At 32.2% G+C, this 288,358-nt stretch overlaps 1 long non-coding RNA gene across 2 annotated transcripts; it reads left to right on the top strand.

Annotated features, from left to right (window-relative positions):
* The first annotated feature begins 110,901 nt into the window (after window positions 1-110,901).
* Window positions 110,902-287,018, top strand: LOC127702648 (uncharacterized). Of its 2 annotated transcripts, none has more exons than XR_007982519.1 (3): window positions 110,902-110,986; window positions 285,735-285,809; window positions 286,549-287,018. It is a non-coding gene; the product is annotated as an uncharacterized LOC127702648 (long non-coding RNA). The 2 variants fall into 2 exon arrangements; XR_007982518.1 differs by lacking the exon at window positions 110,902-110,986 and adding an exon at window positions 285,370-285,454.
* The last annotated feature ends 1,340 nt before the right edge of the window (window positions 287,019-288,358 follow it).

Below are 288,358 nucleotides of genomic sequence, written 5' to 3'. Positions count from 1 at the left end.
ATGTGTACTCCGAATACTGGTTAGGTTGGTAATTCTTTTTTTAAGTTAAAATTTTATATCGTTCTTTAAAATACATGCTGATCCGACGTTGACTGATATCCATCCAGATAGACAGAACCGACCCAACAACTTCATTTGTGTTTGTAGAATGTTTAAAACACTAAATTTTAAATATTTATTCTGTTACCGTTGATTGACAATCGACCTTATGCTGTGACAGCCGTCAAGATCTGAAATCACTTACACGGTACAAATAATCATTATAACATGTTATAAAGTTCAAGACCAAATGTCAAAGTATAATATTATTAAAGAGCCAATTGATATGTTAAAAAAATCACAAGCGCAGTTATACGCATGATAACATTTTTATTTCGATGAAACAGATCGTGACTATATATGTACCTGGAAGATAAAAATTTTTTTTTTTTACAACTCCATAGGCGTCACAGAATAGAATGAATCAACAATTTAACAAAACAAACTTTATTTACAATATCATGTTAACATATAAAAAAATCATTACAGACAGATTTATTCAAAAAGTTCAAAATTGTGTATTGGTTAGTTTACTGATTCCAGACACTTCCATGTGATTATCCATAGTTTATAATCAAAGTGTGCCCAACGAATAATAATTATTCGAAAGTGCAAAATTCGATGTCTTATAAAGTCAATAAACAGGAAGTTGTTTTCTACATTGGCTATAGGTATAGGGGAAGGGTTTAGATCTAACTAAACATGTTTATTCCTGCCGCATTGTTGCGCCTGTCCCAAGCCAGGAGCCTCTGGTCTTTGTTAGTCTTGTTTCGGCTGTTTTCTGCTCTTTGGTCGGGCTGTTGTCTCTTTGACCTATGCCCCATTTCCATTTCCAATTCTAATTCGTAGATAATATTGTCGACGATTGATTACTATATCCCACGTATAAAATTTCCCATTGTTAATAATATTGTTTTAAGATAATCATTCTGCTAATGATCTCTGATGATCTTTTTATTGACTTATTCAAACTTTGTCATTGGAACTGTTCAATATTCTTGTTTAAAAAATGTCATGAAAATTCCAATATAATCTAAGAAAGCTACTTCTAGAAGATTTCGCAGATATTTAATATCGTTCATGGCTTAGAATTGTTAAGAAAATGTTACTTTTGCATGTGCAGAAAATCAGCTAAGCGTGACAAATGAATATTTTATCAAGAATATAGTCAAAATCATGACCATGAAGAAAACAAATACACAAAAATACACATCAGTCCAAAAACCACAACACAGATAACTATTATAGATATAGCTGTTAGAAGTTCAAACCTAACATAAAAACAAAAGTAAAATTAAATACCAATTGTTTCGAGAACAATTGAAAGTATTTCCACATCAATTTTCTAAATAATTAATAAGAAGCTACCTCCTGTTACTCAAAGTTACTATTGGCGTCCAATCATATATTTCTTCATACTGATTCAATAAATATATGGTTTCTTTTTACTTTTGTCTAAAATAAGGGAGATAATTTGCTACATCCTGTTTAGAAAACGTCACTCTGGTCTAATATGATAGTTTCATTCACACCGATTCCAAAAATATATGGTTTCTATATACTTCTGCCTGAAATAAGTGTGATGTTTGCCAACTTCCGGTTTATAAAATGTCACTTCCGGTCTCATATGCAGCTGTTTTTACACTGATTCCAAAAACATATGGTTTCTTTATACTTTTGTCTGTAATTAAGGAGATAACTAGCTACTTCCGGTTTAATGAAGGTCAATGCCGGTCTAAAGTGACAGGTCTATGTATGCCCATTTAAAAAATGTATGATTTCACGGTACTTTTCCATGAAATAAGTGTAAAATGACTACTTTAGGTTTACTCATGGTCACTTCCGGTCGACGTTTTTCAAGGCCATATGTCTTCCAAAATTTTACAAAAAGCCTTATGGCTTTATCATATACCAAGTTGAAGTAATAGTCAATTAACCTTAAATCAAAATATTTCTTGGGCAATAACTCCTATAAGATGTCATTGGATTGTTTCAAACCAAATGTATCATATCTTTGTCTCTTTAAGCAAACATTCTGCACTAGTTCTTTTATATATATATATTTTAATGTGTCGGAGGAGATCGTAAAACAAGGATAGGTCAAAATGGATAAAATGACCTTGACCATGTTGACCTTTGACCTTTAATTCATTTTAGTGAGCCAAGGACCTCAAATCCAAATATCATAGGTCTGTATCAGTTACCATTCATGCAACACATTATCATATCACTTATTTCAAATACAGAAGGGGAAATAACTTTCATATGGAGTCAAAATTGACAAAACATCCAGAGGATGTAACAAGCAATTTGGTAAAATGAATTTATCAATTTCTTTTACGGTTAAGGAAGAGATACAATTACAAAGAAAATAGTGTTGGGGAGACAACTCTTAAAAAGAAAAGTATTCGGTTAAGCACGGCCAGTTTCAAATGCGCATGAACTGTGCAATACCATATACCAACTATCTAAGCGACATCTTGCGAAACAAAAATTACACGTAAGAAATAAAAGTGGCGGAAGAAGAAAAACAAAATAATAATGATCACAGAAAAGTGGAAAGACCTAGTTACACAAAATTACGTATATTTCTTACTGAATAGAATACTGAATATTGAACAAATTAACAAATAACCTACGTTTTTTTTTGTTCAAATCTATTGTTACTACATACATCCATGAAAATTAGGATCAAGCTATGTTGATATCATATTTTGTAATCAACGACTTACACTTCTTCTTAATCTATAATATTTAAGAAAGACAATTATAGCTAATGGATATCTCAAAAACACAACACGTCGAAAGACACTAGCATAAATGACAATTGGTAAGCATTCTATAGATTGTATTTAAAAACACTTTACAGAATATCTTGTTATATAGTTATATCTATATGGTATGTGCATTGGTACAGGTTACCTTCAAACATATTGGTTTTGATCATGTTGATGACGATTATCAATAAAACATGAGAAACTTCTATATGGCTGTTTATGTTTTTAATTCTTATTGTCCCAGTGGCTTTGTCGCATACCTAACCTGCTCATTTTGTGGTCAGACATTTCATTGCAGCATTATAAATCCGTGTAAGATATTAGACTGATTGCTAATTCGTTGAATTATAGAAATTTCAAATAAAAGTCATTCTTGATAAGACAATGTAAGAAAAATTTCAAAACCCATAAAGCTGAATGTACAAAAATGAAAAGACACAATAATTTCTCATTTTTCAGGAAACGATAATTTACATAATATTCTGTCTGCAAGGGACTACACGCTACGAATTGACCTCCAGGATTGGAACGGCGAAACAAGGTACGCTGAATATGACACATTCTTTGTTGGGAACGATGCGAACAAGTATGAACTTACTATTGGCAATTACAGCGGAAGCGTCGGTACGTATTGTTAACTTAATAATAGTAATGATAATTAAATAAATTTTTACGAACACTAAAGAAAAAATAAAAACGTAACTCGTTGCATTCATTTGTCAGGTTCACCTGCATCGTTTGAAAATGATAGAAAAAAACAATCTTTAACTGTGAATAATGTACAACAGAATTTTAACGAACCGATTGCTTTTGAAAAGAGTACGTGACAATTGACGAAAAGGCCACATGGAAAATTGTAATTTACATGCAATAAAAATATAAGCTTCATATGGAGTTAAACGAAATGAGAATCTCAAGAAAGGTAAATAATATGGAGGTCATTCAATATCTATTCAGTCAAACAGTCGTATTGGATCTCGATCATCTGTATTGGCCCTCGCCTACGCCTTCAGCAGTTACAGCTTACCTCAACCCAATCTAACTGCACTTGGACACAATACAGTATTAATATGAAAACACCCATTTGAAAACACTATATAATGTTACTTTTTATCATTTATGTAAAGCTTGTAAATATCTAGTTTTCGTCCTTTTCATGTGTTGCTGATGACGGTACATTATTCTAGCACTGAGGTGACGCCTCTACTTGTGCACTGTGAGTTATCAAGGTTTTTATTAGCGCAATAGTCAGCGATTTGGTACTGACTATTAACATGATTTTTTTTTGGAATCCTCTGTTGATAAATAGGGTACATGTATAAACTGTTCGGAAATACTTGTTGTTTTGATGGACTGCCTATAATGTTATTCTTTTTTTTTTCTTTAGAAGATAGCATAGTTTTTCCCGGCCTAGAAGACTGCAAAATGAATGGAATGGCTTTCTCCACATGGGATGCTGACAATGATAACAGTCAAACTAACTGTGCTGAAAACTCGGAACATGCTGGTTGGTGGTACAATTCGTGTACCAGGGCAAACCTAAACGGGATTTATTACAATGGTGGGGTAATAATGAGGGACGGAATATATTGGAAAAGCTGGTATAGTTCTGATTACTCACTACAAACAATTGCAATGAAGATAAAACCAAAATATCTCAGATGTTCCGAAAGCAACAGATGACAATTTTGAAACTTTAATGAAACGAAATCCAGACATCATTCCCTAATATAACAATTGAATTATCAGCGTATTTTACATTGATATGTTTTTAGATATTGTATTTAGTCTTATCTTATCGCCATTTTAAAATTTCATATAAAAAAATATCAGAATGATATTATTTGGTAGAATTATAATACTTTTTGAACTTCGAAATCTTAGGCCCAATAAAGAAGCCTTATCAAATTTTATCCTTTGTTCTGATATGATTGGTGTTTTAGCGCTGTGATATGTAATTGTGCTATCTGTGTTCTGTAACATACTGAAAAAAACGTTTTTGCACATGATATCGATCAGATATCAAACTGTCGATGCTATTTCGGTGTAAATAAATCGTTATTTTCATCGAATCTGTTTTTGTTTTGATCGACGCTTATGTAAGACCAGATAATATAACGATTTTCCTCGACATTATCCGTTACATCTTAGCAATATTGCAAATCATTTTGAATGAAGCAATCTGAGGCAATCTTTGTAGTTGATTATTATCTGGTAAAACTGATTTTAAGATTTCCTTTGTGGTTTGTTAAACAAAGATTTTCAAATCATTATGATAAGTTCTAGTTTTGAATTTTGTTTTAGAAAAAAAGACAAATTATAAATTATAAAAATCTATACAAATTATGCACTAGATCTATTGACTTTTGCAAAAACAGAGGTTTACTGATAAGAAAGGAACTTAACGTACCGAGGCTAATATTACACGCATCTTTATGACTATTATAGTCGTATGATATATGAATACGCTCTACAATGTTGACACTTGTAGTCGACTTCTAATTTATGGTAACACACAAAGAGTCTGCTAGAAGCAACAATGCTCTTGGACATTATTCCGTATTCATTATTATTGTTTTACTTGTGACCACGTAAAATGTGGCAAAACAATCTTTAAACTCCACGCTTTTGAGACTCTTATCATTGTTCTTCGCGACAATAGAGATATTATTAAAGTCATTCATTACACCAAACTATAAAAGTACGGACTCGTAATATGTTTAATGGTATTGGGTCAGGCAACACAAGAATACAAAATAAAGATAAATGCAGGTTAAACAATGCCGCCTCATATTTCAGAGCAGACAATGATTTTAAAGTAGTTGGGTCGATACGAAATTTCATTGTTTTAGTTTAGTTTATGTTAGAATAATCGAATAATATTCAATACATAATAATTTATCATGTTTATGCTTCTATCATTAACATTAAAATTTGATATCTGTTAAATTTTGTCAAATGTTACAAATGCATAGTACTTTAATAATTGAAAGAGGTTTTGAAGTTTTAATTACATATGTACAATATGACCTTCAAATTATTATTTAAAATATGAAATTAAGTGTTAATACTTCCTAATAGTTATCATTAATACTATAAACTTTAATAAAAAAAGAATAACTTCTAGAATATGGTCCATGTGTGAAAACAAAAATCATGAAAATTGGCCTTTCCACTCTTTGGGCGGTCTAAATTTCTAACTATGAGCACCAAGTTCCAATGTCACCCTAGTATTTTAAAGGTCATCTTGTATCTATGCAAGACATACCATATTTCTAGAACCATTGCATGCAGTTAGAATCAATGACAATTGTATAAGAAAAGTGCTAATATAACCTCAGAACGCTAGCTAGAAAATATCTAGAATTTAAAATTGATGCTATAAGTCGGGAAAGCGTTAGTTAAGGAACAAAATAAGCTAAAAATATTGATAGGTTATGGAGCTCCTTTTCGAAATATTTAAGTTTTTTAAAAATGGCGGGAAAAGGCTGAATTAGATTTTTACCTTATATTTGCATTGGTATTATTTGGGTCTCAAATCGAAAGAAAAGAAATCTAAAATTTGCTTAAAATTTGGTAAACAGGTATAAAAATGATTTTATCTTCATTTTTTTTAACATCCTTAACATGTTTAAGATATTGCAGTATACAATGATTATAGCGGTTTTTTTTTAATTTATCAATTGCAATGTATACACATTTCATAATGTATAAAAAAATACAAATGTCCATGATTTGATTTAGCATTGTCATGATTGTTATTAATTGATTAAAAGGTGCAAACGACTTTCCAAACAGGCTTTATAATATAAACATAAATATTCTTTATAAAGTTAAATGTTAAAATAACTCAAAATGAAAGATAACTCCGTTTTCAATATCATTTAAAGTGCTATGGAATCAGTATTCATTATATATACTATCATTGCACCTTTGTTTACCATGTTGTTTTAAGTAAATATGTTCACACTTTTATTGTTCGTTAAACTGTTGTTCTAACTTACCCCATGTGTAGACTTTATTGAAATAAAATGTCTTATGTCTTATACCTTATGTCTTATAGAAGAGGAAAATTCTGCTGCATGTAATAATAATCATCTCATTTTTAACTTTAGAAAATCATGTAATAGTCTGGGTTTCTTTGCACAAGCTGCAATTTTTTTAATTATATAATAAAACTTCTAAAACAGTGTACTTTCTGTTAGAAATATTTTACATGTTTTATGCCAGGAGAATTATTGATTTGTTACTTGTCACTAACTTTAAATGCGTCTCACGTTTACCTGTTACCATTGAGTTAATATACCTATTTGACATTGTTAACTCTATAGACAATTTGCTGTCTGTAATATATACAATCCACATTGTGCATTACACTGTCTCATTTTGTCGGTTTTGGATAATACCGAAAACATTAATATTTGAATTATAGGTGTTTTTGGTCATTAAGTATGACATGTATGATTTGGTAGTAGACACACATTGCTAAATTTATGTATGAGCACAATACTCTCCGTGAACAATCAACGTACTTTCTTTTTCTTTACGAAGCGACTAACGTGTATTGATTCAATCTATATACGTATAGAAGATACATATTTTAAATGTTGATAGTTTGAGGTTGATATTATTATTGATAATGATTTATATTGCGTACAATATACTTCGGAATGTGTAAAGTTTACATTACATAAACATTTATATAGTATGCACCTTATTTGCATTTTTAAGAATAATTGTTTTTTCCAAGGATAGCACTAGATCCTTATTTACCAAATAATGTTCGAAAGAGAAGAGAGTAACAAGTGGAAATATAACCTGAATGTACAAATAAAACTAGAATGTAAAAATAGATTCAATAACTCGAGATGCTCAATAACTTATTATACTTGTGATACAGCGAAAAAAAGGAATAAGGTATTGCGATATGATTAAAACTTATGCAAATATCCACTATATTGGTAAAGTCATTCTCGTGTAATAGATACAACAATACGACAACATCTGATTTAATACATCCTGAAAAATATTCTGTTTCTCCAATTATTTAAAAAAAATGTCTAAAATTTCTTGAATACACTTATACTTCTGGAAATTGTTTCTTACTGTTTTCTGAAACTGTCAGAACACAGTGTTAAGTCTTTAGTCAAAAGTTGTCTCAAAACATTAACGCTTTTTGCATTTTAATTTTGTTCTCACAAATTCTTTACAATCATAAAACATTTTTTTAAGTCTTAACGATGTCATGACTAGTCTCAAAACATACATTTCAATCTTAACAGTTCCTCAAGGCTTCCTACAAAACTAGCTGGTCTGCTTCATTTATATATCTTTTAATCGATATTGGCACAGAAGAACGTATTTGAACTAGAATCTACATAAAAACTACTTCAACAAAGAACCACCGATATCAATTTGAGAGATGAATGAATATAAGGAACAAATAACCCTATCGACGAACCCAATCTCATTCCTTTTGCAGTTCAAACGATTTTTTGTTTCTTACCTTTATTTGTCTTTTTTATCGACAAAAGACTAACCTACCCACATGAAAGTGCATATTCTATTAAAACTAATACATTCATAAAAAATAATAAGCCAATGCATAACAGTTGACTATTAGTTGTTTGTGAACTTTCGAATTGTGTTGCTATCTAAATTATGTAACGATTTTCTGTTATAATGTTACATTACAGGCTTTTAAGTTTTTCAATGAAATAATACAAAAGCAAAGAGAAAAATATAAAATCAATAAAATCTTACAAACTTTAAGGCAAAACTAAAATGAAACATTACGTATTATGCATAACTTTATTTGGAATATAATCGTATGCGTATTGTTTTATTGAAAGGTTTTCGATTGACGATTTAAAGTCAGTAAAGACAAAATTCAAGATAATCATTTAAATCAAAACTCATCACACATACAAGGCTTATACTTTTTGTACGCCAGACGCGCGTATCGTCCACAAAAGACTCATTAAAGAGTTGAAATGATTGTTGAGTTTTCTGATAATAAAAAAAAAAACAGTATCATCTAGTATTTTTCTTGAACAAATGTCCATTATCTTCTCTCAGTATAATGAAATCATGAAATTCACATTAATAAACATTTAATTTTATTAAAATAAAACACCTTAAATACATGACTTTAATGCATGTTTATATATTTATTTAATTGAATTAATTAATAGTTAGATTTCTTGACGATATTTTTTCTCGTCACTTCGTGACTCTTCTGAGCTTGGAATATCGGTGCCTTTATTTAATCCTGAGTGAAAATGTTTGCAATTGTCATTCATTCATTAATAAATGCTTCTTTAAAAGACACAATTGAAGGACTTATGAGTGTCGAGTTAATGAATGAAGGGGTTTATGATAATACACTCATTCAACATGTTCAAATAGTATTGACATTGAACTCACCGACCTTGAAAGTAGTTACTCAAACAGACACCGGGCAATGTTTGATGCAAATGAATATCTTAAATGTATGTTTAACTGTGACATACATTGAGGCTTAAACAGAATAAACTACGTTAATTAAAGGATTAATTACATGTATGCTTACTCAAAATCCATCAGTGTTTCATCATCGTAGGCACATACATCTAGTTTAGGAAAGAACAAATCATACTTCGTAGAAAACTACTGTGATTCAAACAAAACATTTTCTAAAACTGACACCATCAAGATGCTTGATTTTAAATTATTGGCCGTTTGACCTCTATATATTTGCAGAAAAAAATTCTTAAAAATCCATTTTTTTTTAAATTAATATATTTTTCCTTGATATATGTTAATATATGATATACTAGTATACGAACTCTGACTATTAATTTTATAATTTATGTTCTGTAATTAAAAAAGTTACCCATTAGGTCTCTATGTTAACTTTATTTTATAAGGGGTTGAATACCTGATGGAGTAAGTACAAATAGTATATTTAAAATCACTAAGTTTAAATGTTGAATTTTCTTGACCAATAATTTCCGTAAAATCACCCCATACAAGTTCAATAGGGTTCAAATCACAAATTTGGGGGGGGGGGGGGGGGGGGGAGGTTTGGAGGGGGGGGGGGGGGGGCTCTTAGTACTTCGTATCCTTTCTTTTTGAGGAATTCATCTACCTTATATACAGGGACATTTTTCTTGGATTTAATTATTTGGTATAACTTTGGTTTTGTAATCTTACTGTCATTTCGCCTTAGAAGGATTTGGCTATCATTTTAGGTCATTTTTTTTATTACATAGCTCTTCAAATGTTTCGGTTTTATACATCCTTGGCTTTCAAATATTCGACTTTGAGCGTTCCTGATAAAGGAAAATCCTTTAAATTTATTACGTGTTGAAATAATTTTTTCGACACCATGTTTATATATAAAGACCTTCATGTCATCTTTTCTCGAGTTAGATGTTGGAGGTTTTGTACCCTCAACACGGACACTGCAGTATGATGCATTGTCCATTACTACAATAATTTTTGGAGGCAAAGCGGGAGCTAATTGTTTTCTCAACCCAAATATTTTACCATTTATTTCTGTATGGTAATCTCGTCCATCTGTGCTCATACCCTTTAAAACTAAATCACATCCTTTCAAAAATCCTTTTCACAACCATTATGTAACACAATCTGTCCTTTACCTAGAGAAATTTTTCTATTATGTGACTCATCAGAACTGGTCCATTGATATGATGAAGTATGATTGGTGTCCACCCGTGTCTCATTCAAATAGATAGTTGTGTTCCCTTGTTCACGTTTTTTCTTAATTAATCTTAAAAATTTGATACGTTGATTCTTGATGTCTTTTTCATTCCACAAGACCTTTTCTCTATTTATCAGCTTTTTTATATTTGAATCCTAATCCATGTAAGGTTTTCCATAGCTTGTAATTCGATAAAACAATATCATAGTCTTTCTCCAAAAGAATTTTCATTTTTTTTTAGGTAACACTTTCATTTTTTTGAAATAACTTATTAAAAGTAGTCTTTATCAAATCTTTGTCAAACTGGCCAAGCGTATCCTTTATGCGCGCAATTTTTGAATTTAGATTTTTCTCCCCTGAATTGTTTGCTTCCAAGATGTGTATTTTGCAAATAAATAAATAATAAAATGTATATTAATTGTATTCTGTTTTTAATAAAACTTTTCAGAGCATCTTTGTCTTGTTATGAAACTCACCATGCTAAAAGTATGATAAGCTTGCTTATAGTCCTTTAAACGTTATAAAAACTAGAACACACCCACAAAATCGCGGGCATTTAGAGCGTTGTTGATGGTATGGTAAGCTGTTGTAGGATGAATTTTTGTAAAAGATTTTATGACTGGAGTAATTCAGGAAAGTTATCAAAAGTCAAAGGTACTTGGGGACAGTACAATTTTTTTTAGCCCTCCCCCTTTTTCCAAAGTCCGTTATTTTTTTGTTGTTTTCTGTTAATTTCAATTATATTAGCGTTTTTTTCTGTACACTATGAACATACATAATAACATATACTATATAAATACATTTTATTTGGTATTTATTATCAATTAATGGAATTAAACTTGGAATTGATATCAAATAGCAAATACACTGTATTTATATAGTATACAGAAAAACGCGAAAACAATAATCCTGTCCCCTTGTACCTATGAAAATAATGTGTAAGTTTAAGTCCTAAACGGAAGTCGTATCTATGACTTAAAAGTCAGTCCGAGGAAGGAAACAATATCCGGACGTCTTTATTTTCGTTTTTCTCCCAAAAAACCCCACACGAAATATTTATAAGCGAGGATGACAAATGCGACTATGCATGGAACCTATAGGACATAAAAGCATGATGATTGATTTAATGTGGAATGAAGAGAAACGACACACACAATGAGATCTTCCCATTTAATAGTATAGATATTTAATCAATCGAAGACAAAATTTAAAAAAAGAAAGTTTGTAAGGAATCGAATAAATAAACAAGATATAGTGATAATAACTTTCATTTCCAAAATCATCTATGAATATAAGTAAGTTTACTTATACAATGATATAAAATCAATAATCAGAACTATAAAGTGGTGTCCTTTAATATCTAAATAGGTAAAATCACGTGGTATAAAGAAACAAACATTGAACGCACCTATATGTTTTTTTTTTATTTTGATTGAATGGCTTTTACACTATTCATTGCCACTCCATCAGGTAATCATCACTTATCTATTAAGATAGAGACCTAATGGGTAATTTTTTTAATTATAGACCAAAATTTAAGAATATATATATGTATATATCATATAATAACATACATCATGGAAAAAATAAAAAAATCGATTTTTAAGAATTTTATTCTGCAAATACAAAGGAGTCAAATGGACATTATTGTCAACTTAATTTATTACGTTTGGAGGATCGGCATTCCTATGGTAACTAATAATAGGCATGTGCCTTTTTTCAGGACGACTTGTTCCTTAATGCATAAGAAACAATATACATGCATGCTTCTCAGAAGGAATAAAAAGAAGCTAGCGTTCTCCTTGAAATTCATGTTTCGCTAAATAGATGATGTTCTCTGACTACATAATACAAAATGTGGTGACAATTTTGAACGAATCTAGCCCGTCGATTTGAAATTTGAACTTGGAAATTTGGAAACCACAAATACAATGAAGTATACCTGTTATCTTGACTTACATCTTGAAATTGAAAAACATGTACTGTCTGAAGTGTCATGAAAAATGAGTGAAATACAAAACTTATTGTTTTTAATTTCAGAAAATTTAAGAAATTGCAGGTTATTCTTGAAATATTACCAATCGATGAAGAATTACAGACAATCTCCGGTCAGTATTAAGTGAATTGAACACTCTGCTGGATACCGTCATAGAGGTACTGCGGTCAAGCAATTTTTTGCATTACTGCTAAGTTTGAAGCCAGATAAGTTAAATACTTGTGTAGGCGTGCAATTATTTCAAAATGCATCGTCGATTTTCAATGAGTTGTCGAATGACAGTCCTGTATTTTCAGTTTTTTATTTTGTAATTGTTGCGGGTATGACGTTATTCAACAGACAAACGAATATTCCTAATATAGAAACTGCTCTGAGAGATATGCTGAAAGAGCAAATAGATACCAATATGCCAAACGAATGTGAAGGAATAAAATGTACATTGACAAAATATGCCAAATTAGTATGTGCTATGGGGATAAAAAAAAAATTGAAACCCATGAAATCAGTGCTCTCTCTGCAATGGGTCCCATAGGTGAGGCCTTTGTGGCGATGGAAAACTAGCAAAACGTATAACGGAGATACGAGACGAGGAACACGAAAATTATTGTAACATCGGAATATCAAATTTCGAGAAGATTGTTCGTTATATCCATGTGTACTGTTGTCTTGATGCAATGAAGAGGGGGATATTATGACATATTTAATGCAATATCGAAATTTTCAAATAATTCACCAAACCTTATAAAAGGAGTCTTCGGCTGTAAAAGATACACACTTTACTTTCAAGCGCGCAAATATTGGCGGGAATCATTTTCATATTAATTTCGAGTAGTACAGCACACGAAGATGACAATAAAACTGGAGTCGAAGAAATCGAGAGTTCTTACATAAATCAAACAACAGAAATTGAGCCCGATACTGCTAATCAACAATATGACGATGGTGAAGATTCTACGATGATAAAAACTGTAAATGCAGAAAACGTTGACAGTAAACCAGTTGACGATGGTGAAAAGTGACAATAAACAAGCTGACGACGAAATATAAGGTGTCAATAAACAAGCCTATTATATGGAAAGTTAAATCAATCAACAATGTAGTTCACAATCTTTACTTTACACGAACTAAAGACTCAACAGATGGGGACAAGTTAGCATGACGATTATTCTCTAATAGCATATTAACACTTTTTGTGAAATTCCGAACCTGAAAACAAATGTTGAAGAGCTGCTCATAAAGCTAAAAGATCAACATAAATTAAAAAATTAGCTGTTTTTTTTTCTACTCCAAGAATAGATAAGCTTAGCTGTATTTGGCAAAACCTTTAGGAATTTCGTGTCCTCAATGCTCTTCAACTTCCGTACTTTATTTGCATTAGCATTTAAACTTTTTTTATTCGATCGTCACTTTTTTATTCATGATTGTTATCGGAGAACTTATGGTTGGGCACATGTTAATTTGTGTTTAATGTGTATTTTCTGTGTTGTGTCTGGTAGACTGTTGTTTGTTTTTTCTTCTTTTGTCGTTTTTTTTTTCCATGACGTTGCTAGTTTGTCTTGGACTTATGCGAATGTTCCTATGGTATCTTCCACCTCTCTTATCAAACATAAAAGTGTACATAATTTGCAGAGACGTAATTTTTCCCAAAGACAGGCCAATTAAAACCGCTTTACTAATCGTTGGATCACAGGGATGGGTCTATAACATCTTTAGCAGTTTTCTAGACTGACTTAACATTATAGTCAATGTATATGAAAAGTCCTACGGTTGCCTATAATTACTTACATCCACTTAATTTGAACGTTGTTGATTAGTTGTCTCATTTGGACATCATACCACATATCTTTACTTTTAAATAAATGCAGTTATAGCTTCATTGAACTCGTAGGGCAACTTGTTAAACCTTTAAAATGCTTATAATGTGAAATATGTTCTCATGTTGAATATGCATGACCTATTTGCAACACAATTGTAAAGCATAGAGTAACCAAAACAACCAATATTTTCAACATATCATAACACAGAGTCCTTACTAGTACAGGACAAGGCAACGCTTCTGCCAGGGATACTTTTGTACCAAATAACGCAGATATTCTTAAAATGGGTAGCAATATCATTAAATTTGACGTAGTATCCCGATTTGTCATTTTTCCAGACATAGGAAACTGTTCTTTTATGCTATATCATATTTTCTTAATTAGGATTCTATATAAATTACTCCTTAATTATCAACAAGATTGTGCAGGCTATGAATGGAAGAATGGAATGTTTGCGGTCTTACCGTTTTAGCATACTTGACAATTTGACCTCAAAAGCTATCAAGCTCAATGATCGCATTTGATGGTTGTATGCTGTGAAACGATTTCTTTGTTTGAACAGATCTCACTCGTATAGATTTTATATAGTTTGACTTTTATGCTTATTCCAACCTTTCTCTGACTTTTGTAACTTGTTAACAGAGGATGATCTTCTAAATAAACTCATACATGCTAGCTATAGGATGAATCATAAAATATATGTTATCTCTTGTAATCCGAGAAGAAACTATTTACACTGAGCAGCAGACGATAAAAGCCCAAAGTGGTGATATCTTTAAAGCTCACCTGGTACTGATAACAACAATATTTTACGAAGAGAACAAAATGTAAAACAATTCAAACGAGAAAAATTAACGGCATGATTTTATTATGTACGAAACAACAAACGAAAAAAACAAATATGTTCTTGACATAAAGTCTCTTGTATTGTCATCAAGTTTGACAATAGACCAGTCTTTCTTACCATATAACATAAGAAAGGCCTACTTTGTACTCAAGGCTCAACTTGAAAAGCACGTCAGGGATGCCATAGTGTGCTTTGTTCAACAAGGACACGGTAAGTTGACCATTGTATTTGCAAACGACATTACTATTGGCGACGTCGTTAAGGCTACGAATAACATCAAAACAGAATTAGAAAAGCAGGAAATAAAACCCGACTTGAGTAGCTCCAAATACTCAAAAAACAAACCGATATCCATTACTTTAAACAGCCGCCTCAATATTGCGACATAAAATGCAAAATATTTATATTTCTGCAGATTTTTATCCTGCAAAAAAGGAAATACCGTTGGAAATGTCAGAAGCATCCTGTTTGATACGTTCTATTACTTTGCCTCTTTATAAAATTCTTTTGATACATTGTCGTCATAAGCAATTGATATTTTACAAGACACTAGTGGAAAACGTGTTGCTCTCGCAGATTGCTGGGTGTTAAATTGTTATAGCATAGCTACTCCATTTGGTGTAGATTTTGCAGTACATTTGTAAGTAAAGTTTCGATCAAAACTTTAAGCTTTGATACTGAAACCAAATGCTTTTTTTATGACAAGGAACGGAGGTGTTTGACGAGAGTAGCAAATACTGAAATAACAAAAGTATAAGGTGGTTATTATATATCCCTTTTAGTATATCTAATTGTGGTTCCATGTTCAAAGAAGGGGTTGACAATATTGGCATTAATATCGAAACGATTGACTGTAAAACACATTGCACTCAAAGGCGTATGGTAAATTCCAAAATTCAGTTCTATCTTAAATCTCGGTTTTTGGTATCCAACAAAGGTTGAAACGGAAAAAAGGACGCATCACTGGTATAGGACGGCAATACGTCATCGCTGATGCATGATTACCCTTAACAAAAAAAAAAGCAGGGGCAAACTGTCGCGACGTCAAAATGCTATTAAACTTGAATCACGTGTTCAGATCCGATGTTACTTCTGATATTATGTATTTCGTGGGTACTTATATTGATATGCAGAGAATAATCTGTACCGAACAACTTATTCTATTTTGGTCGGGTTTCCATAGCATATTTAGCAAACTAGTTGACTCTAAAACTAATAGAACAGTTGCTAGTTGGCAGAACCTGGGGACTACGGTTAGTCAAAAGCTTATATTTCAGACAATGAATCAGCAGATATATGCATTCACTCAATAAGTCAAATGGTCCCTCAAAGACAAAGGAGTAGGTTCACGGAGGGTCCATATTGGTCCTGTTCCGTGAAATTGAACTTCAGTAATAGAAATAGAAATGTGATGACAAAATATGTAAAAATATCTGAAAAATACAAATTCAGCAAGCTCAAGTGCATTGAACCAATAATGATGTGGTTATGACGTCATAATTGTGCACCCTTATGGAAACAAATCATGACTTTGACTAATTTCTTTTGCCTAAATTTTAAAAGAGTTTGCTTCATACGACATTGACAACAAACTAGGACAATCTTAGGTTTTTTAAGGATTTGTATCTGATCATGACCCATACACATCTTTTTATAACAAATCTGTTTTGATCAAAAGGTGTGGCCAATGGCTTTTAGAAGAAAATATACCTTACAATTGCATATAAACCGGCAATTTGGTTAACAATTTGTAAAATATCATACTTTGGAAGCTGTCAACTTGTTAGAACGAGCAGCAGACAACAAAAATGTCGAGTTTTTCTAGATTTGCATATTCAAGATCTAGAATTTTACATATGGTATTACAAAGTTTGATATTTTGGGCCAATTTAAGGCCTTCGTGCCAATACTGATCATATACGTAGATTTGTAGGTTTCCATGTACTGTCTTGTTTTATTGCTGCAGTAGGGAAATTATGATCGGAGGCCGGTCTGAAAGACTTGCTTGTTGATTTTGGTGATTATATACAGGAGCAACAGAAGCTTAGAATCGTTTGTGGGTTGACCCTTTTTTATGAAGCATTCATGCATGTTTTGTTGTCCTAGTTTTTCCCAGTGAAGTTTCCAAGATGACTGATATATGGCCTTTTCCCGATTGCAGTAAATCAAGGTAAGCCATTTTTGTTGTTCATTGTACACTTTCCAATAAAGTTTCAATAGGAATTTTTTTTTGGGGGATTGAATTGAAAACAAATTTTACGACAATGAGATGACTCCAGATTCCCAATTGTGAACTTTCAATTTCTTTATAGCAGCATTCAGGTAGCGGCTGCATTTCGAGTATATATTACCAAGTTGATATTATCCTCCAAAGATTACCTTGATAGAGAACCAGTCGAATAATATATGAATAGGGAGGTAGCACAGGTGCAATTCGGAGGTTTAGACTTAAAGTCGTCAGTATTGAGATCCTTCAAAAAGTGTTCCAACTGTCGTAACCGCATTCCCGTTCACTTTTCCTTGAAATTGGCAGCACTGAGTTAGACCTATCACTGAATGTGTGCTTACATGAAAATCCCTATGAATGCCACATGTGGAGCAGGATCTGCTGACTCTTGCCAAGCAGACGAGATCGCCTGGTTTGTTATGGGGTTCGTGTTTCGCAGTCTTTATTTTTCTATATTGAGTTTTATAGACTATCAAAATTGAGAATGGAAATGGGGAATGTGTCAAAGAGACAACAACCCAACCTAGAGCAGACAACAGCCGAAGGCCACCAATGGGTCTTCAATGCAGCGAGAAAATCCCGCACCCGGAGGCGTCCTTCAGCTGGCCCCTAAACAAATATGTATACTAGTTCAGTGATAATGGACGTCATACTAAACTCCAAACTATTGTTTGTCTTTTGGTCGTTGTTTGTTTTTTGCTTCATGTATGAGCTTTATAACCTGCGGAAGGGTGATGTTTTACCGGGCTCTTCAACAGTTGAATTCAAACAAGTTTTTTTTTTTATTTTTCAGGCATTGACCTAATATTGAAGATCAATGATGTTAACCTCGGTACGCATATTAATACAAGATAGCTTGTTCTCCAACCGCAGATGCAGCATGTTCCGGCAACATTTCAATACAAACACACATTTTTAATGTTAAACAAAGGCATTGTTCTATTTAATCTCCTTTTTCGATGAACAGTTTTAGCAAACGGCTCGTAGTTTATTTTCTAGGAAAATAATTTCTAGATGATATTGGCAAGCAGAAAAAGTTCCTACTTCTCGAAAAAAAAAGTCCAGTCAATCGGGCATGTGGTCAGGCGTGAAAACTTAAATATCATTATATGCAGTTCCAAAACAGTATCCTGTCACTACATTAAGCATATCAGCTAATGAAAGGCACTACATGCACTATTGTATTATTTTTTAATAATTTTTAATTACATGCTATTCGTTACAAAATGTATCTATATATCTGAATATCATTTTAGTTGCCTGTTTTTTTTTTTTTATTCTTAACCCCAAACCATAAATTGACACTTAAAAATATTTCAGCTTCATGTGTATGTGTCTGTTTTAATAACATTAACTGATACTGAAAGATCACAAGTATTAAATCTCTTATGAAAGCTTTTGATGGGAGTCGTTGCTCAACTTTGAAATTGATGTGTAGGGATTTTAGGACCATTGGTTGTCTTTTTGTTTCATTTTGGTTTCGTCACAATGTCGTTTCACATTCGTCAATTGTCCCCGTTTAAATTATTGTAATTTATCGCTAATTCAACCTTGATTTATTCTTAAGACTGTCGCACAGATCGGACAAAACTGGAATTGACTAGTGACGCAATATAAGTCCTTGGATCCTGCTTGACATTTTCACACTATTCATTTATGAAATATGCTAACATAATGACATTTAGAACCTACATGATTGTTTTCACAGAGCTAACTCAAACACCTAAAACTTATGATATTTGTTTTAATAAATAAACAGGATTAGAAAAATAAGCACTTATCAGTAAGAAAAGAATCAACTTATACACGACTGAAACGATATTCCATCAACATTTAACGTATGCTACATTGTAGCATGTATGCCAATGAAATTAGTTCCATTGATTCATTGGCACACCAGCAACTCTGCTATAATGAAAAGATGTGTCAGTTTATAGATCGCTTATAATAGAAGAATAGATAAACATTACTGTTGAGGTATTCGCGGAGTTGTTTAATTTTTGTTTTGTTTTTGTTATATTTTAATTTTTTCGGGGTGGGGATTCGTGCGATTCTGAAAAGAATTGATGCTGCCTCTTTGTTACCCACGCGATTACTATCATCATTATCAAAATGTTACACATTAAACGATGAAACCATGTATTTTTGAATTTCAGTGCTGCTATGTCTTTTTCCACCTTACCAATCAAAATGTGATTCCTACACGACATTTCTGTGCTCATATGTCATTTCCGCCACAGAGGAAATTTCGTATGACCTAATTTCGCTCAATTACATGCATAATACACACTTTTTATGTTTGACATCATGTTTCCTATTCACAAGATAATGTTGGATTTCAATAAACAAGAAACAATTCGTAGAGAATATTAAATCATAGAGGACATTGTTTGCAATGAATGCAGTTTAACTGTCTTATCACTGACTTGAGAGACCTTTATTGTTATGATTTTAGTTTTCATTGCGCATAATGCTCTCAAACATGATGAAGGAGTGTTTGCTTTTATTTATATGTTTGTGTATATGAACAAAACAGCTTGAAGTCTGTAACTTATCGTGACTATAGAACACATGCTTGTAGTTAAATAAAAACTTAATTAATCAAATATACACAGGAAAAATAGTTTTTTTTTAATATTCTATCTATTCATTTATTTATGTTAGATTATTTTTTTCCCTAATGTTACAAAACCGGTCATGTTTGTGTTACTTAATATAAGTTTTCTGTATTTTGTTTTTGCAGACTATTTTTTGTCTCTGATGTATTCTTTTGTGACATTTTGTTACACATCCTACACCAACAAACATGACTTGTATAAGCGGTTGATTATGATTCAGTCAATAAAATTATATGACTTGTTTCAATAATATAATTTGAAAAAGTGCTTGTAAAAGACCTTGAATATACATTGAATTTCAACCACATGGCATTATATGGCCCGAATGTTTGTTTATCAACTGGAAGATTACATCGCGTTATATTTTCATTTAATGAATAAGGACGATTGTCATACATGAATAATAATAAGTACAACAACATAATTATACATGTGTACCCGTCGCCAAAAATTAAGCATCAGCTAATTTTGAATCATAATCATTTATAAATGCATTTTATAGAAAAGAAGATAGATTAAACATGTATGTTGCAAGATTTAATAATGATCAGTCTAAACATGTTAGTTCGGGTTATACATTAAAGGCATAACACCTGTTAACACCTTGTTATCGTCTTTAAATAGTACAACATTATGCAATTAATTAATTATGATGTATTTTTTTCTGCTAAGTAAATGGCACGACTTGTATTTTGACCATCAGGATATTTCAACTAAATTTCAAAATAACGAAATGTAAAAAAAAACCAATCAGGAAAAGGATATTATACATATGACATATATATGAAAACATACGTTGAATTCAAAAAAATAAAACATCAAAACTAAGGGAACATCGCAATATAGCTGTTTTTCGCCTCGCACAAGTTTGTTCGAAAATCTTATTTCTATGAAAATATCAATAATTTCAGTTCTCGTCTATTTCAGTACGTGCAATTGTGTTCAGAATTTTGTTTCGGTGGCTAGTCCAATTATATTTCATATTAGTATCTTATATTACTTCTATGTTTAAATGTTTTGAGGTTTGGCTAGCCACAAAACCAGGTTCAACCCACCATTTTTTCTTAAAATGCCCTGTACCAAGTCAGGTATATGGTAGTTGTTTTTTAATAGTTCGTTTCTATGAATGTTGCATTGTTGTTTGTTGTTTGTTCCACTTCTGTATTCTGTTATTTTGTTGTCTTCCTCTTATAGTTGATGTATTTACCTCGGTTTTAGTTTGTAACTCGGATTTGTTTCTCCCAATCGATTTGTGACTTTTGAACAGGGTATATTACTGTTGCCTTTATTTACAATGTTTAAGGTGAGGGTTACACTGTACATTTCCTCTTTGTATGGTAAACTGCTTCCTCCAGAATCTTCTCTCTTGGGTTTTATGATGTTTCTTCAGAATTTTGTTTTGCATTTTTGTGTTTGTATGCCAGTTTGTAAGAGCGTTGTTTTGAGGAAGTAATTAATAATTCCAAAAACACTCTTAATTGCCATTTTCGGTATACAACCATATGGAAAATACGTAGTTTTCAAAATTGTTTCTTGAACGACCAAATCTAAAGAACAACGCGGTAGGTAAATAAAGAACACTTCACGTGCACTTCCTGTAAGACAGGTTGTTAAATAGCTACATTCAGAACAGGGAGTCGTATTTACCTTACAACATTGCAATTACAAGTTATCAATATTTAGCCACACTTTTGAAAAGGATACATTTTTCCTTCATTTATATTTCAACTCAGCACCACAGTTGTAAGGTATATCTTTGCCATGTAATTAAGAAAAAAAATTAGTCAATAGTTATTTAGATGTGAGGGTCATTCAATTAACTGATAAAAGAAACCGTGAAAATAGCATTAGATCTATCATTTATCAGTTGTCCGCAGTATCGTGAATTTATACATGTTATAATGTACATTCCTTCGACTTTTCAATATACATATTTGACAAGCTTGCAAAGTTGACCAACTATTTATTACCATTTATCTTCTTGGTTAAAGAAGAACGCAACTAAATATTTTGAGGAACGTTTAAACAGGTTAAAGATGAAATGCAAACAATATTTATATATTTATTATCAAAATTTGTAATCAACAATAATTTTTTTTTGCGTTTTAATGCTATTCTAGACATGCTTCTAATTGCAGGTGATAGCTGTATTACAATGTAACATACCCAATAAATATAATTGATTTAGTGATTTAACATTTTTGACGTACGATTGTCTCACTTTTACTATCATGGTAAAACATACCAGTCTAGTCCATGACTATTAAACATTTTTACTTGTAATACATCTGTCAAGATTCTACTTTAAATGCCATGAATTGTACATATCTGCTAGATCTGCATACATGTTATTTACAATGTTTTCACAAACACGATGATTTTAGATGTTCATCATAAAGCTGACCAATGTCACCGAAGCCGTTCTCGATAATGTAGTCATGTGCAGTTTTTCCATATATCCCGCATGTGTAAGCTAATTTTCCTCTTCAATAGAAAGTTAATGAATGTTAGTCTTTCCCTCTCATCCGAACAAAGCGTTTCTTGACAAACTGCAGTTAGAGGTGTTGCACCAGATATGTTAATGCAAGTAACAGGCAATGTTTCAGCCGTAATGATAATTTTTGCAAGTTTATAACTGTCCATTTCAATTGCAGTGAATAACATTTCTCGGTCATACATGTATTGCTGTTGCTTGAAACTTTTCTTTGCTTTCAATTTTCCAAAATATTTCACAAGAAATATAAAACACATATTATTGATGTTATAACTGTGAACATCTACCCTGAAATAATGTTTGGGAAATCATATTTATACCTATTTATTGTTTAACCAATGGTTATTCGATAATACTATTTATCAAAAATGAATTTGACATTTAACATCTGCTGTTAAAGGTTAGTTGGAACACCAGGGGTTTGCTTTAGCCTGAAGTTGGAACGGTGCAAATTCATTAAATTAATTTTTTTTTATAAAAACTGACGTATCATAATTTATAGTTTTCCGCTCCACTGACGTATTGTGTATTGTGAACACGGCGGTGTGAGGTAAACAATACTGGTTGATTTTAGTCCAAATCGATTGATAATTTCTTCTCTATGGATAATATCCCTCTTGTTGTTAAAAGTACGAATCGTTAATGAAAGTTGTAGACAGAAGAAAAACATGTCGTATTTATGATAGTTTTCGAAACGAGCCTCTTATTTTAACAAATGACTATTTTTTTACAATTAAGGTTTAACCGAACATCAACTTTGATAAGAAAACAAATTAAATCAAAGAGGAAAATTCATCAATACGACAGCATCAAAAGACACTAACACGTGCAGTATTTACTTTAAGTAGCGTATTACATGACCCTCTTCAATTATTAAAGGCAAACATTGGCGGAATGTTGTTGCAAATATATATTTAGGAGAATGACAAACTAAATGACCGATTACTTATGTATGTTTTACAATGCTGATCTAGGGGTATAAGGTGTTAAATTTCATCTTCCTCTTGGTAAAGATGATATGTTTTAGCAGTGCACGAAATTTGTCTAACAAAAAAAAGCTTGAGTTGCTCTCCCAATCCCAATCGATAAGTGATCCATCTACATTGTACATTTCAAACTCTGGTTATTGTTTTCTTGTATAATGTCCACTGACAGATATTTCATTCATTTTACAGGTAACATGTGTATGAGTTAGTTTTCATTATAATAAAACGGGAGGATTACAATTACTCTAGTGCAGTCGGCTTTTGGTTTTGCTCAATCCTCAAACTTTAGTTTTGTGTGTAGTGTTTTGGGGTTTTGTTTTTTTCATTTTTTTTTATCATGATGTTGTCTCATATTCTTCGACTAATTGCCTGATTTAACCTTTACTTATTCTTATGACTGTTGCACAAGCCAGACACAACAGGGTTTGACAAGAAACGCATAATGACTATTTGTTTGCTATATGACATTTCGAAACTATTTATTTAATAAATGTTAAATGCATGACATTTATAACGTGAATGCTTTGTTTTTCTCGCAGAAAGAACCCTGGCAATTTGATATAGCAGCGTATGGAATATGTAGAATAGATGAAAAATGTATTAAAGGTATTCGCGGAGATGCTGTTTCCCTGTTAACTATGTGGCATATAGAGTGGAAAAAAGTGTCTGCAAAAAGATGACATGTCTTCCCATGGACTGTTATCTTGACATTTAGCAGGTAACAATCCGGTTGAACGTGTCGGTTTATTACAGGCCGGGTTCATGTTCATGTTCATATCACATATAGTGTAGCATACTATAGTCCTTATATGCGTGTTATATGAATCATCATCACATTAAACGATTATAATTCATAACCAAGGTCCATTATACGAACATTCAGGACGATAATGTGTTTTGCTTGATCAATTGATTGAAAAACAAATTTCAGCAATTTCACAATTCAAACCGGGATTAACATTCAATCATTTTGCCATTCGGAGCCTACTCGGTATTAGTTTTGCTTATTTTTGAAAGCTATATGGTGACCTTAACTAGAGCCTGTGTGTGGATGGGGGTTTACGGAATAGGGAATAGTGAACAAAAAATAATAATAATAGAGACAATGGACCAAGAAATAAAAAAAAAAATATAATAATGAGGTGTGAAAATATGAAAATAATAGAATAATTGGCAAAAAGTATAAAGAAATAAACATGATAAAGAATAGAGAAAAATGGCCTGAAACACTGATTAACGAATAGAGAAAAACGGAATAGAATATCAAAGAATACAGAAAAGAAGAAATACGCATCCAGACCATCATACTAGTTGCCTAAACCAACGTTATTTTGTCTCCGGTAGAATGTTATAGGTTTTCATACGTTTTCTTTTTATTTCTATGTCTACCAATTAAGACATAAGCTTTCATAATTTACCAGCTTATTAAATTATAAAAAAGACTAAGCCGAACATCACTCTGAATTTTTTCTCAAGTAGACCCACCCAGCTACCCACCCCACCCTACCACACCATTACCGAAAAGTTAATAAAAACAATCTACGGCAATACTTTTGTGGCACTCATACCACATCTTCTTATATCTATATATGGTCTTTTTAAGTGAATTGGGAGATTGGGATTTCTAGCTTTAATCTCACCCATGTCAGCTTTTTATTTGTATTTACAGAAAAGAGAGCTAGTTTTGTATTCTTTAATATACTGTAACAGTTTAATTTTCCATGAAAAAAGGACAGTTTTTTTCTATGTCCGGTAGCATCGTATCAAATCTGAACATCGGCTGTTGTCTGCTCTTTGGTCGGGTTGTATTCTCATTGATATATTCCCCATTTCCATTGTCAATTTTATTATTGGTAGACATGTAAAATTGCCAAACCATACACGACCATTCATTAGTCATCGTAGATCTATTTCAAGTCTTAATAAGTCTACGCAAAGCAGAAAAGGAACTTTTACAACAAGGAATATTACACAACTGAAGCCATAGTCATAAAGATCGATTGACTGATTGGTGTTCCTTTAACGTCCATAGAACAGAACATAAAATTATTACCTGATCTTCATTCTCAACATCTTCAATCTCTATTGTTCCCAAGGAAGCAACCATTTGATTCTCTGGGGTGGGGCAGGGATTTGTACCCGAAGTCAATATTTTTTTTTAACCCAGACTGAAAACATGCCTTTATCCATGGCAACACACAAACACATTAATATTTTCAAGATTTATTAAAAAAATATTTTTTTTACACTTTTATATTTTTATGTTGTTTTGAAATATTAATTTGACTTGAATTTATATGAATTTACTAAATATACATGTTTATACCAAGCCAAGTCCGTTTATATCTTGTTTCTCGACTTACTTTACAAAAGCCCAGGAGAGCTTTGGCCATCATTTGTCGTCTTTGATAGATATGGTTGACTGATAAGCTGTCTATATAAAGTAATGGGACAATGGCATGAAGACATCACCAAATCACCATATACAATACACAAAAAGACACCTAGAGCTTACCATATGGTCTTCAACTACCCACCAACAGGCAGTAAGCTCTGGTTGGCCTTAAACACAAATCCAAGGGCACAGCAAAATGAGAAAATATCCAATTAAAACTGGGTGACCTGGGAGGAAAACATTGGTACTTTCCTAAGAAATACAAATTTCACCCCCCCCCCCCCCTTCCCCCTCAACATTTTAATAAGGAGATGTGGTATGATTGCCAATGTGACAACTATCCCTAAAGTTCAAATGAAGTGGATGTAAGCAATTATATATAGGTATACGTACCACCTTCAACAATGAGAAAAAACCAGTAGGGTATAGTCGGCTATAAAAGGCTCTGACATGAAAAATAGTAAACAGTTCATTTGAGAAAAAACGGCCTAATTTATAACACAATAAAACGAAAAACAAATATGACAGACATCAACAAACGACAACCATTGAACTACAGGCTCCTAACTTGGGACAGACACATACAGTATGTGGCGGGGTTAAACATGCAAGTGAGCGCTTAACCCTCCCGTTAACCTGGGACGAGTTTTGTTACAGAACAACATAAGAACAAACTATAAAAATCAGTTGAAAAGGGCTTAACATATCAGATCGATACAAAACAGAAAAAAACATCTAACAAAAGCACAGACCGGACGTGGCAGGGTATTTATACATCCTTAACAAACAAAAAAGGACACAAAGTACAGATCTGAGAGTAATCGCAGTACTGACAGCTAGTTTAAAGCCAATAACAACTAATACAAAAATCATGTATCTAAGCTTGATGTGTATAACAATAATATGTAGTATAATTTTAAGTTACTGATAACATAATTAATATTTATACCAATAAAAACAATATTCAAAGATCTATTTACAGTGTTCAATTGGTAACCTTTTAAAATAAGTTTATTTAAATGATTGATAAGTTTACCCTGATCGTTTTTAATTTACATGCATACAATTTCTATTTATATTATTATTGATAAATACAATAGTGCAGAAGTAGTGGAAATAGATCTACAACTGAGGGAAGTTGTTTGTGACTTCAGGGAACTTTATTTGGATATGCCTGTTATGGTCTAATTAAGATTTACAATACCTTCATTCAATTTCAACACATTTTGTGAATATGTGTCCCATTTATAGGCATTATGTTTTTCGGTCTGTGCGTCCGTTTGTTCCGCTTCGGGTTAATGTTTTTGGTCAAAGTAGTTTTTGATGAAGTTGAAGTCCAATCAACTTGAAACTCAGTAACATGTTCCATATGATATGATATGATCTTTCTAATTGTAATGCCAAATTAGAGTTCTGACTGTAACTTACGGTCCACTGGACATAGAAAATGATAGTGCGAGTGGGGCATTCATGTACTATGGACACATTCTTGTTAAAATCCTTTATTAAAGAAGTTAGTAATTTACTTCAGATAAAAATACTAAATTAGACGAACCAATCTAATAAAAAGATATATCTCTGATTTCGTCATACTTATATAACTTTTTTGTATGAATTTTGATGCGATTACTAGACAAACGCGTTCAATCTTCGAACAGTTTAATTCTTAACAATTTTACCGAGCGGAGCGAGGCGAATAAAAATAACGTCTTTCAAGCCAAATTTTATATGTATGCTATACACACAAATTTATTGTTTAAACTTGGTAATCAATTAATCTAAAATACAGTCCTAGATAATCAAATAATCATGAAATATTTGGTCTAGTAATCAAATAATCACTAAAAAAAACCGGCAAAGTAATCACATAATCAAAAAACCCCATAAGGAATCATTAAAGATGACATATGTTTGTATTAATATTGATTAACTTATAAGGTCTTTGCATCGGAAATAAACTAATTAATTCTAAAACCAGTTGTTGGCATAATACGGGTCATTTTATTCACATTGACATAATTTACTACACGTTTATTGAAACCTGTAATGTGAAGACGTGAATGAAAATGCGGAGTTTGTGAGACCAGGTTCAAGCAATCAGCCACTCGCTAGCAGCCACTTCGCTAGCAACCAGTTTTCAGATGTTTATATAAACCCAAATGTTGCATAAGATTCAAACGTACTTCAAATGTTTTTATTGATATATAACCACAACATTTTAATAAGGAGATGTGGTATGATTGCCAATGTGACAACTATCCCTAAAGTTCAAATGAAGTGGATGTAAGCAATTATATATAGGTATACGTACCACCTTCAACAATGAGAAAAAACCAGTAGGGTATAGTCGGCTATAAAAGGCTCTGACATGAAAAATAGTAAACAGTTCATTTGAGAAAAAACGGCCTAATTTATAACACAATAAAACGAAAAACAAATATGACAGACATCAACAAACGACAACCATTGAACTACAGGCTCCTAACTTGGGACAGACACATACAGTATGTGGCGGGGTTAAACATGCAAGTGAGCGCTTAACCCTCCCGTTAACCTGGGACGAGTTTTGTTACAGAACAACATAAGAACAAACTATAAAAATCAGTTGAAAAGGGCTTAACATATCAGATCGATACAAAACAGAAAAAAACATCTAACAAAAGCACAGACCGGACGTGGCAGGGTATTTATACATCCTTAACAAACAAAAAAGGACACAAAGTACAGATCTGAGAGTAATCGCAGTACTGACAGCTAGTTTAAAGCCAATAACAACTAATACAAAAATCATGTATCTAAGCTTGATGTGTATAACAATAATATGTAGTATAATTTTAAGTTACTGATAACATAATTAATATTTATACCAATAAAAACAATATTCAAAGATCTATTTACAGTGTTCAATTGGTAACCTTTTAAAATAAGTTTATTTAAATGATTGATAAGTTTACCCTGATCGTTTTTAATTTACATGCATACAATTTCTATTTATATTATTATTGATAAATACAATAGTGCAGAAGTAGTGGAAATAGATCTACAACTGAGGGAAGTTGTTTGTGACTTCAGGGAACTTTATTTGGATATGCCTGTTATGGTCTAATTAAGATTTACAATACCTTCATTCAATTTCAACACATTTTGTGAATATGTGCCCCATTTATAGGCATTATGTTTTTCGGTCTGTGCGTCCGTTTGTTCCGCTTCGGGTTAATGTTTTTGGTCAAAGTAGTTTTTGATGAAGTTGAAGTCCAATCAACTTGAAACTCAGTAACATGTTCCATATGATATGATATGATCTTTCTAATTGTAATGCCAAATTAGAGTTCTGACTGTAACTTACGGTCCACTGGACATAGAAAATGATAGTGCGAGTGGGGCATTCATGTACTATGGACACATTCTTGTTAAAATCCTTTATTAAAGAAGTTAGTAATTTACTTCAGATAAAAATACTAAATTAGACGAACCAATCTAATAAAAAGATATATCTCTGATTTCGTCATACTTATATAACTTTTTTGTATGAATTTTGATGAGATTACTAGACAAACGCGTTCAATCTTCGGACAGTTTAATTCTTAACAATTTTACCGAGCGGAGCGAGGCGAATAAAAATAACGTCTTTCAAGCCAAATTTTATATGTATGCTATACACACAAATTTATTGTTTAAACTTGGTAATCAATTAATCTAAAATACAGTCCTAGATAATCAAATAATCATGAAATATTTGGTCTAGTAATCAAATAATCACTAAAAAAAACCGGCAAAGTAATCACATAATCAAAAAACCCCATAAGGAATCATTAAAGATGACATATGTTTGTATTAATATTGATTAACTTATAAGGTCTTTGCATCGGAAATAAACTAATTAATTCTAAAACCAGTTGTTGGCATAATACGGGTCATTTTATTCACATTGACATAATTTACTACACGTTTATTGAAACCTGTAATGTGAAGACGTGAATGAAAATGCGGAGTTTGTGAGACCAGGTTCAAGCAATCAGCCACTCGCTAGCAGCCACTTCGCTAGCAACCAGTTTTCAGATGTTTATATAAACCCAAATGTTGCATAAGATTCAAACGTACTTCAAATGTTTTTATTGATATATAACCACTATATTATCAGTTTTTAATATATAATTAAACAGTCAAAGACACTATTCAATGAATTTCAAAATTTCATTTCTTGTTTATTAATTATATAAATACAATAGAAATTGCTTTCAATACATCACACAGCATGCTGCACGCTTTACATTTAAAATAGTCACCACTTTTGAGTGTATATAGAATCGTAAATAATTATGAAATTATTTAAATGTTGGCAAAATTGCACTATTGTGAGAAATAGCTTTCCATATTCTCGGCATTCTGTCAAATAATTCAACTTCCCTTTGTACCTAGTATTGCCGTAGATTTTTTTGTTATTAACTTTTCGGTAATGGTGTGGTTGGGTAGGTAGCTGAGGTCCACTTAAGAAAAAATCCAGAGTGAAGTTCAGGATAATCTTTTTTTATAATGTAATGAGCTGGCAAATTATGAAAGCTCACGTCTTAATTGATAGGCATAGAAATAAAAAGAAAACGTATGATAACCAATAACAATCTTCCGGAGACAAAATAACGTTGGTTTAGGCAACTAGGATGATGGTCTGGATCCGGGTCATTCACTTCTGTATTCTTTGATATTCTTTGCCGATTTTCTCTATTCTTTAATCAGTGTTTCAGGCCATTTTTCTCTATTCTTTATTTCTTTATACTTTTTGCCAATTATTCTGTTCTCTTTATATTTGAACACCTAATTATTCTATTTTTTTTATTTCTTGGTCCATTGTCTCTATTATTCATATTTTTTGCCCACTATTCTCTATTCCGTAAACCCCCATCCACACCCAGGCTCTAGTTAAGGTCACCATATAGCTTTCAAAAATAAGCAAAACTAATACCGAGTAGGCTCCGAATGGCAAAATGATTGAATGCTAATCCCGGTTTGAATTGTGAAATTGCGGAAATTTGTTTTTCAATCAATTGATCAAGCAAAACACATTATCGTCCTGAATAATCGTATAATGGACCTTGGTCATGAATTCTAATCATCTGAGATCAACCTTTCTATATTAAAAAGTAAAGATCACGCACCCTTATTGTTCAGATTGATAAAATCTTTTGCATCCGTCGACATTATCTTCGATTAAAGATCTGATAACCACAGTAACTGTGCATATATACTTTAACGACCGGGGTAGTTTTCTTACAAGTTTTAAAAAGTAGTAACCTCCCTTGTTAATGTGATGTTGTAATCAATCTATTTATTTGTACAATCTTTATATAATATTGTATTGTACAATTTAAATTTATGATTCGTTTAATATTTAAATATAATAAATTTTTTTTTGTAAAGATATAAACAAGGTAATTTGAAACGCTTTGATTCATTTATCACCGTAGTTCAATTCATAAGTCAGGCGGTCTATTTTGTCTACATTATGTTGAAAGAACACCGGGTGTTTACATTGGCATTATTTACTATCAATGACTGTGAAACAAGAAAGGAAAACATTGTACATTATAAAACGAGAAATAATTAAAATCAAAATACAAAATTCTAGTTTAGTGAAATCAAAAACGAAAAACGGAAACACTTTAGATTTTAATTTTGGTTTTAGAGAAATCAAAAACAAAAAATGAAAACATTTTCGTTTTCCGTTTTGGTTTTAGAGAAATCAAAAACAAAAAAAAAAGGAAAACACTTTTGTTTTTCGTTTTGGTTTTTGAGAAATCAAAAACGAAAAATGAAAACACTCTCGTTTTTTGTTTTTCGTTTTTGATATTTCAAAATGAAAAACGAATGGACGCAAATATACACGGACCGTGATCCGTGTAAACTCATCGAACCTTTGAACAAACTTATTAGTAAAAGTTATCTTACCAATGTTGTAATTAGATCTTTGAATACAGTTTACATTGGCACTAATATCGATTTTGTCATCAGCAAATTGAAACATAACTAAATTTGTATTCTTTTCTAACGGTATGTATAAAGAAACACCCATGCACGTTCATTTTGATCTATAAAGAGTTTAACTCCTAACTATCCTACTGCCTGTCGATACATTTAAATTTTTTGGCATTGCACTAGTCATGTCCTCTTTGACTGTCCATGACGTTGAAATACTAAATCCCTGGGACATGTTTGAGTTGATTTTAGTCTCTGATGCATGATGTTTTATTATTAATTGTTTTGGCTTTTAACTAGCTGTTAGTAACTGCGAGTACTCTCAAATCGTACTTTCTTGTTTATTTGACCTGTTGATACTAATTGTAATGTTTTTTTGTAATTTAATGTTTACTTATTCAGGGTTATATCTTCTCTATATACCAGCTTTGAAAAGTGTTTGGTATTACTATGATTTTTCACTTCTTCGTACTATGAACATCAAAATTATTTTGTAAAAATATTTCCTTTCTCCATTTGAACTGTACACGTATACCTAACAACAAAATTATTTTCATTAACCTGTGTTTAAAGTAATTGCAAATGGCTGATATATTTGTTCAAGCATATTGTTTTTCTTAAATTGTTTAACATTGCACAGCGGTATAACATGTTACTTTAATTATTCTACCCTTAGTTTATTTATTTTGTATTTACATTGTATCATAGATCAAATTTATCTGTTCAGTGTATGTTCACTGATGTTAATATGTCTATTGATTGAGTTGAGCCATTTCAATTGATATTTTATAGTGTGTCTTTCCATGTTGTGATGTTACGCTATTGTTACAGATAAGGGTGAAGGTTTGGTACCATTGAAACGTTTAAACCCGCTGCAAATGTTTGCACCTGTCCTAAGTCAGGAATCTGATGTTCAGTAGTTGTCGTTTTGTTGATGTGGTTCATAAGTGTTTCTCGTTTCTCGTTCTTTATATATATTAGCCCGTTGGTTTTCCCGTTTGAATGGTTTTACACTAGTTATGTTTGGGGTCATTTATAGCTTGCTGTTCGGTGTGATCCAAGGCTCCGTGTTGAAGACAGTACTTTGACCTGTATTGGTTTACTTTTATAAATTTTGACTTGGGTTGAGAGTTATCTCATTGGCACTCATGCCACATCTTCTTATAACTATTGGTATAAAAGAACGGAGGAAGAAGAGAAAAGCAGAAAATCGATGAATTAAATTTTCGTAGGATAAAGTTTCTCTCCTTTGTTTCCCCCAATGAAGTTGTTGTATAAAAGAAGACTCATTGTTCGATCGATTATCGATCTAAATAAAAGGAACCTGATAAAACAACAGCAACAAACCCGGTGATATTAAGGAACCTTAAATTAATTTATGTTCAACATAAATAACTGTAATATCTCTTGACCTTGTTCGCTCTAAATAAAAACCCAACACAAAATATATCTCGAAAAATGATTTCAAAAACAAGCCGATGTATTATATATATTGTATATTATCCTCTGATAATAATACAAAAACAATCAATTTTTCCGTCATGCAAAGTCATACTACAATGTACATATAATGATGAACCATAATCTTAAAGGTAGTTGCAACTTCTAACCGTAAAACTAATGGACATATCTTGCCTATATAATACATGCTTGCAGTAAAACAAAACCTATATAATCATGCTAATTGTATTATAACATATCTTTACCAGAGAAGTATTTTCAAAATTATTTATGATTAAATTCTACTCATTCATTAATCCTTTTAGTTTTATTTATGTTTTATTGTTGCAAAACCGTACTTATGTTCGTTTTGCTCAATATCAGTTTTCTATATTTTGGTTTTGCAGACTGTTGTTTGTCTTTTAGGTTATTTTTTTGCTTTTGACATTCTGTTGTACATCAGTCAAATATTTACAAGACTTTTATAAGCGGCTAATAAATACTCAGTTAATAAAGTTATCTGATTTTGTTTTCAAATTAATTAATTTAAAGAAGTGTTTGTAAGGATTAGTTTTAAAGTGCAAATATCATGACAGTATATGACCTTAATGTGTTTTTATCAAAATGAAGATTATATTTAGTTAGATTTTTTTATAATGTATGAAAACGATTACAAATACATGAACAGTGATCAAAAACAAGAATATGTACACGTTGTCAAAACTTAAGTGTTTTCAGGAAAATAAAGATTATGAATAGTCACTCAGTCATAACACATTAGTTCGGGTTATATCTTTTTTGTGAAATGTAACATGGTACAATCTAGTTGTTTTAATACACTTTATTCATCAAAATATAGAGCAACACTTGGATTATGACAGTCAGGATATTTCAAGTGATTACAAAAATAACGAAATGTGGTTAGCCTACGGTTTTAACTGGCGCACAAGTAAAACAAATTCTAAAAATGATATTTTACACATGTTACATATACGTAGACATGTGTTGAATTCAAATATATTAAGTTTTTAGATTGATTATATAAGAAAAAGGAGATATTGTGTATAATCATGCCAAATCACTATGCGTAGTACACGAAAACACAAAAACCATCTGAACATCGCTTTATAGCTGTTTTAAATCGCAAACAAATATAAAATAAGTAGATGTGGTATGATTGCTAATGAGACAAATTTCCACCAGAGACCACATGGTGTAGAATGTAACGATTATAGGTCACCGTACGGCTTATAACAATGAGCAAAATCCCTACCGTATAGTTAGGTGTAATAGGCTCCGAAATAAGAAATGTAAAATTATTCAAACGAGAAAACTAACGGCCTGATTTACGTAAAAAACAATAAACGAAAAACAAATATATTATACATCAACAAGCTACAACCACACGATTACAGGCTTCTGACTTGGGGCAGGCAACTTCAGAATGTGGCGAGATTAAACATGTCTGCTGGCACCAAACACTCCCCTTAACCTGGGACAGTGGTGTAACAGTACGACATAAGGATACACTTTAAACATCAGTTGAAAAGAACTTAACTATTCAAACAGTTTGTTCATCAATAGGAATATTACATTTAGTTTAATATCGTTTTAATGTATGAAGAAGATTACCATATAGAAATAGAACTAAAAACATGAATATATACATGTTGTCAACAATTAAGCAACAGCTGACCCTGCATCAAACCTGTATAATGTATTATGAATGTATTTCAAAGAAGATGAGATATAGATAAACCTGTATCGATAATCAATACTTTTTTTCTTCATGATATAGAGCAACACTTGGATTATGACTATCCGGATTTTTCAATTGATTATGAAAATAACGAAACGTTGTTAGCCTACTAATTTTACTGCCGAACAAGAAAAACAAATCCTGAAAATATTTTACACATGTGTTATCTACGTTGATCGAATTAAAGAAATTAAGTTTTTCAGATAGATGAAATTAAAAAGGTAAGATATATTGTGTATGAATGCATACCAAGTAACTATGCGTAGATAATAAGCTAAAAAAAAAACACCGAAGAAACATCGCGTTAAAGCTGTTTTTCATATTCAACAATTTTGTTCTCATACAGAACATTCCTAGAAAACTTTGTCTTTCGTGATTCAATGTTTGTTAAATTGGTGTATGCTGTAGGGAGGTTATTAATTAATTGTTCAATTCTGATTTGCCTTAGACCGTTACTGTTTCGTTCTGTGGTTCTATTTTGAAGCTTATTGTTACAACTGATAAGTTGTTTCTTTTGTATTTTTAAGTGATCCATCTACATTGTACATTTCAAACCCAGGAATTGTTTTCTTGTTTAATGTCCCCTGACAGATTCTTCATTGATTTTCATAGGTTACATGTGTATGGGTTTGTTGACATTACAATATAACTTGAGGATTACAAATCTAAACTCACAAGTGCAGTCGGTTTTTGATCTGGCTCGATGCTCAAACTTTGTTTTCATTTGTAGTGTTAAGAGAATAATTACTTGTTTCTTTTTTGTCTCATTTTGCTTTTGCCATGACGATGTCTCGTGATTTGCGACTAATTGCTCGATTTAATCTTCATTTTTTCGTAAGACTGTTACACAGACCAGACAAAACTGGTTTTGACGAGTTTTTTAACAGTGTGACATTTTCACACTATTCATTAATTAAGTACTTACTGTTTGACATTTCTATTCATTTATCCAATGTTTTTTACAGAATTCAAACACCTCTTAAATATGACATTTGTTTTAAAAAATAAATATGATGTGCAAAACAAAATCATTCAAACAAGTATCACCTTGTATACGTCATTAGCTAATTACCTTTGACATTCGACTCACCATTCGACTTATGTTAACATGCATGTCAATGACAGTTGGCTTCATTGGTGTTTGGAACACCCGCGACTTTGTTATCGTTATAATATATTATAGTGCAGGAAATGTTGAGATTAGATAAACATTCCTGTTAAGGTTTTCGCGGTGTTGTTTTTTTTCAAATTTATTTTCTAAGAGGATTCGTGAGATTGCATAAAGACTTGAAACAGTGTCGTCAGGTCACAAAAGACGATCTTTCATCGTATTGTAAAAATGGGTGTAAACGGGAAAAATCTGATAAAAAATCTCTTGATTCTCATTTAGATAAATGTATGAATGTTGTGGATATTCGAATATCACATTTTGAAAATAATTCAGAAATATATAAAAGAATACATAATACGCCTATTTCTAGTATAAGAAACAAACTTCAAGTACGTTCTAAGCGGTTTGTGTTTGTAACGGCCGACAAAGCAGCCAACAATGTGGTGGTGGTATGCCGTAAATACTAAACGGACGGTCTTACGAATGAAATTTTAGATTCATTTACATTCAAGTCCGTGCGCTCCAAAGAGAGTCATATAGTAACCAAATATATCATAATTACATCACAGCTAAAGGTCTCTTCTGAACATTTGAAGGTCCCAACTGTTTATTGGTTACCTAAACTAAACAAACAACCAGTAAAACATTGTTTCATCTCGGCCTCTTATTAGTGTCCTACAACTAATCTTTCAGTGCTTTCAACCAATTCCTTAACTGCTATCAAAGAACTTATCATTACTTTTGTAATAAAATATATGAAAATAGTGGAATTAACTATTTTTGAAGTGTAGAAAAATTCTTTGGATGTTTTAGATAAATTACGTGCTTTTGAAGGTCCATTCGATTCTGTTGACAGTTTTGACTTTTCAACTCTTTACACTACACTTCCACACATTCTTATCAAACAAAAGTTTTCCTATTTAATTAGATGGTCGTTTGGTAAATCTGAATACAAATATATTTGCTGCAACTCATTAAAAAATCTTCCTCTCTAATGAGAAAGGTATATATGCTGGATATACTTACTGGAGGTGTGATTAGATGATTGAAGCTGTTAATGTTCTCCTTGATAATATTTATGTAGGTATTGGCAATAAAGTTTATAGACAGGTTGTAGGTATCCCTACGGGCACCAATTGCAACCCTTTAATAGCAGACTTGTTCTTGTACTGTTTTGAATTACAATTTATGACCAAACTCAGTAAAGACCCGTCTAAATTGCATTTAATTGATAAATTCAACAACACTTACCGTTATCTTGATGATATTTTTTTCGTTAAATAATCAAATATTTTCTAAATATACTACCGAAATTTACCCAAAGAACCTTTCTTTAAGTAAAGTAGATATAAACGATAATAACTGTTCTTTCTTAGATTTATTTATTTCAGTTTTAAACGGGAAACTCTACACTACAATTTACGACAAAAAGGACGATTGTTCGTTCCCTATTCATATTGCTTATTTTTCTTTTTTCTATGGGATGTTCCTTTAGCACCATATTACGTTGTTTATATATCACAACTCGTTCGCAATGCCCGTGTCTGTTGTGATTGTTTTTTTTTTTATTTCAATGAACGTAATCTATGTATTACTATCAAATTATTAAGTCAGGGATTTCGTTTCCACAAATTACTTAAAATCTTTACTAAATTTGTCCATAGATATAAAGATTTGGTTTTGAAGTTTGGTTGTATCTGTAGAAAACTTATTTTAAACGGGATCTGTAATTAGATATTTAAGTATTGTTTTATTGGTATTAATATTGATTTTGTTATCAGTAAATTAAAATCAAACTAAAGATATTTTTACTTAGTGTCTTTTTGTTGTTTGATTTACAAGTACCCGTACACGTCCACTCTGTGTTTAGTTAGATGTATTTCTATTTGTATCCATCTGATGAGTTAATCCTTTTTCGACAGATTTTTGTTCTTATGTTGTACCGTAACACCACTGTCCCAGGTTAGGGGGAGGGGTGGCGCCTTCAAACTAGTTTAACTCCGCTACATTCTTTATGTGCCTGTCCTAAGTCAGGAACCTGTAATTCAATGGTTGTCGTTTGTTGCTGTGTTACATATTTGCTTTTCGTTCATTATTTTGTACATAAACATGATAAATTAGGCCGTTAATTTTCTCTTTTGAATTGTTTTACATTTGTCATGTCGGGACCTTTAATAGCTGACTATGCGTTTGGGCTTATCTCATTGTTGAAGGCCGTACGGTGACCTATAGTTGTTAATTTCTGTGTCATTTGGTCTCTGGTGGAGGCTTGTCTCATTGGCAACCATACCACATCTTATTTTTTATATTAGAAATTGACATCTGTTGCTTTTCTATTACCTACCGGGCATTTAGGAATCGGAATATAAACTATTCGGCTCAAAGTAAGATTATTTTTTCCACGTAGGATGACATGTCTTAGGCATTCCATTCCATTTTATAACCACATTCAGATATCTAATTGCACTAACGGTTGTTAACAACGCCGCTTCATGCTACAACAATGAAACTGAGGTTCCTCCTTGTATTATTAATCCTTTTTCCTAAGGCATTCTAATAGAAAAGTGTATTTATCTTTATTATGTGTGCGTTTGTTTGTGGACAATTTTCAAAGTCTTTCATTGCTGTTCGCAAAGAGAAGCACCCTTCGGGATCAATAATGTATCATGTTTTAACAGTCTGATAAGTTTTGTTAAGATGCTGTGAGGAGGATTGAGGCGACAAAAATAAAACAGAAATAGTGTGATTTTCATTTTTCGTCAGTTTTCATTGTTTAAAGTGATATTCGTCGGACAAAGCGGCATAACTCAGATTTATATTTGTAAGCACAATGTGTTTACTACAATCAATGTTATTCTATTTGTTATAGGTACCGAATCGAGAGAAAAGAATGATGCAAGTCGCTAAAAATTAAGAAACAACTAATTTTAAATCATAATCAGTTATGTATGCATTTTACAAAAGAGAATATATATTATACATCATTGTCATTTTGCTTAGTTTCTTTTGTTACCTATTCTGACATCGGACTCAGACTTCTTTTGAACTGAGTTGTACTGTGCGTATTGCTATGTGTTTCTTTATTCTACATTGGCTAGAGGTATAGGGGAGGGGTGAGACCTCACAAAACATGTTTAACCCCGCCGCATTTTTGCGCCTTGTCCAATTCAGGAGCCTCTGGCCTTTTTTAGTCTTGTATGTTTTTTTTAATTTTAGTTCATTTATATGTTTTGGAGTTTAGTGTGACGTCCATTTTCGATGAACTAGTACAAAATTTTATTTAGGGGCCAGCTGAGGACCACCTCCGGGTGCGGGATTTTCTCGCTACGTTGAAGACCCATTGGTGGCCTTCGGCTGTTGTCTGCTCTTTGGTCGGGTTGTTGTCTCTTTGACATATTCCCCATTTCCATTCTCAAATTTATGTTGCAAGATTTATTCATGATCAGTCTAAACACGTTAGTTCGTGGTAAATTCTTTAGGTATAACGGTATTATGACCTAGTCATCTACTTAAAATAGTACAACATGGTACAATTCAGTATTTGTGTTACTGCAAAATAAGTAGCTCGATATTGATTTTGATCATCAGGATATTTCAACTAGATTTCAAAATAACGAAATGTGTTTATCCTAAAGTTTTAACATCCAAACAGGTAAACATACTATTGAAACCATATTTTATATATGTTATATATACGTAGACATACGTTGAATTACAAAAATGAAAATATCAAAACCAAAAGAGACAACGTTTTATACGGTGTTATAGTTATTTTCCCTCTCAAATAAGTGTGTTGTAAAATTTTGTTTCTTTGGGGTTTTGAAAATATTAAACATTTCTGTTTTAGTCTATTTCAGTACAAGCTTTGTTGTGAAGAACATTGTTTCTGTAGATATCCCAATTATATTTCAGTTTGGTATATTACATTACTACTGTGTTTGAATGTTTTAGATAAGTGTTGCAATGTACAGTTCCTTTTCGTATGTTGAACTGCTTCCTTCTTTAACTTTTTGGGTTTTATAAAGTTTTTTTTTCTAATTTTTGCTTTTGCATTTTTGTGTTTATGTGCCAGTTTATGCAGTTCATAAGAGCTTTGTGGTTGGGAGGTGAGTAAAAATTCCAAATACACTCTTAATTGCTACTTGCAGTATGCAACAATATTCATGATATTGGAAATATGTTGTTTTCAAACTTAGTTCTTGAGCGACTAAATCTAAAGAATAACGAGGTAGGCAAATAATGAATACTGCACATGCTTCTTGTTAGGCAGGTGGTTAATCATGTTAAATAGCTACATTCAAAACTGGGAGTCGAATGTGGCTTGCAACATTTAGAAATTAAAACAATTAGTCTCTATTTATCATTTTGGTCATTAAATTTACTGGTAAGAATAAAAATAACAAAAATACAGAACTCCAAGGAAAATTCAAAACAATTATCAAATCATACAAATGGCAAAATCAAAAGCTCTAACACATCAAATTTATGAAAACAACTGTCATATTCCTAAATGAAACTGTGAAAATAGCATTGAATTTATCATTTATAAGAATGTTGAGTTTATAAAGTGCATTCTCTCGTCTTTTCAATTTTCATATTTTCCAGGTTTGTATTAACCTTTCGATATGTGCTTGCAAAGTTGACCAACTGGTTATTACTATTTAGCTTTGAAGATTGGTAAAAGAAGAACGCAACTAAAATTTTTGAAAACTTTTAATGAAAAAATACAAACTACTTTTATATATTTATTATACAAATTTTGAATCAACAATTATTTGTTTGCGTTTTAATGCTTTTTCGTTTTTTACTTGCCTTTAATTTCAGACAACGTGGCATAATAACTGTATTACCATACCTGATAAATATAAAATTGATCGCTGATTTGACAATTTTGACGTACGATTGTCTCGCTTTTATCAGGGCAAAACATTTAGGTCTAGTCCATAAGTACTAAACATTTTTGCTTGTATTGATTGTTTGATTGATTGGTGTTTAACGCCATTTTCAACACTATTGTGTTATTTCGTGGCGGTAAGTTTTTATTGGTGGAGGAAGCCTGAGTGCCCGGAGAGAACCACCGACCTTTGGTAGGAAAACAGACAATCATAGTCAATTAAGATTGGAGTAGAGTGCACCTGCTCCGTGCGTTATTCGAACTCACAACATCAGTAATACTTGTAATACACCTATTAAATGCTTAAATCATGACATTCATACTTTAATGCTTGTTTTTCAGAGAACGAATTCAATCATTCCCAAATATGATATTTGTTTTAATAATAAAAAAAGAAACACGATGTGCAAAACAAAATCACTGAGAAAAGTATCACCTTATATACGTCATTATATAAATAACACATAGCCGAGAGGGTGGTAGAGCAGATAAAACATTGTCAACTGAGGCAAAGACAAGGTTGACAATGTCTTTTCGAGGGGTAACAATCTGCTCTATCACCCTGTTAGCTATGTGTTATTTAATTAATTATACTGAATGTTCTGTTAGTACTGTCTATTAAATTTCAATTTCCAAGTAATAAACTATGACGTCTTATACATAACAATCATCCGTATTTGATAAAGCGCACACTTGATCAAGCGTCTCCATGAAGGATAATAGAGTGTTTGCCATGGGTAGAGTAAATTGTCTCCCTCGTATCAACCAATCAAAATCAGGCATTTTGACATAAAGTATAATAATAACTATTTACCATCGACAATCGACTCACAATTTGACTTATGTTAACATGCACTGACATTTGTCTTCATTGGTGTTTTGAACACCAGCAACTGTGGTTTCGTTAGAAGATAATTAAGTGTATATAATGCTGAGATGAGATGCACACTCCTTTTAATTTATTCGCGGAGTTACTTTATTTTGTTTTGATTTGGGGTGTTATTTATCTATTCTGAAAGGTGGATTCACGAGACTACAAAAAAACTCTAAAAATTGACACATGCTCCTTTTCTGTTACCAACGCGGCTTTTAGGAGTCAGAATACAAAGTAGTCGGCTTATAGTCTGATTATTAACATGTCCGCGTATGGTGACATGTCTTAGGCATTCCCTTTTTTCAACTCAATTCGGATATTTTATTGCACTTTCAGTTTTTAACAATGTCCATTAGTACTACAACACTGACACTGAGGTTCTTCCCGGTATTATTCATCTTTTTTTGTCTAAGGTATTCCAAAAGAAAATTGCATTTATCTTTATTAACAATGTGCGTTGTTTGTGGACAGAGATGCACCCTACGGGATTAATGTTGCATCGTGTTCTAACAATCTTTTGAGTCTTTAAAAGATATTGTGAGGAGGATTGAGGCGACGAGAATAAAAAAAAAACCAAATGTGTGATTTTCAAAAGAAATAAAAGTGTAAACACATAAATTCAAGAAAAACTAACGTATAGTAATTTAATAGTTCTACGTTTCAACATGTTCAACAAGATGTTGTGCATTGTGTACAAGACGGTGAAGGGTGAACAATACTTGTTGATTATACTTCTAATCAAATCGATGTATAATTTCGTATCGGGGGAGGGGTAATATCCCTCCTGTTCCTGAAATTTTAAACCAATAAAGACAGCGGTATACAGAAGAATAAAATTATATTAATGATAATTTTCGATACGAGTCTCTTATTTTACCAAAGGACTCTCTTTTAAATTTAGCATGTTAAGACCTAACATCAATTTTAATATGAATACGAATAGCGTCGATGGGGATAATTCATTAATACAACAGCATTACAAGACTCTGGCACATGCAGTCTGTACTGTGAGTAGCTTATTACATGTCCGTATTCAATTATTGAATGCAAATAATTGGAAAATATGTATTTATGAGGACGACAATCTAAACGGCGAATTATTTAATTGTGTAATGCAATGCTGATCGAGGGATGCAACGTTTCTTCTGGTATTTGATAAAGATTATATGTTTAATTGGTGCAGAAAGTCTTCAAAAATATTGAAAGAGTTGTTATTAATAAATAATATCGTCAAAAATTACTCATTCCATAAGTGATCCATCTACAATGTACATTTCAAATCCTATAAACTGTTTCTTATTCAACGTCCACTGACGAATATTTCACATGTATGTTTTGAAACAGATTTATTGAAATGAACCTGTTTAAGAAAAGAAAAACGATTCTCTTTAAACATAATAAAATGTTTAATCTTTATGATTGACTACCAAATAAGTCAGTGATCATATTTATGATAGCTCACTTCTAAAAACGGCATGTTTTGTAGTAATACGTGCACCTCGAAAACATAACAAATGTTCAATCTCAGAACAATATCAACCGTTTCGTTAGAAATTGGACAGGGTGATGTTTTTCCAGTCCCTTCAAATGTGTCGTGTTGAACGCTTACAATTAATATTTTTTAACAATGACCTAACACTGTTTATCAATGATATCAACCTATTAATACAAAAGTTTTTTTTTCCCAACGCAAGATAAAGCATGTTCCGGCAAAATTACGTTACGAACAAACATTTCTCATGTTACGAAAATGCTTTGTCCATGTTAATTCCTTTTTACGACAAATTGTGTTTAGCATCAAGCACAAATCTTATTCTGGATCTTTGGTTTTTGACTATTTTGACAAGTAGAAGCAACGTTTACAGGTCCGGAAAAAAATTTCAGATCAGGGCTGTTATGCCTGTGACGAAGCGTGAAAACTTAAATATCATTGTATGCAGTTTCCGTCTTTACCTTAAGAAAAAATCAGTGAAAGGTGCATGTTTTATCACAAAAGGTAACACATACATATTCATTTATGATTACTTGTGTGCATTTCACGTTATTTTCAGGTTTTTTCAAGTTTAATTCATGTATCTAAAGAGAATTAAAGTTGCTTGTTTCAAATATTTTTACCCACAAAATTGACACTGAAGAAATTATACAGTTTACTTATGAATGGGTCTGTTATCATCACAATATATATGGATTATATTGGATCAAACACATTTTTTCTAGAGGTTATTTGTGTGTCAACTGATGCAAACATTCGCAATTTTTAATTAATATTTTTTTGTTTATTGACTTCTATTTACCATCAAATGCGACATTTCGTTACTGAGTAGTGAGCCGCCATATTAACTTTCGAAAATCAAAAAATGATCGATTAATGGAATATAATTGAAAATGAAAGAACACCTACATGTACATCAAAAACTTCATTTTAATGAGAAATTATCGAATTTGAAGCGTTCAAGTAACGGAATAGTCTTCAGCTTGAGATTTTCCATCGTATGACGCCACGTTCTGCCATGAAATTATATGATGATATGATGATATTATTACCTTACTCATTGTATGTTAAATTATTATATAATGTTTCCTTCTCTGTATCTGTGTTAATTGGTTTTAGAGAATAAAGTATCTATCTATCTATTTTAACGTGACAAGATCTTTCATGATATTTCGAGGAGTTTTATTTTATTTTAATTCCATACGTTTCCGAACTTTAATGCATTATTTTTATATTGTTTTGCATTAACACGGAAATAACAGTTATATCACTGTTAGCATGATTAGTTTTGCAATCTCAATTTTCTTAGAACCCCTTGATTTAATGTATGTGTGATCATGTGTATCGCGCATGAATAGACCACAGTAAAAGTTATGAAAGTAGTTTCGGCAACATTGTTTATCACAGTATAAACCGAGTGAAAAAAATCTAAAAGACCAATCCGATTCAAGTATGCAAATCATATAAGAATCATCAAGTCTTAAATCACTAGTGCAGCCGGCTTTTGGTGGTTCTCGTTGCCTTAACTTTGGTTTTAAGTGTAGTGTTTTGGGGACTATTGCACAGGACAGACAAAACTGGATTTGATCAGACACGCATAATGAGTAATTGTTAACAGTGTGATATTTCACACTTTTCAATAATCAAATTTTTACTGTTTGACATTTCCACTCTATTCATTTATAAATGCTAAATACATGGCATTTATAACGTGAAGGGTTATTTTTACAGAACGAAACCAAACACCAATAAAATATGGTATCTGTTTTAGAAAATAAACAAAGTTAACAACACACCATTGGTGAAACCAGTATCACCCTATATACCCACGTCTTACACTGTTTACCACTGACATTCTACTCAACATTAGACTTTTGTTAGCATGTAATGAAATTTGGCTGCATAGGTGTATTGAATACCAGCGACTCGTCCCTTGTTATTAGAATGCTACGAATATATGAGATCCTTATAAATATTCGCGTAGTTGTTTTATTTTGTTTTATTTGTTGTTGTTTTAATTGATTTTTTGTTGATGTTGGGGTTGTGTTTTTTTTTTGTTGGTAATGCAATGTTTTTTTTCATTGGTGTGTGTTTGGAAGAAGGGGGAGGGGGGTCATTAATCACTTGTCCAATTCTAATGTGTTTATGAACGATATTTTTTTCGGTGAAGGTGATTGTGATCATTGGTTAGTTGTTTAGGGGATCTGAAAATTTTTAACATTTAAGTCTATTTTAGTACGTGTATTGCTGTTTATAATTTTGTTTCGGTAGCTAAGCAAATTATGTTCGTTTTGGTATAGAATGTTGCTACTAAGTTAATTTTTGTTTATGTTGATAGTTGCATGTGAGTTCCTCTTCATGTTGTATTGCTTAATTTTGAGCCTTTTCTTTAGGATTTTTATCATGTTTCCAGGTAGTGTTTATAGTTTTGTGTTCAAGTGTCATTATGTGTATTTTATCATTTTTTTTTATGTAAGGAGAAGAATTACGATTCCTAATGCACTCTAACGTGTTTGTTTTCAGTGTACAACAATATTATCATCGGTTAGTATCTAGTTTTCGAACTCATTTCCAGAGTAACCAAATCTTTAGAATCACGAAGAAGGTTGATATGTAATACTATACATTCTTCCTTTAAGCTAGGTGGCCTCGGTGGCCGAGTGGTCTAAGTACTTACTACTGTAATCACTAGCCAGTCAACACTGAGGTTGTGAGTTTGAACCCCGCTCGTGCTGCTGTACTCGACTACAATCTTAATTGACTAGGATTGTCAGTTTTCTTATCGAAGGTCGGTGGTTTTCTCCGGGCACTCCGGCTTCCTCCACCAATAAAAACTGGCCGCCACGAAATAGCCCACCAGCGGTGCTTAAAAGTGGCGTTAAAACACCAAAAATTAAAAATCAAATCCTTTAAGCTAGAAGAGAGACGAAAGATACAAAAGGGATAATCACACTCATAAGTAAAAGTATAAAAAAAGCAACATTCAGAACTGGATGACTTGTATAATCAACAATTATAGTACAACAGTTACAAGCGTAAATATAAAAAATAAGAAGATGTGGTATGATTGTCAATGAGACAACTCTCCACCAGAGACCAATTGACATAAAAGTAAACAACTATATGTCACTGTACGGCCTTCAACAATGATCAAAACCCATACCGCAAAGTCAGCTATAAGAGGCCCCAAAATGACAAATGAAAAACAATTCAAACAAGAAAACTAACGGCCAGTTTTATGTACAATACAATGAACGAAAAACAAATAATTGTGAAATACAACCACTGAATTACAGGTTCCTGACTTGTGACAGGTACATACAGAATGTGGCGGGATTTGACTAGTTTGCTTGCGCCAAATCCTCCCCCTTATCTGGGATAGTGGAGTAACAGTACAACATATGAAAAACAAACGATAAAAATCATCGAAAAGGGTTGAACTCTTCAGATGGATACAAAGTAGACGGAAGTTGTAAGGTAAATTTATACACTATCATTCAGATACAATTTTTTCAATATTTATTTTGATAGTCACTTTAATATACTGTTAAAGAAACTGTTAAAACAGCTTTAAATTTATCATTACTAAGTTTTCTTTCAACTATTCAATTTTAATATTTGACAAGTTTACGTTTACCTTTACATATTCACTTGTGATTTTACATTTTTGACGGACGATTGTCTCATTTTCACAGTTGCATAACTTTTAAGTCTAGTCCATACTGAGTTTTAAAGTATTAAACATTTTAACTTATAATACATATGTCAAGATCCTATTTCAAATGCCATGAATTGCACATATCTTCTAATCTGCATACTTTATATTTACAATGTTTTCATGGACATGATGAGATGAGATGTTCATCATAAAGCCGACCAATGTCATCGAAGCCGTTCTCAATAATGTAGTCGTGTGCAGTTTTTCCATATATATCCCGCATGTCCAAAGTAGTTCCTTTCTTCAATAGAAAGTTAATAAATTTTAGTTTTTCTGTCTTATCCGAACACAGTGTTTCTTGACAAACAGCAGTTAGAGGAGTTGCACCAGATATGTTTATGCAAGTAACAGGCATTTGTCCAGCTGAAATGATAATTTTTGCAAGTTTATATTTGTCCATTTCAATTGCAGTGAATAACATTTCTCGGTCATACATATACTGCTGTTCTTTAAAACTTTTCTTTGCTTTCAATTTTCCAAAATATTTCACAAGAAATATAAAACACATATTGTTGATGTTATTACTATGAATAACACTCCTGAAATGATAGTCGGGAAATCATATGTATTCCTTTTATAACCAATGGTTATTCGATTATGATATTTATCAAACATGATTTTTATGTTAATATGACATTTAACATCTGCTGTTAAAGGTTAGTCAGAACACCTTGGATTTGTTATAGCGTGAAGTTAGAACAGTGTAAACTTATCTAAGTACTTGTTTTTTTTCTTCAGAAATTGGCTATATATTTTTGATAAAACAATTTCATTGTATTACTCAAAATGAAACAAAAGGAATAAAAGTATAAAACATATATTCAACAAAAACAAACGTATTTCATGTATTACTTATTGTAGCCTTTACAGTTATCGCTCGGCGGCAAAAGGGGAATAATTATATTTTAAAATATTGTGTTACTAGTGCCGGATCAAATTCGGATTGTCTCGGACATTCAGTTGATAAGGATTATCTATAAAATGGGAACAGTAAAGTTAAAAGTCAATGGAACTGTATTAATAAATATCACTGAGTTCAGCTTTGTCTCTAATATATATAGTTCAAGTCCGTATACACTTTAAGACGAGTGACATTTTTTCAAAAAGAGGCTTAGTTAACGACTTTAATGCACCCACCTAACATACAGCTATAATATATATCATTCGAAAGTTTATTATCTGTACTTTCTGTTTGCCCGGTTGTCAATAATTCGTATGGTACAATGTTTATTTTTTTAAATCAAGGTCAACAGTCAAGAATGAACATTCCTAAATTTCTCAATAGTTAAACGAAATGCCCTTTTCTGGTTCTTGTAGGACACGTTTTTTTCTAAAATATCATATGAACTTTATATAACAGAATACCTTAATTCCAAATCATAAGAAAATTGAAATGTTAATTGTGCAAAGTTAACAGAAAATTGCAATTCTTAAAGAGAATCCTCCAAAAAAGATCAATTGTGCTAAAAGCAAAATACTTCCTGATAAGTCAATATTTATATATAAAATATATTTTAAATTAATTTATCTTTTATAGGTCAAGGGATTTTTTTTTCTACTTTTAAACTGCAATTTTTATAATGTTGGTCAGGAACACTACACGAAATCCTAGATTTGAAGAGGTATGCAAATGTTATGTGAATGTATTCAGAGACCGACATTTACATATATTTACAAACCGCTGCAGTTAGTTTATCTTGTCTTTACATGTAGTAAATATCAGCCTACTAATGAAACTTAACAGTTGCCCTAAATACCACAATCTGCATATACATTTTTGTACTGATCATTTTGTTGTTCTTTGTTTAGATAACACATCTATTGCTGTTAATATCAGAAGACAATGATTTACCATATTTGAAAAACGGATAATACAAGTGTTATTAGAATATACAAGGTATATACAATAAACATATGTTTTTTCGATGTAGAAAGTGAAGACATTTTTATTCTCGTTCAATATTCGAATGAATACTATTTGCACCACGTGCTTTTGAATCACAAATCCGGCTATTTTTTTTTCATGTTAACATATTGTTACATACTATTTTAGTTGTTTTGTCAATATGAACGAACACTGATATTGTGAAAGATTAAATACCCTTCATGAGAAACTGCGATCACCACCGGTTTAAGATAGTGTTCGTACATTTCGGTGTAGTGTTTTGAGGACTGTTGGTTGTCTATTATACTTTTTAGATTTGGCCATGTAGTTATCTGTGTTTTTTCGGCCATGGTTTGAACCTGCCTCTTTGTTTTCTTCTTTTTTCTTTCAACCAAGGAAACAAACCCAGCTTGTTCAAGTTAAGTGAATAATTAAAATCACAGCAGAATGTAAAACTCAGACATCAATTCAAGATAAATATATATATATTAAAAACAGATGACTGTATCTTGCATTAATTTGTAGGATCCTTTACAATAGATATTTCATCTGATCTGTAACAATTCTATCTTCATGCCTTATATATCATGTACTATATTACGACGCTAGATTAAAACTGACGAGGAAAGGTAACACCCGGCCCCCGAAAGCTTTATTTTGAAGCCTAGGTGGTCGTGTGGTCTAGCGCATCGGATACAGTGCAAGCGATTTGGTGTCACGATATCTCAGTAGCATGAGTTCGAATCCCGGCGAGGGAAGAACAAACAATTTAGCAAATTTACAGATCTAACATTGTTGGGCTGATGTTTAGACGAACTGTATATATATAATGTACACAACCATGTATCTTCATCAGTGTTGGTGATCCGATGGATTAATCTGTTGTAGAGTTGTCACTGGTTCAGACGTACTTATCAATAGAATTATTTCTGTGACTGTATCTTGCATTAATTTGTAGGATCCTTTACAATAGATATTTTAAGCTGATCTGTAACAATTCCATCTTCATGCCTTATATATCATGTACTGTATTACGACGCTAGATTAAAACTGACGAAGAAAGGTAACACCCGGCCACCAAAAAGCTTTATTTTGAAGCCTAGGTGGTCGTGTGGTCTATTGCATCGGATACAGTGCAGGCGATTTGATGTCACGATATCTCAGTAGCATGAGTTCGAATACCGGCGAGGGAAGAACAAAACATTTGCGAAAGCTAATTTACAGATCTCACATTGTTGGGCTGATGTTTAGACGAGTTGTATATACAGAATGTACACATTCATGTATCACCATCACTGCTGGTGATCCGATGGATTAATCTGTTGTAGAGATGTCACTGGTTCAGACGTACTTATAAATAGAATTATTTCTGTGACTGTATCTTGCATTATTTTGTAGGATCCTTTACAATAGATATTTCAGCTGATCTGTAACAATTCCATCTTCATGCCTTATATATCATGTACTGTATTACGACGCTAGATTAAAACTGATAAGGAAAGGTAACACCCGGCCACCGAAAGCTTTATTTTGAAGCCTAGGTGGTCGTGTGGTCTAGAGCATCGGATACAGTGCAGGCGATTTGGTGTCACGATATCTCAGTAGCATGAGTTCGAATCCCTGGGAGGGAAGAACAAAAAATTTGCGAAAGCAAAGTGACAGATCTAACATTGTTGGGCTGATGTTGAGACGAGTTGTATATACAGAATGTACACAGCCATGTATCACCATCACTGCTGGTGATCCGATGGATTAATCTGTTGTAGAGTTGTCACTGGTTCAGACGTACTTATAAATATAATTATTTCTGTAATTATCTTGCATTAATTTGTAGTATCCTTTACAATAGATAATTCAGCTGATCTGTAACAATTCCATCTTCATGCCTTATATATCATGTACTGTATTACGACGCTAGATTAAAACTGATAAGGAAAGGTAACACCCGGCCACCGAAAGCTTTATTTTGAAGCGTAGGTGGTCTTGTGGTCTAGAGCATCGGATATAGTGCAGGCGATTTGGTGTCACGATATCTCAGTAGCATGAGTTCGAATCCCGGCGAGGGAAGAACAAAACATTTGCGAAAGCAAATTTACAGATCTAACATTGTTGGGGTGATGTTTAGACGAGTTGTATACACAGAATGTACACAGCCATGTATCACCATCACTGCTGGTGATCCGATGGATACATCTGTTGTAGAGTTGTCACTGGTTCAGACGTACTTATAAATATAATTATTTCTGTGACTGTATCTTGCATTAATTTGTAGGATCCTTTACAATAGATATTACAGCTGATCTGTAATAATTCCATCTTCATGCCTTATATATCATGTACTGTATTACGACGCTAGATTAAAATTGACGAGGAAAGGTAACACCCGGCCACCGAAAGCTTTATTTTGAAGCCTAGGTGGTCGTGTAGTCTAGAGCATCGGATGCAGTGCAGGCGATTTGGTGTCACGATATCTCAGTACCATGAGTTTGAATCCCGGAGAGGGAAGAAAAAAAAATTTGCGAAGGCAAATTTACAGATGTAACAATGTTGGGCTGATGTTTAGACGAGTTGTATATACATAATGTTCACAGCCATGTTTCACCATCAGTGCTGGTGATCCGATTGATTAATCTGTTGTAGAGTTGTCACTGGTTCAGATATACTTATAAATATAATTATTTCTGTGACTGTATCTTGCATTAATTTGTAGGATCCTTTACAATAGATATTTCAGCTGATCTGTAACAATTCCATCTTCATGCCTTATATATCATGTACTGTATTACGACCCTAGATTAAAACTGACGAGGAAAGGTAACACCCGGCCACCAAAAGCTTTATTTTGAAGCCTAGGTGGTCGTGTGGTCTAGTGCGGCGGATACAGTGCAGGCGATTTGGTGTCACGATATCTCAGTAGCATGAGTTCGAATCCCGGCGAGGGAAGAACAAATAATTTGCGAAATCTTATTTACAGATCTAACATTGTTGGGCTGATGTTTAGACGACTTGTATATACAGAATGTACTCTGCCATGTATCACCATCACTGCTGGTGATCCGATGGATAAATCTGTTGTAGAGTTGTCATTGGTTCAGACGTACTTATAAACATAATTATTTCTGTGACTGTATCTTGCATTAATTTGTAGGATCCTTTACAATAGGTATTTCTGCTGATCTGTAACAATTCCATCTTTATGCCTTATATATCATGTACTGTATTACGACGCTAGATTAAAACGGACAAGGAAAGGTAACACCCGGCCATCGAAAGCTTTATTTTGAAGCCTAGGTGGTCGTTTGGTCTAGCGCATCGGATACAGTGCAGGCGATTTGGTGTCACGATATCTCAGTAGCATGAGTTTGAATCCCGGCGAGGGAAGAACAAACAATTTGCGAAAGCAAATTGACAGATCTAACATTGTTGGGCTGATGTTTAGGCGAGTTGTATATACAGAATGTACACAGCCATTTATCACCATCACTGCTGGTAATCCTATGGATACATCTGTTGTAGAGTTGTCACTGGTTCAGACATACTTATAAATATAATTATTTCTGTGACTGTATCTTGCATTAATTTGTAGGATCCTTTACAATAGGTATTTCAGCTGATCTGTAACAATTCCATCTTCATGCCTTATATATCATGTACTGTATTACGACGCTAGATTAAAACTGACAAGGAAAGGTAACACCCGGCCATCGAAAGCTTTATTTTGAAGCCTAGGTGGTCGTGTGGTCTAGCGCATCGGATACAGTGCAGGCGATTTGGTGTCACGATATGTCAGTAGCATGAGTTCGAATCCCGGCGAGGGAAGAACAAAACATTTGCGAAAGCTTATTTACAGATCTAACATTGTTGGGCTGATGTTTAGACGAGTTGTATATACAGAATGTACACAGCCATGTATCACCATCACTGCTGGTGATCCGATGGATAAATCTGTTGTAGAGTTGTCACTGGTTTAGACATACTTATAAACATAATTATTTCTGTGACTGTATCTTGCATTAATTTGTAGGATCCTTTACAATAGGTATTTCAGCTGATCTGTAACAATTCCATCCTTATGCCTTGTATATCATGTACTGTTTTACGACGCTAAATTAAAACTGACAAGGAAAGGTAACACCCGGCCATCGAAAGCTTTATTTTGAAGCCTAGGTGGTCGTGTGGTCTAGAGCATCGGATACAGTGCAGGCGATTTGGTGTCACGATAACTCAGTAGCATGAGTTCGAATCCCGGCGAGGGAAGAACAAAAAATTTGCAAAAGCAAATTTACAGATCTAACATTGTTGGGCTGATGTTAACACGAGTTGTATATACAGAATGTACATACACAGCCATTTATCACTATCACTGCTGGTAATCCGATGGATACATCTGTTGTAGAGTTGTCAGTGGTTCAGACATAATTATAAATATAATTATTTCTGTGACTGTATCTTGTAACAGTTTGTAGGATCATATAATAGATATTTCAGCTGATCTGTAACAATTCCATCTTCATGCCTTATATATCATGTACTTGTACTGTATTACGACGCTAGATTAAAACTGACGAGGAAAGGTAACACCCGGCCACCGAAAGCTTCATTTTGAAGCCTAGGTGGTCGTGTGGTCTAGAACATCGGATACAATGCAGGCGATTTGGTGTCACGATATCTCAGTAGCATGAGTTCGAATCCAGGCGAGGGAAGAACAAAACATTTGCGAAGGCAAATTTACAGATCTAACATTGTTGGGCTGATGTTTAGACGAGTTGTATATACAGAATGTACACAGCCATGTATCACCATAACTGCTGGTGATCTGATGGATTAATCTGTTGTAGAGTTGTCATTGGTTCAGACGTACTTATAAATATGATTATTTCTGTGACTGTATCTTGCATTAATTTGTAAGATCCTTTACAATAGATATTTCAGCTGATCTGTAATAATTCCATCTTCATGCCTTATATATCATGTACTGTATTACGACGCTAGATTAAAACTGACGAGGAAAGGTAACACCCGGCCCCCGAAAGTTTATTTTGAAGCCTAGGTGGTCGTGTGGTCTAGTGCATCGGATACAGTGCAGGCGATTTGGTGTCACGATATCTCAGTAGCATGAGTTTGAATCCCGGCAAGGGAAGAACAAAAAATTTGCGAAAGCAAATTTACAGATCTAACATTGTTGGGCTGATGTTTAGACGAGTTGTATATACAGAATGTACACAGCCATTTATCACCATCACTGCTGGTGATCCGATGGATACATCTGTTGTAGAGTTGCCACTGGTTCAGACATACTTATAAATATAATTATTTCTGTGACTGTATCTTGCAACAGTTTTTAGGATCCTTTACAATAGATATTTCAGCTGATCTGTAACAATTCCATCTTCATGCCTTATATATCATGTACTGTACTACGACGCTAGATTAAAACTGACGAGGAAAGGTAACACCCGGCCACCGAAAGCTTTATTTTGAAGCCTAGGTGGTCCTGTAGTCTAGAGCATCGGATACAGTGCAGGCGATTTGGTGTCACGATATCTCAGTAGCATGAGTTCGAATCCCTGGGAGGGAAGAACAAAACATTTGCGAAAGCAAATTTACAAATCTAACATTGTTGGGCTGATGTTTAGACGAATTGTATATACAGAATGTACACAGCCATGTATCACCATCACTGCTGGTGATCCGATGGATTAATCTGTTGTAGAGTTGTCACTGGTTCAGATGTACTTATAAATATAATTATTTCTGTGACTGTATCTTGCATTAATTTGTAGGATCCTTTACAATAGATATTTCAGCTGAACTGTAACAATTCCATCTTCATGCTTTATATATCATGTACTGTATTACGAAGCAAGATTAAAACTGACGAGGAAAGGTAACAACCGGCAACCAAAATCTTCATTTTGAAGCCTAGGTGGTCGTGTGGTCTAGCGCATCGGATACAGTGCAGGCGATTTGGTGTCACGATATCTCAGTAGCATGAGTTCGATTCCCCGCGAGGGAAGAACAAAAAATTTGCGAAAGCAAATTTACAGATATAACATTGTTAGGGTGGCGTTTAGACGAGTTGTATATACAGAATGTACACAGCCATGTATCACCATCACTGCTGGTGATCCGATGGATTAATCTGTTGTAGAGTTGTCACTGGTTCAGACGTACTTATAAACATAATTATTTCTGTGACTGTATCTTGCATTAATTTGTAGGATCCTTTACAATAGGTATTTCAGCTGATCTGTAACAATTCCATCCTTATGCCTTGTATATCATGTAATGTTTTACGACGCTAAATAAAAACTGACAAGGAATAGAATTATTTATGTGACTGTATCTTGCAACAGTTTGTAGTGTACAATAGATATTTCAGCTGATCTGTAACAATTCCATCTTCATGCCTTATATATCATGTACTTGTACTGTATTACGACGCTAGATTATAACTTACGAGGAAAGGTAACACCCGGCCACCAAAAGCTTTATTTTGAAGCCTAGGTGGTCGTGTGGTCTAGCGCATCGGATACAATGCAGGCGATTTGGTGTCACGATAACTCAGTAGCATGAGTTTGAATCCCGGCGAGGGAAGAACAAAAATTTTGCGAAAGCAAATTTACAGATCTAACATTGTTGGGCTGATGTTTAGACGAGTTGTATATACAGAATGTACACAGCCATGTATCACCATCACTGCTGGTGATCCGATGGATTAATCTGTTGTAGAGTTGTCACCGGTTCAGACGTACTTATAAATATAATTATTTCTGTGACTGTATCTTGCATCAATTTGTAGGAGCCTTTACCATGGATATTTCAGCTGATCTGTAACAATTCCGTTTCATGCTTTATATATCATGTACTGTACTACGAAGCGAGATTAAAACTGACGAGGAAAGGTAACACCCGGCCACCGAAAGCTTTATTTTGAAGCCTAGGTGGTCGTGTGGTCTAGGCGCATCGGATACAGTGCAGGTGATTTGGTGTCACGATATCTCAGTACCATGAGTTCGAATCCAAGCAAGGGAAGAACAAAAAATTTTCGAAAGCAAATTTATAGATCTAACATTGTTGGGCTGATGTTTAGACGAGTTGTATATACATAGAGAGATATATATACATTTATTTTTGTAAACGTGTGATTGTGTCATAGAAAATGAAGAAATCATCTTGTCTCAACGCCTATTTGTATTTGTTCTTTCCATTCATATTCATATCCGTTAGTCGAAAAAAAAACTTTGTAATGAACAATACTTCTCCTACATCGCTTGGTAGATTTTAGTAAAGATCGCAGCTTTAATATGCACACATGGAGCTTGCATATGAAGGAATGCTATTCATGTTAAACAAATTCAAATAAAGTTAAATAGTAAGCGATCTAAATTCACCATTACAAACCTGCTTTTCAGTTATCTTATTTTTAACGCTCCTTTTTTCAACATGTATTCATTCTATATTGTATGTTTTTTTTTTTCATGTCAACTTATATCAGACGCTTACTGCTGTAATGAAATCTTCGCACTATTAGAAACCAAACGAACAAACTATAGCATGCAAAGCATTAAGTGATAAAATCGATTAAAAAATCAAAATTAGAGGCTTAGCGCAATAAAAAAATATTCACGAAAATAAATTGGTTTAGATGACATAGAATCAATTTAAACATGATAAATCAAACCACAATTTTCATTTCTCACAATTGTCTTAATATGTTAGCTTAAGCATAACTTCATTCTAATTGTAAAAGTGATCTTTTGATATGCAAACGTTCAATCAATGCGTGACAGATGATTTACTAAATTAGCACTCTGGTCTTCTGAATGCCTTAAATGAGAATAGTTTGTAGCACATCTACCAGATAATATGAAAATCAAACTAGCCCGCCCCCGATTGCGGGATTTTCTCGCTGAGTTGAAGACCCATTGGTGGCCTTGGGCTCTTTTCTGCTCTTTGGTCGGGTCATTCTCTTTGACACATCCCCTGTTTACATTTTCAATTTTATCATCTTTCAGTTTCATTTATTTAAATTTATTTGTCACATGTAGCTGTGGTAAACAGCAATCTCAAAATTGATAAGTTTTGTCCGACGTTGCCCAACCTTACGAAACGTTCTTGATGCTAATTGGTTGAATGGTTGAGGTGTCATCTACACAGTAATTTCCTTCTTTATACTACTAATATTTCGACTATTTAGGAAGTCTAATTATAACTAGAATTATTGTGAATTGCTAAATTTTTCAAATCAAATTTAAGATATTAATTTTAAGTTAATTTAACGGCAACATGCCATTTTTATTCAAGAAAATTACGTAGTTCGATAGTGTTTCCTACTTCGGACAGGCATAAAAAAACATTTGCAGTGGCTAGTATATGATAGGTTTACTTCCTTCGTCTTTGCAGGATGTAGTTGAAGCAACATAGAAAATAGAAAAACACTTTCTAATCTGAATAAGAGAACAATTTGAAATTGAAGAGTTTTTCTCATGCTAGCAATTTAAAAACATATTGAAATATCAACATTTGGCTTCCCAAAATTCTCACTAAAAGCCAGAATCCCCCATAAATTATTTTTATGTAACACTTTTGCATTTTTAAGGTTTGTGTTTCTGCAGCCTTATGTTGACTACTTACCATTTTGTAACAGTAGAAAAGCTATAATGGCTATCTTTTTACAGATGGTAGTATTTAGGGCAACTGTAAGAGTTGCTATGATTGGCTTTTTAAATAGCAAGAAGAGTGATTGCAGTAATTTGGTAATGTCAAAAACTCTCTTAGCACTAAATAAAAAATGTCATTTGGTTTTATGGTGATTAACAATTGAATCACAGACAAATATTTAGGTTTTCACTCATTTTTATCATGTTTACTGTAATTTCTGAAATAAGGAGCTATTTATTAAAAACGCCATTTATATTTTAAAGTGCGTTCGATAAGTGACTTTTAACCTCTGTTCTAAAAGTTTGTCATATTTCCATTCATAATTTTATTATTCAGAAGACAGAATATGCAAAAATGTTGACATCTTGTAAAATAAGAAATTGGCGAAAATTGCACCATACGAATATTTGAAGACCGGTCAGAAAAGATTGTAGAGGGGATTTGCTTACGAATGACATATGATTTAGCCGTATGTTTGGTGGGTGCATTAAAATGAAATTTTATGGTTAATGTCACTCGCCTATTTCTAGAGAAATTTTTTTAAAAATCTCAATTATTTTACACACACGGTTACTTGCTCAAATCTAGCTTAAATGTTTAAATAAATTTTTTTCAAAACATGGGAATTTTTTTTTTCCCTTTTTCCTGAGGGGGGGGGGGGGGGTATATTTTTGTTATAGCAACAGTTTCGTTTTGAATACAAACAGTTTTTTTTTTCTGACATTGACCTGATATTGTTTGTTTATGATGTCAATCTATTAATGCAATGTATTAAAACGCAAAATGAAGCATGTTTCTGGAAAATTGCATTACCAACAAACCTTTTTAATGTTAAGCAAATGTATTGTCCGTGTCAATCCCTTTTCACGATAAATAGTTGCAGCATCGGGTCGGAAGCCTATGTTTTGAAAAGTATCTTTAGGTTATGTTGGCCAGTAGAAAATAGTCTTTCGCACCCGATAGAAAATTTACAAATTTTGGATGTTGAGCTTGTGATCAGCGTAAAAGCTTAGATATCATCGTATTCAGTTTCTAACATTACATTGAGTAAAAAAATCAATGAGAGGTGCATTTGAGTTTATAAAAGATATTTTGTTTGTAAAATTACATGTTATTTTTAGCAAGTTTAATACATATATCTAAATAAAAATGTAGTTGCCTGTTTCAAATATTTTTACCCTAAAAATTGATATTTTACAGTTTACCTGTGCATGGGTCTGTTATAATCACAATAACTGAAGGATTACAAATTAAAAAAGTTAAATCACTTGTGCAGTCGTCTTTCGGTGGGGCTCGTTTCTCAAATTTTGGTTTTACGTGTAGTGTTTTGAAGGCCATTACTTGTTTGTTTGTTTCACTTTGTTTGTGCCCTGATGTTGTCTCATTATCTTCATCTAATTGCTTGATCTAACATTGACATATTCTTAAGACTGTTGCACAGGCCAGACAACACTGGATTTAACCAGAAATACATAATGAGTATTTGTTTGCTATTTGACATTTCGACACTATTCATTTATTAGATACTAAATGCGTGACATTTATAATGTGAGAGATTGTTTTCACAGAACAAACTCAAACATCTGAAAAGTACAAAAAAGTATAATAGTAGCTGTAATAAATTAACACAATTAACAAAACAAAAATAGTAAGAAAATGTGTGCGTTAACCTTTGATTTAATACAGATGTATGTGTGACTATGGTTATATAAAATTTATATATAATATATAATTTTGAGATTATCTTTATAGTCTACCTTAGGAATATGTAGTCTTATTCTTATTCGGAAATAATAGTCCGACATTTTTTATTAATCTCTACGAGGTTTTGGTTTTTCAAATACTGTTAATAATATACAAGGAGATGAGATGTGATTTTTTAATGAGATAAATTTCCATCAATGTCCAATTAAGGTGGATTGGAACAATTAAAATCTCCGTGCGGCCATCAATATTTTTCTTCGCGTTTCGTCCATTCTAGTCAATTTCGCGGTGATACTTTTGCGATTGTCTAACCTTCAAAGTTTAACATATTTCTTACACCTGATGCAGTATAGTTGATACTGTAAATGATATGAAACCCAAGCAGGTTGGCCTCTCTTGTCAGGTCATTATGTATTACACACCTACCCCCTGAAATACAAATGCTAACCAGTATATATATACGACTGCCTCGTTCGTCTTTATGAAGTGTGCTTTCCGCGAGTGCGGGAGGTCATGTGGCATGCAGGAGTGAGAACAAAGATTGGTCAGCTCGGTTTCAGAAAAATGTGTCTTGATAGAGGGACATGTCTTCACTTGGATAGTTGACTTTTGAAACTACCACGTAAAAAATGAGGGTTAGGGTGCTGGTTCTATACAAAACGAATTTATATATCACATAACCATGTTATCGTCGTGAACATGCCTTTAATTTGTCACTGAACGTAAAGCAGCCATCCATCATGAATATCATTAGTATAAACGAACGGTCCAATGCTTGTCTTGTCCTTTTCATCTATCATGACAGTTGCTGAAAGGTCAGACAATACACTGAAGATAGAGGGTTACTGTTTACAAAGAATCTATAGAATTTAAGTTTCTAGGTAGTAGAGTTAAAGGTGTTCCTACGAAAGTTTTACGGCCGCCATCGTGCGTTTGTTGACTGTTAGGGAATATCAGTATTGCAGATTTCCAGAAATTTGTTCCAATTGTCGTAGCCACTCTCTCGTCTTTTTTTTCTTTTGTTAAATCACTGTAGATGTCTTAAATAAAAAGATAAGTAAAACAGGTGAAGCAGGATCTACTTAACCTTTCAAAGCAACTTATATCTTCCTCGCGTTTTTGGCATTGTTCGTGTTGCTGTTGAGCTTTTATGTAGCGTTTTGTAGACTATGTCTTTTCGTCGTTTTCCATTTTTTGCCATAATTTTGTCGGTTCTCTTCGACGTATGCATATGAATATGATTCTATTTTTGGTATCTTGCGCCACTTTTTATTCGACAAAAGCATGTAAGTTAAGACAAATTTACAGAATGATAGCTTCTGTTCATGTTTATCTATATCCACGCTGGTACATTTTTAAGTGGAATTGTATTTGAATGTAGACCACAAACAATCTTTGGTATTTATGTAATTTTAACTCATTTTCAAGCATCATTCCAGAAACGTTATTCATGTTTTGGCAACTCACCCCATTTTGTCAATATAACATGTATAACGGACCTATAAACAACTGTCATACAAATGGAAGGTTTTTTCTACCAAATTACTCAGTGATCATAATTATGATTGCTTTTTACTACAAACGAAATATTTTGTATTAATACATGCACCAAGGAAAACATTATATACAATGTCAGAAAACTTCAATTTTTTTAATACTTACTAGCCTTATAAACTGGGAAAAGGTTTATCTGTTTTCTGACATTGGCCTTATATTGTATATCTGTGATGTCAACTTTGCTGCGCATATTGATACAAAATATTTCGTTCTCCAACGACATATGAAGCATGCATCAAAATGTCGTGTTTATTGTTATGTATTGTCCGTGTCAATTCTTTTTCACAATAAACTGTCTCATCATCAGGCCCAAAGCTTAATTGATGGACAAAAGCTTTGGCTGTCTGGCCTGTGAAAGCTTACATGCTATCGCATGCAGTTCCTGTCATTAAATAAAAAAAAAAAATACAAAACGAATTCAAGCTAATGAAAATACAAACATACATTTCCATTTACATTTATTAGTTTTTGAGCATTAAATGTTAAAAACCTTTCCAACAACTCTTTGCGGGGTCCATAGTTGGCCTGTTCCAAAGCAAAATTTCTATTCAATAAATCCTAATTTTTTTGTGGTATTCAATATTTCCCAACCGTTATCCCGATCGACCCCTTACTGCAGGACCTACCTTATATATTTATTGTGAGAACTTGTTTTGGTTCTGAACATGTATGACATATTTGCCACTGGACGTGTCTAACGAAGACAAATAAACCAATCGAATAATTGCCTTTGATTTGCCCTTTTTAACTTATGTCATATATTGCTGATTTAAGACGTTTAATACGGTCAATCGCACAAGCCAGACAAAACCGGTTTTAACAAGAGACGTATATTGAGTACTTTGTTATTATTTGACATTTCGAAACTTTTCATATATTAAATATGTGTTAAAAGCTAAAATCATGACATTTATAAATTTAATAATTTTTTTTTGCAGAACCAACTCAAAAAACTCAAATGTATGATATTGGTTTAATAAATAAACACGTTAAACAAAACAAACGGCAGTTAGAGAAGTATAACCTTATACACGTCTTAAATAATACACCACCAACATTCGATTCAACTTTTGACTTATGTTAACATGTGCATGTATGTCAAATTAGCCGTCATTGATGTATTGAAGGACTAGCAACTCTGTTTTGGTAATGAGATATTTCAGTGTATATGATGCTTACCATAGATAAACACTTTTTTTAAGGTTATCACGGAGTTCATGTTTTTGTTTTGTTTTGAGGATCTTTTTATTTATTTTTCATGTTTCTTAAGGGAGGAATTCGTGAGATTGTGAAACTACTTGGAAATTGACACAATGCTGTTTGAATTTTACCCATGCGTCATTTAGGAATGTCTTATGCAATTCAATAGAAATTTGTAATGATATGCGGGTGTTTGTGGACAATTTTGAAAGTCTGCATATGCTGGTCTTAAAGAGAAGCACATTTCGGGATAAATGATATGAGATGTTATAACAGTCGTTTAAGACATCAACTAATTGTACATTTGTAATTTTCATTTTTCCGCTATTTGTAAATTTGTGTATATATTAATCTATGTTTTGTTGTAAGTTATCCTCCTATGACATACTCTTCAATTTGTTAAATGCCGTCACCATATGGTAGAAGTAGAAGGTAGAAGTAGATTTGTTAAGATATCGTGAGGCTACGAAAATCTAAAAATTGCTTGATTTTCAGTTATTAGTTTTAGTTGTCTAAAGTGATATTCGTCAGACAAAGCGGCATAACTCAGATCTGAATTGGTAAGCACTCTCAGTGGTATACTACTATAATTTTTTTTTCTTTTGGTTACAGGTACACAATAAAAAAAAACCAAACGAAACACAAATGAAATTTGAGTGCCCTTATGATATTCAAAACCTGTGTACAGGAACAGAAAGATCAAGTTTGAATAGACATTATGTTTTTTGATGCAGAATGCTATTCATTAATATTAATTTGCTTTCCTTTTTGTACCTTTAATAATTAGACGGAGTGTCTAGTCTTGTCTTGTCGTAAACTGTTACTTTGATTAATAGCAGGTGAAAATTCGGTTCAACATATTGGTCTTTTACAAGTAAGGTTCGTGTTCATATCACAGTAGCATGTTGTAGTCATTATATGCATGCTATAGTCGACACGAGACGTCAAAACCAATTCCTATCATTATTCTAAAAATTTTACGCATTAAAAGAGAGGCGAAAGATACCAAAGGAACATTCGAACGTATAAGTAGAAAACAAACTGACAATCCCTTGACAAAAAAAAACTACAAAAAAACAAACGCAGTACAAAAAACACAACATAGCAATACTGAGTAACACCAACCCATCAAAGACCGGACTGATTTAACGAACGACGAAACCATGTATTTTTGAATTTTAGTGATGATATGTCTTTTTTCCCCTTTTCCTATCAAATATGTTGTCTACCAGATACTCCAGTGCCCATAGGTCATTTCTCATAACCGAATCATTAATTTGCAGTCACAAAGGAAATGTTTACAAGTTTATTCTGAATTTTGTTTGATATTTATTAAAGGATTAAGGACGGTTATCACACATGAGCAGTGATATGAACAAAAACACATTCAGGTCAACAAAAATTCAGCAACAATTTTGAATCGTAACCACTTATGGGTGTATCTAAATAAAGATACGATGTATAGAAAAATGTATGTTGCAAGATTTATTAGCGATCAGTCAGAAACAGGTAAGTTCGTGTTAATTTACTCAAGATATAACGGGTTTATGACCTTGAAAACGTCTTCAATAGTAAAATATGGTCAAATTGTGTAATTGTAATGCATTTTTTCCACAATAAAAATAGCACGACTTAGGATCTGAACATTAGAATGTTTCAATTGAATTTTAAAATACCTAAATGTGGTATGATTGCTGAGGAAACAACTATCTTCCAGAGAACGAATGCATGTATGTTTCTATAGTCGCTATATACTTCCACTTCCACTGATTGTCAAAATGAATACAACAAAAAATATTGTATGTTTCTCAAACTTTGACATTGGTCCTTTACCTTTCATCTTCCGCCCACTAATCTTATCTTTCAATATCAGACAGGAGTATAGAATAGAAAAACTTTAAATATATATCATACCATGTATGTAAACAGTTACAATTTTCATCATAATGTTTGTTCGAGATGGGATACGATATGACTTTCCCTTTTATTACCAAATTTTAGACGTCTTCTAAAATTAATAAGTTTATTTTTTAGTTTTATTGCAATATTTACTGTTATCTATTCTGCAGTTGATGACTAACAATAAATCCAGGTGAGATACACATTATGTTTGACTAAAGGTACTACTACTATTGTATTACGATTTAGAAAAGTCATGCAAAAATAAGTCTAATTAGCTTTCATTCATTAAACGATATTTAGTCAGATCTATGGTATACGGGAGGCAGCTCTTGATTAATATTCATCTCATTATAACCATAGGAAAATATCGGCTTTAACGAATACAACTGTCGCAAGAGAATGTACAAAGTACGTTGGAGGAGGACGTTGCGAGCACTGTTCTTTGAAAAGTAGTATAACGATAAATAAAACGCAATATGCAGACAATGTTTGTTGATGAGAGTGTTTTGATAGGATGTTATACACATACAGAGCAATACCAAAACGAGACTGGTCAAAAGCAATAAAATTGGTACCTCTTAAACAACCTCTTATCTATGTCAAGATGACACATAATAGTAGGATTGGCATAATAAAGCGTTTTTAAAACCATGAATTTCTCCGTGCTCTTTCGAAATACGAGTTTATTGACATTGTTTTGAGTTAGTGAATAGTTTGTTTTTTAACAAATAGCTTTGCTATAAATTAATCGTTAATCTAGTTAAGCCTACCAACATTATTTCCATGTGCAAAATACTTAATTCTGGAATAGCCTTCATCTTGTACTCTCGTAATATAAAACCGGCAAGAAATCTCCAGACGTTAATTCATCATTCAAGGATTTCAAATTTCAACGGTGGACAATTCTAAATCCTCCCTGTAATAAGGGTCGTATGGGTACCTCTGCATACATGTATCTATTTTTGATTTGATTTAGATGTTTTTGTTCGTCGAGATCAAACAAAGCTTTTGATTAATCTTTTTTGTCGACTCTAGACGATTTACAACTGAAATAGTGTATAAACTTATGTCTTTTGTTAAAGACTCTTTGGTGAACTCTTATTATATCATGTTTATTTGTATGGTTGAATAACTGTTTCATCTTATATCTCAATGTGTTCATATTTATTATTTGAGTGGAGTCTCCGACTTTTTTCTTACTTAATTTAATAACAGAGACATTAAATAAAGCTTTGTTAAGTGTGTATACAAACACACTAATACAGGTGTAAATTTCAATACATAATTACGTTGCATTTGTTTGGTGCAACTAATTTAAAACCGTCTTCTGTAATGAAAAGGTAAACCTGCTAGGTACACTTACTGAAACAAGGAGGTGATTTAATTTGTTAAAGAGAGACAAAAGATACCAAAGGGCCATTTAAATTTATAAGTCGAAAATAAACTAACAACGCCATTACTAAAAAAGAAAAAGACCAACAGAAAAACAATAGTACACAAAACACAACATAGAAAACTAAAGACTGAGCAACACGAACCCCACCAAAAACTGTGGGCGATCTCAGGTGCTCCCGAAGGATGGATAGATCCTTCTCCACATGTGGCACCCGTCGTGTTGCTCATGTTAGTACAAACCCGGTAATAAATCTAATTCGGTAGGTCACATTCGGGGAAAAGGGGACGGGTTAACTTTCTCCTTTACAAAATCTACAAAATGAAAATAACACTATATAAATGTCATGCGTCCGAGGCGCTTTTCTGGATTTACCTTCATCAGAAACATTAAAAACCAAATATTTGATAGCGAAGGCCGTATAAGAACTGAAACAGTGGACTATCAGTCCCCGAGGGTATCATCAGCTCAGTAGTCAGTACTTCGGTACTGACATGATTTATAACAAACTTTTCTAAAATTGTCCGTTTATAAATTTTGAAATTATAAAGAAACTAAGGTTTCAACTCCCTCAGGCAAAGTTGACCTTAGATGAATTTGGCTACTTGTTTTAGGTATTTTTGTTATATAGCTCTTCAACTGTTTCGGTACTTATACGTCCTTCGGATTTCAAATGTTTGGCATTGAGCGTTCCTGATGAAGGTAAATCCAGGAAAGCGCTTCGGACGCATGAAATTATTAAACGTGTTGTTTTCAATTTTTTGAATAGTTATATGACCAAAGAAATCATAAACAATAGCCAAATCCATCTAAGGTAAACTTAACCTGAGTTGAGAAACCTTAGTTTCCTTATAAATTATAAATTTATAAACCAACAATTTTAGAAAGATGTTTTATAAATCATGTCATATCCGGAGTACTCACTACTGAGCTTATGACATCCATTATTTACTTTTCGGCTATAATTTTTTTCAACAGCTAGCAGTTATTCGTAAAAGCACCAATATCTCCCCTTTTGTAGCACACTCCCTAAATGAACACCACCAAAAAAATCATTTAGATATAATGACGAGATTACTTGACTAGTATGCATATGAACATAGTGGGGGTTTGAATCATATTTTTTGTAGCTCAACCTTTAACCGTTTTATTATGATCAGTGCGACAAAAAGGTCCATGAAAATAAAAATAAAAATAAAACGAATTACACAAAAAAAACACTTCAATTTGTGGTATTAAAATATACTTTATAAAGTCAATCGGTCCGTGGGGCTTTGATGGATTACCCTTCACCAGAAATGCTCAAATCCAAACATTTGAAAACCAGATATGTATAAGAACATAGAGATCGTTAGGATCAATATGATCAAAGTAAGACGTTTCCTAGAAAGAATAGCCAAAATCATCTAGAAACGGTAAAAAATTAATAAAGCTCAAATTGTCATTAATCAAATACAAATAAGGACAATTACGCGTCAATGCATTATAAGTACGGAAATACAAACGATTACTTGTAAATATATAAATATACCAGGGGTACCGTTGAAAAAACGACAAAACTTGCATATAACACATGTAGAATAGAGTATTTCAGAATAGCTATGATTTTAAGGTATACAAGCACTAATGCATGAACCTATTGCTTTTTATTTTAAATTCTGCAATTGGCAGCAATCATAAGAATTTTATTTTAAGTTTAAAAAGTTTAAGTGGTAATTATTTCATGTTGTCAAAACTCTAATATACATAAGACTGGCCTGTGCTGAAAGTAATTGCATTTAAGTGCACACTGGTTCTCGGAGGATTGGGAATACAAAAGCAGATAATTCCGATCTGAGTAACAGACAATACTTCTTTCCTATTTCAATTTCATACACATATTGTTCGAACTTAACTTTTCAAAAGTGTGCTATAATAGTGATCCAAAATTCTTGAGCTTTTCCTAAACCAAAAATATCAAAATGTTGTACATATTTTAAAAGAACAGCTATGCGTAGGAAATACGTAGGAAATATTTTGTTAGAAATATGTACTAATTACCTAAAATGTTCCAAATTTAAATATCATTACCTTTTAATAAACACAGTTTTCTAAGGGACTGACTAACTGAATTTAACAAAGAAGTCCAATACTCAAGACACATTCATTAATATTTGACCCACCCAAGATAAAAGTCTCAAAAGAAGAGAACTGGTAAAGTGGTATGAGTATACCATTAATATAACCGTATAGAGATTTTACCAGCGATAAAACTTTAGCTGCAATTTCAGTATGTAATAACCACAATAAAAGTTAAACAAAATTAATAGTTGTGTCAAACGCCTTATGTGAAACTACAGAGCAAGCGTACACTTTTACTGACATATTTATCTAAAATAGTTTCATGGTTAAAAGATGGTTTCACTACAAACAATAAACTAGCAGATGTCCAAAACTTGGAAGAAATCTGTTCATCATGTAAAATATCATTATTGAAAAAAATTCAAGTCTGTAGGAGAAAGATCGGACTAAAGTGTTTAATTTGTTGACTAATTGGACATATTGGATCATTTCGTTAGCAATACTGTGTAATTTTGCGGCTTTGCACAGGCTTCTGCTTTTTTTTAATCTAGGTATGGAATATCCAAAATAGTTTTTCCATCAGCAGCAAAAAGTATAAAAAATGTCATGACAAATTGATCTAACATAATTCCTATTGAAACAGAGAATTGGTAAAGCACCGAATTTGCATGAATTTCATCTGAATTAAAATGCCAAATTTGTTAACGTACATAAGTAGATCAATGAATTAAACAAATTTAAGATGCACAAACGTGATCAATTCAAAAGGTGACTTTTTAACATGACTATCAACTCTTTAGTTAAGTGAGGGGTTTAGCTAGCTATAAAACCAGATTTAATTCACCATTTCTACATAAGGAAATGCCTATACCAAGTCAGGAATATGACAGTTGTTTTACATTCGATTGACAAATGTTTGATGTTTTTGAGATTTTGATTTTGCCACTTGATAAGGGACTTTCCGTTTCATAAAGGGCAAAATAAATTATTATGACATGATCCTAATAATGTGATAATTTGTTGGTAAAGATAGTTCATATGATTAAAACAATAAGCCAAACACCTTTGATTAAATGACAAATAGGTCAATAAGAAGAACCATTATCACTTCATGTAATAGTACAAATAAGACATGCACTTACGAACTACCTTCAATCAAATTGTTTTCCTACATATCATATCTATTTTGATGCATTTATGACTTAACTATTAGACCTGAAGAAAAGCATAACTAAGTAATGTTCTGTACTTTAAGAGTAATTAATAATATTAATTGACAAGAGTCAAAGTGTTCAATGCAATACGGAAGTATATAATATCCTGATAGCGTAATCTATGCTGATATTTGTGTTAAAACAGAGGAGGAAGATACCAAAGGGATGTTCAAACTCATAAGTCGAAGACTAACTGACAACGACATGACAAAATAATTTAATTTTGGATGTAACACGTCTTCTGATTGGCTGAAACTGTTTTGTCTATCAGCTCATAGACATAATTTTGTCATGTGACCGTGACGTCACCAACGTTTTTTTTCAAAATTTACTGCTTAAAAATGGAATTTAGAATTAAATTATAAGGACTACGCGGGTTATTTATAAGTGTGCACCACATTTTTTATGTTATTTCGAATAGACAGAAAAAATATTACAGTCATTTCTTAAAATCCAAAATTTATGAAAAGAAAAACAACCGTCTATTAAACACATTATTAGTCGTAAATTCATTGTGAATTGCATTCCCAATGCAAAGGAATAATTATATCATGTTTTAATCAGATATATCAGATTTTTTAAATTTAAAACGCAAATAATATTTTACAGGTTTAATTTAAACAAAATTGCTTATTAGATACCTTATTTTATAAGTTGGAAAGTTTTGGGAAACAGGAAGTGGGAAAAGCCAATTTTCAGTGGTTTAGCGTACGAAGGACAAGATAGATTTCAGAAAAAGTGGATACACTAAATCCATTTCCTGTTTTAAAGGTAGCAAAACGAATAACCGAATAATTTAAATCAAATATTGAACGTAGTTCTTTATGAACCACTAAACACTCTTCAATCTATGGGTAAAAACATGTAAACTTGTAATTTTCAATTGATAAATTGGTTATTTATGCAAGATAAATTTGGTCACGATTCTAATTTGACTCAGGACAGATATGTTATAGGGGAAAATATTTTCATCTTTTATATATGTACATATCGATTTTGCCCACCTTGTTTCATTTTTATTATATTAAAGGAGTTAAAAAAAAATTTAAGGACACTTTAACTACGTTATTTTACTTTTCACTGGTTTTTAAACGAATGCTGATAATTATGTTTTTCATAAAATTTGGTCTTTTCTCCTTTTAGCTAGTTTACATGGTATACAGAATTTCCATTCATTCGCAAAACATGATAATTCAATTTGTAATCCCATTCACTTTGAGGACAAATATAATGATCTCTGTAATAACTAAATAGTTATCACCCGCAAACTTACCAAACTCCAAGGAAAATTCCAACTGGAAAGTCCATTTGCAAATGGCGAAATCAAAAGCTCAAACACATTTGAAATATTTTTTGTATAAACCGTGCATATAATGGTTTACTTTTATAAATTGTAACTTGGATGGAGAGTTGTCTCATTGGCACTCATACCACATCTTCCTATATCTATATAGATTTTATCAAAGTCCGCCAAGGACAATGGTAAAAATCTAGCAATTAATTAATTTTCACCTTATTTATATGTCATGTGTATAACTCTCATACATATATGCGATCAGTTTAGTTTTCGAAATCAGTTGCGATGGGTTTGACACAGACCTCTCATATGAATTGTAATAAATTCTATCATAATAGATAAAGGAATGAACATCAAGAAAAATAAATTAGTTCTTAATATTTACTATAGTATAGTGGAATGATTATAACGATAAATGTGTATTCTCAGAATAGTAACATTAGAAATTTTGACCTAGAATTCTAAAAAGTGACACACGGAATCTAGTTTTTATTAGAAGGGCTATAGTGGTTTGCCAATATTATGCTATAATTTGATGCTCGTTATTCCTAAGTTGTTCTTAATTTGTCTTTACACTAGTAGTTTAGGTATAAAATGGTACTGTGCATTTCTTTTATTTTATGGAGATTTTTTCTTTGTTTTCTTTAACAAGGTTTCAAACAAAAGTTGTGACTGTGTCCTGCATTTGTCCATATTATTGTTTTGTCTCAGGCAAGCTCTTATATAATATGTCAAAAATAAAAAAATAATTCGTGTTTTACTTGCATTTGATTGATTATTCCCGTATATGTACTCTTGAATATAATACATATATAAATCAGCTTTTTCCAAAAGCATTGAATGCTCCATGCATGTCAAAAAACATGCATGAGCAAAGGGAGGAAAAACAATTTCCCATACACTGTACGGGTGTTAAACTTTTCTCGAACAATTGAATTAAATGTATGGATTACTTTTATATTATAAAGTTTAAATAGCGATAAATGTACATCTATCTATCTATCTATTGTTAAGCGATGCATAACAATTCCCTGAAAAAAGTTCTTAAAACAACAATTCAAAAAATATTTTAAACATAAAACTTGATTGTTATTGCTAGGCAAAATCTATTCTTACTTGATTCTACCATACTATCGCAAGAATAATCTTTACAAATTACACTTTGCTGAATTAGTTTTTTATGTTTTGTTTCATAACTATATTTTAACACACTGCTTTTTAGATATTGTGCGCTAACTTTGATGTTTTGTCGGTACCGTCGACCTTTAGAATTTAAAGTATAAAAATATGAACTCTGAGATCAAAGAGAGCAATTGTCTGTACATTAATGTAAACACAGGTTAAAAAAAATGAAAAGTAAGCGAATACCGTACTACTCTTGCATTTGTCCTAAATCTGTATAGTATTTCCTGAGAAATGACACAAAATTCACCGAGATATAGCATTTGAATTATATTGTGTAGTTATATCTACCACTTATACGGTAATAATATTTTTATGTTAATAGAGATAAGATTCCATTAACATGTTCGTCACCAAGCTAAACAATGTCGTAAAGACCATTGTCAATGATATAGTCATACGCAGTTTTGCCATATATATCCTTGATGTACAAGCTAGCTTTTCTCTTCAGTAGAAATTGGATAAAATCATTTTTTTCCAATGTATTCGTACACATGGTTTCTTGACAAACAGCAGAAAGTAGAGTTGCACCTGCAATGTTTTGACAGTCGACAGACATTTTGCCACAAATAAAGATACTTTTTGCAAGTTTAAAATTCTCCGTTTCAATAGCAGTGAATAGTATTTCCTGGTCATCTATATTCAGCTGTTGTTTAAGACTTCTCTTTAATTTCCAATTTCTATAATATGTAACAGCAATCATAAAACACATATTGAAAATGTTAATACTATGAGTATCACTTTTGCATTAACGTTAGGAAAACAACGTTCAATACTGTTATATAGCCAGTATGTTATCTACGTCATATTATTATTAAGCAAATTTCAAATGGATTTAACATTTAAAAAAATGTGAAAACAATGTTATGTTATTTAGGTCATATGGATGCAATTTTGACACTATTAAGTTGTTACCAGTGACATATATCCCCTAATAAGGTCATTTGGACATGGTAACTGATTAAAAAGATATAAGGAAAGGCTTCACTAAAGATAAGGGATACGTTTATATCAACCTTTTGTACCAGACACTCTGAGAGAAACAAGCTTTTGTTATGACTGCTCAACCTGCGAAGAGAGCAATGCTGAAGTATTCGCAAAATATTGCTTGTTTTAACCGAAACGTTAAAATAATGTTACTTACAAACCTGCTCGTGCATTTTTCATTGTTATTCAACGCAAACTAATTATCTTAGATACCTGGGACGATCTCATTTCACAAAGGATTTCTATTGTCTACTTATTGTACCTCGAACTTATTTACCCGGTGTAGGTCTTTAAGTTGAGGTTCAATTTACTAAAAGTTAATCGGGCATGACTAATTAGATACACCCTCTAAAAATCAGGGGGACCGAAATAGGATCGGGAAAATACCCAGCAAAATACCATAATTTACAATTTTTGAATTTTTTGATTCAACGTGCTTTTGGTTGCTTTAATATCTCCAGTCAATAATCAAATGGTATTTTAGTGCTAACCTGTCTCGAACCGAAAAATTTCATATATCTCATTTACTTATGGTGGACGTTATTGATTGTAAATTCATGACGTTTTGTTTTTGACATTCTTCTACCGTGGAAGAAAAAAGGGATGGAGGGTTAATAGCTTAACTTACGTCTTCGATCATGGTTCAACTGTATTCTATTACGGCATACGTTTTACCTCAATCGAACGATCTGCCTTATTGTAAATAGTGCCACTCTGAAATTGTAATTATTTGCTTCCGGTTGATCCACTCGTCGTGAATATGCATGACATATTAATCACTGGACATTAATGGAGCAATTAATTTATCGGCTTCATTTAGTGATGTATAATCATTTGTCTTCAATTGATAATTGTCTCTTACAGTTTTCCTAATTTTATATATTTCAATTTTATTTACATTTGCATTTTTAAGCGTAAATCTTAGCATTTCTTCCATCATTTTTCTCTTTGCATTTAATCTTTTTTTTAACATTAAAAAACGTTGTCGTAGTACACATCAGGGGTTACATTGTATCCTTTCCAGCAAAACTAATAGGAGAGGGGATTAGAACAAAAAAACAATCTTCATTGAGTGGCAATAACTCTTATATTGAAGCGTACAATGACGACTGTCTCGTCTAGGTGACAACATGTGCTGTATAAAGTTTATTTATATCTCAGACTGGTAAAATAGTTGACATAAAAGCAAAAATGGATAAAAAAAAATGTTGACATTAATTTATATAAGGATTCAACTTATTTTGAGCGTTTCATTTATTTTTTTTAAGATATTGTCTTGCTAATCGGTTTTGTTAAAAAAAAATTCATCTACAATTGTCCTGGCAAAAGTGGCAAAAAAATGTGTTAAAATCAGCCATGCGACTTATTTGAAAAGATTTAGCCGATCTTTCTTGTTGTTTACACATTTCAATCATTCAACTTGTGCGTTCATTCAAAGAACGCACCCAAGGCAAGGGTATACTGTGGGACGGGAGAGGTCCAGATATGTCAACATCTCTATACCCAAGTGAATCATTTTGTTTTGAATAAAAGGATATAAAGGTATACATTAATGCGATAGCAACCCAAAGACACAGACAAATCAAAACATTAAGAATCAACATTCAGTTTTTATAGAAAGATGCGTATACAGAACAAAAAGCTCAAAACCGCCTCATGACTAAATAATAGTTATACGGAGTTAATTCAATAATATTTACCGTCAAATTTTATTTATCCCAAAAGGCACATTTGATTTAATATTATTTCCCGTCAAAGGTATCTCAACAATCACAAGAAGTATTTGGTTGAAAAATTTTACCTGCCTAATCTTAATTTTGGTCAGTGACAATTTAAAAAGTTGTATTATAAACCAGTAGAAGAAAAACACTTCACTGTATAATATAACGGTAAATTAATGATGATAATATGACGACCAGCGGGAAATAAAATGAATATTCAGGACGATAACATGTAAATATGATATGAGTATAAACCCCGCTTTTTACTAGACTGACACGCTCAGTCGCTTTTTTTAACGTGTAATTTTACAAGATATTAGTTCGCTGTAAGAAAAGTCACCCGACCGGACACATTTCCGACTCTGAGCCGACCAGTCTGTGCTCTTACTCTATGATGCCAGGTGTTTAGCGTTGAAATAGCAAATACCAATTTTAAGATTGTTTGGCCCGGTCGGGATTCGAACAAACGACCTCCCGCTCTCGTAGCAAACACCCTCACACGAGACCAACCACGAGAGCGGTAGTACAGAATATCATACCCAAAAAAATCAAGTACAATAAACAAAACAGTTTCACAGAATTCTCACAGTTACTAAAGCGAGCTAAAACTATCTAACCTAAATTGGATGCGTGAAATGATATTTCAAACTACACGTAAACATCGATGATCGACTTCAGAGAAGATTTCATGGATCAACGCTCTCGGCAAATTAAAAACTCTTGCATCAATAATTTGAGTGGTCTGAATGTGGCCAGCTGTTGCAAGTCCAAATTTTTGACCTTATTCAATATACCCTCATTTTCTAGTGGCATTTTAAAGTTTCACGTCCAACCTCATTGTTGACCTCCTATTGCACGACCTACCCATTGTATTTAAATCTATTTGTTATAGTGATGAACATGCATGAAATATTTGCCACTGGACGTAAAGCAAACAAAAATCAATCAACTTCATAAATTGTGCTATAATCGACAATTTCCATTTAAATTTTTATGTTTTTTTGGGGGTTTTTTTTCGTCAATTTATTACATTACTGACTTCTTATAAAAAAGTTTTAAATACTTTTTTACTATGTTTCTTATCTAATGTTTTAATACGATTTATAACATATGATTTAGAAATACTGAAACAAGCAGTTTAAAAAGTTAATTGTCGGAGGAATTTACTTACTGTTTTCTAAGATCTGGTCTTTACGAATCTACTTTATGATTACTGACAGATTAAAAACATCAACTATATATAACAAGACGTTGTTGTGCAGAATATTAATTGGTCAGTTATAAATGAGGTCTGTATAGGGTTTTGATTGCCTCATTTATTAAATAAGAAATCGTTATTTCGAAAAGTTGGATTCAAAAATATGAATTAACCCCCTAAGTTTGTAAAACTATCATTTGGTGTTATTTTGATGCTAACAAATTTATAATAAATAAATAATTAAATGATGTACTGCCATTTAATCAGTCCGTTTCCATTGCAATTTTGTAACTGTTAATTGTACATATCAGTCTGAGTACTGTTTAACTATCAATTAAGTTGAACATCTTTAGACTCGTCCAATTCAGGGGAATTAGGTTTCTGCAAGTGCTTTTTGTGTACTTTTCTTATATTTTTGACGGTTTGTAAGTCAGTAAAAGTTCAATGATTAAGTTAATAGCTCGGGCTCGGGGATCTGAACAGCCCTTTTTGTTCGGAGGTCTTTTATTATCAATATTAACTTATCATTGAACTTTTACTTTAACTAATATATTTATTTGAGATGATAATAACGGTCACTGTGTATGCTCAAGAAGTAACATTGAAAATTTAGCAATAGAAAATTTTAACAGTGACACATGAAATCAGGTTCTTTTACTAGGTCCATATAGTACGGTGACAAGTAAGTTTAATTTAAAAATTTAATGGACCGAAATACCTCACGGCTAATTTTGGTCTTATTTTGAAGATAAATATAATACCCTTTGATTAAGACATGTCGTAGAGGTGCCAAAGTGGTGCAGATTTTTGAAAACTGTGGTCAAAGGTCAAAAGGGGGGTAGTCCATCATGATAACTGAGAAAAATTGCTATGGCATCTTGCTCTGGGAATGTTGCACAAATTCAGTTTATCATATTTATGCCAGATTGACAGAGATTAGTGATGTATACCCCCGCACCAAACATGGAAGAAAATGATAAAAATTATCTTAATCTACAGAAATTATCGACAAAAAATATTTATATTTAATATTTAGCTTTGTAATAATATATGACAACATATAAAGATATTTTTGGGAAAGTTTTGTTGACATGCCATAAAGAACAAAGGAGAAATAAGTACTGTATAGTTAACAACCAGTCCATGATTCAATGAAAAAATTATGAAATTCATTATTAATTTTTTAAACCCAAAAGAATGTTGGAACTATAAAAAATAGTCTTGATGCATAAATGTCACCATGAACACGATTGTATAAGCATTTTTTTTTATGTTAATACGTCAATCAGAACGAGAGCAATAGCATATTGAAAATGTGTGTCCCTCTTTTTATAAAACAACACAAACAATGGAATAAAGAGCATATTCTTGACCTTAACTGATTTTAAAGCACGATATTTATCAAACAAACATGATTCACAGAGATTATGATAAAAATGATGATATTTGTGTATATTTCAGTAACACTTGACATCAATATGCATGTCCATTTGAAGTGGTAACGGAAAACTAAAACAAAAATGTATCAATTCGATGGTATGTTATACTTTTTTTAGATATTCAATAAAGTCTCCAGTTAGTTTACAACCCCACCAACCACGTCAAGGTCGGAGACCACTGGCAGGTATTTATTTTAAATTTTTTTCTAAATTTTAAAAATTCATTTTCTAATTTTTAAACTCTTTTGTTAAAAAAGAGAGAAAAGCTCCCATTACACTTCAAGTAAAAAGCCACTAGCATTAAACACATGAAATATTGAGTACTTGTTAGCACTAAAATAACACCAATATTGAGATTAATACTTTAATCATCATCCTCGTCGTTGTAATCTTCTCAAACAGTCTGATGAGTAAGCTAGTTTCTACAATCATCACTGCCCTGACAACCACAAATGCTTGTGCATGAAAAGTTTTGTTCATAGCATACGCACGATTTGCTGCAAATAGTTCTGCCTTTGCATGTGCAAACAAGGTCTGTAAAAAGTCAGAAGACATTGGCCCTTCAAAATATACTGGAACTATGGAGCTATTCCCTATTGTCCATCCATATTCCAGAGGTGATCAGGGTGGTGGTTTGGAGATATGAGCATTGATCCAGACGTACACTTGTAGTGAAACTCTAAAAATGTGTTGTCTGAATGATGCCTCTGAAGGAGGTAGTCTCACTAAGGAAGCATCATTAGATAGCGCTGACTTCACTCTCAGTTTATTAAGATCAGCATGTACTGATTGAGCCTTGTCTTAGGGTCATATAGATCAGCGTTAAATTGTCTTCTCACTGCAATATATGTTTCAATATCAGAACCAGCTAGATTTGGCAAACTTTGATATCTGAATGGGTGTTGTTTCAACGCCTTATATACTATCTTTTTGCCAATTCCGAAGAAAGAAGACGTCGTGTCGCATCCCGTTAGAGCGTGAGCAGCTGGTAGTGTGCTGAACATCACTGGTCCAATAACATTGCATATGTCGTGTACAGGTATTAACCGTCTTGCGTCTTTGGTATAAGAAACGCATCCTGTCTGGAAGTTCCACAATTCATCAATGTTTGTCATTTGTCGAAAATACTTAATACAAAGAAGTAAAACATCAGTGTCTGATGAGTTTATTACAATGCGACCCCTGGAATTACTTTCTACCATCTGTTCATTAGCAAACAGAGACTGTAGAATGATTCTTGTATCTGCCTCTTCCTGTGTACTGAACAACTGAGCACATTCAGTTACAGTTCCGGAACACTATTGTTTCACAGTCTCTTGGTTTTAACGCAAGTTGATTCATAAACGGAATGTTTTGCACTCGCTGTTGAGCATTGGGGTTTCCCTTATTGAAATGTTTCCAATTTTTTTCTACTTGTATAGGCTTTATAACACGACCTATGATACTTTATTTGTTCTAATGGAATCATTTTGGTTGAATCAAATTCATCATAAAGGCGGCGATAAACAGCATCCTGTCTCACATCTATTGCGTCTAAAAGATCCTAAAAGTGTTTTTTTCCCTTTTTCTGTTGCATTCGACAAATTTTCGTCGGCAGAAATTTGGCAAATGACGCATAATTCCCATTTACTCTTGAGTCTACTCATTTTTGGCACTGAGTGAGCAAATTTAACAGGACTCATGTCCATTATTTTCCGGGTTTTTTCGGCGGTGTACCAATGTGAATTAAAATTAGTCCATTCGAAAAACTCAACAAGAAATAAAACACCTCAAAAGTTACTAAAACATAAAATCTGTATTAAGTCAAAAAACTAGACACAAACATTGATATACATCTATATTCTTATAAACGAAAATAAAGAAAATACACAGTTTAATTCTTTGTAAAAACACAGCAAATCACAAGTCAGGGGAAAATAGGAAAAGGGAGCGCAACACGACTTATTGAGATGAAAATTGAATAGTAAAACTGCTATATGATGAGTATTATAAAAAAGCCGTAAAAGTTAATTTGTATGCTCTCTCAAACTTTGATATATTAAAACTTCTTGCATATTGCATGTGTATTGGTTGTTCTATTTTTTGTGAAAATTGACTACTGGTGATATCTATTAGAAATGTAATATACTTTGACAGACGGAAAGATTGAAAAAAATGTTACATACATTTGAAAATCGTCCAATTCACTCAGTTTTTATGTTCATATGATATTAAAGTTTGATGTAAAATAAAAGCTGATACATTACTGTTTCATTTGATAACAACTTTTTGATGATATCTTCATTCGGGAATTTATTATAAGCGTTCCCGTGTGAAAAAGAAAAAAAATCGGAAAGTCACACTTTATCGCGATTTTACAAAAAACTGCACCGTGGGAAAACTCTACGACAGGGCTAAAATGAAAGTATAATGTTTACTCGATCTTCATGTGGATTTTCAGGCGTGAGGTATTTCGGATCATTAAACTCTTTAAATAAGCGACTTTTTCTTAATTTGTCACTCCACCTATAGAGTTTTGTTGTTAATGATATGATTATCGTTATTATATAAACCATTACACTACTGTCTCGAGTTAGGGTGAAGGTTTGACCCTGTTAAAACGTTTAAACCAGCTGTATTTTTATGCACTAGTCCTTAGTCAGGAGCCTGTTGTTCAGTGGTTGTTGTTTGTTGGTGTGGTTCATAAGTGTTTCTTGTTTTCCGTATTTTATATAGATTAGACCGTTGATCTTCCTGTTTGAAGTGTTTTACACTTAGTCTAGTAATATTATGGCCCATTATAGCTTGCTGTTCGGTGTGAGCCAAGACCGTACTTTGACCTATAATTGTTAACTTTTTATACATTGTGACTTGGATGGAGAGTTTACGCATACCACATCTTCTTATTAATACAGAAAAATCACTGAAAAGTTGATTTTAATAAAAGAGGGACGAAAGATATCAGAGGGACAGTCAAACTCACAGATCGAAAAAAAAAACTGACAACGCTATGGCCAAAAATAAAAAGACAAACAGACAAATAATAGTACAGATGCCAAAACATAAAAAAGTAGACTAAGATGTGTTCCGAAGATTAATTACTAAAATGTAAGTTGAATCTGAAAAGATGAATAGACGAAACAAATTATTAAACGTAAGTTGATTGTGATAAAGTGGGGGGATTAATCAATGCTTATATGTAATTTGACTATAATTTAAGATGTGTAGAGTTTACGAAACTAATATGTAAGTTGATCGAAATTATGTTATTGAAGGTTATGTTTTGCAACTGAAATGGTGAAGACAAAGTGCTGACGGAACTCTACGAAAGTTCAATTCAATTGATATGTCTTTGTAAAGGACATATTGCAATTTTATGAAATATTCCTTATTTAAATGTGTTAAGGAGTAGTGTTCATAACATTCCTTGTTGAAACATGTTTTTCAGGAGTTAACAAAGGTGTCAATTTTAGGTGACAGAAACCAATTATTTTACAATAAGTCTTTAGAATTTCATGGATTTATTATTTAATGTTCCTGAAAAATCATTCAAGCTTATTTGCAAATAAAATTTATGGTTTCGAGTAACTAAGATTATGTGAATATAAAGACAACCTGTAAATTTGGGTGTCTGTGCAGCATGGAGATTTTTGTATTTATAAATGCATTGCAAAAAAGGCAACAAATGTGATGCTTTGATACAAAATTTATCTTCACCTTCAGCATTTTCCGAATCCTGCTAATGTCAGACAAAATAATTTAGTCAAATTTCAAGAGATAAATGATATTCAATGAATTAGAGCCTTGTCCGCGCCTATTCTAACAATCAAAATCTCAAGATATTTTTGTTTACATAAAACTGATTTTTTTTCCCCAGAGAGGATACCTCAATTTTGACTTCTGATTGTCCCATATGAGAAGGAAATCCCCAACCTGTGTATGCAACTACTTACTAATGTAGTACAATAGCTTAGAATTTACATTAATTTGTGTTTTTCAGTCCACATGATATAAATATATATTTCATTACTTAACTGTAACAAAATGTTTGCGTGGGACACATGTTCTGGTCCACCAAAACTGGTACCTGCCAACGTATTACATGTAGCCATTATCACTTCATTTGAAAGTGTGAGTCATTTTATATCATATCTAGTAATACCCATTTGGCCATGCAAACAGATACATTTACTCCGAGTTGTATATTTCCGTCAAGAAACAAAACCTTGCTGTACACCAAAAATGCAAAAGTTTTTAGAATTTGAGCCTTTTAATCTGGATTTCCGAGACATTCGAATTTACTGTGGATAGTTTAAAATTGAAATTATATTCTATCCATATCTAATATATTGAGTTTCGAGTAACACGAAGCCTTGAATTTGTCATCCGTTTAACCCCTTAAAGATACAATGTTGTGCATTTTAGCAATACAAAACATGCGCACACATAATGGCAGCAGAACACTTTTTTCATTTCTAACTTTTTTCATAAATTATTAATTATTAGTTTTTAGATGAGAGGTTGTTTACACGAGACAAAGATAAACTGTTATAATTTCAGCTGTGTAGAGTATACAGACTCATACATGTCAAATAAAAGTTGACCGTGATAAGGTTTTTGTGGGCATACAAAGTAAAACATACATACGGAGGTATTTTTTTTCTCGAAAATTTGGCAAAGTACGGGAAGAATTAAAAGAAATTGATCAAATGCATACAATGATTAAAGGAAGTGAATCTGATACTGTATGTTGTTTCAAGCATTTTTACATCATTTATTGTGTTTAAAACGACAAACTTGAAATTCAAAATTGAAACAATATTAAAGAAAATGTATCTAACAAAATCCCAATGGCAACATAACATGCATACTTATTGGTAAAGTATTGGGTTGGCATTTTCTTCAGACTTAACATACCATTTTTGTAATTGAATAACAAGACCAATAAATTAAACATATGTGTCAGAAGCTGCCTAAACGCGTTCAATAAAGAAGTTGACATTTTAACATGTCTATCAACTTTAATGATATAGAGTAATTATGACGGGATTCTTTAAACTTTTACAATTTAGGTTTATTTATCTTAAACACAATGTGCTTTGATAACAACGTGCTTTATAAAGGGCATAATAAATTATTAGGAAATATCACAATAAAGTGACAACTTGCTAATGAAGATAACAGAACATATGATTCTTTAAAGACAAAAAGCCACATACCTTTCTTTAATAGACATGCGTGATTTTATGTAATGGCGGACAAATTTTCATTCAAGTGTAAATACGTCTATTGACAAAGGAGTCATTTTAAGGAATTATTATCACTTCTTTGGAAAGTATAAATTGGAGGCAACAGTAGCTTACAGATTATTAAATCTTATAAAGACACAAATCAATGAAAAAAATGAGGTACTCGCATGAACTCATAAAGTAGCAACACCGGGTTCGTCGACATGTTAAGCGTTCCAAACTAAGTTTGCATCATTTGCAATTCGCATCCACACTCAGTCAAATGTCACAAGCAGATAGGACACAATAGGAAAACATCAGAGGACCATCTAAGTAACATTACTATGTATAAGACATCCCGTTTGACCATGTCATCAGTATAATAACCACAACGATTTATAAATCCTGGAAGTACGAAAATTCACAATACAGTAGAAATTCACAAGGTATGATTATCAAACCACTCTATAGGGTTTTCTGAGAAAATAAAGATTCAACTGATTGACTTTTGATAGTTTATAATTCAAGTTTTATTTTATTCACATCGATTGAATTCATATTCGCATCAGGTTGAGCCTTTGTAATTCATTAAACGCAAGACGATGACAATGGTATATTTAAGCAATACACACATGCACACATGTACGGCAACACACACTTATTTCATTTTCAAAACTATTTCACAGTTTGCTAGAAGCATGCTGGAAAAAAGGTTAAATTATTTTCCTGAATTACATTAAAGAGATCTCAATAGCAATATCCTTATGCCAGTGTACAATTTATGATAAATTGGCAAATACATGAGTTCCATCTATGAAATTTACTATAAGAACAAAATAATATATCAATCTAATGATAAAACATTTCCATACTCAAACCATATCATGAGTGGAAATATAGCTTAAACTCATATATCAAAGGGAATGTTTTTTTTTATATAAACCTTTGAGATTTAATATTCAGATACTTTTCATTGTATCGGGCCACGGTTATGTCTTGGTAGCATGTTCGCCTGAAGTGCAGGAGGTCGTGGGCGAGAACCACAGCTAGGTAAAACCAAAGACTTTAAAATTTGTATTTGCTGCTTCCCTGCTTAGCATTAAAGAGTGAGGTAAGACGAAATACTTGATGGCTTGGAGTCCGAATGATGTTTCCGGATTTGTCTTCCTGTGGACTGTTTCCTTGTGAACTACACGTTAAAATCAGACTCAACGTGTTGCGCTTGTACAAAGCAGAGTTCATATTCATATTTTTATAATATGTTTTTAGCCTGAATATGCATTTAATTTGCCACTGGACGATAAACAACCGTCAATTAATATCATTATCAAACAACTTCCAATATCCATATAAATTTAAGTACATCTTTGTCCTAAGCTTTGACATTACAGATAACTAAAATGTAAGTTGATTTTGAAAAGATCTGGAGACCAAACAAACTACTAAAATGTAATTCATTAGTGATAACCTTTTTAGATAAGACACATTATCAAAATATTAGTTGACAGATGATTACTGTGTAGGACAGACAACTTACTGGAATGATGAATGCTATAATGTGGGTAGTTGAGACAAGGTTGCATGTTAGTTAATTATGATTTCAGCTGTGTACAATTTACAAAACTCAAATGTAAGTTGATCTTGCTTACAAAATTAAAAAAAAAAATACATACAGTGGTATAATTTAAGGGCAGTAAGTTGATCCCGAAAGAATAAACAGATGTTGACCAATTGCATCAACATATGAAAGAAAGTTAATTTGATTGACAGTATGTCGTTACAAACATTTTCCCCCTCATTTCAGGTTTTCGAAAACAAGTACTTCAAATTTAAAAGTATAAAAATTTCAAAATAAATTGATATAACACAATTCCAATGGCAACATAGGGATTTGCAGAGCATTAGATTGGAGTTAATTTAATCCAGCTTCAAAAGAAATTTTTGGTAGAGTACAAATAATGACCAATATCTTAAACATTCACGTCAGAAGCTTCCTACACGCGATAAATACAGTAGTTAACGTTTTAACATGTCTATAAAATTTAATGTTTTAGATACAGTGATGACAAAAGTACAATTTATATTGATTTATCGTTTTACCCACGGTTTATAAAGTCCGTGTTGTAATATTGTAAAAAAATTCTTGAGTGATAATTTGTAAATGAGGACAGTTTATAACAATCCTTTTAAAAGAAAACAAATATACACGACTGTTAAGACAGTTGTTTTCTATTCGTTTGATGTGTTTGAGCTTTTGGTTTTGCCATTTTATGAGAAATTTTCCGTTTTGAATTTTCCTTTGATTTCGGTTTTTAGTTATTTTACTTTTTATGTGTGACAAAGGAGTCAATCTGCAAGCCCACTATCACGTCATTTAACAGTGTTAATCATTCTCATTATAACATAATCAGATAAAAGATTACTTATTTGACCATGCAAGCTGTTGTATTTACGACACGATTTATAAATCCGGCAATGATCACATGAAAACTTGCAGTACTGTATAAATACTACCAGGTATTGCAGCCCCTCAGTCTTGATATCTGAAAATGAATGAATAAATAGATTGACTGTTGATAGTTTATAGTTTTTAATTGATTTTGACAACATACTGTTTGGGTTTCTGCGATTCCACCAGTTTCCATTTGTTAACTTGATTATTCTCTTCCTAATCGATTTACAAGATTTTAACATAGGTAAACTACTATTGCCTTCATATAGTCTTTGGTCTGTCAACCTGTTAACCACACGAAGTTATAATTTGGAGCATTTAAGGTGTAATACCACACACTCATAGTACGTCACATCCAGTTTCATACGAAAAATGGGCCGAAAAAAATATTCCCTAAGATTTGACATCTGTAGGAAGATAATGCACAAAAACAAATTCTGAGTCATAAGCATATGTATTGGGTGTTTCAAAGCACCATTCTTTTTTATTCGGTGTTTCTATAAAATATTTTGGAAACTCGCGGTGACTTGGTTTCCTAAAGCCTTTTAAAAAAGGAAAAAAAAGGGTGAACATTTAATTGGTTTACTTCCGGTGATGGTTATTATCTTATATGCAATGACATGTTATGTGAAATTTTCACAGGAGTACTTGACATGAACATAAACATAAAGCAAATTCAACAAGCTCTGAACGTTCAAAAAGTAAAAAAATAACAAAAATACCGAACTCCAAGGAAAATATTCAAAACGGAAAGTCCCTCAACAAATGGCAAAATCAAAAGCTCAAACACATCAAACGAATGGAAAACAACTGACATATTCCTGACTTGGTACAGACATTTCCTTATGAAGAAAATGGTGGATTAAACCTGGTTTTATAGCTAGCAAAACCTCTCACTTTTATGACAGTTGCATAAAATTCCATTATATTGACAACAATGTTTGAGCAAAACAAACAGACATAAAAGGTAAAAATGTCAAAAATTGTGGTACGGCAATCAACATTGTATTATAATCTTGATCAATATAAAAACAAACGTCAACAAAGAAAAACAAAATGGCATGTAGACACTCTATGAACAAAGCACATCAGCAAATATGAAAGACAAGAAAACAAAAAATGACCATAGCACATTAACAAAATGGCGAAATGTATAAATACCGAGCCACGCCTAAAGGATATTACCAAAAAATTGACTAAACAATAGAGGTTGAAAATATACAAAAACATATAAAAAAACACTATGACACATTATTAAGATGATAAACAAATTCAGTACCTAGAATCTTACTTCAAACAATCAATTATTATTTGTGAAGTCGATACGGAATATATTATAGATACTCCGAGTTGTGTATTCGACAAGAAAAACCTTAAATAATGCATTATCTGACTTAACTACCGTCAAAAATATCATTTCTGCAAATATTTTCAGGACTTGCATCCTATTTTACCAACCACACTAAAGTGGGATATTCTTTTCTGATTCGTTCAGGTTTAATACGCCCTACGACTCATCAGTTATAATGTGAAATAAAACTCACTAATTAATCTAAATATATACCTTTGTTTCATTTTTTAATCAAAGGAGATACATAGTAATTTTAAGGCCCCTTTTGCTGCGCCTTTAGATTATCATGGGGCTAAGAGTTTGTTATTCGTTGTATGTATGTGCATAGAGTTGTTTTGCGGATGAATCTCTCTAATTACTTGAATTATTAGTATTGGTTTTTAAATGAATGAAAATGAAAAAAAATTACTACATTAACCTAAATATAAAACGGACCAAACTTTACATAAAAAAATAATATTTGCTGTAAGATTTCAGTATATAATTAACCACCAACTACAAACATGACATAAAATGTGTCATAATAATAGAGGAGCTATGACATGTATGATAATTTCTTTAATATAACTATGAAATTGCAATAGGTATTTAAATATGGTAACTCTTTAAAAGTATGTTCATTTAAGTGTTGAAGCGTGAAAACAATGTAATGCTATACGAAGCATTCCTGGTATCCTTTTGACACAATAAAGTTGTTATCAGTCACACCATTGACTAAATTAGGTGATGTTCAAATAAATAGATTGATTACAACATCACATTAACAAGGGAGGTTACTATTTTTAAAAACTTATAAGAAAACTACCCCGGTCGTTAAAGTATACATGCACAGTCACTATGGTTATCAGATCTTTAATCGAAGATAATGTCGACGGATGCAAAAGAATTTATCAATCTGAACAATAAGGGTGCGTGTTCTTTACTTTTAAATTTAGAAAGGTTGATCTCAGATGATTAGAATTCATGACCAAGGTCCATTATACGAACATTCAGGACGATAATGTGTTTTGCTTGATCAATTGATTGAAAAACAAATTTCCGCAATTTCACAATTCAAACCGGGATTAGCATTCAATCGCTTTGCCATTCGGAGCCTACTCGGTATTAGTTTTGCTTATTTTTGAAAGCTATATGGTGACCTTAACTAGAGCCTGGGTGTGGATGGGGGTTTACGGAATAGAGAATAGTGGGCAAAAAATATAAATAATAGAGACAATGGACCAAGAAATAAAAAAAAAGAATAATGAGGTGTTAAAATATAAAGAGAACAGAATAATTGGCAAAAAGTATAAAGAAATAAAGAATAGAGAAAAATGGCCTGAAACACTGATTAAAGAATAGAGAAAATCGGCATAGAATATCAAAGAATACAGAAATGAAGAACCCCGTATCCAGACCATCATCCTAGTTGCCTAAATCAACGTTATTTTGTCTCCGGTAGATTGTTATTGGTTATCATACGTTTTCTTTTTATTTCTATGCCTCTCAATTATGACGTGAGCGTTCATAATTTGCCAGCTTATTACATTATAAAAAAAGACTAAGCCGAACATCACTCTGGATTTTTTCTCAAGTGGACCTCAGCTACCTACCCTACCACACCATTACGTAAAAGTTAATAAAAAAATATCTACTGCAATACTAGGTGCAAAGGGAAGTTGGGTAGCTGAGGTCTACTGGAGACAAAAATCCAGGGTGTTATTCGTCTTAATTTTTTTTTAAGTAGGTCCAAAGTTGGGGTCCGCGGACACCCAACCCCACCCTTACCGAAAATTAAATTAAAAAAATTCTAAGGCAATACTTTTGTCCGCACTAAGACAAAGGGAAGCTTAGTAGCGGAGGTCTACAGTAGAAAAAACACAGGGTATTTTTCGGCTTAGTTTTTTTTTCTAAAGTAGGTCCAAAGTTGAGCAGATACCCTACCAACCCTTACCGAAAAGTTAACAAACAAAAATTCTATGGCAATACTTTTTTCCGCACTAGGTGCAAACGTAAGCTACAGACCTAGCGCCTACTTGATCCAAATTCCCAGTTTGGGTATAGCACGGATTATTTTTTAAAGGTAATAAATAATTTCTTTGCCCACCATACTTTGAGTACAAAAAATAAATCTTTCGTCCAATCATAAGTAAGAGGAATCCACTGTTTCAGAAGTAAAATGTTTTGTCAAAACAGTTTTGTGTGGCAAAAAAGAAGTTAAAGCACGAGTGCAACTTTTTTTTACTTCTAATGCAGAACAATTGTTACTTTTCATGAACTATTTGACAGGATGCAGGGAATATGGAAAGCTATTTCACACAATAGTGCAATTTTGCCAACATTTAAATAATTTCATAATTATTTACGATTCTATATACACTCAAAAGTGTTGACTATTTGAAATGTAAAGCGTGCAGCACGCTGTGTGATGTATTGAAAGCGATTTCTATTGTATTTATATAATTAATGAACAAGAAATGAAATTTTGAAATTCATTGAATAGTGTCTTCGACTGCTTAATTCTATATTAAAAACTGATAATATAGTGGTTATATATCAATAAAAACATTTGAAGTTCGTTTGAATTTTATGCGACATTTGGGTTTATATAAACATCTGAAAACTGGCTGCTAGCTTAGTGGCTGCTAGCGAGTGACTGCTTGCTTGAACCTGGTCTCACAAACTCCGCATTTTCATTCACGTCTTCACATTACAGGTTTCAATAAACGTTTAGTAAATTATGTCAATGTGAAGAAAATGACCCGTATTAGGCCAACAACTGGTTTAGAATTAATTAGTTTATTTCCGATGCAAAGACCTTATAAGTGAATCAGTATTAATTCAAAAATATGTCATCTTTATTGATTCCTCATGGGGTTTTTGATTATGTGATTACTTGGCCGTTTTTTAGTGATTATTTGATTACTAGACCAAATATTGCATGATTATTTAATTATCTAGGACTGTATTTTAGATTAATTGATTACCAAGTTTAAACAATAAATTTGTGTGTATAGCATACATATAAAATTTGGCTTGAAAGACGTTATTTTTTGTAAAATTGTTAAGAATTAAGTCCGAAGATTGAACGCGTTTGTCCAGTAATCTTATTAAAGTTCATACAAAAAAGTTATATAAGTATAACGAAATCAGAGATATATCTTTTAATTAGATTGGTTCGTCTAATTTAGTATTTTATCTGAAGTACATTTACTAACTTCTTTAATAAAGGATTTGAACAAGAATGTGTCCATAGTACATGAATGCCCCACTCGCACTATCATTTTCTCTGTCCAGTGGACCGTAAATTACGGTCAGAACTCTAATTTGGCATTAAAATTAGAAAGATCATATCATATTGAACATGTGTACTGAGTTTTAAGTTGATTGGACTTCAACTTCATCAAAAACTACTTTGACCAAAAACATTAACCTGAAGCGGAACAGACGGATGAACGGAAGAACAAACGGACGCACAGACCGAAAAACACAATGCCTATAAATGGGACATACATTCACAAAATGTGCTGAAATTGAATGAAGGTCTTGTAAATCTCAATTAGACCATAGCAGGCATATCCAAATAAAGTTCCCTGAAGTCACAAACAACTTCCCTCACTTGTAGATCTATTTCCACTACTTCTGCAATATTGTATTTATCAAAACGATCAGGGTAAACTTATCAATCCTTTAAATAAACTTGTTTTAAAAGGTTACCAATTGAACACTGTAAATAGATCTTTGAATATTGTTTTTATTGGTATAAATATTAATTTTGTTATCAGTAATTTAAAATTATACGACATATTATTGTTATACACATCAAGGTTCTACAATCTGTTGATACCTATGATTTGGCTTTGCACAAGGTCATGTCTTTCTCTGACTGTTAATGACGTCTTTACACTAAATCCATTGGATGTTGGATGTTTACTGATTGATATCTTAGTCTTAGATACATGATTTTTGTATTAGTTGTTATTGGCTTTAAACTAGCTTTCAGTACTGCGATTACTCTCAGATCTGTACTTTGTGTACTTTTTTGTTTGTTAAGGATGTATAATTACCCTGCCACGTCCGGTCTGTGCTTTTGTTAGATGTTTTTTTCTGTTTTATATCGATCTGATATGTTAAGCCCTTTTCAACTGATTTTTATAATTTGTTCTTATGTTGTTTTGTAACAAAACTCGTCCCAGGTTAACGGGAGGGTTGAGCGCTCACTTGCATGTTTAACCCCGCCACATACTGTATGTGCCTGTCCCAATTTAGGAGCCTGTAGTTCAATGGATGTCGTTTGTTGATGTCTGTCATATTTGTTTTTCGTTTCATTGTGTTATAAATTAGGCCGTTTTTTCTCAACTGAACTGTTTCATATTTTCCATGTCAGTGCCTCTCATAGCCGACTATACCCTACTGGTTTTTTTCTCATTGTTGAAGGTGGTACGGTTGCCTATATATAATTACTAACATCCACTTCATTTGAACTTTGGGGATAGTTGTCACATTGGCAATCATACCACGTCTCCTTATTAAAATGTTGAAGGGGATGGGGGGGGGGGGAGAGTTTTCCTCTCAGGTCACGCAGTTTTAATTGGATATTTTCTCATTTTGCTGTGCCCTTGGATTTGTGTGTAAGGCCAACCAGAGCTTACTGCCTGTTGGTGGGTAGTTGAATACCATATGGTAAGCTCTAGGTGTCTTTTTGTGTATTGTATATGGTGATTTGGTGATGTCTTCATGCCATTGTCCTATTACTTTATATAGACAGCTTATCAGTCAACCATATCTATCAAAGACGACAAATGATGGCCAAAGCTCTCCTGGCCTTTTGTATAGTCAGGCGAGAAACAAGATATAAACGGACTTGGCTTGGTATAAACATGTATATTTAGTAAATTTGTATAAATTCAAGTCAAATTAATATTTCAAAACAATATAAAAATATAAAAGTTTAAAAAAAAATTTTGTTAAATAAATCTTAAAAATATTATTGTGTTTGTGTGTGGCCATGGAACAAGGCTTGTTTTTCAGTCTGGGTTAAAAAAGATTATTGACTTCGGGTACAAATCCCTGCCCCACCCCAGAGAATCAAATGGTTGCTTCCTTGGGAACAATAGAGATTGCAGATGTTGAGAATGAAGATCAGGTAATAATTTTATGTTCTCCGGCGACGATAAAGGAACACCAATCAGTCAATCGATCTTTATGACTATGGCTTCAGTTGTGTAATGTTCCTTGTTGTAAAAGTTCCTTTTCTGCTTTGTGTAGACTTATTAAGACTGGGAATAGATCTACGATGACTAATGGACGGTCGTGTATGGTTTGGCAATTTTACATGCCTACCGATAATAAAATTTACAATGGAAATGGGGAATATGTCAAAGAGACAACAACCCGACCAAAGAGCAGACACCAGCCAATGTCCAGATATGATACGATGCTACTGGACATAGAAAAAACTGTCCTTTTTTCATGGAAAATTAAACTGTTACAGTATATTAAAGAATACAAAACTAGCTCTCTTTTCTGTAAATACAAATAAAAAGCTGAGATGGGTGAGATTAAAGCTTGAAATCCCAATCTCCCAATTCACTTATAAAGACCATATATAGATATAAGAAGATGTGGTATGAGTGCCAATGAGACATTTCTCCATCCAAGTCACAATTTGTAAAAGAAAAACCATTGTTAGTCAAAGTACGATCTTCAACACGGAGCCTTGGCTCACACCGAACAGCAAGCTACAAAGGGCCCCAAAATGACCAGTGCAAAACCATTCAAACGGGAAAACTATGCAACGGTATAATCTATATAATAAACAAGAAACGAGAAACACTTATGAACCACATCAACAAACGACTACTACTGAACACCAGGTTCCTGACTTAGAACTGGTGCAAACAAATGCAGCGGGTTTAAACGTTTTAATAGGTACCAAATTCACTCTTATCCGAAACAATAATGTAACATATGACCTTTAATATTGTAGGGCTAAACTTGCATTGAGCCGTGTTAAGGCCCTAAAATAGAAAATAAAGAGATGTGCATAGGAACAAATCGCACACAATACATAGAAAAAATACAAATTATCAATGAACAGGGCTTTTATTCCTGTTCTTCATCTTGAAAGTAGCTGGAGGGTCTTCAACGAGGAAAAGAACCATGCATACCCTGAAAACAACAGCCATACACTTGGCTATGTGGATTACAATGTTTTGCTTTATCCAACACCCTGGATTTTTTCTCCAGAAGACCTCAGGTACCCAGCTTCCCTTTGCACCTAGTGCGGACAAAAGTATTGCCGTAGATTTTTTTTATTAACTTTTCGGTAATGGTGAAGTAGGGTGGGTAGCTGAGGTCTACTTGAGAAAAAATCCAGAGTGATGTTCGGCTTAGTCTTTTTTATAATGTAATAAGCTGGCAAGTTATGAAAGCTCATGTCTTAATTGATAGGCATAGAAATAAAAAGAAAACGTATGAAAACCAATAACATTCTACCGGAGACAAAACGATGTTGGTTTAGGCAACTAGTATGGTGGTCTGGATGCGTATTTCTTCATTTCTGTATTCTTTGATATTCTATTCCATTTTTCTCTATTCTTTAATCATTGTTTCAGGCCATTTTTCTCTATTCTTTATCATGTTTAATTCTTTATACTTTTTGCCAATTATTCTATTCTTTTTATATTTTAACACCTCATTATTCTATTTTTTTTAATTTCTTGGTCCATTGTCTCTATTATTTATATTTTTTGCCCACTATTCTCTATTCCGTAAACCCCCATCCACACCCAGGCTCTAGTTAAGGTCACCATATAGCTTTCAAAAATAAGCAAAACTAATACCGAGTAGGCTCCGAATGGCAAAATGATTGAATGCTAATCCCGGTTTGAATTGTGAAATTGCGGAAATTTGTTTTTCAATCAACTGATCAAGCAAAACACATAACGTCCTGAATGTTCGTATAATGGACCTTGGTCATGAATTCTAATCATCTGAAATCAACCTTTTTAAATTTAAAGTAAAGAACACGCACCCTTATTGTTCAGATTGATAAAGTCTTTTGCATTCGTCGACATTATCTTCGATTAAAGATCTGATAACCACAGTGACTGTGCAAGTATACTTTAACGACCGGGGTAGTTTTCTTATAAGTTTTTAAAAGTAGTAACCTCCCTTGTTAATGTGATGTTGTAATCAATCTATTTATTTGTACCATCTTTATATAATAGTATATTGTACAATTTAAATTTATGATTCGTTTAATATTTGAATATAATAATTTTTTTTTATTAAAGATATAAACAAGGTAATTTGATAGGCTTTGATTCATTTATCACCGTAGTTCAATTCATAAGTCAGGCGGTCTATTTTGTCTACATTATGTTGAAAGAACACGGGGTGTTTACATTGGCATTATTTACTATCAATGACTGTGAAACAAGAAAGGAAAACATTGTACATTATAAAACGAGAAATAATTAAAATTAAATACAAAATTCATGTTTAGTGAAATCAAAAACGAAAAACGGAAACACTTCCGATTTTCATTTTGGTTTTAGAGAAATCAAAAACAAAAAATGAAAACACTATCGTTTTCCGTTTTGGTTTTAGAGAAATCAAAAACGAAAAATGAAAACACTTTTTGTTTTTGATATTTCAAAATAAAAAACGAACGGACGCAAATATACACGGACCGTCAGATTAAGTTACTTACATAAACGACAATCAAGGTTTCAGAAGAAGGGGATTCACTAAATCCATAACCTGTTAAATTTGAGGTAGCAAGACTAATAAACGAATAAGTTTTAATCAAATATTGAAAATGCTGGGGATTTATTCATTTTCGTAAGTACCAATGTTCGTTGAACAATTGTATTTTCTTGGGTATTGGATGTTCTGGTTTTGTGGAACGCGATAGGAGTAAATGTCATCAAACAAATACACTACCTGACGTTCACACCATGTCTAAAGATTGTTTGGATTCCTCTGTTTATAAACCTTTGGAAATTCACTATGATATAATATTTATAATATTGAACATAAAAATCCGCAAAATATTGCACAATCTGAGCAGTCGAGTTGTTTCTATGTATTAAAGTTTCTGCGAAACCTCCAATAATTGAGTTTTAAATATTTTCAGAATAGAAGCTATATTATCATCATCTTTTCACTGTATGCATGACAACACTTATATTTTTACATTGCATTTCTATACACTATTTTTCTTTACAGGCATTAAACATGTTCAAACTGTTACGAAATCTAATGAATATTCATATTTGAACCCAATAATATAAATCTTTGATATAAAGCTGACATGTCTGTTCAATTAAAATCAACACAAAATTGTTAGAAAGGCAATATTCAAATTTGTCCATGTTTACAACACTAAATATCCCCAACCATGCCATGTAACAAACATCTATGTCGTGAGCTTTGAAATTAAATTTTTCTGACAATTTTTTTTTTTCATCGGCGATATGTATATGCAATAAAATTTTTAATTCGTATTCGGTTTTTTTTTTCAAATCGATGACTACGTATTACTTGTATAACTATTATCTTATGAATAAATGTTATTAAAATCCATTAACAACTGTAAAGTTGCATTTGCTTTCAGGGAAAATTCTCAGACATATAATTTTAAATAATTACATTAAATATTTTGCTTTTGATTTCCTCAACAAACTCTTTGAGATATTGTTAATATGAACCTTGTATGTCTATTTTGTCAAAATCCACCTAAAAGTGATAATTTGAGGAGCGCTTTCAGTGCAATTTGTTGCATTTTTTGCATTTCCATGGACAGTAACTTATTGAATACCACTTTGTAATACTTCATCTTTTTCGTTAGTGGCACTAAAAGCTCTCTTTGAGACAAAAACATGCATGTGTGAAAGGACGAGAAAGAATTTTCAACATAGTCTAAGGGCGTTAACTGCATTTCAAAAACTTTGATACGAAATAGCTCGTATTCTATGAATATTGAATAACGACATATACATATCGGTAAAGAATGCATACACATTCTGTGTTTGTCCAAATGTAATCTATAAAACGGATATTTATTGTAATTTTGCTCTGCACAATACCGTTTTACATAGGTACAACTAAAGTTTTGAATTAGTCAAAAATATATATACAACCAATGAATATATTTCTGATATGCCTGTTTTTTTAACCATGCTAACACAGAACGTCGAAAAAAAAACATTATACTGTTTCGTAGTATAACTGTGTTATTGTTTCAAACTCATACTTGAATAGTATGAACTCAAAGACCATCAAGGGCAAACGTCGAAATGTTAACCGTTTCAAATAAACATAAACACATGCTATTAAAAATATGTTTATTGAAGTTCATTTAGTAAAAAAAGTTATACGTATATTGTACTTTTCTTGTATTTGTCCAAAAATCTGTAAGTTATGTTAGTAGAAAGTATACAAAATTCAAACATCATGTATTCTTACTTACAATAAAGATTTTAAATATATAAATTTAAACACTATGGTTAAGCAGTATCTACCACTTCTACGGTATTTGCATTTCCTATGTCAACAAGGACAAAATTTCATGAACGTGTTCTTCATATAGCTTAGCAATGTCATCACTACCATTGTCAACGATATAGTCATACGCAGTTTTGCCATATATATCCTTTATGTGCAAGCTAGCTTTCCTCTTCAGTAGGATTTTGATAAATCTAAGTTTTTCCAATTTATTTGAACACCGCTTTTTTTGACAAACAGCAGTTAATGGAGTTGCACCTAAAATGTTTTTACAATTGACATGCAGTTTTCCACCAAGTATAATCATTTTTGCAAGTTTAAAATGGTCCATTTCTATGGCAGTGAATAGCATTTTCTTGTCATGTATATTCTGCTGTTGTTTAAGACTTCTCTTTTCTTTCATCTTTCCAAAATATTTAATAGCAATGGTTAACCACATACTGATTATGTCATCACTATGAGTATCACTTTTGCAATATGGTTTGGAAGGCAACGTTCAGTCCTGTTATATAGCCAATAGTTACTCTACGTCATAATAATAATAAAAAAAGAATTTCAGATTGATATACGTCTATATATGTTTAACATTTGCAACAATGAAAGTCTAGACGAAACACCTGCAATGTGTATAGGTGTTTTGTTATTGTTAATTATGTACGATCACATCGATGTAAAAACAAAGTATGCAAAGTATACGTAGGAGAGACGTACATTAATATCAAGCAAATTTATACCAAATAAGGATTTATATATTTGTTTTCTTATGCCACATTTTATAATACGAGTTATTCAAACAGGGATGACCTGTGACATATATAATTTTGTATCTATAATAGTTTCTTTGGACAATCAAACTGTGGCAATTTTGCGATGACTGTATTAGATACAAGAATCAAGGCATGCATTTCAAATACCATATATGACGTCTCAATCGGTTGTGATACTAGTATTTGAAATGTTTAGAAAGTGAAATAGCATGCATAGACAAACATTTTGTTTCTGCTCCAGACATGAATAGAAAAGTAAATAACGACTAAATAAATGCGACATGAATAGAAAAGTAAATAACGACTAAATAAATGGTTTACAAATTAAATTTGAATAAACCAAAAATAAAATATAATATATAAAGATAATTACTGATAATGAAAATTCCTGTTTCTCCTTCACAATGATTCAACAAACAAACAAAAAAACTACTTCATTTAATGAACATATATAATTACAACATATTGATGAGGGAAAAGAATACCTATCCGAGCGGAATTTCAAACTATGCATCATATTTCGTTGTAATGCATTTAAATATAACAAATACATGTACCATTTTAACCTGTTCTAATAGATAAGAAAGCTAAAAGGAATTACCATGAATATTGGGAAGTACAACAGATCACAGCAACCACCAACAGGTAAAGAGGTAATAACAGAGACAAACTACAACGAACAACACTTGTCGCAGATAGCCCATTTTTTACAGACAGACACTGTGTTGAGGTTTAAAAGGTTTACGTGCACACACAACCACCATTTTACCTTTCTATACCACATGTCCTATAAGTAAAATGAACAACAACAAAAAATGCACACCGCAGTTACTGACATGATGACTACTAACTTTAAAACGAAATCACATAAAAGAGAAATCAGAGCCAATTTGTGTTCGCTACAACCGGAAAATAGCTGAGGTAGGCACAGCTGATGATTGAAAACTACCTTTCAAGAAGAAAACTCAGAATCAACAGTCCAAACAGGTGTCATAAAGTCTCATCATAAAATTAAATCAAATCGGCAGTCCTTGCCAAATGTATGTATATGAAATCATCAGGCAATCGAGAGAAAGATTATTTTTTCTGCAACCAATTAAAGAAGTTATAAATAATACCAGTACCAAAGCTCGAAGTACCGACTACTGAGCTGATGATAGCATCGAAGGTATCGACACACGAGTAATCTTGATATTTTACTGACATTCAACGGCCTATGTTGTGATTTAGTCTAATTCATGGGAGTGATAATGCCCCTTCTATCTTGATCATTAAACTAGCGACCCAAACTGTTTATAGACGGAAAACTGTAGTTTGAAAAGAAATACTGGAATTTAAAAAAATAAACCTGGATGAACAATCAATTTTGAATAAAGACAGCAGAAACATGTTTGGTGTTGGTTTTTCATCTCACTGACATTACCATAAATGGTTGGTTATGGGTGTACACCAATTTATTCAGCATATACTTCAAAAGCTTACAAGATCAACATTGAAAGATTAGAGTGACGACGGAGTAAATATATAATGGACTATTGAGAATGTCAAATCGGCTAATTTCAACACTATCAATATACTTAATGAAGTAGTTAATGTTTAAAAAAAATCCTTATAACGTTATAAATTTGTAGCGAAAACAATTTGTAAAATTCTGTTCAATGGAAAAAGACATTAGTGTACAGAGGTTTACAAATACATAACGATGGAATATTAGTGATAAAGACAAAACTTTTTTGATATTTAGTGAAGTGTATTTTGTCGCAAACTGTTCGTGATGTGTTATACTGTTGATTTAATAGCGATGGAAAGGTGTCAGACATATTATAGCAAATATATATTGTTAAAGGTCGTGGCTAAATCTACAGTTAGTTCATTACCCTTTTTACTCACACATTGTCATATGCTAGATTCAAATCGGATATTATTAGTTACACAGTGTGCTAGTGACCTAATACGATGTATACGGGGTCAGTATATTTCATATAGGGCGAGAGCGAACGACGCTAGTGTCACTTACGGAATTTATTGACCCCATATATATCGCATTAGGTCACTAGCACACTGTGTAACTACTTTATCTTACTCACTATCTTGTTATGGAGAATTTAGACGTAGTTGTAAGATAAATATATAGGACTCTAAGGTGCGATGGTACTCTAAAGTGCGATGGTCACGCTAAAGTGCGATGATCTACGCTTAAGTACGATGGTGTCTCACATTAAAGTGCGATGGACCAATAGGGTAAGGTTAGAGGGCTTAAAACGTTAAAGTACATGGATGTTAAAAAAATAGTCTTTTTGCAAAAGCTAGTAGGCTAAGGTATAACATATGAGATAGACGTTATAATTTACCGGTGGGCTTAAGTGGTTGTTTCTAAATCTAGAAGACCGACCACGTAATAATTGCTAAAACGGTAATATAGGTGTCACAAAATACTATATTCCTGTAAATGTAACAATTGGGGTGTATTAAATATTTGGATAATTGGCGTAGCTTGCCGTTCACTCAGTCTATCAATAATGTGAACACCTCCCCTTACAGTCGTCATTGTAAATTACAAATACAAATTTCGTTCACTGTCGGAATAAGTAACATTCATTAGTACAAGCTTTAATATCAATGCGAGAGAAAGGCGATGTTCGCCGAGCTTGTTTCTCCTTTTTCGTAGCGAGTTCAAATACATGTTATATTTTCCTACAATGTACAAACTAATGTTTCAGCCGAAAATTTAAAATTTTCTTTTGAAAACATGTACCTTTATTTTACCGACGTTACTTTTCAATAAAATCGAAAACATCGTAACGGGGACCGCAAAGTAAGCTTCAACGTAAACAATGATTTACATGCATCCGTTTGCCTCCAATGGAAGCAGGATACCCATGCGTATACTATTTTGTATCTATCTAATAAAATGGTTGACTGCAGGAGACAATTCCTTCTTCCAGCACCCGAAAAAAACACATTTGCTTCAGCCGAAAAAACATGTTTTGGTCTGAAATTAAGTCATGGACATTTGGTTCAAAGTTGTTTTAGAATCAAATATTCTTAATCTATCTTCCGGCATGTAAAACATTAGTTTATATAACGTCGGTAAAATAAAGGTACATGTTTTCAGAAGTAAATTATAAATTTTCGGCTAAAACATTAGTTTGTATAAACGACTGTTAATGTCATAATCCAACTACGTTTCTTACGTCTATACTTTCGCGGACCATCGGACTTTAGCGTAAGGAGGCATCGCACTTTAGCGGAGACCATCGGACTTTAGCGTGACCATCGTACTTTAGCGTCCCCATCGCACTTTGGATTCCTACAAATATATTTCTAACTTGCTGTTAAAGTGATCAATTTGAGTCAGCAAACCAATATTTGTTGTCTGGTGGAGTATTACAGTGATCAAGTCACTATTAAGAAACTACTTGTACAAAAACAAATGCCAACAAAAACAATTTTATATCAAAGAACCTTGATATCTCAATTTTAACCAGCATTTAAAAGAACTTTCAATTATTTACAGTGAGTAAGTCAGCGTCTTAAGGTAGTCTAAGACATGGTTTTGTCTAAAAGCTTGAAAAAATACAAGTATGTAGTGTACAATGTACGTTAACACTGTGTTGTTAATTTATATTGAATATACATGATTTCCACGTGTTCGCTTTTACCCAAAAATAATCCTAGGATTTATAGGAGCTAAGATAATATATCTAAATTTATCATATCGGAGTTGTGTCATGTTTGTTTTCACCAGTGGTTTTGTAGTTTGTAATTTTTATTCTAGAATAAATGTGTTTACTAACGAAAGGAATATTCATACATGCAAGTGACTTTCTGGCGCAACAAGACTTAGTAGTCAAAAATAGCATGCGCACTGATATATTCTGTATAAGAAAATGCATTTGCTTTCACACGTATATCAATTCTAGACCCAAATCTGGTGTCAGTTGAAATCGGATCTCAAAGTACGGATCAAGTAAGAGACCTAAATTACTTCCTAATGGTCTGTTGTCTGAGGGAACACGTGCATACTAAATTATCGAAAAATCAACAAACCATATCTAATACTAGACTTGCCTGCCTGCTCAGCGCCAAAAAAAAAACAATTGTTACTTTTTAAAAGACCTTATTTACTATCTTGTGCTCTGTTCTCTTGAGTGATCATGAGCACCTCAAATTATTGAAGATCAAAGAAGCCATATTGCATTTAGACAAGCTAAAATATATTATAACGTTTAAAGGATTCAAATTCCCAACGACCTAATGTAATTATTTCTTTATCGGTATGACCATTCACTGCAAAATGTTTTGCTGCATCTATTCGAGAGGAAGGCGTGTTGTATTCCTTAGGATTACAATCAGGCAATTGCATTGTCAGCACAGAGTACTTTAGAAAACTTGAAAACGTATAACGCCGGTTTTGTTAAAATGACAGAAAAGTGATCCATTTTTCACATGTCTGATTGAAAAAAAAGTTTAATAACAATCTCACTGGGCAAATAACTGCTTGATTAAACTTTTCTATTCTAAATGTTCTGGATACGCTTTTTTTTTCTGCTTTTGAAAAAGGAATTGTGAAGAACATGATATATACAGATTATGATCATTTTTGTGAAAGGCTGTAAATGACACGCTGTGTATTTCTAGTAATTGTCATTACCCGATCCAGATTCTCAAAAACTTATACATGTTTTAACATTAATCTAATAAAATGTTTATTTTACAAGGAAACACAGACTAACTGCAAATAGTTTATGAGTCGTAGTAATAGTTCTATGGGTATAGGTTTGTCAATTCCTTTAGCCAGCTTTTGTATAATAAACGACTAAGTAAAATCTGTATGCTCATTTATTCGTAAAAATAGCCTAAACCTGATAACTATACCTTAACCGTTGTAGGGCATACCCTTAGTTTTATAGATAAGCAAAGGAATGCAATTATCTCATTACGATCATACTGTTTCACCATGTATCTCGTCATCCTTGTGAATCTAATAAAACAAATGAAGTCAATCATTTGTGATTTTTTTTCATGTGTTCCGAGAGTTCGATTCGTCCAATAATTTTGCTACTTCTGTTCTTAAATGGTAACTGGGTGTGCACCTCTTGATAATGCCAAACTTTTTTTACGAGTATAATACAATCTGCAACTTTGCATAACGAGGAATTAACTGAGCTTTTATATATGAAAACTGAAAAGGCTGTGAGTTCGAACCCAGCACGTGGCGATGCGTTCGAGTCCATTGTCAATAGACTATGATTTCCAGTTTTCCTGTCGTTCCGTCGCTGGTTCTCCCAGATTGCCGTTATTAACCTTAATTGCTGAGCGTAATGATAAATCTTCTCAAAAATGACACATGTACCTCTAATTATCGACTATTGAAATATGAGTAATCAATTCAGTAAGTAAGATGAGAAATTGTTGCAAACATATCTTTATACAAATAATAAATGCATCAGTACATGACTCAGTACATGTATTCCGAATTGATATAACTTTGCTGACAAGATGATACATTTTGAAAGTGAACCTGCTGTGTTATCATAACTTATGACATTTTGAGGCCTGTCAATTTGACTGCTAATTTTTTTATATAAAAGTAATGACAAATCAATAAATTCTATATTTAATACTTTTCTTTCAAATTTTGAGATGCGAAAACATCATATTTTGAGATACGTAAACATCAAATTTTGACTGATTAGGTCTTAGCACCGTTTTAATAATGCGTAGGCACAGACACTGGTAGATCTACTTTCGCAAATGAGGTTTGCACTCCATCACTGGTGCTGCAGGCCCTTGTTTATGGTGTTGCCCTTTAAATGGCACTGTGTTAGGACTAAGGCTGCAGCTGTCTCAAACTGTTGGATTCAACAAATTGAACTTTCTGAGCATTTGCAACTGCAAGGCAAACAATATGGAATGGAGGGTGCATAGAACGAGTTTAGAATATGGTGCATGTATAATAGTTTCTACATGATATAATATCTTAAACAGTTTAGTAAATACGTTGAATTGCTATCTGTTTTTGGAAACAAAGGAACAAAATGCCTTAGGAAACATTCAGTGGTTCATTTTTTTTTAGGAAATGACCATTGGATTCCGAGGGCTGTCAAAATTGGTATTGTCAGAATTTTTATTTAGGAATTAAATGCTTTTTTTTGTAATTTTATTTTGATGCTAAAGCGTTAAACCAAGCACATTTTGTAATATTATGTACGTACGGAAGCTGGATGCTTTTACATCCTAGCTTATAAAATTACAAAAAAAGCATACAATTCTTACAATCACATTCTTAGTATTATTACCATAAAATTATTAGTTAATTATGAGTAAATAAAGCTTTTCGTTTGCTTTTCTCTATATTGATGTAACGTTGTCACGGAGAGCACGTGCAATGATTAATGTTACATTTTATAGAGAAATAAAAATAAGTGTGGAACGCTTGCGATTGTTGTCGGTCAATCAAAATAACGGAATCATATGAAAAATTAACATTTGAACGAATATCTATTTTCAATTTTTGCAAATGTCAAACGCTGTTTAACTTTCTATTTTGGATAGAATATTTGCTTTAAAAAAACAAGCAGCCATTCATCACCAACACTCCTTACATAATTCATAAATACATTTTAATGATCAAATACAAATGCAGAAGACTAATGCTAAATATGAATGAATAAAGGAGCTTATTTTTTTGCGTAAATTAGACAACAACCCAACAACACGAAAACAAAAAGACAATAAGAGGTCAATATACGATCGTCAACTTTCCCCAGGTGTCTATACACATGATACAATATGTCAAACTTTGAATCGCTCCTATTTTACCAAATTGTGTGATACATATCAACCGAGACTATCAGAAATCTGCAATCAAAAAAACAACCTAAAAATGACAAAACTACATCAAAATAATACAAAAGATTACCACTGATAATCCTGGCGCTTTACAGAGTCAAATGAACACATGGCGGGGTTAAACTGGAATATTTTAGATAACAAATTTTATATTTCGATCAGTGAACTACTAAAGGTGCATGAGACAACCAATACAAAACAGAAGATTAAAAAGATGGTGTTACACTTTAATAATGATAAAATAGATTTAAAATATCACATATGAACACAAAATAAAGATAATGTATCTGCTAGGAGAACATCATGGTGTTCTTCATTCTTATGTCGGTGGCTGTATTTTGTAGTACAATGTATATTTCATAGTAATTTCAAAAGCAACGTAACTGACAGTACACGAAGACACCGTGCATAAAACGCAAGGCCCGGATCACACCTGTATATAATTTCAGTTCAGAAAAAAAAGGGCTATTTAAGTCTTGCGTGACACTATAGATTTGATGAATAAGGTAATGTGCTCCTAAACAGCAAACGCCCTTTAAAAAAATTCAAAAACAAACGACCGAGGGACATGATTAATTTATTATTAGAGTTAAATATTTAAGGAATGACTGTAATATTTTTTCTGTCTATGAAGAAATAACATCAAAAATATGGTGCACACTGAATAACCCGCGTAGCGGGTTATTTTAAAGTGTGCACCACATTTTTTATGTTATTTCGAATAGACAGAAAAAATATTACAGTCATTTCTTATAATTTAATTCTAAATTCCATTTTAAACCTGAGTAAACCATGAAAAAACGTTGATGACGTCACGGTCACATGACAAAATTATGTCTATGAGCTGATAAACAAAACAACGTCAGCCAATCAGAAGACGCGTTACATCCAAAATTAAATTATTATGGTATAACACGAAAAATATCCCAAGGTAACGTCATATTTTAAAACTTGGTATACAAATGTTAATACAGGACTTCATTTTTTTTCAATAAGCTAGTATATTGAACGCTTGTATAAGAGAGACAGAAGATGCCAAAGTGATATATTGTGACAGATGTTTGACATAAATTTTGGTTATAAAAAGACATATGTTTAACTGAACTTTCGTACCCGTTGTCTTGGAAGATTTTTATACTCTAAGGGGGTCCTAAATAGTTGCTTTTTGATGACCCTACACGGAGTTATAATTTAATTCCTTGCGAACACATTCATAAGGACCAAAAATTCCCATCTGCATCTTTTAAAGATTCCGAATATTGTATAAATTGAATGGGATACCCCATTTCAAACCCAGCGTCTCGGAAAATCTCATCTAAGGACACCAGATAATGATTAAATTTGTAGCTATTAAATAATTATACATGGATTTCTGGCGAAAACATTTATAACGGCCGAATTTAAAGTTTGTCTTGGCTGATAGAAGAAATATCACAATAAAAACTGAAACGCAAAAACGCACAAACACATAAAGATGTTTATTCAGGACAATAACTTATATACAAAAAAACAGCAGAAATATATATGAACTACCACCAATGAAGGTTGTAAAATACTATAGGTGATACTTAATGCTTTACGTAATGTTCTTTTTATCTTTTTTTTTTTTTGTTGTTAAGAGCAAAAATTGCACAAAAATAAAGGAATCATCCTTTAACGAAAACAACTCTTGAAAAGTTATCGGCTATTCGTTGATGGCTAAAGGCTATTTATTTCTGAAATCTAAATTTTGTTTCGCAGGTTCTGAGTGTTCAAGATGTTACATGCAGCTAAAATATTGGTAAAAACAATTGAAAAAATACTGGTCTGTATAAAATGTACACAAAAGTAAACGAATGAAAGCCGCTGGAATGCAGTCCAGGACTCCGATAAGCACATTTAAAAAAAAATAAATGACAGCTTACATGAACTGAGTGCCGATAAAAGTCCAACACTTGCTTTTTCAAAAATAAAATCTATATCCAAAATGATAATCTTTAAAAAAAAAATTTACAATTCAAACAAAAGATCGATATCAAACAAAAATGTTTCATTATCATTTTTCGGCTACAATGGATATATGAAACATCCAATGTCGAATTATCAACATAGAGTTCTAATAAAGAATGTTTCTGTCATGTTGTGCAACGAAATCTCTACAGCACATGGTAGTGACAACACTAAATGTTTAATAGGATCCCGCGAAAAGCCAGACTTTGGTCCACGAAGGTAGCAAATTGTCTGTGTTACCATCGCTGACGGCGTTTGGTACACATAAGATGGTTGTTGGTTAACAGATATTTTTTTACGCCGGACGGCCATTAAAATATCACCAAGGAAAGGTCGCCGTGCTCTTTATTAATTTCCACGCAAACTGATATAGCTCCGAAGGTTTTACCATGAACACCAATGGAAACTCGTGTCAATTAGAAAGCCACGCGGAATCGATATCGGAGATGTTTAAGACAAATGCATCGGTCCTGCTGGGGCGTTTGTTGCTTTATGTCTTCCTGGACATGGCCTATTATTAAAAGATCCCTTTTGCGCAATTCAATTATGTAATTAAAATATACCTTCATGTGCTACTTTAAGAGATAAAAGGGGTCAACATTTCGGTTTTTTCGACATTTCTATCCTTTTGATAGACACACCTAACTTTTTTATTTCAACAAATAAACACAAGCGGATTTTTGTACAAAAATTATGAAAATCTTCTTTACTCATCTCTTAGTATGTTCAACAGTTCTTTGAAAATAGTTAATGTTTAACAAAGTTTCGGAATTTTAGGAAAAACGGTATTTTTGCGGTATATTCATCAAATTAAAAAAAAAAAATCAATGTTGACTTTTTCATTAAAATTGGTACCAATAAACTTCATACGTAATCAAACATAATGCAATTTTAAAAAAGAGGGGTTCATATACTCGTTTTCAAGTTAAATCAGTTTAAATAACAAAAAAAAACCAGTTATTTCCCGATATGTCACAGTTTGACCTCGCGAAATTTACATTTTACTTTAGCAACGCCATTACCTCCCCTGTAATTGTATTGTATGCCCTTAATGACAGAGGGTAGTCGTGAAAGTATGGATTACTTGTACAATTCATTCAAACGATTATAACATTTAAAACAATAAGAGGGATTTGTATGTTTAAGAACTCATATTAATGTCATATAATTTTCACAATTCTTTTCTTACCAATTTGACTATACGTTTTGATTTTGAAGGAAAGATACCTCTGAAAGTGGTACAAAAGACACTTTTCTAAATGTATTTACCGTTTTTTTACACCTCAGGAAGATGTATTTTTCTTTCATTAAAACTTTTTTATCAGAATTTTTTATTGTTTTGTATTTTAATCTATACAGTCATGCAAATACCGTATAGCGGAAAGTTTGACTTCTTATTGACTAAAAAATCAGAAGACATCAGAAATTTCATGCCAATCCAATGGTTTCGTGTAAAACTTGTGTGGTATATTTGTACATTAGATGACTATCCAGTAAAGCCAATAATCAAAAGTGTGATCATTTTAAACCAGTTTTCGCTCGGCTTTTAACGGTGATTAAAGCCCATACCACAGAAAAAAAGCTCGCTTAAGCACTGGAAGGATCGATATTTAACGCTAATGGCATTTTCTGAATTTGCAACCACGAGTTCGTTAGTTTATGCATGCAAATCGTAAAAATACTTGTATCTACATATTTTCAAAGTTTCTTTTTTCAAGGGCCATAACTAAGGCAACACATCACTAGTCTGAAACGAATTCAAAAATAAATTAAACAACTCAAATTAATTAATAATAATTATGCCTCGATACAAAAAAAGATGTAAAATCGACATTTCAAAGCAATTATTCATTTCAAGTCCTTCAACTTTGGCAAAAATTTATTTCTTAATCTGAACGAAATTAAAGGATGCTATGCATTTTCTCAGGATAAAACCATACATAATGTTTCAAGCTTACAGATAGATAAGGAAAATGGAAAATCTAAGGTTTCAAGCAGAAATGTTCCATCTAAAGAGGGAGTCGAAGGATACCAAGGGGGCATTGAAACTCAGAAGTCGAAAATGAACTGACAACGCCATGGCTAAAAAAGAAAAAGACAAACACACAAACAATTAAAGTACAAAAAACATAACATACTCAGCAAAACTGGGGGTGATCTCAGGTGCTCAGGAAGGGTAACATGTATAACCCCGCCACATTCTGTATGTATGTTTTCTGTCCCAAGTCAGGAGCCTGTAATTCAGTGGTTGGTGTTTGTTGCTGTTGTTTTTCGTTAATTTTTTTGTACAATAATGAGGCCGTTAGTTTTTCGTTTGAATTGTTTTACATTTGTGATATCGGGCCTTTTATAGCTGACTATGCGGTATGGGCTTTGTTCATTGTTGAAGACCGTATGGTGACCTATAGCTGTTAATTTCTGTGTCATTTGGTCTCTTGTGGAGAGTTGTCTCATTGGTAATCATACCACATCTTCTTTTTTAAAAGCAGTTCCTGCTACACACGTGGCACTCATCGTGTTGCTCATGCTAGTACAAACCCGGTAACAAGTCTAATTCAGTAGGCCACATTCAGGGAAAAGGGGACGGGATTGTAGTTAAGACATTTGAAACCTATCCTCTATCATCTGTGAAACAGATATTCCATAACGGTCAATCAACTCTTGATGGCGTCCGTAAAACTTACGAGGGGGTGATTTCAACTTCACCACTTGAAACTCTTGGCTTAACAGCTTCTTTGTGAGCAGCAACCCTCTATCAAAGAAATCATGATTCGAAAATTGGTATTATTGTCGGCAAAATAGTCTTGGAGAAAATGGGTCAACAAAATAAGTCAAGTTGACCGATTAGTAAAAGTATCTGAAAAACTTGACTATCACAATATTGAGCAAGGTCAAACAGACGTCTGATGTCCAGTCGTTTGTTTATGTGGTTCATATGTGTTTCTCGTTTCTCGTTTTTTATATAGATTAAACCGTTCGTTTTCCCCTCTGAATGGTTTTACACATGTAATTTTTATGGCCCTTTATAGCTTGCTGTTCGGTGTGAGCCAAGGCTCCGTGTTGAAGACTGTACTTTGACCTATAATGGTTTACTTTTACAAACTGTGACTTGGATGAGAGAGTCGTCTCATTAGCACTCATACCACATCTTCTTGTATCTATTCTAACGCTATCTTTTCGGTTTTTAGGTTTATTCATTACAAATGATGCCGATGATTTTCACGTTTTTGATTGTCTATGAGGTGAAGATTTCTGCTCCGCGTTGAGTGTCGTACGGTGTCATGTAGTCTCTATCATCAAAGACATTTGGTCTCTTGTAGAGAGTTGTTTCATTGGCAATCTTACCATTATTTTAAGTTCCATATTTTTTTTTAATCGACCGTCACTGATGAATCCTTTGTAGGGAAACGCGAGTTTGGAGAATACAGTTATACATCTTTCATGAATGTTTTAATTATTATCCGAGATACAGACCTATAACCACAAATACTTAAAATTGACCAATGAACAATGAAACTGAGGTCAAGGTCAGATTGCCACTTCTTGTCGGATATGTAAATCATACATAAATTAAATCTAGCTTATGTCGAGAACTTATGATTGATCGATGAATGACATAGTAAGGGCAGTGTCAGTTTACATGCAATTAGACATCTATATATTGCAATCATCCAATACAACCAATATTGTCCACCTATTGTATCTAAGATACCACACTCATTAAGACAAACAAATAAACCATAAAAATGTATTAAATTTCAGACATACTATTTGCGAATAGTATGTTCACATTACAATCATTTCAGAAAATATACTTCGTCTACTATGAGATTATAAAAAAAACCCACCAAAATCTCATGAAAAATAAGCATCGACCAATTGCACATGAAAATAAGGTCAATGTTAGATGAACCCCGTTCAATATTCTAGTGAAAATAACAAGTCCTGCATACGCTAATTGTAATTGACCCATTGCTTAAAAATCATCAGAAAAAAAACGAACCATAAAAACAGTACATTGACAAAAAGTTAGTTGAAATCTACCGGTCGGACATGTGCACCCTACAATCAGCCTATACACAAACGAAACAACGAAAATTAAATCAAGGACAATTGAAAATTATGTCATTGAAACATAAAGCTTTAGTATGCAAAATTTGAAGCATTCGGATCTTCTTCACATCTGAAATAAAAGAAATATATACCAAAAGATAATGACGTCGGACATGCATACCTATATTTTGCATTATGTTGCGCTCTTCTCAGGCGAAACTAAATGTATGTCAAAATTATAAATGCTCATAAGAACGATCTTCTAAAACTTTTCCAATGAATCATTTTAAACGTAAGTGAGCGGTAAATTCAGATCATATTGATCATACTAGATGGAGAGTTGTTACATTGGTACTCATACCACATCTTCTTATATCTAGTGAAAGAAACGAATATTTCATGTACAAATCATTTATAAAGTGAGTATGGTCTGTATTTAACTCCAAAAAGGGCATGGTGTTTCGAAGTTCAAAGTGAAACCTGCAAAAATTATACACATTTTTATATCGGACATAAAGCAAAATCAGCGGACAAAAAGCAAAACGGACCAAAAGCAACGGACAAAAAGAAAAAGTGTCGGACAAAAAGCAAAATTATCGGACAACGTATCAACGTGTTTTCTGTATCTTTGAGTACGATTATATCTTCGCTACAATAATGAAATTTTGATATTTCTACAAACATCTTCTCCAATTAATTTACCTTTCTTCAAATTATTCTTATCATCCTACTTATTTGAGGTTTTTATTTGTGGAAACTTTCAATGATATTTGGAAAGGATTCTATAAAATACAGATGTCACATTTACAGGTGTTATACCACCATTGTTTTTCTCCTATTAGTCCTTGTTAAATTTGCACTTTTCAAAACATTGTGCAGAATTTATATTTGTTTCAAATAAAGAAATACTTGGCATGAGTAAAGTTTTATCCTGTCCAGTACTACAGACAAAATTTCACATAACATTTCATTGCATATAAGAAAATAACCATCACTTAAAGTTATCCAATCACATTTTCACCCTTTTTTCCTGTGTACAAGCTTTAGTAACAGTGTGTCCTCAGGTTTCCAAAATATCTATAGAAACACCAATTAGAAAAATTGTGCTTTGAAACACCCAAGATATATGTTGATGAATCAGATATTTTTTACTGCAATGAAATGTAGGATTAATTTCATACAACTGTCAAATTCAAGGGAATATTTTTTTTCGACCCTTTTCCGTATGCAACCGGATGTGACGTACTGTGATTTGGTGGAATTACACCTGCAGCAATGATTTGTTGAGTATATTTACACGTCCCCTCACGAAAAAAATGTTCCCGTGCATTCATTTATCAATTTGATCCCTTCCTTTTATCAAAATATTTGATGAATGCTCATATAATAAAAAACTGCACGATAACAAGTTCGAATTCAAAACTTTAAATCAAAGTAAAACAAAATGCTCTTTGTGACAACAGCATAGTAGGAAAATAAACGACAAAAAAAAAAACAAATAAAAGTCCAGAGAAAAACTAAAGATGTATTACCACAAACCCAACCGAAAACATATATACCGTATAGCTACGTTAAACCAATAAAAATCAAGGATGTCAATAAATGTTATTATCAACGGTCAAAGTGTGAACTTAGTATCACAGTTTTCAATGAAAGTAGTCCCGGTTTGAGTTATCCCTAACCTTAACCCTTAATTATATGTATTAATACGTCTTTGATATTCCGTGCGAATTTTGAATTTATCAACCTACCAAATGGTGAAAAACTGTTATTCCCTTTGAAAGTAGTTTGGTGTATTTGATACGTTGTGGATAGGATAAAACTTGAATACTATCTAGAGCATGCGATGTTGTATCGTAAGATTGGCAACGACGCAGTATGGGGAATTATGATTATTGTGGCTGGAATTTCTAAGAAGCAACACAAAAACAAAATGTCAGTTTTTAACAACCTCTGAATTTTACGTTGCTGATGAACAAGGTCGAGTATAAACAACTAATAGTTGCACTGATTTCCCCGAAAGCTGGTTAAAAGCGACACAAAATGTCACCTTGCCTTTCCACACTAACTGATAATTATATTGAAACATGATATCAAAATGCAGGGAGTGACATGCAATGCATTACTTATATATACGAAGTAAATTTACAACAACAAAGCGCTTACATCTCACCGTTAGAAATGTATTTCGAGGTTATCTTTCTTGTATCACTTGGAAGTATTTATTCAGAGAAGTGTAATAATCCATTGATTATACGTAAGAAACAGCTTACATATTCATTTTTACACTGGTTTATTATTTTAACTGCATACATGTATGTTCTATATATTTTCTGTAATATGCAAAGTAAGATTTTAATTTGATCACTTACCTCTTGTTTTTCCTTTATAGTACTAAGTAATATTTCTTAATTTAGCATGCAAGAAATTCTAACACTTATTCAAAGTACAAACTGAAAATTGTGCAATTTGAGTATATTGTGTTCCTATCATGCGTGTAACAAATCAAATGAACGTTGTTGTGTTGTTCTGTTCTAGAGCAAACAAAAACAGAAGTCGATTTTTTATCGAACAGGCTGACAGCACTTCAAGCAAAACTTTCTTCATGTAAAGGTGAGTATAATTTTAACGTTCAAAAATGGCAGATCTAAACGTATATATTGATATTTAAAAAATGTATTGAATGTAAGCAACTCGTAGAGATATGGCCTTTTTTAAAATTAATCAATCAAACAATCAATCAATCAATCAATCAATACAAGCAAAAAAGTTTAGTACTTATGGACTAGACCTAAATGTTTTGCCCTGATAAAAGCGAGACAATCGTACGTCAAAATTGTCAAATCAGCGAATTTTATATTTATCAGGTATGGTAATACAGTTATTATGCCAAGTTGTCTGAAATTAAAGGCAAGTAAAAAACGAAAAAGCATTAAAACGCAAACAAATAATTGTTGATTCAAAATTTGTATAATAAATATATAAAAGTAGTTTGTATTTTTTCATTAAAAGTTTTCAAAAATTTGAGTTACGTTCTTCTTTTACCAGTCTTCAAAGCTAAATGGTAATAACTTTTCTTCATGTAAAGGTGAGTATAATTTTAACGTTCAAAAATGGCAGATCTAAACGTATATATTGATATTTAAAAAATGTATTGAATGTAAGCAACTCGTAGAGATATGGCCTTTTTTAAAATTAATCAATCAAACAATCAATCAATCAATCAAACAATCAATCAATCAATCAATCAATGTAAACTTGAAAAAAAAGCCTTTGAACATTTAAGATCAACAACTGTATGCTAAAATAACTAACAATATGCATTTTCTAATGTAAAGCAGATATATCGACATGAACGTACACTGTCAAAAAATATAACAAACATTATCATTATTTGATTCAGAAACCGGAGGAAAATCGTATTATTATCATTCCTTATTACACTGGTCACTCTTTGCATAGTTATATCCTGTTGCACTATAACTAGAACAATGCTCGCAGATTTTTTGTTGTTTTTGTTTCGTAATCCCCAACCGTTGTTTTGTTTATCTTAGAAAGAAGTTGAAATTTCTTATAAACACAAAGAAAACCCCAAAATCAATGATGACGTTTAAAGTGATTTCATATTACCTATAAAGGCTTCTGTAAAGAAGCAGGACGGGAGACGATTTATACACGTGTTATTTGTAAAATGTGTGTTTGACTGATTGCTGTGTAAAATTTTTACAGACAGGGACAATTTTATTCTTTACCATTATATGTGTGCATATGCTTTTTAATATGCATATCTGTACACCATGCAATGGATAATCATTTCTATTTTCAGGGGAACCTCCAATTTCTTCATATACTGCCTTTACAGCTACATTATCTACAAATGGTGTAACACTGTCAAAAGGAAAAATTGTCAAATACAGCCGGGTTCTTGCTAACATTGGAAATTGTTACGATTCCGCTACAGGTGTTTTTACTATTAAAACGCCAGGTGTTTACTCTATCTCTGCTTCTATGATGACTCCTCCGAACAAGGGATCTCATCTTTCCTTAATGAAAAATGGACAGATTTTGGTATGGCTATACACAGGAGGTCCATATGACATGGCATCGCAGACAGTAAACGTGGCACTGTCAGGAGGAGATAAGCTTTGGATTCAAATGCAATCCGGGACACGTCTATATGGAAATGAATTTTATAATCTGTTTACTGCAGCTTTGATAAAGCCCGGGAACTTTTGAAAAAAACGGAAGGAGTGACTCAAATATAATTTGATGAATATTAAAGAAATATTAACTATATTTGTTGTGTTGATAACTTCTATGTTAACGATTAAAAACTTAACACACGCATTGATGTGTTGGTTTCGTGCTCTTTGATTGATTGGTTGTTGGTTACATAACGTCCAGTGGTAAATATTTCATGCATGTTCAGGACGATAGTGTTTTATGTACCTTATACTTGAATAATAATTTTTTTTGCTGCGTGTTGGTTTCTACCACACTGCCTATAGGTATAAGGGGAGGGTTGAGACCTCACAATACATGTTTAACCCCGCCGCATTTTTGCGTATGTCGCACGTCGGGAACCTCTGGCCTTTGTTAGTCTTGTATTTCTTTTTTAATTGTGGTTCATTTATATGTTTCGCAGTTTAGTGTGACGTCCATTTTTGCTGAACTAGTTTACATTATTGCTTAGGAGACAGCTGAAGACTGACTCCGGGTGAGGGATTTTCTCGTTGTGTAAAAGACCTATTGCTGGCCCTGAGCTGTTTTCTGCTCTTTGATCGGAATGCTGTCTCTTTCCATTCTCAATTCTATTTATTACTAGATGTTTTGTTTTGATTCATTATAAGACTACATGTTGATCAGCTTAAGTATACATCTTAAATGACGGACATGCGTAAAAAAAACATCAACGAGACAACTAAACAACTAAAATAGAATATGCATTTTGAACATGGTATTTTTCTATTAGTTGATTAGTAATTGGTTATAATCCAGCGGCAACTATTACATGAGTATTAACAACATGATTATTTTGTATGAAAATTCCATGCTAGAACTAAACCATCATGTTGTTTGATTTTAAGACATGTTCACAAGGTAACATTTTGCAGGTAAAGCCAGTCAACTAAACTTTCTATTGACTCCCAAGAACTTGTCGGCAAGGAAAGCAGCGGACGCTTTTCGACGAATGTGGTCTCGCTCCGTTGGAGGTCATGCGATTCCCATGTTTTTCTCTGTAAAATGATACAATTCTTAAGTATAAGGAATACCGGTAGTTTTATGAAAACTTAAACGTATAATCTGAAGTACTATCAGATTTGCACTGCATTGTAAAGATTTTGTTTTGCATTGCTTAACATCAGGAATACCTTGATTTTATGTTGAAGAGAACAAGAAACTTGCAATTACAATAGATTATGTTTCAGGGAAGGGAACAGCGCTGCAAATCTAAAGTTTTGTGTTGCAAAGTTGTGTACAGAAAACTGACATTTGCGTCATTTAGGTTTCAATAGAAATACTTATTTTCTGATTAGCAATATACATATACCTGCAAAACTTTTTATATAAAAATATCACAATTTTTTCTTTTCAAGAGCTTGTGTTTGCTCCTTTTAAAGAAAAATACAGTCACTCACGCATTTACTGTTCAGTCAAAGTTATAACTAATATCATCAACCCCTGGTATTTTCTCTCAAATTTTAAATTAAGATTTCGGTTTCCATTACAAATCATTAGCCGATTGTTATCAAATGAGTATCATATTTTTCAATCCAAGACACAGCATTTAGAAGTAAGAGAAATTGTGTTCGGTTAGGTTGATATGTCGCCATGAGAGCTACCACGTTAAAAATCAATACTTCGATGAGTAAAACGGACTTTAAAGTACCATTGATATTGATATTTTTGTTTACAAAAAGAAAATTTCCTTTTCTGAACAGCACATTTATATCCCATTTATCATTTTTATATTAGTATCTTTTAATAAATTTATAAATATTTTCTATTCGACAATGTGAACACAGAATAAAAAATAGAGTAACTTCCTTGAAATATTCGAATTTGTCTGTTAGAAAATGGACGGACATATTGTGGTTTTATTACTTGCAAAATTCAATATTGTGCATCACGATCAGTAAAGAAAACTGGATATATTGGCCACTGTCCCAGGGATTCTGTAATTTTTGGCCAGTTATCTTTCCAATTGACTCGTTACAAATTGCTAGATAATTAAAGTATATACTAGTAGGTGTTAGACAGGGCATGCTTACGATTTTAGAGCAGCTGATAATATTTCTTCTTTTTATATCCACTTCTTCGCTCAAAGGCAATACATGAACATTGTCGGAAAATAGAGAATTTATTTGTACAAGCTTTAGCAACAAAACGGAAAGTAAGGCTCAACGAGCTTTTATCTTGTTTCGTAGCGAGTATAAATGCATGTAGAAATTGACGCGGTTAAACGCAAACCGCGGAGAGGACCAAAATTGAACTGTTACGTATAAAAGACTTTATTTGTACATGTAAAAATAAAGATAAACAATATTAGTATATCAGTTACGTGAACAATAGTTGCAGGATAGTGTGTTTTATGTTTCAATTCACGTTGAATTATGGTTAAATAAGTGTTGTGTTTGTTTGTAAGAGTCGTCATTCGACACCCCACAGTGTAAATACATGTAATGTAATACGACAAAATTAAAAATAGAATAACATGGTAGAACGAATATTAGTACGGAATAGATTCTGTATTTACGGAATTACACAAATACTCTGCCGAAATTTAATATTCATATTTCGCTAAAAGAGCACACCAGAAAAAACTCACTATGGTATTAAAAATATCATCTTTAATTGAGTATACTTTTCCTTTGGACAAGAAATGAATTTAAAGCTGACAACAATAACAGAATACAATATATGAAAAATTGAGAATCTTATTTCCTGATTCTACTTTTGAACATTTCCCAATCGTGAATTAAAGCACTGGATGATTCAACCCGATTTGTAGAGTATAACAGCCTTATTTTATCTGGTTTGTAGTCTGGTGAGAATCTACCCTCCATCTGTACTTTTACGCCTAAGGTGGCTGCAACTATTCCTATATATACATCGTATATAAATATAGGTTTTATGAATGGGAGTGCTTCTTTCATTTGTGATGCTACATCCATTGAAATCATCATAGAACCGCCGCCTACATATTTAGGACAAAATTTGCATGAATAGTCTTCGTACAGAATATACCATTTTAAAACATTTGATCATTTCGGATATGCCTTTTCCCACATGTATCCTGCATATATGACTAGGCATACCCGTTTACTTATATTCTGGTGTAATTTCATGAAAGTCAAAATTTATGGAATGTTGACTATGTAATCGTCGTCCACAAAAAGTGTATTGAGATACCTTGCAATTTGTCACGGCCCAATTAACATCCATGGTTTTCTTCACGGTATTATGTCTGTAGACGTCGAAAAAATCTTCCTGAATTATATCGTTGTTTCATCTGCTTTCGGTTGCAATGTACTATTTCATGAAATCTAAATATCCTAGAATGAAAACGAGTCTGATAGACGGAGGCTGATCTTTCCCTTTTTGACTGTCATTTTGACCTTGCCAAAAACTTAGATTCTTGAAATAAATCTGAATTTCTTCTTCCGGTGTAAGGATAAGTGTTGTCGAAAATAGCGTAGGATTGTGGTCCTAGGAGTTCAATACAAAAGGTTATCACTATGACTATAACAGACGCGATCAATTTAATTAGCCATGTGCATGTACATACTGTAGAATAATGCATATCAATCTGGACTCTGTTTGGTATTCCTGAAAATATAATAAATACAATAAATCATGTACTGAATAAATTATTTAATGTAGATACATGCTAGTCGATGTGTGTTTGAGAGAAAGAGAACGAATAGGAAGTTAATCGTCTTTTCATGTTATTTTTTTAAAATTTTATTTGATCAATATTGAGCTGAACGTATCGGTCTAGTATGAAAGAAGATTGAGAATGGAAATGGGGAATGTGTCAAAGAGACAACAACCCGACCAATGGACAGAAAACAGCCGAAGGCCATCAATGGGTCTTTAACACAGCGAGAAAATCCCGCATCCGGAGGCGGGCTTCAGCTGGTCCCTAATTAAAATGTGTACTAGTTTATTTCACATTAAAAGGTAACATTTTCCAGTGATTGTTAAAACACCACACCATCAAATCAGCGTTTGAGCGTTTTTGATGAAGGTAAGTTCAGAAATGGGCTTAGCTAAGGACGCACACAATTAAAAAAAGTGTTATTTTTATCATGTAGCTGCACGTCTGAGAACTGAATTGGGAAAAGACATTGTGAAAATTAAAATGTTTAAATTGTATACCGAATGAATATTAAAGTTTAATTGCAATGAATGTGCGTAAAAGTTAAACATTGAAAGATAGAATAAATGTCAGGATGACTTTGAAAATACACATTTTGAACTGCTGAATATTGAAAATGAAATGAATATCAAAATAAGAATCAAACTAAGTCTTAGATAAATGATTTTTATTTATTAGTTGTTATTGGCTTTGAACCATTTGTCTATTACTGCGAGTACTCTCAGATCTGTACTTAGTGTCTTTTTGTCGTGGAATGTATAAGTACCCGTCAACGTCTGTGTTTTTGTTAGATGTATTTCTATTTGTATCCATTTGATGTGTTAAACCATTTTCATTTGTTCTCATGTTGTACTGTTACACCACTGCCCCAGGTTCAGGGAGGGTTGGCGCCTTCAAATGAGTTTAGCCCCGTCACATGTTTTATGTCCCTGTCTCAAGTTAGGAGCCTGTTACTAGGTGGTTGTAGTTTTATGTTGTTTTTCATATTTGTTTGTCGTTTGTTGTATTGAATAGTTTGTCTTGCGTTGTGCTGTTTCACCACTGTCCAAAGTTATGGGCAGGGTTGGCGCCATAAAACAAGTTTAACCCAGCCACATTCTGTATGTGCCTGTCTCAAGTCAGGAGCCTGTAATTCAGTGGTTGTCGTCTGTTGCTGTGTAACATATTTGTTTTTCGTTCATTTTTTTTTGTACATAAATTAGGCCGTTATTTTTCATGGTTGAATTGTTAAAAATATGTCATTTCGGGGCCTGTTTTAGCTGACTATTTGCTCATTGTTGAAGGCCGTACGGTGAACTATAGTTGTTAATTTCTGGCACAGTGTCATTTGGTTTCTTGTGGAGAGTTGGCAATCACACCACATTTTCTTATTTATATAGCCAAGTGGATGCTTAACAGTGTTATATTTTTTATCTTTCACATCGATTATTAAATTAAACATGATTTCATCAAATGAAATGAAATAACAGGACCAATAAATAGAAAGTATAAGTTATGTAAATTAAAAAAAAAAATATAAAGATAATTAAACATATTTAATTGATATAAATTAAATAAATAAAATAAATATAAAAAAAGTTAGTCACAACTCAAATTACTATATCTATGTGTAATTATACATACTGAAGAGCGGAATTTATGAAGTGCAAAAATACCGTATAACACATAGTTATCATAAAAGAAGAATATAGTAAGAATTTCGTTATGTTATTTGTCTGGGTAAAACATAAATTTACATATTGTACGTCTTTTATAATGCCAATAGTTTTGATAGTACAAAACATGTCATTAAAAACTTGAAACTTAGTACACATGTTCCCGATGATATAATCTTACTTATTGTAATGCCAAATCAGAGTTTTGACCCAAATTTCACGGTTCACTGAACATAGAAAATGATAGTACGAGTGGGGCATCCGTGTACTTTGGACACATTCTTGTTTTGTCATTGATGAAAACCCCATATGCTTTGTTTTTCTATAATGTCTTTTTTTTGACAAAATGTACAATGATACAGAGTATTAAGGTTAAATGTATACAGTTGAAAGCAAAATTTGCTCTCAAAGACGTGCTGAAAAAAGGATTCTGCGAAATGACGTTGTAGCAGAGACATATTATAAACATGTCTCTGATTGCAAGAAGCCATCAAGCCAAAAAAAAAAAAAAAAATTACCCTTTCATATCGTAAGAAGGAAACGACCATTTGATTTTCAGGGGGTGATTGATAGGGGCAGGGGGTAGAACGTTATAGGGGGTCTCATACTTTCCTCCCCATGCAGCCATAATTTAGTTTTGTTTGAGAGCAACAAAAACAGGGAGGCAGGAGGATTTGACCAAAAGACAATGGTACAAAATGCCCATCGGTAGGTACAAATTTAAAACAACAATTTGCTCTTGAAGTCCACCCGAATAAAAAAAAATGGTTTCGGCTTTATTACGTTGTAAGAAGGAGTCAAACGACAAAAGAAAAAGTAACCTTTCAAAACGTCAAAAGGGGGTGATCATTTGATTTCCTGGTGGATTTAGAAATGAATATCAAAATAAGCATACGTAGCAACAAATGAAAATGAATTGTCAATTCGCAAAACATTCTAATGGCCTAACGTCACAGTACCCAAATTGCACCTATTTAGCAAAAATAGCAGCGAAAATCTTTTTCTATGGGACTAAACACTTTATGTTTTTTTATCACTTGACATTATGCACGTCTTTCAAATAGGTTAGTGTATTTAAATATTCGCAGAACGTGCACAGTATAAATCAACAGATGAAGTGTTTACTGGAAAAAAGTAAAATCTACGAAAACGTCGCCATAAAAAGTCATCTTTTAAAAATGAGAAATACAATATGTTACAGGCATCCATTTCTTAAAAAAAAAATAGTAAGCATGGACTTTTGTCAAATATTGTTCTAAATTTGAAGAAATAATACAAAACATCAGTTATTAAATTTTTACGGACGTGAATTTAAGCATGGATGCCATTTTGGTTACTCCTCATTACAGAATCATGGGTCGTTAGGAGGTCAGTTTAAACCCATTTTTCTATGATTCAATATGGATCAAAAATCAAATTGGTGGGACTATACATTTGTAGTGAGTAAGGATACATCTAAAAAGTAAAAACAAAATGGAAACTTTTGTCTGGATCATAAAAAAACGTAGGTGAAAAATAACGGCAACAGTAGTATACCACTGTTCGAAATTCATAAAAACTGTCAAAAAAGGTGCAATTTGTGTACCCCCACGTTATACATAAAGAAGCTATAAGAGATGTTACTTTGTTTCTGCTGCATCTTATTTGCATGCATTCATTTCACTTGAAATAAAAGGAACAAATGTACGTACATGTAGGTAGGCATGGATTCTTTTCATTTTCGCTCCTCCTTGAATAAATGGGGAGACCTGCAATTACTTGACAATATGAGTTGATTGCTTCACATATAATTGGTCCGCAGGGGGTGTTGAGGCGGTTGGCCCCACGTAGTGTGTTTAGGGCAGCACCCTGGTAGGATCGGTAAGGCGGGCATGGAGATGCGAAGCCTCTTTGAAACTCTGAGGATTTAGCAATGAAAAAAAGACAACTTTGATATAAACAAAAATATTTTTCTCAACAGTTTTTCTGTTCTGCTTAATTTCTTTAGGATTGTATGTTAATTGATAATAATAGAACAATTATAGCATATGTATGAGAAGTCGTTACGTGGATATGTTGACCTGAAAAAAGTATATGGACTGAGTAGGAAGTCCTAGTCGACACACTTCTTCAAGTTAATATTTAATATTTAGTTCTGATACAAAGGCTACAAAAGATATTTATTAAATGCCTCGTTCACACGTACATTTAATTCGAATTTAATTCGAATCAAATGCGAATCGAATTCGCTAATCGCATTCACACACTCTTTTTTTTTAATTCGAATTGATTCCAATTGGCTAAATCGTATTATCCAATTCGCATTAGAAATGCGTTTTTGTTAATAATTAAAAGTTAACGTCGTTAGGACAGTAAAGCGAATTTTACGCGCATTGCAATTCGAAGTAGAATTTACGTTTGGACGTTAAACGTTTCGAATGCGAAGTAAACTAATTCGAACGAATTAGTTAATGCAAATCGAATTCGAATTACGTGTGAACGCAGCATTAGTACGGTTAATGTGACGTTACACTTTATTGAAGTGTATATAAATTGCGTACTTTATTTACCATGTTTACGCATTTAGCTTTGTTTTGATGGGGTGGTATTACGTACAAGGGGGTCATATACTTGCCTCCCCATGCCGCTAAACCTCACAGCAAAGCAACGTTACGTGTACTTAGTCACATATCTTGAAAAAGGATGAACACGCTAGAACAATGACATTTCTATTTTGTATTTGTTATGAATATACGAATATTTGCACGACTTGAACTTACATTTTATTAGTTTAACTCGCACTCGAAGTTTATCACGAAATGGAAATTGAAAAGAAGGTCGGACATTAACTTGGATTTTGACTCAATTTCTTCTAAGATCCGAAGCTTTCTTCGAAATGTAACTCGAACGTTAACTCTGACTCAATTGTTTAGTTTAATACTAGTACTCTAATTGCAACTCGAACTTTTAATTTGAACTTAAACTCGAACTAAAAGTTACTTCGAACTGTGAAAAAAATAAATAAAATCTGAGAAAAAAAATCGCTCATGTTTTGTTTTAAACTGTAACAGCAAAACATAGACTTTGCATTATCTATACAAATTAATGGGGAGTGATTTTTTACTCACAGTTTTACATTAACAATAAATAATGTCCATGTTCATGATGCATGAAATGGTTTAACGATGTTTTGTTTCAGTGGTGACTTCGTATACTGTCCCTTTACCATAAATTAACTTAATGTCTCTCCTCGGTTGACCAATGCTTGCTTTACAGCAGGTTACAAATTTGAATTGTCCCCCCGAAAAATATCTCTTTTTGACTAAATCACAAAATTATTATCGGAAATAGATAAAACTTTTTGTAAAACAGCTTCAAAAAAGCAATCTTAAATGCTTGTTTTCCCATTATAAGTAAATTAACCTGTACTAATGGCAGATTTCAGCATTTTCTGAAATACGCAAGAGTTAAAAATGTACGATGTTTTATATCAGGACATAAACGTTTATAAAGTTGAATTAAAAGAATCAGTTCTCATCCCATTTATACTATAGTATGGCTTATCTTATACTTGAGGTATATTTTTCATACCTAGTAAAGGTATGGTTGTTGTTTACAGAATGGAGAATAATGGATTAAAAATTAAAGAATGAAGAAAAATGGACAAACAAAAATAAAGAATAGGGAATAATGAAATGTTTAAACATAAAAAGAAGAGAATAATAGGGATAATAAAGTAAAAAGAAAAAAATGTTAACAACTTAAAGAATACAGAACTAAAGACCCATCCAGCCAGACCCTCATGGAATTTAAACTTCTTTGTGCAAACAATATTTAAACATGTCAGTCACCCGTGAATTTTACTAATAATTTGAAACATTACAGTAATGGAGAATCGTTTAGTTGTTTTGCTACTGTCTGTATGTGTCTTGCTTGGTGCATTTTATGTAAATACTGTAGAACAAAGAATAATCCAAATAAAAGACGAGTTACACGGAAATGAAATGAAGAAGGTGAAAGAAGAATTAGAATTGACCAGAAAGGCATTTACAGAAGTGAAAGTAGAATTGAATCGACGAGAAAGGCACTTAAGCAAGCGAAAGTAGAATTCGATTCGACGAGAGAGCAAATTAATATACTTCGTAAAGCAATGATAGAAAAGGACAATGCCCGCAGGGAAGAAATATTTCAAATTAGACCAGGCGTAATTGCGTTACGTGAAGAATTAAATGAGATTAAAAAAGGTGAAAAAAAAATTAAACAGCTATACCATGATACTTAAATATAATTTAAATCATACATTTAAAAATACTTACGGGGCATACTTTTTCACCTCATATGATATCACAATTTGCTATAGTAGAAAGAGGACGATTACCGAAGCAACGATGACGGGAGGGATTGCTCCTTTACGAAGTTATCCATCGTGCATTTATTAAGACTGGCGGGCTAATGACTGGTAGTCCATTGCTCTGTACTGACATGATTTACCCTTCAAGCGTAATGTGTTAATCAATAAACAACATAATTAGTTGTGACCTATTTTGGTTCAAAGTTTTATGTGTCAGGGTGTAATACACCAAGTCATGGTACGTCACATCTGGTTTCATACGAAAAAGGGTAGAAAAAGCATTCTCTTGAATTTGAAAGTTGTAGGAAATATATCTTGGGTGTTTCAAAGCACCATTCCTTTTACATTTGGTGTTTCTATAACATAATTTGTAAACTTAAGGTGACATGGTTACTAAAGCTTGTAAACAGAAAAACAAGGGGTGAAAATTTAATTGGTTTCATTCCGGTAATGGATATTACCTTATATGCAATGAAATGTTATGTGAAATTTTAACTGTAGTACTGGACAGGATATAACTTTACTCATGCCAAGTAAATTTTTATTTGAAACAAAGATAAATTCTGCACTAGTTTTTGGAAAATGCCAATTAAACAAAGACTAATAGAAGAAAAACAATGGTGGTATTACTCTTATTTCGGAAAGCTGCACATTCACCTTTAACCTTGTATATTGCAGCAGATATTTGTTTCCAATACTGAATTTAAAGAGGTTAAGAGCTTTAAGAATTTTTAAACAACAAATAATGTCATTAATTTTGAAAGGAAGATATAATGTTCGTTCAACCTTTTGATTTTATTTTTGATTTTTTTGTGTTTTAACGCCACTTTTAAGCACCGCTTTTGGGCTATTTCGTGGCGGCCAGTTTAAATTGTTGGAGGAAGCCGGAGTGCCCGGAGAAAACCACCGACCTTCGATAGGAAAACTGACAATGCTAGTCAATTAAGATTGGAGTCGAGTGCACCCGCACGAGCGGGGTTCGAACTCACAACCTCAGTGTTGACTGGCTAGTGATTACAGTAGTAACGACTTAGACCACTCGACCGCCCCCGTTCAACCTTTTGATTTATATCCTTGCTTACACTATTACTTTTTTTTAACATAATAACATTGCTTTATTTTCATCAATTGCTTGTTGCATTACCTTCAACAATTGCAAGCTCCTTGTGAAGTTCAAATATGATTTACAATTCTAATGTAATAATTAAATAAAGCATCAATCTAATATTTTTTTTTATTTTTTTTTTTTTTTTATTGACAATAAATTTAACTTCTTCCAATTTTCAACTATCACTGATTATGTTGCATTCTTGTTGTAAATTCACTAATGACTAGACAAACTACATCTAATCTTTTCGTTTTCTGACCAGATCAATAGTACGATCTATAAATTGAATAGCCAATTATAGTTATAAGAAAGTTAAAGCCAAAGTAGTTATTGTCAGGTATTTTTTTTGCCAAAAAAAAAAAACAAGATCTTTTAATGATATAGCTTGTTCTATATTTACCTTTTGCAATAAATGGTGATTTTTATTCAATATTACTTGATAAGATTGAATAAGATTTGAGTTTTTTATGTACATATCCTTATTTAATATATGTCGACCTGACAAATTGATTTACATGCATAAAATATTTGCCAGTGGAAAATAAGCAGAAATCATTAAAATTGCTTAATTGGATTAAAATATCAAGAGAATATAGAATTAAAAGGATCTAAAATCTTAATTAATTGTGATAATTTTGACTGCTATAATAGTACAATAAGGTTTGAGGCTATGAGATACAAACAGTTGTCCTAATATTTCTGTACCTGCAGCCAATGTGTCATTAGGCAGCATTGAAGTGCCGTAAAGGTTATATGTCAACATTAAAGGTAAAACAAGATACCATTTAGAAATCTTTGAAACAACATCTTAATATCCAATGTTTATTCTCTCAGGGATACAATCAATAAATTTATTTCAATTGATCTACAAATTATATAGAATGCATATACAAAATATGCGCATTAGGATGACTATATGTACATGTAGTATTTAGCGAGGCTGGAAGCCAAAATATTTAAAAAAAAACATGTCCAAGAAACCAGTTAAAAATTTTTATTGTTATAAACATTGCAGTTTTTAGGATATCTTTAAAATCAGGTCAAAAGTTTCTTTTTTGCTGTCTACGTAATTTAAGATTGAGTGATACGTTTCGATTGTTTAGTCTTTTTGGGGTTTCACTCTACATATTGAAAATTATGGATTTCCACCGAACAAAAAAATAAAACAGATATAATTCAAAGATTGTTAAACGTTAGTAGTGCAGCTATTCTTAATGCAGTGTAGTGTTAATATTTATCTCACCGTTTTGAGATTACGTAGACATGTGCTATAAAACGCTGTCAAAGACAATTTTGATACATTTTTCCATAAACATTTTGCATCAATTTATACTCAAATAACCGTAATGAATAATATAACATTCATATACTCCACACCACCACATGAGCGTACATTGCGGAAAAATATAACACACATTATCTGTACTTTAGCTTCAGAAACTGAAAGAAAATCAAGGCTCGCAGAGTTTTTGTTCACTTTCGTAATCCCATGCAATCGTTGTTTGGTTTATTTTTGTAAGAAATTTACATTTCTTAACGCAAAGAGAATCCCAAAATGAATGATGACGTTAAAGTAATTTCATATTACCTATTGCTCTTTATAGAAGCAGAATGGGAGACAATTTATACACGTGTTATGGGTCGTTTTCAAAATCCGTCCATATTTGAGATAGAAATTGAGAAAATATTTTTTATCAATTTAATTCAATTTTAATTAATCTAATGAACTCTGAATTATTTATATGAACAAAATCCAAAATATGCAGTCTTAATGAAACTGGAAAGATCATTTTGAAAGCAAAATGAGATTACGGAATTTTTCAACTACAAACCGATAGCAATTAGGTTGATATATTAATGTTTGGTACTAATAAATGATGACCTTTTGCTTAAATATTATAAGATAAATTTACGTTTTTCTAATTACTTCGGTTATTACAGTGTTCAACGACCGATTTTGACTTTTGCTTTTTTTCACCTACATAACGATATTGTCAACTACCCAACAAAAATGTCCACTACATAACAAAATTAGGTCAATTGTTATATAGTTGACCGTTGTATGGTGGACGTATTCACACTTTGGAGCATTTTTTAATACTACTGATACTTCGACATCACATACACTGTGCTTTTTCTATAAAACATAGAAAATTGATTATAATGATATAGATGTGGACGTGATGTTTCACTGTTATCTTGAAAAAAAATCATGTTATCAACTTAAAAAATACGGGGCTACCTCTACCTACTTAAATGCCAATAATTGTTGATACCATTTACAGAGTTATCTTTTTATGCTTCCATTATTATAATGATATGTAGAGTTTGTGCTGAGGCACTTTCTAGTTAAAAAGGGGTGTCAGAAGTTATATTATAGCAAGCAAAAACGTTTTCGTTATGTAGTTGACAAAATATCAAGGACACTATAAAAAATTAAAATAAATCTGAAACCATACCCAGCTACTATTTAAAACCTTTATAATATCATTCTACATTGTATTTTCTATCTTAAAACAGAAAATTGTAAGATTTGTGTAATTATAAAGATGTCTATTTTGATACGATATTAGGTATTTTTGAAGTGGGGACATGTAGTTTGGGGTAATTTTAGAGCTTTGAGAACGATTTCCAAGAAAATCCATGTACCTATTCCTTATTTTCTTCTGCAAGTAGTAGAACTTACGTTGCACTATGCAGGACACCAACATTCAAATAATGATAAAGCCGTATTTTCCTCACAGGTCAGCCGTTCAAGAACATTGACGGATTTTGCTGTGTAAAATTCTTATACACATATTATACACATATATATGGGTATAATATGTGTATAATAATATGTTTTTGACTCACTGATTGCTGTGTAAAATTCTTATAGATAGGGACACATTTTTACTGTATACATACAATTATATGTGTGTGCATGCTTATGCATAGTTGTATATTATACAAAATATTTTTAATTCTATTTTCAGGGGAACGTCCCATTTTTTCATATACTGCCTTTACAGCTACATTATCTACAAATGGTGCAACATTGTCATCCGGTGGAATTGTCAAATACAGCCGAGTTCTTTCTAATATTGGAAATTGTTACGATTCCGCTACGGGTGTTTTTACTGTTAAAACGCCCGGTGTTTACTCTGTGTCTGCTTCTATGATGACCCCCCCCCCCCCCCCCCCCCTGATAAGCCATCTCATCTTACACTAATGAAAAATGGAGAGGATTTGGTATGGCTATATACAGGAGGTCCATATGATATGGCATCTCAGACAGTAAACGTGGCACTGTCAGGAGGAGATAAGCTTTGGATTCAACAGCATTCCGGGTCTCAACTTCATGGAGATCAATTTTATAATCTGTTTACTGCAGCTTTATCACAGAGAACTTTTTAAAACAAATAATGGAGTGACTGATGTTTAATAGATATTAATTGCATATTTCCTAATTTCGTTCTATTGATGATTTCTATTTTAACGATTAAAAACTAAACGCAAGCATTGATGTGTTGGTTTAGTGCTTTTTTGATTGATTGATTATTGGTTGTTTAACGTCAAGTGACAAATATTTCATGCATGTTCAGGACGATAGTATTTTATATACCTCATAATTGATAAAAAAAATCGTTTTCGTAGAACAAATATTAATTACTAGGTTTTTGATTTTGTCATCAGTATTGAAAGCAAACTAAATATTATTGTTATATACATGTGCACTTTCGTGGATCTACAATCTCTCGACTCCTGTATCTTGGCATTGCAAAATTGTTTATGACGTCTTTACACTAGCAAATATAATACACTACAACAATCGACAACCAATGAAATCCAGGCTTATGATTTTGCCACAGCCACACATCCTATACTTGGCGTGATTAATTTAAAAATAAGAAGATGTGGTATGATTGCCAATTGTACAACTCTCCACAAGAGACCAAATGACACAGAAATTAACAACTATAGGTCCATTTGGATGTTGGATGTGTACTGATTGATAATTTAGTCTTGATGCATGGTTTTTTATATTAGTTGTTATTGGCTTTGAACTAGCTGTCAGTAACTGCGAGTACTCTCAGATCTGTACATAGTGTCTTTTTGTTGTTGGGATGTACAATTACCCGGTCACGTCCACGTGTTTCTGTTAAATGTATTTCTATTTGTATCCATCTGATGAGTTAAGCCTTTTTCAATTGATTTTTATAGTTCGTTCTTATGTTGTACTGTTACACCACTGTCCCAGGTTAGGGGAAGGGTTGGGATCCGCTAACATGTTTAACCCCGCCACATTCTGTATGTTTGTGCCTGTCCCAAGTCAGGAGCCTGTAATTCAGTGGTTGTCGTTTGTTGCTATGTTACATATTTGTTTTTCGTTCATTTTTTTGTACATTAATTAGGCCGTTAGTTTTCTCGGCAATCATACCACATCTCCTTTTTTATATTTTGGTCTTAATTCGTTATAGGACTATATGTTGATCAGCTTAAAAATACATCTGAAATGACGGACATGCGTAATGAAATACATCAATGAGACAACCAAAGGACACACATATCATATGAATTTTGAACATTGTATTTTTCTATTAGTTGGTTATTTATTGGTTATAATCCAGCGGTACATATTACATGAATATTCATGATAACATGCTAATGTTATATGAAAATTCCATGCTATATTAATAACTAAAATGCATGTTGTTTGATTTTAAAACATGTTCACAAGGTAACAGTTGGCAGTAAAACTGTCAACTAACGTTTCCTCTGACTCTATAGTGCTTGTCGAGAAAGAAGCAAATACCAAATTTTAGTCTATCATTTGACTTGGCTTTATATCAAACCAACACAATAAGGTTCTCTAAATGAATACGCTACCACAACTATCAAATCGTTTATATGATAGTCTTTCTTGCTTTAAGGGATAGGCTTGTTGCTAACCATTAAAAAGCTCTTCTGAAGTCTAAATATAAAACGCAACACAGCTATTGATGCATGTATATGTCCCTTAATGCGAAGTATACGTAATTGCACGCCTCTAGTGGAATTTGGGGTAAAAACCGTGCGTCGTTAGTTATGCAAGTTATCTCCCATACTCCAAAAAAGGAAAATGGGCACATGAAAGAGAAACAATTTCGTGCGGTCTATCACGTATCCAAACAAGTATTCCTGTGCTATCTCAAAACTTCAAAGATATTATCAGAATGACTCCAATTAGAAATCTGAGTATCCTATTGTGAGTTAGTCTGACTCTATTACCACTGTTTTTGTTTTAGACACGCATGAGCAGGTACACCTTATCGCTATTTATTTAAATTTATCTACAATTACACAACTTTTTCTTCCAGTTGAAGCTATCTGGGGCCCTGTTTAAACAATGTATTACGCATAAAACTTTTCAAAGAGAAATGTTTAAACCATCGTAAAGACTTCCAACAAAGCAATTATATAACTTTAATTTGTGTTATAAAAAATAGGATTATAATCTATCAAAGTTTCAAAATTTTTGCTTTCTAAACTTTTTCATTCCTTAGCTCGTTCCTGATGTCCTTTGTTTTTGCAAGACTTGACCCAAACAGGAAGTTGTACAAGTGACTGGGTTTTTTTCCGGATTGGAATTAATAGCGATAATAAGGTGTTTAACAGAAAACTAAGAACGCCTAACAACAAAACAAGTAATAGCTTTTCTAAAAAGCTTACCATTTTATAGCTTATTATGTTGACAATTGATTTTTTTATTTTTAGTATCATTCATTCAAAATATTACTCTGCATATAAATTGTATTGGGGTAAAAAAAAATTGGAGCATTAGAAAGGCCTATATGGTATTTTAACAGGGTTACTATTTTCTTTTTGTGTGTGTCAATTTTTACCCCTTGAAAGAGCTTAATGTTTAAATCACTTGCGTTTTTGCCTGTACTAATTTCGGTAATTTCTTTTTCAAATAATTTTCAAAAGACTTGTCTTTTATTTACTCTCTGTTTATTTGTTTGTGTTTGAGAAAAAACAAAGTGTGATAAAGTCCCGTGAGATAAGCCAACCAAAAATGTTTGAGAGTCTACTGAATCTTTATTATACCGGAACTAATGTCCATATATCCTACTTGAGCAGGTTCCATTAGTTTGTAAGGGTACAGTAACATAGTTCTTGCGAAAATAGTTTATAGAGTAAATCGGTTTAAAGTCGGTTATAAAGGTCTTCTTGTTAGTTTTTATTTTTTTAGCTTTGTATCAATATAATGAGTCAACCCTTTTTCAAATGGATTTTACAATAAGTTCTTAAAATATGGAAAAGAAAGGATAAGGGGTATCCATTCATGACAAAAAGTCAGTTCATGCACAGCATAACACAAAAAGCAAATGAAAAGCGCTTTTATTAATGTATGTTCCGCTTTTATACCAAAGTCCCAGATTGGGCGACCGCAAACATGGTTATGTATGTGCCTGTCCCAAGTCAGGATCCTGTAATTCAGTGGTTGTCATTTGTTGCTACATAGCATATTTGTTTTTCGTTCATTATTTTGTATATACATTATGCCGTTAGTTTTCTCGTTTGAATTGTTTTACATTTGTCATTTCTTGGCACTTTATAGTTGAATATGCGGTATGGCATTACTCATTGTTGAAGGCCGTAAAGTGACCTATAGTTGTTAATTTCTGTGTCATTTGGTCTCTTGTGGTGAGTTGTACAATTGGCAATCATACCACATCTTCTTATTTTTAAATTAATCACGCCAAGTATAGGATGTGTGGCTGTGGCAAAATCATAAGCCTGGATTTCATTGGTTGTCGATTGTTGTAGTGTATTATATTTGCCATTTGATTGTTTTGTAAATAAATCAATGACATGCCGTTGGCTTTGTTGTTAAATTTTTACATTTCTCATATCGGATCCCTGTATAGGTTGCAATGCAGCATGGGTTTTTCTCATAGTTAAATGCCGTAGTTTGACGTATACGTATAACATCTACGTCATTTTGTCACTAGTGGATATTTATCTCATTGGTAATCAAACCACATCTTATTTTTTTGTTATTAATATATGCATGTCTAATTTTCTGGACCATGGCAAAAATATTTACTAAAACTATGGTTTCGAACATTCGCAAGCACTATTCACATACATCGATAAAAGTTTAACTAATAACATTTTTGTCAGAACATTATAATACAAACATACATGTACATGAAGCTATGATTATTGTTTTCTCAGATGTTAACAAATGGATTTCATTCCTGTTCATTGCCTTAAGGTCTTCTTAATTTGTGTATTGTCATTTTGCTATTTAAGGGATTTTGTGTTGATTGCACATTTTTTGAAGTCTTTGTTAAATTATCTATTTTTTGAAAATTTAGAGCTTGAAATATTGTAAAGACATGTATTTGTCTTGTATATGTTATTATTTTGTACAAGTTATAACTTTACAAAAAGTTTGGACGAGTAATTACTTGTATGATGCCATCATACAAGATTTTACGTGTACAAATATAATTATACACGTAATTACTTGTACAAATTTTGTTGAGAAAAAGATAATAACTTGTACAACTCACTATGTTTGAGTTATAATAATAATATTTGTTTCTTCCTCCTGTTTTTTTTTTAATGTTTTATTAAAAAAATCCTTTCTTTTGGGTTTGTTATTTTGGTTTTGTCATTGATTTTAAAAGAAAAACAAAGGATATGGGGTATCCATCCATTACACAAAATCAGTTCATGCACAGCGAAAAAAAAAACAAACAAAAATCAAAGGAACAGCGCTTTTATTTCTGTTCTTCATCTCAAAGTCACAGTGAGGCCTTCAACACGGAGCAAAACAAACTCTCACCTCACTGCAAGTTAGGTTTGAATTTGAATACTTTGTTGGTTATTTTTTCTTTTACTATTTTTCTTATTTATTTGTTTGTTTATTTTTGCTTAGTAGACATCATTCAGCATATGCATTTTTGAAATTTATATCGTGTTTGTTTTTTTTTCTTTTTTCTGACGCAGTCAGTATAATTTATAAAAGACGCTTCACTATGGTAACGGCATGCATGATGTCACTAATCTTTACTCTGATTGGACGAAATAACGGAATTAAAAAAAATCAAAAAAACAACAAAAAGATTTATGCTACAATAAAAAGAAAACATTACGGACATAAAATCAAACCTAAATTTATTAACCAGATAAATAAAAATAAAGTTCAGGTAAAGAAGGTGTCAATAAGGTGGCACGGTAGTATATTTACATTCCGGATTTTAGGTTGCTCTTTTGTGTGAGTCAATGTATCTGAACAGTGCGATTAGACATAACAGACAGTATCTACTGTACATACTTTCCCAAACTGAGGGATGAATCAGGTGTAGAAAAATATGAAATAATTTTACATACAGGTGAAAATGCATTTTTGAGGATTTTTTTTAATTTTGTATTCACTGCATGATAAAAGACATAAAAACACTAGTGGCCTTAGGTTTGAACCGTTTCTAAAAATTGTATTTGTACAAGTAGATGATCTAATAACTTGTATGATTCAATTACTTGACGTACAAAATGTTTGTACTAGTAATAACGTGTACATTGCGGGATCACCTGATATTTGACCGTGATAAAGTCAGTATCAAAAACAAAAAGTCCTTTATTCTTTTTATCGGTAATTATGAAAAAATGAAAATCACTACTTTAACAATAATCAGTCGGACAACCGGAAGTCCCTTTTAGGGCAAAATGTGATCCGTCTCTAATCAGTGACCTTCCGCCGTTTGAGATCTATTTCGTGCACTTTGTATATAGCCTGGCATCCTGACCCAATCAAGTACTTCGTCGATAGGGCCAGGCGTAATACAATCCACGTGACCAACTATCAGCACTGAACAGGACTGAATTACTGCGCATGTGCGTATTTTATAATCAAGGAATATATATATATCGATCGGATTGTTAATTAACTGTTGATTCACGATGTTAATCAACAACGCTTGGATTATATTTTTGAAAAGGGGAGATATTTTAAAATCCCAAGATAGGAACGACTTTGTCATAAATGTAAAATACTAGAGGATGAGAAACATTTTTTACTTTATTGTGATTATAATAACACACTAAGAAATGCCTTTTTTGAACACATATGTACTGATAATAATAACTTTAATAATTTAAATGAAGAAGGAAAAAATTATTATTTACTAAATCCATCAACACCTTTACAAACAAATAAGTTAGGATCCTTCTTTAAAAGTCATTAGAACTGAGGGCAGGGGACTCTTAACAGCTTGTTTGTTTTTATAAATTTTGATGCTGTTTTTATTGTGTTTGTTTGATATGTATGTATATATGTTTATTGTGTTAATACATGTTGGTCACAAACTGTAAAGTTTATACGACAATAAAATATTTGATTTGATTTGATTTGTTAAAGTTTTCGAAATTTGCATTTCATATGAAAATAAAAATAGTCTTCAATAAATATGTGGCAATATAAATATTTCCCGCCATGTGTCAAGAAATGACGCTATCCCAAGATGCATCATTCTAACATCCAATATTGTCGGAACCATGTTGTTGTATTCCGCCTGGCTCTACTGTCAAGCAGTTGGCTAGGATCCCAGGCTACTTTGTAAAGAAAAGAAGGTAGCCCCGAAAAGTAACCTTTCATCTTTTAGTTACGACTGAAGACTACTCGTGCCGTTATTTGCAGAGAAAATTAAAAGGACGAATATGTATATCCCCAATAATCTCCTCGTTGCACAAAAGCATAAACAAAATAAAATAAAATATTTTCCAGAGCATTTTTTTGCCGAGGACATGAAATGAAAATGTGACAATAGCCAGTTCCATGTTCAATGCACGAAATAGGTACAAAATAATGTTATCTCATGAAACTCAATGACAATACACATAAAAAAAACAACAGAATCTGGGCGATAATTTAAGATATGTTTCCAGAGACATATATGTCTCTGATGTTTCTATGTGTCTCTCGCATGAACAAAAAAGTGTACCTATTTTTTATTGAGGTAAAATATTTGTTGACATTTTACGCAGATCACTCGCATCTTTTCCGATTTTATTTCCTTCGTTATTTCCTTATTTGAAAAATTTTGTTGTGAATTTTTAATGCCTATTAAATCATGATTTACAGATTGGGATTTTATAAAGTTTTATGAAAATATTTAGAAAAAATATAACAAAAAAAAACATATTTTCTGAAGACGATTACCATCAGCCATTGCGTTCTTTTCTTCCGGGGCGGGCTTGGCGTACAGTCGTAAATCCCTTTTCTGCATTGAAATCAAGAAAATTTGCAAAAAATATAAGTTTAAATAGTACAGAATTGTATAAAAATTGAAAAACTTGTCACATTTTCCAATATATTCTCATTTTTAGGGCTATTTTGTTGATTATTTCCCCGGGTATTAAATTTTGATCGAGGAAGATTCCAGAAAAATATAACTGCTTCTTTATAAATCTTTCATAATGTCAGTGTTCAAGTATGAAGAAGAATTTCCACTGCTATCAAGCTCAAGGGGGAACCTTGCAATAAAACAGTTGTTGAGTAGGCCGTTGCTTCAACAACATGTACAAATTTCAGTTTTGAAAAAGCCATCTGACATGTCAGAGCAAGTGAGGAGTAGTGAGGCCTCTCAAGTGTCTGTTCATGGCAGACCCTTGGGTAAAACATACATGGGCAAAATTTATACACACAAAGGGTTCTACACCTCTTACAAGCCCCTTAGTACATAACGGTAGCATCTCCTGCAAGACATCAGTGTATACAGGCAAACAATTCTCAGATAACATCATTACATGGCACACCTCAGTACAAACATGTTTTCAGTATTGGCTAACTTGGACAAAACATCTGGTAGAAAAAAAACACAATAAAAAGCAAGACAAAGCTATGAAATCCAACAAAGGTTTACAAGAAGAATCCATACATAAGTAAACAATGTAAAAATGATGAGATTTTACCACTCCAAAAAGTTCATATTCATGTTTTTGGTAAGTCATTTACTTTTATTTCTAAAAAAATACAGGTTAAAGTAAAAGAACTAAAACAGTTTATTGAAGAGGTTTCAGGCATTAAACATTAAAATATGCAGTATTTACAGACCAGAGCTGGAACATGTTTGTCAACCAATGATATGATAAAATGTACAGATAATGATATCCTGAAATTGTACCAACCAGGCCTAGGAGGTGTAAGAGAAAACCCAGTTCATCCTGGTGATTATTGTGGACCATGTTCTCTCTGCAAAAAGGACAGTAATTATGGTTACTTACATCTAGGTTCTAAATCTTTCTTATCAATTAGATTTTGTTGACTTTGTTAAGTTTGAACACAAAATAAGTGAAAAAGACTGCATATGCAAGTCATGTATGTTGAAACTCAATAGGAATTTTTCACATAAAGCTCTTGCAGAAGAAAGGTTACAGACTGCTAAAAAACCAAGACTGGAATGTGCACTTGCTCTGTGTAACTCCTGTACAAATACATCTGTAACAAGAAATTCACCATTAGATATTGATGAATTAAACACTTGCTTTTCAGTCAGTCTTCAGGAAGCTCAAATTGAATCTATATTTCTTTGTGATGGCCATTACTTAAAAGCATACAATTATTATAAAAGTTGTAAAGCTAAATGTAAAATGTGCAATTTATCATTATTCAAGAAATATTATGCTAATTTTGAACAAATTTATTTGCAGCAATATATGTATGAACAAGGCCCATCTGACAAAATATTGACAACAGGTGATGTAATATGCAAAAAATGCCATTCAGTTCTTTACAGATATACAGGTCAACAGCAACATGATAAAAAGGTAGAATGTGTTAGTCCTAGAGAGTATGTATCATTAATTTTGAAGCAAGCAGTAAGTGGTACTTTAGATATTGATATACCAGATATCAATAAACTTGCTTTAACTGAACTTATCAAATTTGTTTGTACTGAATTAATGCAGAACAAAGCTTTGCTTCTTTCAGAAATTGTATACAAGTTTCAAGAGTTTGGAGGTTGTTTTTCATCAAATCTGAGACAAAACCAGACCAGATTTATACTTGACAAACTACAGTTTATTTTCAGTTCAAACATTGACACAGACAAAATAGATAAAATTGGTACTATGGTGAAACTGCATGGAGTTGAAGACCGCAGATGCTTAGTCTTGGCACTTCAAGGACACCAAAAACAGAAGTTATCTAATACAAAGTCAGAAGTTGTCAGTTGTCAGTCTAAACACGGAAATAATAATACTCTTGAAAAAGCCTGTGTAATTCTTAAACAAATGATTAAAGACTGCATACAAATTTGAATTTTGACTTTAAAACTGTAGATGATGCTTAATTGGTTGACATTGTGAAAAATAGTTGTCCTCCTGATCTTTGGGAATTTATTGCATCTCTAACATCATCTAATAAATTTAAATCTGCTGCAGAAGTAGATAAAACTTTTGAAAATATTGATTTTAAACTAATTAACATATTGTTTTCATTACTGTTCAAGTTTGATGCAAAATGCAATACTTTCCAGTTAATCATTTCAGATATAATTGATAAGTTCACCACATCTTCCGGTGATTGCATTAATATTCTTAACAAATTTGGTAACTGTGTTTCAAAACAAACATTAGAACGCAATCAAACAATGGTAGTTGAAAATAAGGTAAATAAGCCTGTTGACAAAATACCATCAACACTTACAATTGCTTCAATTGATAATGTTAATAAAAGGTCTAGTTATGCTGCAGTAAAGTCTACTGATGTGCACCGTGTATTTAATGGGACATCAGTTTAGCTAGTAGAGCCGAAACCACAACGTATTTCCTTAAATCCAGATGAATGACTTGTTGTCCTACCAGGTGAGACTTTTAATTATGGTAATACTGACTATACATGTATAAACCATAAAACATCACAAAAAGTTACGTCTTTTTTTCAGTCTTTTGTTATTTCTTCTAACTTTAACTTACTAAACGCTCCCAGGGATTCCTCTGGAAAGTGCTGTGATGAGATCAAAGATAGCCTTGAGACTAACTTCACTCAAAATGTAATTCATGAATGTTTTACAGCATGAAGAACATGTTAACCATGAGCTTTATTTATATGATTCAAATCGTGTAGTAAATTACTTAGATATGACTGCTTTGATTTATGTCACTGGAAGTGCAGTAAATATTTTTGAGGAACATGATAACTCTATTAAACCTATTGTACAATTGAGAGCAAATCTCGATAGCAACCATTCGATAAATCTGTTAAATAAAGATGGACTTTACTTTCCTCTTATTTCTCGCCAAGATTATTTTGATGATGTTTTGTTTCAAGAATCAATTAACATAAAGGATACAATTACATTGAGATCTATTAATAATTTCAACCAAAAGCTTTCTAGCATTGTAGATATATACAGCTCATTAAATAGTGGTCAGACATCTGTAAGATACCGTAGAAGGACAACAAAATTGCCACACTATGCTATACACAACAGTAAGATTTGTACAGATTTAGTTGATAAAATGATAAAAGACAGCGCTGCATGTTTGTCAAAGAATGTTGAAAAGGTATCTTTTGATTTGATTGATTTTGAAAGCACAGTGTCAGAAAAAGGGACTGCAGATTTTGTAAGTACAGTATTATTTGAATTCTGTTATAACACATTACTCAGCCTGAATGGTTCAAACAATATAGGCAAGACCAATTTGCAAACATTTATAAGCGAGAAAAATAGTAACATACCAGTAGAAACAGCCAATGTGAAATATCACTCTTTACTTAATGAACAAGCTGACAGTAAAGAAACATTGAAAACTATTTTAGATAAACTACACCATGACTTTAAAATTGGTAGAGAATTAAAGCATTTGGTGGTGGTGGGTGATGGAAAGACTTATGATCTTTTGGTTAAATTGAAGCTTGAGTTGAAGGATGATTTAAGTTGGCTTTTTCCTTTTCCCGGGGATTGGCATATCCTTAAAAATTATCAACGTATGATAATGAAATTATATTTAGATGCAGGACTAAAGGAACTTATTGAACTCTTTCATCATGGTGCAGTTGGTGCTGCTGTGATGCAGGCAACAAACTTTGACAAAACTCATCACTTTTTGATGCAGGTGTGGGAAGCATTTTATTTACAACAAATTAGTGCTATTCTTAAATATGCAGAAGAAAATGACTTAAATGATCAATCAGAAGAAAATTACATAAAAAAGGTTACTTTCATTTTACAAAATCAAGAACTAAGTCATGATGAGAAGATTCAGCAGCATCTTGATTTAATGTCACATTTATCATTGCAGTTTAGAAATTTATGTTGCAGGTTGAGTGAACAGAATGAAAATTGGAAATTTTGGCATGACTTCATTCACTACCACGAACTCATTTATGTCTCTTACTTCTTATCCATTAGAAGTGGTAACTGGCATTTAAGGAACTACTGTTTAAAACATGTTGCAAAAACCGCTCAAATTACAGATTGTAAATTTTATTCAAGACTTCTACCATTTCATATTGCAGATTTAAAATCTTTTCCTAAATCAACAATTGAACATTTTGAGGAAGGTGGATGGGTTGTTAATATTTTGGGAAGAAACATGAATTCTCAGGGCTTAGATGAGGCCCATGAAAGTTGTATTAACAGAGAAGTTAAAAATGCATTGTCTAATTTTTTCACATTATCTGCTTTGACAAAGTTAGTTCATTACATTCCATTTCGAGCAAAAGTTTTGGGTAACATAAAATATCAATTAGAATGTAAGCATAAAGATTTTAATAATTCTGTAAACCGTCCATCTTTTGAAATACAAAATATTACATCATATAGAGAAAACATTGAATCTGGATTATTTTTTAGATATGAAAATGGACAACTGAAACATGCATTCAACAGCAAAGTTGTATTGACAGATATTCAGAGATCAGACTTATTAAATCTGCAGAAAATTGCTCAGGAACATCTAGGAAAATATATCAAGATTTGTCAGTCAGATGGTATTTTTAGATATAGTAAGACCAGAAAAATAGCAACTTTCTCTACAGAGACACAGCATATCAAAAGTAAAAAGAGAACTGAAAGATCAAAGGACTGAGAATTCACTTTTAAGAAAACAAATAGCATGGTCTAAAGAACAAAACACACCAATATCAGATTTGCAACAATTTATTTCATTGCCACGTTACCATATAAAGGTGATAAATCAAATACTTTAGGCATATACCATTCTCGTTACCCAGATGCATTTGAAAACAAACTACATTTTAAACAAGACTGTGTCATCATAGATGGCATGTTTATTCTGAACTCTAAACCCCTAAAATCTTCAAATCGGTAATTTGCTCATTTCTTAGTTTCATTATTCAATCGCTGGATAATTCCTTACATCCAACTCAACACAAAAGAAATACACATTGTATTTGATGATCAATCACCTCAGTTATTTCCGAAAGACAATGAGCGTAAACGAAGAGATGAAAAAGCAGAAACAACAGCTAAAATATTAATTTCAGAGACCACAAAAATACCATCAGATTGGCAAGCATTTTTACATAACAGAAAACAAGACAGTTTGTCCAATTAGTCAGTGAAAATTTTTTGCATTTTGCAAAAATAGCTTTGAAATCTGGCCAGAGCTTTGTAATTGGTGGTGGCTTTGAAAATGCTTCCATAACAAAAGTTTTCGAAGAAAATACTGAAAAGATTGCCACAAACTTGGAGACAAATATTTCTGAAGGTGATAGTCGAGTATGGTTTCATGCTAATAATTCACAATGTAAAAATATTTTAATTTATTCTCTAGATAATGATACATACCACATTGGATTACCCATTATGCAAAAATGCAGTGACAAAAATATAGCAGTTCAGTTGTCTTATAAAAATTACTTAATATTTTTTAGCATGAACAGATTTATAAGGTGCCTTGAATCTGATCCAGATCTTCACAGCATTGAAAAAGATGACCTTCCTCTCATCATACAAAATTTATTTATATTAACTGGTTGCGATTATGTTTCATTTTTCAAAGATCATGGTAAAACATCATGTTTAGCTCACCGGGGCCCGAAGGGCCCCATGTGAGCTTATGCCATCACTTGGCGTCCGTCGTCTGTCGTCGTAAACTATTTCAAAAATCTTCTCCTCTAAAACTACTGGGCCAAATACCTTCAAACTTTAACTAAATGTTCCTTAGGGTATTTAGTTTATAAATTGTAACCGAAATTTTGATCCATCGACAAACATGGCCGCCATGGCTAAAAATAGAACATAGGGGTCAAATGCAGTTTTTGGCTTATATCTCAAAAACTAAATCTTTTAGAGCAAATGTGACATGGGGTAAAATTGTTTAATTGGTCAAGATCTATCGGCCCTGAGATTATCAGACGAATCGAACAACCCATTGTTGGGTTGCTGCCACCAAATTGGTAGTTTTAACAAAATTTTGCGGTTTTTTGTTATTATTTTGAATATTATTATAGATATATATAAACTGTAAGCAGCAATAATGTTCAGCAAAGTAAGATCTACAAACGAGTTAATCTGACCAAAATTGTCAATTGACCTCTTAGGGAGTTATTGCCCTTTAAAGACAATTTTACACAATTTGTTTATCAAGTTTGCTAACATTTAAAAATCTCCTCCTCTGAAATACATGTGAGCGATTCAGGCTCTTGAGAGCCTCTTGTTTAAAACATTCTTCAAATACACAGAATTTATAACAACAATTTCAGTTGAAAATAATGTGATAGGCAAATTATCTCTCACAAACTCTAATGACATTTCTAGTTTTCTATCATTTATTCGTTTAATTGGATGTGAATATTGGAGAAAGTGTTCTTCAGCTTTTCTAAGAGAAAAATTGGAGACCCCAGAGCAGTTATATAGAACAGTTTATAGTTCTAACCTATCACCTAAAGAGAATCATATTGCTTGGATTTCAAAAATAAAAGAGGCCTTTTACAGTAGAGTTCCATCAGAGGAATTTTATTTGCCATCTTTTGATGCATTATTTCTTCATTGGAAAAGATCCTATTGGGTGAGTAGGGTATGGGTCCAAGCATACTGTGAGAATGTTCAGTGTCCATCATTGACAGACTTTGGTTAGAAATTAGAAATTGATGGACAGTTGGAAGTCATTTGGGATTCTCCTGAAATTTGCAAAAAGTAATTAATAATATAAAGCTTTGGACTGCAGGCTGCAACTGTTTAAAATCAGACTGTAATAGCAAAATATGTGGTTGTAAGAAAATTAATATGGCATGTGGTCCTGGTTGTAAGTGTGGTAGTTCCTGTAAAAATAAGAATGTTAATTCACAGGCGTGTAATACAGAGGAAACAGAAGAAAATACTGCAGAGACTGTTGCCTCTACTCAAGTGCTTTATAATTCAGAATCTGATGCAAGTGACTTTGGTGATGATACAATGGATGGTTCTGTTTTCTTTGAGTTGCAAAATGTAGACGATGATGATCTTGAAAATATTATATTTAATGTTCAGTATCAACACTTAGCATAAATATTTATCTGATTCAAAGCAGTAACTTTTTTTTTAGTATTTGTATCAAACATTTTCAATTTTTTTAATTTTTAAGTATTTCAAATAACTAATATTTTATTTGTTTCACAATTTTGTACTTGTGCTGTAATAATGTTGAAAATTGAAATGGCTCATTGTAGAAAGAAATCCTACAAACAATATCATGATAGGTTGTCCATAGGGTTGGTCATGTGATCTACTATGATATTGGTAGTTTATTAATTTATTTCCAAATTCAAAATTCTTTACTATTAATCTGCACACAGTATCCTGATATGTTGTCCATAGGGTTGGACATTTGACTGTTCATGATATCTCTAGCATCATTTAAGCAACAGACAAGTACTTAATTATTTCACACACAAAAATTCAGGTAATTGTTAATAAGAAAGATCAATAAAAATAAAATAGAAAAAGTGCTATTTTTTACAATATTTGATGTCTCGAGAAAGATTAATAATTTTAAAACATAATTTACAAAAATAATCAGTTTTGAAATTTATTTTTTTTCATTTTTGAAAGTAGTTATATGATCTTTCATGAAATTTTGAGTTTTTCCCTAATTCCTTTAATAGTATAAAACACACTTTTGAAAATAATGTTTAAGAACAAGTACATGTCTTCAAAACATTTATTGAATATAAGGTTTACAGCATATATAGATTTGAATATTTTTAATTTGTCAACTTCAGTTTTTTAAGACTTTTTAAAAAAAAAAAAAATTTTGAACTAGTTAAGATTTCAAACAATGTACCTTTTTAAGAGCTAAAATTTCATTTTATATAGGTAATGTGCATGATTTTGTTTCTTAAGTTTAAGTGCTCTTCCTAGTCTGGCTTTTTGGGTAGATTGTACTTTTGAAGTTTGTTTATACTTTTATTTTTAAGCCAGGGGCAAAACTCTGTGAAAGTCCAGTGCACACTTTTAAAATGCTTATACAGTGTATGTATATCTCCATGTACAAACAAATACTAAAATAGCTAAATTACCCCTTAATTCATTTAAAAGGGAAACAAATCAAAATCAGTTCATGGTAATTGGATCTTGTATGCAAAAATTCAAAGGGAACATATATTTGCCAAATCAGGATATTGCATAAGGTTGTTGCATGATTTACTCTAATTTATTAAGTTTTATATATTATGTAAAAACGAAACATTTAAATGTACTGGTTTAATATTATAAGAACCAATTAATAAAAAAACATCCCAATATCCAAGCTAAATTTCTAAAAGAACATCTTTGTGAAAAGAAACTGGTTTTCTTCCTCTTTTATTGGTGGGGGGAGGGGCTTACACTTGGTAACACGAGTTCTGCTCAAGAGTCATTACGAGTATGTTAAATAATTATAACAGAGAACTTTTGATAAATTAAATATATTTGATCATGAAAATTTAAATTATATGCTCGTGGTGGGTCGCTAGGGGGCGCTGTACATGAATGTTCAGTGAATTCACCAATAAAACCGGTGGACATGTTTAATTCAAAATCCCTAAAAGAGGTTTATGGCAGACAAATTAACAATTATAGAAGTTATTCAATTTTAAAACTTAATAGCTTTTTATTCTAACGCATAAGCCACATAATCCATATACTGGTAAAAAATAGCAAAATAAGATCTTAAAAAAATAAGTTTTAGGATTTCAAAATATATAACTGTCATTATTTTATAATTTGCTAAACTTAAGATAGTTTTGCCTATTGATTTGAAACATTTATTTTAATACATAACTCGAAATTTTAATAAAAAAAAATATTAGTGACAGCATCAACAAAAGTTTTACTGAAATGCTAATAAACCCTTTATAGGACTTGTTGCCCTTTAACTAGAATAGTTGCTGTAAAGGAGAGGTAAAAGACTAAAACCATCTAGCCAATAATATGATGCATTAACTATACTTCTTTGACATAAAAATGTGAAAGTGCATGAATCTATTTTACTCCTGTACTGTGAATTTATTTTCCTTTAAATATTTTTTTCTCTCACAAATTTGGGCATTTTTTTAGATTAAAGTATTAAAATTGATTGAAATTTTAAGCAGCAAAAAAAATCACCCGTACAATAGTTGATGTAAAATATTGTAAAATATTATTATTTCCTCTAAATCAAGACAGAAAAACATTTTTCTCCAGATGAGTTTAATATTCAGAATGCTTGTTAGTTCATAAGAAGGTGATAGAATTTATTGTAACTTATCTTTTTGACATTTTTGCAGAACTTTTGGCTTGTACATTTTCAAACAATTTCTACTCAAAGTATAGCTTCTGTTTGGAAGATCACAAACTTTATTTTAAAATCAAATTAAACTATTTAGATTCAGCAAATCAATATAAAATTTAACGGCCTATAAATAAGTTGTTGGTGTATCAGGGTTCGATTCCCTGCCTAGGCTTATAAATTATGTGGCTGGTTGCCAAAGTGGGTAAATTGCCTAGTGGCCCCACACCAACTCTTATTTTTTAAGCTTGCAGAAATTTTTACCATTAATAAAATTTGTGAAAATCTTCCAACGAATAAACTATAAATCAAAATCTCATATTAAAGTAACCTAGAATTAAAGAAAGGAAATGATGCAGCAAACAATCATCATTATAACCATGCATGTTCAGATAAAACTATTTGTTTATGCCCTGCCTACAAGAGTAGAGGGGCAATATGTTTTTCAGTCTGTGTGAAAGTTTGTCCGATCATCCCATTTCAGGTTAAAATTTTGGCAAGGTAGTGCTATAAATTGTTTTGACATGTTTTTTTTCTATGTATTGTGTGTGATTTTGTCCCATGTACATTTACTCCATCTCCTTTTATTTTTTACTAAAACAGGTGATATTCCAGTGTGTTCACTCTTGTAGTAATTAATAATTTGAGATTTCCATACAAAGGAACAGCCCTCTAAAAATTCTCAAATTAAAACTAGTCTGAAGAGAATACGTTTAAAAATTGTATTTAAATATAATATAATTAAGTGGTAAATAAATTTTACATATTTGTTCAACACTTAAGTTATTTTAAACTTTTTTCTGAATTTCAAGTTATAAATGAATTATTGTTTAATACTGGAAATTTATTTTTTTAAATTGACAGATATTGATACAGTTGACAGAATAAAGATTTATTAATTGTACTGAGCTCAGTCTGTTCTCAGTCCTGCATCTTCAGAAATTTGTGAATAAATATACTTGTACATATTTGTGTAGTACTAGTTAGAACCCCCAGTGTCCATAGTGCTTGGAGGGACTGGTTAGAGATCCATATGTTATAAAGCACTGTACAACATCCACCATGCAGTTATGTTATAAACTAACTAGCATACTACAGGGGGTGATTAAGGATCAGAAGGTGCATATACTAAAGAAAAGCAAGCTAATGTGTAAATATCAAAATATATTGCAGATTTAGGAAAGCAAGCTAATGTGTAAATATCAAAATAGAATGCAGAATTAGGAAAGCAAGCTAATGTGTAAATGTCAAAATAGAATGCAGATTTAGGAAAGCAAACTAATATGCAAATATCAAAATAGAATGCAGATTTAGGAAAGCAAGCTAATGTGTAAATATCAAAATAAAATGCAGAACTAGGAAAGCAAGCTAATGTGTAAATGTCAAAATAGAATGCAGATTTAGGAAAACAAGCTATTGTGTATATGTCAAAAATGGAATACAGATTTAGGAAAGCAAGCTATTGTGTATATGTCAAAAATGGAATACAGATTTAGGAAAAGCAAGCTCATTAATTACTGGTGCAAAGAATTAAGTATATTAAATGCATACATGCATGCTGTATCTGATAAATGCATCATTAAAATGTGCTGGTTAATGTATAAATATTTAGCAAAACAAATGAGATAAGTACATAATACAAGCAAAGATTGAAGTTAGGAAATAACAGTCCTGTCAGGATACCCGTTAAATATTTGTTAAAACTTGAAAGTTGGTTTTATACGACCGAAAAAAAATTTTGGGGTCGTATATTGGTATGACGTTGGCGTCGTCGTAGTTGTCGTCCGAAGACACATTGGTTTTTGCACTCTAACTTTAGTTTAAGTGAATGGATCTCTTTGAAATATTACCATAAGGTTCAATACCACAAAAGGAAGGTTGGGATTGATTTTGGGGGTTATGGTACCAACAGTTAAGGAATTCGGGGCCAAAAATAAGCATTTTCTAGTTTCCAGACAATAACTTGTGGAACGGTGTATGGATCTTTCTGAAATTATACCACAAGTTTCCATACCACAAAGGGATGGTTAGGATTTGCTTTGGGGGGTTATGGCTGAAACCGTTTAGGAAAAAAGGGGGAAAAACAAGGTTGTCCTGGTTAATGGACAAATACTTTAAATTTGTACAAAACATAATTTAAAGCAGTGTAAGGGAGATAAATCAAATACAATATTTGAAGTACCTCCCTTACACTGCTTTTAAATTATGTATAAAGTAATGGTTTATAATGAACAATTAAGACAATTTAAAACAGTGTAAGGGAGGTAATCCAAATACAATGGTTTGATTACTTCCCTTACACTGCTTTTAAATTATGTTTAAAGAAATGCATATTTATTAAGGAAGACCAGTAAAAATATCTGCAAATGATGCATCTTTTTTTTTTACAAAAAAATCCATATGAAAGATTTGACACCATATTGTAAATTCTATTATAAAATAGATGAAGTTAGCACTATGGTAAATTTAAATGGGTAATTGGAAATTTGAATTGCGATTATGATCATAACTTGCGGGAAAGAATTGTTTTGGGGAAAAGGGGGGGGGGGATAAAAAGACATTGTGGGGGGTCAATTTTTTCTCATTTCAGATTTCAGAAATTAAAACTAATTATTCCTCAAATATTATTTTTTTTTCATATTTCAAATATTGAAAAATTTCAAGAAGTAATCTTTAAGTGCACAGTATGGCGCATTAAATTTGTAAAATCTATGACCACATTTATTTATTTGTTATGCCGAATCTAACCGTGTGTTTAGATTTTTAATTTTTGGTCCAGTTTTCAAATTGGTCTACATTAAGGTCCAAAGGGTCCAAAATTAAACTTAGTTTGATTTTAACAAAAATTGAATATATGGGGTTCTTTGATATGCTGAATCTAAAATGTATTTAGATTTTTGATTTTGGGCCCAGTTTTCAAGTTGGTCCAAATTGGGGTCCAAAATTAAACTTTGTTTGATTTCAACAAAAATTGAATATATGGGGTTCTTTGATATGCTGAATCTAACCATGTATTAAGATTTTTTATGTGTGGGCCCCGCTATCAAATTGGTTCATATTGAGGTCAAAAGGGTCCAAAGTTAAACTTTGTTTGATTTTATCAAAAATTGAATTCTTGGGGTTCTTTGATATGCCAAATCTAACCGTGTATTTAAATTTTTAATTTTGGGTCCCGTTTTTAAAATTGGTCTACATTAAGGTCCAAAAAAAAAGGGTCCAAAATTAAACTTTGTTTGATTTCAACAAAAAATTGAATATATGGGGTTCTTTGATATGCTGAATCTAACCATGTATTTAGATATTTGATTTTTGGGCCCCGTTATCAATTTTGTCCACATTGAGGTCAAAAGGGTCCAAAATTAAACTTTGTTTGATTTCATCAAAAATTGAATTGTTGGGGTTCTTTGATATGCTGAATCTAACCATGTATTTAGATTTTGGATGTTGGATCATAATAGGTGAATGTCCAATTTAAAATTTTTAAGTTCTAAGACCACATTCATTCTGTGTCAGAAACCCATGCTGTGTCAAATATTTAATCACAATACAAATTCAGAGCTGTATCAAGCTTGAATGTTGTGTCCATACTTGCCCCAACTGTTCAGGGTTCGACCTCTGCGGTCGTTTCAAGCTGCGCCCTGCGGAGCATTTCATTTATACTGGTTTCAGCATTAGTATTTTTCTGTGGTTTTTAACTATTTGGTATTTTGGCTTTCATTATCTAACTTTTGTCTTAAAATCGGTCAGATTTAAGACTTCGACGCGTTTTCAGCTTTTTTCAATTAGTTTGTTGTAGTGTGTCATATTATGTCGTATTGTTACACCACTGTCTCCGGCTAGGGTGAAGGTTGGCGCCAGTTAAAACATTCAAACACACTGCATTTATTATATGCACCTGAGCCTGTTGTTCAGTGGTTGTCATTTGTTGGTATGTTGCATAGATGATTCTTGTTTTGTAAATAGATTAGACCGTTGGTTTTCCTGTTTGAATTGTGTTACACTTGTAATTTTGGGGCCATTTATAGCTTACTTTTCGGTGTGAGCTAATGCTCCGTGTTGAAGGCCGTACTTTGACCTATAATTGTTAACTGTTTATACATTGTGACTTGGATGGAGAGTTTGTCTCATTCTCACTCATACCACATCTTCTTATTTATATGTAGGTGAGTTTCGTTTTGTCAGGAACCCAACTCTTATATGTAAGAAGAAGAAGAAGCATCGAAGAAGAGGTGGCATTTTCTAAAGTTGTTCGTTCTACATGTTCTAATTGTTTTTGGCATCTTACTTACTCATGGGTCATAATTTGTGATGACTTATAAATATCAGTTTATCTTGCAGCTCGTTTCTTTTTGTATAATCTTTTTTTGCATTGAAAACCCAAAGTTTAGCTGCAACCATGCAGGGACCTTACACTAGGTCCCTGCTGTAACACAGTGACAGTGTGTGTTAAGCCAACAATCTGTCAAGTAAGTGCATGTATTTGTTTGACCACAGCCACAGGGCCTGTCAGTGTCAGGGTTTAAGCTTGTAATTATTTGCCTTGAAGTTGTTTACTATCCATATGAAGCCCATAGTAGACTCTAGTTCTCTCTAATCGACTCTGTTCAGTATCACCGACACGTTCAACATTAATATTTCCTAGTTCTGACGAATTTAAGAGTTGAAACCACTTGGTGATACTCAGTAGGACAACCGGAAGCGCCTGAGTATTGATTTCGGTGCTCAGTAATACGGTTCACTAGTCGACGGTGTCAACACGTAATGGCGGCCATTGTTTGACGTTGGATTTGGCATTCCACGCTGTAAAGATGCATTTATGACATTCTTGGATGCTAAAACTTAATGCCACACAACATAAAAGGTAAAGGATTATTTCAGATATACCGAGTTAATTATTTTCAAATAAGTGGGATCCCAAAAAATGATTTAAACGGCAAAAATAAAGTGTAAAATTATATGAAACATGAAAATTGAAATCCCATTATTCATCATTTCCTTTTCATATATTGAATACACTATTTACACCAACCACTGGTGAATTATATTCGGATTTCGGTTTTAGGTATCCGTCCTTGTCTCCGGGAATATTACACCCACACAAGTTGTCAACATCCGTTTTCAAACTGTCCAGAGTGTTCTTCCACAATCTCCCCGGAAAATATTCACGCTATCACTTCGTGCTCAGATAATAGAACATTGTAAACCTCTAACAGCAAATACGGACCAAAATTAATCAAATTTGAAAGCACGGATGATCACGTGTAATGCCGACTGTAAGTTCTCTAAAAAGGGGGATAATTTCTCCCCAAAATACACATGAATTTTGCTGACCGTCTCAAATTCAACTCAAAAGTCCATTATCAAATCAGAGGCGGATTTAGGGGGGGGGGGGGGGGGGCAGGGGGCCCGCCCGCCCCCCCCCCTTTTTTTGAGGGAAAAATTTTGTTGATTATTATATAGGGAATCACTGACGCATGACTGGAGCGGGCCCCCTCTTAGGCAGTTAGTGGGCCCCCTTTTATTAAAATGTCTGGATCCGCCACCACAAATCATTAGAATGTAAGACATATTCACTTCAACTGTTGGCTATTTTATAGCTGGTCTAATATTAATAGATTCGTCCCATTTCATATACACCAAAATTTAATATTTAAAAAAACTTTCATTATTATAATAACATATAATACAAAGGGAAATCAATCACTAGCACTTGTTTCTGTCAATGGGGTTCACTATCAAACTCGTACGAAAATTTTTATTTTTATGTGGGTAGCCTGGGTGAGGGTAGGAAGTATTTAAAGGGCATTATATTCATTTTCTTATTTTACTATTATGGTTTATTATTACTGTGTATATAGATTTTTAATTTTGGGTCCCGTTTTTTAAATTGGTCTACATTAAGGTCCAAAGGGTCCAAAATTAAACTTAGTTTGATTTTTACAAAAATTTAATTCTTGGGGTTCTTTGATATGCTGAATCTAAACATGTGTTTAGATTTTTGATTATGGGCCCAGTTTTCAAGTTGGTCCAAGTTGTGGTCCAAAATTAAACTTTCTTTGATTTCAACAAAAATTGAATATATGGGGTTCTTTGATATGCTGAATCTAACCATGTATTTTGATTTTTGGGCCCCGTTATCAAATTGGTCCACATTGAGGTCAAAAGGGTCCAAAATTAAACTTTGGATTCTTTGATATGCTGAATCTAACCATGTATTTAGATTTTGGATATTGGACCATAATAGGTAAATTAGAAAATTTTAAGTTCTTAGACCACATTCATTCTGTGTCAGAAACCTATGCTGTGTCAAATATTTAATCACAATCCAAATTCAGAGCTGTATCAAGCTTGAATGTTGTGTCCATACGTGCCCCAACTGTTCAGGGTTCGACCTCTGCGGTCGTAATAAGCTGCGCCCAGCGGAGCATTTTATTTCAAATAAGAGAATGACTTAAGCATACTGTATTGGGGTCATAGATGGCCATACCAATGAAATACAATATATTATAATTATCATTCTTCATTACGTTTTGATTGAATTAACAAACTTAATTTAATAACAAAATATTTTCTTTTTTTCAGTACACAACACATCTGTCAGAAGAATAATTTTACTGGAGGATAAATAATTTAATACCTGGAATCAGCAATTTACAAAATGTATATGAAATTTATTAAGAGAGATATATTCATGTTCAGAATGGTAACCCCACCAAATAACCCAGGTGGTTCAAGTGATTATTAGCAGTCATTTTTTGTTGAACTAATGCAGGATTAAATAAATGAAGCTTTAGCAGACTATGGGCTCCAAAGTGTAGTAAAAAGAGGATTTTTAAATATGTGAGACTCATCAACATTAAAATGTGCATAAGTGAAATGTTACAATATTTAGTAAACAATTCAGATTATTGACTCAGTTGTTTTCATGAAATTTCTTATCAAAGCAATATCACTGTTATATAATTAATAAGATTCCATATTTTTTATTTTATACTTTTGACAACCGAATATATCTTCCCTCTGGCCTCAAGTGTTTCCCTTTTATTTTGTATGAGTGTAATTTACAGAAAGCTCACTTTGCTTTTGGCGAATTCAAGTTTTGCCTCTCCAGAATTATTGGACTTTATTCATGGAAAATTAGACATTTACCCATATGTTGTAGAAGAACTCAATTTTGCTTTAATACTTTTTAAAGAAAATGGATCACAAGGCTAGATTTGATCAAATAATCTCACTTTTAAATATTTATCACATATCACATACTTAAATAATCTAGTATGCTTAGATTGATTTCCTTCACTTTTGCCCTGTTGTTGAGATTGAGTGAAATAATTTAATTATTTTATCCCTATCAATTTGGGGTGGGGATCTGTGTCCCATCGGGACCGGCATTCAACACTGCATAACTATATCCTATCACAAGTTATGATACAGCCAAACATATAACATAGTCCCTGCCACTGAAAGGACAAAAGAGGTGCACAACATACAAAAAAATATTTCATATGGCTAGCTTTATTGTATCCTTTGAATATTTCATTGATTTTTGTCAGTAGTTATTTATTAAAGGTACTACAGTTCCCTTTCAGTTTGCCTGCTTAAGACTTGATTACAGTTCCAATATAAAAATAAGAAGTTTGGGTATGATTGCCAATGAGACGACTCTCCACCAGATACCTTATGACGAAAAGGTTAATAAATATTTGTATAGGTCTCTGACGGCCTTCATCAATGAGCAGAACCAATAACGCATAGTAAGCTACATGTATAAAAGGTCCCCAAATAACATGACACAATAGAGGCTGAAAATGAATATTCTGCATCAGTGAGTATGCAAAAGTGAAAATATATTTATAAGAAAAGCATGTGTAGCCATGGATGCAAATAAAAAGTCAATCCAGAAAAAAAATTCTACTACCTCACACATTATGGCTTATGCAGTTTATTCACTAAATTGTCAACAAACTTTTACATACTTCATTCAACTAATTTACATTAAACCTGGGAACAGTATATCTGTCAATATATATATGTTCGTGATTAAACAAGACAAAAAAAAAGAAAAGAACAGGGTGAATTAGTAACAGGGCGAAAGGACCCAGAGCGAACAAGTACTAGTGCGAACAGACCAGGATTACCTTCCCACCACCTACTAGAATAGCAAATGGTCCTCCCCATATGCATAGATATATTAATACTAGTCATTATACATGTTATACCAATGCCCTAAGAAACTGCACATTGAATTTTTAAAAAGTAAAGTCATGAAGAGTTTAAACCAACACTGCAAACCAGAAATTAAGAATCAATAAAATGACACATGCCTTTGACAAAACTACCCCCCTTTTTTTAAAAAAAGAAACAAAACAAAACACATAACGATAACTGTATTAACGAAAGGAAACTTATGAAGAAAAACCGATATCTTTTCTATGGCCTATTCAGATTAGATGTTCATTAAAAACTCATCGGCCGGTAACATACTAACAATATTCACGAAATAAATATGGATCAACGAAGTACGATATCAACTAATCAATCCCATGATGATGTAGGCCTAAAACTGTTAGTTTACCAAGCTCGGCTTGTTTTGGTATAACGTTGATATGAATTCAACATCTTGACTTCCTTGGCATTCAGAGAAACAAAATTGCTACAAAGAAGTAAAGAATCCAACTTTTAATGACTTTACGTTGACATTTTCGGCGCCGGAAATTGACAACGTTGGTCAATATACTGACACAACATCGGTTGAGGTCGATTCCGGCAATTCTGCTCCAAAAAATCTCTAGCAGTTAGAATTTATTGATTTCTTAAAATATATTTGTTATGTTTCAATAAATTTTAGTGGATAATTATTTTTGAGAGAAGAATAGCTATCGTGTACTTCCGAAACAAGGTTTAGGGATCGAGGACCACTCCCCCATTGTGGGAACATACAAAATAAAGATAACCGTTCTCCATTTCTACTCGATAGAAGTGCCTAATTTTTTTATAACATGTACATTATGTACCAAAGATAATTATATGAAAGTATAAAAAAAATCGAGTCGGAGATTTTTTAGAAACAGCTAATAATTATAGCAGACCAATTGACGTAATAGAAAAAAAGACGAAAATGGCGCCTTCTTCAATTTCGAAAAAAATCTATTATTTTACAATTTATTGACACATATTGTTTTTTTTTAAAGGGGGTTAAGATCTATTGAGTCACTTTTCCATGAGAATTGAATGAATATTTACTTTAAAAACAGAAACTCTTCCAATTTCTAAATCTACCGACCATGCAAGGAAAACCCTATAAAAAATTGCGACTCCTACATTAAAATGGGAACAAATTTTTGCCCTGGCTTGAACACTCATGTTCTTTACGAATTTTGATGCCAAAAACTAGCGAGAATATGATGTAGAAATTTTTAGAAAATCGAAGGATAGGTATTTTTTTGTTCCCATTTTTAATATAGCCATTTTATCCTACAGTGCAGAAAATCAATATCCGAAATTCTATGTTCAGATATAGAAAAATGAGATTTCCTTTTATTTTAATGTTCAAAAATGAAAATAATATGTAAATTCATATATTTTTCTCATATAGATTTGCTTACAATCAACAGTATTTAAAGTCGGTACTTTGCCGCAAACGAACGAAAAAAAAAATACAAAAGCGCGCCATTTTTCAGTTGACGTCGGCCGACGCAAAATAGTCCAATTTTCGGCGTAGGACTACTGAGCGCCGCCGAATCACATTTTGGCCAAAAAAGGCACATACGGTTGTCCTACTGACTATGTAAACTTGTCCGGTGAAAAAACAAGGGACATAATAAAGGAAACGATAATGTGTAAGCAAGAAACGCTTTCGGTGCAAAAATCCGGGTTTCCGAGCAAATCTTCAAAATAGGTACAAAAAAAATGTTCATTTACCGATTTTCACAATCGAGGGCACATTTTAAAGCGGAAACACTCAGTTTTTAGAATATAGCAATCTTAAGGTGTCTCTCGAAACTTTCTCGCTTCGATTTTTCACATAAAGGAAAAAATGACAATTTTTTAGCTTGAAAATTTACACTGAAAAACTTGATTATTGTCGTATTATTCAATCGATCTGCCCTTTTTGGTCAAATAAATTAAAGAACAGCAATAACTTGTTTTGAATACCATCTGGAAACTTCGATATTTTGAAAATTATCATTGAAATTTAATGAAAACGGTCTTTCAAAAATGACACCAAAATTGGCCGCCATTGCAACTTGTCTGACAGACACTTAATATGATTAGGATATTCCTACTCAGAGGCTTCCGGTTGTCCGACTGAATAGAGAAAATAACAAACAAACTACTTTATCGCGTCGAATCACACTTGACGTCACAGGCTGCTTTACGTCATTTGAAATTTTGTCACAGTGCAGTAAACATCGCGTTCTCTTGCACAACGTATTCAAAATGAATAGACCACTTTCGAGTTTGTCCGTCACCGGAAAAAACTCGTCAATTATGCGCGCCTTTATGACGTCATTTACCAGATAGAGGGGATCGCCTGTATCCCTGCACTATAAACGTTCATCAAGCGTCTTAGTGATCGTTATTGTGCAGGATAAACTAGAAATAATATTTGTTCTGTAGGTACTTAATCACAATTCCCTAATGACAGCAGTGCTGAAAGACAATTATGAGAATTCAATTTGCCGAATGATTCGTGCCATATAGCTTTATAATTTTCCAACCACTCGCTCAACATTGGAACGGAAGTGACGACGCCCCTAAAAGCACGGATGATGTTCACTAACACCAAAGTTTTTGACGAAAATGCATCGAACTCGAAAGTTGTCTATTATTGCATGCGTTTCATTAGTTCTGCTTTTAACATGACTTAACAATGCCGAATATATTGGAAGCATACCGGTAAGTCAAATTTCTTTATTTTTCACAAAGCATAGAATGATACTATATGAATCAGCAGATTTATCAATGTTTTCGGTCAAGTTAAATCATTTGCTTAAACATTACATTTATCTTGTCATTTGGATGGAGAGTTGTCTCATTGGCACTCATACCACATCTTCCTATATCTATTATACGCTCAGCATTCATCCTGAAAAAATCACATTGATTTCAAATCATTTTAGGAAAGCACTGTGTAAGCAGACATTTATTTACAGGCAGGAGGCAACGAGTCTGTAGGCTGACTGTAAATTATCTGAACAAGCTCATTTCTTTTCGACTTCATAACTATTTCAAACATTTTAATATATGACATGTCACTCAACTTTGGTCTATTTACTTTCGCTTAAAATATTCTTATTTTTTTCAAAGTCATGTCATTTATTTTGGGTCACCCCGTATAAAGGCTACATTTATGGTTAATGCAGACTTTTTACCTTTTCCACACCAACCGTTGTCTAGTTTGGGACCCCCGGGAACCCCTTTTTCCAAAACTTATCCTGGATCCATTTGAATTTGTTCGCTTATTTGTACTTTGGACTATGCATATCTGTCTATATATTGACAATGAAATCACATCTCCTTAATTGTATATGATGGTCCCACAAAAATGTCGAAAATGTGTAGTCACATTTCCTTTTATTTTCTAGCTTCTCTAATGCGGTACCTTTTTGGTCACTATTTATGTGTTGCGTCTAAATATGAATTGTAACACTTTATAGTGACTGAACAGGTTTAACAAATACTTCTCAAGAAACAGAAAAAGAAGACAACTTGGAACAGCACCAGACTATGTATGAATAAAAACTCAGATCGGAATAGCATGCTGCATGGACGATATGTTAGATAACGTCCTTGTGAATAGTAAGCAAAGCTATCAATAATACTGCAGATAACGGAAATTTTTTAAGTTTATCGGGTTTTCGTACATTTTCTGTTCAAATTTTCTCAGAATCGTTAAAAAAAAGGCTAAACTAACTTTACTGAAAGTTTCATACAATGACAAGTGTTTCATTCACCAAAAAAACTCGTGCTTTTCTGCGAAAAAAATCAAGCGCGATTTCATGAATGAAAGGGAAAGTAGATCCTTACGCGATGCACTCCCGCATGTCAATTGCGAACTGTCCCAATAATTTTTTTATCACGACCAGTCCACTGATACTGACATTATCAGCGAGTACACATCAAAGGAAAAATGCACAAATTACCGATAAAAAATAATAACATGCACACCACATATCCATTGAGGAAACCAGAGTGTAAATGTTGACCTAGTTTAGTTTTGGCGTTAATTTGGTTGCCGTCTTATTTATTATACACCTTTTATTTACACAAATAACTCTGGCAACGCTTTATTTATTTATTTTTCTTTTTTTTTGCATGTTTCTATATAAACCTGCTATTAAAACACCTTACGGGACTGAGAAAAACAAGCCACCGGACCTGTACCGACGCATTTGTGTGTAAAATATCACTCCTTCCCAAATTTTTTTTATAATTCTAAGGTCAACTTCCAAAGGGGAAAAAAAGACTTGATACGATTTATACAGGTATTTTTTCGGGTGGGGAGGGTTATTTTATTTATTTGTTTTGTCATCAGAATTTCACTGTACCGTGCTGGACGTTATATATATAGCGTGATAATCAATTCGACGCATGTCTACTTCCATCCACCCCTCTTCTATACTATCCTAGCTATCCGGGATAAAAGAACATAATAATAAATAGAAAATAAGTCATTTGAATAAACCTGTTTTCAGATTTGTTTATGCTTTTAATTTATATCTGTTAATAGGTACATGTACTTATCTCTGGGAACGGTATATCTATTATCCTGTTTATCTTTAATATGTGTTTACTACAGACAGAAGCTTACGCGATCCTTCATATATTTACATGTTTTTATGAACGTAACATTTGTAAATGACCCTGCACAATTACGAAAGCGACTGTGTAGTATACTTGAATGCAAATTCGTGGCGGCTTGAACTATTTGTATGAAGCTTCACATTTCAGAAGTTAGAATACCTGACTGCACCATACCTAGCACGTAGATCTTATGTTACGAAGTTTTTATCTGTCATATTTCCATTGCCCTTGACCTCATTTTCATAGTTTAGGGATTTTCTAACAAAATGAATAGCTGTTTATTTATCAATTGAATTTCACACTGACAATTGTTGATAACTATGATCAAGGTTAACATTTCATGTTAAAGTCCGAAACTTTAATACCATAAGTAATAGGTCAACTATATTTGCTCGTATGGCGCACACATTGCTATTTATGTGACTTTGAACTTATTTTCTTGATTAATTTGTAAGTGTTAAGTTCATGTCCGTCTGGCTGGTTTCATCTGACCTTGACTATGTTATGGTTCTTTGGAAAATGTTAAGTTTATGTGATAATTTTAGTAAAACCCTTATCTTTTATAGACCTTAAAAAAAATCAGTAACGATCGTTCAAACCAGAGGCGGATTTAGGGGGGAAAATTTGGTTGATTATATAGGGAATCACTGAAGCATGACTGGAGCGGGCCCCCTCTTAGGCAGTCAGTGCCCCCCTCAACTTATGAAAATTACTGGATCCGTTCCGCCATTGCAGGTAGTCATTTCAGTGCGGACACTCTTGTATAAATAATATGTAGTATTTATTCATGTTGAAAAACGCAAGTGAAGGGTTTTTTGCAATGTCTAATTACTTTATCCCGTTTGTGTAGGACTTAATTGAATTGTTAGACATTTTTATTTAATTTAAGAACGATGCAATCTTGTTCGAAATTTTTGGTTGGTTTAAGCTCACCTGGCCCCATCGTCGACGGTTAAAAATTTAAAAGGTCTAAAGAGGTTATGTTTTACGTACTGTATTGTATGCTTTTTACAGACTTTTATTACACTTTATTTGATTTGATTTGATTTGATTTGACAATCATCATTTGGGTATCAAGTTTAAATATGTTTTCCATTACCCCGCTTGTCAAGCAAGATGGCCGACATGGATAAAAATAAAACATAGGGGGAAATTGCAAAGTTTGTCTATTATATTGTAACCAAAGCCTAAACTATAGTAAAGCATTCTAGCTTTTCTCTTTAAATAAATTATTAATATGATGACACAATCATACCAGATCTTCTTACTTTTACATCATTACATACTAGTATAGTAAACAAACATACATCATAATGTTATAAAAGAATTCATGTAAGTACATGCTATAAAGTTTGTATGTTCCATTTTATCTTAGTTCGAAGATAAGTGCAATATGTCATACGTTTTGCATTCGAAAAATGTGTACTACCTATTGCGAAAAGTACTCGTTCAAAATACATTTTTACACGAAAGGTTTCAAATTGTTTTACAATAACAAATATATTAAATTTCATTCGATGGACAATATTCAGGTCCGTGTTAACGTTGCTTTTCATAAATTTGTGGTTTCAAAACGGAACAAAACCGGGTCATATACAAAGGCAAAACCGGTTTATCCCAATGTGACGTGCCCCGTATGACTAATTATTAGACCGAGTCTCATGTGACTCGGTAATTTTAACCAAATAAACAAATAAACCAGTGACAATTCTGCTTCTTTTCGTATCAAATTCATTAAAATTAAACCAGAATTGACTTCAAAATATTTTCTGAAAAACCATAGTTTTGAATAAAAATTCACAGTGTAGTGTAAAATTATAGGTAGCGAATAATTATATTGCAGGTGAATTTGTGAGTTGAGCTAGAAAGACGTTAGCATGTCCGTTTTTTATGCAATTGAAAATTTTATGACATGATTTATATTTATGTATGAGGTATAAAAGATACTAAGGGGTAATCTACCACTAGTGCAACATTTATAAGTCGAAGAACACAGCCAACAGCAAATAAATAAAATCAGATTCCGTCCACAAAACATTTCACCGAAATTAAGAATTGAGCACTATAACATTTATCTCAGTAGAAGTAAAATTTATGTCATACAAATATCAGTTTTCAAGCCGCAGAAAATAAACAAGTGTCTTCTATTCCGTCCGCAATTTTTGGGAAACGTAAAATCTAAATGTATAACCATGGTTGAAAATGAAAGTACACGTATGATAAAAATAAAACATGTTATTTTTTTTCTTTATCAAATTCCAATTTGGAAGGGATAGCGAAAGTTGTTTTCTTTTGTTGTGTTTTGTGCCATTTAGAAGTAGTGAATACAATTTTGAAGTAATTTTTTTCTTCTCAAGTCTCAATTGATGATTATGATAGAATAGAGTATAAGGGTATAAGGTAGGGGAGGTAGGGGGAGGGAGTGAAGAAAATAATGTATACATGCAATGTCAGGGCCTTTTATAGCCGATTATACGGTATGGATTTTTCTCATTGTTGAAGGCTGTATGGTTACCTATAATAATTGATTACATCCACTTCATTTAAGGTAGCTGGGGTGTCTAAAGGTTCGACGATTGATTTTTCTTAAACTTCTGTTACAGACTTCTGGGTCAATGTAATTTCAAATTTCAATATAAAACTAGGGATCATGGACCTTGTTTTTTCGTAAAAATGCATCGAAATTAACGTTTGGGTTATTTTATATTGTTTATATAGGGGAAACTTAATTTATTTTTTCCTTATCGAGGAAACATTAAACGATAAAATTGGCTACAATTCGGTGAGAGAATTGCTTTACAATAATACTTCTGAAATATCAAATAAAAATAGGGGGTCACGGGCCTCTTTTTCTTTAAAAAAATCCCTAAAATATCTTAATTTACTTTACGACACTTAATTTTTTGATAGCTCAATCTTTAAATTTCAAGTTTTAGGTATTTTGTTGTATATTGAATGATACTTGTCAAAATATTTTTGCAACATGACCAGAACGGACGCTCAGAAAAAGACACCCGATATACCTTAAACTGTGGCAGATAGTTGTCTCATTTGCAATCAAACCACATCTCCTTATTTTTCTATTATGTAAACAAAAAAAGCAATTCACTTGCATTATATACAGGCTCAAAAAACATGTTTAACCCCGCCGCATTTTTGCGCCTGTCCCAAGTCAGGAGTCTCTGGCCTTTGTTAGTCTTGTATCATTTTTAATTTTAGTTTCCTGTGTATAATTTGGAGTTTAGTATGACGTCCATTATCACTGAACTAGTATACATATTTGTTTAGGGGCCAGCTGAAGGACGCCTTCGGGTGCGGGAGTTTCTCGCTGCATTGAAGACCCATTGGTAGCCTTCGGCTGTTGTCTGCTCTATGGTCGGGTTGTTGTCTCTTTGACACATTCCCCATTTCCATTCTCAATTTAACAATTCGTATGGCAATACACTAGGTAAACTCGTATAGCATTACATCATGACCAGTCTCCTTGCATTACACAAGGTAAATTAATTAAATTACACTAGCTTCATTTTATTTAGCATCATACTGGATGGATACATTCTCATAACATCTCCCTTGGTACATTCTTATAGCATTACATCACTACATTTATAGCATTACACCAGTACATTTATAGCATATCACTATACACAAAGCTTTAGTAGTACACTATACACAATGCTATAGGTTGCACTTCTGTAAATATAGACAATGCAATTTCCCAACTGTGCCACTTTTACTATGAAGTTTCGTAAATAAATATATCCATGAACGGAATGTTTATATCATTACTTTTTTACTCAAAGGTCAAAACATAGGGCTGTGCGGCATATTTTCAACATTTATATGCCCCGAACTTCTAAGAGTTTGAACTTATACTAAAATTCTGTACTACCCCTACCTTCACTGTGGGTCTTCCACAGATTTCAATTTTCCCCGCTATCATGTGCTTTTATACTGGTAACATTCCCAAGTTATGTCTCTATGAGATGAAACATAGAGATCATATATGGGAACCAGTACGTAAACAAAACAAAATATATATGAATATTATATATCTCCCCAAAAGAGGCGTTGCTTGATAAATAGCTGTATTTACAAAGTGCAACCTATACTAACATTTATCTAAATAGAAAACTCTTGAAAAACACTTTTTCCTTCAACAATATTTATTGATCAATATTATAGCCTTAAAGTAATTACTGCATATACTCTAGGTTTGCTTTTACAGTACATTTTATACCCCCACCCCTGTTTCAATTTTTAAAGAATTTGAAAACAAGACTTTAATTATTGTCAGCTTACCCTATGTGCATGTTTTCTGACATGAAAATACTAGAACCTGTTTGAAACTATTCTGATAACAAATTGAGAGCATTTCAAAATACTATGAATGTAAAGTTTAGTAGTTAATCATTCCAACATTCAAGATTATATAAAGTATCCAATCCTGCCTTTGTCTCCAGTCCACATCTTACTGTATGCCTATTTGTCAATAAAGTTCACAATTTCTGCCTCAAATGGTCAGTTTAGAAATCTTGTCACAACAATATCATCTCTATCCATATATCTAACATAATTTAGCTAATATATGAACTAGAAATGTTTAAACAGAGCCAAATTTGCAAACGTTGTATGTATGAAGTTACCAGTCTGATGTATGAATTCACTAAAAGTTTTATAGAACTGACTGCCAATATCTGTTTTTCGCATAACTTCAAAGCGCAGTTATTGTTTTCTATACAAAAGACCTTTAAAATAATAAAATCATAACATTTACAGGTTAAATTATCTGTTTTATGACCAACTGGGTAGGCATTTTTCTCTGTTTCTTTGCCACTGGGGCCTCAAATTTGCTAAATTATTCTGCTGTTCCTGTGAATATGGAATACTTAGTACATATCTAGGAAAGAGTATAGATATAGGAAGATGTGGTATGAGTGCCAATGAGACAACTCTCCATCCAAGTTACAATTTATTAAAGTAAACCATTATAGGTCAAGGTACGGCCTTCAACACGGAGCATTGGCTCACACCGATCAGCAAGCTATAAAGGGCCCTAAAAAATTACTAGTGTAAAACCATTCAAACGGAAAAACCAACGGTCTAATCTATATAAAAACGAGAAACGAGAAACAAGTATGAACTACATAAACAGACGACAACTACTGTAATCAGATTCCTGACTTAGGACAGGTGCAAACATTTGCAGCGGGATTAAACGTTTTAATGGTACCAAACCTTCTCCCTTTTCTGAAACAATAGTATAACATCACAACATAGAAAAACACACTATAAAATATCAATTGGAACACACTATTGTTAGTTTTATTGAGGTATTTTTGTATTTCTAGCTTGTATTTTTTTGCCGCGGTCACAAACAACAAATGCAGCTGTTACGGCTTATTTTTGGGTTATCGACAGGACAAAAACACCCCAACAACAATATTTATCAAGGATCTATGAGTTTCAATGACTGCCAAGAGTAAATATAAGCACTTCTCAATCTTCATAAAATATTTATAAAACTTTATATTTGAGTTAATTACATTAAAATCTCCGAGGTAAACCAGTTTTGGTGAAATTCTATATGTGATAGCATTACGATATACACAATGCTAAGGCATAACACTGGGAATAATCTGTGCTACGGGAAGTTCTACCAAAAACTCCGATCTGTTTTATTTTGCTGAAATTCATATTCGGGTTCTTCTTTTGACCTTATTACAGCCATAAATATTCTCAAAATAATATGCAGATGCAGTTTTCTCATTTTTTGGATGTGGATATTCAACAAATAATGGTACAAAAAAGTATTTCCTTTGTTACTGAAACTCTAGCAAACATTATAATCATGCTTTGTCGTGCAGTTAAAGAAAAGGGAAAGCGATCGAGACAGGAAATTTTGAAAATAAAATTGCAGAGTTGTGTCACGTGTACATGTGTGAACCTGACAAATAGAATGGTTTTTGTGCGCAATACCTCGAATAGCGCCGGAAATGGTGAGGATGAAAAGATGCAGAAAACTATATTTACTTTTTTTTAAATACAAACATGCAGAAATAAGATTTAAAAAAGACGTTTATACGCGATCCCAATATTATAATCGATTATTCTAATAGTATGTATAGAATCATTCTGTCAACGCTGTGTTAACCGGGACAATTTAAAACTCGATATTTGATTCATAAATATTAGAACAATACAAGCATTTCACATGTTTTCAAAAAAGATGTGGAACCCTGTCTAGAAAATGTAGAACAAATGTAGTTAAAGTCTATACAGTACCTTTCTTTCACTTGCAGTTTATGTATTTGCCAATTTACATTTTTCTATGGCAGCAGAATTATCCTTAAAAATTAATCAGTTTATTTCCTTATCAATTAATTACGCTTGAGCACTTGCAATAATTAGGAAAATGGGTTATACACATTCTGTATGTTCCTCTCCCAAGTCAGAAGCCTGTAATTCAGTGGTTGTCGTTTGTTGCTGTGTAACATATTTGTTTTTCGTTCATTATTTTGTACATTAATTAGGCCGTTAGTTTTCTAAATGAATTGTTTTACATTTGTCATTTCGGGCCTTTTAAAGCTGACTATGCGGTATAGGTTTTGCTCATTGTTGAAGATCGTACGGTGACATATAGTTGTTAATTTCTGTGTCATTTGGTCTCTCGTGGAGAGTTGTCTCATTGGCAATCATTCCACATATTCTTTTTATATATACACACTCAACGATTTTGTTACGACACTGTACGGTATAATAGCTTATAAAGTAGAAGTTGTGGTGACGTTACAGTAAAAATCAAACTTCCAAAAGGATAAAGCTTGAAAACTAGCACGGTTGCTAAGGAATTTCTCCGCACCAATGGATTCATCGTTCATTTTTAAATCGTATATCGATTTTTTTTTTATATCTGCCAATTTTTTTTATGATTTTCCCTATATACCTTTGTATTTTTGGCGTATCATGCTGTTAATTTCAACAGCTTGTATCTGAAAAACAAACACGGTTACGCCCTTTTTTATTTTATTTTCTAATGTATTTTTACAAGCAAAATCCATATGTAAAATTTGAAGAAAATTTGTGGAGTAGTTAATTACGTACACTTCGCTTTAAGGCCATCTACTCTTTTTCAAATCAATAATTGGTCAATTGCGTAAAAGAAATCATTCCCTGAAGTGACATTTTTTACGGAGTCTTGATTTGCATGGAATATAATGCATGCAAAGCAGGAGAAGCTTATCGACGAAGGCCGGTCTCGCTTCGTTTGAGGTCATGCGATTCCCTTGTTTTTTTTTTCTATAAACTGAATAGTTGAGTGAAAACTTTGACTTATAATCTGAAGTGCTGTCAGAGTTGCACTGCATTGTAAAAAAATAGTTTTTTATCACTAAAGGAAAACTTGTATATTATGTTGTAAAGAAATAGAAAATTCCAATCACTATAGTTTGTATTTCAGAGAAGGGAACAGAAATGCAAATCTCAAATTCTGTGTTCAAGAGTTGTTTTCACAAAACTGTACGACAAGCGTCATTTAGGTTTCAATAGAAATACTTCTTTTCTGATTAGATATATACATGTACCTGCAACACTTGCGTTTTGTATAAATATATCACAACTAATTAAGTTTTCAAGAGCTTGTGTTTCAAAAAGAAACACAATCATTCACACAGGTACTGTTCAGTCAAGGTTATAACTACACGTAGTACCGTCATCCTCGGATATGTTCTCCCAATTTTTAAATTTACATTTCGGTTTCCATTACAAATTGGCAGATTGTTATCACATGAGTGTCATATTTTTCAATCTAAGACACAGCATTTAGGAGCAAGACAAAGATATGTGACAGGAATAAGTTGATATATACCACGTTAAAATCGATACTTCGTTGAGTACCGTTGAACATGTTTTTTTTTTTATTACAAAAAGAAAGTTTCCTTTTCTGAACAGTAATATACATTTATATCCCGTTAACATTAGTATCATTTAATAAATTAATTTATATTTTTTTTTTGACAATGTGAACACAATATGAAAAATAGAGTAACTTCCTTGAAATACTTAATGTAGTCTGGACGGACATATTGTGGGTTTATTGCTTGTGAAATTTGATGTTGTGTATCACGATCTATGACGAAAACTGGATATTTTAGCCACTGTCCAAGGTATTCAGTGGTTTTTTTTTTTGGTTTTTTTTTGCCAGCTACGTGTATCTTACTAATTAACTCGTTACAAATTACTGGATAAATAAAGTTAATACCGGTAGGTGTTAGACAGTGTACATGGTGTATGCTTACGATTTTAGAGCAGCTGATAAGACATTTGTTCATACTCTTTTTATACACACTTCTTCGCTCATAAGCAAATATGAACATTGTCGGAAGATATATAAAATTTATTTGTAAAAGCTTTAGAAATAGAACGAAAAGCGAGTCTCGCCGAGCTTTTCTCCTGTTAGTGACGTAGCGAAAACAAACTCCTAGAAATGGTTTAATGCGGATCGCTGAAAGTACCCTAAAAAGAACTGTTACGTCAATTGTAATGCTGAAATTACTACTGTTCGCTCAAGTTGTATATAGAAGTAAGATAACGGGATACTCTATTTGTACAGGCACATGTACTAATAATTCAAAAAGTATTTGTATACCTGTTATTTGTAAATATTTGGCTAAAAGCAAGATGTGATGTTTTGTTTTGATGCACGTTTCTTCGTGATTAAAATTGTGTTGGTTTGTAAGAAGTGTTGTTGGACACATCCACAGTACTATATGTGCAAAACAAACTAGTCAAAAAATTATGTCATACGACAAAAATAAAAATAGAATGACATGGTAGAACTTATAAAGATAGGTACTGAATAGATTGTGTACAAGGGGAATAACACAAATTATTTCTCAACATTAACTATCAATAATATTATTTGAGTATTAATTTCCTATTGACAGAATATAAAGCTGACAACAATAACAGAATTCAATATATATATGTTAAATTAAGAAAGTCAATCCATTTAATGATTTTACATTTGACCATTTCCAAATCTTTTAAGCACTGGATGATTCAACACCATGTGCAGACAATAACAACCCTATTTTATTTGGTTTGTAGTCTGGAGAGAATCTACCCTCCATCTGTACTTTTACGCCTAAGATGGCTGCGACTATTTCTATATACTCACCGTCTATAGATATGATTTTATGTCTACAAATGAAAACGAGTCTGACAGACTGAGGCAGATATTTTCCCAACGTTGCATAAATACCTTCACAGTGTCCTAGGATTTTACTACTGTTAAAAGAAATAGATGAGCCCCAACTCCATAAAGTTTACATGTCTTTGTTGCTTTATCGGTAAAATAATTCAAATGACTTTTCAAACAGCCGTTCTCTTGGAAAATTGATTGATCTATTTATGTTTTTCCACCTTTTGTATAAGAAAAGTAATTTATATCATAACGGTGGGTTTCGGAATTTCACGGTTTCCTCGATATAGTCATGGTTTAAGTTTTTCTATGATTAAAATGAACGAGTGATTGCATTGCTGAGACCATAAGTAATTTTTTTATGTATGGAAATGCTTCTTTCATTTGTGATGCTACATCCATTGAAATCATTATAGACACGATGTCACCGCCTACATATTTAGGCCAACATTTGCATTGATAGTCCTTGTACGGAACGTATCATTTTGAAACATTTGATCGTTTTGGATATGCTTTTTTTCCCATATATATCTTGCATAAAGACCTATCCCCTTACATGTACTTCTTTCTGATGTGATTTGATCAGTCTAAAGTTTTGGAATGTTTACTATGTGATTGTCGTCCCCAAAAAATGTATATTGAGATTCCATGCATTTATTCACGGCCCAATTAAAACCCATGATTGTCTTTACGGTATTATCAATCTCCCTTAATTATATATTTATACCGTCTGATTTCGATTGCGTTGTACAATTTCAAAAAATCTAAACATTCTAGACCGAAAACCCTTCGACAGATGGCGGCAGATCTTTTCCCCACGTTGCACGAATACCTTTTACTACTATTAAAAGAAATGGATGAGATGCAACTCCATTAAGTTTACAACTTTTTGTTGCATTATCAATACTATAAATCATATGAATTTTCAAACAGCCGTTCTCTTGGAAAATTTATCCCTGTATTTATGTTTTTCAACCTCTTGTGTAAGAATTATTCATATTATAATGGTGAAATTTCACGGTTTTTCTCGATATAGTCGTGGTTTTAGTTTTTCTAGGATTAAAATTAACAAGTCATTGCATTTCTTAGACCATATTAGATTTGTTTTCTATATCTGCGTTCATTATTTCATCCGCTATATACAATTATAAATCGTCAACTAAAAAATATTATGTGGCACGATATATATCATATAATATCATTTATGAATATTAAGATCATATAATTGAGCACTGGGGGATTTGGTCTATTTTAGGAGGTCCCCTCGGATTCCATATTTTCTCAATTTAATGAAAGAGTTCCTCATGCCAGACACGGACGAACGCTTTGATGATATCCTAAAGCCTTACCCTGATTTCTTTTTCAGAGGCATAAGCTTTAGTAATATCGTAAGTTATATGCCTAAGTTGATTCACAGCACTGTCTCTAGGCGTAAAACCACAGACATGAACCAACGACAATCACTGAATTACATGCTTCTGACTTGGAAATGGCACAGAAAGAATGTGGCAGCGTTAAACATGTTTGTGAGCGCTCAACTCTTCCACTATCCTGGGACAGTGGTGTTATAGCACAACATAAGAACGAACTGTTAAATTCAGTTGCAAAAGGCTCTGTAAATGGGAACGAAGCACACATAAACCAACTAACATAAAATCACTAGACATCAAGCACCGATACAAGAGTACCCGCAGTTACTGAAAGCTAGTTTAAAGCCAATGACAACTTATACATAAATCATATTTGCCCAGATTAAAGTTTCAGTCAATACATATACAACGGATTCAGTGAAAGGAAGTCATCAAAAGTGAGTCAAACTGGCTTACAAAAACAAATATTTCAATAAACTTGCAAACTTGTCTTTAGCCAGGGTGCAACCACCAATTTTGAAAACAGCACGTAAAAAATGGAATAAACTGTGCCTCATATGTTGCATGCTGTTGCGTTATCTTTCGAAAATAATTTCGCTAAAACAACAATAATGCCCTTTCAAATGAACCATTGTCCTCTTGAACATTAAACAGCAGTTACATTTAGAAAAAGTGTCAGCTTTCCACATATTATCATATACAGAATGAGATTAAATCATGCATCTATATACATATAATTTCTCTGATCTTTCAAACTAAACATCCCAAAAGGTTCATCATTGCTTTTCCTTTTTTTTATAAAAAGCAACATGTTTGAACTGTACGAAGAAAAATATGTTCTAAATTTTTTTAGAAATAACATATTTTTTCTTGAGACACTGTCATAAGTTTACTTCTTCACATTCCTATTTCGGGCATATATTTTTATGGAAAGCCTCAGCTGTCATATATTAGAGATTTACAAAACGTTATGCTGAAGCTTAAAATGTAAAGTTAAGAAAGCGTGATGTTGAATCGAGTCATCAAAATGCTAACTCTAAATTACAATATGCTAAGTTGAATCTGCGCAATGTTGACTTGCAATGACAAGTGCTTTAGTCGTGATAGTATAATGATAAGTCACGATGTTGTGATGATATGCCAAACACACGTAACGTTGGGTTTAAAGTACATGATGTGAAGTTGACGTTGCATGATGTTAGCTTGCAGATGGATACTGCTCAGTCATCTACATCGACAGCTATGATAACAAATAAAATGAATAGCTAAAATGTATGGTGCTGACTTGTTATTAATTAATGTTGAGCTGAGATAGTACGATGTTATATCATTGTGATATTACGATTGGTCTATCATGCAATCTGTTGATTTAAAACACCATGATGCACAGTTGAAAGTATATGATGTAGAGTTAAGATAACACGATGCTACACCACTATATTGAAACGAAAGGCTTACCATACAATTTGTTGACTTAAAACAACACGATGCAACGTGTTAAGCTAAGATGCTCACTTGAAACTACAGGACGTACAGTTGAAATTTTGTAATGTTAAGCTACGATAGCACGATGTTATATCATTATAATGTCACAGTAGGCTTATTATACAATTTGCTCGTTTAAAACTACACACCGTACAGTTGAAAATACATGATATTAAGCTAAGATGGCAAGTTGTTATATCATTAGAATGTCACGATAGGCTTACCAAACGATATGCTCGTTTAAAACTACACGACGTACAGTTGAAAGTACGTGATGTTGAGCTATGATAGCAATATCTTATATCATAATAATATCACGATAGGCTTGTCATACAATATGCTCATTTAAAACTACACGACGTACAGTTGAAAGTACGTGTTGTTCAGCTAAGATAGCACGATGTTATATCATTATAATGTCACGATAGGCTTATTACACAATTTTCTCATTTAAAATTACACCACGTACAGCTGAAAGTACGTGATGTTAAGCTAAGATAGCACGTTGTTATATCATTAGAATGTTACGATAGGCTTACCACACGATATGCTCATTTAAAACTACATAATTTTCAGTTGAAACTAGATGATGTTAAGCTAAGATAGCATGTTGTTATATCATTAGAATGTCACGATAGGCTTACCATACAATATGCTCATTTAAAACTACACAACGTACAGTTGAAAGTATGTGATGTTGAGCTATGATAGCACGATGTTATATCATAATAATATCACGATAGGCTTGCCATACAATATGCTCAGTCAAAACTACACAACGTACAGTTGAAAGTACGTGTTGTTGAGCTCAGATAGCACGATGTTATATCACTATGACGTCACGAGAGGCTTATCATACAATGTGTTGACTTGAAACTACACGATGTAAATTTGAAGAAGTTTGGTCTTGACTTGAAACAGTAAAATGTTAAGTTAAAAAAACAGAACGTAAAGTCAAAATAAAACAATGATAGGATGACGTGTACTTGTGCAAAATTGAAGATTTTTGGTGTTGACTTCGAATATAGTACAAATATTAAATCGTTTTATGTTAAATTGAAAGACAATAACGATGCGTAAAACATTACATAATTATGTGAATTGAAACTGCAATTCTATGGAAAAGAATGAGGGACAAATCCCCAGGATTTTTTCTTCTTCATTTGCAAGTTCGGAGGCAAAATGATATACAAAGAAAGTTTTCCATAAATTCATAAAGAAAAAGAATTACCCTTCGCTATATATTTGTACTTTAATACAGATTTGCCTATATTTTACATGTTTTGTTTGGATTTTTTTTTATGATTAAAAACTAGACTTTTTTTTTATGAACAATATTTAAGAAAATATTTATCTATGTTGTGTGTTAATATATACAACATAATATTGCGCTTATAAGACTTCGGTTATGACTGTGAGGGTCAAATTTTACTCATATAAAATCACATCTATGTAAGAGTTAGCGGAGAATTTGTATTTACCACTCCCGTTTTCCACGAAATAAAACATATTAAGCATCTGGAGTCTTAATCTTAAAAAACAAAGATCAACTGATATGACAAATAATACGGTAAAGCGTTGGACTGAGAGGTTCAGAGCTATATGAGAATGTGACCCCCACCCCCGGCCTTGTTAGAGGTATCTGAAAATTTGAATTTTCTTTTCCACGAAATAAAACATAAAGAATTGATAGGTGGAAGAATCCTAATGCTAGGGGGGGGGGGGGGGTGGGTGGGGGGGGGGGGGGGGGTGGGGGCAACCCAAATATAAAGTATGGTAGATTCTGTTGTATACTTTTCGCTTATACATGAAGTCTATATGAAACCTAATGAAATTTGACCTAGAGCCTCCAGTCTAAATCGTCAAATTTCAAAAAAAAGAAATACATCATTTACAGCAGTGCCAACCATTTTTTCCAGCACCAAGTAAGATAGTGCCCAGGTTTATGTATATATCCACTCGGAGAATATTTTATTTTTTAAATTGGTAAAGTCATTGATGGACAATGACCCCTATAACTTATAATAAGAAGCCAATTAATGAATTCCGTCACTTATTTTCTTGTCCATAGTGATTTTCTTGGTTCTTTGCAGATTCTCTCTATTTATATGTGTTTTCAAAGAAAAAGAAAAAAATCAAAAATCTTTAAAAATTGTTAAAGTCCATGAATTATTTTGGTATTGCTTTGATTAATTTGTAGATATGTTTTTTTGATGTCAACAGTTTTTCTTTCTCGCTCTCTCTCTCTCTCTCTCTCTCTCTCTCTCTCTCTCTCTCTCTCTCTCTCTCTCTCTCTCTCTCTCTCATAGTTTTCATGAGTGTGGTCTAAATTAAAATCGATAGATTTTTTTTTTAATTATTTGCAAAACTGTAGTTTATTCTTTTTTGAAAAACATAATAAAAAGTTTGGGCCACAGATCATTTTGCAAGCTACAGGTTATGCAGTATTGTCAGATTTTGTATAAACTATACATGGAAAACTCAATGTTAGAAAATAAAAATAAAAATTGGGATAACGAGACTCGTTTTCTGTCTACAAAACGAAATAGATAAAGTCCCTACACATTCCATCATTAGAGACGAAATATGCCAAAAGGATTTCAAACTCATAAGTCGAAAACAGACTGGGCTAGGACGAAAAATTTTGTCCTGCCTTATTTTTAGTTGTAATCTCTGTCCTGCCTTTTTATTTTTCACTCTATTGGTCCTGCATTTTTTATTTATTAGTTTATTCTGACTTTTTTTTTACATAAATTGTCATCCTGCCTTTTTTTTGCCAAGTTGCTCATCCTGCCTTTTTTTTTTAACTCAAAACTCCTGTCCTGCCTTTTTCTCAAATTCCATTCTAGCCCCCCCCCCCCCCCCCCCCCCCCCCCTCCCCCCCAATAAAAATCAAATGGTAGCTCCCTAAGATGGCGGAAGACACCCGATCTACCCTAAGGACAATATATCTAATGAGGAAGAAAATTATAATTTCGGTCAAGTCGAGTTACTTGTATATCTCCTTTTGTTGAAAATGGTCATTTATCTATCTATTATACTGTTCAGGGGGAGGGGAGAATCGAAAAAAAAATACACAAAAATGGATAAAAGAAGGCGAAAGATACAAAAGGGATAGTAAAAACTTAACCAAACTGACAATGGCATGACAAAAACTCATCAGCCGAAATAAACGAGAGAAAAAAGATCAAAAGCCAAACAAAACTGAGCAGCACGAAACTCTCAAAAAAGGGGTGATCTCAGGTGCTCCAGAAGGGTAAGCAGATCCTGTTTCATATGTGGCACCCGTCACTTGGCGATTTTGCAAATAAAGAAGGAATGTGTTATAATTTTCGAGGAACTCCCCCCCCCCCCCCCCCAAAAAAAAAACATGAACTACAGGGTGTCAAATCGATGAACATGCTTAAAATAGGCTCCTTTTCATAAAAAAGAATTGATGAAAATGTATTTGTATTTAGTGTACAGTGGCAAATATTACATGCATATAAGGACGAGAATATGTAAGTGTGATATGAATATGAATAAATCTTTGCTCTGTACAAGACATATTTTGCTTGCTTAGCCGAATTTCTAACAAACTAGTTGACAAACCGTCTCTGACAATCTATGGAAATCCAAATAGCATCGGTTTTGATTAAGTCCAGATTTTTTGGTTTTATTTCGGGGAAAAGGGGTGCGTTTTACGTACAGTGGCAAATATTACATGCATATCAGGACGAGAACATGTAAGTGTGATATGAATATGAATAAACCCTGCTTTGTTACAAGACATACTTTACTTGCCTAGCCGAATTATCAACGAACCAGTCGACAAACTGTCTCTGACATTCTATGGAAATCGTAATCGCATCGCTTTTGATTAAGTCCAGATTCTTTTGTTTTATTTCGTGGAAAAGAAAATACAAATTTTCAGATACCTCTAACAAAACCGGGGGGAGGGGGTCACATTCTGATATATCTCTCACCATCTCAGTCCAACGCTAATGGTATTATTTGTCATATCAGTTGATCTTTGTTTTTTAAGATTAAGACTCCAGATTCTTATGTTTTATTTCGTGGAAAACGGGAGTGGTAAATACAAATTCTCCGCTAACTCTTACATAGATGTGATTTTATATGAGTAAAATTTGACCCTCACAGTCATAACCGAAGTCTTATAAGCGCAATATTATGTTGTATATATTAAAACACCACATAGATAAATATTTTCTTAAATATTGTTCATAAAAAAAAGTCTGGTTTTTAATCATAAAAAAAAACCCAAACAAAACATGTAAAATATAGGCAAAACTGTATTCAAGTGTAATATATAGCGAAGGGTAATTCTTTTGCTTTATGAATTTATGGAAAACTTTCTTTGTATATCATTTTGACTCCGGAGTTAAATTTCATTAATATTCATCAACTTGCAAATAAAGAGGAAAAAATCCTGGGGATTTGTCCCTCATTCTTTTCCATAGAATTGCAGTACTTCTACGCATCGTTATTGTCTTTCAATTTAACATAAAACGATTTAATATTTGTACTATATTCGAAGTCAACACCAAAAATCTTCAATTCTGCACAAGAACATGTCATCCTATCATTGTTTTATTTTGACTTTACGTTCTGTTTTTTTTAACTTAATATTTTACTGTTTCAACTTCTTCAAATTTACATCGTGTAGTTTCAAGTCAACACATTGTATGATAAGCCTCTCGTGACGTCATAATGATATAACATCGTGCTATCTGAGCTCAACAACACGTACTTTCAACTGTACGTCGTGTAGTTTTGACTAAGCATATTGTATGGCAAGCCTATCGTGACATTCTAATGATATAACAACGTGCTATCTTAGCTTAACATCACGTACTTTCAGCTGTACGTGGTGTAATTTTAAATGAGAAAATTGTGTAATAAGCCTATCGTGACATTATAATGATATAACATCGTGCTGTCTTAGCTGAACAACACGTACTTTCAACTGTACGTCGTATAGTTTTAAATGAGCATATTGTATGGCAAGCCTATCGTGATATCATTATGATATAAGATATTGCTATCATAGCTCAACATCACGTACTTTCAACTGTACGTCGTGTAGTTTTAAACGAGCATATCGTTTGGTAAGCCTATCGTGACATTCTAATGATATAACAACGTGCCATCTTAACTTAACATCACGTACTTTCAACTGTACGTTGTGTAGTTTTAAATGAGCAAATTGTATAATAAGCCTATTGTGACATTATAATGATATAACATCGTGCTATCGTAGCTTAACATTACAAAATTTCAACTGTACGTCCTGTAGTTTCAAGTGAGCATCTTAGCTTAACACGTTGCATCGTGTTGTTTTAAGTCAACAAATTGTATGGTAAGCCTTTCGTTTCAATATAGTGGTGTAGCATCGTGTTATCTTAACTTAACATCATGTACTTTCAACTGTGCATCGTGGTGTTTTAAATCAACAGATTGCATGATAGACCAATCGTAATATCACAATGATATAACATCGTACTATCTCAGCTCAACATTAATTAATATCAAGTCAGCACCATACATTTTAGCTATTCATTTTATTTGTTATCATAGCTGTCGATGTGGATGACTGAGCAGTATCCATCTGCAAGCTAACATCATGCAACGTCAACTTCACATCAAGTACTTTAAACCCAACGTTACGTGTGTTTGGCATATCATCACAACATCGTGACTTATCATTATACTATCACGACTAAAGCACTTGTCATTGCAAGGCAACATTGCGCAGATTCAACTTAGCATATTGTAATTTAGAGTTAGCATTTTGATGACTCAATTCAACATCACGCTGTCTTAACTTTACATTTTAAGCTTCAGCATAACGTTTTGTAAATCTCTAATATATGACAGCTGAGGCTTTCCATATTTTTCAATCATAAAACAATGTAAAAGAAGCGAAATCGACATATTTTGTCTTGGATGCCTGATTTTTTTGTATTAGTTTTTTTTTTTTTTTTGAACTAGCATTCAGTAATTTCGAGTACTAAGTACTCTCAGATCGATTCTCTGTGTCTTTCATGTTTTTGTAAGTTGGTTTTTGTGCTTTGTATCGATCTGATCGATAAGTCAAGCTATTTCATCTGATTTTAATAGTTCGTTCTTATGGTGTGTTGCTACACCACTGTCCCAGGTTAAGGAGAGGGGTGGGCTCCCGCAAACATGTTTAACCCCGCCACATTCTGTAGGTACCTGTCCAAAGTAAGGAACCTGAAATTCAATGCTTGTCGTTTGTTGTTGTATACCATTTCTTTTTTGTTGTTTTGTACATTCATCAGGCAACTGGTTTTCTCGTGTGAATTGTTTTACATTTTGTCATGTCGGGGGCACTGTATAGCTTGCTATGCTGTATGGGTTTTGCTCATTGCTGAAGGCCGTATGGTGACATATAGCTGCTAACCTTTATGCCTTTTGGTCTCTGGATAGTTATTTCATTGGAAACCATACCACATCTCCTTTTATTCATACAGAGCTAAACATTTTTTTGTGAGGTGGGAGGTTTTCCCTCGTTTGATATGGCCTCAATGATACTTTAAGATATGGGAATAGCACTAAAAACGCTGTTTCTTTAATTTGCTTTCGGTTTTAAAGTGCATGTAGTGATTTGGCATGATGATTATATATATCATATTTCTTCTTTTGCTTTATACAACAAGAATATGAATACGGAAAGATGTCTGAATACGGCAACTTCGAAAGGATATTGGTAAATTGTGAGCTTTTTTATATTATTTATAATACGAATGACCTTTTGAAACATAGCGAAATGTCTATTGGAACTATAGATATTTACTGTCTTCGAATATCAGTTATTTATTATTTGGCAAAAAAAGTAGAATTTGCAACATTGTGTAACAATTGTCTTCAACAGCAATGTTTAGCATTTTGTTTTCATTTAATGCATATATCTAAAATTATTGAGGCATCCTAAAATACCCTAAAAATACAGTTAACAAAAGTCAAAAACAATGTGTTCAAATTTAACGTTCTTCTATTTAAAAATATTTTTTTGTAATTACAAAATCATTATGATTTAATCGATTACAAATGAGTGTAAAATGATGATGCACCTCAAGAAACTAAAGAACTACCGTATTTGAAAGAAAATGTCTAACATTTAAATGAAAAAACCTCAAAGCTCAAAAAACCCTACGCCCCAACAAACAGGGTAGGGTTCATACTTATCTGCTGTCATCGTTTTTTGTTTTTAAATTATATATGATTACATCGGGACAACAGGCAATGTATGGTTCATGTGTATGTTTCGGAGTGTCGTGTGGCGTCAAACTAGCTTAACTAGTATACATTATATTTTAGGTTGCGGGATTTTCTCGCTGCATTGAAGTTCCATTGGTAGCCTTGGGCTGGTTTCTGCTCTTTGGTCGGGTTGTTGTCTGTTTGACACATTCCCCGTTTCCATTTTATATTCTAATAAATAAATTGCAACCTGTGTACAAGCCCGCCTCCTTAAAATATGTGTTCCCATTACAGATTTGTTTTTTTATCCAACTCATTTAAGGTTTTAATGAGTGACAATATTCATCCACATTTGAAAAAGATCCTTACAAAAATAAAGGTATTATCAAGTAGACAATAAATAGTTTTGGATATTTATAGACATATAAGTCCCTTCCCGATAAAAATAATCCCATTCCCTTATTAATTCGAGCCCTTCTCATCAAAACCTCGCATAAGTTCTCAACGAACAAAGTTTATGAAAGTAAACCCTGGCTTTAACGCTAACTCTGTTCATAGCCCTTATATGTATTCTTACGTTAAATGATATTCAGCATGGTTGTTCGGTCAGCTTTCCCCTCAAACCCCTATACTTTTTGAATTTATAAATTTTATCAAACGGTGCATAACTGCGATTCCCTTTGAAGATTGTTGGATTTCTTGTGAATTGTATTTGAGACGTGGCAGATTAGAAGAAGCCTGATTACTACCTAGTGCAAGCGACGAATTTCTTGTCCATCTAAAAATATATAATAACAAAACTTTTCTTTTTTTTAACAGTCACTGATATTCACTTTGTTGATGAACAGTACTAATCCAAGTTTAAACACATATTACATGCAGTGATTTTCACGATGGCTATTACAAACGCGACAATTTAGAATGCTAACCTGACCTTTCCACAATAAATAACAATTATATTGAAACAGGATGTCAATATGAAGAGTGACATGCAATCGCTTACGTATATAAGAAACACAGTTTCAACAATATGGCACTCCGATCTCACCGTTAGAAATGTATGTCGAGGTTATCTTTCTTATATAACTTGGAAATATTCATTCAAAGGACTGTGTATTGAGGAATTATCCATCGATTATACGTAAAAAATAACTTACTATTTGTGCTTATACTGGTTTGTTCTATATATGCATATATTTATATTGTATAAATGTAATTTTGGTTCAAATCTCATGTTAAATGCAACAAAAAAAAGTATTTTAGTAACTTACGGGATGACCATTTTATTTTCTTTGGCGGGACAATTTTAGAATGGCCTTTACATAAATGAAAATAAATAAGCTTGCTAAAGATGGGATGAAAACGAATATTCTTCCCAAATGAATGTACGAAATAATTGTATACTAAAATGTTGATATTCACAATAAATAAGCTGGCCTAGCTATTGTTGAAATTATTTACTTTATACTTGTATTGCGAGAAATACTAATGGTTCTTCAAAGTAAAATGACTGAAAATGGTGTAACTCTGATATCGTTTGTTCGATCCTGCATGATACAAATTTAATGGTGTGTTTTGTAGAGCAAACGAAAACGGAGGTCAATTTTTTATCGAAAAGGATGACAGCACTACGAAAAAAACCTTTCTTCAAGTAAAGGTAAGTACAGTATATACATGTCTATCTATCAGTATAAAATTATATTATAATTGTTTAAACTTTCCCTTCCATGTAAACGGACATCTTTAAAATAAAAAAAAATTAAATTTATTAAAACTGCGTTTTATATAAATCACCTTTCACAATATTTCAGGTGCGCTAATACATATATGTATATACATGTACGACTGTAGCTTGTCATGCGACAAACAACTTTTATGTAAAGGTAAGTACAGTATACACATGTCTATCTATCAGTATAAAATTATATTATAATTGTTTAAACTTTCTCTTTCATGTAAAACAGACATCTTTAAAATAAAAAAAATTAAAATTTACTAAAACTGCGTTTTATATAAATCATCCTTTACAATATTTCAGGTGCGCTAATACATATATACATTTACGACTGTAGCTTGTCATGCGACAAACAACATTTATGTAAATCAAATACATATACAAGATACGTACAATGTCGTAAAATGTAGTCTTTACTTTTATGCGCACGAGCTTTAGAATTTTTTTTGAAAGAAAGGATTAGTTTGCACATCGATAAACTTAAAAAGTTTAACCTTTATCTAATTTACTAATAGTTCCAAAGAAGTACACTAAAAATTATGTCGAGATTAAGGAATAAAAGCACTAATGCATTGTCCCATGGCTTTCTATGAGTCAATTCTGCAATTCTGTATGTTCTTTCTGACCGGACCCGAAATTAATGGTTCTATACCTTAAACATTGAATCAACATATTCAGAACTATTCGGTCTTTGTAGAAATTCATACACACAACATCAAGCAACGGATTAATTCGTTTATAAACTTTTTGGTTACCGTCACACTCACCATTTATATAAGACTTCACGTTGTATGCAATATACAACATTCTAATATGACATCCCTATTTCGCTTTTTTTTTAGCTACTTAAATAGAATTGTATTATGTATTGTTATTAAAGTATCATATATTTCACTGCTATTAGTGTTTATACTTTTTACATATGAAAATATAATGTACGTAATTCATGGGCAGGAAATGGGAACAGCCAAATATTCCTAAGGTATTTTCGCTTCGACTTATAAAAATACCATATGTGTCCTATTAGAATCGACATAATATCTTCAGGTCATGCTCTATGCTCATTTTAACATGGGTAGGCATTATACTTGACGATATTTTACACTGAGCGTTAGTGATATATTAACACTGAATCGTTAGTTTTGAAATATCCACCTAATGTTGGGTTTTTGGGGTTTTTTTTTTTGGCTTCAACGTAGAGTTCGAAGAGGTCCTAAGAATTAATTGTGACCTACTCAGTATTTACAATGATATGTGTCACTAAAAATAGAAGCAAGGTACCCGGACACAATACGTGGAAAAGGCAAACAAAATAAAACAAAGAAAGCGGTAATTTTGTTATCTATCTGTAATTCTTTCAATAGTAGCCCGATTGCAGGCTAAAAATTATTTCAGATAGTGATACAATGTTTTACTGGTTTAATAATGTTTCTGTGAAATTATACCTTTATGTGCGTGTATATTTTGTATTATGAAATTTTAAGATTTGTCAAAAAAAAATTTCAGGGGAACCAGTTATTTCTTCATTTTCTGCCTTTACAGCCATATTACCTCCACAAATAATAAAATTCTCGCCAGCTGAAATTTTCAGGAAAAAACAATATTATTCCAAAACTGGATAGATAGCAACATAATATACATAAATGATATCATTGATGAATTTGGAAATATAACAGAAAGATTTATTAGACAAAAGCTTAATAAAAACACAAACTGGATTACTGAATTTTTAAAATTAAAAAAGCTATACCAAAAGAATGGGTTAATATATTAGCTGAAAACTGTTCAAGAACAACTAATGTACTAACAGATAATGTTTTGTATATTTATGACAAAGATAACTTCAAACAAAATATAAATAAATTAGAAACAAGTAACATTTACAATATATTATTAGAACAAGATAAAGAAATACCAATTGACTTTTACAAATGGAAGAGACTACTAAAATTTGAAAACATAGAAAAAAAAACTCAAAATATACTAAAATTTGTTCAGAATTATTTGAAAGAAAATAAATTAAAAATGGTCAGATGGAAACTCTTACATTTTATTCTTACAAACAAAGTTTTATTAAAACAATGGAAAATATGCCCAAACTCAGACTGTAATCACTGTAATATTTCAGAAGATTATGAACACTTTTTTATTACATGCCACTTTCTTGATAAATTTTGGAAAGAAATATTCAATCTGTTAGAAAAAGTTAAACTTGGAAAACACATTTTAACACAAAAAAAATTGATTTTGGGTTACAAAATAAGTGATATAGAATACTATGATATTGATTTTTTTCTTACAGTAATTATGTTTTCAATTCACAAATTACACTATCTGTCAGAGTTTAGAACAAATAATATTAATGTATTTTCTGTTTTTACAATTGAGCTTAGAAATAGGCTCATTCTACAAAACAATTTTTTTAACCATGAAAGAAAAGGTATTTTAGAAAAAAATATTTAGGTGTATTTGAATTGTATGAACTGGTAACATGGTTAGTAATGTTATTTTTGTGTATTAATTAATTTATTATCTAATTTTGTATTGATTTATGATGCATGATGAACATTGCAATATTTATATAATCTGGCACGATGTTTATTACAAAAAAACACAGCACAATTGTTTTTCGATTACCGTATGACTATCAATCTTTCAAATTATAACTGTCTTACCTGAATAATGATGTAGAAAAAGCTAATAATAAATCTATTTCAATATTGATTGAAAATAAACCGTTATCCGGAAACACATGGAAACTGGTAATAGGTTATAAATCATCCCAATCTCGGATGAACTATGAAATTCCGAAAATAACGCCAGATGATATAAATACTTTATTATAATATAATATCATTATTTATCTATTGATGTTATATTAATATTTTGAAAACGACTAACAATATGCAGTTTATCTACCTGAAGAATCCCTGAACTTCTGGTACACATAAAACAGGGACCTTCACTGAGATAGCTGTGTCAGTGGAGTAATTGTTAACAGCGTGTGCAATACTGTTGTTAAATAAAAAAAAATTAAAAAAAAACGAAATAACTGTGTACTCGGACCTAAGAGGCGAAATCAGTATAATATAGAATCTGTACTTTGGCAACTTCCCTGAATGATTTAATGGTGCAAATTTGTCAAATAGCATGAAACTAAAGGATTTAAACTTTTATTTCATAGAAATTCTGCAAAAATGACCCATTTTGTCATTATATGGTCAAAATAAGCATTTCAAAGCTTTTTCAATTTAGATGCATAAGTGGCAATCTGACTTTCTATGTGACAGGTTTTCATGTCTCAATATTTGTGTTTCTATGCTTTAATCCAGTTGTATTACTCATTTGTGAACTCTGGATCTACAGAAAAGAAGATTATCTCAGACAATATGTGCAAAATGTGTTGTATAAATGACCCTCGTCTAACGCCCTGTTTGGATCGAGTTAAATGTGAGGAGCTTGGTACATAAAAGTTGAAGTCCAGAATAAAGACCTCACTAAATTTGTATAAAAAGCACTTTACAATGTCTTTTGTACTTGTTTTATTTCACATAATATCTTTCTGTTCTTCTGTAGGATAGCAAGTGGTTCAAATATAAGCCTGTTGAGACTAAAATTGAATGCACGTTTTTCACTAAAAAGTGAAAAATCTTTGTATCAGACCATACTGTCTGCAAAAAAAGTTGAATGCAAGAGTCTTTTTGTGCTCAGATTTATTGTATCATGTCACCTGAGTGTAGAAATAATAAAAAAAGACACATTTTTTTATTTCCTATAGCTTCAGTATGCATTTTTAAATGTAAATATGTGCTACTGCCTAAATTGACCCTAAATTATTTTCAGTCTTACTTGGCCTAAGACCCTTTTAAACTAATATGATATGGTATTTGTATTTTTTCTTTTCATTTAAAGTACATCAAATACATATGTAAGGATTATTCATAACCAAAAAGCTTCACAAATTTAAAATTGCTGGAAAATATTACATCTTCATGTAAAAACCTCCATTTTTAGGCACAGGCTCATATAAATTTGACTTTTGAATAATTATGCTAAGTCTGATGAATTAAATGAGTACTCTATTACTTTTAATACATGATATATTATATATTATATGTATTAAGGCATTTAAATAGTATTTTTTTGCAATATTCTTTTTTTAAAGCCCCAAATGTTGATAGTTGAAAATTTTCAATTTTAACGTCAAAATTTAACACGCAAAGTTGAATATAGAATTTATCATATTGTCTATAATATATATCCTATTGCCATGAGACTTTGTACGCAGTTTTAGAATCTATTAAGCTTTGGTCATACCAATTTTTATAAAGATTGGTTAACTTTTTCTATCCTATTAGGTCCGAGTACACAGTTATCGTCCTTTGATTTTCGTTGTCCTCGAATATAGTCCCTAGTGTGGACAGTGTGTTACTTGCCAACAATTTTATACCTCTTCCAAATGTATTTCTTCATGTTTTATGCCTCACATAGCAAGCAGGGGGATGAAATAACACTGTAAAAAAAATTGGGTCATGAATTTTAAAGTAAAGTAGTGATTTGGTCCAGCTGAAAAAGGTTAAAAATTAGCACTTCGGAAGCTGTCAAAAGATTACTAGACCCCCTTAACATGAAATTGTCCATATTTTGAGTTAGAGCTGATGAAGTTTTTTTATAATTTTGATTTAATTTGTCCCAAAAGTAGTACAACACACTGTAAAAATATTATTGAGAAAGCGCAGGTGGGATTTTTTTTATTTTCATTTATTGTCTAAAAGAAATGCACTACGAGATAACTGTGTACTCGGACCAGTACGAACACTACCAACCAACTCTTGACGGCGTCGGTGAAATTTACGAAGGTATGATTTCAACTTCACCAATTTGAACACTTGATTTGATAGCTTCCTTGTGAGCAGCAACCCTCTATTAAGGAAATCATGATAGAATATATATATATATATATATATATATATATATATATGCCCACATGATCTCATTGTCAATTCCTCCATAAAACGTTACCAATATCGCAAAATTTCAGTTACACTTTTCAAATTCATTTCTATCCTGCCTGACTTTTTTATTATAGAGGAAACATCTTGTCAGTTTTGTCTCATTTGGAACGAGATTCCAATGTACTATACGAAAGTACTGAGATATATGTAACTAAGAATAGTGTATAATTTAATTGAAGTAAAACGAAATCAACGTTCGTCGTCTGTCATCTTAAAATGCTTGTTTATGCAATAACCCGAATCTATTTTTCCCGTGTGTATTCTTGCAACATGATTGATATGTAATTCATGTTTTCCACTGCACCGGCGGTCCGCTTTCCTCATATTTAGCCGGTTTTTGTTATAATAGTTTTTTTTTTAATAAAGCTGATTAAAAAAAACTTTGCCTTTAAAATTTAAAGTAAAGATAATTATCTCATTCCTTTCTCATGTTCATAAATAAAATAAAAATTACAATTATAATATACTCTCTTCTTTGACCGATTTTGGTCGTCACTTTTATTTCTCTCTCCTTTTTCTTTGTATTTTCTTTAGTCTGCAATCATATTTAGCTATTTACTATAATGCTACTTTTAAAAGGTTTGATCTGATCTCAAGGGAATTTGTTTGCATACTCCATCTTTTGTTCAATGTTGGTTCACTTTGTTGTTATTCTGTAAAACATGCATTTATTCTAATTTAACTTCTTATTAAGTAATACGGATTTGGTTCAAAATATAAAATTAAAGTATTGTCAATTACCGTTAACATATGGTTCCAAGAAAGTCATGGTTTATATCAATAAATTAATTTTTGTAAACCTATACTTATTTTGCTTTATTGATATTTCAGAGATCTTCTTTGGAGTTTTTTTTTTTTTTTTTTTTTGGTGTTCCACAATTTATTTTCTCATTCCGCATGACTAGCTATTAATATTGAACATTGGACTATAAAAGATACAAGTATAAAATCAGATATCGGGGTATTTCCGAAAATTTTTAAATAGTCAAGTCAAATTAAAAGTTAAGTTTGTTCCATGGACTTTGTTTGGAAAGCGTTATATAAATAAAAAAGGATATAAAGTACGGAGGACACATATTGTTCTTAAATACATTTTTGGTTCTGTTTAACATCATGTGTTCAAGTCTTCTATTATACACCTGGACAACTATTACGGTTTGTGCATTTGGGTACAACATGACAATCAAAAATAAAAACTTTGCAGTTGAAGTCAATAAGAAAATGTCATCCAATGAAACAACGATCGAGGAAATGGGAGTTTATTCTGATATAGTCTGTGCAAGTTGGTGTGCTGGTAATCCAATCTGCTGCTCTGCAAGCTATAACAAAGCATCAAAACAGTGTCAGTTATTCTCTTGTTGTGAACCGTTAACAGTTCCATTTCCTAACGGAATTATTTTGCGGGAATTACCAGGTAGATCAACATATTTTATGATCATGTAACATTTATAACCCTGTATTTAACAAACTATTCAAGTGTGCAATAATCAAATGGAACTTTTTAAATCGGTTCTGGGCAAGAAAAAACAAATGTCAAATCCTCATACTTTTTTTCACATTTAATGATTTTTCCTTTTTTACCGTACTTCATGATATGAACCTAAATTCTCTATGATTAGAGTAACACTGGTAGATTTTGACATTATTGCAGAATTAAAGCAATTCAGAATTAAAAAAAAAAAAATTCACGGACACCAAAACCATTGCGAGTAAAAATTTCTTTGACAAATAAATTTATATTGATCAGTAGTTTTCTTCGTCATGTTCGTTGGCAATTCTTAAAACAATAATAATATACTGTATTGCGTTTACATGTTTAACATGGCTTCATCGCTAAATTTCAGTTTGAATTTGTTGATATGCTAACTTGATGTTTTAACATCATTAATTTGTTTCCATTAGTGTAGGATTATTTTCATTTGAGGTTTTAACATACAATTGAAATTAAAACAAAGAAAATTAGCCGTGCGTATTGTAAATTTTCATATTTATTTAATATGGGAAAATAACTAGTCAGCAGAACAGAACTGAAAATGGAGATTCGTACCAAATAAGGCGTACCAAAAAAATTATAATAGCCATAGGTGGTTTGTTAAAAACGCTTAAGGGCAATTTAATACTTATATTCAGATAATAACCGTAGTGCCTTAAATAGCTTGTAATGTTTTGTTTAGAGTCAGATTTAGGTTATTTAAATGCTCGCAAAAGACTTTGTTTCTATTTCCATAAAAAAATCCGAATTATTATCTAACATCATCAGCTCAGTAATGAGTTCTGTAACATCGACTCGGTTTTTTAATAAATATACCTAAATGATTTGTATAAAGATAATTAATTTTGTTTTGTAATAAGGGTTCAATCTTCATCAAGTTGACTCTAGGTTGATTTTGCTATCTAAAGATTTTTTTTTTTTAAGTTGTGTATGTTATGATTTGGTTATTTTGTCTATTTGCTTAAGAGCTACTATACTACGAACAACGCAACTTCCAAATATTGGTTGATATGAACTTATATGGTGACTTGGATTGGTGAGTTGTCTCATTGGCACTCATATGACATCTTCTTATATCTATTTATAACTTTTTATTGAATAGTTATAGATGTTCAATAATGAAACGGGCAAAGGCGCTCAATTCATTGAAATTGTCATATCATTGAAAGCGAAACAATATGCCGTTGCCAATATGTTAAGTTCCTTAACATTTTTAATAGAGCATCTCCTCCAAGAGAAAAGTAAGAATGTGGTATGTTTTTGATAAATCATGCAATCACAAACAATAAAGAAGATTTCATAGATTGATGAATACTACATGTACGAAACAATTTGTTTAACAATGTTGAGGTTATGATTGATGTTATTTAAAGGTGTTGATTTTATACGTTGTAAGTTTTTGTTATTTGAAAATTATATATTCATTAAACTTCTATAAACTTACTATTTTATTTTGCAATGTATTTGAATGGAATGTAACAGAGATTCGTGAGTACCAACTGTGTGTGTTAATCAGGGATTGAATAGAAGAATTTTGATAAATGATCCTTTAAAAATATCGAATATAAAACTTCTTCGTGTCGGTTTCAAGGTTTTAAAAATGTTAATGCACCAATTTCTGGATAAATGTTCTGTGAATATTTGCTGAATAAAACGCCAAAAATGACAGGATGTCCCTTATGATGTACCGGACTTTTTATGCATGTTATATAAATTATAACATGGTGCAATAAAAAAAATCCAGAAAGAAGAAGAGTTTGCTTTTTAAATTGTTTTAAAATAATTCCAAACCATTAGATTTGATTAAAACGTCACAAAAAGCAACGAAATTCAATCGTTTTTTACGGTAATATTTATCTATGCAAAAATATTAGCATATGCATGTATGTCAGTGACTATAGTTGTCTAATACTGTACTTTCAAATTTGAATTAGCTTTTCACTGTAGCACATGCAATTCGATTCTGTACTGAAGTATCATGCCTCCTATACGTCCATGAATATCATTGTTTTAAAACGTACACGTAGAGACCGTGTATATAGAATATTTGGTCAGTGGGCGTATTTTATAGCAATACATGTTTGGAAATGGTGTTACGTCCCTTTATATAAACAAGATACTTTATGTAGTAATGCTTTTATGTACATAAATGGCACAAGTAATTATATAAAAGGCAAAACAATACATATCAAAGCATTATATTATTCAAGTGTCATTGATATGTAGCAAAATTCACATGTGCAGTTGGTATAATCAAATTTCAATTTCGGTTAACCAGAACATGACTATATGTACCTGGAAGATCGGATAACAAAACTAAAAAAATTAGGTGCCAAAGAATAGAGCGAAACCACAATGTAACAGAATATACTTAATGTTCCTTATTATGCTTATATTAATAAAGGTACTGACAGATTTGTCCAAAAAGTTCCGAAATTGGTTAGTTCATCATGTTCAAATAATTCCGCTAATAATCTCTGATGCCTTTTTTGTAACTGATTTATACATATTCAAACAATTCTAGAACTATATTTGTAAATCCAATGCAGGACAAATGATTTGTACCCTCTAGATGTCTTTTTTTGTGTTTTCATATCGTATAGTCCCTATGTCTTTAGAGTAAACAAAATCTGTCAGTTTTTATCAGACATTTTACTGCAGCATTATATAATCCATTTAAGAGCTTGTCTTACAAAAAACCATGCTAAAATGTACGGGAGTGAATTTTGCGGAATCTCTTGAAATTTGGTACACACAAGACTTAGGCCATGCCAATATCACTTGCAAAATTGTTTGCTTATATATTATCGCATAGCCGAGTTTTGCAGCGCCATCTATTTTCACCTTTTTTTACGGGAAAATTGCCGAATTCAAGGTTTTTTTTATGGATTTTAATCCAACAAATAATTAGTTCTAGCCATGATAAATATCTCTTTTGCCTAATGCATGTGATAAAGTATTATTAAGGAAATAAAAATATGTAAGTAATGAATATATGTTTGATTTTTTTTTAGTATGGCTTCTATATTTATTTAATTGGTGTTTGAGGAATTGGCTATTTTACCAAATTAAGGACCTGAAGAAATGCTAAAATATCGAAAAGGTGACGCTGTAATTGAAAGATGAATATATCAAAATAAACTACTTTGATAGCTTAAAAAAATATTAAAAATCCACCCACGGCAAATATTTAGAAATATATTAAGTATATATCACTGTACGGCTATTCTTTACAGTATTTTTATAAAACTTTTCATGTAACAAAATCTTTTTCTTAACACAAAGCCACAATTTAGGGTGCAATTCTTTTCAAAATGAATGATTTTATAATTCAACTGCTGTTTCTTTTTAATTCAAAGCAAAATCATAGTGAACACGATAATCAAAGTACTATAAGCTCTCGTTGAAAGCTCTATTTTACAAATGAAAAAAAGACTGTTTGATTCAAAATCCATATTCTCCAATTTGAAACTACTAATAGCATGTTTTGTCTTTAACCTGTTTCCTTGAGTATATCTGGCACCTGCTTTTATATGACACGTTCTTTAATAATTATAATGAAATATTAGCTTAGAATAATGTGCTGGATCCGCATATTTATGCAAATGTAATGTTGTTGAAATTCTTCCATGCTACTCATGAACATTCATTTGTGTGTAATTATGCCAGTTATTCAGTATTTTGGTCTCATAGTACCTGATATGGAGGCTGTAAAATTAGAAAAACACAAATCCCAACATTAGTCAAAATGAAAAGAGCTTGTTCAGGTCAGGTTTGAAAAGGTGATGACTGAATAATTTTTATAAATTTTAACAAAAAAAAACCCATCGTAAACTTTTTTTTTTCAGTGTAAATTACACAAAATTTTAGTTTTCTTTGTTTGTTTTTAAACAATAAGACACTGAATCATTTACATATCTTTTTAATTGCCCATAATGAAATTCAAATCATTATCATGATTATAGAATTTATAGTTATAAAAATCATTGATACCGGCTGACTTGGCAAAGACTGGTTAACTTTCAGTTTACAGCAAAAGTAGCCATGTCATTGTCGTTTTACTATTCGATGATTTGTCACTTCCATTCTGGCTTATAATTCTCATTGCATATTCACAAAAAACAAGAACACATTAAATGTCTACCATGAATAGCATAATTCTAATTTTGGGTTGGTTCCAACTATCGTCACTACTTCACTTTCATTTTCAGAAATGAACTGTTTGGTGGTTGAGGTTTCTGATTTTTCCTACAGAAAGTATGCATTGATTCTTTTAGTTTGTTAAGTTGTTAATCGGTTTCCTTTTTATCAAAGTATCCAACTCTGACTATTACATACAATATGGAATTTTTCCAGTTCTACACAAGCTTCACAGATACATGTACATGTATAAGTAGTTTTTGACTTGTAGTGTGAATCTTCGTACTTTTCTCTTACTGCGATGTAGACTTTCCAATTCCATTTTCTGAATATCTGCTGACATTTTATTCAGTATCTTATGTAAATGCTAAGTACAATATATCGACCATATCCACACATGAATATTTGCACTTTGAAGCCTTGAAATTTAGTCTTGTCCTATTAAACATGTACTTTCATTTCAACCCATTTGATACATTTTGTACATGTTTTTTCAAGTATAAAATAGTTTCTCCACAACTTCTATTATGATTTATGCAGATCAGGACACGAACAGAAAAAAATTAACATGAGCATCATGTTAAACAGTATGTAGCTTTGACTGCTGTATTATAGGTGGCTTGTTTTCTGATACATTGTACATAAGGGTTATACTGCTTTAGCAATAAATAGCTTCGGAAGTATGTGCTTACTGAACAGCCTGGACGACCTGAAACATGAACAAATTACATAGTTAGATATACAAATATAACTCTTTTGAACAGAAACTAAATTATAACAGAAAGAAACAACATCTTATATAATTAAAAATAATTTTAATACAATCAGCAATAATGTTGTATTTCTGTCCCATTGGCATATAATCCACATCTCCTTTTACTCATGTGCATGAGGTGTGCAAAAACTTGATGTACCTTTACATGTACATGTATGTATTAACTTGAAAACTTAAAATAGATTTCCAAATCATCAATTTAAAATACATATATTCTTTTAAAAGTTTTCCTGAGAACAATTTCAATTTCGCCTGCATGGTTAACTTAGTAATATACACAGAATTGATTAATTTAAATTTAACTTACTATTACACAATCTTTTACTCATTTTTAAAATACTTATATAATGCATTTCAATGATGACAATAATTAAGAGAGTGACAGAGTATAGCATCATGCATGGCAATACATAGTCCCCTACCGGTTAAAATTTCATTATACTGGAACAAAATGCTATACTTAACCTATAACTTGGCTTGGTGTATTGTAGTAAATATCAAGTCAATATCTACAAGCATGATAAAAAAAAAGTGTGGAAACTGATTATTGGAGTGATCATAACACTATATACCAATTATCAAATCAATATCTTCAAGCAAGAATAAAAAATGTGCGGAAACCTGAATATTTGAGTGAATTTATAAGGTCTATGGACCATAACTCTGGACAAAATCATCGGAACAGAACAAAATTTGAACTTGATCTGTACCTTGTCATGATGAAAATATGTACAAAATATCAAATCAAACAAGCACAAAGACAAAAAGTGTGGAAAACTGATTTCCCGAACTGAAGGATGGACAGACAGACAGACGGGAACAATAATCTAATATAACATGATAGAGAGAGTAATTAGTACAAATGTACCAGACATCAAGGTCTCATACCTAAAGTAAATCTCAGTTAAGGAGAAAATTTATTAAGTTTTAAATAATAATGGATAATCTTTTTAAACAACAAGTGTAAATTTTGACAATTGAAAATTAGGGATTATTAGCAGATCTTTATAAAAATAATAAGGAGATGTGGTATGATTGCCATTGAGACAGCTATCCACCAAAGTTCAAATAAAGTGCATGTAAGTAATAATAGGCAACCATTTGGCCTTCAACACTGAGATAAACCCATACTGTCGATACTCATACAGAATAGCTGGTTATAAGTCCTCGACATGAAGAATGTCAATTGAGAAAACTTACAGCATATTTTCATAACAAAACAATTTACAAAAAACCAATATAACCGACAAGAACCAACGACAAACCCTTTGACTATTTCTGTTAAATTTATTCCCAGTTTTCATACGAAATATAGGGTACAATTTAGAGCTTGACATAGATGAACGATGGAACAATCTCCCAGAGGCAATTTGCATGTCACCCTCCCTAGAATCCCTCAAAGTCGGTATCTCCACCTTAACATTTGGAGGATCCTGTCTGGCTAATTAATTATTGTATTTAAGCCGCTGTACATAATGTTAACTAATGTTATTTTAAATTGTAATTGAACTATGGCAAATATTTTATTTTATTTATATCAGATTTTGGACCTCCATTTGCATGTACATAGCTCCACAGTTCCGGGATATACCACCGGCACCGGAGTTTTTCCCGTACTAGGAAGAAGAGGAAGAAAATTACATTCATAACATTAATATTTATGTACATACATGATGGTATATGTATTTGTCACACAAATGTCTAGTGACTGCAGAGACTAACAAATTATAGACTATCCCTGGTGACTGTTTTCCGGGAAATCCGCCCCCCTCCCCCCCCCCCCCCCCCCCCCCCCCCCCTTGGAGTGATTTTCTTAATTGGGCTCCTCAGAGAATCTGGACTTGGAATCCTAAACTGTAAAAGGATTACAGAAAACTATAGATATTGTATTACAGGCCCGCAGCAAGGCATTTCCAGGGGGGGGGGGGGAGGGGGGGGGGGGGGGGGGTTATATGGACTCACGATACAATCATACTCAACTTTAACAGTTAAAATTCAAACAAAATGACCACTTTAACAGTGCTTATTTGTTTTCAGGGGGGGGGGGGGGGGGGGGTTCGTACAAACCCTCCTGGCTACGGGTGTGTATTAGCAGACCCTTCTTAATATTTTATATGCAGACAATGATTCATTTGTTATATTTACCCTATCCAATGACGTGTGAATACCCTGTAGCGGGCTGTAAATGCTGTATCAGTGTATGTGTCTGTTCAGTTTTCTGTACGGAAGTCCAAGACCTCCTTTAAACTTGACGTTCGTTGGGGTCATAATAGCAACAGCAAACTTAATTCCTTCTTCACTTCACCTCAACATAATCTCTCTGTGTGCGCTCTACGTTTCTGTAATATCTGACACTCAGTGACAGAACATTTTCGTGCAGAAGCTCTGAGTCTGAGTCAAAATGGGAGAAAACTTAGAAATTCTCAAGAATTTTCTCTTCATATTCATATTGCAAAATTGACATAAATACAAAGTGTGATGTATCTTTATTCCACTCAAAGAGCTTAGGTAAGGTCCTATTAACAGAAGAAGGCTTATTTGCTAGTGTCAGGTCTGCATCTTAGCAGTTACCTTTTTTACAGTGTTGTGGAGAGCAATTTAAAGGGAGATAATTCTTGATAACAATTTTTTAGTGAAAGTTACAAAAAAATTCTTTTTCATTCAGATGTTATACATTTGCAAAGTATTTTATCTGAATAAAATCTTTGAAATGTTCAAAATTGAACATTTAAAATGATAATAACGTCATATTTTGTTTGATATATACCCAAAATTGGTTTAGTAAAAAATGTGGGAAAAGGCTTGAGGTTGGGTTTTAAAATAAAAAATAAGGCTATTTTTACAAATTTGCCATGGCTGGATTTTTTATATAATTTTTAATTCAATAGAAATGTGTGTAAAGAAATTTATTTCATGTATTTATGTGCTCACCTTTTTGAAAACCAGTGAGTTGAACTTGGCTAGTAAATGACATATACAAAATACGGCTTTTAAGACAGCACCCTTTAAGTGTACGAAAAAAAGAAAATGCTTTATAAATGCATAATTTATGATCTTTTATATATACTTCCCCAATATAAATGGCTAGAAACCCAATAGAACTAATATAGTGACTTTTAAAGTACTTTCAACTTAACATATATTTGAAGGAATTTTTAGCTAATTTTATTCAATTATGCAAATTAGCTTGATACTTAAAATAGACACAATACAGAGAAATCTAAAATATATTTTTCTGGTTTCCATTGAACATAAAATCTTAAAAAACTTCATTTGCTGGAAAAGTTTTAACCACCCTCCTGGACGATTTTTCAAATTTTGCATGGTTTTTTGTGAAAATGTGTGAGACAAGCTCTTGGAATTAACTGGTTGCTTCTTTGTTGAATTTGAAATTTCATATAAAAGCCATTCACTATAAGAAAAATTTCAAAACACATAAAAACAGAATGTACAAGAAATGAAAAGATATATCAATTTCTCATGTTTTAGGAAACGATAATTTACATAACATTCTGTCTGCAAAGGACTACACACTACAAATTGACCTCGAGGATTGGAACAGCGAGACAAGATACACTGAATATGACACATTCTTTGTCGGGAACGAGGCCACAAATTATATACTTACTATTGGCAGTCACAGTGGACACGTTGGTGCGTATTGTTATCTTGATTCAACTTATGATAATAAAAAAATAATCATTGACTTTTGAAAACTACTCAATAAAAGTAAAACTCGTTGTATTTTTTGATAGGGGCACCTTTGAGCCTTTGAAAATGATGAAAATCAAATCAGTCTTTTATTGTGAATAGTGTACCACAGATATTTTACGAACCGATTGGTATGAAATGGATCAAATAGAAGTTGACCAAAAGGCTTTATGTTACTTTTTAAATAAGAATTATAACATTCATATGACACTAAACGAAAAGAGACTCTCAAGAAAAGCAAATGATATAGAGGCCATCAATATATATATATATATACAGTTGTGAAGGTTTATTGTGTATCGACCATCTTAAATTCATAGGCCCTCGAATAAGCTTCGAGCCAATAAAGTTTACCTAGACCCATTGTGACTACACTTGAACAGGCTTCATTATTAATACATGTAATATGAAAACATCAATCCAATAACACTCTAACAGTTCCATATTATCTTTGTGTATTGCTTGTAAATATCCGTTATACTGGTGAAAGTGATTTTTCTGTTACTGGTTCGACACTGCAGCTGATGGACCTTTAGTTCTCGAAGTTATCACTACCTACTTACATTGTATGTGCTTAAAGTTTCGGTACTTGAAAGATTGATAACATGATTTTCTAATACATGTAACACTGAGATTTCAACTCCTATTGAAATATTGACCTTCCACATACTTGCCTTTCTTTATAAAAATAAGGGGATGTAGTATAATTGCCAGCGAGACCAATATCCACTAAAGTGAAAATAGTATGGATGTAAGGAGTTATATGTTACTATTTTGCCTTCTACAATAATAAATACTCATAACGACAATAGCGTTATGAAACAATTAAATTGAGAAAACAAACGGCCTACTTTAAAACAAAACAATTTACGAAAAACATATGACACACATGATCATGAACCATCGAAATTCACTGAACTACAGGCTCCTGACTTTGGAAAGGCATATACAAAATGTGACGGGGTTAACTGTATTTGTAAGCGCTCAATCCCCTGACCTAGAACTGTTGTGTTACTACACAACATAATAACAAAACTATGAATAGCAGTTGAAAAGGCTTAACTTATCAGATCGATAGAAAGCAGAAAACACAAATCAAACAAATATACAGACCGTTCGTTGCAGGGTATTTATCCATCCCTAATCCCTTACAATTACAAAATAACATGAAATACTTATCTGTAGATATCAATGTTTACTCGTGTTTCAATTGTTTTAAAGATATCATATTGATAATATACAAATAATATTCGATTATGATTTTTTGAAGGTCTTAACATCCGACGGGATATCGAATCTTTCAAAATCTGTCCTGTTTGTACATGTACATGATCTGTCTTTCCTCGAATCTCCTTTTGTTTTCATCGATGCTTATGTAAGACCAGAAAATATATCAATTTTGCCGTTATCTTCTAGAGATATTGCAAATCATTTTGAATGATGCGATTTTTAATTGATTATTTCCTGGTAAAACTGATTTTTAGATTCCTTTCGTTTTGATAAACAAAGATATTTCTAATATTCTTCTTTTAATTGATTTCCTATTTTATACTTGTTTCTTTTTCAGCATAGTTCTTCCAGGCCTAGAAGACTGCATAATGTATGGAATGGTTTTTTCCACTTGGGATGCTGACAATGATAACAGTTCAAATAACTGTGCTTTAAACTTTGAACATGGTGGTTGGTGCTACAATTCTTGTACCAGAGCAAATCTTAACGGAATGTATTACAATGGTGGCAAAATAAAGGGTGATGGAATGTATTGGAAGAAATGGTTTAATTCTGATTACTCACGTAAAAAAGTTGCTATAAAGATAAAACCGAAATATCGTAGATGCTCCGAAAGCAACGGATATCAATTCTAAAACTATAATTGAATGAAATCTAGACACCATTCCCTAATTTAACATTTTGATTATCCGCGTATATCACATTGATATGTTTTTTTAGATAGTGTGTTAAGTCTTATTCTACATCCATTTTAAATTTGCATATAAAATCTGAAGGATACTATTTGGTAGAATTATAATTCTTTTTTAACTTCAAAAACTTTGGCCTAATAAAGTAGCCTTAATTATAAATAAAGACAGTAGAAGTATACCGCTGCAATAGTCATAAATCTATTTAACTGAAACAAATCCGGGTCACAAATCAAAACTCAGGGATACACATCAACTATAACAGGGAAAAACAACGATGAAAAAAATATTTTATCCTTTGTTAAGATTATGATGGGGTTTTCTCCTTTGTGATATGTTCTGGTTTTGTTCTGAAACATATTGAAAAGACTTTTTGGCAGATGAAATCGATCAGATATCAAACTGTCGAAATTATTTCTTTGTAGATAAATATTTATTTTTCTTCGAATCTCCTTTTGTTTTGATCGATGCTTATGTAAGTCCAGAAAATATAATGATTTCCTGTTATATCCTAGAGATGTTGCAAATCATTTTGAACGAAGCGATATAAAGCAATCTAATCTTTTTAGTTGATTATTTCCTGGTAAAACTGATTTTTAGATTTCTTTTGTTTTGTTAAACAAACATTTACATACCATTATTATAAATTATAGTTTTAAATAACATCGGATAATAATCTATACAAAAAATGCATAAAATATATTGACTTTTTGCAAAAAACGGAGGTTTAATGGTACATTGTGTAAGAAAGGAATTCTAACGTACCTAGTCAAATGTACACGCATCTGTATGACTAGTATAGTCATGTGATATATGAATACATTCTACATCATGTGCAATGTTGACGCCTTTAGTGGATTTCTAACTTATGGTAACACACAAAGAGTCCTAAAGAAGCAATAATGCTCTTGTACATTATTCCGTATTCATTTTTTTCCATGCAACCACGTAAAATATGGCAAAAACATGTTTAAACTCCACGTACTGGAGTCTCTTTTCGTTGTTCTTCACGACAATATAGATATAATTAAAGTAATTCATTACCACAAACTATACAAGTACTGGCTCTTAATATGTTGAATGGTATTTGGTCAGGCAAAACAAGAATACAAAATCGAGTAACATTAGTTACATAGTGTGCAAGTGTCCTAATATGATATATTAGGGGTCAGTAAAATCCAAATAGGATGAGAGCGAAGCTCGAATCCCCATATGGAATTTACTGACCCCATATATATCGTTTTAGGTCACTAACACACTATGTAACGAATGTATCTTACCAACTATCTTAACATGTGGTATTTACACTAGTGGCATATAAAAGTGATCAAGTCCTCAAACCCGTTAGTATTAGGAACCTACTTCCATTGGTCTATACAAAAATAAATTTCAACAATACCAACTTGTTAGCCTTAAATGTGTTTTATGAATTTATTTTAATCGTTCATTATCAATTTCATCGTCTGTTGAAACCTTTAAGATTTTCCCTCAAATCCGTGTTGTTTGTATACATGGACATTACACCACTACTAACCGTGTATTGAAATAAGCTCCACCTACATACCTAATATGGAACCCTACTTACCTAATATGGAATGCACACGGTTTCCACGCGGTTGCTTGTAACCAATCATATTCCTAGAAATGTTTAGGAGGTAAGATAAGATTAATAATGTAGCATGTTACTATATGTTTCTATCATTAACATTCAAATTTGACATCCCTTAAAATCATGTCAAATGTTTTAATTGCATTGTACAGACAAAGCATTACATTAAGTAAACGTACGTTAACGCCGCGTGCATATATTTCGTTAGTTAACTTCAATTTTTGCGTTTACAATGATTACGTTAACGCGGTAAACATGAAAATGTCTAATGTCCACCCGAGTAAAAGCGCGTTTACTCTGTGTCCGTTTAGTCAGCAGTAAAGGGGCGTTTACTCCAGATTTCACAAGTTTATTTTAACTTGCACTTAAAAGTAAACGGGCGTTTACTACAGATTTCACAAGTTTATTTTTACGTGCACTTGAAAGTAAACGCACGTTTACTTTCGCTTTAACTTATTTTGTAAATTATATAATAAACTTTGTGAGCATTTGTACATTTTGTTTTAATTTGTCAAAACGACTTTTATCTTAATATTTTACGTATATGTGTTCAAAAACAGTAACAGTTTAAAAACACTTTTAATTCGAATTATTAACTTTTATCAATTGCAAAAAAAATCAGATCCAATAACTTTAAATAGCGGATTTTTCTATATTTTCTATCAAAAGCTAGATGCAAAAATATCGACTCACAAAAATATTTCCATTGGCAGAAACGTAGTCGAAAAGCATTTAAACTTTTTCTAGAAACTTGAACAATATCTGATGGTTTCAACTCATCTCTAACTGCAGTAATTTTTTTGCCAGATCTTTTTAAACTTATCCTCTCACGAATGTAAACTGAAAGTCTGATAGGTTTTAAAGTTCCAGGATAAATATCCATTTTGTACTTATATACTATAATTAATTTTCAATTAATTAAAAAGGTGTAACATCATTAACTGTAATCGTCAATTGTCAATCGAAAATAGACAGCAGGTCATTTTGAAGAACCTTTTCATGTGAAATGTTAGGTCATGTTAACGCAGAAGTAAACGCGAAAGTAAACGTCCTTTTACTCTTTACAAAATTAGAAGACGCGCCATTTTCGCGTTAACTTTCGGAGTTATCGCATAGTTAACGCGGCGTTTACATGAAGTGCACGCGATTAAACGCCGAGTTAACTTTTTCCGACCGTCTACATGTAATGCTCTGTCTGCATCCAACTGTACCTTAATACCTGCAAGAGGTTTGAATTAAATATGTATAATATGGCTTTCAAATTATAAGCTAAAATATGAAACTAAATGTTAATACTTCTTACGAGTTATCAATAACATTATAAACCTTAATAAAAAAAAAGAATAACTTCAGGAATAAAGTCTATGAGTGAAAACAAACATCATGACACTTGGACATTCCTCTTTATGAGCGTTTTTTTTTCAACAATGAGGCCAAGTTCTGATATATATCACCTTAGTATTTTAAAGCCATCTTGTATCTATGCAAGACATACCATATTTCAATAACAATCACATACAGTTAGAATAAGTGACAATTGTATCAGACAATGTCTAATTTAACCTCTGAAAGCAAGCAATTTTCTTTCTAAAGGAAGTACTCAGTTGAAATTAAAAAACAAATCAAAATCAAAACTTCGTGTTATAAGTCGGTAGATCATCAGTTAAGGCATAAAATAAGATTAAATATTGATAGGTTATAGAGTTCCTTTTTGTGATATCAAAGTTTTTTAACAATGGAGACAGAAGATGACTCGAACTTTACCTGATATACATGCATGCGTTGGTATTATTTGGGTCTTAAATTTCATATGTTTTGTATGACCGGCCTGAATTTTTGGTTCAATACATTTATATGTTTGTTGGTTAACAATATTATGCTTCATCAAATACACTCAGAAAGAATGTATGTAAGTTTCAAATCAGCGTGCCTCTCTCTCTCTGTTAAGATTTGACGGTCACACATGTCCGTTTTATTGTCGCCATTAAAGCTGCAATTGGGACTGTCAAATAAAAAAATTACGGCGGAAACTCTTCAACTAAAGCACTTACATCATGAAATGACACAAATAGTTCAATTGTTAAATACTAATCAAAAAATGTTACAAGTTTTTGTTGACAATCAAACAAGTTAAACCGTAAAAAGACAATTTGCCACCAAGAAAGCAGTGATACGGTATCATTTTAATAGTGTTGTAATAAGCTATCAAAATTTCATTCCTAGAACTTGATGAACTTTTCACAAAATGGTAATATATATTGCATTAACATAGTATGCACAGTCCATAGTTTAATCCCTGCATTCGTTCCATACACAGTTATAAAAATGATTTTATCTATATTTTTTAGCATATTTACCATGTTTAAGACAATGCTGTATAAATGATGAACAAGTTTTTTATTTATCATTTGTATGATCAGAAATGCAATGCACACACATTTCATTACGTATAAATAGATATAAATGTCAATGATGTTTTAAGGATTGTTTTTTATTGTTTTATATTTGCAGACCAATTACCAAACATGATTTTACAATATAAACATAAGTATTCTCTATACAGTCAAATGTTAAAAATAACTCATCAAAACGCATAATGAAAGATCACTCTATTTTCAATATGATTTAAAATATTATGGAATCAGTATTCATTATATTTACTATTATTGTACCTTTGTTTAATATGTTGTTCTAATGTAAATATGTTCACACTTGTATTGTTCATTAACATGTTTAACCTACATACCTAATGGGTGCGTCAGTGAAATAAAATGTCTTATAACTTATGTAAGATTCTTTGTCTGTCTTTACACAAGATGCACTGTTCATAGTAAGACTTCTAAAAACAACGTACTGTGGATTCATTAGTATTCGTCGGATGCTTATTATCGTGGTTTTCGTGGGTACAGGTAAACCACGAATTGAAATGTTCAACGAATTACACATTTTTATAGGCTGTATTTTCAGAGATTGGCAAAACCACCAAATCAAATACCCACGAAAATGCAAGTTTTTCACTATCCACAACATTGATACCCACGAAAATAAAAATCCACTGTTTAAAATATATATGACATGTTTTGTGCCAGGATGACTATTGTTTATTATTTTTCACTAACCTTAAATGCGTCCCACGTTTACCTGTTACGGTTGAGTTAATTACTAGTAATTCATTGTAAAATAAACAATCCACATTGTTCATAACACTTTTCCATTATATGTCGGTTTTGCATCATTCCGAAACAAATTTTAAATAATAGGTGTTTGTAGTCATTAGGTTTGATTTGGTATCATGCAAACATTTCGAAATGTATGCATGTTATGTATGAGCAACACACTAGTACTCTCTGTACACAATTATTTTTTTTTTTCTATACAAAGCGACCTACGTGTACTGATTCAATCTATATACTTGAAAATTTACGTATTAATGACACACTAAGAATAAATGAAAGACAGAAAAAGGAAAACTAGTGTAATCTCATGCATTAACACCAGCGTAGTGTGTCACGAACATGTTTTGTTCAAAAAGACAAATTTGGGAATTACTAATACAGAAAAAGTCGAAGTAATATTCAAAAACCTCACGTTACTTTTTTATCACACCTTGCTCTTTTCTGTCGACGGCTCTGAATGCATTTCTTAATGCTCTCAATATCTTAGCCTAACGACCTGAACATCCGGATTTTGTTCTATAGCCGATTGTAGTTTGACTGAGCAATGAATCGAATGGCGGGCGATGATTGCATAGAATGGACACATAACCATATCAAAGAACCGAGTCTCCTCCCTTTTGCAGTTCCTGTAAATTTATTTGCTACCGTTATTTTTCTTTTCCATCGACAAAAGACAAATCTATCCACATAAGTCAAAACTTATACATTAATAGAAATTAATAAGTTAATACATAACCTTGACTTTTTATTGTTTATGAACTCTCGAACTGTTTTGCTATTTAAACTATTTAACGGTTTGTATATACAATGTCACATTACAGGGTTTAAGATTTGCACAGAAATAATACAATAGTAAATTGGAAACTAGAAACTAAACAAAATCTAACTGAAATGCAACATTAAGTATTATGTAACCGTATGTGTATTGTGGCATTAAAACATATTTTAATATAATTCAGTTTTGATTGAGAGTGAAAGTCAGTACAGACAAATCCAAGTTATTTCTTTTTAAATTAAAACCATCATATATACCAGACTTATATATTTTTTACGAAAGCCTCATCACTGACGCTCCTATCAAAAGAGTTAAAATGCTTGTTGATGTTTCTGGTTATGAAACAACCACAGCAGTTTTTATTTCCATGAACAAGTAATATAAAATCATAAAAAAATCAAATTTATAATTAAACATTAAATTATATTAAACAAAACAACACGAATACTTGAATTAAATACATGTTAATATTTATTAAATTGAAATAACTAATCTGGACGATAGTTTTATATTCTTGTCAATTCATTGCGATAAAATATTGTTCTTGTCACTAATTAGTGAGAACTGATTTATGAGATTCGAACATTGATAGACTACATTTGACGTTTTTGAACCCTATGTGAAAATGTTTACAAATGCATTCATTCAATATTAAAAGCCTCTTCAAAAGACACACAAGAAGGAATTGAGAGGGACGAGTTAATCAAGGTTGAGGTTTATGATAATACAACTGTTCAGCATGTGCAAATAGTTTTGACATTGAACACCCGTTCATAGAAGAAGTTACGGTAACAGACACTTTGCAAACTATGATGCTTATGAATATTTATAAATTAGTTTGTTATCTGTGAAATGTATTGTTAACAGAATAAAACACTTTAAGTAATGGATTAATAACCTGTATGGTTACCAAAATCCAACTGTGTTTCATCAGCGGAGATACACAGATCTGGTTTAATGAAAATATAACTCTTACATCGTACCACTACTCTAATTTAAACACAAAAGGTCCTTGAACTTACACCATCCAGATGTTTAATTTTAAACTAGTGTCAACTTAATTGATAACGTATGGAGAATGTGTCGTTCTAATATATGCGTTGTATTTTGTCGAATTGTTCCAACCGTCAGGAGAAACAACAATAATCTATCATTCTAGAAAACCTGTCTGAACATGATATGATACAACACTTCCTAAAACAGAATAAAATAAAACTCGACGAAGTTGATTATCTTTCCAATGATGTATTTTACATCAAACCAGTTGTGTATAAAGATGCAAATATGTAACTATATGGTATCAAATACATTTCCAGAACTTAAGTTAATATGATTGACAAATACCAAATCTGTGGCTGTCAAAAAATTACACTTTATATACAAGCGCGCAAATATTGTAGGGATTGATTTTTTTTTTATCACGTACCACAGGCACGATGTGTATCATAGTACCATTTCAGGGATGGTGGCGGGATTGATTTTCAAATCAATTCCCACAGACACAAAGAGTATTATGTCAGGGCGGTATATAATGGCATGTGAGTAGAGTAAGAAACAGAGTATCCTAGTTCTCTATATGGTATATGGAAAATTCTTCCAAGACATGAAGAGGGGAACGTCAAAATGTTACTAGTATTTGATTTCTCTGAAAGATATGAACATGTTTTATGGGAAATTAAAGAAACATTAAAGTTATGAAATTCGAGCTGTACTGCAGACGAACATAATGATAATACTGAAATTGCTAACATCGACAGTTCTGACATGAAATAAATTAAAAAAAAGTGATGTCAGTAGTGCAAATCAACAATATATAGATATAAGAAGATGTGGTATGAGTGCCAATGAGACAACTCTCCATTCAAGTCAAAATTTATAAAAGTAAACCATTAAAGGTCACAGTACGGTCTTCAACACGGAGCCTTGGCTCACACCGAAAAGTAAGCTATAAAGGGACCCAAAAAATTACTAGTGTAAAACCATTCAAACGGGAAAACCAACGGCCTAATCTATATAAAAAACGAGAAACGAGAAATACTTATAAACCACATCAACAAACGACAACTACTGAATATCAGATTCCTGACTTAGGGCAGGTGCAAACAAATGCAGCGGGTTTAAACGTTTTAATGGTACCAAACCTTCACCCTTTTTCTGAAACAATATTGTAACATCACAACATAGAAAGTCACACTATAAAATATCAACTGAAATAGCTTAACTCAATCAAAGGACATATTAACACCATTGAACATACACTGAACAAATAAATTTGACCTATGACACAATGTAAATACGAAATAAATAAACTAAGGGTAGAATAATAAAAGTAACATGTTATATCGGTAAGAAATATTAAACAATTAAAGAAAAACAATATGCTCGAACAATAATATCAGCCATTTGTAATAAATTTAAACACAGGTAAATGAAAATAATTTTGTTGTTAGGTATACGTGTACAGTACCAATAGAGAGAGGAAATATTTTTACAATATAAATAATTTTGATGTTCATAGTACGAAGTGAAAATTTATAGTTATACCAAACACTTATCAAAGATGGTATATAAACCAGATATAAACCTGAATAACATTAAATAACAAAAAAGCAATACAATTAGTATCAACAGGTTAAATAAACAAGAAAGTACGATTTGAGAGTACTCGCAGTTACTGACAGCTAGTTAAAAGCCAAAACAATTAATAATAAAAAATCATGCATCAGAGACTAAAATCAACTAAAACACATCCCAGGGATTTAGTATTTTAACGTCATGGACAGTCAAAGAAGACATGACTAGTGCAATGCCAAAAATAACGTATCGACAGACAGTAGGATAGTTAGGAGTCTAACCTCTTTATAGATCTAAACGAACGTGGGTGTGTCTTTATACATCCCGCTTGAAAAAAATACACAAATTTAGTTATGGTTTAATTTGCTGATGACAAAATCGATATTAGTGCCAATGTAAACTATATTCAAAGATCTAATTACAACATTGGTAAGATAACCTTTACTAATAAGTTTGTTTAATTTTTGAGGAGTTTACACGGATCACATAGTGATTTCCGCGCTTTAAGTACAATATTACCGTAAAATTTAGGATGCGAAATACCGTTTTTAATCAGTTTTCTACAAGTACAGCCAAATTTACTAATCAAATCTTTGTATCTATGAAAGAACTTAGCAAAAGTTTTACGTAATTTATGGTAACGAAATCCTTGATTTAATAACTTACCAGTGATGCATTGATTACGTTCGTTAAAATCTATGACATCACTACACACACGGGCATAACGAACAAGTTGGGATATATAAACACCGTATGATGGAGCCAAAGGAACATCGCCGTCTAAAAAAGGAAAATTAACAATAGGAAATGAAAAATTGTCTCTTTTGTCGTAAATTTTCGTATGGAGTTTTCCTTTAGAGATTGAAATGTCCAAATCCAGAAAAGGAAAACTACTGCTGTTTATGTTAGATTTAGTTAAAGTAAGTTCTATTGGGTAAATTTCGGTAGTATATTTTGAGAACTCTGGATTATTTAACGAAAAAATATCATCTAGATATCGGAAAGTATTATTGAATGTATTAACCAAATGTAACAATGACGTGTCTTTACTGAGTTTGGTCATAAACGGAGATTCATAGCAATACAGGAATAAATCTGCTATTAAAGGGGCGCAGTTAGTGCCCATAGGAATACCTACTACCTGTCGATACACTCTATCGCCGAAACGTACATATATGTTGTCCAGGAGAAAATTTCAAGCTTCAATCATATCTTCACATTTCCAGTAAGTGTATCTAGCATACTTTCCTTTTTCGTTACAGAAAAAGGCTTTAAACGAGTTACAGCAAATAAATTTGTAATGAGATTTTTCAAAAGATCATTTAATTAAATATGAAAACTTTTTCTTGATAAGATTGTGTGGAAGTGTAGAGTAGAGAGTAGAAAAATCATAACTGTCAACAGAATTAAAAGGACCATCAAAAGCATGTATTTTATGTTAAACCTCTAAAGAATTTTTAACCCTCCAAAAATAATTAATACCATAATATGACTATTTTGGAGATTCATTGATGACAAAAACTGAAAACGCAGAAAATTTGGACGATAAACCAGCCAAAAATGTTGAAAAAAGACCACGAAGTAGTTAAAGACAAAATTATGGTGTCAATAAACAATCGTATTATATGAAAATTTGAAACAATACAATATTCAGGTAGATGAACTAAAGACTGAGCAGATTGGGACAAATTAAAATTTAGATTATTCTTAAAGGCATATTATAGCTTGCTATTCGGTGTGAGCCAATGCTCCGTGTTGAAGGCCGTACCTTGACCTATAATGGTTTACTTTTATAAATTGTAACTTGGATGGAGAGTTGTCTCATTGGCACTCATACCACATCTTCCTATATCTCTATTTTAAACACTTTACTTGAAATTCAAAATCTGAGATAAATGTTTAAAAGATGATATGTCTAAAAGCTCATCACAAATTAAAAGTTAACTGTTCACATAATAACAAGAATTTTTCAGGAGAGTAAGATTATTCTAAACCAGGAATAGATTACAGTAGCTGTATTTTGCAAGCACTTTCGTAACTTCGGTTTACAAAGCTCATCTTCCGTACTTAATTTGCATTGGCTTTTTTAGTCGTGCGTCACTGGTGAATCTTTTGAAGACAGAATGCGCTTCTTGGGTTCAAAATGTACACCAGTCATCTATGAGTTTATATACTATTGGCCAAATCCTGTCAATGATTTAGATCTACATAAATGAATGAGGGAGAGAATTAAATAACTTCGAAGATAATCCCAGTTTTAAAACAGTAGATACTCAAAATTCCATAAATTAAAACCAATATTTTCTGCAAGTACTGACGTGTTGGAATAGAGATTAACAAACTTAAATTTACAACAGTAAAGATATCACCGAAATATCACTGTAAATAGAAATAAGAAGATGCACCATTAGTGCCAATGAGAAAACTCTCCATCCAAGTCACAATTTGTAATATGCAAACAATTATAAGATACCATATGGCCTTCAACGCAAAGTCTTTGCTCACACCGAACAGCAAGCTTTACAGGGCCCAACATGACTACTGTAAAACAATTCAAACAGTAAAATAACAACTGCATAATCTATAAATAACGAAAAACGAGAAACAATTATGAATAGAATTGAGAATGGAATTGGGGAATATGGCGAAGAGACAACAACCCGGCTAAAGGTCATAAAGCAGCATTAGGCTACCCACCAATGGGTCTTCAACACAGCGAGAAAATTCTGCATCCTGAGGCGGGCTTCACCTGGCCCTTAAAAAAATGTCTACTAGTTCACTGATAGTGGATGTCATACTTAACTCCATAACATATACATGAAGTAAAAAAAAGAAAAACACAATACAAGACTAACAAAAGCCTGATGATCCTAACTTAGGACAGGCGCAAAGATGCGGTGGGGTTAAACATATTTTGTGAGATCTCAACCCGCCTCATATACCTCTAGCCAATGTATAATTAAGAAGCTTACAGCAATACGAACATTAAAACTCAGTTTAAAAGAAGTACGAGTTCGGTGTCAGAAAACGTAACAAAAGAAACTAAGCAAATTGACAATGCTACATACATTAACAAAGGACTTCTAACAGTTACTGACATGTCAGCTCCAGACCTCAATTAGGCTGATTGAAAGATTATGTCTTCATTATATGAAAATCAAGCACAACTCACCCTGCTATGGGTTTAGTATTATACCATTATAACATATATGAGAAGAACATAACTCCGTGTTTACCACATTATCAAACGACATCCACTAGAAAACAGGTTCCTGAGTTAGAACAGTTGCAAACAAATGCAACGGGTTTATACTTTTTAACAGGCGCCAACCTTCATCGTTATCTGAAACAGTAGTGTAACGTTCGTGTTGCTCAGTCTTTATTTTAATATATTGTTTTTTGAAAATAGTTGTTTGGCTTTTGTCATTTGTCATTTTTTGTTAAGTGTAGGCCTATAACCCTCAGATGAGTGAGTGCTCTACTGTGCACTCTAAAAGTCGAATTAAAACTAGGTTTTCTTGCATTGCCATTTATTAGTACATTTTGTTCCCCAACGACAGATGAAGCATTGTTAAGGAATAATGCAACTCATCTCTTTAGAAACTTTTAAAAATAACCTCGATGTGCATATCAATACAATATATTTTGTTCCCGAAAGACAGATATAGCATAGACCGGCATAGTTTTGAAACAAACACACAGTTTTATTGCAAGGCTTAGGAAGTGTTATTTTCATTATCTTTTCACGATGAATTGTTTCAGGATCAGACTCGAAGCTTATTTTTTGGAACATATGATATGTTTTTTTATTATTTCTTCTCCAAAAAATGACACTTTTCATAACATTTACTGAACATGAAGAATCACAAGTCTTTTGTAACCCGGATTTGTTTTCTATCAATCGATTTATGACTTTCGAACAGCGCTATACTACTGTTGCCTCTTTGTATCACTAACATGACTAATGCAGTCGGCTTTTGATGGCAATCGTTGATAAAATTTTGAAATTTGTTTGCGGACCAATGCTGGTCACTTAATCTAACTTTTTTTGTCACCACGTTGTTTTAAATTTGTTAAGTGTCGCCTGTTAACATGCCATTTATCCTTTATTCAACCTTGACAAATTCACGACTGTCACACATACCAGACAAAACTGGATTTGAGAAAAGACGTAATGTAAGTCTTTGGATACTAGTGACATTTCGACACTTTTCATTTATCAAATGCTAAATATATGACATTTTTAACGTGATTTTTTTTTCTTTTTCACAAACAGAACTCAAAAATCTCAAACGTATAAAGCTACATTGTAAGTGTTTGTTTTATTTAACAAAAAAATAACAGTCAAAATAGCCCTATATTTATCATTCTATAAATTTTCTCACAGTGTCGTTAGTTTGTAATGTGCATTCTTTCGACTTTTCAATTTCCGTACTAAACAAGAAAATATCGAACTCCGAGAAAAATTATAATCAGTAAGTCCCTTAACAAATGACAAAATCAAAAGCTCAAACACATCACACCAATAGAAAGCTACTGTCATATTCCTGATTTGGTATATACATTTCCTTATGTTGAAACTGTTCATTTTATTAACCTTTCGATATGTACTAGCATAGTTGATAAACTTGTTATAACCATTTATCTTAATAAAGCAATGTTAAGAAATAGAATAACTTAATTTGTTAGAAACTTATAAAAGTAAAATACAGATACAACATTTAAATTTATTATATATTAAATTCGTTCTATATCACCAATATTTTTGGCGTTTAAATGATATTTCTGTTCAGGTCTTTACTGTCATAGAACGTTACATGAAAACTGTATTAACATGCATAAATATAAAAATTAATTCATGTTTAACACTTTTAATGTACGATTGCCTCGCCTTTACCAAGGCAAAACATTTAAGTCTAGTCCGTTAGCACCAATCAGTTTTACTTGTTATACATCTGTCGAGATCTCACGTTAAATGCAGTGGATGGAACATATCTTCTAGATCTGTATACATTTTAATTACAATGTGTTCATGGACACTATGTTTTAGATGTTCATCATAAAGCCGACCAATGTCACAGAGACCGTTCTCGATAATGTAGTCATGTGCAGTTTTTCCATATATATCCTGCATTTCCAAGCTAGTTTTTCTCTTCAATAGAAACTTTATAAACTTTAGTTTTCCTTTTTTATCCGAACAAAGCGTTTCTTGACACACAGCAGTTAGAGGAGTTGCACCAGATATGTTAATGCAAGTAACAGGCAATTTTCCAGCTGTTATGATAATTTTTGCAAGTTTATAATTGTCCATTTCAATTGCAGTGAATAACATTTCTAGGTCATAAACATACTGCTTCTGTTTGAAACTTTTCTTTGCTTTCATTTTTCCTAAATATTTCACAAGAAATGTTAAACACAAATTGTTGATGTTATTACTAAGAATAACTACTCCGAAATAATGTTTGAACAATCATATCCATACCTTTTTTCAACCAATGGTTATTCGATAATGATATTTATATAACATGAACTTGATATGTATATGACATTTAAAACATCTGCTGTTAAAGGTTTGTCGGAACAACCGGGGTTTCTTATAGCGTGAAGTTGGAACGGTATAATTTAATTTAATCAATTTTGTTAAAAGAAATTTGCTATAAATTTTTAATAATGCAATTGCATTGTATTACTGACAAAAAATATATAAATGATATATCTAATCAAAACTGACGTATAATAAATAACAATTCTCCGCTTCACGTATGTGGTGTGCATTGTGAACACGAAAGTATGAGGTAAGCACAACTGTTGATTATAGTTAAAATCGATTGGGGAGAATATGGCTCTTGTTGCTTAGAGTTCGAACCGTTACAGAAAGTGGCAGATCTAAGAAAACAATTATATATTCATGATATTTTTCAACTCGTATTTTAACAAATGTCTATATTTTTACATTTCAGGTTTTGATCTAACATCATGTTTAGAGGATTTTAAATTAAATCGATGGGAATGATTCATCAATACAACAGTATAACAATATACTTATACATTGTACATGCAGTCTTTACATGCTTTACTTTAATAAGCTTATTACAAGTCCCACTTGAACTAGTTAAAGCAATGATTGGCTGAATGTTTTCCAAAAGTATCATATATATATTCAGGAGAACGACAAACTAAATGACGATCATTTAGGTGTATTTGGCAATGCATAAATAGCGGTATAGGGTGTTAAATTTTATCTGCCTCTTACATGTCTTAACTTGGTAAAGATGATATGTTTAATTGGTGATTGAAGTTTGTCTAAACAAAGTAAGTTCTCATCCCAACCCAAAGGTGGTACCTCTTCATTGTAAATGTTAAACCCTTGGTTCTCTCTTCTTGTATAATGTCCACTGACAGATATATGTCATTCATTTAGCACGTAACAAGTGTACATGTATGGAATATTTCCATTCTCCATTTAAACTATTCCTTACCACACAATTATTTTCATTTACCTGTGTATATTATTGTATATGGCGGCTTTTTGTTCAAGGTTATTGTTGTCTTTTTAAAATTGTCTAACATCTCACAGCGGTATACTACTGCCTCTATTGATTCACCCCTTATTTTATTAATTTTGTATTTACATTGTAGTGTATGTTCACTAGTGTTACTATGTCTCTGATTGAGTTGAGTAGTTGTCGTTTTTGATGTGGTTCATAAGTGTTTCTCGTTTCTCGTTTTTTATATAGATTAGACCGTTGGTTTTTCCGTTTGAATGGTTTAACACAAGTCATTTTTGGGACCCTTTATAGCTTGCTGTTCGGTGTGAGCCAAGGCTCTATGTTGAAGATCGTACTTAGACCTATGACGGTTTACTTTTACGAATTGTGACTTGGATGGAGAGTTGTCTCATTGGCATTGGCAGTCATACCACATCTTCTTATATCTAGTTGTCATTACATTAGCATTGGAGGATTACAATTGAAATTTTAAATCAATAGTATAGTCGCCTTTTGTTTTGGCTCAACGCTCAAACTTCGGTTTCATGTGTTGTGCTTTGGTGTTTTTGTTTATCTCATTTAGTTTTTTACAATTATAATGTCTGATATTATTCGACTTATTGCTTGATTTAACCTTGAATTATTCTCAAGACTGTTGCACAGTCCAGACAAAACTGGGTTTGACCAGAAATGCATAATGAGTATTCGTTTGCTATTTGACTATTCCATACTATGTATTTATTAAATGCTAAATGCTAGACATTTATTATGTGAATGCTTGTTTTCTTTTGTAGAACGATCACCAACTCCTCTAAATTATGGCATATGTTATTGGCACTCATACCACATATTCTTATATCTATATGTTGTAATAAATAAACAACATCACTAAATACAACAAATGAGAAAAGTATCACTTTCTACACGTCTAAAACTTTGTCATCACTGAAATTTGACTCGGGTCTTGAGCGATATGGCTGCATTATTTCATTGAACATCCCGTAATACAGCAGTGTTGTAATATGTAGGAAAGATACACAATATGTTAAAGCTATTTACAGAGTTATTTTCTGTTATCTAATATTTTGTTTTTTTTTATTGTTATTTATTTTATTATTTTTGTTTCGGAGGGGAGATTCTTTATGTCGATGCAGATACATGAATATTAGCATATGATGTTCCCTATTAACCATGCGCCATTTAGAATGGTAAACTGGCTGTTAAATTCTTTGTTGAAAGTGTAGTGTCCGTGGAAGATGACATGTCTTCAGATGGACTGGTTACCTTGATATTTAGCAGGTAACAATCCAGTTCAACGAGTCGGTTTATTACTAAGCCGGGTTCATTTACATGGTCATATACCATTAATTATAGAATACTATAGTCCTTAAATAAATGTTATATGAATCATCATCATCATTATTTTCCTCATCATCATGTTTCACATTAATTGACGCATCAATGGATTTTGAAAATTCAGTGGGGCTTAGTCTTTTTTTCGACTTTTCCAATAAAAATATGCTGTGCTTATGGATAATTCCTGACCGTGAAATCGTCAATTTGCAGTTACACTATAACATTTCTTTTTGCCCAATGTTGATCATGTAAAATAAACCTTTATTCTATTCAAATGCGATTATTTTTTCTGTTCACGAAACTCTGAATTTACGCATACTCAAACAAATTGTAGAACATGTAAATTGGAAGAGGACATTGTTTGCAAATACTTATAGAATAACTAATCGATCGCGAAGAATTCAAATAGAAAAAAAATATTCATCGAGTGACCGAACAACACATTAATTCATGAATGCGCGTAGCGCATGTGTTTATTATCAGTTTTGTTCGGTCATAAGTTGAATATGTTTTGCTCTTATCTATAGGTCAGTGTATAACACAAAATACCAACTTGAAGTATGCAGTTTATCATGACTTTAGGCTCAAATTATTTACCATCCTGTCAATCTAAAAGATAACAATACCGATATAGAGGAGCATAAATTTCGCTCAAAATAAAAATGAAACACAAATTATTATAAAATGTCAATTATTAAACGAGAGAACACATATACAATATTTACAATATGACATAAAAAGATTTTATGAAATATAACAACTATACAAATTTCATTTTTAACCAATATGGTTATACCATGCATATGACTGGACTGTAAATAGTAATTTGTTCTTTGACTGTAATTTTAAGGTGTAACTTTCATAGATACCAGGATTGATATTTTATATTTGCGCCATACCCGCGTTTCGTCTACAAAGTCTTATCAGTGACGCTCGAATCAAAAAATGTTTAAAAGGCGAAAGTAAAGTACGAAATTGAAGAGCAGTGAGGACCAAAAATTTCTTAAAGGTTTGCCAAATACAGCTTAGGTAATTTATTCCCGAGGTAGAACAGCCTAAGTGTTTCAAAAATTCAAAGTTTTGTAAACAGTTAATTTAGAATTCATGTCAATACAGAAGGGCTGACTACTTTTGGTATAAAAGAATGAATGAAGGAGAGAAAAGCCGGAAATCGATTGATTTAATTCTTCGTAGGATGAAGTTTTCGCCATGCAAAGCCATACTACAATGTTCATATGTTGCAGTCTTATTTTTGATTTATTTCGTTTTATTCATAAATACTATTCTATTTATATTTTATTGTTGCAAAACTGTTTTCATGTTCGTGTTGCTCAAGATCAGTGTTCTAAATTTTGGTTATGCAGACTTTTGATCGTCTTTGTTTTGTTTTTTCCGCTTTTGACATTCTGGTGCACATCAGTCCTTAACGTGCATTACTTGTATATGCGGTTAATGAATACTCAGTCTATCAAGTTATATATTTTCAAAAATGTAATACGATGTGTTTGTAAAGATAAGCCTTGAATTTCAAACACCATAACATTCAAAATCCCAGGTGTTATTTATCAAGATGAAAGATCACATTTATTCAGATTTCAATGTATAATGAATGAAGATTACCATACATGAATAGTAGTCAAATACAAGAACATGTACACGTTGTCAAAATTAAGCCATCAGCTGACTTTGCATCCCAACTTTACAATACTTAAGGTAGATCATAGGTATATATTTCTTAAGATAGAATTTTCTTATACTTTGCCAAAATGAAGATTTTACTATGCTTTTTTCAAAAATATAATAAAAAGTATGGGTCACCGTGCTATTTTCTAAGCTATGAGTCGTTGAAAATTTCCTAAATTTGGTTAGATTGTTCATGAAAAAACACATTTGTGTGCATAAAAAAAATCTATGAGATAGAATTTTGAAATAAATTGTGAGAAGATAGGTTTTATAATATATTTTAAGAAAATAAAAAGAAAAAATAGTGTCACCGAACTTGTTTTCTTGCTACAAGTAAAAATTAAAAATTTCCCTATCAGTCCAGTATATATTTTTTACTTGAAGAGTTATCTCCCCTCATATGGCTTATTTGAAAAAAATGATTCTAAAAACACAAAATTTGATATTCGTTTAAATATTTTGAGTTATGCAATAAATCATCAAGTTTTCTTTATATAAATAAACAGTCTAACCAATAAATTGCAAATCTGTCTCCAAATTTGCAGATTTGGGCAAATAACTAAACCGATTTTGTACTGGGATTGTACAATTCAAGATGGCGGTATACCATGAATCTACCTTAATACAAACATTTGCAAGAAGATAGCATGTAGTAAATACACAATTATAAATAGTCATTCAGTATAAACACATTAAATCAGAATATACCCGTTTTTGACTAGCAGTAGCATGGTACAATCTAGTAATTTTCAAACACTTTGATCATCAAAATATAGAGCATTACTTGAATTAGACCCATGAGTATAGTTCATCTGGCTACAGAAATAAGAAAATGTGGTTAACCTACGGTTTTAACTGCCGAAAAAGTAAAACAAATCTTAAAAATGTTACACATTCAAAGAAATTATTTTCAGATAGATAAAATTTTAAAACGGAGATACTGTTTAAAATTCATGCCAGATATATATGGGTAGTACATTCAAATACAAAAAACCAACTAAACATCGCTTTCTACCTGTTTTTTGTTTTATTTTCATCTAAAGATATTAAATACAATGATTGAAAATGAGACAAATTTCAACCACAGACCAAATGTCGTAGATAATGTTGCGAGATTAAATATATTTGCTGGTGCCAAATCGTCCCCTAACCTGGGACATGTATAGTGGTGTAACAACATGACATAAGAATAAACTATAAAAATCAGTTGAAATAGGCATTACCATTTAAAAAATTGTTCATTACCAGGAAAATTTATGATTCATTAAAAACTTTGTCACATGAACATTCGTACTTACTCAGTTTACACGCCAATAGTGTTGTGTTAAGCTTTTCATGGGTCAAAACAACATCATTTTGTATCGGACATACATCACGTAACTTAAAATACGTATTCTAAAATCTTCAATTTTACATGGTTCGTGCATTAATTGTTGATTAATAGTATAACAATCGTAGCCTTTGGCTAAGATCAACACAAATATATTTCGACCTAGAGAGGCATATCATCCTCGGACTTTCGCTACTGGACGGAAAATACAACTATCAAAACCAGTAACAGTCGTTCTACGACTGATGATATTTTTTAAAGTTGTAACAGTTGATAAGTATCACTGTTGCTGTTCCAAATTTAAAAATATTTGTCTCTAACATAAATCGACTGCACCAACGCTAGAAATAACTATTTCAAGTTGTGACAGTTTATTTACAACTGTCTCAACTCGAAAAATATTGCAACAGTCATAAACAAAACTGTTTAAACGCAGAAAAGGTTGTCACAGTTATAATACAACTGCTGCAACCATTTGAAAGTTGTAACATTTATTTCATAAATGTCCCAACACGGAAAACGTTGAAACAGTCATAAATAAACTGTTTAAACGCCGAAAGGGTTGTTACACATGTTATAGTTAAAATATGATTGATACAACCAGTATATAGTCATAGCTAAATATAAGCGCCGCAACTTCTCAATTACAACATTGATAGTTATAAAGACTTAAAAGTCACGGATACAAAATTTCAGACAGTCCGGGATAGGATAAATTATTTGTAAAACAATTTCACCGTGTGAAACATAAGAAGGTTGTTACAAAAAAGACACAACTGCCACACCTATTTCATACATTATATTATATAGGAACTGAGTGTAAATAAAAATAGGTATATTGAAATATTTGCCGCTGAGCATGTTTGTATTCCCAGCTTATTTGGTAAATTAATGTGATAAATTCATTAACTTATTTTACAATCCCTTGCCTCTCATCTCTTCGAAAAAAATTGAACCAGCACTAAATACCTGCAATTTCACAATGGACTGTTTTATACTGTTTTTAATACTACATGCACCTGTCAGTTAAATCGATAAAGGTTTCCCAAAATATTTGGAAGCAAATGTATCTTTAACTGTAACAGTTGATACCTTTCAAAATTATCGAAATGACAACTTTTTAATTGTTAGTTGTGATATCAATCATGCATGCAAGGTTATCTCAAATACTCATAGTTTTACTGATCACATTACTTCGTAATAACGGTCAATATACTGTAAACCCAGCGGGAATATACACACTTGTCAAACTCATCCCCGTATTAAACTGCTTATTACATAGGGTTTATGTCATAAGGCATGGACACTTATAGAATTCATTTGACTGTGTTTAAGCTTTTATTGGGACCAATTTAAATGTAAATAAATTGTGCCATGTTAATCATTTTGATGTATATATAAAAAATTCCAAGCTATAATGAACATTTATTGCATCTTTTGCAGCTATGGAAAAAACAAAAATATTATAAAATCTATTTAAATTCAATTCAATATATTTTACCGTATTTCATTTTTGAATAGTTTAGTTAAGTTCAATATTGACTCGACTTTGTAATGTTGATTGTACCGAGTAAATAAAAAGGTAAAAAAGGAAACAAGCCACACACTATACAAATATACATATACAAAAAGTATTCAATTCGAATCTTAAACAATACACTAAACATACGGATTATCAGAATTTTTATCATCAATTTATGTCCTTCAAAGTTGACCCAATTCAATGCATTTTTGTTTTCTTTTAATTTTTAAAATGTATTTAGAGATATTGAAGAAACAGCGATGTGTTTGACATATTATGAACAGAGACTTGTTCGAGTGTTGAACTACAGAGCGCAGCACGCACATAAAACATCAAAAAAGAGAGACGAAAGATACCAAAGGGACATTCAAAGTCATATGTCGGACAAAAACTGACTACGCCATGGCTAAAAGACCAACAGATAAACAACAGTACACAAAACACAACATTGAAAATTAAGACTAAGGAGTAACAACACTACCAGCAAACTCCTAACGGCGTCCGTAAAATTTACGAAGGTATGATTTCAACTTCACTAATTTGAACTCTTGGTTTTATAGCTTCCTTGTGAGTAGCAACCGTATATCAAGAAAATCATGACAGGAAATACAACCTCTGGTGGAAGATTGCATCTGTTAGAAGATATATACTCCGTGTGTAGGGGCTGATGGAATGTTGCTTCATAGAAATAAAAAGTTACCAATTTGGAAGCTGAAATAATCTCTGTTGTCGTGAAATTTTGTTTTCAACCAACCCTTAATGTCAATTTGCAGATGTAATTCAAGATATGAGGCAGACTTAACTGTATCCGTTGTATTCTTTTTTCTCAAGTTCGATGGGATTGATGCGTTCAACAATGTCATATTTTTTTTTATTATTTAGTGAGAGAACAACGAAAAACGCTGCGGTCTCGTAAAATAGTCAAATACCATCTTCAACTCTCCACAAGAAGTCAATTGACATAGAAATGAACAACTAAATGCCACCGTTCAGGCTTCATCAATGAACAAAACTCATACCGCACAGTCAGCTACTAACGTCTTTAAAATGATAAATGTAAAACAATTCAAACAAGAAAACTAACTTCTTTATTAATGTACAAAATAATGAACGAAAACAAATATGATCTGCAGCAACAAACGAAAACCTTCCAAATACAGGCAAAGGCTACATACAAATAATGAAAATATACATGTATCTATCTCCCAAACACCTATCCAAAATAAGACAACCAATAGAAATTGTGTCAACCGGACTTGGATTCGTTTGGTATATTTAGAACAGCGAACAGCGGAAATAAGAGAAAGTACAATAACCAAGAGGCAATACAAACCCTTTTTTTCATTTTTTAAAGTTTAAATATATGAAGAAATCAAGGTTCAAAGTCCCTTGAACAAAATGTACCTTATATGGTTTAAACTATTCTGTTTAAATTCCAGTTGGTCATATTGAATTGAAAATAAAAATAAAGAATGTGTCAAAGAGGCAAAACCCGAAAAAAAACAGAAAAAAAAAACACGTAAGGCTATGATTACTTCTGTATTGACAGTTTTGGATTTTTAATTATTTTCAAGGGTGTAATCATTCGAGGAATGTGCGGACATTTTGAATAACGTTAGCGATTTATACAGAATGTTTTTTGGTTAACGCTTTTACACCCCAATAAAATTGCAAAAAGAGAATTTAAATCTTTTAAATCAAATAGACATGAAAACTTTATCTTCCCTTACTATTTATTCACACTCAGAAACCAAAAACTGATATGAATGTATTGAGCTACCAATCCAAACGTTCATTGTAAGAAATGTTAAACTTGTAGTGTTAGTTTAGTTTAAAACAAAATACACTACCTCGCATGTAAAGAAGAAGTTGTGCACCATTGGTCAATATCGTATATTAACTTTTATCTCAGAGATATTGTTTTGTTTCAATGTTCAATCGAAATCTCAGATTAGACAAATTGATGTATGGTTTATATACTCTTATTCTGAAAATGCATGAAAATTTTGGCACTTAATCTTAACACCGTAACAGGCATTTCTTCACTTCCTCAATAAAACGTTACCAATATTGTAAAATTTCAGTTACACATTTCAAGGTCATTTCTATCCTGCCGAACTTTTTTTTTATTATAGAGGAAACATCTTGTCAGTTTTGTCTCATATGGAATGAGATTTCTATGTACTATACGAAGCTACTGAGATATGTTTAACTCAGAATAGAATATAATTTATTTGAAGCCAAAACTGAATCAACTGTTTTGTCGTTTGTCATCTTAAGATGCTTGTTTCTGCAACGACCAGCATATATATTTTCCCTGTGTGTATTCTTGCAATATGGTTGATATGCAATTAATGTTTTCCACTGACCCGGCATTCAGCTTTCCACATTCTTAGCCGTTTATTTTTGATACTCGTGTTTTGAATAAAGCTGATTAAAAAAGAAACACTTTGCCTTTAAAATCTTTAAAAAGATATTTATCTCATTCCTTCATAAATACAAAAAAAAAAAAAAAACATGTATCATACATTCGTTTCTTTGACCGATTTTTGATCGTCACTATTGTAACATCTCCTTATTTGTCTCTGTTTTTTTTTTTCTTTTTTTTTATTCAACAATATATTGCAGTCTGTTAACAATTCACTTCACTAGTCCAGCAATCTAGTTAAGGGTCTCTATATTTTTTACAAGAAATCCAGGGTTACTCTCTGATTATCAATATTACATTACAATTGATCTAAATTAAATCATAATATTTCATGTTTAATCGTGAATAAACAAGTGTATATCAAAATTCTTATTTATCGTTATGTATTATCTAGCTTGTATGGTAAACATAGTTTTCGGAAATAGTTCTAACTTTCCGTAATCAATTTACTAGTATTGTATTAATATATCTTCCTGGTTCGGAAATTTACCAATTCTAAGAGTGATTTAAAATATGATTGTGAGCTATTCACAGGTATGTCTGAATACAAATTTCAATACAGTTATTTCGATTCTTAAAAAATATAGTATGTAAATATGTTCCCTCTTTTTTTCTTTTTTATTCTTTTGTCTTCAATCACATGCAACTATCTAATATGCTACCTTTAAAATGTTTGGTCTGCTTTCAAGGGTATTTGTTTGCATATTCCCCCGTTTGTTCAATGTTTAACAGTCAATATTGGTTCACTTTGTTGTCGTTCTTGCAACAATTATAGTATTGTCAATAACTGTTAATATATAGTTCAAATAAAGACATTGTTCATATCAATAAATTCATTTTATGTAAACCTATACTTATTTTGTTTATTGATATTTCAGAGATCTTTTTGGAATTCTTTTTATTGGTTATCTACAATATATTTTCACATTCCTCAAGACTTGTTATTAATTATGAACGTTGGACTAGAAAAGATTCTTACATTAATCAGATATTTCCGATAGTTTTCAAATGGTCAAATCGACTTCAATGTTAAGTTTGTTCCTTGGAATTTGATTGGTTGGCGTTTATAAATAAAAAAGGATATAAAGTACGGAAAACTAATATTGTTCTTCAATGCATTTTGGGTTGTGATTAAATGTTTAACATCATGTTTCTAAGTCTGTTATTGTACACCTGGCCAACTATCATTGTTTGTGCATTTGGGTACAACTTGAGAATCAAAACTGAAAAGTTTGCAATTGAAGTCAATAAGACAGTGTCACCCAATTTAACAGCAACTGAGGAAATGAGCGTTTATTCTAATATAGTATGTGCAAGTTGGTGTGAAGGTAGTCCAACCTGCTGCGCTGCAAGCTATAACAAAGCATCAACACAGTGTCAGTTATACTCCTGTTGTGAACCGGAAACAGTACCATTTGAGAACGGAATTGTTTTGCGGAAATTACCAGGTAGATATACCTGTTTTTTTTATTATGTAACATATATAACGTTGTATTTAACAAACTAGTCAACTAGTCAACTATTATGCAATAATCATATGAAACTTATAAATCTGTTCTAGAAAAGATAACAAATATCAAAAAGAGTTGTGACCAATACCTTTATTGCTTAAAGTAACATTGTTTGTGAGAAATACGGCACCAACTCGAAATCTTTCATAAGACTTAGTTCTAGATTATGTTCGATTTTACTGAATCTGTATATATTATATAAAGTCACTAGTAACTGTGAAACTGATAACGTTACTTTTTCATTGTTTGTTTTGTTTTCATCCTTTATTTTTTTGCTTGTTGATTGTTGTTTCAATTTTGTATTTGCTTTGTAATTGGTTTAGTATTTTACATTTTGTAATATTGTAGATCAAGACAAAATCCTTGACTGCACTGACATTTCGAATGGGAGCTCAAGTGGTGTCTATACGATGTATCATGAGGATGGACCTTTTGATGTATACTGTGATGTGAATGCTGAAGGCAGATGGACGGTAAAGCAAGTTTTATAATTGAAGAAGACTTTTAAAAGATAAAAATAACTGATTTTTCCATTAGTGTTTTCTTCAAGATATTTTAAAAAATGTACATATCATAATTGGTTAAATAACTAATCAAAACGCAAGGCTAAGGTGTGTTATATCCACACGTTCAACTAACAATTACAATTGTACAGTTCTTTACAATGATTGATATTGATAACAATAGTTGTCGGGAATACCGTAATTCGATTGATCGTATTCAGAACTTATCCTAGATTAATAAAAAATAGGCTTGTAGTGGACACTTTTACAGTAAATGGCAAAAATTCGAATGAATAAGAGGTTGCTTCTGTTGTCAATCATACCAAATATGATAAAAAAAAGTATAAATATCTAAACGATGAACGTTGAATTAACATGGCATTCAGTTATAGCTCAAACATATACATTGTTGTGATGCAAACCTGTAAAATGTTACAGTTTAACTTGTTGCACAAAATACCTTTAAAGCTTTCAAATTATAGTAATTTCGTACTTTAATCATTTTGTATCTTGACTATTTCGTACATCATGGAATATTTGTATGAATGTCATTTCGTACCGTATGAATATTTATCAGTAAACCATTTCGTACCTCACGGAAGATTTATATATTTTCAATTTCGTACATACGGACGTTTTCTATGTAATATGACATTTCAACTAATCATAGTTTTTTTTTTAAATTCAAACATTTTACCTACATGTATCTATTAAAAAAAATAAAAAAATATATACATTTTTTTTTAATTGAACAGTATGCATTAAACATTTTCAAAAACTAATAATGGGGCAGATCTGTTCTTTTTATTTATACATTTTTGTTTTACAAAATCTCGAAAACGATGTTGAGACAAAATTTTAATGATTTGCAAATATAAATGATACGAAATAGTAAACATATATTTAGTCTTTGAGCTACGAAATGGTTAATGCAGGTAGCCTATAAAGAATGAAATGGTTTTGGTCCTGGGTACGAAATGGTAAATATTGGGTACGAAATGGTAAATGTTGGATACGAAATGGCAGAGGTACCCATACTGTCTACCTTTGTGGAAGAAACACTTTGCGTTTTGAATGATTTATCAGTTATAAACAGTAAAGTATAAAGAAGATAAACGTATTTATTCAACACAACATAACGTTAAAATAATATGTTACCTGCTTTGAACATTATAACAGGTTGCTGCACTATAATTAGTTAAATCTCATGTGTACTTGAACAGATTATACAACGAAGGTTAAATGGGGCCGTAGATTTCTACAGAAATTGGCAAGATTATAAACTGGGTTTTGGAAATGTGAACGCAGAATACTGGTTAGGTTGGTAATATATTCGTGATTAGTTTACAATAAGTCTTTATAGGAATCTACTGATTGTCCGACGTTGGCAAATATATAACTAGATGGACAGAAATGTCATAACAACTTCATGTTTTATTATTTAATTGTTTCGAAAAAGGTAAGCCGCTCTATTTTCAATTATTTCTTCCACAAACTTTTACGGACAATCAAATTTATACTAGATGGTTAAGAGCTTTCGCAACAAATAATATCAATATATATAGTTTTGGATTTGATATCACCAGGAATTTCACGCATGTTGTGCAAATAATGTGTTTACTCATTGTTATACATTGCCGTCCAGATCTGAAATAACTTACATGATACAAGTAATTATTCAAAATTTCAAGACCAAATGATTAAGCATTGTATAATTCAAGAGCCAATTGATATGTAACAAAATTACATTGTGCAGTTGAGATAATCACAATTTAATTTCGGTAAAAAAGAACATAACTATATGTACTTGGATGATCTGCAAATAGTTCAAACAAGTTTTAACAACTCACAATTATGGTCATATTTATAAATTAACTGTTTACAAAACGTTTGAATTTTTGAAATACTAAGGCTTTTCTACCTCAGGAATAGATGACGTTAGCTGTATTTGGCAAAACTTTTAGGAATTTTGGTCCTCAATGCCCTTTAACTCGTTCTTTATTTGGCCTTTTTAACTTTTTGGGATTCGAGCGTCACTGATGAGTCTTTTGTAGACAAAACGCGCGTCTGGCGTAAATACAAAATTTAATCCTGGTATCTATGATGAGTTTATTTAAGGTGCCAGAGAATATAGCGAACCTACACTTTAACACAATGTATTAAATGTGTTTTATGGTGTATATATTCACAAAAATGTGCAGACAGGTTTGTCCAAAAAGAAAAACAAAATTGGTAGTTAATTGTTAATAATACTGTTCAATGCTATATAGATATATAATAATTCCGCTGATAGTTTCTGATGCTCTTTTTTGGATACTGATTTATAAATAGTCAAACAATTTTAGAACGGATTAAAATTCTTGCTTGAGATGTATCTAAAAATTCAAATATGATGTAATAAAGCATCTGCATTGGAATTCCAATGGGGACTAACTGTGCAACATTTATTGCGAACTTTTTTCTGTATTGTTATGAGTTAAAACGTATGACTCAAATCAGCAAAAACCCATCGCAACAACATTTGATACAAAAATTTAATAACACTTTTAGATATTCGGGTGATGTATTGGATCTCAATAATGACGACTTCAGTATGTACACTAAAGAGATTTATCCTGCCGAAATTGCGTTAGATAAAGCTAATACTAACAAGGAACACTGCCCTTTCCTGGATCTTGATACCAGAATTTATGTGAAAAGAGATTATTTTTCATTTACTATTGTTAATTATCCATTTTTAGATGGTGATGTTCCCTTTTAACCATCTAATGGTGTTTGTATATCTCAACTTGTTCGATTCGGTCGTGTATGTATCATCGGTACAAGAATATCATTCATAAATATAAATTAACATGCGTACATCGTATACGCTCAGGTATTTCACATCCTGTCTTTTATGGTGATACTCTTTACAAATCACAAAAATGTTGGCAAAAGCAAAAAGCCAACCAAATCTTTAAACAGAACCGACTTATTCAGAACGGATTTAGTAACAATACTCATGGAGCTGATTGGTAATTTGTTAAATTATAAAAATTTCATATAAAAGACATTCTAGATCAGAAAAAAAAACATGAAAACTGAATGTACAAAAATAAAAAGACAAATCCATATTTTATGTTTCAGGAAACGATAATTTACATACTATTTTGTCTGCAAGGGACTATAAGCTACGAATTGACCTCGAGGATTGGAACGGTGAGACAAGATACGTTGAATTTGACACATTCTTTGTCGGGAACGAAGCGACCAACTATGTACTTACTATTGGCAATTACAGCGGAAATGTCGGTGCGTATTGTTCATGTTGTTATCTTAATGTTTGTCATGGTAGAAAAAAGAAGTCATTATTTTTTAGGCCCACTAAGTATAGCTTGACTTTGTTAAATATATTTGTTGTGCTTGTCTGCATTATCTGAACACATTTTTGTTTAGAGGCCAGCTGAAGCATGCCTCCGAGTGCGGGATTTTCTCACTGTGTTGAAGACCCATTGGTGGTCTTCGGCTGTTTTCTGCTCTTTGGTCTTTGGTCGGGTTGTTGTCTCTTTGACACATTCCCCATTTCAATTCTTAATTTAATGCCATAATTTAACCCAATCTTTTACTCTGAATATTATACCACATAATTTTTACGAACAAATTGGATTGAAATAGAGTAAATGTAAATTAACGAATAGGCCACTTTTATATTCCCAGGCAAACAAACCAAACAAATAAATAACTTCAGTATATATGCATGTATATATATATACAGCCGAACCGTCGTATTTGATCTCGATCATCTGTATTACATGTATTAGGCCTAGGCTACACCTTCAACCAATTAAGCTTACCCCAAACTAATCCAACTGCACTTGGACATAATGCAGGATTGGTATAAAACATCCATTTAATAACACTATATAATGTTACTATTAATAATATATGTATACCTTGTAAATATCAAGTTTGGTGCTTTCCTTCTGTTGCTGATAACGGTGATTTTGTCTAGCACTTGTATGGCGCTTCTACTGGTGCACTGTTAGTAATCGAGGTTTTATTAGCTTAGTAGTCATCGATTTGATACTGACCAGACTATCAATATAACTGTTTGATATCATCCGATGACAATATGGAATAAACAGTTAAGAAATACTTGTTGTTTTGGTGGACTGCCTATAATTTCATACTTTTATTTTTTTAGACGATAGCATAGTTTTTTCCGGCAAGGAAAACTGCGATATTAATGGAATGGCTTTTTCCACATGGGATGTTGACAATGACAACGGTCTAACTGACTGTGCTAAAGACAAGAAACATGCGGGTTGGTGGTACAATTCATGTACCAGGGCAAATCTAAACGGGATTTACTACAATGGTGGCGTAGAAATGAATGATGGAATATATTGGAAAAACTGGTATAGTTCGGATTATTCACTGAAAACAGTTGCAATAAAGATAAAATCAAAATATCGCAGATGTTCCAAAAGCAACTGGTGACAATTTTGATACTTTAATGTAACGTAATCCAGGCATCAATACTTGATACAAAATTTAAGAAATCAGCTTATATTTTATTTTTTTGATATCGTTTATCCATTCTTCTCTTATCGCCATTTCAAATGCCCAATAAATCACCTGCATAATGTTATAAGGAGGAAGTACAATGTATTCCTCTTAAATATCAATCATATGCGGACACAAAGTATTCCCTTTGTTTAATAGAATACATTAAGCATGCATTATGCTTCATCATTCTGATATATCAAAATTCAGCCTATTAATCATATGAAAATAAAAATATCATTGTTTTTTTAAATTGAAGGTCTTACATGTATTTGTTCTCTTGACACTTTCTTCCATCTTGGTAGATAGACTGCCATGTGTCATTTTGACAGACCTGTGTCCGAAACTGAATTCCAGAATACAAAGTGTTCTCATTTTTCTATGACAAACGCTTTTAAAAGAAAAGTTATAAGACCCATTATTGGGGACATGTAATTTAAAAAAGGTAAAATTACGGTATTTGCCTAATTATATTAATTCTGCGGATACAGGACCAGGGTTATATATTCTTACACGTTAGTTGGAAAATGTAAATTATAATCCTCCGCCTTTCATGAATTCATTAGTACAGTTGGAATTGACATAACTGACCGAAAATGGTTTTGTATATAATGAATATTCGCCATGGCCCTACCAAAAATGATTTATGTAAAATGCATTTTTTGTACCATAATATATTTTGGGACTTAGGTTATATCTACATGTATATACAAATAGATATAGATCTAAATTTTTAGTAGTTGGTAGTTCTTGTACTTTTGCTCTAAATTCTAGATGTTTAAAACCGAAATACACTAAGACAACAATTAAAATTTAAAATGCTGATATCTGTCAGACTGATAATGTCTTCTATCTATTGCATGAACATCAAGTACAAATTCGATATTTCATTCTTGCTTTAATTGTAATATATTTTTTCAATCGAAGACGACAATAGGCAGAGCAATCAAGTTAAATTTGGTAGAAATGGTTACAATGATAACAGTGATTTGGTTAAAAATTAAATTTATTAATAAACAGTCAAAAAAATGAAATGACACAATAATGTACATGTTTATGTATCTATCAATATCTAAATTATTAATCAAATTACAAACTTGATTAAATGTGTGACTAACTTCTTTGGAAATAAGCCAAAGAAATTGTTTGATTGATAATCCAAATATTGAACATATTTTTAAATGTTTGCGTTTTTTTTAAATGATATACACTTTCTCAATTTCTAAAGATTAACATTTAAGTAGAAAGTAGAGCTCGTCTTCCATTTCTTTTTTTACAAAAAATAAACATTTCATCTATTGCTCTGTATTTACATCTCTCTATTTTAAGATTATGGTTACTTATTCTAGTTCCTGTCAGCTGATCGTGAATTCTCTGATCTCTATTGCCTAAAGACACATATAAACTTATATTTCTCTATTACCAGTAGACATATAACAGTAATATTTCTCTTAAAAAGTCTATATTTTCAAATGACATCGTTTTAAGATGAAACCCATATCTAATTATGCCTTGATTTTGATCTATTTAAAATAAACCTGTAAAAATTGGAGTTCATATTGAAAATTTGAGATAAATATATGTCTGAATATTTTGATAATGATTTCGAAACAGTATACCAACGTTTCTTACTAATATGTTTCGAAAGGATTTGGGTATAGAAAATAATGTGTCCTCTGTATTTGTTCTTAAGGGTATTATTAGGTAGAGTTATCATACTTTTTAATTCTGAAAATCATGTGCCATCTACAGGGGATTTATCTTACTTTATCATTTATTCTGATTATGATGGTTTATCTTGCACTACAGTATGGTCTTGTATTTAGTCTTATAACATATTACCATAGATGTTTGCACCTAGTATCGATCAGGTATCTAACTGTCAATGCTAGTCCTCTGTTAAATACTTTTTTTTACCTCGAATCTGTTTTGTTTGAATCGGTGCTTATCCAAAACTGGAAAATATGACGATTTTTTTCTGAAATTATCCGTTACATCTTTAGGATGTTACAAGTAATTTTGAACGAAGTGAGCTGTACAAAGAGGGGCGAAATATACCAAAAGGACAGTCAAACTCATAGATCGAAAATAAATTGACAACGCCATGGCTAAAAAAGATAAAGACAAACAGACAAACAATAGTACACACGACACAACATAGAAAACTAAATACTAAGCAACACGAACCCCAACAAAACCTGGGGTGATATCAGGTGCTCCGGAAGGGTAAGCAGATCCTGCTCCACATGTGGCACCCGTCGTGTTGCTCATGTTATGACAAATCCGGTAAATAGTGTAATGCGGTAGGTCACATTCGTGAAAAGGGAACAGGATTGTAGTTACGACATAAGGAACATATCCGATATCATCTGTGAAACGGATATTACATAACCGTCAACCAACTCGTGATGGCGTCCGTAAAATTTACGAAGGGATAATTTCAACTTCGCCATTTGGAACTATTGGTTTAATAGCTTCCTAGTTAGCAGCAACCCGCTATCAATGAAATCATGATAGTAAATACAAGCCAAGGTATATCGTATAAATTGGAAGATATCTACTCCGTATGCAGGCGCTGCTGGAATGTTGCTACATGAAAATGGAAAGTTCACAATTGGGAAGCTGAAATCATCTGTTTTGTCGTAAAATTTTGTTTTCAACCGACCCTCATTATCGATTTCTAGATGTAGGTCAAGATATGAGGCAGACTTAACTGTATCTGTTGTATCCTTTATCTCTAGTTCGATGGCATATATGCGATCAACATAATTATTTAGTGAGAGAACATCATCTATATAGCGGAAGGTGAAGTTAAAGGAAATTGCTAACTTCTTTCGTTTCTTCCTAAGAAGTTCACATATGAAGTCAGCCTCATAATAATAAAGGAACCAGTAGACAAGAAGAGAGCACAACTGGTTCCCAGTAGAATGCCGATAGCCTGTTGAAAACACGTCCTCCAAACATAACACATATGTTCTCAATCAAGAAATCAAGCATTTTGATAATGTCAGTTTCAGAGATTTTTTTGTTTGAATCAGAGTGACTCTTTACAAAGAAGGATTTATCCCTCCCTAAGACAAGATACTTTTGACTTGTATCTACGTTGGCTATTCTTTTTTATGAAACAAAGCAATATCAACTCTTTCAATTTGTCTTTTAGTTTGGAATGGGGAATACTTGTGTAAAGTGTAGGAAAGTCAAATGTTTCAATACTATTGCAAGATGATAGAGTCTTAGATTGAATGTACTCTAAAAGATCTTTGGAATTTTTTAGTATCCACATCTTATTCACGCCGCCTCTAGAATAGGCAGTTTCACAATAACTTTGAAGCCCGGCTTATAAAATTGATGTTAATAATTTAGAAAGAGGTTTCGTGGAGCACTTGGAAGACCCAGCAATATACCGTTGTTTGTAAGGAAACTTATGAAGTTTAGGTATTCAATACAGTAATGGAAGATCCAAAGGAACATAGAACAGACCTAAGATTATCATGATTATCCAGGATTTCCTCTTTGGTAAGTGTCGTAGGGGTATAAGTTGAGTTTCCAAGTGAATTGTCAATACCTAATTCATTTATCAAGCAGTTTATGCAATGAGATTAACAAACAAAAACGATGTTGTTTGGGGCTTTATCTGCGGGGACAACAACATATTTGTCACGGAGGCAGGACAAGTGTTTTGCAACATTTGGGTCTTTAAAGATTGACGTAGCATAGGTATTGATAGACCCATTCAGTTTCTTAATTCTGATTTGTATCAACGACCTCACAGCCTTCGTCAATTCGGAAAGAGTATCTACGTACTTTCTCGCGTTTTGCCCTTTGCCTGGCATAATCCTCGACTCTATGTATCCGTATTTTGAAGTTGTGTATCCAATTGCTGGATTTAGGCTCACGATATTTCTGACCTTTGGATAACACATTTCGCAGGTAAGTGTTATTAACAATGTTAAGGTCATCGGTAATAACGTGGCCAGCCGGATTATATGTGAATTGTGAACTAGCACAGGTGCTATCAGGAGGTTTAGACTTGAAGTCGTACATATTGAGATCCTGCAAAACGTGTTTCTAATTGAAAATTTTAGTTGCAATTGGTTAGGTATAGGTATAAAAAATGTTTGGTACAGATTAATCTTTAAAATAGGGAGGTATTTTCGATCGAACTAATTTATGATGACGGATATTGCCAAACTTAACGCCATCAAGACCTTTTTTGGAAAGGAAAGTTTAAGAAAACGTCTTTTCTCTTTTTCATCTTTTCCAATACCAACTGGTTTGAACATTCTGTGACTTGCAATATCCGTAATGATAGCTGTAAGTTTGTATCGGTTTGAATGAGGGTTTGTAACTGTGGTTTCAAAACATAAATTGAACAGAGAATGAGGTTTGAAAGGGGTAATGCATATAGTTTTGTACGAATGTGATGATCAATACCTAACAGTTTTTGTATAAATGGCAGCAAGTCATTAATAGAGACGTCATGCCGATCTAGTTGGTGATGTATAATGACGATGACCATGACTGCGTCTACGTCGAGGAGTAGAGTCGAAAATATTCATCACACTCACCGAGCTACAAGAAGGACTAGAAAGAATACCTATACCAGCAATTTTGTCATTGCAACCATATGGTGTCGCAGTTCCCAATTGTCGAATCAAGTAGTCCTCTTTTTGTCTACGAAGAGGCGTTGCAAGATGAGGATTGTTAGTCCTGTGGTATATTTTTTTTCGATAATGCGAACTTTCATAGAAACGATTGAATGATCATTCTGATTAAAACGCTGGTAAAGAATGTCGCTTGTATTTTAGTTTATGTATGATCTGTGACAGCACATATGTTTGTTTAGCCATCCTTTCGTTTCACCGACGTATACCAATCCGCAAAGGTTACACTCTAATCCGTAGACGACATTTATATAATTACAATTCAGATCATCGTAACTTCTGGTGAAATAAGACTTTTTAGTTAAATTGCTGGTGAATTGAGCATCTGTTTAACAATTCCACAAGTTTTGCAGCCATTAACTCCACATTTCGAAATGAGACAGTGTTTTGTATAGAGCCATCAAAATCCAAAATGTCTTTAAGAAGAAATAAACATGACTGTGTATTTGTACTATTGCTATTGTCACTAGTAGGATGATCTGATTGATTCTTACATGGTAAGACTGATTGAAAGATTTCTTTTGTTGTTTGCCAAAAAATTACGAATTATTGATTTTTTGCAAATAGAAGGACTAGTAATAGTAAAGGATAACTTATGTCCCGAGTCAAATATTACACGCATCTTCATGACAATATCTGCATACACTCTACAATGTTGACACATAAGTCAAGTTCTAACTTATGATAAGACGATATAAGTCTATAAGAAACATTTTTCTTCCTCCCGTATTCATTATATTATAGGATTAAACACATTTTTTCTAGAGGTTATTGATGTGTAAACCGGGGCGATTAACTCACAAACTAAACAACAGTCCGAAGGATGTTAGGTTTGTGAGTAAGAGCCCCGGTTTTCACAGCAAAAACCTTTAGAAACAATGTGTTTAATCCTTATAATTCTTAAGCAAAATATTCGTGATTTTTAATTAACATTTTTTGTGTTATGGCTACTATAATAACCATCAAATGCACAATTGGCATGTCGTACTAAAGAGTTGGCCGCCCTATTGACTTTTTAAAATCCATAAATGTTCGATTAATACAAGAGAATCTGAAATGAAATAGCACCTACCTCAAAAACTTCATTTTAATGATATATTATCCGAATTTGAAGCGTAATATTTTTTTTTGTTATATATCCATTAGAATAGAAATAATTGTCATAAATATGTTTTTCAATCTCAATTTGATGAAAATCGCGGAATCCCTGCATGTATCGCGCATTAATAGACCACAGTGAAGGTTAGGAAAGTAGTTTCGAAAACATGGTTTATTCGAAGTGTAAACCAAGGAAAAAAATTCTAATTGACCAATCCAATTCAAGTATTTGTAGGTATGCAAATCATATAAAGAATTAATTTAAATTATATCCACGTACAATACGGCAAAATAATGTTTAGAGTCCACATATATTTCTGCGTATAGAAAATTAGTATCAATAATTGAGAAGTTCATACACAAATCAAGTTTGGAGACAATTATCGTTTGTTTCGGGTGTTCTTTACTACAGTACAGATATTATTAAAGTCATCCATTACCCTTAATTGGAAAGCACGGACATTTTATATGTTGTATAGTATTTGGCCAGGCAATGTAGGATTAAACATTTAAGATATTCAATTTTAAAGTTTAAAACAATAGAATTGTAATTTTTGCAATTTAGCATTTTAACATTATTGTGGTCAGATAAAAATGCAAGTTAACTATTGCCGTCATATGAGCAGACTATACAAAATTGAATCAGTACGACATTATACTACCTAAAATAACTAAACAATATTTGTATTTCTAATATGACATCCTTATTACGCTTTGTAAACAAAGCCGTGGTCTAATTAGCACAAACTATGTTTGACACATGTGCACAAATTCACGGTTTATATTCTCGGTATTTCCATTATTTTTCTAATAAAATATATACATTTTAGCAGCATACATAAACTTTTTTATATATTTTTTACAAAAATGGCATTAGCGTTTTTAATTAATTTACCCTACTTTTAGATGTTAAACTCATTACAAATGAAAATGTTATGTACAGACTCTACGGGGAAAAACGAGATTAGCCAAACATTTTCATACGCTTCGACCTATAAAAATATCGTATTTGTTCTATTAGAATCGAAATAATTCCTTCAAGAAATGCTCTTAGCTCATTTTTACATTGGTAGGTATTATATATGACAATATTTCACATCTCGATCGCTCAGTGCAAAATATCGACAATTTTAATATCTACCCATGTTTAAATGAGCATAGAGCATGATATAAAGGAATCATTTCTTAATTATAATTATTTTTATAGTTTTAATTACAAATGCACAATAATGCCTTATATGGAAATTTGAAACAATACAAGATTCGGTTGAAAATCTGTACTTTAAATGAACTTTAAACCGAGCAGATGGGGACAAATTAAAATTACGATTACTCTAAATGGCATGTTAACACCTTTCTTGAAATTTCGAACCTGAGATAAATACTGAAGTTATGACTAAAAGGTTAACACCAATTTAAAGATAACTGTTATCAAAACAATGATTTTGGAAATACTAAGGATTTTCTAACCAAGGAATAGATGTCTTTAGCTGTATTTGGCAAACACTTTCGTAATCTCTGGTCAATAATGCTCTTAAGCATCTGTACTCTATTTAGATTGGACCTTTTCATTCGAGCGTCACTGATGAATCTTTTGAAGACGACGAAATTCGCGTCTGGCGAACAAAATGTAAACCAGGTTTCTCTGAATTTATCATGTTTATTTACTTTAGCCAAATCCTGTCAAGGATTTAGATCTACATGAATGAGTGAGTGAGATAATTCATTAACTTCGAATTATAATCCTAGTTTTCAAACAGTAAATTATTAAATTTCAATAAAATGTTACCGGTATTTTCCTGCACGTACCGACGTTTTGAATTGCAGATTTACAAACCTAAATTTACAACATTTAAGATATCACCGAATTGTTTGTTAAAAGAAGTAAGAAGATGTGGCATGAGTACCAATGAGACAATTCCCCCATCTAAGTCATAATGTGAATAAAATATAAACCATTATATGTCAAAATACGGCCTTAAAAACGGAGCCTTGGCTCATACTGAACAGACAGCTATACAGGGCCCCAAAAAGACAAATGTAAAACAATCAAAATAGGAATAACAACGGTCTAATCTATAAAAAAAAAGAAACGAGAAACACCAATGAACAACATCAAGAAACGACCACTACTAAACAACAGGTTTTGGACTTGTGCACATAGATGCAGCAGGTTTAAACATTTTAACAGGCGCCATTCTTCACCCTACCCTGAAGCAGTTGTATAACATTACAACAAAGAAGCCTTTTAAGCCTTTTCCGTCTCAGTTTTTTTAAGACCTTATCATGCTTATGTTTTGGTTCGTGTTAACTTTGTTCAATTTGTCAACAAATAGACTGTTGTTTTTTTGTTTTTTTCGTTAGTCGTTTTTCGATATTTCTGATCTGATCATGTATAACTTGTTTACAGAGGACGATTTATTAAAATATATTCATACATGCAAGGATGACAAAATAAAAATAAAATATCTAATCTCATCTGATCCTTGTTATTGAATTTTTCAATCAGCTTCTTGATAATTATACATGCAATTTTCAAAAAGTAACATTAACCATTAACCGTGCTCGTTTAACATTTAGCATTTCGACTAATTGAAATTTCAAGTGACAAATGAACACCAGCTATCCACGATGAATCTGATTTACAAGATTAGGCAAAGTAGTATTATATGTTATTATAAAGATACTATACTACAAAGTAACAGATACAACAGTTAATAATTAAGGATGAGAATCTGAAAACCAAAATCTATAACTTTTACATTCTAAGATTAACCTGCAATGCATATTTGATATGTTGTGGTAACTGTTCGAACACAATGGTATTTCAATGCACTATGAATAACAATATGTAGAAAGTATCCCTATTGCAGCAGAAACCCACCCTGCTTAGTAGAACACTATTACTTGAAGATCGGCCAGGCGAAATGTTAATTTGTTCCATTTGAATAACGTAATCATGGCATTTTTTTTAAATAGGAGCTCATTTAAGACCAAAACGTGAGTATTGTTTATATTTGTTATCAATGTTGCATCCGATTGAGGAATTATAGAAAAATTAAATGTAGATGTCCTTTTAAGGAAAATTTAATTTTGTTTCTCTATCCCACTAGAAAATTTGTAAAAGCTCATAAACCATCAATCTTCTTTATTTTTGAAGCCCCTACAAAAACAATTGGCATTTTCCTGACATTGACCGTATAATGTTTATATTTTTCAAAATTTTTATTGACATATATTTTATAATTGTACAGATAGTTCAAACAAGCCGAATTGATCTGTATTCCAGGTTGCAAACATAAATATATAGATTTGTACAAATTAGTGTACCCGTATGTAGGTTTTGGTGGAAAACAATACAATGCTTTTGCGTACCTAAATATGAAAGTCGAATCTTTAAAAAAAACATATATATATAAGCTTATGTCAGTACATGACTGTACGCTATTTGTGCTGCTCATGTTGATTTAGATTTTCGTTTGGATATTTTCCCGATTGCAGTAAATCAAATTACGCCATTTTAGTTTTAACTGTTGTATATGTACACTTTCCAATAAAATTTCAATAAGAATCAACTTTTCTTTTTAAAGAAACATTGAGAACAACACTTTACGACAAATGAGAAAATTTCTGCTTCCATATATTGAACTTTCGATTTTTATGTAGCACCATGCAGGTAGCGGCTGCATATCGAGTATGCGTCTTCTAGTTGATATCTTACTTCAAAGCTTGTATTCCCTTTTATGATTACATTGATCGAGGGCTAGCCGGGTTAAATAAGAAATGGAAGCCAACATAGGTGCAATCAAAAGGTTTAGATATAAAGTCGTAAACATGGAGATAATTTAACACTTGTTTCAATTGCCGTATCCACAATTCCAATCTCTCTTCCTCGAAATTGAAATCAGGGAGTTAGACCTATAATTAAATGTGTACTAACAATGAAAATAACTATGAGTGCTGCATGTGGAGCAGGATCTGCCAATCACACGACATCACAGGTTTATGATAGGTTCGTGTTGATCAGTCTTTATTTAGATATATTGTTTTTGTAGATAGTTGTTTGGCTTTTTGTCATTTTTCATTTTTAATGTAAGCCTATAGCATTTGGATGAGTGAGTGCTGTACTGGGCTTTCTAAAAGTCAAATTTAAACAGGTTTTTCTTGCATTGTCATTTTTTTGTACATTTTGTTGCCCAACGACTGATGCAGCATTATTAAGGAATAGGGCAACTCTTCTTTTTAGAAACTTTTAAAACCAACCTCGATGCGCATATCAATACAATATATTTTGTTCCCCAACGACAGATACAACATGTTCCGGCAAGAATTTCGATAAAAACACACATTTTTATTGTTAGGCTTAGGAAGTATTCTTTTCATTATTTTTTCACGATGAACTGTTTCAGCATCAGGCTCGAAGCTTATTTTGCGGAACAAAGGATATGTTTTTATTATCTCTACTCCATACATTGACACTTTTTATAACATTTACTGAACATGAAGAATCACAAGTTTCTAATCTCTAATGCAGCCGGCCTGTGATGGAAATTGTTGATCAAATTTTTAAATTCGTTTGTAGTATTTTAAGCATCAATGCTTGTCAATTTATCTAAATTTGGTATTGTCACAACATTGTTTCACATTTGTTAATTGTCGCCTGTTAACATATGCCATGTATCCCTTATCCAACCTTGACAAATTCATAAGACTGTCACCAGACAACACTGGATTTGACGAAAGAATTAATGTGAGTCCTTGTATACTAGTGACATTTCGACACTTTATATTTATCAAATGCTGAATTCCTGACATTTATAACGTACTTTATTGATTTTCACAATAAGAACTCAAACATCTCAAAGTATCAAACTAAGTATTTGTTTTAGTAAATAAACATCGAAAATAGCATTATATGTATCATTTATGAGTTTTTCCCCAGTATCGTGAGTTTATAATTTGCATTCTATCGAATTTTCAATTTCCACATTGAACAACAAAATATCGAACTACAAGGAATATTGTAATCAGCAAGTCCCTTATCAAATAGCAAAACAAAAAAATCAAACACATCAAACGAATGAAAAGTAACTGTCATATTGCTGACTTGGTACAGACATTTCCTAATATGTAAAAATGACAAGTTTTTATTAATTTTTCGATATGCACTTGCACAGTTGATCAACTAGTTATCGCCATTTATCTTTAAAAGCATTGTTAAATATCAATGCAACTGAACTTGTTAGAAACTTTTAAAAGTAAAATACAAATAAAGCATTTATATAATTATTTATCATTAAATTCTTTCTATATCAACAATATTTTTCTGTTTAGATGATAATTCTGTACAATCCTTTACTTTTATAGAACGTTACATGAAAACTGTAACAACATGCTTGATAAATATAAAAATAATTTGATGGTTTAACATTGTTGATGTACGATTGCCTCGCCTTTACCAAGGCAAGTCTAGTCCGTAAGCATCAAACAGTTTTACTTGTCATACATCTGTCGAGATCTTGAGTTAAATGCAGTGGATGGGACATATCGTCTAGATTTGTGTACATTATAATTGCAATGTGTTCAGGAACACGATGTTTTTAGATGTTCATCATAAAGCTGACCAATTTTACCGCAGCCGTTCTCAATTATGTAGTCATGTGCAGTTTTTCCATGTATATCCCGCATTTCCAAGCTAGTTTTCCTCTTCAATACTAAAGTAATAAATTTAAGTTTTCCTTGTTTATCCAAACACAGCGTTTCTTGACAAACAGCAGTTAGGGGAGTTGCACCAGATATGTTTATGCTAGCAACAGGCAATTTTCTAGCTGTAATGATACTTTTTGCAAGTTTATAATTGTCCAGTAAATTACAGTGAATAACATTTAATTTTCATACATATACTGCTGCTGTTTGAAACTTTTCTTTGCTTTCAGATTTCCAAAGTATTTCACAAGAAATGTAAAACACATATTGTATATATAATTTCATTTGAAACATGTTGTTAAACTGGCTAATAATAACGCGAGTGCATTGTATTACTGTCAATGATACAAAAGAAAGACTATATATAAATTATATTAAAAAAAACTGACGTATAATAACTAATAATTCTCCTTTTATTTCATCTGCCATTTAACTTTGTAAAGATGATTTGTTTAACTAGTGCACTAAGTTTGTCTAATAAAAATAGCTAGCTCTCATTCCAATCCATAAGTGATACATTGTCCATTTTACGTTTGGTAATTTGTACGTTTTTCTTGTAAAATATCCACTGACAGATATCTCATCCATTTAACAGGTAATATGTGTACATGTATGGGTTATTTGTCACTACAATAGTATGGGAGGATTACAATGGAAATTCTAAATCAATAGTACAGTCGCCTTTTGATTGGGCTAAATGCTCAAAGTTTGGTTTCATGTACTGTGTTTTGAGGTTTTTGTTTGTCTCATTTTATTTTTTACAATGATGTTGTCTCATATTCTTCGACTTATTGCTTAATCATGTTGATTTAACCTTGACGTATTATCAAATCTGTTGCACAGTCCAGACAAATATGGGGTCTCATGTCGACCTCGGACTTTGTCTTCAGTCAATATGCTTCCCTAAGATCGATATAACTTCGTTTCGATTCCATACAAAGGCTATAATTGTATAATGCATGTAATCAACAATTAAGAAACATCTGACCCGGCATCACACCTGCATAATGTTTTATGAATGTACTCAAAGAAGATAAAATATGGATTAACCTGTTTCAATAATCATGTCTGAAACACCTAAGTTTTGGTCATATCCCAGAGGTATGACTGTTTTATGATCGTAACTTCTTCTTCAAAAAGACACATGGTACAATATGTACAGTTGAGTCATACTATTGTACCTTTTTCGTCAAAATAAAAAGCAGCACTTGGATTATGACCAGCCGGATATCTAAATTGATTATTCAAATAACGAAATGTCGTTCAAGTAAAACAAATCATGAACATATTTTTCACATATACGTTAAACAAAAGAAATTGTGTTGTTCAGATAGATAAAATTTTAAAAAAAATGATCATGTGTATAAAATGTATTAATACATGCCAACTAACTATGTTAATAAAATCAAGAAAAACCATTTCCAACAAATTTCTTCTTATACAGAACATTCCATTTGAAATTTTATTTTGCTTTTCGTGATTTAATGTTTGTTTTATTGGTGTGTGCTATAGGGAGGTTATTCAATATTTGTAGACCTCTGATTCCCTATGCATGCTATGACAGTTACTTTTTCGTGTTCTATATGTCTACTTTGACATTCATTGTTACAACTGATCAGTTGTTTCTTTTGGGTTTTACATTGTACATTTCAAATCCTAGTAATTGTGTTCTTTAATGTACACTGAAATATATTTCATTTATTTAATAGGTTCAAAGTGTATGGTTATTTTGTCATTTCAATAAAACTTGAGGATAACAACTCAAATTTAGTGCAGTCAGCTTCAAGTGGAGCTCGATGCTCAAACTTCGGTTTCATGTGTAGTGTTTGGAGGACCAATACTTGTTTTTTGTATCATTTTGCATATGCTATGATCATAATGATGTTGTCCTTGATTTTCAACTAATTGCTTGATTAAACCTTGATAGTTTTGTAAAACTGTTCCAAGGACCAGTCAAAACTGGATGTGACCAGAGATGCATACAGTTTTTTTTTTCAACAGTGTGTCATTTTCACACTATGCATTTATTATGTACTTACAATTTGTTATTTCCACACTATTTATTTGTTACATGGTAAATACATGACATTTATTATAATTGTTTTTACAAAACTTAAACACCTCTCAACAAAATCAGTGAGAAAGGTATCACCTCATATACGTCATTGACTAATTTCCCTTGACATTCGACTCATTATTCAACTTATGCTAACATGCATGTTTATGACATTTGGCTCCATTGGTGTTTGAAACACCCTCAACTTTGCTATAAGACATAAAAGTCCTGAGAGTACTTATATTATATCATTCCTGTTAAGGCTTTCATCGAGTCCTTTTATATTTGTTTTATTTTCAAAAATGAATTTGTGATGGTGCAAAAAGACTTGAACATTGACATACAGTTGGGTGCAGACCAAGCATTACATAAAGTAAACGCACGTCAACGCCGCGTGCACATATGTCGTTAGTTAACCTCAATTTTCGTGCGTTTACTATAATTACGTTAATGCGTTCAAAATGGAAATTTCAAATGTCTACCCGAGTAAACGCGCGTTTACTCTGTGTCCGTTTACTTCAGATTTCACAAGTTTATTTTTACGTGCACTTAAAAGTAAACGGGCGTTTAGGGGACAACCATTTGAGGGGGGGGGGGGGGGGGGGGGGGGGGAGGGTTTGTTTTGGATCGGTTATTTATTTCTGTGGACTAAAAGGACAGATATTTTATTTTCTGCACTGTTGAAGCATGATTGTTCATTTTCATTAAAACAAGGGACTGATTATTTATTTTCATAAATTATATTCTTAAATAAATAATACATGTATGGTCAAGTCATTATGTACCATTAAATCAGAATTAATCTCCCTCCTCTGGACATGCTGGAAGTGAATCTTCTGTATTCCAAACTGCATATATTGCATAAGTCCAAGGTATTAAAGCTGGGCTGTAACTAGCCTCTTTTAAAAGTAATGGCAAACATATTTGCCGAGCGGAGCGAGTCGAAAAAAATATTGGCGAAGGGTTTGGGGGCCGCTTAAGGCCCCAAGAAGCTATAGAAAAATAATGGAAAATCATGCAATCTGCGCGTTTCCCAGACCCTTTCTTAATCTGAAACACAAGTTCTGTTTTAATTATTTTTTCGACAATATTTTGGTCTCAAAGCAAAATATATAGATTCAGTGTAAGACTTTTAGTTTTTAGAGACAACATCAAAAGACCAATATGTAGGATAAAGCAAAAAAATGTAATTCACATAGTTAAGTATGTGGCTGCTGTTTTTTTTAGTGGTGTTTTGGCTTGCAGGAAATCTTTCATACCTGTCAATTATTTGGTTTTTTTATTTCAAATTAAGTTAAGAGGGGGCTGATTATTATTGATATAACTATGTCAGGTAAGGTTTTATAACACATTTCAATTACAACTTGATGTAGTTTCTAACTGGGATACAATTTAAAGAAGTTTGTAAAATAAGTTAAAAAGTCCTTAAATAAAATAAAACTCAAGTTTAAAAGAAAATTACTTAATTACAAATGGAATGCAAAACTAAGAGAATAAAGAAGGGCAATCAATGAACAAAAGACAAACCCGGGAACAGATAAAACACAAAACAACAAGCAATAGACAAATAATACTGAAAACTTAAAATAAATGAGAAACATGGATCCCGAAAAACGGGGGCTACGTCAGAAGGTTAAAATGAATATTTTTCTTGCAAGACACTCGCCGTGAAAACAATTTAATATGAAGACAAGCTTTTGTTTTTGAAATTTCCTACATGAGGCGTTTGCCTTAATGTAGTTACAGCCCTGTAATAAAAGGGAGGTAAATGTTCCTGAGACATTATACCTCAAGTTAAATGAAACCCATTTTCAGACATGTCAAGTACATTTATATCTATACATTGTATTATTAAAACATTTGGGAAGTTTTTCCCGAAAAAAATATGAAAAAAAGACGAATTCTAGATGAATCTGGTGCCATCTCATACTTAAGAATAGCATTTATTATAAAATGGCTTAAAAGACCTACAGAGTTATTTATTTTCAATACATCGTAAGTCAGGTTATCTATTTTCAAACTACCCCAGAACAAACCATTTATTATCAAGGCTGAGTTATTTATTTTCAAAATCCTCCTGCAAACGACGTATATTTTACGTATATGTGTTTAAAACCAAAACAATTCAAAAACACTTTTAGTTGGAAATATTAACTTTTATTAATTGCAAAAAATCAGTTCCAATAACTTTAAGTAGCGGATTTTCTATATTTTCTTTTCAAAAGTTATGCGGACAATTAATACATGCAGCTATCATTTTAAAAGAAATGATTTTTTCTTTAATTAGAAGGCGGATCCAACGCATCGGAAAACTATTTTAATATGATGGGATATAAACATCATGGTTAACGTAGCTTCGTTCCCCATTTTTGACAGTCTCTTCGTAAATATAACTCTATGCATTTAATACATGGATTTTTCATCGTAATTCACCTTGTTTGCCTTGGATTTATGAATCGTTTGCCAAATGTTCAAAACGAAAATTGTACAGTGTAGGGATATATAAGGTGTTGTAAAATTATGTATATATATACACATCTCGTCAATTTAGACAGACTTATCCTTACCGATTATAAATGATATCTGAGACGTCCGAAAAAATATACTCGTTCTGAACATGAAATATTTGCCCCATGACGTTCAGCTACAAACAAAATCTATCAACCGACATAATATACTAACAGTATACTATTCCAAGAAGAGAACTTCTCATAATTTTCATTATAAAGTACAAATGAAATCAGTCATGTCAGTGTTGGATGATGCCGTATAATAGTTTTGTTTTAAATACAAACCATCCCGAATTACTGACTTTAGTGACGGTAACATTATAATGGAAACAGAGAGAAAATGCTGGCACTCTAAATTGATGCGGACAAAATTTTGTAGTCATTATTTTCCAATATTGTTGTCATTCGTATCATACAATCAATTCTGACATTAAAATATTACTGATTTACTATGCGACTATAAGACTAACATATTAAAGTGCAAATATGGTCAATTTTGGTTGATGCCGTTAAATAACTTTGCTATATGAGTCAGCCTGAGGTATCAAAACTACTGATATATTTTTACGATTCAATATTTTGAATAACAAGAGGACATGCTGGCACTCTAACTTGATGCGGATAAAATTTGGTAGTCATTATGTTCCAATATTGCTGTCATTTGTATTATACAATCAATCCTGACATAAAAATATTACTGATTTACTATACGACTATAAGATTTACATAATAAAGTGCAAATATGGTCAATTTTGGTTGATGCGGACAAATAATTTTGTTATAAGAGTCAACCTGAGGTTTCAAAACTACAAATGTTTTGACGATTCAATATTTTGAATAAAAAGAGGACATGCAGCACTCTAAATTAATGCGGACAAAATTTTGTAGTCATTGTGTTCAAATATTGCTGTCATCTTTATTGTACAATCCACCCTGACATAGAAATATTACTGATTTATTATGAGGCTATATATATTTACAAAATAAAGTGCAAATATGGTCTCTTTTGGTTGATGCGGACAATTAATTTTGTTATATGAGTCAACCTGAGGTATCAAAACTACTGAAATTTTTTGACGATTCAATATTTTGAATATGAAGAGGATATGTAGGCACTCTAAATTGATGCGGACAAAATTTTGTATTCATTGTGTTCCAATATTGATGTCATCTTTATTATATAATCCATCCTGACATAGAAATGTTACTAATTTACTATGAGGCTATATATATTTACAAAATAAAGTGCAAATATAGTCAGTTTTGGTTGTTGCGGTCAAATCATTTGGTTATACCAGGCAGCCTGAGGTATGAAAACAACTGATAATATTTTTTTCTACGATTCAATATTTTGAATAAAATGAGGACATGCTGGCACTCTAAATTGATGCGGACAAAAGTTTGTAGTTATTGTGTTCCAATATTGCTGTCATTTGTATTATACAATCAATCCTGATATAAAAATATTACTGATTTACTATGAAGCTATATATATTTATAAAATCAAGCGCAAAATATGGTCAATTTTGGTTGATTCGGACAAATAATTTTGTTATACGAGTCAACCTGAGGTATCAACACTACTGAATTTTTTTGCCGATTCAATATTTTTAATAAAAAGAGGAGATGCTGGCACTCTAAATTGATGCGGAAAAAAATTTGTAGTTATTGTGTTCCAATATTGCTGTCATTTGTATTATACAATCAATCCTGACATAAAAATATTACTGATTTACTATGCGACTATATAGATTTACATAATAAAGTGCAAAAAATGGTCAGTTTTGGTTGATTCGATCAAATAATTTTGTTATTTTTAGCCAGTCTGAAATGTGAAACCTCCTGGATTTTGGTGATGATTTAATTATTAATATTTGAATATAAGAAGGACATGCTTGAACTGTTTATTTGTGCAGAAAAATAAATATAGTATGATTAATTTTCAATTAATTAAAGAGGTGTAATATCATTAACTGTAATCGTCAATATATATCAATCGAAAATGTCCAGTTTGTTATTTAATTTTTAAATTCCTTATCATTTGATATGTAAGGTCAGTGTATCCAGGATACGATGTCAATCTGCGTTAACGCGGGTTTACTACAAACAGTAAACGTGCGTTTACATTTTACGAAAAATAGTTTTTACCTGAGAGGGAGTCTCTCAAAGTTATATCCCAACTTAGTTTATTTTTACACCTTCTGAATGAACGAAAACAAATGCCCATCAAAATCAAAAAATGATTTTATCTTTCTGAAACACAAAATGCATTTAACTTTTATATATCTAGTGGATGCTAGGCCTAAAAACTTTTACAATTGGACAGGTAAGTCTGTACTCAGAGTAGTTTTTGATGTGGAAATACAGCCATTTTTGTCCATTTGTTATGATGAACCTTAACGCGGAGGTAAACGCAAAAGTAAACGCCCGTTTACTTTTGATGTCTACTGAAATTTCGGAGTTAACGCACAGTTAACGCGGCGTTTACATAAAGTGCACGTGAGTAAACGCCGCGTTAACTTTTTCCGCCCGTCTTCATGTAATGATTGGTCTGCACCCAACTGTATGTTGCCTTTTTGTTACCTACCGGGTATTTAGGAATATCAATATAGACTATTTGGTTCAAAGTATGATCATTTGTCCACGTATGATGACAGGTCTTAGGCATTCCCATTTTTATAAACACTAGATTCAGATATATTATTGCACCAAAGATTGTTAATAATGCTCTTTAATGCTACAACAACGGCAATGATGTACCTCCCTGTAGTGTTTATCCTTTTTTCTATGGCATTCTAATACAAAAGTGTATTCATCTTTATGAAAAATGTGCGATTGTTTGTAGCAATGTTCAGTAAAATTCATCGCTGTTAGGAAGCAGACACACCCTTCGGCTATTAGGTTTTGTTAAGATATTGTGAAGAGGAGTGAGTCGACGAAAATTAAAAAAAAATATGTGATTTTCATTTGTTCATTAGTTTTATTTTTTAGTTATTTCTTAAGGAAAAAGCGACATAACTCAAATGTACATGTTTAAGCATAATGAGTTAACTACTATGAGAGTTGTTATCATTGTCATCAAAATGATTCAAAATTAAACATCAGAACAATGTATTTTAGAATTATAGTGGTAATATATTTTTTTTTTTCCCGTTTACAATCAAAATTGATTGCTTACCCTATAAAAATTTTAAAAAAATTAAAATACCGAATTGCAAGGAAAATTCAAAGTGTTAAGTACTTTATAAAATTGAAAAATCAAAAGCTCAAACATATCTAACGAATACAAAATAAAACCGTTGGAAAGAAAGAAAAAACTTGCATAGAATATAGTATTTCAGAAGAGCTATGCTTTTACGATATGCAAGCACTAATGCATGAGCCTATTGCTTTCTATTTTAAATTGTACAATTGCCAGCAATCATAAGCATTTTATCTTAAGTTTAAAAAGTTTAAGTAACATTAATTTCATGTCAAAACTCTTATATATCTTAGACTGGACTGTGCTGAAAATAATTGCATTTAAGTGCGCACCTGTTCCCGGAAAATCGGGAATACAAAAGCAGGTACTTCTAATCTGAGATACATTGATGCCTTCATATTCTAATTTCATACACATGTTATTCGACCTTAATTTTCCAAAAGTGTGCTATAATAGTGATCCCAAATTCTTTAGATTTTTCTATACCAAAAATATTGAATATATTCTAAACAGTTATAGCTATACGTAGGAACCGTTTTGTTAGAAATATGTAGTACCTACCTAAAGTGTTCCACATTAATGGTTCATATCATTACTTTTCAATAAATACAGTTTTCGAACGGACTCTGACTGACTGGATTTCAAAAAGAAATCCAATACTAAAGACACATTCATTAATATTTGACCCAAGACAAAAGTCTCAAAAACAGCGAGCTGCTTATGCGGTATGAGCATACCATTAAAATAAATAGAACTGTACAGAGATTTTACCAGCGATAAAACGTTTACCCCAATTCCTGTATATAATAATATCTATAATAGTTTCATGGTTAAAAGATAGTTTGACTACAACATGTACAAATTATAAACTAAGTCAGATGTCCACATGTTAACTTGGAAGTAATCTGTTCATCATGTTGAATATGATAATTGAAAATAATTCAAGTCTGTTTAATAATCGGTATATACGTATTAATTAACAACTGGTAATAGCTATACCACTGTAATGGATGAAAAAGATCAGACTTCAAAGTGTATAGTTTTGTTGACTAATTGGACATATTTGAACATTTCGTTAGCAATAATGTCTATGTTGCTGATTTTCCAATTTTGCGGCTTTGCACATACTTCTGCTAGATATAGGGTTCTAAAATAGTTTTTCCATCAGCAGCAAAGAGTATAAGAATATCATGAAATATTGATCAAACATAATTCCTATTGCAACAGAATGATTCGTACATGTAAAGCAGTAACATTTGTGTTAATTTCATCTGACATCCAATGCCAAATTTGCTAAAGTACATACGTAGATCAATAAATTAAACAAATTAAAGCTGCCAAAACTTGATCAATTCAAAGGTTGACTTTTCAACATGTTTATTAACTTTTATGTTACAGGTTATAGACTAAGTGATGAAGGAATTCTAGAAAGTTTACAATTTAGATTGATTTATCTTAATACCATCGTGCTTCATAAATGGCAAAATAAATTATTATGAACTATTCCTAATAATGTGATAATTTGTTAGTGAAGACAGTTCATATGATTAAGACAATACGTCACGCATCTTTAATTAATTGACAAAGGAGTCAATATAAGGAACCATTACCACTTCATGTAATATTACAAATAAGACATAAACTTATGCACTTCCTGCTATCAAATTGTTTTCCTGAACATCATATACAATGTATATTGTTATGCATTTATGACTTAACAATTGGACTATAAGTAATTGAAAGTAAAGTCTGTACTTTAAGGGCAATTATTAATATGAACTAACACGAGTCAAATTTTTAAGTACCAAAAAGAAGTTTATAATATTTCTGATGGCGTATTATGTTGATATGTGTGTTAAAAACAGAGGTAGAAGATACCAAAGGGATGTTCCAACTAATTAGTCGAAGACTAACTGACAACGATATGACAATAAAAAATGCCGAAACGACATTATTAATCTAAATTCATTGTGAATTGCATTCTTAATGCAAAGGAATAATTATATTACGTTTTAATCAGATATATCAGATTTTTAATTTTAAAAACAAATGATATGTTACTGGTTTACTTTAAAAAAAAATACTTATTAGATACTTCATTTTATAAGTTGAAAAGGTTTGGGAAACGGAAAGTGGGAAGAAGCCAATGTTCAGCCAGCAGTTTAACGTAATGATACTTGCAAGAAAGACAAGATAGGTTTCATAAAAAGTGGATACATTAAATCCATGACCTGTTTTTAAAGGTAGCATAACGAATAACTCTCTAGTTTTATAAGCATTATCTTAGTTTGCCGACAGCCCGTCATGCTCGATGGACGCCAGATTGTATTATATAAGTATTCGCAAATATTATTATTGCAATGCATACATAAATCAAAATCATACAATTCCTTTGTATATATACAACCAAATCAAACAAACTTTGACTAAAAACACCCCTTCATAGACGGTCAGGGCCGGCTAGGAACAACTAGAGATAACAAACGATATAATCGATCAAATAGCTCTAGAAACCTGTGTCAATCGATGCCAAGTGCGCAATCGCATCACCAGGATCAGGTGCTCGGAGCTACACTTTAAAAATGAGTGTATTAGCAAATCAAAATGCAACCATAAAAAACATCATTGTATATACATCCAAAATGTAAGTTAAGTGTTCACTCGTTGTTCGTTGTACGACAGCTAGAAAGTGAGCCTATGCTTTATTACCAGAAAGTACTCCCATTGGTCACTATAAGTGACCCTATTATATATGAAAACGACCCGTACCCGTCAATAAAAGATTTTTCTCGCTATACGTGAACGAAACGCGGGTAAATACAACTATATGCGATCAATTTCCGATTAAATCAATTGCGATAGAATTGACGCAAACCTCTCATATGAATCTTATAAAATTGAATCAAAATTGATAAAGAAATGAACATGAAAAAACAAAATTATTTCTATATATATCTACCATGTTTACTATAGTATCCGAAACTCTAAAATAATATGCATATACTAATGTTGAGTGATTATAATGATCAATGTGTATGCTCAGAGGAGTAGAAACATTAGAAATGTAGACAGAATCCTTAACAGTCAAACACGGAATCCAGTTTTCATAAGAGGGGCTAAATAGATTTGTCAATATTATGCTATAATATGATGCTCGACATTCCTAACTTTTTCTCAATTTTTCTTTACACTAGTAATTTAGGTATAGAATGGCATTGTGCATTTCTTTTGTTTTAGGGAGAATTTTTCCTTGTTTTCTTTAATATTGTTTCAAACTAATGTTTGATTGTGTCCTGCAATTCTCTTTACTATTTATTGCTCTGTCTCAGGCAACCTCTTATATAATATGTCGAATATATTGACAGAAATCATGTTTTACTTGCACTTGATTGATTATTCCCGTATATATACCCTCAAATGTAATATAATATAAATCAGCTTTTTCTAATAGATTGAATGCTCCCTTCAGGTCAAATTACATTCATGAGCGAAGGGAGGAGAAATAATTTTCCATACAATGTAAGGGCGTTAACTTTTACTCGAACAATTGAATTGAATTTATCTATTGTTTTTATGTAATTAGGTTTAAATCGCGATATATATGTATATCGGTAAGCGATGCATAATAAATTCCTGAAACATGTTCTTAAAATTGAATTTCAAAAATTAATCTATTAAACTGGAAGATATAAATGTTATTGCACGGCAAAATTACGTTTTTACGTTAGTTCAAATATAGTGTTGTACTAATCCAAACTCCGTACAGTGATCGTTTCCAATACTCCTTAAGTGTAGAGTAGTATGTGTTGTTTGCAGCTGGAACTGCCGGGGAGTTTAGCATTAATCATCTTAACAAATTATACAACGCTGAAATTGTTTAAACACTGCTTTCTAGTTATTGTGCGCTTACTTCGATGTTTAGTCGGTTCTGTTTTCATTTTGAACTTAAACTAGAAATGTGTGAACTTTAAGATCATACAGAGCAATTGTGTATACTTTAACTTCAACACAGGCTCTAAAAATGAACCGTAAGCGTATATCGTACTACTCTTGCATTCGTCCTAAAATCTGTATATAATTTCCTGAAAAATGACACAAATTTCACCGAGATACAGCACATGAAGCTAGGTCAATTTGTCCTGTGTTTGTTTGATTATCATGCTCACCTAAAAAAAGCTTAGAAGTCTTCCAATCTTATCAAATAATTACAATATTGAACTTTCAAGATTTTCTTTAGGTTTTCAAATTACAGTTCTCCGGAGCACCTGAGATTACCCCCGGTGTTTGGCGGGTTTGTGTAGCTTTATTTTTAGTTTTCTATGTTGTGTGTTATGTACTGTTGTTTATCTTTTCGTCGTTTTTTGTTTTTGTTTTTTTTGCCATGGCATTGTCAGCTTGTTTTCGACTTATGAGTTTGAATATCCCTTCGGTATCTTTCGCCTCTTTTTTATATAAATTTCTGGACAATTCTTAAAATCAGTCTGTTAATACACAGTAGATCACAAAGACAAAAATTCAATTATATATTTGTTTACATAGTTTCATCAACTTTTTGTATAATGAGTCCGTTAATGCATGAAAAAGGTTTATAATCTCTTTGATAGCTTTTATAGAAAGACCAAACTTTAATTAAGTGAAACAATATAAGTTGAAATATAGTTCACATGTAGATTGAGATATTTTCTTTTGTTCAGAAGCTTATAAGCCACACAAAATCAAACGCACACCTATATCAATAAACGGAACGAGTGGAAATCAACTGTTATATTCCTGACTTTGTACAGGAATTTGCAGAAGAAAATGGTGGATTACCACTGGTTTTTTATAGCTCCCACATGTATGACAGTTGTTTATAGTCCATTTATTTAAAAAAAAAAAGGTAAGCAACCAAACAGACATAATTTGCTAACGTGATAGGAATTGGGATCCAGCAGCCAAAACTTTGTAAGCATTCATCTCAGACACACAACACATACGAATTAAAACATTCAAACAACCATACCAATCTGACAAAGATGCCAACAATAGGTTTTTGTGGTTTTTTTTTACATATGTGATATGAATACCATTCAAACAACTATCCACCAGACCAAAGGACGTAGATTTAAGCAACTAATTGGTGACCGTAAAGCCATAAATAATTGAAAAAACGTACATGTGAGTAAACATTTAAAAAAGTCGACATGAAAAAATATTGAAGACATCAAACGAGACAACCAATGGCCGAATAAACGTAGAAAACATTAAACGGAAAATAAATATGACAGACAGCGACCAACGACAATAACTGAATAACAGGTTGCTGACTTGGAACAAGCACATACAGAATGTTGAGAGATTTAACATGTTTCCAAGAGAGCATTCCCTCCCCCTCTAACATATCACAAACATAAGAACAAACTTTAAAATGGCTGCACTCATCAAATCTTCACAAAGTACCAAAAAATAACTCACTCGGCCTTCGACAATGGACAAAACCTATACCGCATAGTCAGCTTTAAAAGGCCCCGAAATTAAAAATATAAAACAATTCAAACGAGAAAACTAACGACCTGAATCATGTACATAAACAAAGACCGAAAAACAAATATGATATACAGCAAGAAATGACAACCACTGAGTTACAGATTCCTGACTTGGGACAGGCACATACAGAATGTGGTGGGGTTAAACATGTTTGCGGGCGCCCAACCCTTCCCCTAACTTGGGACAGTGGTGTAACAGCACATCATATGAACAAACTACAAACATCAGTTAAAAGGGCTTCACAACAAAATTTGCATCCAGGTATCATTTAACTCTTCAACTTCGTACACTGTTTGAGCTTTTTAACAATTTTTACTCGAAGGTCACTGATGAGTCTTTTGTAAACGAAACGCGCGTCTGACGTACACAATTTAAACCCTGATATCTATAATGAGTTTATTTACACTGAGTCGATGCCACTGCTGGTGAAGTTTTTCTCCCACAGGGTATCACCAGCCCAGTAGTCAGCACTTCTGTGTTGACGTGAATTATCATTGATATGGTCATATTTATAAATTAACTGTTCACAAAACTTGTGATTAACTTAGCTGTATTTGCTGAATTTTGGATCCTCAATGCTCTTCAACTTTCGTACATTATTCGGTCTTTTAAATTTTTCACTAGAGCGTCATTCATGAGTCTTTTGTATACGAAATGAGTCTGGCGTACAAAATTTTAATCCTGGTATCTATGATGAATGTATTATTAACTAAACATAATCTTGTTGTCATTAAAAGAACAAAAATTTTAATATTAGTGAAACAATAAAATTTAAAATACAGGTTATATTCAGATATTAAATATTATTTTCAGTCATAAATCAAGTACTGAAGTACTAAACACGTTTTCTTGTAATGAAGCTGTAAAAATCTAATACATATCTTAAATTTATTGTGAAGTAGTACCAACCAGTAGTACTGTTATTGTATTTTCTATGTCAACAAAAACAAGATATCATCAATAATTCACCAACATGTTCTTCATATAGCTTATAATATTATCAAAGCCTTTGTCAAAGATATAGTCATACGCAGTTTTGCCATATATATCCTTTATGTACAAGCTAGCTTTTCTCTGCAGAAGAAATTCGATAAATCTTACTTTTTTCAATTTATTCGTACACATGGTTTATTGACAAACGACAGAAAGCAGAGTTGCACCTGCAATGTTCTGACAGTTGACAGACATTTTTTCACAAATAAAGATACTTTTTGCAAGTTTGAAATTTTCCGTTTCAATGGCAGTGAATAGCATTTCCTGGTCATCTATATTCTGCTGTTGTTTAAGACTTCTCTTTAATTTCCAATTGCCATAAGATGTAACAGTAATCATAAAACACATATTGATGATGTTACTTTGCGTTTCGCTTTTGCAATAATATTAGAAAAGCAACGTGCAATACTGTTATATAGCCAGTAGTAAATCTACGTCATGTTAATATTAAACCAATTTCAAATGGATATAACATTTAAAAAAAAAAATTATATTAATATTAATATATTCAGGTCATTTCGTTCAATTCAATACTGGTATATAGCCAGTAGTTAATCTACGTCATGTTAATATTAAACCAATTTCAAATGGATACAAGAGAGTTAATTGGTGCACGCACCAAATTTTTGGGCCGGAAATATGAAGGTTTTTGGTGTAAAAAAAGTGCAAAATATTATATAAACAATCTGCATATTGAGTTAACTTTAATCCTGCATTGCAAGAACTGGTCCAATCCAATTAGTTATGATAATCAGTGGCGGATCCAGATCTTTTTATAAGGGGGGCCCACTGACTGACATAAGGGGGGCCCGCTCCAGTCATGCTTCAGTGATTCCCTATATAATCAACCAAATTTTTCCCACATAAGCGGGGGGGGGGGGGGGGGGGGGGGGGCCACATGGCCCCCCTGGATCCGCCCATGATAATGCTATAAATTATAGCTTAATTGTGCAGTTGATGAAATCGAATATCTTTTAAGTGCAGTTGATGAAATGGAATATCATCTGATTCATTTTTCAAGACTTGATTTTGAAACTCGTGACTATCAAAGTTGCATCTACTGACAAAATATTTGTATTCCTCATCTCAGATATGGACTTAAACGCAGCCTTTCACCTCATTTACTCATCCATGAATTTTCGTCAAGATAACATATTTTTTAGGACCCTCGATTCTGACTATTACAGACGCATCTACTGACAAAATATTATTTCTCCACGAGTTGTATCTCAGATATGGACTCTAACACAAACTTTAATCAGTCACTCATATGTGAAATGTAGGTCAAGATTATCTTAGTTCTATCAGGACCACTTTGTTATTCAAGACGCATCTATGAACAAAATCTCATGAACTATGACTTATACTTTCACAGAAAGATGGACTTTAACTTTGTGACGGACAGATGAAACACTAAATCCCTTCCCAAACTTCGTTTGACAAAAGATATAAAAATCTTAAAGCACACAAATGTCATATTATTCCTCTCAGTAAAGGTTGAGAAATCCTAGACATAAGGTTTTCATTTCTATTCGGTTTTGGTGAAATTTAAAAGTATCAACAAACAGTCATCAAAATAGGAATGTAGCTTTGTATGATATTTAACCATGAATTCTGCTCAAACCGATGCGAAGGGTTTACTTGAACTTACTACTAGTTATAAGAAATATTGATCATTAATTGCTGAATGCCTCATGGTGACTTGAAGATGAAGGACAACAATAAAAACGTTCCATATTTGGGTTTTACCATGTATTGATATTAATATTGTCTCATGTACATTTACTCCATATCCCTTCATATTTTCATTGGGTATACGACAGACTAAAAAACTGCTACATACTACAACTAAAAATCAGAAAGCTTCAGACAGTATAGTAAATTATTTTCTTCGTAACAACTGACAAATCCTTGACAAAATGTTTTCATTTCAATCTGTTTTGGTTGCAGTAAAATTGCAAAGTATTAACAACACCAAGTGGATATTTGAGAGGTTTGAAAATCACTTCCAGTTACTGAAACATGTTATTTATAAAAAAAACTTCCGAGATCGTTAACGTTGAAAGTAAAGATATCTTTATTATGATTATTTTTTCTAAATGATGAAAACTGTATATATGATAATCAAAATAGAATATAAAATAACTATTTTGAGAAAAAAACGCAAACTATAAATCATTTCCATGTTCCGACGACGACTTGTTGTAGGAACATGGTACCTTATTTACATTTCTAAAAATAACCTGGTTTGGGAAATCCCCAAATACGGATTACGCATTCTGTGCATAATAAAACAATGAACATTCATTGTTATAAATATTTGGCATCTTCTTCTTATATAAAAATTAAAAAAAAAATGTATTTATTTCAATTATTCAAATATTATAGATCCGCAGAAACTCATGTAACAATCTCAAACCCATATCATATAATGGACCGGCTTAGTGCTCTAAACGTCAAACTGGAATTTCAAAATTAATAAAATATCAAGGAAAATGTATCTAACGAATTCCCGTATGCAACATAACATGCATACTTATTGGTAAAGCATTGGGTTGGCATATTCTTTAGACTTAACATACCATTTTTGTAATTAAATACCAAAACCAATAAATTAAACACATGCGTCATAAGCTGCCTAAACGCGTTCAATTAAGTTGACGTTTAAACATGTCTATCAACTTTAATGATATAGAGTAAATGTGACGGGATTCAATACAATTTTACAATTAAAGTTGATTTAATCTTAATAACAACGTGCTTTATAAAGGGTATAATAAATTATTATGAAATATGACAATTAAGTGACAATTTGTTAATGAAGACAGAACATATTAGTCTTTTAAGACAAAAAAGCCACATACCTTTCTTTAATAGATGTATGGGATTTTAAGTAATGGTGGACAAATTTTCATACAAATGTAAATACGTCTATTTACAAAGGACTTATTCTTCGGAACCATAATCACTTCATTGGAGTTAGAGGCAACAGTAGCTTATTGATTTTTAAATCTTATAAAGAGACAAATCAGTGTAAAACAAATATGGTTACCCGCATGAATTCAAAAAGTAACAACACCGGGTTCGTTGACATGTTAAGCGTTCCAAACTTAGTTTGCATAATTTGCCAGTCGCATCCACACACATCAAAATGTCACAAGCGGGAATAGGACTCAAAAAGTAAATATCTATACCAGTGGACAATCTTGGTTACCGTACTGTATAAAAGACAACCCGTTTGATCATGTCATCAGTAAAATTACCGCAACGATTTATAAATCATGGAAGGACGAAAATTCTCAATACAGTAGACATTCACAAGGTATGGTAAGATGGTAAGATACAACTGATTGACTTTTGATAGTTTATAGGTCAGGTTTTATTTTATTCACATTGTTTGATTTCATATTCGTATCAGGCCAAGCCTTTGTAATTCATTAAACGCAAGAAGATGATAACGGTATATTAAAGCGATATTATACACATACCAATACGTAATGGCAACACACAATTATTTCATTGTCAAAAGTATTTTACAGTTTGCTTGAAGTATGCTGGAAAAAAAATTCAATTATTTTACCGAATTACATTAAACAGATCTCAATAATACTATATGTATGTCAATGTACAGTTTATGATAAAGTGCCAAATACACGAGGTTCATCTATGAAATTTACTATATGAACAAAATAATATATCAATCTAATGGCAAAACATTTCCATAATTAAGCCATATCTTGAGTGGAAATATGGCTTTAACTCATATATCAAAAGGAATGTTTTGTTTATAAAACAGACCTGGGGTCAATTACACGCCAAAGTAATTAATTACATTGCAATTAAATTGATTTTTAAATGTAATTAATTACATCACAATTACATCGATTTTTTTCTCATGTAATTAATTACTTTACAATTACATTGCCAATGTAATTAATTACATTTCAATTACTTTTGTCCAAAGAAATGTAAGAGCTACATCATGTAGAATATAAAATCGTAAAAATGACAACAGGCTAGACAGTAAAATATTTGTCGAAGATTTGTTTTAAGTTTTCAAATTTCTAATGTCATTGTTACATTTAATCACCATTAGATTTTTACTGTGATTATTTGATTGGATTTCTAATTTTTATGGGAACAAATTTATATAATACTAGAAAAAACACGCGCGAGCGCGGCTTGAAGACTACTTGAAATGTTTATGGTGATACACAGCTTGGGGTCGTGTTTCTCAAACTGTTTTTATGCACTGATGCATTATGTTAATAGTTTTGATTAGTTTTGAAGTACGGAGGAAATAACTCAGAGAAGCAGAAGACAACCTAGAACACTGACGAATAAAACATTTCTCAGTGGTGCTAGTTTGTAGTATTTTTTTTTTTTCGAAAGGTACGAGTCAAGTTCTGTCTCTGTGTGATACGGGTGCTCCAAGAACGGAGGAAATTACTAATAGAAGACAATCTAGAACTCTCTGATGAGTTAAAACATTTCTCCAGTTGTGCGAGTTTGTAGTATTTTTTTTTCAAGTGGTGCGAGTTCTGTCATTAAAACATTTCTCAGTGGTGCTAGTTTGTAGTATTGTTTTATTTTTTCGAAAAGTGCGAGTCAAGTTCTGTCTCTGTGTGATACGGGTGCTCCAAGTACGGAGGAAACAACTAATAGATGCCAATCTACAACTCTCTGATGATTTAAAACATTTCTTCAGTGGTGCGAGTTTGTAGTATTTATTTTTCGAGTGGTGCGAGTTCTGTCTATGTGTGACACGGGTGCTCCGAGAAAGGAGGAATTTACTAAGAGAAGAAGAAAAACAATCTAATGATTAAACACATTTCTTCGAGTTTGTTATATTTCTTCTTTTTTTTTAGTGGTGCGATTTTGATAAAGTGATGCAAGTTGTAATAATTAGTGAGAGGGTTTGAGTGGGGCGAGTTGCCGTGGGCCAAATTGTCATAAATTCAAGACAAATTGAATACAAAACCATTTCCGCCTGCTTACAAAACGTAGACGGTAAGGAACCAGCTACGGAACTTTATTTAGGGTTTAATTAATTAAGCTACGCTAATTAAAGCAATTGCAATATGAAGTTATAAAGTACATTACATACACTAACCATTTATTAGTATAAAATACTTCAGACGATCGTCGGCTCGGAGACAAACCGGCTAAAAATTGTTGGTCTCCAAATTTAATAGTATAGATGTATATAGATGAAAATGAAAATATTTTTTTATTCTTAAAAAACTTTTTCTTAAACATTTCGACTAAAAATGAAAATTAAGATGTTTTAAAAAGGTTGTCTTTTGTACCTCATGTAAAATTTGAAGTAAATTTGAAGCTTCTATTTATAACAGAAGAAGTAATTGGAGCATTTTCCAACCTTGTCTTTTGGCAAGTCAAAATTGTTTAGTATATTGGACTCCATTCTAGTATGTTTTGACTGCTGTATTTGAATTTTTTAAGAAAGTATTCAAATAATATCCATCTGAACATATTTTGCCATATAAATATGATGGTTTAAAATAAAAATTGCCTTTGACATTTTAATCAAGGGACAAACTTTCACTTAATAATTAGTTAAGTGAAAGGAATAACCTGAGGCGAAGACTATGTTAATTGTTAGAACAACATATTTACAAAATGTATGTAAATATATTGGTATTGTTTTAATTTTTTGGTTTTTTATGTAAACATGTGAAAAATTAATGAATTATATACAAATAAAGATTATTATACATGCTCAAATTATTAATGAAATATCAAGGAATGTTATTTGTTTCATCATGAAAAATGTTTAAAAGTTTTTGAAAAAAATTAAAGCACCAAACGTACTTAATGTAGGAAAAAAAATTATAAGTTGCATCAGAAAAGCCAAATATGTTTAAAATTTCCCACGCATATTTAAATGCAATTCAAAGTAATTTAAAGTAATTCACAATAACATGGGAAAAAGGCAATGTAATTCATCACTTTCAATTACATGTAATTGAAAATATGCTCAATTACACATTTATAATCCTTTGAAATTTAATAGTCCGACACTTTTCATTGCACTAGGCCTCGGTTATATCGAGGTAGCATGTTCGCCTGAAGTGTAGGAGTAATCGGGCTAGAACCACAGCAAAGTCAAACCTTAAGACTTTAAAATCTCTTTTTGCTGCTTCTTTCCTTAGCGTCATTGTCATCAGGTGGGCAGTTGAGAAAAAGCTCACATGTAAGTTGATTATGGTTTCAGCTTTGTACAGTTTACAAAACTCAAATGTAAGTTGATTGCGCTTACAAAACAAAACATACATACAGTGTTATCACTTAATGGCAGTTAGTTGAGTACCGAACGAATAAACAAAAATTGACCAAATGCTTTAATTGTGAAAGGAGGCTAATTTGATATACTATATATCATTTCAAACATTTTCCCCTCATTTCACGTGTTCGAAACCACACACTTTAAATTTATAAGCATACAAATTTCAAGGGAAATTATATTAAAAGAATTCCAGTGGAAATATAATAACATTGTTAAGCATTGGATTGAATCTCATTTCATCTGACATCAAATGCCATTTTTGGTAGAGTGTATATAGGCCAATATCTTTGATATTCAAGCTAGAAGCTACCTTCACGCGATAAATACAGTAGTTGACGTTTAAACATGTCTATAGAATTTAATGTTGTAGACACAGTGATGACAAAGGTACAATGTAAATTGATTTATTTTTTACCCATGCTTTATAAAGTTCATATTATAAAAAAATCTGAATAATGTGATAATTTGTAACTGATGTCTTTTATATGTGAAAAAGAAGTCAATCTTAAGAGCCATTATCACTTCATTTGACAGCGTGAGTCATTTAATAACACAACCAGATAAAAGACTACCAATTCATGCAATTTGACCGAAACAGTTATATTTACGCTACTATTTATAAATCTAGAAATCACAAAGTCAAACTTGCAGTGCATCATAAATACTATACTTCTGGCATTGGAGCCACTCAATCGGGATATCTTGGTATTTGAAACAGATTCGATGGATTGACGGTTAATAGTTTAATTTTTGTCGTTTACAAATCAAGTTGAATTGATTATGGCAACATACTTTTGGATTTCCTCAGTTTATGTTTGTTATCTTGATTTGTTTCTTCTAAATCGATTTACGGGATTTGAACATAGATAGTCTACTGTTGCTATAATTAAGCCTTTGATCTGTCATCGTGTAAAACGCAAGAAGGTATAATTTGGTACATCTAAGCAATACACCACACGCATAAATATAATTGAACGACACACGTTTTTCATTTTCAAAACATCATTACCCCAAGGGTGACTGGGGAAAAGAAATATGGTCATTACATTCTTCTTCCGACCGACAGTAAAACCCTCGCCAAAGTGGGGCGTCCGTTTGGCTGTGCGGGATGTACAAGTACGCAGTCACTTCCGGTCAGAATGGGGATGTTAAATCCGATTCCTCGTGTAGAGAGCGTGCCACACTCTTTGCACGTTAAGAGCCCATGTAACATCTCTTTGAGTGGTCTATGGGTGGTTTGTTGCAAGGCAAAATTTCTGTCCCTATCCAAGATGCCCTCATTTTTAAATGGCAGTCTAAATCTCCCTGGCCTTAATCCTGGGTGGCCTCTATTACAGGATCTATCTATTGTATAAATTGTTAACATGTTCTCGTCCTGAACATGCATGACATATTTGCCACCGGACGTTAAGTAACCAACAATAAATCAATCAACATATCATTCATCGAAATCATTTTCACAGTTTTTTTTTAAGTATGCTTTCAATTGATTTACGTTACTGCATCAAAGATATTTCAACAATAGTAGCCTGATGCTAGGTACAAAATAATACAAAGAGGATAACTGATTTTAGTAATATCATGAATGAAAATATGGCTCTAGATCATATACACTTATAAATGATCTTCAATGAACTGTCTTATACTAATCATTTGTCCAAACGTCATGTACTTATGACTTAATACTATTGGTAAAATTTATCAAAGATTGAACGCTGACTCATTACTTACAAACTGCAAGGGCAAAAAATAAAACAAAAATAAATACTGAAAGAGTGAGTTTGTTTCTGTTCATTAATGTCATTGTAAACAGTTTGGGTCGATAAATAAGTAAATGCAGTAGAAAACGATCATAAAACAAATATAATAAGCTCTGAACTTACAAAAGGTGTGTTTGAATTTTTCCAAATGAATGCGATACACACGACATAATTTTCTTCTGAATCAATTCATGTTGTGTGTTAATGGATCGTGCATACTGTGTATATTTATTCATGCTCGATTACCTCAATGTTCACAGCGAATTACATTACAAATGCAAAGAAATAATACTATAAAGGTTTAATCAAATATACTTTATTGTATGCATTAAAAAAACTATTCTACGGGTTTACTTCAAAAAGAATTAGAAATTAGCATTATAAGATAATTAATTCAATAAATTGAAGCATACGGTAATGAAAGCCTAGCTAGCTTTCAGCAGTAGTTGATACACACAAGTCATAACTGGTTGTTTTTAGGTAGCACAACGAACATCATTAAAAGATCATGATTAAGTTTAAATCAAATATTGAACTAGGATCTGAATCAATTTCTGTTGAAATAAAAATACGACCCTCAACAATTAGCACACACAAACATCGTAATCTTTGAAAGGCCTCGACAAGATAAAATGTGCAACAGTTCAAGCGGGGAAATCAACCACCTGATCTATGATAAAACAAGTACGGAACAATCGTTAATCTATATATAAAAAAACAAGGAAAATAATGATGTTATATTCACTTTATCAAAGTGACTATTTCTGCAAAGTGCATTTCCAGATCGATATTTTCCGCTTGTTCGTTTTCTTAATCAAAGTACCTTTAGTTAATAGTAATATAAATTCCACTTTCAATGTAACGGTAGATAATCATAGGATACAGAGTTTGATATTAAGTTTATTATTTATTGGCATAGTGATTAGTGGATGTATTTCAATACTTATTGAACAGGACGAATTGTTGGGTTTTTTTTAATAAAGGAAAATAAAAGATAAAAACAAGTTACATATTCACCTAAATATTTAAAAGAACAAATAGGATTAAAAAAAAAACTAAAATCTTAATTTTATCAAGTAATATTGTACGCAGGGATAATAATTTAAAGCGATTTCCAACAGGTTAACCGAACACTTATATTTATCAAAGTTGTACATACATCGATACAAGTTTGTTGTGTTTTAAGGTACACGTGTTTATGGTATTCATAGATAGGTCCGTTTGATTGGATATATAAAAGAATAAAGGTAAAATTTCATGCAATTTGATAGTAGATTAAGTCATTTGCGTCAATGCAGTCAAGTGTTCTAGAGGTTTTTTTTCAAAATAAATGATTATACAAATTATTCATATACAGATTAATTGTCCCAGATTGGTCTCAAATAGTTGTGCGCTATGTAGAGAGAGACAATTTATATATATATATATTAACCTCCTTAACTTCCGTTTGATAAAAAAAAAGTATTTTTCTGTATCATATAAGTATATTACTTACCAAATACGAACACTGACAAAAATAGTTGCGTGACAAAAAAAAAACAAGTGATTTAATATATCTCTGAAATTGTGATAAGCAATGCGAAAACTGTTTTAAAGGTATGTTAATTTGAGTGTTAAAAAAATTGTGATAATAATGTTATGTTATCGAAGCATTTCTGGTGTCCTTTTGACACCATAAAGTTGTTATAAGTGACACATTTAACTGAATTAGGTGATGTTGCAATTAGTTTCAGTTTTAAAAAAATATGAGTATGAGGAAAGGCTTTACCCGAAGAGACGTTACATTAACTTTTTGTGCCAGATACTTTTTATTTAGAGTGCTGAATCTTCAAATGAATCATAATACTTTACTATGAGCAAAATATTGATTGATTAAGAAGTTTCTGTATCAGGCTTCTGTCAACGAAATCATACTTTAAATTATTAAGCGTACACTAAGAATTATATTTCAAAATAAAAAAAAAATGCATTATCGTTATCTTCAAATTGTAAGCATGACAGCGTTTCCAAATCATTGTTTGCATTATTTTATTTCTATTCACAACAACTGTTATGGAACTTAAATTAAAACTCATGTTTGAACTCCAATGAGATATTTTAAATGATATAGACATTTTAGAAATTAATTCAGGATAAGCTTTATAAGATAATATATTTATTAACTTGAAAAATATACTTTTTTACATTTTATTGCAAGAAAACAGATTTAGGAAACGGAAAGTGGAATAGACAGTTTAAGTGGTTCAACGTTATGTAACTCCCACAAGAGACAATCAAGGTTTCTGAAGAAGTTGATTCACAAAATTAGAACAAGTGTAATTTGAGGCAGCAAAACAACTAAACGAATTAGTTGTACATTAAATATTGAAAATGTTGTGGATTCATTTATTTTCGTGAGTACCAATGTTCGTAGATTTCAGAAAAAAATGCACTTTCTTTGGTATGTTGTGTTTTGGTTTTGTTGAACGCAATATGAGTCACTGTCATCGAGCTAATAAACGACCAGCAGTTAACAGCGTATCATAAGATAATGTGTTGTCCTATGTTTATGAAACTTACTATATTGAAAATGAAAATCCGTAATGTATTTCTCAAATTACGGTTCATGGACATCCAAATAATGCAACAAATTGCACCGAAAGCGCCCCTAAACTTATCACTCTTACTAATAGGTGGATTTTGACAAATTAGACTTACAAACTGACTATGCGGTATGGGATTTGCTCATTGTTGAGGGCCGTGCGGTGTCCTATAGTTTTTAATTTCTGGGTCATTTGGGCTCATGTGGAGAGTTTTGTCTCATTGGCAATCATACCACATCTTCTTATTATATATACAAGGTTCTTATTAACAATATCTTAAAGAGTTTGTTAAGCAACGCTAAAGCAAAATATGTATAGTAGTTATTCAAATTATATGCATGAAAGTTTTCCACGAACGCAATCGCTACTTCACAGAGTCGTTTCTGCTTTGAAGTTTCTGAGAATTAAACCTAAGCATCTTTCAAAATCAGCGAAGTACGTTTCAGAGCAGCTGCAATACATTGTTTAAGAAATTAATTTTCCAAGGGCCATCATCTCGAAAGAATTTTATCGCAACATCCTTTTTGTTTTAAATCGACATATTGTGGTAATTTAACTTTTATATAAATTGTATTAAAATCCATTAGCAATTGTTACATGAGGAGGTGATTGCGTTCATTGAAAAACCTCAGACATATGATTTTAAATAACTACGATAAATATTTCGCTAAGATATTGATATGTCTATTTTGTCAAAATCCACCTAAAAGTGATAAGTTTATGAGCGCTTTCAGTGCAATGTGTTGCATTATTTTCTTTCCCATGGACCATAACTTATTGAATGCCATTTTCTAATACCTCATCTATTTGTTAGAGGCATTTAAAGTTCCCATTTAGACAAATTCCATGCATGAGTGAAAGGACGAGAAATATTATTTTCCGCATAGTCGAAGGACGTTAACCGTATCTAAACAAATAATTAAATATAGCTCTTATTTGATTTAGATTTATAAAATGTAATAACGTTATAAATATGTTGTCGGTTGTTGGTGTGGTTTATAGGTGTTTCTCGTTTCTCGTTTTTTTATATATATTACACCTTTGGTTTTCCTGTTTGAATTGTTTTACACTAGTCCTTTTGGGGCCCTTTATAACTTGCTTTTCGGTGTGAGCCAGGGCTCAGTGTTGAAAGCCGTACTTTGACCTATAAGTGTTAACTTTTTATACATTGTGACATGGCTTGAGAGTTGTCTCATTGGCATAACTGAATATAGTTCTGATATGCTTGTTTTTAAACAATGCTAAATCAGAACGCCGAAAAAATACATTATACTTCTTTAGAATATTAATGTGGGATTATTTTGGAGTTTTGCAGGTATTATTTTCATTTTAACTTCATATTTAAATAATAAGAATTCAAATATCATAAAGGGCAATCGTTGATACGTTACTGCCTCAAATTAACATAAATAAACGCTATAAAAAAATACATTTATTGAAGTTCATTTTTGTAAGACAAATTATGCGTATTTTGTTCTTTTCTTGTATTCGTCGAACAATCTGTAAGTTATGTTCTAGGAAGGTATACATATTTCTCACATCATGTATTCTTAGTTACAATTGAAATTTAAAATATATGTCTTTAAACACTATTGTTAAGCAGTATCTACCATCTCTACGGCAATTGTATTTTCAATGTCAACAAAGACGGGATTTCATGAACATGTTCTTCATATACCTTAGCAATGTCATCACTACCATTGTCAACGATATAGTCATACGCAGTTTTGCCATATATATATCCTTTATGTGCAAGCTAGCTTTCCTCTTCGGTAGGAATTTAATAAATCTTAGTTTTTCCAATTTATTTGAGTTTTTTTACAAACGGCAGTCAGTGGAGTTGCACATGCAATGTTTTTACAGTTGACATGCAGTTTTCCACCAAGTATAATAATTTTAGCAAGTTTAAAATTCTCCATTTCTATGGCGGTGAATAGCATATTTTGGTCATGTATATTCTGCTGTTGTTTAAGATTTCTCTTTTCTTTCATCTTGCCAAAATATTTAATAGCAATGGTTAACCACATACTGATTATGTTATTACTATGAGTATCACTTTTGCAATACGGTTTGGAAGGCAACGTTCAGTCCTGTTATATAGCCAATAGTTACTCTACGTCATAATAATGAATAGACGAATTTCAGATTGATATTCTCTTATATATAGTATTTAACAATTGAAATGAAAGTCTAGACGAAACACCTGTAAGGTGTATAAAGGTTTTGAAATTGTTATTTATGTACGCTCACATCGATGTAAAAACAAAGTATGCAAAGTTTACGTAGGAGAGACTTACATTAATATCAAGCAAATTTATACCAAATAAGGATATATAAATTTGTTTTCTTACGCCATATGTTATTGTACGAGTTATTCAAACAAAAATCATATTAAAAAAAATGGAAAATCAAATGCAACCATTTTTTTACGTAAATTTTTTAAAGATAAAAGATGACCTTTCAAATATAAATTTTGTATCTATAATAGTTTCTTATGTTATTACTTTGGACAATTAAACTGTGGCATGTGTGCGATGACTTCAATAAAAGTATTAAATGCAAGTATCTAAGCATGTATTCCAAATACCATATATGGCGTTTCAATCTGTTGTGATATTAATATTTGAAATGTTTAGAAAGTAAAATAAATGGCATAGACAAATATTTTGTTTCGGCTCCAGCTATGCTAATGCGACATAAATAGAAAAGGCAATAATGACAAAATAAATGGTTTACAAATTAAATTTGAATATATAAAGATAATTCCCGATAATGAAAATGCCTGCTTCTCCTTCACCATCATTCAACAAACAAACAAAAAACTACTTCATTTAATAAACATAAATAATTACAACATATTGATGAAGGAAAAAAATACGTATCCGAGCGGAATTTCAGACTATGCATCATATTTCGATGAAATGCGTCTGAATATATGTAGCATTTCAATCTCTCCTAATAGATAAGACGGCTAAAAGGAGTTACCATGAATATTAGGAAGTACAACAGATCACAGCAACCACCAACAGGTAAGAGGTAAACACATAGACAAACTACAATGAACAACACTTGTCGCAGATAGCCCGACACACACTATCAGGGATCTCCATGACCTGTTTTATGATGGCGCACCGCCATCGTTTAAATATCTTACCCACCGTCAAATGATCCCCGCCATTGTTAAATTATCTTCCGCCATCGTCAAATGATCCCCGCAATTGTCAAAATTTATTTTCGTTTCTCTAGTCGCCGCCATTTTTTTAGCAATTATAATCAATTGCATTTAATTGCATTACCCTTAGGCTTTTTGTATTATAATCCAAATGGTCCTGGTTACAGTTTTGAAGCCCTGAGGGATATCCGGCTAAAGATCGCTAATCACCTGTACAGGTAGATCGACACACCCGACAAGAGAACACTTGATCAAGATAGACGATTGATTGCTTTATTTAATTACGTTTCAGCAAATGCTAATGAAAATTTAGATTAAAAAATAAATCCTAAGCCAGTTACAAAGAAAAAAGTGTTAAAAGTAGAACACGTGCTTTTATATTGACTTACGCAATGAGCATTCCCCTTTTTAAACGAGTACAAAATAAGACGTAACACAGAACATAATTTCATGCCAAATAACACGAGTAAGCAATTATCGATAATATTGAATCACTTAGTAATACACGTTTAATTAAGGAATGACTGTAATATTTTTTCTGTCTATGAAGAAATAACCTTTAAAATGTGGTGCACACTGAACAACCCGCGTAGCGTGTTATTTAAAAGTGTACACCACATTTTTTAGGTTATTTCGAATAGACAGAAACAAATTTACAGTCATTCCTTATAATTTAATTCTAAATTCCAGTTGTTAGGAGTAAATATTGAAAAAAAAAGTTGGTGACATCACGGTCACATGAAAAAATTATGTCTATGAGCTGATAGACAAAACACTATCAGCCAATCAGAAGACGTGTTACATCCAAAATTAAATTATAAGTAAATACGTGAATATAAACTGCAAATTGATAATCTGAAGAAATTTCGTATCGTAGTTCCGAATTCGAAATTTGATAATTAAAGTCATTAAAACCTTTTAAGTTGTAAACGTTTGCCCTCCAAAACTTTATTCAGCGATTTAAAAAACAGGTACGAAACTTCTTGTTGTTGATGCTGTAAGCCGTCTATACCGGTTCATGACTTCTAAATTTGACAGTGAAAAAAAAAAGATTTCCCCGATTTTTAAGCCCTATTCAATTACCAAAATTGCAAGAAAACGACGTGGGAACCTTAAGGACAGCTTGTGGTCATTCTTGACTAAGGGGGAGCCATGCAGGCTTGGCATTGGAATTGTTAGTTACTAATGACAACTAATGAAAATATTGGTTATTTTATAAGGAAATAAATGTAATAAACAATATATCAGCCTGTTCACCATTCCGTACATGGAAATGAAGAAATGAAATACTTTCGATCACGCTACGCCCTAGACGCAGGGTTTTGTCATGGTGAAAGTTCCTCCATCGTTATATTTTCATCCATGGAGATCCCTGACTATGATGAGATTTGACAGGTTTTACGTGCACACACAATCATCACTTTACCTTTTTATACCACATGCTCTATAAGTAAAATAAACAAGAAACAAACTGCACTGACATGATGACCATTTACTTAAAAAAGAAATCACATAATGGAGAAAGCAGTGCCAAAATGTGTTCGCTACAACCGAAAGAAAGCTAAGGTGGCCACTGCTGATGGTTGAAAACTACCTTTAAAGAAAAAAACTCAGAAACAACAGTCCAAACAGGTGTCATGAAGTCTCATCATAAACTTTAATTCAAATCGGCAGTCCTTGCCAGATGTATGTATTTGAAATCACCAGGCAATCGGAAGAAAGATCATTTTTTCTACAACCAATTGAAGAAGTGTAATATATATTTATATATGTTAGAAATGCATGTGAACAACTTCGAATATATGCATTTTTTTAATAATCTAATGTACACGAGGTCATCTTTGTCCCATGAAATTTGAACCTTTATTCCCTAATTATTTCTTAATTTATTAATTGAGAACTTTAGAAAGGTATGTTATAAATAATACCAGTACCGAAGCTCGAAGCACTGACTACTGAGCTGGTAATATTATCGAAGGTATAGACACACATATTTTACTGACATTCAACGGCCTATGTTGTGATTTAGTCTAATTCATGGGAGTGATAAAGTCCCTTCTATCTTCATCATTAAACTAGCGACCCAAACTGTTTATAGACAGAAAACCGGTGTTTGAGAATGTCAAGTCGGCTAATTTTAACACTATCAATATACTTAAGGAAGTAGTTAATGCTAAATAAAATCCTTATAATGTTATAAATTGGTAGCGAAGACAATTTGTGAAATTCTTTTAAATGAAAAAAGACATAAGTGTACAAAGGTTTACAAGTACATAAAGATGGAACATAAGTGATAAAGACAAAACATTTAAAAAAGATATTGAGTGAAGTGTATTAAGTCGCAAACTGTTCGTTGTTATGTGTTATACTGTTGATTTAATAGCGATGGAAAGGTATCAGACATATTGTAACAAATATATATTGTTAAAGGTCGTGGCTAAATCTACAGTTAGTTCATTACCCTTTTCACTCACACATTGTCATATGCTAGATTCAAATCGGATATTACTAGTTACACAGTGTGCTAGTGACCTAATACGATGTATACGGGGTCAGTAAATTTCATATTGGGCGAGAGCCATATATATATTCGTTAGTCACTAGCAAACTGCGTAACTACTTTATCTTACTCACTATCTTAATATGGAGAATTTAGACGTAGTTTTAAAATGAATATATTTCTAACTTGCTGTTGTAGTGATCAATATGAGTCACCAATTGAAAGCAATATTTGTTGTCTGGTGGAGTATTACAGTGATCAAGTCTTCAACATTAAGAAACTACGTGTACAAAAACAAATGCCAACAATAACAATTTAATATCAAAGAAACCTTGATATCACCATTTTAACACAGCATTAAACTTTTAATTATTTACAGTGAGTAAGTCAGCGTCTTAAGTTAGTCTAAAACATGTTTTTGTCTAAAAGCTTGAAAAAAAATAGTATTACGAAGTTTACAATGTACGTTAACACTGTGTTGTTAATTTATATTAAATATACACGGTTTCCACGTGTTCTCTTTTATCCAATAACAATGCTAGGATTTATAGGAGCTAAGATAATATGAAATCCGATGTATATCTGAATTTATCATATCGGAGTGGTGTCATGTTTGTTTTCACCAGTGGTTTTGTAATTTGTAATTATTATTCTATAATAAATGTGTTTACTAACGAAAGGAATATTCATACATACAAGTGATTTTCTTGCGCAACAAGTAGTCAAACATAGCATGTGCAATGATATATTCTTTATAAGAAAATGCATTTGCTTTCACACGTATATCAATTCTAGACTCAAATCTGATGTCAGTTGAAATCGGATCTCAAAGTACGTGCATCAAGTTACTTTTTAAAAGACCTAAATTACTTCCTAATAGTCTGTTGTCTGAGGGAACACGTGCATAATAAATTATTGAAAAACCAACAAACCATATCTAATACTAGACCTGCCTGCCTGCTCAGCGCCAAAAAAAAAACAATTGTTACTTTTTAAGAGACCTTATTTACTATCTTATGCTCTGTTCTCTTGAGTGATCATGAGCACCTCAAATTATTGAAGATCCAAGAAGCCATATTGCATTTAGACAAGCTAAAATATATTATAACGTTTAAAGGATTCAAATTCCCAACGACCTAATGTAATTATTTCTTTATCGGTATGACCATTTACTGCAAAATGTTTTGCTGCATCTATTCGAGAGGAAGGCGTGTTGTATTCCTTAGGATTACAATCAATTAATTGCATTGTCAGCACAGAGTACTTTAGAAAACTTGATAACGTATAACGCCGGTTTTGTTAAAATGACAATACAGTGGTCCATTTTTCACATGTCTGATTGAAAAAAAAGTTTAATAACAATCTCACTGGGCAGATAACTGCTTGATTAAACTTTTCTATTCTAAATGTTCTGGATACGCTTTTTTTTCTGCTTTTGAAAAAGGAATTGTGAAGAACATGATATATACAGATTGTGATCATTTTTGTGAAAGGCTGTAAATGACACGCTGTGTATTTCTAGTAATTGTCATTACCCGATCCAGATTCTCAAAAACTTATACATGTTTTAACATTAATCTAATAAAATGTTTATTTTACAAGGAAACACAGACTAACTGCAAATAGTTTATGAGTCGTAGTAATAGTTCTATGGGTATAGGTTTGTCAATTCCTTTAGCCAGCTTTTGTATAATAAACGACTAAGTAAACCTGATAATTATACCTTAACCGTTGTAGGGCATACCCTTAGTTTTATATATAAGCAAAGGAATGCAATTATCTCATTACGATCATACTGTTTCACCATGTATCTCGTCATCCTTGTGAATCTAATAAAACAAATGAAGTCAATCATTTGTGATTTTTTTTCATGTGTTCCGAGAGTTCGATTCGTCCAATAATTTTGCTACTTCTGTTCTTAAATGGTAACTGGGTGTGCACCTCTTGATAATTCCAAACTTTTTTTACGAGTATAATACAATCTGCAACTTTGCATAACGAGGAATTAACTGAGCTTTTATATATGAAAACTGAAAAGGCTGTGATTTCGAACCCAGATCGTGGCGATGCGTTCGAGTCCATTGTCAATAGACTATGATTTCCTGTTTTCCTGTCGTTCCGTCGGTGGTTCTCCCAGATTGCCGTTATTAACCATAATTGCTGAGCGTAATGATAAATCTTCTCAAAAATGACACATGTACCTCTAATTATCGACTATTGAAATATGAGTAATCAATTCAGTAAGTAAGATGAGAAATTGTTGCAAACATAGCTTTATACAAATAATAAATGCATCAGTACATGACTCAGTACATGTATTCCGAATTGATATAACTTTGCTGACAAGATGATACATTTTGAAAGTGAACCTGCTGTGTTATCATTACTTATGACATTTTGAGGCCTGTCAGTTTGACTGCTAAATCTTTTATATAAAAGTAATGACTAATCAATAAATTCTATATTTAATACTTTTCTTTCAAATTTTGAGATGCGAAAACATCATATTTTGAGATACGTAAACATCAAATTTTGACTGATTAGGTCTTAGCACCGTTTTAATAATGCGTAGGCACAGACACTGGTAGATCTGCTTTCGCAAATGAGGTTTGCACTCCATCACTGGTGCTGCAGGCCCTTGTATGTGGTGTTGCCCTTTAAATGGCACTGTGTTAGGACTACGGCTGCAGCTGTCTCAAACTGTTGGATTCAACAAATTGAACTTTCTGAGCATTCGTAACTGCAAGGCAAACAATATGGAATGGAGGGTGCATAGAACGAGTTTAGAATATGGTGCATGTATAATAGTTTCTACATGATATAATATCTTAAACAGTTTAGTAAATACGTTGAATTGCTAGCTGTTTTTAGAAACAAAGGAACAAAATGCCTTAGGAAACATTCAGTGGTTCATTTTTTTTTAGGAAATGACCATTGGATTCCGAGGGCTGTCAAAATTGGTATTGTCAGAATTTTTATTTAGGAATTAAATGCTTTTTTTTTTGTAATTTTATTTTGATGCTAAAGCGTTAAACTAAGCACATTTTGTAATATTATGTACGTACGGAAGCTGGATGCTTTTACATCCTAGCTTATAAAATTACAAAAAAAGCATACAATTCTTACAATCACATTCTTAGTATTATTACCATAAAATTATTAGTTAATTATGAGTAAATAAAGCTTTTCGTTTGCTTTTCTCTATATTGATGTAACGTTGTCACGGAGAGCACGTGCAATGATTAATGTTACATTTTATAGAGAAATAAAAATAAGTGTGGAACGCTTGCGATTGTTGTCGGTCAATCAAAATAACGGAATCATATGAAAAATTAACATTTGAACGAATATCTATTTTCAATTTTTGCAAATGTCAAACGCTGTTTAACTTTCTATTTTGGATAGAATATTTGCTTTAAAAAACAAGCAGCCATTCATCACCAACACTCCTTACATAATTCATAAATACATTTTAATGATCAAATACAAATGCAGAAGACTAATGCTAAATATGAATAAATAAAGGAGCTTATTTTTTTGCGTAAATTAGACAACAACCCAACAACACGAAAACAAAAAGACAATAAGAGGTCAATATACGATCGTCAACTTTCCCCCGGTGTCTATACACATGATACAATATGTCAAACTTTGAATCGCTCCTATTTTACCAAATTGTGTGATACATATCAACCGAGACTATCAGAAATCTGCAATCAATAAAAACAACCTAAAAATGACAAAACTACATCAAAATAATACAAAAGATTACCACTGATAATCCTGGCGCTTTACAGAGTCAAATGAACACATGGCGGGGTTAAACTGGAATATTTTAGATAACAAACTTTATATTTCGATCAGTGAACTACTAAAGGTGCATGAGACAACCAATACAAAACAGAAGATTAAAAAGATGGTGACACTTTAATAATGATAAAATAGATTTAAAATATCACATATGAACACAAAATAAAGATAATGTATCTGCTAGGAGAACATCATGGTGTTCTTCATTCTTATGTCGGTGGCTGTATTTTGTAGTATATTTCATAGTAATTTCAAAAGCAACGTAACTGACAGTACACGAAGACACCGTGCATAAAACGCAAGGCCCGGATCACACCTGTATATAATTTCAGTTCAGAAAAAAAGGGCTATTTAAGTCTTGCGTGACACTATAGATTTGATGAATAAGGTAATGTGCTCCTAAACAGCAAACGCCCTTTAAAAAAATTCAAAAACAAACAACCGAGGGACATGATTAATTTATTATTAGAGTTAAATATTTAAGGAATGACTGTAATATTTTTTCTGTCTATGAAGAAATAACATCAAAAATATGGTGCACACTGAATAACCCGCGTAGCGGGTTATTTTATAGTGTGCACCACATTTTTTATGTTATTTCGAATAGACAGAAAAAATATTACAGTCATTTCTTATAATTTAATTCTAAATTCCATTTTAAACCTGAGTAAACCATAAAAAAACGTTGATGACGTCACGGTCACATGACAAAATTATGTCTATGAGCTGATAAACAAAACAACGTCAGCCAATCAGAAGATGCGTTACATCCAAAATTAAATTATTATGGTATAACACGAAAAATATCCCAAGGTAACGTCATATTTTAAAACTTAGTATACAAATGTTAATACAGGACTTCATTTTTTTTCAATAAGCAAGTATATTGAAATCTTGTATAAGAGAGACAGAAGATGCCAAAGTGATATTCAAACTGACAACGCAATGTAAAAAAATACGAAAAGCGACGTAATGATACAAGAGTCTACAAAACACAACAGAGAAACAAAAAGAAATATAAAGACTGAGAAACACGAACCCAACCATAAACCAGGGGTAATATAATGTTCAAAAACGTTTGCCTGTATATCGATAATACCGTTTCTATCTGAAACCGATAAAAAAAAACCTACCTGAAATATATTATGTATCTTGTACTGTCGAATTCGGTATTGTAACGGTGGTTAAAAAAAAATCGTGATCCGAATCCCACTGAGGAACTATGCTCCGTGGGAATCGGATCCAGATTTTACCTACCCACCGTTACAAACTTTTCATTTATTGCTCCTCGAGATTCGGATCCCTACGTTGATTTCGGATCGGGATACTTTGTTTGTTCTTACGGAGTCGACATGTTTCTCTTTTTTTTTAAATATGTGCGTGTTAACGGTGATGTCTCTAATTTTAATGAACGTAACATTAAAGGGATATTATATATTTGGTCAAATGGTTATCAGATATTAACACAAATATATATAAATATGTTATGTAGAATTTAGGACAGGAATTCTCGTGGTATTTTTATATCGAGCTTTATTACGGTAATATTAGTAATGTGCCAATTATGGAGCAAGATCTGCCTACCCTTCTGGAGCAATTGAGATCACCCTCAGTTGTTGGTAGGGTTCGTGTTGCTCAGTCGATGGTTTTCTATCTTGTGTTTTGTATACTGTTGTTTGTCTTTTTGTCATTTTTCGTTTTGTTTGACATGGCTTTGTCAGGTTGTTTTTTCGACTAATGAGTTTGAATTTCCTTTTTGTACATGTATCTTTCGCCTCTCCTTTATGAACAAGCTAACAAGTTAGAAATTATCCTGTCGTTTTCTCTATAGTTTGATACAGACGTATTGGTAATCCTTATGTTGTCGTCATTACTGCTTCTTGTAGTTTTTGTTTTTTTGGGATTAACATCAATTCGGTAAGTTATAGGTCGAAGCATTTCATAAATGTTTCCTTTGTTTTTCAGCATTGAAATTCTGTACAATAGTTTATTCCAAAAAATGCAGATGATCATGCTTTTATGTACCTTTTATGACGTTGACTTATAAAACCTTCTAGCATGTCTAGTATGATATACAGCATCCGATATAAGAATGTATGACGGGATGGTTTCAAATCAACATGTTAAGTAATTTGAGCTTGCTTTTCGTAACTGCGAGTTGATTTTTTTTTGGGCATTTATCTTATTTATTGCAAGTACAGTTGTTTTTGTTTTCTATTATATCGTTATCTTAATAAGCTCTTTTTAATCCCAAGGATTCACTGAGGTAAAAGAAATATGATATCATTGGTCTTCTTCCGACCATTAGTAAAAGCTTTGTTTTAGTTTTATTTGGTCGTCCGTTTGGTTGTGTGGGATGTATAAATTCAAAACCACATCTCATAGGAATTTGGGATGTTATATCCGATACCTAATGTAAAGAGGGTGTCACGCTCTATATGAAAATAAGGAGATGTGGTATGATTGCCAATGAGACAACTATCCATCAAAGTTCAAACAAAAAACAAATGGAAGTTTTAACGACCTTGACTGGATAGACATCCCTCGCACGGTCGGAAAGTTCAAATGAAGTGGATGTAAGCAATTATAGGCAACCGTGCGGCCTTCAACAATGAGAAAAACCCATACCGTATGGTCGGCTATAAAAGGCCCCGACATGAAAAACATGAAACAATTCAATTGAGAAAACTAACGGCCTAATTTATAACAAAACAATTTACGAAAAACAAGTATGACAGACATGAACCAACGGCAACCACTGAACCACAGGCTCCTGACTTGGGACAGGCACATAAAGAATGTGGCGGGGTTAAACATGTTTGTGAGCGCTCAACCCTCCCCCTAACCTGGGACAGTGGTGTAACAGTACAACATAAGAACAAATTATAAAAGTCAGTTGAAGAAGGCTTAACTAATCAGATCGATACAAATAGAAATACATTTAACAAAAAAGCAGAGGGGACGTGGACGGGTACTTATAAATCCCCACAACAAAAAGACACTAATTACAGATCTGAGAGTACTCGCAGTTACTGACAGCTAGTTCAAAGCCAATAACAAGTAATAAAAAAAATCATACATCTAACACTAAAATATCAATCAGTACATATCCAACATCCAATAGATGAAGTGTAAAGACGTCATTAACAGTCAGGAAAAAAACATGACCTTGTGCAATGCCAAACTATAGGTATCGACAGTACCGTGAAAGTAAATATGTGTAATATTTAGTATGGTTTTAATTTACTGATAACACAATCAATATGTATACCATTAATATAATATTAAAAGATTTAATAACAGTGTTGAATAGGTAACCTTTTAGAATAAATGTATTTAAAGGATTGATAAGATGACCCGGATCGTATCTTAATTTCCATGCTCGGTTTACAACATCACCGTAAAATTTAGGTTGTGCTATACCGTATGAAATAAGTTTTCTACAGGTACAGCCAAACTTGCAGACCAAATCTTTGTATTTATGGAAGAATTCACTAAAGATTTTAAGTAATTTGTGGTAGCGAAATCCCTGACTTAATAATTTACTAGTAATACATAGATTACGCTCATTGGAATCCAAAACGTCACTACAGACACGAGCATAGCGAACGAGTTGGGATAAATGAATACCGTAAGACGGTGCCAAAGGAACATCACCGTCCAAAAAGGGAAAATTATCAATAGGGAAAGAAAAATATGTACATTTAAAAACCCTTGTAACAACTCTTTGCAGGGTCCGTAGGTGATATGTTGCAAGATTGATATCTTCTCCATATCCGATGTACCCTCATTTTGCAGTGGCATTCCAAACCCGTCCATCATACCGGTCAACTACCGATTGGACGAACTACTTATTGTATTTATTGTAAATTTCTTCTCGTTATAAACTTGCATGAAATATTTGCCATTGGACGTAAGGCAAACAACAATTAATTAAGTAATGGTCAATTTATTAATAAACAAATAAATAAAGAACAAAATAATAAAATTAAATGAATCAATTAGATGAAAAGATGATGTTTAAATAGAAAATAGCAGCACAAGCATGTACTTCTACACTTATTCAGGTTGTATTTTCATTAAAAATGTTGGGCTGTACACCAGTTTTATTTTTTTACACGAAGATAGTGGCCGGTTCGTTAATTGTTGTTCGATCTTCACAAAATCCAACTGGCCACCAGCAGCCGGTTCGATATTCAAATTTCGCAGTAAAAAATAATTTACAAAAATGGACATTTGAACGAATTCTTAAAATGATAACCATGTTCAAAAATTAGGTATGAAAAAAACCGATAGAAATGTTTTTCTGACTCTTACAGACAATTGTAAATTCTTGTTGTTCTCAAATATAGCCTCTTTCATCGAACACGATTCTGTCGTTATAGTATATCAATCTTTAACAATAAAAATGAATCAAACATATTATTCTATTAAATGACCACACCTATATTTCTAAAGATCGTGTAAAAAAATAGGTATGGGAACAATAAAGGACATGCTCAAAGCGCTTTTATATTCAACAAATTATGCATATATATTTATTAAACGCATCTGTGTTTTCACTATATAAAATCCCCGTTGATTATGGCCACACAGAGACTTTAAGATGAGGAACAATTGGGACGCTGTATTCTTGCTTTTAGTTCTGTGAAGAACTTGTATGGATTTGGTGTGATGAATTAATACATCATATACCTTGTTTTTCATTATCTAACAAAAATATAAATACTGAAAGATTTCTAAATACTGTAACTTCGAAAGATTTTTTGTACATTTCGAGGTTTTTTTTTTTTCGTATTAAGAATAACCTTCTGAAACATAGCTTAATGTCTATCGAAACTAAATATATGTACCATCTTCGTATATAAGTTAATTCTAATGTCTATTAAAATACGACGCAAAATGTTATGGAAAAATGTAAAACTTGCAACTGTTAATTTACAGTGTTTAAAAATTGTCTTCAACAACACTGTATAGCTCTTAACATGATTTTAATCTAATGCATATAATAATATTATATGTAAAAATTTGAAACATGTTGTACTACCAGAAATACAAGTCTCATAAGCTTACATGTGTATCAAAAATCAATGTAATTATGGCTTAAGAATACTATTTTTCTAATTCTAACGATAATATGATTTGATAAAAAAAAGAATTATATTAAATTTTAATTCACCTAAACAAAACTAATGTATGATAAAGAAAATATCTAACATTTACTGTTAAATGAATGACCCTTCAAGTGTACAAGTTTACATAGCCCACACACCACCAAAAGGGAAGAGTCTATACTCTTCAGCTGTCATAACGTGTGATGCGATGCTTTTTGTCCGCAATTTGCTTTTTGTCCGCTTTTGTTTTTTGACCGATAATTTTGCTTTTTGTCCGACACTTTTGCTTTTTGTCCGTTGCTTTTTGTCCGTTTTGCTTTTTGTCCGATATTTTTGCTTTTTGTCCGACACTTTTGCTTTTTGTCCGTTGCTTTTTGTCCGTTTTGCTTTTTTAGCTCATCTGACCCAGAGGGCAAATGAGCTTTTCTCATGACTTGGCATCCGTCATCGTCGTTGATTTTTACAAAATCTTCTCCTCTGAAACTACTGGCAAAATTTACGCAAATATGGCCAAAATCATCCTTAGGGTATCTTGTTTCAAAAAAGTATCCGATGACCCCCCAATAATCAAGATGGCCGCCATGTCTAAAAATAGAACATTGGGGTAAAATGTAGATTTTGGCTTATATCTCTGAAATTAAAGCATTTAAAGCCAATCTGACATGGGGTAAACATGTTCATCAGTTCAAGATCTATCTGTCCGAAATTTTTCAGACACATCAGACAACACGTTTTTGGGTTTCTGCCCCGGAATTGGTAATTTTAAGGAAAATTAGCAGTTTTTGGTTTTTATTTGATTGGAGTTTTATTTTCAAGTCGTTATAACGACTAAGCTTACTTGTTATAACGACTTAGCTTACTTGTTATAACGACTTAGCTAACAACTTAGCTAACTTGTTTTAACGACTTAAATAACTCGTTTAAACAACTTAACTAACTTGTTTACTTAAAAACTACTTATTGTAAATACACAATTTTTTAACAGAGTTATGTTTGATTATAATATTTTTTTTTAATTCATTGATATTTTCCACTTGTATCACATATTGATTTGTAAAATTCAACCGTCTGGGTAATCGAGACTAGTTCTAGATTTGATTTCATTTCTCTTTTCAGGAGTAATAACCCGGGATACTATTAGTTATCTACGTTCATATCCATATCTACTGATATGAACGTAGATAACGAATGTATCCCCGGTCTTAGTCTAAATCTGGCGATTTTTAGAGAAATTCGACCACAAAGTTTAACGTGAAAGCAACGTTTTTTTCATTTTTTAAGCATCTTTTATTGAAATCTGGGAATTTGACATATTTTTAACTGGGTGTAGGGTACTACCTTTGGTAGAACCCTACAGGTAGACAAATATAAGACGTTTTTAAACTAGAGACAGATAAACTGAAATGGGTCGAATTTGGCGCGCAATGTTGTGAGAGTTACATCATAAACGGTGTGATGTCAACGTGGGTCATTTGCATAGCTAGGTCAGTAGTACCAATCATTGACAATGTGGCTGCATAGTGATGCATTTTCAAATAATCGATATAATAAGATAAAATCGTTAGTGGATTACGTATTTAATTATACAGACATCATGGAAAACCTGCAGAATTCGATATTTCATAAAGAACAACCATGGAACTAAGGAAAACGCGCGTGAAATTCCTCGATGTAATGGGTAGCAACGTCCGGGGATATGAGTTAGCGACACCCAGGGGCTATGGGTTTTGTAACGACGTGCGTTAACCAATCAAACTCCTAGAAATATACTAAGCCGGGGATAAAGTCGTATTTCTTTGGTTGGTACATGCATACTCTATTGATAAGAAATATACCGAAAACTTAATCACATTTACGGATTAGTATTAAAAGTATCGCATTTCAGTGAGGAGAAAAATAAAATAAAACAATAACTTCTACTTTTGACGCCCTACAGACTTGACCAATTTTAAAATAATCACTGTTGATGTATTTATTTCAAATGTTTCTATCAAAAAAGTGTTTTATATTTAGAAATGTACTATCTGTATCTTAAATATTGTGCACATCTATTTCGTTATAAAAATTAAGTAAATACTAAGTAGCCATTTCATTACTTTCCCCCTCTTTTCTAGTTTGTCAAACAACAATAAACTACTTGGCTGACAATGCTGTTGTGTTAACCAAAGTTTCCATATTACTTCAATATCCTCGAACGTCTTAACGGTACGCCTTTTGGAAATAGTTGCTAGATAATTCCGAAATTTAAAGATTAATACAGTTTATCTCAATAAATAGCTACACATGTCTTCCTTAAACTTTGCGATAGTGTTCCAAAAGTTTAAGCATAGTTTGTTATATTTGTAATGTTTGTAATGTTTAAAAAAAAACAAAGTTGTTGGAAATATGACGAAATTATTACCAGACTTAAAAGAAATTTTTAAACCAAAATGTTGCAAAATATTTTGGAGCGACGGACAGACGGCCGTTCGTATATCAGTGAAAATGGTGACTATATACAATGTATCACTAGCGGAAAGAAGAAATTGCGTATAAGCTATAAAATGTCGTAAATGTATGCACTTCCACATGCAGCAAACGCCGACACCATTTACCATAATAGTAAAACAATTCAAACGAGAAAAACCAACGGCTAGATTGATTTACAAAACTGTATACGACAAACAAATATGATATACAAAAACAAACAACAACTACTAAATTACAGGTTGAACCCCCGTTCCTGACTTATTTGTATGATTGTCATATATAATATTTAGCGCGGTTGAACATATTTAGAATTTCAATAACGAAACCATCACACATGGATTATTTGATTTGATCAATTTTTAAACTATTATAAAGTTTCGAACATGTTCGTCTAAATCTTTGAATATCCCATGTATTCTACAAATTTGAGAAGGTACACCATTGCTAACACGTTTGAGGATGACAGACTAACTAACGACCAGAATGAATAAGCGTTTGTCTATATAACACGATCTAAAATATTCCTTGTTGTGTAAAACACTAAGAATGCCAACTCCTCACACGTACAAATATCCTTATATCTTGCCTTCTACTTCTCCTGTTTACGTCCCCTTTTTTTCCATTTCTTCATTTTCTTTTTTTCACTCATCTAATTATTATGACTATTTTAATTCAACATTTAATATTGTATCCATATACATGCATATGAACGCTTACATATATATAATTATTGTGATACACATGTATCATATATAAGAGAGAGGCAAAAGATACCAAATGGGGAATCACACTAAAAAAGGTCGAAACAAACCAACAAAGCCACAGCTAAAATGAAAAACAACAAGACACACAACAGTCCACACAACACAACATTGAAAAATAAAATCTGAGCAACAAGAACCCTGTAAAAGACCGTGATGCTTTATGGTTTTCAGGAAGGGTAAGCAAATCCTGCTCCGTTTGTGTCGTATTAAAATCATATTTTGGACAAGACTTCAGTGTGCCAGGTCCATTAATATTATGTTTAAAAAAGACATATGTTTAACTGGACTTTCGTACCCGTTGTCTTGGAAGATTTTTATACTCTAAGGGGGTCCTAAATAGTTTCTTTTTGATGACCCTACACGGAGTTATAATTTAATTCCTTGCGAACACATTCATAAGGACCAAAAATTCCCATCTGCATCTTTTAAAGATTCCGAATATTGTATAAATTGAATTTGTAGCTATTAAATAATTATACATGGATTTCTGGCGAAAACATTTATAACGGCCGAATTTAAAGTTTGTCTTGGCTGATAGAAGAAATATCACAATAAAAACTGAAACGCAAAAACGCACAAACGCATAAAGATGTTTATTCAGGACAATAACTTATATACAAAAAAACAGCAGAAATATATATGAACTACCACCAATGAAGGTTGTAAAATACTATAGGTGATACTTAATGCTTTACGTAATGTTCTTTTTATCTTTTTTTTTTGTTGTTAAGAGCAAAAATTGCACAAAAATAAAGGAATCATCCTTTAACGAAAACAACTCTTGAAAAGTTATCGGCTATTCGTTGATGGCTAAAGGCTATTTATTTCTGAAATCTAAATTTTGTTTCGCTGTTCTGAGTGTTCAAGATGTTACATGCAGCTAAAATATTGGTAAAAACAATTGAAAAAATACTGGTCTGTATAAAATGTACACAAAAGTAAACGAATGAAAGCCGCTGGAATGCAGTCCAGGACTCCGATAAGCACATTTAAAAAACAAAAATGACAGCTTACATGAACTGAGTGGCGATAAAAGTCCAACACTTGCTTTTTCAAAAATAAAATCTATATCCAAAATGATAATCTTTAAAAAAAAAATTTACAATTCAAACAATAGATCGATATCAAACAAAAATGTTTCATTATCATTTTTCGGCTACAATGGATATATGAAACATCCAATGTCGAATTATCAACATAGAGTCCTAATAAAGAATGTTTCTGTCATGTTGTGCAACGAAATCTCTACAGCACATGGTAGTGACAACACTAAATGTTTAATAGGATCCCGCGAAAAGCCAGACTTTGGTCCACGAAGGTAGCAAATTGTCTGTGTTACCATCGCTGACGGCGTTTGGTACACATAAGATGGTTGTTGGTTAACAGATATTTTTTTACGCCGGACGGCCATTAAAATATCACCAAGGAAAGGTCGCCGTGCTCTTTATTAATTTCCACGCAAACTGATATAGCTCCGAAGGTTTTACCATGAACACCAATGGAAACTCGTGTCAATTAGAAAGCCACGCGGAATCGATATCGGAGATGTTTAAGACAAATGCATCGGTCCTGCTGGGGCGTTTGTTGCTTTATGTCTCCCTGGACATGGCCTATTATTAAAAGATCCCTTTTGCGCAATTCAATTATGTAATTAAAATATACCTTCATGTGCTACTTTAAGAGATAAAAGGGGTCAAAATTTCGGTTTTTTGGACATTTCTATCCTTTTGATAGACACACCTAACTTTTTTATTTCAACAAATAAACACAAGCGGATTTTTGTACAAAAATTATGAAAATCTTCTTTACTCATCTCTTAGAATGTTCAACAGTTCTTTGAAAATAGTTAATGTTTAAAAAAGTTTCGGAATTTTAGGAAAAACGGTATTTGTGCGGTATATTCATCAAATTTTAAAAAAAAATCAATGTTGACTTTTTCATTAAAATTGGTACCAATAAACTTCATACGTAATCAAACATAATGCAATTTTAAAAAAGAGGGGTCCATATACTCGTTTTCAAGTTAAATCAGTTTAAATAACAAAAAAAACCCAGTCATTTCCCGATATGTCACAGTTTGACCTTGCGAAATTTACATTTTACTTTAGCAACGCCATTACCTCCCCTGTAATTGTATTGTATGCCCTTAATGACAGAGGGTAGTCGTGAAAGTATGGATTACTTGTACAATTCATTCAAACGATTATAACATTTAAAACAATAAGAGGGATTTGTATGTTTAAGAACTCATATGAATGTCATATAATTTTCACAATTCCTTCTTACCAATTTGACTATACGTTTTGATTTTGAAGGAAAGATACCTCTGAAAGTGGTACAAAAGACACTTTTCTAAATGTATTTACCGTTTTTTTACACCTCAGGAAGATGTATTTTTCTTTCTTTAAAACTTTTTTATCAGAATTTTTTATTTCTTATGTTTTGTATTTTAATCTATACAGTCATGCAAATACCGTATAGCGGAAAGTTTGACTTCTTATTGACTAAAAAATCAGAAGACATCAGAAATTTCATGCCAATCCAATGGTTTCGTGTAAAACTTGTGTGGTATATTTGTACATTAGATGACTATCCAGTAAAGCCAATAATCAAAAGTGTGATCATTTTAAACCAGTTTTCGCTCGGCTTTTAACGGTGATTAAAGCCCATACCACAGAAAAAAGCTCGCTTAAGCCCTGGAATGATCGATATTTAACGCTAATGGCATTTTCTGAATTTGCAACCACGAGTTCGTTAGTTTATGCATGCAAATCGTAACAATACTTGTATCTACATATTTTCAAAGTTTCTTTTTTCAAGGGCCATAACTAAGGCAACACATCACTAGTCTGAAACGAATTCAAAAATAAATTAAACAACTCAAATTAATTAATAATAATTATGCCTCGATACAAAAAAAAGATGTAAAATCGACATTTCAAAGCAATTATTCATTTCAAGTCCTTCAACTTTGGCAAAAATTTATTTCTTAATCTGAACGAAATTAAGGGTGCTATGCATTTTCTCAGGATAAAACCATACATAATGTTTCAAGCTTACAGATAGATAAGGAAAATGGAAAATCTAAGGTTTCAAGTAGAAATGTTCCATCTAAAGAGGGAGGCGAAGGATACCAGGGGGGCATTGAAACTCAGAAGTCGAAAATGAACTGACAACGCCATGGCTAAAAAAGAAAAAGACAAACACACAAACAATTAAAGTACAAAAAACATAACATACTCAGCAAAACTGGGGGTGATCTCAGGTGCTCAGGAAGGGTAACATGTATAACCCCGCCACATTCTGTATGTATGTTTTCTGTCCCAAGTCAGGAGCCTGTAATTCAGTGGTTGGTGTTTGTTGCTGTTGTTTTTCGTTAATTTTTTTGTACAATAATGAGGCCGTTAGTTTTTCGTTTGAATTGTTTTACATTTGTGATATCGGGGCCTTTTATAGCTGACTATGCGTTATGGGCTTTGTTCATTGTTGAAGGCCGTATGGTGACCTATAGCTGTTAATTTCTGTGTCATTTGGTCTCTTGTGGAGAGTTGTCTCATTGGCAATCATACCACATCTTCTTTTTTAAAAGCAGTTCCTGCTACACACGTGGCACTCATCGTGTTGCTCATGCTAGTACAAACCATGTAACAAGTCTAATTCAGTAGGCCACATTCAGGGAAAAGGGGACGGGATTGTAGTTAAGACATTTGAAACCTATCCTCTATCATCTGTGAAACAGATATTCCATAACGGTCAATCAACTCTTGATGGCGTCCGTAAAACTTACGAGGGGGTGATTTCAACTTCACCACTTGGAACTCTTGGCTTAACAGCTTCTTTGTGAGCAGCAACCCTCTATCAAAGAAATCATGATTGGAAAATTGGTATTATTGTCGGCAAAATAGTCTTGGAGAAAATGGGTCAACAAAATAAGTCAAGTTGACCGATTAGTAAAAGTATCTGAAAAACTTGACTATCACAATATTGATCAAGGTCAAACAGACGTCTGATGTCCAGTCGTTTGTTTATGTGGTTCATATGTGTTTCTCGTTTCTCGTTTTTTATATAGATTAGACCGTTCGTTTTCCCCTTTGAATGGTTTTACACATGTAATTTTTATGGCCCTTTATAGCTTGCTGTTCGGTGTGAGCCAAGGCTCCGTGTTGAAGACTGTACTTTGACCTATAATGGTTTACTTTTACAAACTGTGACTTAGATGAGAGAGTCGTCTCATTAGCACTCATACCACATCTTCTTGTATCTATTCTAACGCTGTCTTTTCGGTTTTTAGGTTTATGCATTACAAATGATGCCGATGATTTTCACGTTTTTGATTGTTTATGAGGTGAAGATTTCTGCTCCGCGTTGAGTGTCGTACGTTGTCATGTAGTCTCTATCATCAAAGACATTTGGTCTCTTGTAGAGAGTTGTTTCATTGGCAATCTTACCATTATTTTAAGTTCCATATATTTTTTTAATTGAACGTCACTGATGAATCCTTTGTAGGGAAACGCGAGTTTGGAGAATACAGTTATACATCTTTCATGAATGTTTTAATTATTATCCGAGATACAGACCTATAACCACAAATACTTAAAATTGACCAATGAACAATGAAACTGAGGTCAAGGTCAGATTGCCACTTCTTGTCGGATATGTAAATCATACATAAATTAAATTTAGCTTATGTCGAGAACTTATGATTGATCGATGAATGACATAGTAAGGGCAGTGTCAGTTTACATGCAATTAGACATCTATATATTGCAATCATCCAATACAACCAATATTGTCCACCTATTGTATCTAAGATACCACACTCATTAAGACAAACAAATAAACCATAAAATGTATTAAATTTCAGACATACTATTTGCGAATAGTATGTTCACATTACAATCATTTCAGAAAATATACTTCGTCTACTATGAGATTATAAAAAAAACCCACCAAAATCTCATGAAAAATAAGCATCGACCAATTGCACATGAAAATAAGGTCAATGTTAGATAAACCCCGTTCAATATTCTAGTGAAAATAACAAGTCCTGCATACGCTAATTGTAATTGACCCATTGCTTAAAAATCATCAGAAAAAAAACGAACCATAAAAACAGAACATTGACAAAAAGTTAGTTGAAATCTACCGGTCGGACATGTGCACCCTACAATCAGCCTATACACAAACGAAACAACGAAAATTAAATCAAGGACAATTGAAAATTATGTCATTGAAACATAAAGCTTTAGTATGCAAAATTTGAAGCATTCGGATCTTCTTCACATCTGAAATAAAAGAAATATATACCAAAAGATAATGACGTCGGACTTGCATACCTATATTTTGCATTATGTTGCGCTCTTCTCAGGCGAAACTAAATGTATGTCAAAATTATAAATGCTCATAAGAACGATCTTCTAAAACTTTTCCAATGAATCATTTTAAACGTAAGTGAGCGGTAAATTCAGATCATATTGATCATACTAGATGGAGAGTTGTTACATTGGCACTCATACCACATCTTCTTATATCTAGTGAAAGAAACGAATATTTCATGTACAAATCATTTATAAAGTGAGTATGGTCTGTATTTAACTCCAAAAAGGGCATGGTGTTTCGAAGTTCAAAGTGAAACCTGCAAAAATTATACACATTTTTATATCGGACATAAAACAAAATCAGCGAACAAATAGCAAAACGGACCAAAAGCAACGGACAAAAAGAAAAAGTGTCGGACAAAAAGCAAAATTATCGGACAACGTATCAACGTGTTTTCTGTATCTTTGAGTACGATTATATCTTCGCTACAATAATGAAATTTTGATATTTCTACAAACATCTTCTCCAATTAATTTACCTTTCTTCAAATTATTCTTATCATCCTACTTATTTGAGGTTTTTATTTGTGGAAACCTTCAATGATATTTGGAGAGGATTCTATAAAATACAGATGTCACATTTACAGGTGTTATACCACCATTGTTTTTCTCCTATTAGTCCTTGTTAAATTTGCACTTTTCAAAACATTGTGCAGAATTTATATTTGTTTCAAATAAAGAAATACTTGGCATGAGTAAAGTTTTATCCTGTCCAGTACTACAGACAAAATTTCACATAACATTTCATTGCATATAAGAAAATAACCATCACTTAAAGTTATCCAATCACATTTTCACCCCTTTTTCCTGTGTACAAGCTTTAGTAACAGTGTGTCCTCAGGTTTCCAAAATATCTATAGAAACACCAATTAGAAAAATTGTGCTTTGAAACACCCAAGATATATGTTTATGAATCAGATATTTTTTACTGCAATGAAATGTGGGATTAATTTCATACAACTGTCAAATTCAAGGGAATATTTTTTTTCGACCCTTTTAATTTCCGTATGCAACCGGATGTGACGTACTGTGATTTGGTGGAATTACACCTGCAGCAATGATTTATTGAGTATATTTACACGTCCCCTCACGAAAAAAATGTTCCCGTGCATTCATTTATCAATTTGATCCCTTCCTTTTATCAAAATCTTTGATGAATGCTCATATAATAAAAAACTGCACGATAACAAGTTCGAATTCAAAACTTTAAATCAAAGTAAAACAAAATGCTCTTTGTGACAACATCATAGTAGGAAAATAAACGACAAAAAAAACGAATAAAAGTCTAGAGAAAAACTAAAGATGTATTACCACAAACCCAACCGAAAACATATATACCGTATAGCTACGTTAAACCAATAAAAATCAAGGATGTCAATAAATGTTATTATCAACGGTCAAAGTGTGAACTTAGTATCACAGTTTTCAATGAAAGTAGTCCCGGTTTGAGTTATCCCTAACCTTAACCCTTAATTATATGTATTAATACGTCTTTGATATTCCGCGCGAATTTTGAATTTATCAACCTACCAAATGGTGAAAAACTGTTATTCCCTTTGAAAGTAGTTTGGTGTATTTGATACGTTATGGATAGGATAAAACTTGAATACTATCTAGAGCATGCGATGTTGTATCGTAAGATTGGCAACGACGCAGTATGGGGAATTATGATTATTGTGGCTGGAATTTCTAAGAAGCAACACAAAAACAAAATGTCAGTTTTTAACAACCTCTGAATTTTACGTTGCTGATGAACAAGGTCGAGTATAAACAACTAATAGTTGCACTGATTTCCCCGAAAGCTGGTTAAAAGCGACACAAAATGTCACCTTGCCTTTCCACACTAACTGATAATTATATTGAAACATGATATCAAAATGCAGGGAGTGACATGCAATGCATTACTTATATATACGAAGTAAATTTACAACAACAAAACGCTTACATCTCACCGTTAGAAATGTATTTCGAGGTTATCTTTCTTGTATCACTTGGAAGTATTTATTCAGAGAAGTGTAATAATCCATTGATTATACGTAAGAAACAGCTTACATATTCATTTTTACACTGGTTTATTATTTTAACTGCATACATGTATGTTCTATATATTTTCTGTAATATGCAAAATAAGATTTAATTTGATCACTTACCTCGTGTTTTTCCTTTATAGTACTAAGTAATATTTCTTAATTTAGCATGCAAGAAATTCTAACACTTATTCAAAGTACAAACTGAAAATTGTGCAATTTGAGTATATTGTGTTCCTATCATGCGTGTAACAAATCAAATGAACGTTGTTGTGTTGTTCTGTTCTAGAGCAAACAAAAACAGAAGTCGATTTTTTATCGAACAGGCTGACAGCACTTCAAGCAAAACTTTCTTCATGTAAAGGTGAGTATAATTTTAACGTTCAAAAATGGCAGATCTAAACGTATATATTGATATTTAAAAAATGTATTGAATGTAAGCAACTCGTAGAGATATGGCCTTTTTTAAAATTAATCAATCAAACAATCAATCAATCAATCAAACAATCAATCAATCAATCAATCAATGTAAACTTGAAAAAAAAAGCCTTTGAACATTTAAGATCAACAACTGTATGCTAAAATAACTAACAATATGCATTTTCTAATGTAAAGCAGATATATCGACATGAACGTACACTGTCAAAAAATATAACAAACATTATCATTATTTGATTCAGAAACCGGAGGAAAATCGTATTATTATCATTCATTATTACACTGGTCACTCTTTGCATAGTTATATCCTGTTGCACTATAACTAGAACAATGCTCGCAGATTTTTTGTTGTTTTTGTTTCGTAATCCCCAACCGTTGTTTTGTTTATCTTAGAAAGAAGTTGAAATTTCTTATAAACACAAAGCAAACCCCAAAATCAATGATGACGTTTAAAGTGATTTCATATTACCTATAAAGGCTTCTGTAAAGAAGCAGGACGGGAGACGATTTATACACGTGTTATTTGTAAAATGTGTGTTTGACTGATTGCTGTGTAAAATTCTTACAGACAGGGACAATTTTATTCTATACCATTATATGTGTGCATATGCTTTTTAATATGCATATCTGTACACCATGCAATGGATAATCATTTCTATTTTCAGGGGAACCTCCAATTTCTTCATATACTGCCTTTACAGCTACATTATCTACAAATGGTGTAACATTGTCAAAAGGAAAAATTGTCAAATACAGCCGGGTTCTTGCTAACATTGGAAATTGTTACGATTCCGCTACAGGTGTTTTTACTATTAAAACGCCCGGTGTTTACTCTATCTCTGCTTCTATGATGACTCCTCCGAACAAGGGATCTCATCTTTCCTTAATGAAAAATGGACAGATTTTGGTATGGCTATACACAGGAGGTCCATATGACATGGCATCGCAGACAGTAAACGTGGCACTGTCAGGAGGAGATAAGCTTTGGATTCAAATGCAATCCGGGACACGTCTTCATGGAAATGAATTTTATAATCTGTTTACTGCAGCTTTGATAAAGCCCGGGAACTTTTGAAAAAAACTGAAGGAGTGACTCAAATATAATTTGATGAATATTAAAGAAATATTAACTATATTTGTTGTGTTGATAACTTCTATGTTAACGATTAAAAACTTAACACACGCATTGATGTGTTGGTTTCGTGCTTTTTGATTGATTGGTTGTTGGTTACATAACGTCCAGTGGTAAATATTTCATGCATGTTCAGGACGATAGTGTTTTATGTAACTTATACTTGAATAATCATTTTTTTTGCTGCGTGTTTGTTTCTACCACACTGCCTATAGGTATAAGGGGAGGGTTGAGACCTCACAATACATGTTTAACCCCGCCGCATTTTTGCGTATGTCGCACGTCGGGAACCTCTGGCCTTTGTTAGTCTTGTATTTCTTTTTTAATTGTGGTTCATTTATATGTTTCGCAGTTTAGTGTGACGTCCATTTTTGCTGAACTAGTTTACATTATTGCTTAGGAGACAGCTGAAGACTGACTCCGGGTGAGGGATTTTCTCGTTGTGTAAAAGACCTATTGGTGGCCCTGAGCTGTTTTCTGCTCTTTGATCGGAATGCTGTCTCTTTCCATTCTCAATTCTATTTATTACTAGATGTTTTGTTTTGATTCATTGATAAGACTACATGTTGATCAGCTTAAGTATACATCTTAAATGACGGACATGCGTAAAAAAAACACCAACGAGACAACTAAACAACTAAAATAGAATATGCATTTTGAACATGGTATTTTTCTATTAGTTGATTAGTAATTGGTTATAATCCAGCGGCAACTATTACATGAGTATTAACAACATGATTATTTTGTATGAAAATTCCATGCTAGAACTAAACCATCATGTTGTTTGATTTTAAGACATGTTCACAAGGTAACATTTACCAGGTAAAGCCAGTCAACTAAACTTTCTATTGACTCCCAAGAACTTGTCGGCAAGGAAAGCAGGGGACGCTTTTCGACGAATGTGGTCTCGCTCCGTTGGAGGTAATGCGATTCCCATGTTTTTCTCTGTAAAATGATACAATTCTTAAGTATAAGGAATACCGGTAGTTTTATGAAAACTTAAACGTATAATCTGAATACTATCAGATTTGCACTGCATTGTAAAGATTTTGTTTTGCATTGCTTAACATCAGGAATACCTTGATTTTATGTTGAAGAGAAACAAAAACTTGCAATTACAATAGATTATGTTTCAGGGAAGGGAACAGCGCTGCAAATCTAAAGTTTTGTGTTGCAAAGTTGTGTACAGAAAACTGACATTTGCGTCATTTAGGTTTCAATAGAAATACTTCTTTTCTGAGTAGCAATATACATATACCTGCAAAACTTTTTATATAAAAATATCACAATTTTTTCTTTTCAAGAGCTTGTGTTTGCTCCTTTTAAAGAAAAATACAGTCACT

The sequence above is a fragment of the Mytilus californianus genome, unplaced genomic scaffold, assembly GCF_021869535.1.
Source record: "Mytilus californianus isolate M0D057914Y unplaced genomic scaffold, xbMytCali1.0.p SCAF_5, whole genome shotgun sequence".
Taxonomy (NCBI): Eukaryota; Metazoa; Mollusca; class Bivalvia; order Mytilida; family Mytilidae; genus Mytilus; species Mytilus californianus.
This window is presented reverse-complemented; position numbering and strand designations above follow the sequence as displayed.